General features: G+C 41.4%; 2 protein-coding genes across 11 annotated transcripts; both read right to left on the bottom strand.

Annotated features, from left to right (window-relative positions):
- Window positions 1–882: 882 nt before the first annotated feature.
- Window positions 883–188,115, bottom strand: BICD1 (BICD cargo adaptor 1). Of its 9 annotated transcripts, none has more exons than XM_009473644.2 (10): window positions 187,756–188,115; window positions 88,104–88,316; window positions 52,016–52,168; window positions 48,631–49,068; window positions 42,453–43,547; window positions 34,722–34,873; window positions 27,873–28,190; window positions 26,705–26,895; window positions 13,365–13,440; window positions 883–6,744 (listed from the first exon to the last, which is right to left on the bottom strand). In XM_009473644.2, exons 1-10 carry the CDS (start codon window positions 187,966–187,968, stop codon window positions 6,657–6,659), a joined length of 2,937 nt encoding a protein of 978 aa, XP_009471919.2. In that variant the 5' UTR covers window positions 187,969–188,115; the 3' UTR covers window positions 883–6,656. The 9 variants fall into 9 exon arrangements, 8 of the variants coding, with proteins under 8 accessions (XP_009471919.2, XP_087622335.1, XP_087622332.1 ...); XR_015706545.1 differs by lacking the exon at window positions 13,365–13,440 and adding an exon at window positions 20,251–20,423 and having other exon boundaries at window positions 6,621–6,744; XM_087766209.1 differs by lacking the exon at window positions 26,705–26,895 and having other exon boundaries at window positions 13,365–13,450; window positions 27,983–28,190.
- A 34,735-nt stretch (window positions 188,116–222,850) lies between these two features.
- RESF1 (retroelement silencing factor 1) lies at window positions 222,851–257,392 on the bottom strand. Of its 2 annotated transcripts, XM_087766971.1 has the most exons (6): window positions 257,260–257,392; window positions 254,096–254,178; window positions 237,097–237,179; window positions 226,091–231,527; window positions 225,231–225,305; window positions 222,851–224,061 (listed from the first exon to the last, which is right to left on the bottom strand). In XM_087766971.1, exons 4-6 carry the CDS (start codon window positions 231,486–231,488, stop codon window positions 223,919–223,921), a joined length of 5,616 nt encoding a protein of 1,871 aa, XP_087623097.1. In that variant the 5' UTR covers window positions 231,489–231,527; window positions 237,097–237,179; window positions 254,096–254,178; window positions 257,260–257,392; the 3' UTR covers window positions 222,851–223,918. The 2 variants fall into 2 exon arrangements, with proteins under 2 accessions (XP_087623097.1, XP_087623098.1); XM_087766972.1 differs by lacking the exon at window positions 225,231–225,305.
- Window positions 257,393–288,358: the final 30,966 nt, after the last annotated feature.

Below are 288,358 nucleotides of genomic sequence, written 5' to 3' on the forward strand. Positions count from 1 at the left end.
ACCGTTGCCAAAAGCACTTCTGCAATGAACATAGGAAAGGCGGGAGACCTCACCCTGCTAGATGAGAAAAAGGAAGAAAAGAGAGAAGTGGGAAGAACTTAAACAGCTAACAGCTCTTAAACTGCATTTCTGTCACCATGCACAAATCCTGTTAGTATCCAAAGCACCGTGCCAGCCAGCCAAAACCAGCCCTCCAATAAGTTCCTATTGGGTCAAACATCACAGCAGGCTTGGAGGTGCAATCCTTCCTCCAGGCTTTTCATTTTTCCTGGCCCATTTCTAAAAGCCAGACATTTGCTACCCCTCAGAGACCCTGCCAGCAGTGAGGTTCACCGGAGGAGCTGCCTGCCAGGGACATGTTCCTGGACCACTGAGGGATTGGCTGTTAAGGGAGGATTTTGACCCCCTTGCTGTCAGAGCAAGGCTCTTCCACAAGGATAAAAGATGTTTCTTACTTTTAAGAGCAGGTATGGTATGCTGTACTGTACAGAGCACTCCCAAGACAATTTTATGCCGACTTCAGCTCTTCCTTTGCTTCCACATCCCCTGAGGGTGGAGATTTGCATCTTACAAAGCATTCTTGTACTGAGACTTTATGCAGATGTTGCAGCATTTCAGAGATCACTCAAATCTGTTGGAAACAGTATATGGGGAATCAGTCTTTATTTTAGCATCTGCCTCAATCTCAGAAAACAGAGGAAGCATCTTTGCTTTAATTCTGATTCCCTTTTCCTTTAACGTTGGTTTCCCTTCTCAATTTCCTGACTGATACCTTTTAAACTTACAACTATGGATCTTTAAGAACTAAATAAATGCAAAAGTATAAGCCAAACCAATGCACTGCAAACTGACGTAAATAGAAGTAGACCAGACAGCATGGAATTAAATGAACAAAAATGGCCAGTTTATTCACTGGAACAGTTATGCATTACACTGTAATTTTAATTGCAACATAAAGATGTAAGAATCAGTATATTGGCTTCTTTTAATTATTTTCTTCAGCACTAGAGTGTTTTTCCCAACCATTTGACTGCATGATCATATTACACATGTACAAGCACAGACTTTATGAATCCCTCACAAGGCATTAATCTAGGATTGTCTACAAGGACAAGGAAAGTTAACATGGGAATTACTTCAATTTTAAAAACAAATGATGCATTTTTGGAAACAAGAGTTATTTAACTTTTTTGCTTTTAGCATAAAGTAGCAACAGGAAGAGTTTCCAATATTCAGTCTTTAGCAAATGAACATATATACTTTTATATTCTTCATCATCTAGAAACACTCCATCATTTAACCCCAAGAAGGCAGGACAACATAATGTCAATTCAACATAGAAGTAGCTGAGTTATTACAGCAGTAAACATACAGTATACAAATTTGTGTTTGTCACAAACTCCACCAATGTTAAAACTCTTTTGAAAGGAATACAGCAATCTGAATGGTTCGTTAGATACAGAACATCATGCAAATGGAAACATTCAATAGATTACAAAAATCACAAAACATCAGTTTTCTTTTTTTTTTTTTAATTGTTTACAAAGGATCAAGTTAATTAACCCTTTAACAGTCAAACCACAGGGCTGAAAATCAATAGGGCAATAACTAATGGAATGGACTTAATTTATCCACTGGCATACCAGACATAGCCATATCTGTGAACAGGAGGGAAAAAAATAAAGCTAGATTACTCTTATTTCTTCTTCATAGCTGATAAAATAACAACTCAGCTAGCAAGTCAGTCTGCTTGAAACTTTTATCAATCACTAGTGTTTACTGATTTCCAAAATATTCTTAAAATCCAATAACCATGTAATCAATAAAAACTTTTAAACCGTTTACTAATGCAAAGAAAAAAACATACACTCTTCTCCACCCTTTCTTTTACAGCAAATCATGATAATCAAAACAAATACAGAGCTTCATAGAAAGACATTTTTGAAACACAAGGCCCTATCACCCAGAGTCTGCCTGCACATTAACTCCAGTCATGGAATATAGGATTTTTCCTTTACCTTCTGTCAGTTTTTCACTTGGTTGCTATTAGATTTCACAAAGGGGATTTTCAAGAGCTCCACAGGAAACAGATTAAAAACCAATAAGGATTTAAGCCGTGCACCTCCAAATGAAAGATACAGACTCTCTGTGATAGTCATCTTGCCTTTCTAGCAAGAGGAATATGCAGATTGTACAAGAAATAAGAATTTTCTAGCTTAGTTATGGATATGGAAAAGCTACACGATGTTAAGAATCTCATGCACGCATTTTACATTGCATATTTAGATGCATTTGTGCCTGAAGGCAAAAGGCAATTACTTTTTTGTTTCTTTTCCACAGGATGCTTAATTATACTAAAAAAAAACCCCTTAATGGCTAAAAAAGTCTGAATATTGTATATCCCTTTCAGATTCACTGCACACACAGCAAAGGAAAACTGAAGAAAAGTGATGACTGGAATTTTTAAAGAGGTAACTGTAGCAATTCTCATACTTCAAAGGTAAAACTTCAGTGCCTGCCGTTCTCAAACGAAGATTTCCGAAGTACAAAAGAAAGAAATTTACTGTAACCTCAGTGGATATGCATCTTCCGCCAAAGACAGGAACAGACCTCAAAAGAGCTGATATAATCTATACTTTATGATGATGATCAATCCAGCTATAGTGGTATTGGTAGCACAACTACTGACTTTGACATTGCACGCTGAACGATAAGGTTGGTATCAAAATAAGGGCCCAGACTCATGGGTGTCGTTCCCAGTGTGATAAGGGCTGGGTCATATTTTACTAACAGCTTACTTAAGTATTTCCAACAGAACTATCGTGAGCAGCCTTCATAGATGAGGTCATATGTCATAGGTGAGGTTCTATTTCATAATGTCATCTCCTTTCTGTTCACACTTAAATATGGCAAATGGTTTAAACAAGTTCACAATTTTTTAAAATAAAAAAATAAACTGAAAGTTATCTTGGCATTAAAACTTGCAGCATTAATTACAGTTTCATTCTATGAACCCTACTGTATAGCTATGGTTACATTAATTTACTGGGAAAAATGTGGATGGAGAAAGCACAGAGATGCCAACCTGTCAATCAGATCAATCAGAAAGAATATCACTATTGCCTCCATCTAGAAGGCAGAAACTTCTATATGATTAGCATGAAAAATGGTAATATTTCCTCTTTCTGTAAAACCTCCATTTATCTTCTGACTGGTAGAAAATATATTTTCCATACTATTACATTTTACAATTTATTTATTCATCTTTTTCTCCCCTTATATTTGGGGTTTTTTTTTCTATTTTTTCCTTTTCTTTTTTTCCCCACACGTTTCCTGTAAACTGGATTTCCAGAAGTGGATCATTTCACTGAACAAGGAATATTTTTTTCACTACATCTGAAAATAAAACCCAAACCAAAATGCCCCAGAACTGAACAGTCTATTCCAAACACAAAGAAATTTCAAGGCCATCATAGAGAACAAAAGCTGCATTTCAGATGCAGAAGTCAGAACAGGATTTGAATTGCTTCCTTACCCTGTAGGACACATTTCAGCATTTCTGAGTATACTCAACAGTTACAAATATATGTATAATTTTTTTCTTAATCATTAAAAATCAGAATAGATATCAACACATCATAAATTAATTTTAAATGGGCAAAATATAATATTTTGCAACCCTTAAAAAAAACAGGCTTTTGTTTCTGGTTTTGTCTGCATGTAAATATTTCCTACAAAATCTCTCACAAAGTTGTATGTTATCAATCACTATATAATAAAGAAGAGCTTATCATCTCAAGTTCAAGATACGTATTTTATTTTGTACTGGTTAACTGACAAAAGTTGTCCCAGGGACCTACACAGTTTTATAACTTATAAATGCAATAAGTAAAGCCATTTATACATTTAAGCTGGTTTGTTTCTAGTTCTCTTACCTTTCCAACACTTCAGTTTTACTACATATAAAAAAATGTAAATTGAAAACTTAGAAATGAAGGATTTAAAGCTTAAGAGAATAAAAAATTTAATAAACCCACTTATTTCTATAAAACACGGCCACAATTTCTATACCATTGGATGCTGTTTCGTAACTCCTGATCCGCATGGACATACCAGTACAATGGTTCGATTTCCCAAAGCTGCTCTGCAAATCACAACTGGTTTCTAAACAACTGTTCCGATACAACATTTTTTCCAATAAATTTGTATCTATATAGAAAGGAAATGTATTTCACTGAGTTTATGTTTAATTTAACTTAAATTCAGGGAAAATGTGTTTGATTTGGATATGAAAATAGGAAAAACTATTCCAAGTGAAGCCTGCAGTAACTATAATTCAAAGTGCAATGCAAATTCTTTTTCTGTTTAACAATATACAGTAGCTGTCTTTGTTGGACGCAGACGTGGCCACCGTGTGATATTCATACATCAGTCTGACAAGGTCAGGAATTCTGAGCTGCTTTTTGAAGGCAGAATTTGCCTCAGAAAAAATGTTTTGTTTTGTTTTTTTTAAATAAAAATCAAAGTAGCAACTAATATCAGTATCAGACAGTATGATAGAGCTGAACAAGTTTTTACTTGACTTTTCTATGAGAAGACAACACATAGGTTAAGTATGATACTGAACAGTGATGTAAATGTACACGAGAAGAATCATGCGAACCGCATGGAAACCGAAGTCGAAACACTGCCGAGTGTTATCTGTTTGATCTGATCAGAATTGGATATCAGTTTGTTTCTGTTTTCTCCACCTCTGACTCTGAATGTTTTGTTACAATAGCTCAGCTGCTTTGCCAAGGTTACATGACATACACTGTTGATGACATAGAGTATTTCTATTTACAGCACCTTTGTTACTGGTACTATGGTAATAATGATTTGTTAGGCACACTGAGTGGTCACCGATTCTTTCCTCTGCTGATGTTTTGTGTATCGTAACATTTGGTAAGCACTGTTACTAACAGAAGACCGACTTCATTTTCTCAGATTCAGGCAGAATATGAAAGCATTATTCCAACCACACCTGCAGCAATTTTTTTTCCCCAGCTGCTCTGTACCGTAAGCTGTACTCTGTTTCTCGCTTCTAGGTCATATGTATGCTGCAGAGAAGGAATAAAGACATGTGGAAATATCTAAGCCTTTCTTCTGTAAATAAATTAAGGCCACCTGACAAAGCAAGGAGTCTGCTAGTTACCAGCAAGTAGGCAGGTAGGCAGTACTGCAGACTTTTTTTTCTAGCTGATGACCAGACGCGAAGCCCATAGAGGCTGAACCATGACCCCCTACTTAGCCACTTGCCTTGCTGTCAGGTACTGTGCAAAATAAATTCCTCTATCCTTGATTTTGTTCTGAAACTCACTACTTTTTAAGAAAAAACCCAGACTTACTCAGCTTTTACAGGAAAGAATCTTTAACTAGGAACACTGTGCACTGTTGCGATAGAGTCTGCGTAGTGTAGATCACCTGAGTATTTGTCATAAACTGACATGAGCTAAGGTTCTGTGTCTGTTGATTTTTGGCAAGGAAAAAATGCACTACAGTAAAGTCCTACTAACTTTGATCCACACCGTTAACCTTACCCGCATGTGTTCTTTCACCACAGAATACTTCACACGAAATGCATACGACTTTGCCATTCATCCTAGCCTTTCACGGTAAGGCCTCGAACTAGTATCCTGAATATGGGAGCGGGAGGAAAGAATGTTTATAATTAGCACGCAACATCTCTACTTGTTTTAGATTTTCTTTCTCAGATACCAAATAGAAAGTAACCCCAAAAAACAGCACCAATTCATCTACTTGTCTGAAATGCAAAAATATAATTACGATGCAAGCAAGCAACTGAAAACAAATCAATACATCATCCTTTCATCTCCTTCTTAGGCTTAATAATTATCTTTCAGTGAAGAGCTAGAACAAAATCAGAAGCTAGTGTAATAGGAATTAAAAAAACCCAAGTGCATAAACAATATAAGTGCAGCAGCAAAATATACAGTCATTGTTAACATTCCAATTCAACCCATTTCCAACATTTTTGTGCAATAAAAATTGGCCGTATGCTGGCCAATGCAACAAGCCTCTTTTTAATATTAACACAGTCGTTCTTCACTTAAGCTATTTCTGCTTGTTTTTAAAAAACAAAATCAATTAAACACAACTCTCACAAAGAAAAAAAAAGACTGTATTTTATAAACACAAAATTCTGGTGCAAATAAAGTAAGAAATAAATATCACACCCTTAATGACAAAAGGGAATTTGAACTGGTTCCTATGGCTGAACTTAGAGGATGCGAGGGTAGGATTTTTGTAACATACTTTTTTTAATATTGGCTTAAGTCTCTCATTATTTCAGAGGTAAAGCCAAGCAGCTGGGAGGAACATTTTTGTCGAGATGTTAAATTTCACTACACTTTAGTTGTGGCAGCAAAGTTTGAATACAATCAGAGGAACCATAAAAAGTCTTCTTGATAGGTTGGGCTCTGTGCTTTGTGTTCTTCTTCTCAACCTTCCCTCAGTCGCCAGAGCAGGGGATATGAATCCAGACTTGTCAATGCAGCAACAAGGCAGGATTGTCTACCCGCTTGCTGGGAACAACCCCAACCTTTGTTTCGTGAACTCCACTCTGTTTGCATTTTCTCTTACGTTGCATATGAAGATTAGGGGTAAGGAGGAGGCTTAGAGAGACAGTTGAGAGGGGCACACTGAGAGCTGGAATGTGGCTGCTCTTCTGGAAGAGCATTAGGACTGAAAATTAAAAAGAAAAGAGAAAAAGTGCTTAAAATCCACGGCAAACTTTTTACATGCATGTAAATAGCACAGGGCTGGAAACAAATTTTAAAAGGGAATGAAACCTCATCTATAAATCTGTAACCTCAGATACACAGTATACATAAAGAAAATCCTCAGTGCGCACACATCCAGTGACACCTTGCTGCATACGTGAAATGCCACAGATACCCTGCTTGCCAGTTCATGTATTGCTGTTTGGATGCTCTGGTGAAAAATGCTGCGTGGAGAAATGAATGCATGTGCGAAACGGGGGAGCAAATTTGAAGGACAAAATACAGGTGCCACCTTTATGTGAACATTAAAGATTTTCTATATGCAACTGATTAATTGTTTGAAATGAAGGACAGTGCCAGTCTGGAAATCGTGTTTCATCACTTTGCAAAAATGTGATCTCTTACTGAGTGTGACCTATTTACTATTACATTTGTACAAATACGGTGTAACCTTCCTTGTCAGGCAACATAAGCATTACATATTTTGTAATTAACACTTCCAAAGGGTGGAGTTTTTTGTGTTTTGTTTTCTTTTGGTTTTGTGCTGTTTGAATCCTCTTCAGTTCTGTCATATACTTTTGTCACTTGACTGTTTTTCATGTACAATTTGTCTGATAACAGCATTCACCCCTTAAACCTCTAAATGTGCATTTATAGTCTACACTGTCATATAGTTCAGAGAGGTCTGCACTAGCTTTCAGCAAACCAGGTAGGGCTGGAGTTGCAGCCTGGCAGCACAAAGGTAAGAGGCAGCTAACACAAACATATCCCACTTCTTGGTGCAGAGTTCCAGGGTGCTCCTGCTAGAAAAGCTTCAGATACTCAGGTTTGCTCATTTAAAGGCAGCTTAGCAGTCTACGCTACACTGCAGTAGGCAATGCAGGCACAGCTTAAGTGAGCTCTGTATGATTCCTCAGCCTCAGCCTGTCCTGCTTTAAAAGGGTGAACTTCAGCTCATCTAGCCAATGTCAAGCTAAGTGACAGCCATTAAACTTTCAAGGAAAGCATGTGCCAAAGCAAGATACAAAACAATGGAAGTAAATGCAATTTATAAAAAAAAAAAAATCCAAAACCCAGTTCTTTAATGTGTCTGGGAAGAGTTTTTTTCCTAATGCTTCAACTGTTCTACAGTCTTGAAGTTATCCCAAGCTCAGGAATGTGCTATATGATGAAGCACAATCATTTATGTCCCTGTCTTCAAGCAAATTTGCCTTTTCCATTTTCCTTCTTTATAAACCGTGCTGTTACATATTATCACTGCAGCACAGACTATCAGAGTGTTGGCTGACGGAATGCAATTAGACTGTCGCTGGAAATGAATAAATTTGAAATGCCAAAGGTATTTGAAAACCTGCCACTGGAAATGCAAGTGATACTGAAAATGTCTGTAGTTCCACATATAGCATTTACTTAGGGAAACAGAGAAATGACATTGCACTTGCTTGAAGGCAGAAACAAGTGTGCACCGTCACCATTAAGAAAGTAGACAGCAATATCCACATTTTTAAATCAGAGAAGCTTAGGAGACTATGACCACAAATCCACAGGTATTCCAGTTCAGGAGGAGCTACAGTCCTTGCACCTCTGGGCTTATTTGAAGATCATAGACTTGCATGTCTTAAGTTAGATTCTGTTTCACATTAATGCTCCTGAAGGTGAGTTTCCAGATTGCAAAATGGCTGGTGAAAATGGCTTATAGAAGCTCAGGACCTCACAAGCTTTGCTTTATGCTCATCTGTCTGAGGAGGCTACTCGCAAAGCATCTAGCGTTACGGACTGTGACTCCTCAGTTTACATACAGATTTAGTCTAACCCTAAGCACCTAGGCATAAATATTTAATCTAAAATATTTTCTTGAAGCTTAGTAGTTGAACTTGTGTAATCAAACACTCTGAGAAGATGCCAAACCTGTCTTCTCTAAGTAATTCTTTCCATGGCTGTAACTATCCTTTTCTTTTGCCATAGTCTGCCACATACAGATGCAGATACAGCATCTAAAGAGGGCTCTGAGTGAGAGCTTTGCCTACTCCACTCAAATGAGTCTGTCAGGAATGACTGCAGATCGACCCAAAAGGTCTGCATTTACTCTCAAACTTATCCACTCATCTAGAGCCAGCTCCTGGCTTCGGCACCTCCTAAGTTTTCAAGATAGGCTTAGGAGAAGCACTAGTCTTAAATCCTTCAGAGAAATAAAAGTGAATTAGAACTTTAGCATCCCATTTGGGGAAGACAAACAAGAAGGTGGTCATGTGGCAAAGACTACCTTACTCTCCTCCCTTGCTGCCCCATTTCTTTTTTCAAAGGACTTCTGTAATTGTCAGAAGGGAACAGAAACTCAACAGACATTGTCCTTGGTCATTAGCAGAGATGTGTTTGTCTTTTGGGGCTTCCTTCCCAACTTTAAAAATAAGCAACACAAGATGTTCATGCTCCGAGGGAGAGGACTGGTGAGGAAATGGCCATAGTTAAGACTACGTACAGCAATGGCCTAGAACAGGACCTCTTTGAGACACATGAGATTCTTCTCTACACAAATATGCACCACCATAATAATGTTTTGGCACGACCTTCAGTACAAAGTCAGCCCTGACTGCAAATACTGTAATACAAATTATCCCAGACTAAGCTCAGATTAGGAAGCACTATGCTTAGAATTACATTCGTTTTCTCTTCATGGTAATTCTGTGTTTCTTCTCACTTTGAAATACAAGCACGCTTCTATGCACAGAAAAAATATAAACCTTTGTTTCACCATTCCCCTTTCAACCAATAACAAATATTAGGGGCATTAGGAAGAGAAAAAATTATAAGGTTATCAAGCACCTTTGCAGCAACATATGTACACCTATCACTTGCAATCCCAGTAGATCTGAATCTTATCCTAACACTCTACTGTTATACCATCCTCTCTTCAGAAACACAATACATCCAGTTCATTAATGCAGATTACTGTAGCAGTATATAAACAAAAATTACATCAGAATTGCAAGTAACACATGGCATGCGGTGTGCTTTTTATGGCAGTATAGGTGACCATGGCAGCAGGTCCTGGAGCTGAGCTATCAGGCATATTGTCAGTCACAGGCAGTAGAGGATGGCAGGTGAGATTAATAACACGAAGCAACAGAGAGACATGGAAGAACCTGAAGCTGTCAACTATTAACTGAGAATAAGGAAGAACATTGTTACATTCCCGCTGTAGCATATGTGCAGCTTTTAAAACATTTGGGTTTAATAGACATTTTTGTAAACCTCCCTTTAAAGGCAGGTATGATTTGGGGATTTATTCATTCAGTTGATGAATGAGGTCTGTGTCATATTTTGTGTTAGTATTATTGTCTGGTTTTAAGCAGCTCGTTTTTCCCCGGCACTCAAAATGCTAATCATGTATTTCTAAAATCAATTGGAAAATAGCATGCAAAGCCCTTCAGTGTTAGTAAGTACTCTGTTCTCCATCTTAAAGATGCCATTCACATGCACTATTTTATGGCATTGATTGGAACTGTAACAAATCAGCAATGAAAAATATAAACAGACCAGTGATATTTTCAGAATGCAACCATTTTGCATGCAGTAATATTTCACCTTTTTAAGTTTATTTACTATTTTATATGAAATAAAAGCATTATTTCTTATTAAAAACTAATATTAATTCCATTTGCAGTATCAGGGGTTTGGTTTTTTTTGTTTTGTTTTGTTTTTTTATTAATAGGTGACTTGGGTCTAGAGTTTGGCCTCTGATAATGAATATGAGGTTTTCACTGCATTCAACAGAAACCTGAATACGATCCAAAGACAGACACACTCTTTTTAATGTGGGATGATGGCAATATTTTAGTCTTGTCCAATATAGTCCATCAGACAGGTAGCTACGGATGCTAGGAAGGTTGAACATCATCCAGCAATTTTCAGGGTAGGCCTAGATCTGGTTGCTTGCCCCGTACTCCTGGACATAGAAATTGAGGTGATGCACGGAAGGCAGAGCGAGACTTTCACGCATTGGTGCATCAGTTTACTTCGAAATTCTCTCACAAAAAGTTCTCACAGATTCTCCACATCAGGTTCCAGTTGAAATATGCAGACATAAGCAAAAAGGCAGACAGATCTATAGCTAAATAAATTGACTAGATGTGTCCTGGAGTTTCATTTGGCTTGAATCTGTTCATAGCTTATCCAGTGAGGTTCACCAAAACCTATGCACTGGAATCACAATTACTAGAAAATCCAGAGTTACACAAGCCCCACTTAAAAATCAGTATAGATAATGGATGAGGGAAAACTCTCTGTATTTGATGTTAAAGTTCAGAGTGAATCTACCTGTGTTATGGTCAGGCATATTAACTAGTTTGAACACGGTTAGACATATTGCAGGACACAAGAAACATCTGTGTGAATTACAAGTCCTAACAAGCTATTGTTTGATCCGGGGTGAAACACCACTGAGAGGTCACATTACTGCAAGAGTAATGTTAGAGACTTCAAAACCAAACATACCTCTCTCTCAAAATGGGTGACTGCAGGACTGGGCACAGATTTAACCTGCCTCATCAGAAGCAGATTTCAATCATCACATGATTAAAAGCATGTGTGCCATACCAGGAGGGACTATCAGAGGATGAGGAAGGGCAGCACAAGCTCCTGTCTTCCTCCTCTGCTGGATTTAGAAAATCTGAACCTTGGTAAATCTAACTGGTTCTTTAAATGCCTTCAAATTTTACTCCAGATTTGAATTACTTTATTTAAAGCACTCAACAACTTATGCCATCATGCTGATTTGCATTAAATCTGTTGTTATGCTTCACTGCTTTACAATACTGTGCAGCTACGTGGCCGAGACAAGCAAGGCAACAGTGTTAATGTATCAAAAATAGTGTGCTGTTTTCATTTCATCAGAAGAGTATCAATCTACTGGTAAAAAACAATAGTCATTTGAAAGTCAATTGTTCGGCTAAGTATACAGGTGTGTGTTGTTTGTGGGATGACTGATCTGAATTTTTAAAAATGTTAACCATATTTTTAGTTATCGTTATTGTTTCCCATACACCAGGGTTCTGATTTGGAAACACATCAAGAAAGTCCTCTTGAACAACATTTCTAGTTCTGGTTGTAGCTAATGAGGTCTTCCTCATGGAGGAAGAATTCAGGGACAAACCAGAAAAACCCTGAGAATTTCCTTTGGACCTTATCCCTTTCTGCAGTTTTGTTTCCAGAACAAGATAATGCTTGCAGGCAAATGTATAGCAGTAGTAGATCAGGTAGGTCTTCCATTCTGAGAAGGATTTTTAAAATTGCAGGAGCAATTGTTTGTTAGCATTTAGAGAGGATGGCATTAAACCATGTTCTCTACCGGGAGAGTAAGAAGGAACAGAATAGGCTTTGGTTTTGTGATAGTAAATTAAGTAGGATTTAAGTAAGACTTGTTGACATTAAAATTCTGTAAAACCAAAGCACCTAATGATGTTCTCAAATTGTTGTAACATCTAGAATATAGCAGAAACCACTTCACAGGGATTTTAAATGAACTCGTAACTTTTTTTTCCAGTGTGCTGTAAAACTCCAACTGCAAACCAGTAAACGGTACTTAACAGTTATAACGAACTTTCACCAACTTCTCAGTAAAATTTTCATAATTCCCTTATATAGTAAGGAAGTTAATAATACTTGCACTTTATAGGCAGTAATAGAGGCGCACAAATGAAGTGGTTGCTTCAAGGCCACCGAGAGACCCCCTGTGACTTGCAGAATTAGTGCTCAACAGTGCCAGGTGTGTGGTCTGAAAGCTGTACCACATCCATTCCCCACTGGGCATCACTGCAGACTTCCACGCACGTGAAGTTTAGAACTGGATGGCAAATAGCTTCGTTATACGTAGAGCTATAAATCAGCTTGGTCACTACAGATCAGGCTAAGGTCTAAAAATAACAACCTGTTTCAAATGAGGGAGTATAGTCATAAGTGAATAAATACACAGAATATACCGTGAACTGTTAAGAAAAGTATTGCATCCTCTTTTTGCTTAGGTTGGTTTTTGTGCCTTAACTCAACCATCTCAGAAGCATGATTTGACCTTTGCACCACCTACGAGCAAGGACACCAGGAGTTTACTTTTAACAACAAGATTAAGATCTGACTGCGGTTGGACTGAGTTTCCAGGTCAGGGAGAGCTTTCTCAGAAGTGTCTGCTAAAATCTCACAAGTGCCTTTAAAATACTAACTTTTAAAAAGAGAAGTCTACACCTACCCCTAAAATTAAAAGTCCCCCATTTATGTAAATTTATCTAGCAACAAAATAAAATCATTATTATTTTGGCATCACTGAGAAACTGTCTGCATAAAAAGACCAAATGAGGACTGCAAGATCCAACTTTGCATTCGTTTCCATATTTTTACACGGATATAAGTGTGTGAATGTTGTGGTTCATGTTTGTGCTGTCACTGCAGAAACTATCACTGTTCCGCAAGTTGTTAAAAGTTTGCTGTTAGTGAAGAAGTTCAGTGAAGAGCTTTCGTATAAGGAAGAGGAGGGGAGTTGCAGATGTGCATGCAGCTATGTGCAAAGAGAAAAGAGTTAGTTAAGTTTACCTGACAGTCTGGCAATCTGGCCCCCTGGCTAGTTGTGAGCCGTGTGGCGGTATGGAGGCAGCAGGCTGCTGACAATCTACAAGAAACTGATAAATTAGACATATATACAGAGAGATTACAGAGCAAGGGGTTAGTAACAGTAGTACACAGGCTTCGCATCTGATGGAGAGATTTAGTGAGGAATGTGTTCTTGGTTCCTTATCTGACAGAAACACCTTTTTTTCTGATAGTAATAGCATTAGTTGTTGCCTTTTTTCTTTTCACAAGAATCAGTGAAGACATTTTTGTTTGTCTTCCCTTAGCATTGGCGATTTTTGTTTAAACAGCAACAGTGGGCTGTATTGAGGGTCTGGGTTAAAACCTTGTACTCATCATTCTTTTGCTGGTGATGAAGTTGTTTTACTTACATCTAATGTAAAAAGCGTCAATAAAGCTACTTAAACTTTCTCCAGAGAACCTACATCCATATAACAACACTTACAGATGCCATCTCATTATTGTCTTCGAGAAAATGCTTGCAAGAAAGTCTTCGCAACTTCTAAATAGTGCTTGTGAGGTTATTTTTTGTAGAGAAAAATTGATACAGTTGGTTTTCACTGTTCTGTCTAGATTATGTTATGAATTCTCTGCCAAAGCAGTTTCCACATTAATCACTTGCAAAGCTGTATTCTAGTTCTTAATTTATTTAATAACTGTAAAGCCAAATAATCCTTTGTTGCTATGATTTTACATTTGGAATACGAAAACAGCTTTAAACTCAGTAATACCTGTGGGACTTAAGAAAAGTAGTTGAACAAGACAAGCCTGCTTTCTAGCTCACTAGTTTCTACGAAGATTTCCAGATCTCAAGATTTGCTAATTTTCCCTGCAGCGGTCTGGCCTTTCATTCCACAGCCTGTGTGATTCCGATTGTCAGACAAGAGAGTCATCAGGGTCCTTTCAAACATCAAAATCTATGGGTGAAATTCTGACCATCTGGAAAACTACTGGAGATTACTTTTTGTCTCCATCAGGGTTTGCAGACATATCATCCTCTCTGGTTCAACTTGATTCTCAACCTGACTCTTCTGTGGAAAGAAGTTACTTTTCCCTGAACCTTAAAAATGAGATGACTAGACTTCATATACTTAGAAAGAATTTGATTTTTTTTTTTCCAATTGGCTGCTACGTAAACCTCAACACCAGTAATCATTTCTCTTTACAATGTGGATGTTTTCCAAAACCCACTTCTATTCTTTGCCTCAATCAAGTGGAAGAGCATGTAAGTAATATGCTGTCAAGAGTCTTGAGGTGACATCAGGTACAATGCAGAGCAACACACCTTCCTAGCAACATTGAACATCATGTGCAGTATGCTAACATTGCCTTTTCGTATAAGCCCAGAGTGTTTCTCCCTACTTCCTATGAAGATCTGTGCTGACCTCCAGTGGGTGGAAGCAAGTGTACCCAAATCACTAGTTTCTTACTGCTTCAGCCAAGAGGAGAGGGTTTTGGACCTATTTTCAAGTGCACAGGTATCTATGTCGGAGAAACACATGCACAGATACTGCTGACACCATTGTGCCAGGAAGCAGAAATGGAATAAGAAAGGATACTGTGCCATTCTCTCATATGCCAGGATGGTCACTATAGTCCTCAGTACATCTTTTAGCAGAGGAGTGTGAGAGTTTGCAATGTATTTGAGCCATGAACAGAAGAGTCTGTCACTTCAGCACAAAGCTGAATTAAAAGAAAAGGTGCGTGGGGGGACAGACAGAGCAGGCTAACTGCAGACGGGAAATGACTGATAAAAAAAAAAAAAATGTCTTATTCTAAACAAACTAGTTTGCAGAAGTCCAAAGCAAAGTCAGCTTATAGAAGACAGTCAGTGAGAAACGGAATACAGAACAGAATGCTGTGTGATGAAAAGGTGCAGACAGGTTTCATAAATACAGAAGAAATCGTTCTGACAGCCTTTTCCAGAACAATGCAAATGCCTGATTTATGATCCTATTCCAACATCTCAAACATCCTCCAAATATTCTATGATGCCTCTTCATCTGCTAGTTTTGGCAGAACGCATGAATAGAGAGCCAGATCTGCAAGCATTATGCAACCTGGATAATAACTATTGAATGTGAGCAAACTCCCTCAACCTCACATGAAACAACAGTTCTACCTGGGGTCAGCAATGCTCGCACAGTCTGGCTCACAATCACTTACATAAGTATGATATCTGGTGATCCACATAACTTAAAATGGCTGAATCGTCCTCCTACATCCTCCAGGAGTGAAGTTTTTGAGGATTATGCTAGGAAAGAGCTAAGCAGAATGCACATGGCTTACATACAAGCATTTCATATTCAAAGGAGCTCTTATCCTTATCGTGGACTTATGTCCAAGTGGCTATGCCAGAGCTAACTTTATTCCTTACACATTTAATCCTTTTAAGTATTTTGGAGGGCTTATAACCCTGTTATCTAATGCCGTGACAGTCATAAACATAATGTAACAAGAAGTAATTTTAAAGGTGAAAATTAGAAGCCAGCATTCACTCCTTCCATTCTACTGAGGAGCTCCTGCCTGTATTAAGTAAATGTTTGTTTCTTTCTGAAATACTCTGTTGAAGGTTAAAAGTTTCAAAGATGCCTTTACTGATTCTGGGGTCAAGGTCACACGCTGTAAAGACAAGGAAAGACAGACATGCTCTCTTTTACTAAAAAATAAAAGCAAATAAAAAAAAAACCAATTACATTGGAAGAGGCCTGTTGCCAGTATTCTTCAAATCTCAGGGAGTGTCAGTTGAGCTACACAGTGAAAGTTTGCGATTTGTGTAAAAGACACTTGGGAAACGGACACAAATTCTATTTCCCGGTGTGTCTTCAGAGAACACCATCAACAAAATGATTAATAAAGCTATTAAATACAGACTATCTTATTTCTCCATCATCTCCAGTTTCTGTGAGGAAATAAACTACTGGGGGCAGGGGGTGGGCTGGCTGATCTCTTACGAGACCATTTACAATTCTATGAACCTATAACAAACAAACGAACTTCAGCGACCATTTCAACCACAAAAGGCAAAGAGGAGCTACTGTACACATCAGTTTTCACTGAATCCAGCAGGACTTCAGTCTGTACAGAGTCCTGTGGCAGTATCAGACAATGTACACCACTGCATCTGTTGGAGCTTTGAGGCTTGACTTGTGGCAGGCGTTAGGCCTGTTCCAATTTTCCAGTTCTTAACACTTTAGCCATTTGCTGGCAATGGTGGTATAAAAAGCTCAGAGATTTTCTCTCTCACAGATTAGCCAGTGACGATTTTCCTTTGGAATCTAATGCCCAGTCCTAATCGGGCTAATCAGCTCCTGATGCAAGAGCATTAAAAATACAAAGTTCAGAGAAGCTACATCTGCTCATTTGAGGACTGAATGTGCTGCTATAAATCATCTGCCAAGAGCAAATCTCATAAAAAAGTATTTTCCTGTACTTCCCTTCGACTTGGCCACAAAAACAACGCATTTCCCTCATGTCACAAGGTGTGCTCTGCCCTCCGGTCTGTGAACTGGGTGACTCCAATCAACACAGGCCCACTTAACTGGGTTATTAGTGTCCAAGAGGTGGGCATGCCTTCTGTTGACATCAGCAATGTCCTCAATGAAAATCCTACATGCAGGCATTTTCAGTCCCACCTGCTCAGGACCCAGCATAGTGCAATGGAACATTTCAGCACATTTTGACACTCAGTAAATTACTAATCTCTACACAGTACTGTCAAAGACCGAGACTAGTAAGAATCCCAAGATAAGCACTGGGGATGCTGTGAACCAGTAACTGACATATAACATTTTTAACTGTGTCTAGTTCAGTTAATCAATGGAGATCTTTTTTCCTCTTTTATCTAAAATGGTAAAATTGACAGTCAAACAACAAACCAATCAAACTTTTTTTTTACAGGTACTGTTACATATTTGGTATTTCTGATATGAAAAACACTGGGGGAAAAAAAAATCTGTTCTTGATAAAAGAAAAGCTCTCAAGAAATACTTATGACAAAAGGCAAGATTGAGACTTTTTCAGTCTTTTAAAACAAACTTTCCTTAGCATCCCATTGACCACTACATGCCAACAGAAAGTCCTTCTTTCCTAGCTAAAAGTTTTCAAGCGATCTCACTTTGTGTCATGCTACCCAATGTCAATTGAACTTTCTCCATGAAGTTTGAGGAATTTGGTAACATGTCTATGAAGATGTTATTGACAATTTACTTGAAAAGAGAAGCTCTCTCCATTTATGATGGTAATGAATTGTTTTCTTCCCTGAGATGTCAGTTTAACGGGAAAGAATGAATGGTTAATAGCATGAGTCAAAAGTATTGGGCAAAGAACAAATCAGTAGTCTTCTAGTTGTGCAGTGGCAGAAACACGTTGCATCACACAGCAAGTCCTACAAAGACAATAAATCAATCCTCTCTACTCAAAGGTGGGGAACAAGGCAAATTTCCAAATCCAAAAGACAAATGTGGGATGTCAAGAAGAACAGGGCAGAGGGTACTAAAACACTTGCCCACATGCTGAGTTGAGATCTGTAGAGATGCTTTCAAACTGTAATCTGACAGGATGAGAAAAGTCCCAGAACTGTTTATGTCCAGAGGTGATGGGGACATAAGTTTATACTATTATAAGTGAAATCAGCTAGTCAAATAATTCATCTCTGTTTTTCTAATGGATGCCAAGAAAACTTTGACCTTCCTCAAGGCCAAGAGGAACTTTAAGTGCTTTTGGTTATCACAAAGAACAGCTGGTGAGAGGACAGCTGTGGCTTACCTTAGGAAAAAAGCACGAACAATGGCGCAGGTCAAAGATTAGAAGAGTGTCTCCCTTCGGCTGCTTCCAGGGTCAGTTTGGGTCTGGAAATAACAAGAGTTACCTCTGCCCATGCACAGCCCCAGCTGGTCAGTCTGCCAGCTGCAAACTGGGTGCAGCTCTGCATGTCTGTGGGCTGTCCCTGGAAGGAGGGGACTATGGTAGAGCAGCCACATGGAGCCTGGCCAGCTTTATTAACCCCAGCTCTCTCAGAACAGGATTAACTTGGGTTGTCCTGGCTTGGGAGCAAACGGAGCAGTGGCAAGGGACTCAGCTATGGTACAGAGCCATTGTACAGCTCCATGAGAGCCAGCCCTGCAACTGGCACAGCTAGCACACAGTTAACTCCTGCACAGACATTTTCCAGTACACAGATTCTCTGGGTTTTCACTGTCTGAGTTTTACATCTGCTCATATTAAACTGAATAATGGTTGATTGGAGATAGACAAATTTATCAACCAAGTATCAGTTTTGGCTTAATTCATGGAAAAGCTGATCTACTATGAAATTTTTATGTGAAATCTTGCACATATGCAGGTAACATATCTTAAGCTTGCTGTTCAGAGAAACTTGGTGTCTTAGGTTATTGTTGGTTGGAGATGTTTCAACATCTTCCACTACTTATTTCTTAGTCTTCTCAAAAATTATTTGAAGAGTAAAGGTTAAGAGACTTGAGCATGCTGCTGAACTCCCATTCACACACAGAGCTGAAGGCATCAGTAATATCAACATATTGCACTAAGATGCAACAGGCCAGCAGCTGGATGCATCTAAAATCCTCTCATCTTCTGTCATCTCCACATGTCCACTCTTTTTTCTTGCAAAGGTGGCCTGGAAATGTCCCACTGTTTCTACACTCCCAAGCTTCTGATGCAGGCCGCCTCCTCCTCCTCTCAGATCTTTACCTTCAGGACAAGGTCAGACAGAGTAAACATAACAGAGAGACTTCTGCTAAATGCTTCTCAGGAGCAAGAGCAGGTGATTGAGCTTAATGGAACAGGTAGGGTATTTAATTGCTATTTTCTTAAAGCATTTAGAGAAATGCTATCTGTCTTGGCGGTTTCTACAAACCAACTCATGGACCATCACTAACAACTTCACGCACTACCTGACAGATATGGTTTAGTAGGTCACTGATTCAGTGGTTTTCCAGAACATGTCGGGTTTCTTGGCTGTGTTCTAGTGAGTTCTTTCATCTATACAACAGCTACACTATGTGGAGTGTTTTTTCCCCTTATTTCCTTATTTGCATGACTTGATCTCTACTTTCTTTTTAGACCTGAATTACCCCCAACCTAGAAAGCTGTTCCCCCAATCAGCCTATGTGCTTCAGTAGTACTATAAGTTCAAAGTATAGTAATATAGTGATATCCCAGCCTTGCCCTTTGCTGTAGCTCATGTTAAGAATAATTTTTAAAAAAGAAATAATACTTAGTCATTAATAAAATTAGTGAAATGCATTTCTCTCCAATTACAGACTAAGGACATTAAGAGGTTTCTTGGCGGCTCTGTAGGCTTTTTCACACTTTCTGTATCATGATGTATTTATGTTATTTCTCAAATGGTTTCTGTGAACGCTTTAAATAATTCCTCATTAAATCTACTGGGAAGCTAAATAATGGGTTAGTAAAATAGCAGAAATGGAAATGGTGGAAGCTGAAAATATATATTCAGTTCCTTTTATATACAGTTCATAAAAAGCACATTTAGAAAGGTCTGATGATTCATGAAATACTTACTAAAAGACACACACATTTTAAACACTTCAAAAGAGGAAAATAAAGGTTTTAAAAATACAGAAATCATCACGCTTCTGTCTTGTTGGTTACCCATCTTCCATGGAAACGTGTGTAGGATACATTTCAGATGGCCACAAATATGTCCAAACCAAAAATACTTGCACTATTTTACAGGTGAAGAAGGGCCTGATCTGAAACTTGAAGTCAGTGGGAATGGTAACTTTAGTAGGCTTTGGAAGAAACAACATAAGGTACAACTATAAGCTTTCATGGCCCTAAAAAGTGCAGACAGGGAGATACTTACAATTAGGGGTACTAGTCTTGATTAAAGAATTGTTGGTGAGCTTATTCCATACATCACAACATCCCAAGGAGCTGCTCTATTAGAGAGCTAAAATATCAGCATGTCTAATTTAAACAGAGACTCATTTCAGCTTTGCCTATTTTATGAGATGAGAAGCGCAATATTGAATATTCCTGTATATTTGATGGTAAAAAAAAAAAAATCAATAAGTCATGAAACCACATTAAACCTTGTCATAAAAGAAGATAAAGATGGATGGCTTTTGTTACCAACATTGTCAGGATATTTCAAAAGCTATTTTAGTTAATTGATAAGACTGGATTCCAAAGCCCAAAATTTTCATAGAAAGCAACAAATATCTGGTAACACGCCTTAAAGATACAATGTGTCACCTGTATACCTGTTTAGTTAAAAACAACCAGAAGTCTAGTAAGATTTTACTGGAGAACTTCAACAAATGATGCTAATATTAACCATGCCATCCAGCAATGATGTCACAACTTCGATACAGAGAGAAAAATGTCAATAACCTTTTAATGAAAATATACAACAGTAAGGCATAGATTTCACTGCAATCTTTCTTTTAATTTTTTTTTTTTTTAATATTTTAACAAACAGATTGGGTCTTCTATTAAAAATAGGTTTCAATTCAGAAATGCTTTCTTTATATAGTGAAAAATACAAATAGAAATTAAATGAAACTCGTAGAACTGCAGTGAATTCATGCCATAATAGCTAAATTATATTGAAGTAGCTAAATTATATTGATCAGCATGAAATGTATGGTTTTGGTCTCATCAGTGATAACTGGAAAGCTAAATGCAAGAGGGGAAAAGCATAGAGCAAAAAGGTCCTATTCACAGTGGCACCAAGAGGTAAAAGTACATTTAGCTAGTTGACTTCTTCATCAGTTACAGCCAACTAATGTCCTTGGCAAGGATACTGTTCTTCAAATTCAAAACGGCCTCCACAAGGACAATCTACCATGCTTGAAATGGCATAAATATGTAATGCTCATTAAGCTTAGTTAAATGAGCATATCAGATGCAGGACATGGCCCTGAGAGCAGGAAGATATATACACATATCTGTATATATGCACTAATACTGCTCATTAAACAATGAACACATATACACACAAATATGGAATGTTTACAAAACCCACAGAAAAATAGAACAATGCAGAACAAAAAGTGAACACAGATAATAAGTTAATAATGACTGAATTATCCTTTTTCTGAAGAGCATCATGTACAGGTAAAGAAGTACACTTGATTTTAAAAAACCCTGCTAAAGACACATAAAATCCATTTTTCACAGAGAGCAGAGACAGATTAGACCAATACCACACGAGTCTTGCAATAGCCAGTAGCCTGTCTGATTACACAAGCTCAGAGACTTCTTGCAGGTACAGGATCACCATCGCTACAAGTACCTTCTCGGTAGATAAAAATACAACACATTCATAGCTGAGGACTCAGAAGAATTATCCATGGATCTCTAGTTAGGCAAATGGCAATTTGCACTCGGGCTGTAAATTTGCGTTGTCAGAATAAAGTTGTGGGGTTTTTTAAAAATAATGGTTCTGAAGAACTTTCATGCTCCAGCTGCTTTGCATTGCTTGGATGAAGCAAATCAAACTTGCCTGATTGAACAATCAGAGCAGACTAGTCTGACTAGTTAAATATTATATGGCTGCATATCTTATTTAGTAGCAGTGACTCAGTTAACCACCCACCCTGCTTTTCAAGAATAAACTCTTTCAAGTAATATACAGGTAAATAGGTATTGGTCATGAACTAGAATTCAGAATAAAATTCTTTAACACAAATCAGCATAGAAAGAGGTATCTAGATCCTAGTCATGTTGATTTTCCTTTTCATTAATCTATAAAATCCCTTCAAAAAGGAGAAGTAAGAAATATTTAAACCTGTTCACTGGGTGACCTGGGCAGTCATAAAGATCTACAGGGTGCTAGGAGGGTGCTCCTCCTAGCAAAATTCAGGTCTGAGCTCATAGTGTTCTTCAAAGGACTTCTTCCACAATCATTTTTAAAAGAAGTTGTGCTTTCCTCCATGTTCAGATTTCTAACAGTCCTGCTGTTTCAAAATGGAGAAGTGCATAAAAAAAGCAAAGTTGAGGTACAGAAGTAATGTCTACAGTACCAAGGTTTAGAAACCCATGAGGAGCTTTCTGACAATGGTACTTAAGCTCCAAAGCAAAGCTGGGACTATTTTTGGCAAAATATTTCTAAACAAACAAAAAATGTGCACAGCTAAAGACCTTGAACTTAAACCCTTTTCACCATACAATGAAAGAAGACACAAACCCATTATCAAAAATTTATTCCCCCTACCTTTCCAATGCTGTAAGGTGCGCAGGCTCATCTCTGCAGAAAGCCTCCGCTGCGGACAGTAGTGTCAGCCTGAGCCTCCCTCGGTCATTTTCCCAACCCCTTCATCCAAAAGGGGAGAGTAAAGAGAGCTTCATTTCCTACCAAGGGCTTCTGCCCATAATATTCCTTTTGAAGATGCTTTCCCATATCTTCACACTGCCTAAACAACGTGAAGAAGCAAAAAGCAGGAGCCAAAGCCCAGAATCTTGCCCCACATGATAAATTCCACTTTAACATTATTTTAAGAAAAATATATAAGAAGGAACATGAGCTTCTGATTACACAGAGAAAAACCTTTTACTGAATATTTCTGAAAATCATATCCTAAGCAAGGCACTTTGAAAAAGCTCAAAATCCAGAAAGAAAAAAATAAAATAGCAGTAGGGCATATTCCTCATCCCTTGTGCTAGGAGGGGTTACTCGACACCTCACATGGCCTATCAAAAGCCTCTAACTCCCAGTAACACTAATGACAACCCTACTTAGCAGACCCTCTGCTCTTTGTTGTGTTAAATTGTGTTTGTGCTACATCAAACAGATCAATGTATTCCCAGGTTTCTAACCTATTCTTCACAGGTGAAACCACTTCCAGTGTAAAGAGCAATTAACAAAGACAACTCTTAAGCAATTCCCCTTGAGTCCCAGCTTAAAGACTTAATTGGAAGACTTCTTAGGACCTCCATATTTGGGTGATTTGAGTTTTTTCATTATCGTTTTCCTTGTTAGGTTTAAGAAATAATTTCTACCTACAGATACTGTAAGTTAGCTCTTGGAGACATTAGTGACTTTGTTTTTGGGCCCTGTGTATGAAAATTTGGAAGAAGTTTGAATGCAACTGCAAAGGAAAGGCCATTTTTAATACAGTGTTGCACACTGTCAAATCCAGCCTGAGGCTTTCTATATGCCCTGACTTCTTCATGTACTTATGAAAACAGCCACATGCACAAGCAGGCTGGAACTGTGTTGAGTACATACAGGCTGGTTCTGTCTATCAAAGAATAAAGACTTTAAAGTGTAAAAATAATAGAAAATAACAGAAGAAAAGAAGAAACACACAGCAAAGCTAAATGCATGCTGCTACCTAGGGGAGATGAAACATGATACTTTGGAAATGGACTGAGTGGTATTTTTAGCCAGAGCAGTTAGGAGCTCTTTCCTCAATTAGAAAGCCTAGATAAGTTTATACTGCCACACTCGATGTCAGTCAAATGGAAACCTAGTAGGAAATGACAATCTCTTTCATGAGAGGTGTTTAATTCACCTGGTCTTCACTAGTGAGCCTTCATGCCAGGGTCTGCCTCTGAAAAAGGCAGCCAAAAACAGTCCCAGCATTCTCTCTACCAGGTAGCCAGCAGCAGTCAAAGCTGAGGCCAGAGCATGGTGAAGGCAGTCTCTTCTGCCAAGCACCAAGTCCAGAAGAAGGTGCAAGGGAAAGATAGGCACAGCTTGCCTACAGCATGGGCAGGGGAGCCTGCCCAGTTTCTGCCTCTACCAACTTCAGTTATTTTGGCTCCTGGTCTCCATCAAATGCATTCCCTGCTACAGCCTCCCAGTCCCCACGACACTGGGAGCTAATGAAAGGATACGGAAGCCTGCACATCACATGGGTGAAATATTTATGTGAAGGAAATAGTTCACAAATTTAAAAGAAAACAAACTCAAAACCTGATTGCATTTACTTTAGGCTTCATTGCTCCTCCACTCCTGAGGACACAGCCTCAAGCCAAGCTATACCCTGCTCCACAGTGTTTGAGCTTGGGTGCTGCTCTTTTGCAACCTCTCTGATGAAGAAGCAGGTGTGGGTTGTGACATTTCTTGCTGGCTTGCTTGACTGCATAAATCATCTGAGAAAAGAAACTCTTTCTGATACAAGGCTTTTAAACATTCCCTATAAAAGCAGCAGAACAACATCCTTCACTGTTCCTTACTTTCAGGAAACCAATAATTAGACAGATGGCAAAAAAATCCTGCTTGGTGAATCATTCCTTTTAACAGTAAGAAATCTTCCAGAAACTGGCAAGAACAATGCTGAAAAATTCCCTACCTAATCCTCAACCTGATTCTAACATGGGCCTTGCTAATACTGGAGTCTGTGCTCAGAAAGATCTCTGGTTTGAAACTGTCTGTCTAGCAGGCTGAGACTAAGGCCACGTGATGGGATAAAATTCTGACAAATGCATTCAGAAAGCTGGGACTGTTGTAGATTCATAAGGACAATTGTAACATAAATCAGTAATACCATCTCAAGACCCTTATACTCTGAATACGTAGAGATGTACCTGAAGTACCAGGTAACACTCCAGACAAACATTATTTTCTGGACAATTCTACTTTTCAGGCTGCTTCGTCCTTTGGCCTCTGTTCCTAGAAAAAGTTAGAGACCTTGTCAGTGGTGCTCAATCTGTGGTTCGTGTATCTGTGATGCTGCATGAGATGCTGGTCCATGAAAACATGGAAAAAAAAAAAAATTCATGCACGAAGACAGTCAGGATCCAGAGTCCCAAATTCAAAGACCATGTATTATACCATTTTACTAACAATTTTGCAATACAGTAAATTGTGTTTACCTATCTGTGGAGCACAGGGTTTTTTTGAATCATTACTTCTTCCAACCACTAAACTGCATTTACAATATAGAGTCAGGGTTCTTCACACAAAGGTCATTCAGTCCCTTGGATTAAAACCTGGTTCTCCTTGGCCTGGCACTCTTGTAAATTGTACATGGGAAGTACAATTACAATTCCAAGAGTATTGTAAATTGTATGTTAGAAGATTGCCATTTTGGGGCTTAAATCCTCAAACTGGGGAGTTTGGCTATACAGAAAATGCAAAATCCAGTTCTTTAAAGAGATGTAAGTGTCCATCAGAAAGAAAATCATCCTTATTCTATTGCAGGATGAAGAGGAAAGAATACAAGAGACACTGCCAGTGTTTAGGATACAGATTCCTGTCTATGGGGTAGAAAACGAACATGTGGTCTTCCATTGCCAACAAAATACAACGGAATTGCTGAAAGATCAGTACTATTAATAAAGTCTTTGCTTCTTTCCCCCTCCCCGCCTTTTTCTCCCCAGGAGCCAGCTCTTTGATTTATTTACTGCAACACTCCTTAGGAAAATGTCTTGTTTAGACTCTCTGCAGTTTTACACTTGTCCTCTGAGTGGGTGTTACTTGCATGGCACTACTCAAAGGCAGCTGTGATATTGCTGGCACTGAGTGAGAGATATAATGTACTATAGGGTATTTGTCAGCTTTCCAGAATAAACATTTACTTGAGCAGAAACCACTTTATGGGTTTTAGCTTTTATATTTTCTACTTATGCTTTTCGTGTATAACAAATTTCAAAGCAAAGAATGAAAAAATTTACCACCAGACAAGAGTGTGCACATTTAAAGGCTAAAAGTTCTGCTCAGGCACAGAAGAAAAGTAATTATTAGCTTGTCTGTCCAGAGAAGAAAGATATGACAACCTTTGAAATGGCATTCCAGTTTGCATTTCCTTTCTACGCCTTGTTTGAAGCAGATACTAGATTTTGGCAGGAAATGAAGAGCAAAAGCTTCCTGCGAAGATAAACTTTATGACTCAATTTATATAAACTAAACCTTCTGTGAGTTTAACATTACCCTTTAGAAAAACCTGATTGAATGCTCCAGGGTGAGCAGAAGATGGATGCTGCGTAGGCTTGTGCACACTCCCAGTCACTCCCTCACTGGTCCTCACCCACCTGACTCCTCTGTCCCGTTGGGTTTGTGTCTTCCATGGGGACTACCAACACAACCACCAGACTAAGTACCAGCCAGGCACAGGGGTGCAGCCTCTGTGGATGCCAGCGGAACTGCACCCACCTATACCACAGCAGGACTTTCCCCACTGCATGTGCAACCAGTTTGGGCTGCTGCCGGCAGAACGTCATCTCCTGCCACAGGTGACACAGGAGAAGACATTTTGCTTTTCAGGTCTCAAGAAGGTGCCCAAATTAGATTGCATCTGCAGTCCTGGGAGAGTCCCCTGCTCTGCTAACCACTCAGCACCACATGCACCCAAGGAAAAAATGTTTACCTGGTGTGGCCACGGTTAACCTTTTTTCCTTGCTGAGACGGTGCCCATGGATGAATTCACTCATGGAAGGGGGGCCCCTCAGAAGATATGATTCTGTGGAGGCGGGATGAGGGGGGGCTCTTAATAATTTCTGGAGGTAGGTCCCTGAAGTCCTGGGATGGCTCTGATCACAAAGGGAAGGTGTGAATAGTCTTGCAGGAGATCCAAGAAAAATACATATGGAAACAAAAGAGTTTTACTTTAATTACCTTTCAAAGCCTCACGAATGACAACATCATGTTAATTTGCTTAACAGGTAAAAACCAACTAGTGTTGCCACCCCATGTCATTTCCACAGCAGGGCACCTTGCCTGCATTGGAAATCCTGGTTCATGTCAGGGGAGGAGGAGAGGAGGTTGAGTTATATCTCAGCATCCTAGAGTCGACATGTACAAGGCTCCCTAAATGTTCTCTTGGGTTTGCATTGTGACTAGAGCGTACAAGAAAAGGGAATGATTATCGAGGACTTCTCTAACAGAGAGTCCTTTTCATCTTCAGAACCATGGAGATCCCCACACCTACAGAGCTTTGGCAGGGCAGTCACAAGACAAGATGAGAACTCACTGTTTGAACAGTGAAATATTTGCATTAGGTTATGAATGGCAGCCATCCTTCTTCAAAAGGTTGCTTGCTCCCATGCAGAAAAATTGATCTGAGTGAACACATCCATATTCTTTTCGCACTGAACAAGAACAAGCGAGCACCAGAGCTTAACAAAGAGATGCAGTTTCTTTTGTGTTAAGCACTGAAATGCTCATAGAGCACACTCCTTTTTTTATTTCAGATGCTAGTTATGGAAAACCTTAAGGAAAACTTAAGGAAAACTTGTTAAAGAAAATACATTCACACTAATATTAAAGACATACAAGATGCACTGAGACACTGACAGAATATAGTTCAAAACACTGCATTAAGGAGGAGGAAATAACATAGTGAGTAGGTGGATCAGAACCACATGTTGCCAGGCTTTGAATTTCATATTCATATTCTCCCCAGCTCCTTCTCCCCAGTCAAAATACAAAAAAAAAAAAAAAAAAGAAAAAGATAATTATAATGTTTACAATTCAGTGAACGACTTTAATGAAAGTCTGGCCACTGCACTGTACTGTAAAGATCACTGCATGCATACCTTTTCCTCTGAGTGCCACTGCTGACCAGTAAGTTTGGTTGCTGTGGGCCCTGACTATGCAGGAGGAAAGTGTCTATGCTTGGCACGGTGGCTGATGCCTCCTCACTTACTTTAGGGCTGCCGATCTTGCTCTTTCCAAGCTTGCCTTTGCTGCGTCGGGACTGCTCATGGTCGAATTCTAAATCCTCCAGTCGCTGGGTAAGGGCAAGTTTTTGCTGGATAGCCATGCGCAATAGAGAGTTTAGGGTCTTCTTCTCATCCTCTGCAGCTGCTAGCTGCCTCTGCATCTCATCCAGCTGTGTGACGTACTCATCACACCTGGGAAAACAAACAAGGCAGAAATCTAGGGAACAAATCCAAGAACCAATCCAGCCGCAATTACAGGGACAGATTCACATCCAAGCTTTTGCCGAACCTAATCCTGGAAGCAGACAGCCTGAATTCTTCTGTTTCCACTTTCAACAAATTTGGACGTGGATCTGAATGCCAACACTTCTTGTTCAGCAGGAGAATATCTAGAATATCAGAGTAGTCTGTGACAATGTGATATGTTTCTAATGCAGATAATGAGCAATTGGAGGGAAGGTTTGGGATTATCTCCAGGTTAGACCACAAATAACAATTTGGGGGGCTGGTTCAGCTAGTAACTCACCAGGGATAAGAATATCTGCTAATTAGATAATACTATATTTCATAGACAGTAATATCTACTTAAGCAAAATATTGTAAAAAATGATGAAAAAAAGACTGTAAGTACTTTGAACACTTGACACATCAGATTTTGTGAAATGAGAAGCCCTCACGTGTTTGCCATTAACTGACTAAAGAGGTACTATTCAGGAAACCCCACACCTGGAAGTTATTTCACATTCACTGTTGAATCTCTTGGAGATGTGCTCAGGTATCCATTGCTGTCATCACCTACTCCTTTTTAACTCTTATCTGCATGAAAAACTGTATCTTTTTCATTTGCTTTAGATCTCTGAGACAGATTTTGAAATAAAACTACCTTTGTCATTATTTTGTTAGCATTTAAGACTGAATTCAACTTAGTTCTGCTTTAAACAATGATTCCTTAAGTTAACATGAAGAGCAAGGCATGTCAGGATGGTCTTAGTCACTTTTTGATGTGAAATAACTTCAGTTTCTTAACAACAGACTATCTAATCAGTAAGAACCAAGAGCAATAAACATACACCAGTAGTTAAATGATTCACAGATAGCAGTACTGTCTGACCATTTGACATTTGTGGCAACATCCAAGAATTTTTCATGTTCAGTGATGCAGCTTTCGTCAAATCTCCTCCCCACGTGATCTGTATAAATCTAAATAGCTTTGCTATGTAATTACAATAGTGTAATGGATGAGGATTTAACTTTATCAGTATCACTCACAGAAAACAATCATAGAAAATAATTTTATTTTTCCTTCTCAAAATACAATAAACTTTTGAGTTATTGCAAACTGAGGGATGAAACTAATTTCTCTGAAACTTTAGTCTTCTCCTTGGGAAGCAGAAATAAAGTATACTTGAAAATTCATAGTTTTTCTTCACACACAAACACTCACAGATATATATTGCACTCTCCTTTTGAATAATTCAGGCACTGGAAGCAAAATTACTAAGTCAGCCATAGTTTCATCTACAGTTTCAGTATTGTCTTTCTTCTACAGGACCTTAATAAGCATGACTGTCTCTATTCAAGCCTTGAGGAAGAGAGATATTTCTGAAATGTTGGTTGGCTTAAAGCCAACTTGCACACCTATTTCTACTCCAAGCCATAAGATTTATATTGATGCTTTAGCCAATTTCTTTGACAGAGACATTAGAATGAAATGAGTATTCTGGAGATCAAATTAAATTCATTTGAAACAGGAATTACTATAATGTCTGTGTTATCAGAGTTATAAAGTCTCATTCTTGTACCCAAATGGATCCTGTATCCATCTCTCTTGTTCTCTCCTTTTTTCCTCTTTGTCTAGGAGACATCTTTTTTTTTCCAAATATGTTTTCTGTTGAAGATTTTAAAAAGTAACACCTGCAGCAACACCTGTAGCACAGTGCCACTAGAGGAACAAACTGCCTCGCCTTAGTGTGCTTTAGCAGACTTAGACAAACCTGCTTTTCGTTACCTGCTATGAACTATAACAAGCTGGCCCTAGAAACCTGGATATACTAGATGCTGTTAGCTGGTCTCATACTCAGGACAAACCCAATCTCATTAATACAATATTTGCCAACTGTTCTGATTAATGATATGCCCTTCCTAGCAGTCTCCCCATAACAGCAACCCTGCATTTTTGGCAGTTCACTGCAGTGTTTGGGTGGTTCCAGTCATCTGACCTCCACCACGACTCTAAGTTTCCTATCATTTTTCACAAACACATGGTCCATTGTCTCTGAGTTTTGTTGCTCAAGCATGTTTGGGTTTTTTTTTTTTTTTTTTTGAGAAACAGTGTTCAGAAAGGTTAAACCTAAATCAGTCATGTAAAGGCCATAATTAACTTTAGAAACTGCTGAATTAACAGCCTCAGATCTCCTTGAAGTCTGCAGCAGTGAAGGTTATTCCATGTAGTGGGAGGTAGCTGCTGCCTGCAGCCATGGCATTTCCCTTCACTGAAATATTCCCTGCTACGCGCAAATGTGGGATAAAAAGAGAAGTGTTTCCAATTAAAAAAGAAAAAAACATTACACGCATCCATATTGCCTTTTGCCCACATGTTTTATAAACATTCATGAAGTCTCACAGGATACCGAGGAAGAAAAAGGTTAAGAGCTCCTAAGAGAGGTGACTTCTGGCATGGCACAGACCATTGCAGACTGAGCAGGGCTCCAGGATGCACCAGGGCTCCAAACAGGTCTTTCAGAAGTACTCAAATAGTAGTGAATAACAAAAGTTAGGTTATGTTCTCATGAGTCAGAGCTCTTTCACAATTTCTCCCTTGCCCCAGGATGGGTGTAAGCTGAAAGAGATTATTAAATAAACAGAACTGTTATCTTGCTGTCTGCTGGTATACTTATTGCCGGAGCAAAAGTCAAGATTTCACCTATTTCTCATTTGTCTTGTCTCAGAAAGGAAGCAGACAGACACATAAGCACACTTATTTTGTATGAACTGATCCAAGAAGCTTATATTGGGGTTTAAGGATTTCTAGTTCCATCTCTCTCTCTTGTTTAGGAATGCAAACCAAATACCAAGTCAGGCTTATGTGTAATTTAGGTAACATAAATCATAACAGAGCTTGAGCTAAAATCCAGCGACACTGACAGTGACAGATCCCTGCTCTAGCCGTATAAGCATAACTCTCTTCTGCTTATAAATGTTTTCTCATCTAGGATAGCTCCAGGACCTGTCCGATCTTCCTAGTCCATCTCTTCAGTCCACTTTTTTCTTTAAATATTAAGTATAAGAAAAAGCCTCGATGGATGGAGAATAAAATCAGTGTACGTGGTGTCAGGACTGTGGCAATATAATAAGTAATATTTCTTGCTCTCTCCTTTTGAGTATCTCTATTTAGGCTGGGAAAGCAAGCATGTGTAGGGACTCAGTAAAATTAGCTTTCTGAATCCCTTTAGGATCCTGCTTTAAAAGTAGTTCCTTCTCTCCTTCAGCACTAGACTTCTTTTCCCTTCCTCTCCCAGGGAAACCCTACTCTGGATGGGAAAACTAATGGTTCAAAGAATATATTTTTCATTTGCCCTCTGGATTAGCGCTGGCCACCAGCCTCACTGCTTCCTGCTCCACAGCTCCTGCCTGGGTCAACGACCTGGGGTTGGAGCAAGGAGAAACGACAGGAGGGGCAGGAGAGGCTCTCACCATTTTTTCTGGTCTGGGACTACCAGAAGAAGCCCAAGCCAAAATAAGCAGTCTAAAGGCAGGAGCTGCAAATCTGATGGGCAGCACATGGCCCTCACATCAAACAGGATCTTCAACTATGCCCTGCCAACCCCATGCATCCCACAGAAAAGAAGATTTTATACGCTGTTGCTTTCTTTTTCTTTTTTTTTAGGAGAAAAGGGAGTTTGAACTGTATTGAGGACATATTCTTGACAGGTCTGAAATAAATTCAGAAAGAGATCACAAGGCTAATGAAGAGGGAAGGAGGAAGCTGTAGAGATCAGAACTGCAGAGATTCTGGATTGGGAAAACAACAGTCCCAGAAGGAAAAAGAGCAAAAGTAGAGGTACAAACAGGACAGAAGGACTTTTTTCTTTTTTTTTTTTTTTTGGGGGGGGGGGGGGGGGAGAAGAACTGAAGAAAGAACTTAAGGAACAGAAGGATACACAAGTGTCAGGGGAAATCACAGAAAAAGGATGGCTCCTGCTTTCCGCATAGGGGAGCTTTGGAGAAAAGTGTCGTCTTTGCTCTTCAGACCAGAAACAGGTGTGCTGTGCTCTCCTCATAACATGGTATGACCTTTATCCCGTGCATTTGAGGAAGAAACCATACAGTTCAGCACCAGAATGAACATTTATTTGGGGACAAAATGAACAGAAAAAGATGGTTTATGAAAGAGAAAGGATATTGCTCTATCAAAGAGCATATGAAATCATTTTCAAATCTATAATATAACTCTACTATCAGAGGGATGTTCTCCCTATAGTACAAATTCAGGAGTAAGTACCATGTGATGCAGGATAACCGTGGAAACCACTGTTTTATTCAACAGAAGACAAAACAAGTGCTTTTTTATACTGAAGGTTGCTATTGCATCAATTGTTACTGCATGAAGAATCTTACAGTCTTGTATTTTCAAACAGATTTCTCTTCTTGAACAGACATCTATAGTATATCAGCTCTCTGTCATTTAAACAAATGCTATTCCAAATTGAGTATTCAGAATGAGTCAATGATTTGTACATTTAGGAAGATTGATTTAATTATAAAGGCCATTAGATTCCAGAGTAAGGAAGGAAAAGGAATGTTTTACAACGGAAAAATCTATAGGAGAACACTGATGTGCAAGACCTTGCAGTGAATGAGTTTTTATAACTGTGCTTAGAAAATACTGAGCAAGATTTACAACCTCAAGGGCATGGATACATTCCACAGGCCACACAGTGAGTGTTTAATCAGTACTGCATGGAGTTTATCAGCAGCAATAGATGCTTTGGGTGCAGTTTTCTCTACTAACATTAGGTATTTACAAAGTGAAAATCTGTAATTTGGCCAGTCACCCAGATTCCCTTTACAGTTCATAGAAGAGAAACAGAAGCTTCATTGCATCCTATACACAAGACATCCAGAAAAGGCATCTAGATGAATGGCACCCTTTAAGACTAATTGTCACACAAAAGATGCTGCTGTCTCCCATCAGCTTTAGATTGTGCCTTAAGCCCAACAGAAGTGTGCACTCTGGATGCCCAAATAGGGTAAAGAGCATTCAGTACACCAACACCTAACATTCCCTTTAAGTAACAACTTCTAAATCTTTGCAAACTTCTTTTGCCTCATACGTTGATGATTTATGCTCCATGCAAAATTCTTGTTTGCTTTATGCTCATGATGCCACTCCTCTCCTCTGGAGTTAGTGGCCTTCCAAGTAGTCTTATAGAATTAGTACATTCATGTGTCTCCTAGAGTAATAAGCTTGCAGATAAAGATCGACACATGCATTTCTAATACACACACACAACTTTGCTTTCTTGAAGAAAATCTTTAGATGCCAATGAAATCAATGAAGCTACCTTGGTTCACACCATCTGCTGAGTTGGTTCTTCATTTCCCTTATGGCACTACACGTACTCTTCTGACCATGAATCTATGATGAATTTGTACACAGCACCAATGTCACAGCATGTAAATGTCCCTTCTCCTTCCTTCCCACCTCTCCCAGCTGCTGCTGCCACTGTCACTAAGCACTAAAAAACCTTAGAAGGCTGGAAGAGGTGAGATGGCCCCTATATACCGCAGGGAGCACTGGAGAGATGTTGGCATGAGGCACGAAGTCGTCTTATCACTTACGGACTAAAGCACAAGCAAGAAATCTGCATTGTGTTTGACCATAAGGGGAAAAAACAGAATAATTTCTTGAGGATATTAATTTCCTTGTGTTTTGGGAATTAAGAATTTATTGATGAAAGTGTTGGATCTTTAAAAAAAACTAGGTAATTTTAGGTAACCTTTTAAAAAGCAGCTAAAACCAAAAGCTCTTCTAAGAAGATGTGGGAGGAGGAAAGATGAGAGATGATTAATTACTATCCTTCCAGGAGGAACTATATTACAGAAGATAAGTGAAACTTTTATCCTGTGAAGAAGATAATAAATTGAATATCACAGAGAGAGAAAATAAGAATTCATGCTGGAGTGGGAAATTGCCGTGGCCTTACAATTATTAGTGCTGGATTACAGCATAGGCTGGTTGATGAAACAGATTTTACTAGTGGTAAGTAATAAATCTCACAATAATGAAAACATGGGATTCTGAAGATCATCATTAACCATACGATAGCTTTACATGACAGAATTGCTGCATACTTCTGAATGTGAATATCAGCCACATAAATCTACTATTTGATTTCCACTTTAAAAAGCCCTATAAATGCAAATATACTGGAGGTTGATATTGGCACTTATAACACTTTACTCAAGGTTGTATTGACATTGCTATTCTCCAGCTTTATTTTCCAAGACACACATCTCAGTAGCACTTGAAAGCTTGCAGGTTTTGCACAGTGTGCACTATAAGACTCATTCACCTTCATCCAGCGAACCCCTGACCTTGCAGAAAATAATTTCTGTCTCTCCTCCTAAGCACCCAACATACACACCTAAGTCTGTTCTCACTTAGCACACATATATTTACTTTTACAGTGCTGAGCCAGACGGTGAAACCATTTCCCTTACCTGGTTGCAAACATCGCTCTCAAGGATGAGAAGGTTGCTGCATCTTCCTTCAAAGCCTTTAATTCATTCCGTAGTTTGGTCATGGTTTCAGTTACCATTGCTTTTTCATTTTCGTATTTATTCTTCAAATTGGCTAGTGCCACTTCAGCTGTCTGAAAACACAAAAAAAGGATATATGCTTATGAGATAGATATCTGATAAAAGCTAAGATGCCATGTTTGATTTTGCTTTAGATTTTCTTCTTCATTCATACGGTAAAAGAAAGTTAGACCTGAGCTTCATTGCACTGCACCCTTTAATCTCTTATTTTAAGTTGTACTCTATGAAACTAGGAAAAAGAGAAAGCAGTTGAAAGGACAAAGCCAATTTCAATGCACTGGCAACAACTTGATACCTTAAATGTCTCTGCAAAACTGTGCAGCTGTATAGGGAGGGCTCAGGCAAGTCAGTAAGTTACTACAGCTTAAGGAGTTGCTACCGTGTCATCTGAGCTGCAATAAACAACCAGGTGTGTCCCACAACCACGTTGCAAACAGGGCGCATGGCACATGAGACTTGGCCTCTGTAGCTGAGGTGGGAACTAACGCGTTTTGCCTCATGATTCCTGACAGCTGAGGCTTTCCTTGGGCAAGGTGACTGCTAGGACCTGACAGCTTGGTTTTATGTCTGAGCACTGGCAATGCCTATTGTTGTGCAAAACAGCATTATTTTGGCAGTTTTAACCACTACAAAAAAGAAAAAAAAAGTGTAAATTACAATTTTCATTTAAGAGGAAAGTAAGGGTTTGTAGTCATCCTATTCCTTCATTTTTTCTGCTTCCTCCTTTCTTTTTTCAATTTCATCCATTACATTAATTTATTGCCCTACTGCTTTTAATAGTTACACATGTCTTATTTCTGCAAGAGTTGAACCTTCTGTTTTACCTATGAAGTCTGGAATCATTTTGAAGTTACTCAAAATACATGGTTTTATAGAGGCTTTATACCTACTGATGCTATGAGACACTTACTTAAAATTATTGCCATTGAATGAGATGAAGGAAAAAAATATTTCCTTTTACATTTACTCGGGGGGGGGGGGGCGGTATGGTTGTTTTCTCACTTCATTTAGTGCGTAATAAGTTGCAGCGTTTCATACAGGCAATCAATTTCCCCTGTTGATCTTGCAGGTTCTTGAGCCATCACCAGGGGAGAGAAGTGTAGACGAACATTAGTTAAAGCAACCAGCAAGGAGACATGACAAAAGATGGTAATGGCCAAACAGTTGGAAACCTATTTTAAACTCAGTTTTCTGAAACTCGATACGCTTCCCACTAACAATGTCTCTTAACAAAAGGACATATTACCATCTCCTACTAAAATACAACTCTATTCATTTGTGTCCAGAGAAATAGCACAGTTAGAAATGGCAGCGTTACAATAATGCAATATTTTTCCAATTGTACACTCACCAATAATGTTTTCTCTACTTTCACACTAGTTTACATTGAGAGAAGAGAGTTTAAAAAATCACTAGTAACTACCTGTCATTTTAAATAAATGGATTTTTCCATGCCAAATTTGAAATCATCAGCAATACATGTTAAAAAAATCAACCACTTAGGGATATATTCAAATAAATGCAGCTTTACTCAACTTTGCTGACATATGCTTTGGTATAAGGTAGGATGGTAGACACCATCCTACACCTTGGCAGGATGAAGTGGAAACCAACAGCTTTCTATCTGTTTTCAGCCATGAGCAAAAATGCACACTTATAAATTAACATGGAAAAGAAGGATTAACTATGTTTAATAAAACTGCTTTTTTGAAGGGAAATCTAGGAAATAGTGCATCAGAGGACAAATTCCTATTTAACAGATATGATTAAATCAGATTTATTTAAGAATTTTCAGATCACTAATGAGGCAGAAGTGATTTATAGGTAGACTCTATAGCTCAAAATGACTTCTGCTTTGCGCCTAAGGCAGGAATTCACATGTCTTTGCTTTGTAAGAAAGAGAAATACAGCCCTATGTCCCTTAACCTGTCATAACTCATCTTTGAATACAGAATTCATGTAAAGATTTTCCTTTGTTTAGGAATGAAAATGAGTTAAAGATATGTGCCACCTAATGCTAGACTTTAAAAAAAAATTGTTTTATCAGCAGTGGGATTACATATTCCATGTAAACCCAATAATTTACACATCACTGAAACTGTGCACAATGATCAGACAGATCATTGTGATCCCTAGGTTTTAGTCTGGATGTCAAGGTAAGTTAAATAGACATGGATGAAAAATAACTTAGAAATATAATTTAGTTGGTGAATAAAGGTAACAGAGGAAGAACTGTGTCAAATCTTTAAACCTTTTTGTTCTTCCTATTAGAGTTTTCCATAAAACAACATATAGAAAATGAAGCATAAATTGTAAAACCTGTTGGAAGTGCCTGGTGGCTCTCCACACACCAGACAAGCTTTTGAACACACCCCTTTGCAGGCTGTCAAGGGTCTCCCTTCTGAAAGTCTCCTAAGTGAAGAACAAATGGGCACAAGTGCTCTACTAGAGAAGCAAATAAAACTAATAAAAATGTGGTTTTAATAGGCAAGAGAAAGAAGAGGGAAGCAAGCAGGGGTAGCTTCTGTTAGAAACCTGCAGACAGGCAGAAAGGGCCAGCAGAGCAGCGGTGCATCGCTTTAGCGTGAGGCTCAAGAGGTCCTTGTAAGAGCCGGTGGGCGCCCGACTGTGCAGATGCTCAGGTTACCTACAGCTCATCGGTTTGGCACCTGAATGCTGACTGAAGCCGACTGCTGTCAGACTCCTCGGCTCTAAGGATGACATTTTACAATGCAGCCAAGTCAATCTATATTGGCTAGCTGCCACCAAAATAAAAATTACCCAGCCTTTCCCCATCCCTACCCTTTGCACATCGGGTGGTTTTCTTCTGTGCTTACTGTGAGCCAGTTTGGGGAGCCTGAAGAGGCAGAAAACTTGCCTGAAGCATCCTGGAGCCAGAATGTGTGGTGGGGAGTGGGGCTGAGGGGAGAAGGGGAGCTTGGACTCTGTCTTTCAGAGGTATATATGTGTCTGGTCAGCTCAGCTGTACTGCTAGACTGTGCAAGAGTAACAGGGACAAAATGAACCAAAGCCATAGCTTCAAGTTACTCTTCCTCCAGCAGCGGCTCTAGTCTAAATTATTTCTCTTTAGTCCCCCTCTCAGTCAATCTCCAAAATTGCGCCCCTTCAACCACATACGTGTGGTTGTGCCTGAAACCAGTTCTGCGGGAGAATCTAGATTTTAAAAACCTGGGGCGAATGGTGCATTTGGGGCGATTGGTGCATTTGGAGAGTGCTCTGAAAACAAGGATGGGGCAAATAGAAGCCTGCATCCCCAAGTAGTGGGTGCCAGAAGGAAGCAGATGCCCAGGACCTGGCTTTGTTTTTAACAGCTCTTTCTGAAGCATTTGGTTTTAAGCTGTGTTTAACTACAAAACTGTGTTAGAGAAACTTCACTGCACCTAAAAATGCAACCTCTGAGCAACACGCATGGAAACGGAGAGAACAAGAAAAAGATGAAAACAGAGAAAAATGTGTGACTACTCTTCAGTGAAGTAAATAATGCAGAAAGATAGGAGAAGGGCTAATGACACTCCTGAGAGGGGACCAGTCATGCAGAGGAACCGGGTGAATACACTACCCAGCCACTCAGCAAGCCGCCTGGAGACACGGGATTAATGGTGCTCAGAGCACGTGGCATTTGCTGTGCAGAGGACATCACCTGGAGCTGACGGCAAGGCTGGGAGGGAGCAGAGAGCTCCAACACCTGGACTCCTGTGGGGTGTGAAACATTATCCAGGAAGAGAGAGCTGGGACATGCAGAGCTCAGCACCCCCATCCACAAAACCCAGCCACAGAGCCACACAGGCTGAGGGGGGCAAACACCCAAGCCCAGGACCCAAGGCACTGCCAGAACTGACGACGTCCTTATCCTTACAGAAGAGATGCACAAATCCAGCTGCCTAAAGGTTGCCACCTTAATCCTGAAATCTGTGAACAAACCTCATTTTCTCTATATATTCACATTCTAAGATGACTTCATATCCCATTTACTTTACATTAGCAGCGTGAGAAGCAAACCAAGTAAAAAAAATGTTGCTGAAAGAATATTAAGTCCTGCAGTGGTAAGTACTTTCTTTTTTCACACAAGAAAGCAGAACAGTAACCTGTTATTTTAGTGCAGAAATCATATGTGGTACTGGATCTTTCCATACAGCCTCACTTGTATGGAAACCCAATGCTAATGCTACTTGGGTTTGCTCCACAAAACTGGTGCTGACATAGTAATTATGGCTACAAATAAATGGATACATAAATGAAGACCAGGAAAGCAAGCAAGCTAGCAAGATGTACGTGCCTTGCTATCTTGAACAATTGATTTAATAATCCATTTTTCTGGGCTTAGGTTTGCAGCTTCTTAGAGCAAATCTTGTTCTCTTTTTTGCGTTATAGGGTTTTGTGTATTCTGTTTGCGGCCCAGCCTAATGCCTATTTGAAAATATTACTAAAGAAAATACAGCTAGATTAAAAAGAAATGTCACCAGATATTGCCAAATGCATTAAACTAGACAAAATCTTGTCAGGTTCAAACACAAATTTATTGTATGCTGTTAGAGATTTAAAAGGTGCAGCTGCACTGCTGGAGTGCCAGGCCCACTGCAGCAGGAGGAGACAGAAACTGAGACTCCCTCAGGGCTCTTCTGCAGTCGGGTAAGTTACTGTGAAGAGAAGTGAACACAAGTCAAGTCGGGAGGCAGAAACTCTCTACTTTTTTCTCCTCCGATGAACCATTTGCCACTGTGTACCTGGATAACAGCGGATGTCAGTGCACTGCAGCGAACCGTATCGCCAGGAAAACTGTACAATTCTCCTTTTGATCTGCTGTGGTAATACTTCTGGTGGTCACTAGATAGCACCCGTGCTTCCCTGGTTAGTGGTGTGACTTCACTTACTGAAACACAGCCCGAACCACCAGACCCAGGGGCCTGGCGGAATGGCGAGATTCTCAAAGAAGGCCAGGTCTTGCCGTTTTTACAGTGCATTTGATCGAGCTCATCTGGCTTTCCAATATTATTTCAACCAAAAAAGCTTCACCTAAAGCATCTCTGTTTGGCGTGCTAATCCAGGTGTTCTGTAATAGTGTTGCTGCAAAGCCCGATGAGCTGTGAGGTGGCCCCTCAGGAGGCTGAGGATGGCCAGGGCATCCAGCCCCCCACCGGCTGCAGGCCTCCCGCTGGCAGGGGCTGCCGCAGCTCTCCCCTGCTGCCGCGGGCACCGGCAGCGTCTTGCCGTACTACTACTTAAGGGATGAAAAGACATGGTTCCGTATTAATGTCAGCTTCATTAGGGCTCGAGGAAGGTTTTCAGTAAATAAAAATTCTAGCTCTTCTGGTCCCGGAGCAAATGTGAAAAACTGAACCAGATGTCCCCTGTAGGCTCACCTAAACTGAAACCCACAAAGGAGAAATATCCCCAGCCTACTGCAGCTTAAAAGCTTATTATTTTGGAGGGGAAGAACTCAACGGGATGAATCTTGACTCAAGATTTTTGAACATGAGATGTGCTTTGGATCCTGGGATACATCCATCACTCGAGGCTGGCAGTACTGCTAGTACATAATAAAACTCTGCCCTGCCCCCCCCCCCCCCCCCCGGTAACTTTAAATTTCTCCTATCCGTTTATATTATGTCTTTTAACTTGAAAGTTTGAGGATATTAATATTAGGTTTGCATGAACAGTATTGCAAGATTCTATACCCAGTTGTACAGTTACCTATATCTATGCTGCTATCCAATAAGTAAAAGTTTAATTAATAGCACCTCCTTACTCAGCAAATTTATCTTTCCCATTTCAGTGAGCACACTTTAGGATGATGCTTTATTTCTGACAGCAATAAAAGAGCGAGACTGAGCTAGATTCTCTGGTAGTATAAAAAAAAATGATAGCTCTGTGCTAATGGAAAAAATCTTTAATTTGGAATCTAAACCCATATACCTCAATTACATCTTAATTACATTTTAATTACATGGAAAATCCACATATAATTGCTCAGAGCTATTATTGCTTAGCTAGAGATGGTATTTAATTACTTGAATTAATATTTAACGTGTGTTGTATTGGAGGGGGGAACGGCTATAAAAGACTCAATGTATATTGAAATATTGCTGCAATTTAAAAAACCCCAGTACTCTAGAAATGCAGTTACAGAACCAACAATCAATTAAACTTCAAACTGTAACTTCAGACTACTTGACTATTGGGAATTCTAACACTGAAATCCCATCACTGTCATCCGCTAATAGTATCCCAAGCTGTTAACCAGGACTCATGCCCTCATGTGGTGATTGCTGTGCTGCTTTTAGATGAGAAAAGTCCCAGGCAATCTGAAACGATGACTCTGCCACTGCAGCCCCTTGCATTCAGACTTAATTCTGGACATAGGGAGATGCACCAAAGTAAATAACTACTTGCATGTTTAAATTTAACTTTTTTAAGTGTTTGTAGACCTGGACTCTAATGGATACAAAGGGCTTGGGAGGATATACTGTGCAAAAAAAATTGGCAGTACTCTTGAAAAACACACCATTACATGGTTCTCTTTTAGCATTTGATATAAAATGTGGTAATTCTCAGCTTGTTTTTGATGTTTCACCAATGCAAATAACATAGTTTGATGATTTTTTTTAAGGTGTGAAAATTTTCAAAATAATAATTTGAAATTTTTTATGCTTTTAACACATAACTTTATAACAAATCCTTCTCAAAATACAAAAATTGCAGTTACTCCTTCAGTCAGCTTTATCATGTAGTGATGTAGTCCGTTTTCTTAAAAAAAAAAAAAAGAAAAACCTGATTTTATTTCTTGAAGGATTAAAAATGGCAGGAGAAATTATTTCTGACTAAAAAGAAAAATAAAGTTAAAAAAATTCCAACCACATGTAACGAAAACTCAGCATTTCATAAGTCAGCATTTCACCTGCTGTCTTATCAAAGAAATGCCCAGCTTCTGTATAGTCCAGAGCCACTGGTCACACTCTTATGCCTGCCATTCCCTTCCTGAGGCAGGCTTTAGCTTTTGTGGCATTTAGTTTTAGTCCCCTTAAATTTGCTGGGGGGCATTCAAGTTTTTCAGCCTGTGGAGTATTACCAAGAGCCAAGAAGAATGCAATGGGTTGTTTGCACCATCTGCTCCACTACATCCCACCAGCAGGGCCACCTGCAGCTGCTGAGGTGCTGGCCCAGGTGGTCTCCCCTACGTTTGCCCTCCCCACTGCTCCAGCAGTACCTGCCCTGGCAAGAGGTCAGCACGCCCCTGAGAGCCTCTCCATGCACACTCCGTTTTGTTTTCCAATGTTGGCAATCTTCTCATTTTGCAACAATACTAGCAACACGCCCGTGCATCAGGCTGGGTGGCAGCTGACCCCTCCCTGCCCCTCTGCTTTTCTCTCGCTCCACAGGAAAGGCTCTTCTGCCTGTACCCTTGGTGAATGGTGGGTGCTGAGAAAAGCACAGCTAAAGAGCTTAAAGAGGAGGCAGGGAGGGAGGGAAGAAAGGTCTACCCTTGCTGCGATTGAGTGAGAGGCTGAATAACCTGTGAGTAAAATCTCTCCTCTGAAATACTCCTGGGAAAGCTTGTAAGTGACCTATATAAATAACAGATGTTCCCGGCTGACTGCTTTATTAGCATCTTACCTGCTTGTTGGCTTTCAGCACTGCTCTCAGGGTTGCGATCTGCTCCCGCTTTGTACTCAGGAGTGATTTCAGTTTCAGTATCTCTTCCATTAAGGCCTCCTTGTCTTTATCAATCATGGGCGCCAGCTCCCGAGCTGCAGCACGCTGGCGCGACAGCTGCAGCGACCGATCGACAGCCTTCTGCAAGTGCTTGATTTGGTCCCTTATTATGGCATTGAGGTTGTAGATATTCATTGGCTCTTTGCGGATGTCACTGGTATCAGAGACAGGGGAGGAAGGAGGGGCAGTGATGACAGGAGAAATGGTAGGCGTTTTCGTCGGGCTCTGTTCCTTGCCAGGCTCCGTGGCCTCTTTTGTCACCTGCTCAGTTGGGGTCCTGGCTTCTACAGGCGATGCCACCCCCCTTCTGGCAAGCCGCGGGGAAAGGAGACCTCGAGGGTCGTCCGGTCCTTTCAGGCTCCCGCTGCGGGTGACTCTGCTTTGCCTGTAATAGTCCAACATGACTCTGTTTGGTGTCTCGTTGTTGCACAGACAAACGTGATGGTAGAGCTGAGCCAGCTCCTCGCTAAACGTCACCAGCTCATCCTGGGCGGTGTTGAGGGTATTATGGTTTTCATTTGCTATGCTTGTCATCCTTTGCAATTCCTTTTCCATGTGGACCATTTTTTCCTGGCTTTCCTTGGTTGACTTCTCCAGGTTTGTCACCTGTTCATCGTACGTCTGGATTCTGCTCTCATACTTGGCCTTCTCTTCAGTGTAGTTTTCCACATATTTATTATATTTCTCCTTTAAGGCTTTGATTTCTGCTTTAAGGTCTATCACCTCAGTAACAGCTACTTTGTATTTACATTCTAGGATCTCCAAGCCATTGATGTCCACTTCATAGTCATGTGCTTCCTCGCTGGGGTCTCGGCCCTTCTCACAGTCAAGCTCAGCTTTCAGCTCCTTGTTGCTCTGCAGCCCCCTCATGGCATTGACGTGCTCCGTGAGCCTGTGGACTCGCTCATGTTGCTCAGTCAGGGCTCCCTTGGTGTGCTCCAGCTGTGTCTGAGATTCCTGCAGGTTGGCCAGGAGAATGGCCTTCTCTCTCTCCACCTGCAACAGAGTTAAAGTAAGAAACTTGGGATCTCATCCTACCCATGCTGAACACCAAACTCTACAATCACATTCGTCTCTTCCAATCCCCCACTCTGTGTACACAGCTTGAAGGCTTCAAAGAGATTTTAGCCATATACCCCTAAACCATAAAATTAAGTCAGAGAGAGGTACACATAACTTGTGCAGGATTATGAAGTCCCAGCCTCTGTTACAATTTGCAATATCATTTAGTCACAATTTTACACATTGCCCACTGAAGAATTACTTAGTGCCCAAACACTAAGTGCCCAGTCAGCTAGAGCGATGATAATGGTTTTATTACGACATATGTTCCCCAAATTTTAATAGGCATGAACTGCATCACTGCCAACTATCAGTCAACTATCAGCCTTTCCACTGGTACATTCACATTTCTCGATGGAGTTTGAATTTACATTTCTGATGAATAGCTCAGCCAATCCTTCACAATATTTATTTATATCTTTGGACTGTTGCAAACTTTCATTAACGCTTGATTATTGAATGCAAATACAGTAAACAAATGGCTGTGTACATTTCCACAGATTAGATTAAATAACCCATTGTGTGGGAATGTAACACATATCAGGAGACTGAGCACATGCAAATCCCAGGACTGCCCATCCCCAGCACTTAACTATAGGCAAAATCCATCCTTTTAAGGACAAGGCAGAAAAAGTAGGATTTGCGGTATAACTAACAAATCACTGGTTCTGACCCAATAAGTTCCTTCCTGAATATCCACAGAGAAATGTGGATGTTGAACAGCAGAAGAGGTCACGGAAGAGGACTCTAGAAGTTTTAATGCACAGCATCTTAAAGCAAGCGAACAAGAAAAACATAAAGTTTGATCTGCTCAGGTATTTGATATTCATGACAAACACCCCTGAAAGACTTCCATTTCAAGTTTTAAGTGTAATGATCCGACTTTTTTTCTATGCCTTTGTGCTGTTCTGAGTTGTGAATTGGGAAGCAGAGGAGAGCACAAGGAGATGGGATCCTTCTTGCTTTCACAGCTTTTCCAACAGGATCCTGAGCCTACCAGGTTTTCTTCTCTTTCTCTCCCACTGTTGCAGTATCTCAGCTCTGTGTTTACACATGCAGTGAAAATGGCACGCTCCACGTTCCCTTTATGAGTGGCTGAATTACTAATCCTGAGAATTCAAAGCTGTCAGTTCTGAAAAACTCTTTTAAAAGTATTTACTTCCCTATCAGCATCCCCCTCAGGCAGTATTTGGAAGAGAGTCAAATCAGGCACCGTGAATCTTGCTGAAGGAAAATAAAAGCCTTTTAGAGACTAAGAGGATATTAACGCCATCTCACGAAACATTCCAAGCAGTGCTGCGGACTCCTACTTTCTCATAACGAGACTTTTGAGCAGTGGCTGCTGCTCAGAAGTATTAAGGCACTAAAGCATATGATGATCCCCTGGTTTTACAGACAGATTTTCAAAACATGGCCTCTATTAGAACCTTCAATCGATTGCAGGCAGAAACTGTAAGAATAAAAATAGAAGCCATGTTAAAAACATCTAAAAAAGTCAGCCTAGTTTTCTTGTGTATAGGTGACTGATGGCTCAAGAATTAGAAAAACAGGGTGAAACCTCATCATTATTTTATGATCCAGGAAGAGTCTTGTCTCCTTAGAAATAGGGTGCTCTACTTTAGGCACTACATAGTCTGTGCTGTAATGCAGGAGAGGACAGCCGAGTATTACGAGTATATTGGTACCTTTCTCCATTTGACGCTGTTTCCTCGTTGCTGCCTCAGCCTGCTGCCACCCCCATTGCTGCTCACCCCCTCGCGTCCACCCACTCTTGTTGAGCAAATCCAAAATAGAGCAACCTTGCCTTTTGCCAAGAGCATCTTCTTAAAAGGTGACCGCTCTCCACAGATTTCTCAGTCAGACTTCTCCAGGGAAGCCTGAGAGCGCTGCCCAGCAAAAGCCTCCTCACTAGCTTTCCTCTGTTTTTTCCACCAAGCAGTCTGCCTCAGGTCTGCTCTCCCCAGAAACTTTCAGCTGAACTCTAGTTATCACCTGGTGTAGCAGGCTTACGTGTTAATAGCATTACCTTCATCAGATAATGAAGGTATTTATTCCTTCAGGCTGGTAAGGTGAGCTACACATGTGCATGAAAATCTCTCCCCTCTCCACCTTAGGAGGAGGAGTGATAGAGCAGCTTTAGTGGGCACCTGGCATCTAGCCAGGGTCAACCCACCACACCAATTTTACCATTGATATTTATCCCTTTTTTTTTTTTTTTTTTAAATAACATCAGAATAGCATTGAACAATTCCTGGTGGAGACTGGAACAAGTGAACAGGAAAACTCAATTCAAGAACCCTGAATCTCAGCTGTATCATGTCTTTGTCAGAGAGTACCAGAGAAGAGTGAAGAACGTCAGAATCTGTGCCAATCAATTTTTTTCTTTTTTTTTTTTTTAAGAGAACTTAATTTAATTTTTCCAAGTATGATATTAGCCTCAGGAATAGGGAAAGCATCACCATGGGAGGAAGCAAGAAGTCCTAGGCTTTAAAGATGAGATGGATAATTCTTCCCACTGGACAACAAACATGAAAGCAGAGCAGAAAGCCTTTGGCTTTTCCAAGAAAATCTTGGAATACGAGCATTTTCAGCAAGATATTTGTTACTTGGTGGGTTTAAAAGATGGAAAGGGAACACTTGCAATTAAATCTCTTCTAATGACCAGCACAAATCATGCAGCAGCATCTTAAAGACATAGAAAGAGTTATATCTATCCTACTAACTTTTTCAGTGAAGGCTTCTTCTTGAGATTGAGGAGTGAAAAAATTTGCCACATGTACAAAATGGCAAATCTGAAGTTTCCTTCTCTCAGAAAAGGAGCCTGTTGTCTTATAGACATAAAAATACTTCCCAAGAGAGGGTCAGTTCCTTCAGCAGTCTGTCACAGAACAGCCTCTTCAGAGAAAACAAGAGGAACACTTACCAAATATTGAGATATCACTGAATGAACATCACATGGCAAAGACACTGCTGAGGAGAAAAAAAATCCATTTTTGCTGAAGAGTTCCTTTTGTCAGCTTGAACCTGGTTAAATCTCCCATCTACTATGAGGAAAAGTTTTGAAGGCATTTTTCACGTTTAATTTGTGTCACACAAGGTGAGCTGATGCAACTCAACAGAGAAGATGATCGCTTAAAAAGAAGTACAAATCAGCATTTTGCAGTAAGCCTTTTCAGTATCTAAAGAAATCAGGTCTCCAGCTGGGTCTAGTCCTTCTTTCTAAGCCTTTTAACAAGATTAGAATGCTGAGCAATGGTGGCGGCTATTTACATGAGGGTGCTGGGGCCCATCAAATCTGTTGTGACCAAAAAATGGTTATATTTCTTTTCTAGGGTCCTTCGAGGGTCCTGTGATGGGCAGCTTGTGGCCAGTGACTGTCAGAAGGCTGACTCTTTAAGAAGCGTAAAATAAATAAGTTTTTAAGTCAGAGATGATCAAAACATTTGCAGTATCTTTCAAATAGAAGTTTTCTGATTCATCAAGCTCAATATTTAATTTAATAAAATCAAGACAAAACATACCCAAACAATCTTGTTTTTCATTTCCGAACAGCTTTTACTCCACATTTATATTGCATAAACTTCACTGTAAATTACGGTTGAAAATGCTTACATTGTATTTTAAAATGTGGACATTTCAAAGCATTTTTTCTGAAGCTGTAGTTTTTTTAAGTTTTAATATTGTATTTCTGAATGAAATAAAAAGCTGTATATAATATATTTGTGCATATATTATATACATAAATGTATATGTACATACACATGCATATTTTTATATATGCCTGTATACACAAACTACACACACTGTTTACATTTTAACACTGGAAAAGTTTCTGACAGAATTTTTCACAGAAACAAAATTCCAAATTTGAAGCTTTTTCCACATGAATTATGTATATCTTGCATCAAATTTATTTGTGCAAAGCACTAGATGTCATCAGTGTTCGCCATGTCATAGCTCAGATCAAAACTTCCCACAGTGCATTTGGCAATGAAATAAATAGAACAATTAACTCTTCAGCAAATATAGGACAGACCACGCAGGGATTTATTGTTCTCTAGCAAGCACTGAAAATTGGGTTTGCTCTACTTTACTTCCAAATCGCCTTTTACATTTTAAGCAGTAAAGAATCTACATTTACCCCCTTTAAAAGAGGAACTTTTAGGAAGCCCGCAGCTAGAAAATGCTGGGTATTTCCTTGATGGTGCCAAAACCCTTCAAGCTCTTGTGGCAGAGAAGATGCTCAACAGCTTGGGCAGTGGGACCCTTTCTCCGTGTGGCACTGTACCCCTTTCTAAGATGATGTCGACATCAGGGCTGTCAGCTTGAGTTTTTATCTGGCTTGCATCCCAGGCTCCTATTCTGGTTATGCCTGGGCTGGACTTGGATGAATAGAGAACAAACACTGGTTGTATGGTCCCCCAAGGCACCCCCTGCAGCCTGCACATCCGCTGGGACTGCCAGGGTGGACAAGGGCACTCTGTGACATCTCACACACCACATGCTCTCTGAGTGCCCAGTTATTAAGAGGAGCGCTCCTCTCCTTTTGTTCTCTCTTGTCAGTATGCCAAATCTTGTTCAAACTGAATTTAATGGCAAAAACTCCCTCTGACTTGCAAGGGAGCATAATCAAGTCTGTCCGTATTTTCGTGGGTTTGTTTCCAGATAGCTTTGGTCATACTGAAGAGTACTTTATTCCACTTGCAATTTCAGCAGCACTTCCCATTATCAAAGCAGGAGAAAAAGAATCTAACCATCTGCAACCACAGCAACTAGGTCCCTTTCTCCTCTTTGCACTAACCATGTGCTCAGATCAGACTGACTTTTTTCAGGCAGATACTCTGTTTACTAGGGATATTTCTAGCAAAACCTGGATAAGAAGAAACACCAAAGCACAAGTCTGAGAACAGGACATAGGTGGTCAAGAACATCACTGAAGGAAATCATTGGAAAAGCAGGCATTAGGGTCCATAGGATGTATGTCTAAACACTTCAGGACATTAAATTCAGCTCTTACCTGCATGAGTTGCTGCTTCAGTTTCTGTATTTCTGATATGTTGAGCTCACTGAAGAGGTCAGAGACAGGGTGCAGAGATTCTCCTTTCCTACCCGTGGGAGTTCGGTAGTCACCATTGAGTTTCACGAGAGGTCCGTGGATATGTCCGTTCATTTTGTCGTCATTGTTGGGCTCACCCCCATCCTCTGCAAACTTCAATCCATCTACTGATATATTAATATGGTTATTATACATACTATCATTGAGGTTGATGTACTGGGAGAGTTCCTTCCTCAGATTGTTCTTTTGCTCTCTTTCATTTTTTAAAGTTTCCAGAGCTTCCTCCAGCTGATGCTCTGCAATCTCCTTCAGCCGGATGGCATCTTCTAGCTGACTATTAAGCAACACTGTCTCCTCCTCAAATCGTTTAATCTCATGCTTTAAGCCTTCATATTCAACCTGAATTAGACAAGACAAAGAACATTCATAATACTAAAACTTGAGTCATGAAAACCTGCCATTTATCAGCCTTGTTGAAATAGGTGTTACAGAAAATACAGTTTGAAATACCAGACATTGCCTGCAGCTGTGAAGAACCGGCTGCACAGAAAATGCAAGTGGAGCTCACCCTGTTAAATACTCCACTGCTCACTTTTTTGGCATGTGAGAATCAAGAAATGTAACACCTTTTTCTGAGCAACTTATGACAATAAACAATATATTTCATGGAAAGAAGGCTCTTTAGTAGCAGATACCCTGGTAACCATAGATTTATTATGAATTGCCATAAGCAATGTTGGTATATCATGGTATGTATAGATCTCAGGTTAACACAATCTGATTTATTAATTGCAAGTATTCTGAAGATGAATTCTTATCTGAATTCTTACCAGATGTAAAGTTATTCAGGCACAGATACTCTAAAGTATGTGGTGTCTTAGTAGTGTTCAAATACAAAAACTGCAGAAGACCCTCAACTCTGTGTCATACAAGCCCCTCTATTAGTCAAGAAGCATTTCATTTTAAAAATTAAACAGCAAACTATTCCTAGAGTCAGTTTAAACTCTAAGATGCCCCAAACTGTTAGAGATTTTTAAACTACCAGGCAAATGTATTAAAAAGCTTATCCAGCCTGACAATCCTCGAACTGTGTGTTGGGGGTGCCATTTTGGAGCACTTGGCAGCCTGTTGCTCTGACAGCGCTGCCTGAAGCGCTTCCCCCAGTGACCTGGTGCAGCCTCCCCAGGCTTGGAGGGGCTCGCTGGTCTTTCTCCTTCCCAGAGGGCAGGCTCCCCGCCCCACACCTAGGTGCAGTATTTTATCAAGGTATTTACTGGCAGTGTGGGCTGAGGAAAAAAACAGCTGCTTCTCTCTTCTTTAAAAGGCAGCTCCCATGTTTATTCAGTTTATTCATGTTTATTCATGTTTATTCAGGCTTCCATTAAAAAGCTTTTTTCACTTAAGGCTTTTCTCATTCAAATGCATTAATATGCATTATTACCTCCAATTTTAAGGCATTGTCTAGAGTATTTTTTATTTGACATATATATATTTAAACAAACGCTAATAAGGTGCTGGTGAAAACAGAAACATCAACCATTCTGACTGGAGTAGAATATTTATCAATCTGTCAAAAGCCTTATACTCATAAGCCTTCGGAAAGGCAAACTTAAAAGCCGAAGCACTAATCTTCAAACCCAGAGAATGGGAACATTTCTAACAACAAAGAGAGTTCCAAAGTCATATTGGGAAATGTTAAATAGAAAAGGAAAATCCATGATATTTTGAGATCTACATTTAGGAACTTGTTATCTTTTCTGACTGAAGAGAGAGGTCTGTCTGAAAAATTATTAAATCCCATCAAGTAGCTATGTTTATAACTTAAGGACATGGAAGAAAAAACCTTTTAAAATTTTAAATCCATATGAAAACCAGAGGTCTGTATTATCTATATGGTTACCATCTCATGGATTCTTGCTTACAAAAGCTATAAAAAACTCCAACGCAGATAAAGACAGTTTAGCACTAAGACTTGTAACATATGGTTTTGTAAATTAAAGTATTAAAGTATAAAATGCTCTTAAGATTTTATCTTGTAGCTCAAAGCTATTTTAGGAATCACAAGTGCATGGATATGTGATGCAAAATGACTGATTTTTAAAGCCATTCAAAATGTGGCAATGCTTTTTCTCTCCATAGACTGATAGCATTTGGTTTCATTAAGAATGAAATATTATGACAAATATAAATTCTTGCAAACAGATTTTCTTCTGGGGGAAACCAGGACAGTCCATAAAGGGGTCTTTAATTTCCTGGTAGTGTGAAAATGCCTCCTATGAGATTGGTGAGGAAAAAATCTGTGCCTCAAAGGGGGAATTTGCTGGCTCAGTAAATAACTGTGACACAAAGATGATCTGCTATAAATTCAGTTTCAGGAGCATGAAAGTCTGGGTATCTTCATAAGTAAGGAAACATCGTACCCACTTCTATTACCTGAGGATTCCCTGCAGCACAGCTCCTTTGTTTTAAATGTTTCAATTGCATTTGTGCTAGAGTGGTAAAATAGCAGGAAAAGATAGCTGAAATAGTACTGCATATTCCTGCAGGAATAGGGCAGCTATGTTACCAGGCTGCCATTAGTGACTGTGACAGTCTTGGCTATTTGATAAATGCCCTAACTGAACCAGGCAGTAGGTTAGGACATAAACCAGGGGCTGCAACGCAGTGCTCTTACCATCTGCTAGCAGTTAAGGAAATCGTGTTATGTAGTGCCATGTTATGCTGGTCTGGACAGAGTCTAAAAGGCAGAAAGTGTTACATCGTCCAACTTGGATACTTAAATATTAATCACGGCAAGTTAACTCTTCTGACATGAGAACAAATCTCTTTTATTCAATTTAAATGTACTATTTTTGAAGCTTGTGGGTTAGCATGGCTGAGAAGAAAGCAACACCAGTGCAGGAAAATGCAAGGAGCAGGAAAAAAAAAAAAAAGGAGAACAGGGAGAACATTATCTCCTCTTTTCTCCACTTCGGAAGAGGGAAGGATGTGTAGGAAACCAACCGAGAAACTCTGCTGCTGGGCACCGAGTTCAGCGTGCAGGGAGGGAGGTGGGGAAAAGCAGGAAGCGAAAAGATGCAATTCTATCTGTTTTAATAATTCCTCTGCTATTACAAAGTTCTACAATGAAATATTGCACCAGGATTTTCCTAAAACTGAGGTAAGAGCCTCCCCATACGTCAAAAATGGCCAATAACACTCTTTCAGAATAAGTGTTTAGCAAAAACCCAACTGAAAAAAACATACAAAGAAACTTCTAGCAAAGTGCTCTGCAGGACCACATTATGGAAATTAGAGAAAATGGTGTCATTTTTCAGCATAGTGCCTTGGATCTTTCAATGCTTACTTGATTCTGTTTCAGTGTGGACACCAGTTTCTGTAAAGTGATGTTTTCTTCTTCAAGCTCAGTGTAGTCCTGTAAGAGTCTCGCCTCTCGAAACTTGTACTCTCGAATTTCATCTTTCATTCGTATCCTCTGTAGTTCCACCATTTCATTATTCTGAAGAGAGAAAATGCAAGTACGTTACCATTCACGTACAGCCGCTTTAATGATGAACACTGCCTTTAGAAAAGGCCAAGCAAAAACTTGATCCTCAAATAGAAATGATTTAAGAGTGCAAATCAAAACAGTATAACCTTTTAATATGAGACCAAGCAGTAATTTCAGGTGGTCGCTGGCAATGCAGAAATAAGAACATCTGATAAGGAAGCTCGATTAAAACAATTTCAAGCTTAGGTGCTTATTGAAATGGAAAACCTGGCAAGGCTTTATCATCTCATTATTTTTATTGCTCTACAATACGGTTGGATTTAAAGAAAATTACCACCTGTTTTCCACCAAAGGGTGCTTTCTACATTCATACAGAAAAGCAATGAGTAATGGCATCTGCTCTGTGAAGACATCTGTTGCTGAGCAAGGTGTACTCACATGTTAGTATCTGCAGGCATTGGAGAGGCACACAGTTAGGCAGGGGGACCTGCCCGGCAGGTAAAGCGCTCATCAAAAAACCTGACAAATGCATTGCTGTGCTGAGCAGGATTACACCCTGTGAGTCTGAGAACACACAAGGTCACCACTTTATTTTTTCCATTAGCATCTGCAGTTCCCAGACAGCCTTATGACAGAGGTCACAAGGGATCAGCTTCACCAAAATTTGTTTCCATTGGATTCCAGCTCTGACATCAAGGGACAGGTTATTCTGGAAAGACTCTGCTGACATAACCCTGATGTAAAATGCACTACAGGAAGACGGAATTAACACGTAGCTGGAAGAGAACAGTGACCGACACGGTTGGTAGGCGCAACCTTCCCCTCTACTTTGAAGAGAAGTCTGCATTTTCCTGATTAATAGGAATAGGCATAATCGGTCACATCCTCTCCCTGCCAGCAGGAGGAACCTGAGTATTGCGCAGCAGCTGGAAGCACTACTGCTACCTTAATGATGGGGCAGAGCCCCCTCACTGCTGGGGTGTCAGAAAGAGCACACCTGGGAAGCAGTCATGGGTTTCTGTAAAAGATTCCCGTGTAGAGGGAGGGCAACCACTGGCCTGATAGCTACTTGGAAAAGTCAAATGCTTAAAAAATCATTACAGCAGAAATTGTAGTCAGCAAGCTCTGAATAGATCAATCTGTACAACTCACCCTCTGGTATGTAAAGGATAAAACCCTATATTCTGAATCAAGGATAAACAGAACTTTTCTTAGCACTTAGATTAAATAAACAATTATAAACCCCTGGAAAATAACATTGCAAAGCATGAAAAAAAATATGTTGATGCAAGTGTTACAAAAGCACTTTTTAAAATGAGGCCTTTTTGTTAAAGAAAAATAAAAACCATCACCTTCCCCCTCCTGACAGCTAATTAAGAAGAATAAAGCTCCTACATGATTTCTTAACTGAAGGCACGCCTTTGGTTTAAAAGATTGCCAGTGGCAGAAGAGCCACAGAGCACCAGATAAAAGTAACTCCCTGGAAATATTCCTGCATCCATCACTGCCTAATAAACCTCTGAGTGAACTGTAAGAATGGCACTGCAGGTGATTTCATGAGGTGAAAGCATTTTATACCTCAGGGCTGCCTTTATACATTTTGTTTGTGTCAGCTCATTCTCAGCGGTGGCGGTTATTGATGCTTGCTAGGTGTGGGTATACGTGCGAGTCTGAGGCAGTATGTGGACAGCACCAAATGCACGATGCCACTGTGTCAAGTATAATCAAGCTACTCTGCAACTCTCCCAGGGTTTGGAGGATGATCAGCCCAGGGAATGAACAGCAACCGGCTGACATCCATCCAACGCACACAGTCACACTGCTGGTTGAAAGTAAGGCCTCTCCAAAAAGGGAGGAAGAAACAAGGTGACCAGAGATGGAGGACCTGAGCAAACAATTTTTACTGAATCCATATATATTATTTCTTAGACAGAGTACAAGGCACGCTACTTTGAAAAGGCCTCTGATGTTAACTCTGTAAGGTCAGAGTACTCCTCTGTCTTTCCTATTACTGCAAACAGCAAAAGAAAATGCGAGCTATCATCTTGTTGGAGTGCACCACCATTTCTTAAAGAAGACAGAAATCACATTCCTTCGCCACTTGTAACTGCTCCTTCTCCTACATAATCTTGGAGGTATAAACAGAAGGATTTATAGCACTTCTCCTTTTACACATGCAGAAACTATCTCTGCAGAGCAACCTCTACTCCTCATTACTCGTGGCACTTGGTCGAAGTCAGAGCATCCTGTGTGCCGTGCCTGCTGCAGCGCTGCCTGCCGTGCTTCCCGTGACCAGGGCCAAGGCCTCCGCTGGCAGCAATCCTGCTGCTCTGCCACAGGGGCAAAACAAACTCAGCACATTAGAGAACGTGGTATCACCTTTTCAAAGTAATATACAACACGTGTTTTGTCACTGCAAGTACCCTGGCATTATTCTCCATGCTCCCAGATCTCTCCTCCTATTTGCAAACATCTGCATTATGCTGGCAAACATCCAGCTGCAAAGTGCTCCAGTGCTTTCACTGCTTCCTATGAAAGGCAGTGCTGCCAGGTTACAGGGCAAAAGCCTGCCGTTATCAAGGTTTACAAGTGAGTAGCCACAGGACGTGCTGGAGGGTGATTCTGTTTTCCTTCATATGAGATCTCTATGCATTTTGTGGAAGAGAACTAGTCTTCAACCTATTAAAAAAATTCATGCTGAGTTTATTCTTTGTTACTGTCAGTAAGAAGGGTATATTTGTTTCCATCAAATGCTCTGATTAAATGCAGTATCTTTCTCACAACTCTCTATTATTATTTTGAACTATTTTAAATATGTATTTCTTAAGCAGACAATATGCAGTTATAGAGGACAGATCCTGCTGTGCTGATACAGCGGCAGTAAGATGTAAGCTTTTTATTTGGCCATTGCATCAGTCCTCTTCTGAGGTGACTTGCACTTGTATGAAAAGAGTATGAGAGGATTTAAAAATACAAGGCAAAAGGAGTCTGTCAACAGGGCAGTTATCTATATGAGCCACTAGAGGACAATGTAACCCAAATTATTAGTAAAATAATTCGTAATTAAACTTTACTAGTAATCAAGCATTGGACACTAAACTTGCAGACAGAGCAATTGAGCCAGATGCTTTTACTAGGGCACTGCCTCAGGACTTCTTACATTTCCAGAAAGGATTCCCCTATGGACTACTGTATCTGTAAAAACCAAATTAATCCAAGTGGTGGAGCTAATGACACAGGAGCAATGTTTTAATGGCTGTAAATTACTTTCAAACCCAGCCACTAGCTGAACATGGTGCGATGGTATTAATGGATCGGTGCCAAAAAAGAAGGAAAAGGCCTTTCTGTGAAACTATAGAAAACAACAGAGTCCTTGTCAGCATTGCATCTAATTATACGTGAGCACTAATTGTGGAAGATGTCAGTCACATAGCTCAATGCATGTCTAATGAACCTACACAAAACAGAACAGACCATGAGAAATGAAGAGCAGAAGGCTCAGTCGAGATAAAGTCTGATCAGGTCACCTATCCACTAGTATTTAGATGCATTTTCAGACTTTCCATATATGAAAAGTGAAAGACATCTCTAGGTTTTACAAGGGCAAGGACCATTTCTGTATCATACAACAATCACTTCAATCCTGATAGGTCTCTGAGCATCAGTGGAATATAAATATTAAATAATAGACTTTTATACTTCTTACCAAAATCAAATGCAATATATATGAATATATTATTCATTTTTGATTCAGCACAGACTTTTAAAATGGTGTATTCCCTACACTGCGTACAGAGCACATTGTATTAATTGTGTGTGTAGACACATTGTGGTACATAGTGCAATAACAAATAATTGCAAGAAAGAAGGTACTTTAAAATGTAAGAATGGAAATGTCAAATTTTGAAAACAATGAAAAAGGACTATGAAAAAATATATGATTCCCCCAACAGTCATGTTATTGTCAGAACACCTGCGATGTTGCCCAAGGAAGGTGCTGGTTACGGCCTTGTGTCCTATCAATATACCTAAGGAAAGCAAACTGGGCAAGGGGCAGCACCTGAAGCTGGGTATTCTCATCTCCAAGATGAGAAGTGAGCTCTGGTGTCTCTTGATTTCCTGAACTGTAGACCCATAAACTGCACTTCTTGGAAATCGGTGGTGTTTTGAAGCCTCCTTTTTAAAGTGAATGCAGTTCCATTAACTATTTTTGGTTCTTCCCTATCCTGGAATACATAAAGCACTTTTTTTATTTCTGTTTTTTTGTCCCAAACAAAATTGGGGAACTAGTGTTTGAGCTTTTTCCCTACATTTTTTTCATATGAATTTTCATGAAAAGATTTCAGGTCCTTACTGCAGTAAAATGTAATATTGTTCACACTGCAAAACAGCCTTGTAATCAGAAATTAATTATATGCCCCAAACTGCCCTGACTAAATCACTACTTATCTGTTCGAATATTCAAGCCATAGCATGATGCTGTGCGTAACTTTCTCATTTTCATAACCCATGAGTAAGAGAACAATGGAAAATTTATATACTTCCAATTTAACAGCATTGTATTATAGCTGATGCAGTATAAAATCCCATTCGATCTGATGACAGTTTTATTGCACTAGCAGTAAATTGAATGTAATAGAAAGTTTATGCTCAGACTAATATCCATGATCTCATGTGTTTGTTGACAAGTCTCACTGTAAATTTGTATGCCATGTTTACTTTACTCTGAAGAGGAAAATAAAAGGTGTATTTTCTATGAAGAACAATAATAAGCATATCATAGAAAACAGAATTTAACTGGGGTTCAAATTTAATTACAAACATGCTAACTCCACATGGGGAAGCACTACCAGCACAACTTTGGCCAAAACCAGGTTTGGGACTTCCTTTGGGATCATTCCATCATAAAATTACCTCCACTTATAAATGATTTTGGCTTCTTTTTAAATATATTGTTTTTATCTACTTGGTAACATGCAAATATAAATAAATTTATCAGAAATTAATGAGGAAAAAATAACCAAACCCTAAAGTATCTTTGATTCATCACTTTTAGAATATACAGATATACCCTTAGAAACTTCAAAGCCCAATTATATCTCCTCTTTAGAAGCCTCTAATGTGAAATATAGGTACATTATTTGTTTTCTGTAAACAATGGGAAATCTAATTCTGCATCAGAAAGAGAATTCTTCTCACCAGCACGATGTAGCAGGACACCAAGACACCACTGGAAAGCCATCCTTCTTCCTTTCTACTAATGGAAGAACCCAAAGAGGAAAATAATACAAGGAAAAGACCCAGAAAGAGACTTGCCAAGCCAGGGAGGAGACGGCCAGGGAGCACTGGCTGGTCTGCAGAGATACCCAGCTTGCCCCGGCAGGTCCTGTTTTTTCATTCTGAAGGCATAAGGGAAGTTAAGAGAAGAGAGGACAAAAGGGGTAATAGAAAAGCAAGGACCATTTTCTTTTACTTAACATCAACTGTTTTAAGTACCCAAAAAAGGTTCTCTGGACTAGCCTTAAAGTTTCCCTCTCTCATACACAGCAATACTCACCTTGAACTGAAAGAATGACGTTTTCCATGCTTTCAGATATATTTAAAACCATAATGGGGTTTTGTGGATGACCTAGTGTGACCTGGTCTGACCCTTTTGCAGAATTTGCAGCCCGATCCTCCTGATTCATAGATGTAGACGCCTAGCTACGCAGGGACAGAGCATCTCTTGCAGAACCATTTGTGCTTCCCTTTCAATATACAGGTACCTCTATATCCTAAAATAAATTATTTCAAAGATTCTTTTTCCTCATTGTTAAAAGTCTGCATCCTCCTTTTTAATCTGAATTATCTGATCTCATCCTTCAAAAAGTTTCATTCAGGTGGCATTATTAGAGTTCATGATAGTGTATCTGATCTAACCAGCTGTATTGGCATACTACTTTAAGAGCACAAACACGGCTCCTATTGTCCAAAACCAGAAACCACTAACTTTTGAAATTACATACGATTCTGACATTCCTTAGCTTTTGATGTATCATTCATTGTCTCAAAACCAGAAAAAAAGGAGACATGCTATTGTGCACAAGATATTTTTAAAAATACATCTGTAGAATAACATAAGTACCTATAATCTTTCCCTTCCATGGATTTACTTACAGAATGACACCACTGTCAAAGACAAGGATGAAAAAAGCCATATATTTGTTAGCTATAGCATACTGAATAGAAGCCAGATCAAGATAATGTATGTTTCAAGTTCCTTCACCAGCAATGGCTCTTAAATAAAGCATTTACAATACATCTAATAATTTCATCATCTAAAATGCTCAATGCATTTGATTGGAATTGCTAAATCTAATGAAATAAGTTGAATTTCTATCAAGGGCAATTAAATGGCCCATTTATGTAGTTATCACAGAGTTTGAAACCCATAATATTTAACATTGTAAATCCTGCTACGTATAAATCCCTATAAAATACCTATTTTATTGACTTTCATATATAAATATATCTATCAAAAGACAGAACTAAGGAATGTTCTGGTTGTTTAGGTTTTTAATTCTCCTGCTGTCATGGTCATATAATATTATAATGACTTCTTTATAAATTGATATAAACTACAAATCTCTAATCATACATATTTATCTGAAAAATAATGGTTTGATTTGACTGCATTTATATCAATTAATGCATTAGTGTTGATGCATTAATTATACATCAATTATATATTAATATATTATTTATAATTAATTTTAATTCATTTTAATTAATATTAGCACCCTGTAACAAACACTGCTGTAACATTCCTAAATAATTCCTTCAAAGGAAGAGAAACTTTACCTAACTAAACTGTACTAAAACAGCATAAGAGGAAATTCAGACTCCAAGATTATAGCACAGTTCATTTAATATGATCCTTCTGCATATCTGCAGAATGATGTCATACGTTAACATACAATCATTGCAAACAGCAAAATATCAATTGGCTGGAAAAAGTTTTGCCATGAGAAGGACATCGTGGAGGCCATTTTATTTAAACTTAAAACGGTGCTACTCATCTCTCTCGTGCAGCTCTAATGGTATTAAACATTTCTAAGAAGTGGGAGGATTTAGTTCTAAATACCACACTGACTGGCTAAAAGAAAGATGATGACACATCCATGCCTTAGAGCAGGCTGATAACATCTTGCAAATGCAGCACTCTCCACAAAGAGTCTTCCCACAGTCCATTCAGGCCTATACTGGCCTTCAAATTTCTCCAGGTATCAATGGACAAAACCAGGTCCACCCAGGGGCCAGCAACAGCCCAAAGGCCAGTCCCACTCCCACTTATAGGATCATAGAATAATTTAGATTGGAAAAGACCTTTAAGATCATCGAGTCCAACCGTTAACCTAGCACTGCCAAGTCCGCCACTAAACCACGTCCCTAAGCACCACATCTACCCGTCTTCTAAATACCTCCAGGGATGGGGACTCAACCACTTCCCTGGGCAGCCCGTGCCAGTGCTTGACAACCCTTTCAGTGAAGCAATTTTTCCTAACATCTAACCTGAACTTCCCCTGGCGTGACTTGAGGCCATTTCCTTTTGTCCAATCGCTTGTTACCTGGGAGAAGAGACTGACCCCCACCTTGCTACAACCTCCTTTCAGGTAGTTGTAGAGAGCGACAAGGTCTCCCCTGAGCGTCCTTTTCTCCAGGCTAAACAAACCAGTTTCCTCAGCCGCTCCTCGGAAGACTTGTGCTCTAGACCCTTCACCAGCTCCTGCCATGCCGTGTGCTGCCATCCGCCCAATCCCATTGCTGTGGGAGCAGGATGGGCTCCCCTGGGACCCCCACACTCTGGTTGGGGTGAAGAGTGCGGGGCGGAAGCATGCAGCCAGGGGTGGACAGGGCACTACCTCTTAACGTCACACTTCAGCTGAATTATTTTGCCGCATCCTCATTATTCCCACTACACTGAACAGTACCTGAGTAACAAACACTCAAGACTGCGCTCTCTGAAGTGGGGCTGTTGCCCACTCTACATCACCGATTATCCCATGGCTGACAGGGTACTATTATAAAGATACTAAACCCAAATTGCTCTTGCCAGACTAGCTCAGGAAAAAAAAAAGAGCGGGGGAAGAATACAGTCTGAGACATTTTGGACTGAATGGTAATTTTTTTTTTTTTTTCCCCAATTACAACCTTTCCTATGAAGGTTGCCCCTTTCTATCCACTATTTAAGAAGCCAACAGCAGTAATTCTACATGACAATGCCTAAAGGCAGGCTTTTTGATGGAGGATCCACAGAGGCCTTTTCAAGCTCATCAAGAAGAGCTGGTTTTAAAGCCTAACTGATCACTTGGGAGAGGCATCTGCCAGTTATACATATCTCTTTGAGAGGCCATCTGTCAGGTGCAAAGTGCCAAATTTCCTTCTAGAAGGGAGGAAAATGTTGACTAACCAACAAAAGAGAAGTTGTGCTAACAGGGTGTGGGTCTGTGATCAGTTTAAGCTCAGCAGTATCACAGCTGCTGCTCCCAGGTCCTGACCCTCCCTTGGGCCAGCGCTAGCTTTCACATCATCAGCCAGATCAGGGGCAGCAAGTCACCCCAGAAAACAAACAAACAAACAACAAGTTAGTTTTAATGGTATTTATACTCCCTGACACTGCTGACAGGGTGGACACACAGACACTGGTGCTAGCAGGAGGTAGGGAATAGGAAGACATGCCATTTCTATTTTGGTTATGCTTGCTGCTCAGCAACAACTGTATGATCTACTCGAAGTTCCAGAGGTGGAAACCCAGCCCCATCGATGTAAACTGTAAAATATATATAGCTTCCAGCAGGACTAGGATTTCACTGTGTGCACTGAAACGTTGAGGCACAGGGAGCAGTAAAGTGAATTCCTGAGGATGGAAAGGAGGAAAGAGAAAAGACACCAGAGAACCGAAATAAAAGGAGTGAGCTTGACTGTTTTAGCACCCATTAGGCTTGGCTGATATGGAAAAATATGTCCCTGTTTATTGACTACTTGCTTTTGCATTGCTTTCTGCTGTCTTACTTTAACTTTTCATGTCAGGATGGTTTCAGAGCTCCCTGCGGAAACCCGTCTCCAAGCATGCTGGGCAGTGACTCCATTCTCCCATATTCCAGGCACGGAGCTATGCTCCTTGTAAGCTTTCTATTCCCCATGGCAGCTGCCTCCCCTCCTTAGGACTCATGACTATTTTAATTACAGCTTGCTGCTAGCTCAACCCTACTTTCCTTATATTCCTTACACCCGTAATCAAGCTGCACTGTTGAGGGATGCACGTGCTGGGCCAGGGCTCTCAGCTTAGCCTCGCCATCCTGCACTGCATTACAATACTATCCAAGCTCTGCTTTTGTCTATTTGCATGCCGAGCCAATCCTTGGTCTTGTAAACACCAGCTAGACGTTGCAATATCGATGGCTGTGCGCAAGTGCTTCTGCCTTCTCCTGCTGTGGGAGGACCGTGCTGCAGCGCCGCGTCAGAGCTCAGGAAGCTGAGAGCATGTCGACACACAGACCCAGGGCTGGGCAGCAGTACTAATAAATCTGGTCCCTGGGACAGTGCAGCTAAATTAGTAGGGGGCTGAGTTCAAATTAATCAGACATGTAATTAATCCTGATCCTCAGCTCCCAAAAGATCATAAAAATCATAGAAAAATGGATCTCAAATGGGCCCCCAGGCAGCATCTAGTCCATTCATCTTTCCCAGGATAGGAGCAACTACATCTATGTCATTCCTGGTATGTGTCTTATCTCTTCTTAAACACTTCTAATACCAGATACCATCACCTTTCCCAGAAACTTGTTTCCTGCCTTCACTTTTGCCTTTGTCAGAAACCTCTTTTTGAATGTCTAAGCTGAACGTGGGGAGTCTTTCACGCTGCAAGAGGAAAACAGTATTTCTTCTCCTACCCACAAAAGGCAGGAAAACACATGCATCTCTTCCTCTCTGCAGGAGTCTTCCATTTACCCCCACACCTATTTTCAGCCATGTCTCTGCTTTACAAACAGAAGAGCACGTGAGAAGTGAGGATCCCCGATAGCTCCTGCCACAGAGCAAACTCCTTAGATGTCCTTGCATGAAAAACAGCAGAAATGCAAGGAGATGGGTGATGACAGCAAGAGTAACTAGATGTCAGGGGAAAAAGAATAGGACACCCCAATTAACACTCTATATTCCTTCTTGTACCCGCTTACTCACAGTGAATTGGGAAAGGAAAAATATATTGAAAGAAACAGAGAAGAAACCATTATACTTTTTACAAAGTGACGTGAATAAATAGCTAAAGGATACAAAGAAACTATTCACAGGTGAAAATCTATTTCAAGTAGTCATCTGCTGGGACATTCTCTATTCTGCTGCAGAGGAGCTGTGAGAGCTCAACATCAGAGCAGCTCTGTAAGCCCATGCTCACAGCAGAGCTTTCCTTGTCAAAATTATTGTTACAGATTGCCAGTTGCAGAGGTGTTTTAAAAGCCCACCCCTCCCTCCCAATGACAACAGACTATTTCAAGTTCCCCTTGAAAAATATCACTACGGTATATAGCAGGTTGCTAAGAAAGGAACAACAAGAAAGTTAAACTTCAGTAATTCTCCTTCTTCTTTAGAAGGACAGAGACATGACATCTTTAAATAAACACATCTGTGCCACAAAATTCAAATGTTATCATATGGCCAATTCTGTCATTATTAGGAGAGGGTATTTCCTCAAAGTCAGGAGTAATTTCAGTAATTAAAATCCATGTAACATTACCCATCTGCTGCAAAAAGAAGCACGGCAGCATTCTGCAGCTTATTTGACCTTGTGTGCAGAACACCCACCCACCCCCACTTATTCTTCTGTGGCGGGAGCAGAAACATCAATTCATAAACAGGAGTTGATTAATATTAAAAAGATGAAAATGGCTTGATGACTGTCTTTCTTTCTCAAAGACTTAGCATTTTTATTTTAGGTAATATATTTGAGTGACTTAGATGGCAAATATAGCCAACGATAAGTACCTCATCTGTCTGTAAACTACATCCTTTAGGACTGAATTTTACCCATAATTTTTATTCATTACAATACACATAGTGATTCATAAATACAAATGCCTATGTAGAAGGTCTGATAAAGTAAACTGCACTAAAGGTTACTTGAATTTATTGATACGGACAGTGAAAATACCTATACTCAGAAAGTGTCTCTGTAATACTGTTGTACTCTTGGCTGTTCAATATAAATTGTTTTTAAACATGATCTTGTCTTTTATAATCTGCCCTTTCCTTTGTTTATTTTAGTACAGACTGTGTATTTCACAGATTTACTTTACATATATATAACAGTCAACATTAGTAATTTTTACATTGACAGTTTTCTATCTTGTCCTTAAAAGGCTGAGCAAACAAGATTCTCTTTGATCAGCACGCAGGACAGAAATACAAATGTAATACATGCCATAAGAACACAGTGCGAGGGCTGACTATTAATGCCATAATCTCTGGGAGAGTTACTGAAGCATGTTGCTCATGGCAGCACAGCCTTAGAATTAAATTATTCTTTTGGAAATTGAATAAACACTGAATATTATTCACTGCCTGCAATGCATCAAAACAGGAAAAAAAAAAAGCCATAAAATGCCATATTTACTCAGGGAGTAAAATATCAGTCAAGTTATAGGATTGTTCGACTTTGGATATTAAAATGATGCTTAAATCTATTTTTTTTCTATTCTCTTGTATTCCCCTTTAAAACCACTGCTGTTTTCCTTTCACCATTTGTTTCCACTGGACTTCTACCTGGCTCATAATGGGTGTTGGCCTGATAACAGGAGCCTTCTGCTGAAACGGATTATTGAATTATTAAGAGATGGTTAAAAGAACTGAACTGGGAAAACCCACAAAAACTTAAAACAGCCCTTTATTTACCTAAGGATAATATTCACTAAAGCACTGATAATTTTCTATAAACACCTATGGCATGAGGAGGACAGTATCTTATGGCAAATACTGAGCGATCTTGGTGATTGTTGAAGCACACGTGAGCAAAGAGACTCGGCAGCTCTTGGAGCTGGGCTGCAAAGTCCCAAGTTCAGCAAGAGAGTGAGGCAGTTTCTTTGTCCTTGCTGAAGTTGTGCTCAAGGACCTTGACAAACGAAGAACTACTCTTTTCCCTGATTTACGGAAATCCGGAAAAACATGCCCACATGACAAGTAGAGGGGAAAACATTTTTTCCAAAGACATGTTCACCTAAGCCTTATCTATCTTAATATAAGTGTTTCCAAATTCTGAACTCAGCCTTCGCTCAAGCCTTCAAGCCTGCCAGTGACAGCTGGGCGAAATGGGGGTGCCAGACTGGCCACCCTGCCTGGCCCTGGCAGGCTCAGGCACCCAGGGCAGATGCTGGCACCATTACAGTCTCCCCATCCAAGTCCTCGACAGCGATCCTCCTGAGGTGCAAGGGCACCCATGTATCACGTTGGGGTGCTGGACGGTAAATCTCCAGATACTGATAAGAAACTTCTGCGGCAGTGAAGGATTACAGTCCAAAGCCTTAATTGCTCCCTCTGCTTTCTAACATTTCAGCAGGTCACTGCTGATTGATAGTTCATGCTCCCTTTGTTTTTTTCTGACTGATTTTTAATATAGAATATAATAAAACATTAGAGGATGGTTCCAAGCTCATTACAGTGTTCTTAAATTTCCTAAGTTTTTAAAGTACTCAACCAAGACCTTGGTGTAACATCATTACTAATGAAATCCAATAACAGTTTCAGCAAATAACTATTTAAATGCAAGTTTTTCAGTTCTTATTCTGTTGTATGCCCAATGGCTTGATACAGCACAAATGAATTCAGCTATACACTGCAAAAAAGTGCAGCAGAATAATCAATCTAGTACGACAACAGCCGTCCTCAGGGAGGAAAAACAACATCACACTTGAACTAAGTCAGAATTCAGACAAGCAACAGGAATTAGATGAGATTTATGAACGCCCCTTCATTAATTGATCAATATATTCCATGTCACATACCTACACACTTGTGGACCACTCGCAGGTTTTTCATCTTTGAAATACTGCTACCAGTGTCTATAGGGAAGATGACCCAGACTGCTAACAATTCCTTGGGCTCTTAATTATTATACTGAGGTTTCGTTCACCCGGCATCTCAACCAGAGAATCGACTTTGCATCTTCATGATCTCGTGTGTCTACATACAAATATATATATCTGGGACATGGGATATGCATTTCATCTACATACTTGCACCATGCTCTTTATGCAGTGTAATGTAGGACATTGCCAAATACAATGCCAGAATGGGAAAAATCCCCCAAACAAAACTTCTGGTGTAACCACAACTTTTGGCAATGCACACCCCGTCAGAGACTGCACGCTTGTTTAATAGCCTCTACTTTTCACCTTTGATTGCATGGAAGTTTCTGCGGCACAGGTAATTTTTTTTCAACTTGTACAGAGTGCAAGTACCTCTTGTGAAAGACTGCAACTGTGAGCAGGCAAAATCAACCCTGAAGCCGCATCTGTCTGTTCTTTGCCCTTATCTTGCCTCCACTGATGGAGGCTCCTTATGATTGAGTGGCCAAACTGCCCCAGTATGTGAGCCCAGTATATGAAACTAAAGTGCTACCCATTTTGGTGTCCCAGAGGATGGCAGGCATTACTTTGCAGTAGTTTGGTGTCTGCTGCAGGTGTGGTGTAGCTGCAGCAAGCACAGGGAAGAGAGAGAGCTCAGCTGCTTTAGGAAAAGAACATCGCCATTACGAATCAGAGACGTTAATTGTGTGGGAGGTACTAAGTCAAAATCCCTGGGTTTTCCCTAAAGTATGCATTCTTTTCTAGGTGTAATTCAAAGCCTCAAGTTAAAGTTAAAAATCCATTTCTGGCCTTGGTCCAGAGAAAGTAGGAACCATCGCTTTCCCTGTGGACCTTTCCAGCTATCACTAAATGGGAAGCTTTTGGAGACAGCTCTCGCATAGCTACAAAAGGATGAATAAGACATCAGCCTCTGAATCCTAAATGTTTTTCCCCCACACTCCTGAGCCCCTCAGAGATCATGTTAGTTGAGTTTCAGGAGCATCTAGCCAGAATTCAGATGTACTCTTTGTTTTTAGCCTGGCTCACTATGGTATCACAACTGTTTTTTCTAACAAGGTCTTTTTTTGCTTGCTCTTATAAATAAATGTAGTGTAAAGCCTAAAGATTTTCCTCAGTCAGTCTCATTAAGGGACTGGAGCTGCTTTAGCACTGTTCTTATGGACTGCTGTTTGACCCTGACCAAGTTGGTGTTTTATTTAGAAACTGCTTTACTCACTAAACTACACGCGTAAGAGTAGGCATGCCAGTTTCCTACCTGAGGAGACGGATTTCAAGCAAAAGTAAACACTCCTGTTCTAAACAGACTTTCATTTTCTTTCTTCTCATTCACTTGGAGAAGTGTTTGAGTGACTCAAAGAAAGCCCAGTGAATCTTTTCCAATCATTTTCCTCAAATGTAAACATTGTACTGAAAGCTTCTCCTGCCCTGGCTTGTTCTAAACTCAGCAATAAAAACACCCTGCCCTGCCGAATAACACCAGCAATTCAGACTTCCCAGAGATTTTTTTCTCTCCTCTACCATTTGTGGTCCTTTTTCTCCCCACTGAAGACTGCCAAGATGTTTTTTTTCTTCTGCCCCTCCAACCCTTACTTTCTATTCCCTTTTTCTCCAACAAGAGGCACGAATGTCCTGAACTTGCAACAAATACTAATTTCTCGCAAATATCTGCCATTTGAGTTAAACAGGGCTTAATGAAAGACACACAAATGTGATGTATAATAACTAAATTCAAAGTGGCAAAAAAAGACTAAAAGATTGCTAATCTTGCAGGTTGCTCATTTGCTAAACTTCATCAACAAAGTGCATTAGTACCCTGTGATAACAAATATTTCAAGTTGTTTGTTTGCTAAAAAGAATTAAGTATCATACCGCAATGAGAAAAAACAGAAACAGAAACCAACAACAGCAGTCTAAGCCACTGTGCTCTCTGTCTCATGGACAGAGGGGCAGGCTCGTCTCTTTTTTCCCCTGAAGCTTTATGAACCTGAGGCTACTTTCTGGCAAAGTCCTTTTTTTTTTTTAATCAAAATTTTCTCACAAGTTCCCCCTTCATTTTAAGACCATATTCTTATATTCATGGGAAAAAAACTAATTGAGAAAAACAAAACAAAGCCAACAAAACAAAACCAAATCATCATTTTGGAAAAAAAACCCCAACTGTCAGTAAAATAGTTGTGACATTCTTGGCTCTCAGTTTGCAAGGAGAGACTGGGGAACCACCGTGGACATGAATTTTTGTCTCCACAGTCCAGATCCCCCTAGATGAAAATGTATATTTTAACATATATTAGCTAGCGTGTGTTAATTAGCCCGTATTAAAAGCATAGAATGGAGAAAGTCAGTCACAATATCCTTGCATGTTACTTGGCTGAGTTCAGTCTCATCAGGTGTTACCAATGTAACATGTTAGCATGTCGATTTTAACACTTATCAACTAATACTTGGAAAAAAAAAATCTTTTCTTTCTTTTATGTTTGACAAGACTCTGAATGTTTGCCTGAAATTAAGGGTAGCAGTTAAGGTTAGTCAGAGCGTGACTAATCGCACCTGAATCTTAGGGTTTTTTCCTACTACAGAATTATCTTCACACATTTTACTTCAGTGTAACAGGCTGTGGTAAGACATACCCCATGCCACAAGCCTGAGCATCAGCACCTTTCTCTTCTACAGAAATCCTAAGTCTGAATCAAATCCAGGGTAATCATGGGGAGAATCTGGATAGGAAACTTTAAAACACTATCAGTTTGGTGAGCTTGGAATAGGATCCCATGTTTCTGGTAAGTGTGGGACTGGAAGGGATAGGTAAGACAGGAGCAGATCACAAAGCATACACCAGCCTGTAGGACAGCTATTTTCTTGCAGTGGCCTTGAGGTTGAGCACCATCTCTCTGCCAGGCTCTGAGCAAAGACCAAAGGCTCCCCATCTCCCAGCCCTCAGAAATGGCTTGGAAATGGAGCTCCTTCTGAGCGTACCATGTATTTCACCCCACGAAACCTGGTGCTGGTTGTGCATTGCACTGATAACGAGGACAGTCAAGGCTCTGGATAAAGCTCAGTACACCTCTTTGAAAACACTGAAATGCCGTAGTACTTGTTTCAGACAGGAACTCTTCTTTGTTTTCAAAGGTGAAAGGGGACTGCTTTATATAAGGCAGTCTCCATTAACATGGGTTTTCATGGGAGAACAAAAGCCAATGATGCAATTTTTCCTGCTTAGAATCTCAATTAGAAACTTGGATTTAGCACCAGTACACAGCTTTAGGAGTAACTAGGAAATGGGAGAGAAGAGTTGATGCAGAGGAAGGGATTTCTGAAAGTGAAAAACCTTTCTTTAAAGAGAAAGCCAGTCATAATACCCTATAATTTAATAGCAAACCAAAAAGGATGGTAGGTTCTTTAAATACTCCATCAGGAAAAATGCAGAATGTTGCTAGTATTTTCTGTGTTTAAGCACACAAAATAGATGTGAAAGACAGCTGCTACATGACAGAGTCTGGGTCTTCTTTTGCAGGATATAAAGAAGAACCCAATAGATTCATACTAGCACTGTTAAAAGCTCTTGAATATCAAGAGCACTGGAAAAAAAATTACAATATTTGAACCTTGGGTAGGGAAAATTTCAGTTAGTGTTGTGGATACGAGAATCCCAGGAATTTCTGAGCTTTAGCACACAACACAAACTTCCCCTGTCATCTCACATAGACCACAAAGTGTCAGAGGAACCAACAAATGCAAGAGGGCAACCAGTTATTAAAAACTGGGATCTCAGCCTCTGTGCCTCAACTTCCTCATTAGGGGAAAAAACTCATCTAATTATAGGAAATTTGTAGAAATTATACACCTTAAGAACCTAGAGCACAGTTAAAACACAGTGCAAAAATTTGATTACCAGGTAAAACGATACATGCGTTTATATAAAGAGGTAGAAAATTTGTAAAACATGTCTTGGTTTTAAAAAAAAAAAAAAAAAAAGTCTTATTGCAAACAGCATTTATTTCCAAAGTATTTTATCTCCCATATGAATAAGATTAATGTGTGCTATAAGAACAGACTGGTTAAATTATCTCACCAAGTAGGCAGGGAGCTGAACAGATGGCAGCACCACTGAGGAAGCAACAGGAATCACTAGTCCTCGCTTGTCCAGATGATCTTTATCATTTCCATAACATTAGAAAATGACTCACCTATGAAATACAATTTCTGAGGATGAGGGAGAAAATTTCCCTTTTTTTCCCCTGGAATGGAAGATTATGGACTGTCTAGACATCAGCATTATACTGTTAGTAGTTCTAAAAGGAAATCACATAGATACCCCATTTCTGCTAATTTGTGGGCTTTCTTTTTTAAAGACCACTTATTTGATAGAGAACGTTTATTCAGAATGTACATGAACTACGTGCAGTCTGCTGGTAGCTGCCTCGGGTTATTTTGTTTCTTTGTAGGCAGGGGTTTTTTTGAATAAGATTATCTTGAACTGCACATATAACTTTATCTTGCCCATAAAGGAGGCTGGTTTACAGCACAATTAGCGTGCCCAGCCAAAACATGCATGACAGCATTTATAGGGATTCAATCCCTTACACACAGAAGGCAAACTATGGTTGGGTTTGGGCACTTTTGAATTTATACAATTGTATGAGGCACACAGGGGAAAAAAATCCTTGGTCATAGCGAGAAACAAAGCTTCCTTCTTCCTGCTTATTAATCCCATCCTGCCATATAGTCCAAAGCAAAGGAGCAAGGTCTTAATTACAGGAGTTACTGGAGTACTTCCCTGCCTACAGAGCACAGCAGAGCCTTTTGAGAAAAAGAATTGTTTTTCTCACTATTTTCATTAACAGCTAGAGCTCACAAATGAGTTTTTAAGTACAGTGTTGCACACTGAGGCCAAGAAAACTAGCTCAGTTGCACTGAATGGAAGAGAGCAGCATGGAGCCTGTTTAGGGTTTGTCTAGGGTTATTTTTCTTTGACTTTGCATGCCAGTATGCAAATTCTTAAACAGCAATATTTAGCAATTTTTAGTAGCAATTTGCAGACAATGAGGCAAATATATATTTGACATAGTTCAGCTGAGGTCAATGGTGATGCATTAGCGATTAACTATGGCCAAGGTCTATAAACATACTATGCAGACAAACAGGTCTTTGATGCCTCTTGATATCTAGATGAGACCAGTTCCGGGGGGAGGGGGGGGGAGGGATGGGGACAGGAAAGAGCACAGCACTTAAGGTCTCAGAAACTTGTCCATCACACAAGCAATTGAAAAGAGCAAGTTAAATTAGGCCACAGACTGGAACAGAGCTTCTAAAGTCTGATCTGGCACCAAGTAAGATGCTTCTTGTAGCCAGCTGTCTGTACTTTACAGACAAAAAGCCTCCCAGGGTAACTCTTGCAGAATAAGAGAGGTGGAAATGTTCTCTGTGTTGCAGAATGTTATTCCAACACGAATCTTGCATATTTTTTTTTTCACAGTAACTCTGAGGTTTATAGAATCATAGAATCGGTTAGGTTGGAAAAGACCTTTAAGATCATCGAGTCCAACCGTTAACCTAGCACTGCCAAGTCCACCACTAAACCATGTCCCTAAGCACCACATCTACCCGTCTTCTAAATACCTCCAGGGATGGGGACTCAACCACTTCCCTGGGCAGCCTGTGCCAGTGCCTGACTACCCTTTCGGTGAAGAAGTTTTTCCTAATATCCAACCTAAACTTCCCCTGGTGCAGCTTGAGGCCGTTTTCTCTTTTCCTATCACCTGTTATTCAGGAGAACAGCCCGACCCCCACCTCGCTACAACCTCCTTTCAGGTAGTTGTAGAGAGCAACAAGGTCTCCCCTCAGCCTCCTCTTCTGCAGACTAAACAACCCCAGCTCCCTCAGCCGCTCCTCATAAGACTTATGCTCTAGACCCTTCACCAGCTTCGTTGCCCTTCTCTGGACACACTCCAGCATCTCAATGTCCTTCTTGTAGTGAGGGGCCCAAAACTGAAGACGGTATTCGAGATGTGGTCTCAGCAGTGCCAAGTGCAGTTTAATGTCCTTGAATCAGGGCAAGTGCACAAAGCTGAGGGATGATGACTTTTTTATGATGGGACAGTGCTGGAGGGTATAACCACTGTACTCCCTGAATCTTATAAGGGATTTCTTAACTTAGTTGATGATGCAATACATGCCTGAGTTTGCCTTCAGACTACTTTTACACTGCGGATAGTCAAAATGCATATGCCTGGCCTGAGTAAGGCACAAAATTATTAAATGTAAAAGGCTACAAAATATACTGAAAGTCAATAATGCACGGGTAAGAAAGGAATACAGTCCTCCTGGGAGGTGACATACAGAAACGATGTTTGCATACACAAGAGAAGACATATCTGCAGCTCTCCCTTTATTCAGAAATAACAGTGAGTAAGACCTGCAAGAGCCATTTCCTGGCTGAAAAAAACCCAAACTGGTGGTATCTACGCTGGATGTTTTTTTCCTTATTAGCTCTTCTTAAAACACAAACACCAATCCTACTTACCTTATACAGCAGTGACCTTGGCAAACAAGCAAAAGCCTACCAACCCATCAACCCAGAGACAAGTGCACTTGTGCAAGGCCCAGATACAACCCCTTAATGTTCATTATTGTAATCAGGGAAGATGCTCTATTAGTGCTTCGGTTGCTCTTTCATATCCATGACCCCTCATAACTCAACTGCTGTCCTGCTTGTCTGCTCCCAGAAAAGCCACGCTGGAGCCACAGGAAATCCATCCATCTCCTCTGGGAGAAAAATCCTCTTCAAATAAGCGCCGAGTGCTGTCGCTAGCTGCCAGCCAGCTCCCTGGCACCATGGGAAACATCCACTAGGACCACATTTATTGTAGTCGGTGCTCTCTGAAAGCCCAACCATGCACAAGGAAGCTCAGCACACACCCAGACACTTCTCCATCACCACTTTTAAATCTGCCAGTACAACTACATCTTAAATATGGCTGGATTCAAGAGAAGAGGTAGGATGTGGCTTGGCCTATGCAACAATAATATGGGATAAATAATTTGTTTTAAAGGAAGTCTGAGGCCTCTTTTGAAAACAATGAAGTACATAAATGCAGAAAAATGTTCACCTTGGGTAAACTATCTCTGTTATTAAAAGAATTTGTCTATTCTTTATCTTTTCTGCATAACATAACAGAATTTCTTTAAATAAATGACGTTTTTATTTTCCAGTGAAGCTTTTCACTCCGAGGTATGTGAAAATGCAAGGTACCAGTACTGCATGGACTTGCTTGTTCAGCTGGCCAACTGCAAGGACAGGGTACCACCACACACACCAGCAGAAGCTGCAGCATGGGGGGAAAAGGTGGGAGGGAGAGAGACTTCATATTACAGGTGCACTTTGTTGAAGGGCCAAATTAGTGCTTCAGTGCTTGCTGATATTTTCTAAAAGAAAAGTAGTGAAAACTCTAGGAAAATACTAAATAAATAATAATAAAAAAAGATCTATGTTCTGAAGAACATGAAAGTTCTTCCCAAAACAACTGAAAGCAAAATGTCTGCTTCATATACAACCTTTCTCAGACCAAAATAATTTTTCCCACCCTTGTTTGAACAGTAATAGGCTATCAAGTCTGTGCAATAAAACCCCACACCACAAAGTGAAAATTACAGCAACAACAAAAAAATCTGAACCTAACTGGAGAACAGCCTAGCTGAAAACACAGGTTCCATCTGTGTATTCGTGAGAGGTGGCAGCGATAAATCACATTTGGAAGTTAACCCCGATCATGCTGAAATAACGAAGGTTTCTAATGGATTACAGATGAGAGCTGGAAAGCAGAAAGCCAGACGAGGAGAAGGCACATGGCTGCACACCCCAAAAGCCCCTGAGTTATGTGCTTCAGTGGAGGAAGTGACATGTGTTTATTTTACTTTGCTGTTGTTTTCACAACCCGTTTTACCACACCATTGAATGACACCATTATAGGGCCTGAACTGTTTTTCAGCTGCAGCACTAGCTTTAAAAATAACTTGACCTTCCAGACCTGAGATGGGAATGATGCTTAGGGCTGTCTCCACTACTTCAAGGCACAACTAAGAGGGAAGATTTCTTATAAAGTCCAGCATACAAAACTATTAAACAAAAATGTTTAAATACATGTAACAAAAACTGTTTTTAAAGTTTCAGTAATAAGACAAGCTTTGATATTTTAAACATCGTAAGACGTATGATCCTTATACCAGAATTTTGCTGCCGTGGTGGGCAGGAAAGAAATAGTCAAGGCTAAATTTCCTTAAGTAGCGGCATGTAACAAAGAAGAAACCAGCCTATTTTGATTTTATTGTCCTGGGCTTGCTTACAGCCCCCCAGGGAAAAGGTCAGTGAAACATGATATGAAAAACACAATGCTAATCCATTCTGCATTTAGTTCTTGATGGAAAGAAAGATTGTCTCTCCAATCCACTCTAAGTCATTGCCATGATTTTTGATGAAGTGAGAACAGGGCTGAAAAAAACCTCCAATAATTTGCTATCTTTGGAAGCAAGGAGCTTTCCAGTTTTAGTCAAAGAACAAAATTTTTGCTAACTAACTATCCTGCCTTTAAATAGATGATCATGGCTCTTCCTGCCTCAAGGCACAAAGTTAGAGAGGCTGTAGCAGTGATTATTCTGACTATGCAAAGAATCAATATCTCTGATATTTCTGAGTTCAGCTAAGAACAAAAATGTAGACTGTGTTAGGGGAACTTCAGAGTTTCAGATCATAACATGCATTTATTGGGTCTGAAAAGGAAATATGGTTCCCCGAAGTAAATGGGTATAAAGGAATGATTAATCTACATAGATGCTGCTGAAGCTGAGCTGGTAGTTGATTCACCTTGCCTTTCTGATTGCTGCAGTGTGAAGCTAGGTAATAATATTCATTGAATTCCTGCAAACTAGTCCTCAGCTCACCCAGGCAATTCACAGCCTGAATTCAGCAAGAGGCAGGCAGTGTAGCTGCCCTGTGTTAGAGCTAACCATATAAGAAGAGTTTATTACTATTGATAACAGGCTAAAAGGAGGAGGATTTCCTAAACAGAAACACTAGCAGGGTTGTAAATTTCTTATTTTAGGTTTCCAGACCCACACAGGCTGTCTCTTTTCCTTCCCAATCCTCTAAAACTTTTTAAACTTCAGAACATGCACAGTCATTATTTCTTCCCCTTGAAGCTGCTAATACAATTTCAAGTGAACTAACAACATAATAGGGTTTTTTTTAAATCTATTAGCAATTTAAGGTTCAATTTCATTTATAGTCTATAGAGTGATTAATTTTAAAACAGAGTTATGGCTCTGGTATATAACTCCATCTCATAACAAATTCAGTAAAAAGAAATTATGTAGTCAGGTTAGGAGGAAGAGTCATTCATAACTTTTAGAGGGCAAGAAAAGTGGTAATGGAAAATTCATAACCTACCTTTTAAAAGTGTTTGTGAAGGATAAAAGCATAAAACAATGTAAAAATCTAATACATGAAAGCTGTCAAGGGACTGACTTCAAATCATCACTAACATTTATAGAGCATGGGCAAACAAAGCTGTGTAAAAAAACAACTGTACCTCCTAGCCTCCAAAACAAAAATATTCTGATGATGACTCAAAGATCGGCAATAAAATGAATGTCAGAAACATACTAATCACATAAATCTACTTCTACAGCTATTTCTTACCTGCGTAACAACTTACTGCACAGTAAAACGCTTATGAGAATTGCTGACAAAACAAGGTGAGCACCAGTTCTACAAAGTGCCTATGGACATGTCTGATAGTATCATGAATAAGCCTATCCATAGGCTTTCTTGGACACCTTTTATGCTTCTGCTTCAAAACATGCTTAGAGGCATTTGTGAATTGGAACTTCTTTTCTGACATCTTGCAAAGGTGTCTCCAGATTCAGTCCTCCTTCCTCGTTGTGTTTCAAGTCTTGGACTACAAATCAAGACCATCCTTTTTCTCTATATATTTCTATATTCCTAGTTACTTGACAACCAATACCTGTCTATACCTATTGGTTAGATTTTTTACTTCTTCTTTACTTTTTCTTCCCTGTTTTTTGTATCTGTCTCGAGCTCTCTGTGTTCCTCATTTGAGAGGGGCAGATAGTCGCTGCACATGAAACATCACTTGTGAGAAGCTCTTTGGGAAAAATTCCTTGGCCAGAATTTTGCCATTTCAATCAAGTACAGCTGCTAAGCACAGAACCAGAAACTGGTATCTTCTCACTGCTGTTGTGTTGCCACTTCCATTGGGAAAATGAGACAGGAGGGAATATGAGCAACAAACATAAACTACCCTGTATCATTATCCAAAACTTACAATATTGCATTTGCAAACAGTATTGCCTTTGCATCCCATTTTCGTGACTAGGTATGCAGGACTGATGGGAAATGACCCATTTTTGACCCATCTCACTCTGAAGCTGACACTGTAATGCCACAGCAATTCTTCACGTATAATTCACAGCCAGCGTCAGAAAAGACATCCTGACCATTTCACTGAAGTGAAAATCACATATCTATGATGATGCCTTTGAGGCACATTTGGCTGAAAAAGCCAATGTACTGCGCTTCAGAAGGAGAAGAAAGGCTACACCAGCAGAACGAATGAGCAATGAAGACGAAAATTGCATTAATATCTAGCCCTACCTATTTGTTGGGTTTTTTTGAACAATAACGTCACAGGAGCAGACAAGCTCTGATTATGTATGAGCATCTGCACGTACACATCTAAAACATTTGCCAGCAAAAGTGCATTTCGCTCAATCCTGAAGCTTAAAAGTGGATTTGACCATTACAATGAAAGGGTGATAACACTGTCTGACCTCTGCCTGACTCGCTGCCCTCCTCCTGGATGCTGACTGGCACTGACTGTTGAGAAAAACTAAAAATAATGAGTTTCTCTTGTATATTGTAATAAGGGCAAAGGGAGAAAAAGAGGTGACACATTTGAGTTTCTTGCTGTTCACCCTCCTGTCATCTTCCTCGTACATTTTTCCCCCTGAGAATAGCGTTTGTTGCAGAAAGCACAATTAGCACGGATGATGGGAGCCAAGAACTTATTAATGATTTCATACCAGTACCAAACTGGCAATGAGTTTGGGGTTTTGAGGCAGAAGAGGCAATTGAACAGGAGAGCCTACTCCACAGAGGACCATACTTAAGGATGGCATCACATTGCCACACAGAGCAGATTTCCGTTTTCTAATGTGTAGGCTGAATGCATTCAAATGAGAGGATGCCATCATATAGAGTACAAAAATATAAACCCCAAAGATGCTTTCTTTTCTCATATTTTTCAGGGTTTCATAGGTTTTGCTTCTATGTGATGTTTGTCTTTTTATTTGTGTCATAGAATTATAGAATCATAGTTTGGTGGGGTTTTTTTGCCAAGGAAATTTTTACTAGTTGATAACTATCCAAAGGCATGTATTAGAAGAGTCATGCTCAGTGTCACTCTGATTGCACCTAACAAATTATCCACTTCTGGGGTCAGGTCACCAGCAATGCTTTGTGCCCTGGTATCGAAGACGTTTCCCTAGGAAAAGGTAAATCCCATTTCCTAATATTACCTAGTAAATCCCAGGAGAAACCCTTACAAATAAATCAGTATTGATTAAAGGACAAGAAAAAACACACTGAAAATAAATCTGTTTTTTCAACAAATAAGAGCAGATGTGGAAGCTCAAGTTCCTTGGCTGGTAATTATTGTCCACATGTGATCAGCATGCATGAGTTTCTCTCAAGGTCCAAGAACTAATCACAGCACCAGAAGAGATCATTAGGTTTTTCAGTTTTGTTTGCTGGATCTCATCTCTGAATCAATGACTCTTCAGCGCCATCGGTTCTGCACTGCTTAATCATGAACAATGTCAAAAGTTCAGGAGGAAGCAAGTTAGGAAAACAGGCAGTGATGCATCCGTATGCAGAGAAAGGGAGAAAGTCAATAACAGAAGGTGAAGTTAGGCAGAGCTAAAATGCATGTGGGGACACCCAGGAGAAGAGAAATATGACGGCACTGCTTGTGTACTGATGACTGGGAATGCATCAAGATTACTGTTCTGTAACCCCAATGAGCCCTCAAGGCATAAAACGTACAACAATTACCAGGCACATTCTAACACTGAATGAATGGGAAGAACAGTGTCAGTTTCTCAGAGAAGCTGTAACTCTTTTTTTTTTCTTTTTTAAATTGAGAACTGCTCAGGATATTTAAAAAAAAAATATCAAAGGGAATTAACTGGAACAGGGACGACAAACTTACTTTCATTCTTTGTTTAATGTTCTTTACCAGTGGCACACGTCACTGAAACTTATGCTCTATTTGCTTATGTACTCAGGCCGTGAGGACTTTCAACAAAAATTTCTCCTTCTCTTTGTTATGTCTTTATTTTATCAGGAGTAGTGCTTAAGCTTTTGGACTCGAGCTTCAGAAAGTCTGGCACCCAGGGTATTCTTCCCTTCCTGCTTAATCCCAGGCAAATGAATGAAGTCACAAGGTACAAGCCAGCACAGCTCCTGGGCTCTTGCTCCTGAGAATCCAGATCACATTGCAAGGATTCGTTAAAAATTGGCAAACACAGCTAATCCCAGCACTGCCAAAGACCATCTTGCTCCACACCACTTGAATAGACAAAAGCCCAAGTTATTCTTAACCAGCAAATTAATACTGAAAAGAGTGAGTCAGCACAAGCAGTTCTGATGAAGGCTTCCTCATCCAGAAACAAAAACAAGTCAGGAAAGTTATCCATTTTTAAAAAAGTAGAGGCCACACAAAACTAACATTTTCTCAGTTCAGAGAGCTGCTAGTCCGATACCCTGCCTCTGGCAGCAGCCACTCACAAGTGGGTAACACCTAAGAAATGGGGACATTACATGATGATGCTTTCCCTGGTGTCCCCTCCCAGTCCCCTGTATGAGGGGGTTGAGGAACTTTCTAAGCTGGGTGCTGGGTCTGGATCTTCAGGTATAAGCAGCACTGATGGCACCATCCTCCATGAAATCTGTCTCACTGCTCTTTAAATCCAGGTACACCTCTGGCCTCCACAGCTGTCCTCTCAGCATGTTCTCGCAGAATACCTTGTACAGGGGGGTACATAAAGGGCTTTGAAATGCTACCTAGACACAAATAAGGGGTCATTATTTCGCAGATCTTATGTAAGGACGAGCACTGCCAGATCCCGATTTGATTAATTACTGCCTAGAGATTACGGAGCACAACGGAAAGTACACCCTCTTTCATTTTCTATTTGAGGCCCTGCAAAGGACCCTTTCTGAAAGAAGCAGCTGGGAATTTGAGTGTTTATAATAAGGCACACTGTATTTATGCAACAGTCCCTTGGTTATGCTCCATTATCCTGCCTGGCCTTTTTTTGACCTCCCTACTGTCCATTGTTTGACTCTGTTATTCACAGCAAGGCTAAATGCCAGAACCTTGCCAAAGAAAAGGGAGTCATGCATGTGTCGGATCACAAGTTTGCATCCTAAGTCATTGCTCCAGGGCCATTAACAGGAAACACAACCAACCAAAACTGCTTTTGGTAGCTTGCAGGTGTATTTGAGGGCGAGAACAGCAGAACAAGGAGCTGAAGATTACCCTGAGAAAACAGTGCCACAACAAAATATATTTATCCTGCACTGTTGACCTTCCTATTCTATTACAGTTGATGCTTATGAGGAGCATGAGCTTGGAAACACAATAATTTTATCAGCAATTATAGGGGTATAGCAATTTAGGATTATAAACCACATTTCAGGAAATAAAAAAGTGAATCTTGCCACGGCCACCTTTGGTTTCACCTGCAGGAGTGAGTGGTTTGTTGGCCAATGCATGAAACAAGAACCACAAGAAAGTGTCTGGTGGTAACTGAGTAGCAGATGAAGTTGAATGGCAGATTTATAATTAAACCTTTAACTGTTAATAAGGGCACTCAGAAGCAGTCGACACAGGACAGGTCTTGCTGCCTATACTCAAAGCTCTTCCTTGGATAGATACACAGTATCAGGCTACTAGTATATCTATCCCTTTCACAGCATAAGGAGAGATTTGGTAGGACTACAAGTCACAGCTCACTTTATTTTTCTGTCTCCAGCACATAAAGAAAGCCACTTTGTTTCTTTTCAGAAGTAAAGTTTGGTGAGCAGGGAAAGTAAACACACAGGGCAGAGAAAACCATTTAACAAACATCAGCATCTAACTCCACAAAATAATACCCTCACAAAACCACTGTAAAAACTACATGAAAATTAGTAAGAAAGTTTTGTCAGCAAACACCCATTGATGACAACCTCCACAGTTTTGTACCTTCCAGACTGCCTCATGCCGCAAAGCCAAGCTTTACACTTCAGTGTGGTCTGCTGCTATTTTTTCCCATTGCAGCTGGTGGCGACAACAGTCACCAAACCCATCTGCATGCTACCTTTATTGCCTGTTAAGAGAAACTCTGCGGTGGACCTCTTTTTTCAGAGGTTACACCTTGGTCCACATCAGCCTGAAGTGAGCAGACATAGGCACTTGTACACGGAATAGTGAGACTGATAGGAACACAGCATGAATGGAAGGTGTCAGAAAGACAAAACAGAACAGGGGTTGAAGGCATGGCCAGCAGTGATGGTGAAGAGCACCACTTGCAGTCAATCCAACGATAGCCGTCACTTACAAACATGCACTGCTGATTTTCCAGAGACCGTGTCAAGAGGACAGGAATTTGGAGCAAGGACAGGCTCACTCTCCACCCTGCTGTCCTGGTTTCAGCTGGGATAGAGTAAATTTTCTTCTTAGTAGCTGGTATAGTGCTGTGTTTTGGATTTAGGATGAGAATAATGTTGATAACACACTGATATTCTAGTTGTTGCTAAGTAGAATTTACACTAGTCAAGGACTTTCCAACTTCCCATGCTCTGCCTGGTGCACAAGAAGTTGGGAGGGGGCACAGCCAGGACAGCTGATCCAGACTGACCAAAGGGCTATTCCATACCATATGACATCATGCTCAGTATATAAGCTGGGGGAAGAAGAAGGAAGGGGGGTACGTTCAGAGTGATGGCATTTGTCTTCCCAAGTAACCATTAGGCGTGATGGAGCCCTGCTTTCCTGAAGATGGCTGAACACCTGCCTGCCAATGGGAAGCAGTGAATGAATTTCTTGCTTTGCTTGTGTGTGTGGCTTTTGCTTTACCTAGTAAACTGTCTTTATCTCAACCTACAAGTTTTCTGACTTTTACTCTTCCGATTCTCTCCCCCATCCCACCGGGGGGGAGTGAGTGAGCAGCTGGGTAGTGCTTAGCTGCTGGCTGGGGTTAAACCACGACACTGCTCAGCCTAAAGCCCCCAGAGATCCTGCAGATCTCTCTAGTCTAGATAGAGCACAGGCAAGTAAGTGCCTCCACAGGAAAAGCGTTAACACCTGACTGCTTACAGAAACTGTTAACATGTTTTTAAAGAGGTCCAGATAAGACACAAGTGTAAACTGGAATTTGATTTGAAGCAGGTCAGCAACATCTAATAAAATTTCCCATGTGTCAGAACATTATACTATTATACAATCATTAGGATTAAGGGCAATCTGAAAACTTTTCCTGAACACAGAAGGAAACAATGCATTTTAAAGCAAACTTTTCCACTTCTCAAGACAAAAACCCATTAGCACTGTCAGCAAAGGAGGGAGAAAAATTTATAAGGGTGGCTAGGCACCAGCAAGCTGGAAAATCTCCCTTCAGCAGGCTTTACTAAAAACAGGAGGGAGAAAAGAAAAACACCTCCCAGTGGGCAAAGTAACAAATTTATATTCTAAGCCTAATTTAGAGCTGGTTCTAGCCAGTTGAAGGAACTTTCAAAACAAAGGAATGTAAATATAGACATTTAGAGTGACTATGCTAATACTAACCTAAGTTGTGATGAGAGAGCTCTCCTGACAGGCGGAACAGTTCTGCCTTCTCTCTATCACTCCTCTGCTGAACTTTGTTTCTCAGACAGCTCTGACCTCCACAGTCATCTCTGTGGGCTTCTCTGGCATCACATTCCTACAGCTTCTTTTCAAAAAGCAGTGCTTGCATGAAGGTACATTAAGATGAAGACACCATTAGCAATGGCCACACTGAATACTTCACTGTATTTCCTTACTCATTCTCCTTCTAGAAATGAAGCCATTGCTGCAAGCACCAGCATAAAGTTAGCAAGAAAATAAATATATTTATAACACAGGCTTTATTTAATCAGTGCAAATACCAAAAGAAACTTCTATTCTTCAGTAGATTGAGTGGGGTAAGTCTGTCAATGCAGTGACTGGGAAGCATAGGACAACATCATGAGGGAGGAGCGAGATCATGGAAGGATGCTGCATGCATTGTCAGAGTCAACATTGCAGTCACTTAAACCACTTCACCATCTAGGATAATTGTCAAAGCACAACCACAGGTTCCCTATTCTATGCATGAAGAAAATTAGACACCTATGAAGGAAAGCAAGCTACTAACACTGAAGAGAGTTCACTACTCTCTAAGAGAGATTTGTCACTATGGCCAAGCTGCTAAAAGGTTCTTCCTGCAGTACATGGTTTGTAGCAGTAATTTCTCTCTTGGACTTATCTTTTCCATCTTTCTTCAACACAGAGTTGGATAAAGTTACCTCACTTGGTAACCTGAAGCTACCTCCCTCCAAGAGCTCAGTAGTCAAACCACTAGCCACAGACATGGGAGATCCAGGCTGAAGACCATGCTTTTTCTGAGGGATGGAGACAGCCTTTGCTGAGGACTGTCACCTCACAGAGGAGAGACTGGGGTTCTGGTCTCTGCCCCAATTAATATTTAAGTATTTCTTATTAAACATTAATTGAAATAGGGACTAGAACTAGTTCCCTATTCCCAGCTGAGTGGCTTAGCCTTTAGGCTACAGTCATTCTTATGAGCTTGCACACTCTCGCTCTCCCTGACCCACAAAATACTAACTATCCCCCAACAAAATGAAACAGCTTCATCTGAAGGAATGAAGAGCCTGCCAACTGACTGTTAGCACACTTTCTTCAGAGGGAGAAGTGGATTCATAATCCCTCAGGCAGAGAAGAAATTGGACCCCCAAACCCTGACACAATCACAGAATCAGAGAGTGGAAGGACATCACTAGGTGATGAGGTCAGCTGGAGAAACATCTGCTTGGAGGATGCTAGTAGCACCTACAGCAGTGCTCAATATCCAGCAACAATGTAGTAATAGCCCTCAGTCTAAGTCAGAGGTATTGTTGAACATGTCTGGAAACACACCATTAGATGGGCAGGAAATTTTACAGATAGAAATTTAGGCACCTAATGACTATGGGAGCCTCCAGGAACAGATGACAACTGGACGTGTTAAAGATCTCAGTTTTGAACCTTACTACATCCTACATTAAACAGGAAGTGCTGTGTACCTAAATCCTGTTATAGTCTAACCCTAGAGCAACAAGACATAAACCTGAAATTGGTGTGGGTATTAGCTAGATATGTGTTCATATTTAAAGTTTTTAGGTTTTTCTCTCATTTTTGACACTTCAGAATAAAGCCTAACTCTTCAGACTGAGAAAGTATGATTTCTAAATAGGAAATAGCCAATTAGAAAATTTTTTGAAGGTATATTTAGTATAAAAATACAATTCTTAATATTTTTTTTAGATAAAAGTCAACTTGAACACACCACCTGTAAATTTTTTCCATCTCTCATGTATTTTCAGAATGCAGATCTGGCCACTTAGCATGAGGTTACATTTCTGAAGTGGCCATAGGTAACAGTAAAAGTTATCATTATTGACCCAGCACAAGTGCTCATGCTTTGCATCATACGCACATTCCCCTCAAAAAGAATCCAAGCTATCGCATCCATATGTTTCCTCGTTAGCATGAAGTACAAGATCTTTCTACAGCTGAAGTGAATAGAAGCTTAGCTATTGATTTCAAGGGCAGCGGGGCTGCACAATTTCATCCTAGATTTTTTTTTCCACCTGGTTTCAGCACATAATGCCTTATATTTTTCTCCCCACCCAGTTTTCCAGTGCCTTCATCCCTGCTTTTGCCCTCCAGAAGCCCAGGTGTGTGCTGTTGCCATGGCCCATTAACATTGCCATCCCGTAAACCTCCCTGTTCATCTGTTATCTCCTGGACTGCAGGTACCCAGGTGCCGACTTCTTTCTGCAAGCCCAGCAGCTGCTGCAGTGACTTTAGTAGCACAGGCTATGAGTTTTAACCCTTTACTTCCCGGCTTTCTTATGTTATTCCTCCTTCTTTTCACTAGTCTTGCTGGGAAGAAAGAGCTGACCCATACTTGCCAGCCACTTCAGGCACAAAAGCATTCATTTACCCACCTCACACAACTCCTAATCCTAGTCAAAACTCAAACCATACCATCATCTTTCATCTCCATTTTCTACAGCTTCACCTGCTTCCCTTCTTTGCTTCATGTTTTTTCCCCTCAGTTGCCACCTCTTTTGAGGCAGATGCCCAGCTCCAAGGCATTCAGCCTCCTCATGAAGAAGGAGTATGATCTCATCACAAGAACTTTCTGCTCCAGCATCTGGGCTGGATCATTTCTGCTTGCATAACCATCTCTGTCAGTTATCAACTTCTCAGAGTAGTGACTTCATCTTCTTTATCCATCTCTAAAGTGCTCATGGTTACCATAAGGAAAGATTTTTCAATAGCACAAATGGAAGAACCAATCATTCATCTCCCGACTATAAGTAAATACTGTTTTTAAACAGGAAAAAACAAACACTCGAGAATTAGAAAATTACAAAAGATTGTATTTAAAAAAAATTTTTCTTTAATATTTATTATCAAGTCAGGTGGTTAGAAAAGGTTAAATGAGCTAATAACCATATTGATCTCTCCATAAAGAGACGCCACCTACCATAAACTGTGTGATTCATAACATACATGAAATCCGGTCTCTGCTAAAAAATTATATCTCTGGCCTCACTTCTAAAATCAGTGTATTTTCTGGTTCAGATTACAGCCATTTTAAGAATCTCCAAATAATGTTCTACGTCCCCTGTCTGAGGTCTTGGTGGAAGAAAAGAATGAAAAGGGCTACCTGCTTTGCAAAATGTGTATTTTAGTTAAATGATGACTAACAATATTCCTACCCAAAACTCTAGGGATTTTTATTACATCAAAAATAATGTTGCTGGTGTTTTACTCCTTTGATCATTTTAACATGAATCTAGAAAGCCATCTGTGTACAGAGATTTCTGGTTCATCCTTCACCATCAGGGTGAAACAAATGCTCAAGTTCTTCACAAATATGTCTTTTTCTGGTGATGAGCATTGAAATCAGTTTGTTTGCTTTCCCAGACTGAGATGCATAATCTCCAGAGACCTAAACCTGATACTTTCCCTTTTATAGCAAGAGGGATCCAGGTCAAGCTGCCCTGCAGACATCAGCTGTGACTACACGGCAGATACTTGCAAAAAGGCATGAATTTTTAAACTCTGGGGCTATGGAATTCCCAAGATTCCTAAAAGCCATCAGCATTCATGCGAGCTTATTCCGATGGTTCACAAAATGCTCATACACATTCATATGACTATGGATTTCTGTGCAAATTCAGAAAGCAGAACCTATTCACAAGGGAACTCCCACAACAGACTAGAGAATGGAGGAGCACTGACTGTGTTATTTAGGGGTGTGGTACCAATAACACGGGTCACTTTTTGAAAACCTAGTAGTCAGTCTTCAGTATCATAAGGGACTGAGTGCACAGAAAAAGTACCATAAATTTGTCATCTATGCAAAAACGCTATTTCCAGAACCACAAAGCAGTTTTTCAAACCTTTTATATTAAGTCTGAAGGTGAAAAGAGTGATTATTTTTTGGTTTATCTTATAAGATATCTTGGTAAGGTTTAAAAAACAACTATAAAGCATATTCTCTTGAGGGGGGTGAAACAAGGAGGGGAAGAGACAGAACGCAGCCAAGTAACTTACATCTAGACTATATCTTTACATCACTCAATACAGCTGCTCACATAAAGACCACCCTTTTTTCTTCCTTTTTTTTCTCTAACTAGATTTTCAAATATACTGGTTAAAGAGATGAATTACTTTCTTATTGTAGCAATCTACCTGTGCCAGCTTCTAAGGACTGTCTTTATCCCGAAATGTACCAGATATTTAATAAAAAAAAAAAAAAAAAAAAAGGGGGGGGGGTGTTTTCACCTTACTGGTTGTCAAGATTTGGCGTAAGCTAAGTCTGCCTTTTCCTATCAGCAGTACCCAGAACCAAGCAGACAAAGTTCATAAACACTTTCAGTAGAAGGGCATCTCATTTCTGCAGGCACTTGAACATCACAGCCTTAGGATTTATGTTTGGACCAAAGTATACTGAGCTGTGTACAAGGGTGAGACTCCTTTGCATGTGAAAGGAGTGAAATTGAGGTGAAATACCAGTGTAATTCAGCGTGACAAGATCTCCAAGAGACTGAGGTAGGTGTCAATCATCCTGTATCTCTTATTATATTCAAGTAATTAATCATAATAGTGTCTAGTGTAAGCTTGGTAATGAACTGACTGCACTAATCTCATTTATGTTTAAACACATTGATTGTAGTTCCACAAAAAAAAAGTTCAACATAGTCAAGGACTTTATACTCAGGGTCTAACATCATCTTAATAATAACAAACAGTTTATGAGCCTTATTTTTATTCAAGTAAATTATTTTCTTGCACTTTAACTACTAGGGCTTGTTTCTATTTAGCATTAGAACAGGAAATAATCGCAGCTGGTCTCACGCTAGGGGTTACTACTATCTCCAAAGAAACGGGGACAATCAATATTCTAGGGAGGACAGGTACTGAAACTGCCTCTTGAATAACTTACAGATCAATAATCATGATAGAAAATGGAAGGCAGATTTGCGTTTGAAGGAATCCCAAGGAGACCCCAGAGGAAGGAATCGAGTACAAAGACGAATGTGTATCCTCTAGCTTAGTTGCTCATCTGTGACTGAATTCCAGGTCATTAGGATTCTGCTCGCCGGAAATCTTTAACCAAATGGTTAGGTAGGTATGTCAGCAGCTGGTTGCCTACTACCAGAGAAGCTTTTAGGATATGATTTTAGGATGCGTACATATAAACTTGATTTTCTTTTTATTTTTTTTTTTATTAACAACCACAACAGCAATTACAAACACATATTCTATTTGGATCTTGTGAATAAACAGCATATATTTACTTCTTACTGAAACCTGACTTATATTATGGGTAAGTCCAGTGCAACCATTAAATAAGATTGTTTAGCGGGAGTAAAGAAACTTGTCCTGGGAACACCCTGTCCCAGGGGTTTCTGTAGGTTAAGAGGATGCCATTCCACTCAGCTACAGAAAACATGATAATCTTTGTTAATTTGTTAAATTCACAGGAAAGAAGCATTTTCCAGAATCACCTAGGAAAGACCTCTTCCAGCAGCTGGACAGTGGAGAGAGCCCCTAAGTCCAAGCATTCCTGGGGAGAGCACGAAAGATGTGGGGTTACTTCCAAGCGCTGCCTTCCCCTGCAAGTAGTTGCTCTGCTTAGAAAACTGAATCTGTAGAGGTTTTTAAGAGAAACAGTAAGACCACTATCAATGAGCTATGAATATGTGTGTGAAAGCACTAGAAGAAATGGCAGAAGGATAAAAGAAAAGCGTGCATTTTAGGCACCTCAATGAACAGGCCATCAAGATCATGGCAGACTCACATGCAACTTCTCAGACACCCAGACTGCAAAAACAGCCTGTACCCAAGGAAGGAGACTAGAGAGCAACGAATAGATCAGCAGCGCTGCACAGTGACTTACAGGAATAAGACAAACCAAAGAGGCAAAAGATTTCGATAAATGTCAACTTACAGGCACAAAAGGCACATCCAAAATGAGCACATAGGCCCGAATCTACAAGGAATCCAGGACAGGTGATGAGGCTTGATACTCAGTATCCCTTATCCTCCATTTCACCACAATTAGTGCTGGCCAGAGTGGTGAGGGACACACATCTTAGGGAGTGTATGAGAACGTCAGCAAGAGCCAGTTTGCTAGTAAAGCTGAAGGAAACAGTCACCTTCCTCTTGTGCATGGTCTTGTGTTGAGCTCTGCTACATGGATTGTGCAAACTAACCGTTGATACGGAAAGAATAAATTAGTAAAATTAGATCAGTTCTCCACTAACTGGGATATGGAAGCAATACTAAGTAAAAAAACTTCTATCTAAACTTCTAGATGTCAAGGAAAAAAGTTAAATTATTAAATATTACTAATTTTTCCATTTAAATTAATCATTAACCACTGTGTCCCATGTGGCTAATAACTACATTTGGCTTCCTTACTGTTGCCCATTTTCTAAACATGATCATGCATTTTAATTTTGCTCTAGAGGACAAGAAATCTGATGAAAGCTTTATCTAATCCTAGCCAATCCAGACTACCCGAGAAATTATGTGAATGTTGAGAAGGAGAGGAGTTGCACAAATATCAGAAGTGTGCAGAAAATATGTTTATGTAAAAGTTACTTATATGTAGGTGTTATAAAATACAATGCAAAATACTAAGAGTACTTAGGAAATTATAGCTTCCTGAATTGGGTTTTATTATACTTGTAGCATTTTTTGTTGTTGTTTAAAAGTGAAAAACAAAAAAGTTACATTTTTTTCCTTTCCAAATCATGGCCCTCTCAGGCCAGGTGGTATCTGGGATGATCACAGACTGGTAGGTGAGCATTTTTACTTCTTGTAGTATTTTCATGAGTCAGAGCCATGCCATCCATGATACTCCAAGAAAATTCAGCCCCTTGCTCCCTGCACACCCCCATTTACCTCTTTCAAGTCTTGGACAATAGCAGTGAGCCTCTCATTCTCTGCCTGAACGTTGGTGATCACTGCCCTGCTCTGTTTCAGCTCGTTCTGCATCTCCAAAATCTTCCCAAGGTAATAAGCTTCTTTTGATGCAGACTCCTGAAGGAGAGTCTCTTCACGTGTTTCACCATCTTCAGCCACTTTGCGGTGTATTGAGAAGGACTGTCCAAATGCCTGCAGGAGGAAAAGAGTGCACAATATAAAACTACTGAAACTCTAGAAAAATTATCAACAATAACGAGCTGCTGCATAGCCAGCGTGAATGAAATAGATCTGTGAGTCCCAAACTCTGACCTAATAAATACTGACTTAGCAGCTTCCTAACAGCTGAGGGCCACCATCTCATTTAGCTGAAATGAAGCATCTTGAAGCTGTTCTCATTTGCAGTATGGATTTATGGCCCCTATCCAGGCGACCTCCACTGAGATCAAGATGGTGCTCTGCTAACTAGCCATTAATTAGTGCCAGTGTTTAACTCCCTTGCATGAGGCCAGCTGATAATTTGTCAATTCCTTTCTTCTCTAGTTCTGCAAAATGAATGTGTGGTTTGTTTTGTTTTAAAGAGCATAAGTAGCTGACAATTCTTTCTAAATTGCTTTCCGTTTTCAACATTCTTTTATTATAGGAGTTAACTTCATGGTATGCAAAAAAGCTTCCCATAACCTGAAAGGAAGAAAAATGAGCTGAGTATCAAGCAGTGGCCGTCTACACTGCTGGTAAGCTAAACATGGAGTTTGACAGCCTCTTCATCTCATTTGTACTCAGTGTTTTCTGCTTCCGCTGAAAAGAAACAATATTTAAGTATTCAAGATGTTTCTAAATATATAGGTTATTTTCAGTGATTCTTTTCCTCTTCTTGTTACTGGCTCAGAGTGGTCAGTTTAACAAGGCAGTATTTCTCAGCGACAATTTCTGATGTTACTTTTGACAGCTCTGAAGCAATCTGGAAGAAAGCAAAGTACAAGCCACCATAGTAGAAGTGATGGAGATACTATTTATCTATGAAAGACAGAGGGGAAAAACCTACAATAATATAATAACATAAAAAATAACATAATAACACAAAATAATATATTAATAAAATAATAATAAAATAATATATAAAGTAAAATAAAAGAAAAACTTGTCTTGTTTGTATTACCTTTAAAAGCAGACATTTGGTTGAAAATGACATGGCCTAAATCAGGAAAAAGTCAAAAGAAGACCTCTAATGTTAAGAATATTTAGCCTACCATAGGCAAAAGCTCTCCCATATAACTTAATTCAAAGAAAGTATGTTTGAAAGACCATGATTTTTAATTTTTTTCTCCCAATATAGGAGAGAAAGGTATAAGTCATGATAATATATGTTCTTTCAGTGGGAAATTCTCCCCAAAAGCTTAATTTCTACCTAGGCCTATGAAACCACAAAGCAGAGTGTACATTTGTACCCACTGTAAGCAGTGGCCTCCTTTGCCTTCCCATCAATAAGAACTACTTGCCAAATGAAATCCATTGTTTTACTGCCCCTATTTATAGCCTTTCAGAACACATTCTAAGTTTTATTGGCACTAGAACTGAAACAGTCCCTTAGAAACTTCAAAGCAAAACCCCGTTCAAAAACTTTTTAGCTTTTAAGTCTACTTCACTTAGAGAATCCTGTGAACTCAGCATTAAAGGATTCTAAAAATATTCAATAATGTATTAACCCAGCTGTCTTCTCAAAAGACTGCAAGTTACTGAAATAGCAAGCATCAGCAACTTGCCGAATAGGATTTTCCAAATAACAAGAAATTCAATTTAATGAAACTGTTAAGCACTGATTCAGTCACTGTATCTGTGAATCTAAGACGACTGTTTCAGGAACACTGCTAATAAATTATATCTTAATCTACATACTTATATGCAATGGCTTACTGTTCCTAATTTGAGACGGAGAAAAAGCACCAGTCTAATAAAGACCCTACAAGACAAGTAAAGGCCACATATCTAGGGGAAAAATCAAAATACAGCAGAACAGCAGGTACGACTGACAGGGCTAGAGAAGCTTATGAAGAAATGGGAGCTGAAGCCCTCTCTACCAGAGAACTATAGTTAAAGCACCATGGGTAAATACCAGTACACAGTGATGATGGCCTTCCAGGTGCGTACTGTATTTTCCTCAAATGTACTTTGAAGGTGCATTTTAGCATGTGTGATATTTGAGAATGGCCATGAATAGAGAATTTGGGGAGGATGCATAGCATAACAGAAAATTACTGTGTACTTAACGTTTCCTTCCTACCTATGACTACAGAAAATGTCAGAGAAAATAATTTAAACGTTTTTTTTTTTCCTATGAAACCAAATTTGAACATTACTGTATATAATACTATTCAATTTCTTTCTTAAACTGCCATCAATATGTTAATAATCAGGGGAAGGAAAAAAAGGAAGCATAGTTCTTTTTCCATATTGATGGAAATTATGCAGATCCATACAACAAGGAGAGGAACAGGAGATGTCTTTAATTAAAAGGCAAGCAAAATGTTCTGCTTCTGTATTTCACGGTCTGCATAGAACACCAAAAAGTTTAAACTTTCCAGACATACCCACTTAAGGCTTTCCATCAGATTGATTGCTTTTAAATAAAGCCATACATCAATGTTTTTCAGCTGGTAGGAAGATATTTTGTCTACTTTGATTTTATATTTTAGTAATTTGCCTAATATGTTTACTTATTTATAAAACCTTATAACCTTGCTATGTTATAGATATTTCCATTAACTGTGCACACTTATTTCACTGAAACCATCCCTGTAGCAGGAAAAGTTAGCCACCTGGAAAACTTTTCAGGTCAACTAACTTTATAACAGGCACAACCATCTTCCAACAACCACTGTTTTCCAGGCCTGGATGTGTCAATATGCCCCACGCCACCACTTTGCATGAACACCCACGCTCAGCCAGCAGCACAAACAGGCTGGAGCCTGGGAGAGCTGGAACAGCTCACTTCAGCCTTCACAACTATCTCCTGAACATGTTGGACAGGAAAGAGTCAAAAGGTCCCCAGGAGCTGGGAAATCCACATTGGTAAGGGCCAGTAATGGATGAGATACAAACTGTAGGAGCATTTGGCACAAACATTTATACGCATGAGCTGGATACAGCTGGCGCTAGCATCAGGTATGAAAGGAAGAAACAGCAGATGAAGGTCAAAACATGAGAAGGTAGCAACCCGGACTGCAGGCTAAAGAAAGTTCATTTGTGTTTGAGTCAAGTGTCAGATACAAACTGGTTTGCTGAACATATCTTATGGTATTGTATGTGGGAAAATACCAGCCTGCTATGGAACCCTGACTGGGGAAACAGCTTTCCTTTCATAACCATGTGACATGGAGGGAGAGGAAGAAGTACCATGCAAACACAGAACAGGTGTTCCCTGTGCTCACCACTGAAGATGATATCAATATTTTGGTCAGGTATTTACAGTGAAGGTATACTTTGGCTCCTGGAGAGATGCTGTTCCTGCCTAAAAGTACTTTGTCACCTCTATTAGTACCAGCTTCTCCCTAAACCAAAATTTCAGGTGATGCCAGGATGGCAAAAGCCAGGACCAGGCTCTTCTATGCTTTTCCATCTTTTCAACTGGATTGGGACAAGTACATCAACATAGGCAACGGAGTTCTCTGAGCGAACCATGAAGAACTAACTACAGAAGCAAAGACCTGTGGTTGTAACTGTGGGAATGGTGCCCAGCTCACTTCCTTGCACTGTTTCTGTAGTAGTATTTTGGATTGGTGCTGTACTGTATCTTGCAGACGTATTAGTTAATTACCGCAGTTCTTTTCAGTATCGTGCTGCCTTGCTTGGTGTGACTACTCATTAAAACCACTTAGAAATCACTACTGGTCTCTTTGCAGCTCTTAGTTTCAGCAATCACATGGCAGAGGTTTTCTGACAAAGTATATCATCTTCCAAATTCAAATCAGGACTCAGAGGGGGCTGTATAGCCCTTTATGGCTTCTATTCCCTTGAGAAACCCCTTCCCAGCATAAGCACAATAGCTGAAGTCAGCTACAAAGACTGTCCTAAGAGAGACCAGTCTGAATTTCACCTTATACTAGTCCCATCACTTATCTCAAGACTTTGCTTGAAAGGATGCTGTTGACTGAGTTAGGAGATACTTTTCTGTAAGTTGGTCATAAAAGATGAGAAACAAGGTGCCATTAAACACTGTATATGTATTCTGAGACCTGAGAATTGTACAACAGTATCATGACTTTTTAGGGGTGTCTTAAAATTTGAACTTTGAGAACAGTAAAATAATGATCAATATTTGTTTGAGTGTGTGATAAAGGATGGCAACAGTGGGCACACACAGGTGAGAGGTCAGTCTGATCATGGAGAAAGGTGTAACTATTGAGGAAAAGGCCATTTGCCACTGAACTCTAACCTCAGATGGAAATTCCAGTGTCAGAAGCAAACTAGCCTGAAAGAAATAATGCAGTGAATAAAATGGGCACAGATTTGTAAAAGAGCAATAGAAAAATATGACTGTTCCAAACAACATATGTAAGAAAATTTATATGACAAATATAAACAGCAATAGAAAGCTAATGTGCAGTGAGCGACATGAAATGATGTCTGTAAAATGAAAACTATATTTAGCACTTGAAAAAAAAAAAGAAAAAAAGATAAGCTAGATGTCTTATTTAGGTGTAGAAAGCAGCACAAATGCAAAAGATCAGCTAAAAACATAAGTAATGAAGGATGTTATTTCTCAGTTTCAGTTTTATTTTTACGGGCCACCTCCTGGGGCAGGAACTCTGAATTATTTGCATAGAAACTCACTCTTCTAGACTGTGATGATTAATAAGCAATAAAACATGACCCGACTGCTATCAGGATGAGCAGGCAGCTCACCTTTATGGCTTTGACACTTAATGTGTTTTTTCTGATGCATAATGCAACAGCATTGAACTTGTTCAAATGATTACCTATTTCAGCTGCTGACTCGCTGCAAAGCAGAATGTATTACATATTAGTTACCTCCACATTCCTAACACAGAGGCAGGGCAAAAGCAGTTTGGGATTATCCAAGAGGGCAGCATATTTCCTAGGCACACGTCAGTATGGCACCACAGATGGAAACCTTTGCTAGAGATGCCTCACTGGGGTTAATGTCAGGGACAGGCCTTAATCTGTGACACAACTTGAACGCCCACTTATCACTTAATGTTCCCTTACTCATTGCAATTCTGTGTCTCTTTTTAAAATGTGCTATATATTTTTTTTTCCTTCACAATTCAGTAACCAAAGCTCAAGGTTCTCTGACATTTTTCTGCTAAGGAGAAGTGGCAGGCACAGGTCTGTGAGGAAATCCCCTCTAGGCAAGGCTGAGCAGGTGAGCGAGTGGCTGAGCAGGCTCTAGCCCTTCCCTCGAAACCAGCTGGTACCAAACTGCCGCCCTGTAAGATGTGATGTGGCTCCATTTAGACACATTATTTCCTTAACTTACCTCCAATATTTTACACCCTGTTCACCTGAACGCTGCTGAAATGAATCTGCCCGAGGCAGTTTCTTTGTTAGTAAACCCAAGCCAGTATTCAGCCTAACTGGGAATCTCTCTCTCTCTGGGCTTTCTTACAGGTATATGCTCAGTGCTTGGTTCTGATCACTTGGCTGTTTGTCATTCCCTGCTCCCTCACACTTTGGGTACACAGACTGTCCTGGGTCTTAGACAAGGACCCCGTTTTATTCTTGGAGAAGACAGTAGGTAGCACTGAATCTAAACCTGACTTGTGTTTCTTGGCAGCATTGCAGTGCAATAGCAAACAACAACGCCCTCGCAGAAGTGACGGATGGGTTCCCGTCATATTATATTTGTTTTCCTAAAAAGTGGGAAAGTTTTATGCTTCTAAAATTTATTCATAATTTAGATTAAATCTTTATGTAGTTGACATGACCTCCTGATGTTCATTTAAGATGGCTGAAAGAGGTCAATAGGTTTCTTTTTGGAATCCAATACTGAAGTGACGAAAGTCTTCAAACGCAAATAATAGGCATATTGCAATGAAAACACAGACAGATGCACGTTTAGTCAAAATAATGAGAAGGAATTTAATAGGTATTGTGTGCATGTGAGATGGACAGCCCATGCAGGGAAGCAGATTGAAAACTCAGAAACAGATTGAGAACGCAGCCTGAATCAGCATGGGCATATAGGCAAGAAAACTAGACCATGAACTTTTGGGTTGACAGCCTAGCTGAAAACAGCTTGTTGTTTTACAGCTACAGAAGTGTTCCATTTGTCTGATTCCTCCTGTGTTTGAGAAAGCAGGAGGCTGAACTCCCCTACAGAGAGGTAGGAGATAGAAAGATGCTCGATCCCATCACTAATTCCTCTTTCAACTCAGAACAGCAAATACGGTTCCCAGGCTTAACTAGTCTCCTGGTCAAAAAGAATGTGCACTAATTGATCAAAATTCAGTTGTACCCAAGCAACTCTCTAAGCATTGGTCATTTCATAATTTCCAGACTCAAGATGATCAGTTTTATGCTCTATGCCACACAACACAAACAGGAATTTTGTGTGTTTGTGTTTTATTTTTTTATTTCAATGTAACAACATACCATTTACTTCATATGCCCCATCTTAGAGAAAAAATGCTAAATGTTGTGTACTCAGTTTGAAGCAAGCTGACAAACAGGGGTTTCCTTATTTGTTCTCATGAGATCAGTCCACCTTCTGAAAAAGGTGAAAATTAAACTTTAAAGAACAGTTGGTTTCAATTAGTTCTTTGCTATAGACACTTGATATGACCTTAAGGAAATTGTTCCTCAACTTCCCATTTGAAAAGTGTAGAGGACAGTATCTGCTACACAGTGAAAAGGACTGTTATGATACACCCCTTCACGATCTGAGATACAATATACTATAGTTATGAGCACGGTATAGGTAACTATGATAAATCCATAAATGTTACCTGAAGAAGTTATTTTATTACCTCCTAAAGGCAAAAAGCATTTAACTTTATTTCCAAATACCAGCTTACTTAATCAACTCAACTCAATAATAATGCAAATGCTGGTGCAATGGTAAAGTCATGTATTTTAATATCTGCATGAGAGATTTAACTTGCAAAAAAGACTTGCAAACCAACATGCTAGAGGTTTTGTCTATGCCAGAAATACTGAGGAGATCAGATATATAGAAAACAGAAGTAATACTGAGACTGTTTACAGATGCAGAAGAGTAGGACAAATGTAAACAATTCATAGTCTTTTCCCCAATGAAGCTTTGGATAAAAGCACGCACAATGTGAACATCTTCTGTTTGTTCTCAATAGATCTCTACAGTGTCTACAGGCCTGTCGAAATTCATATATCAGATGCTAATCAACAAAGCCTTCAGAAAGTACTGGGGGAGATGAGCATTTACATTCAACTCAGCTACAGAGATGGCCATGCTTCTGCAGTCCCGGTACATATTGTGCTGATTTCAATCAATGTGCCATGGTGTGAGGCCTTAGGCAACCATCGTACTTTTTTATAAATAAGGAACAAAAATATTCCTAAATGTGATGGTTAGGAAATATTTATAAACATGAAGAAGAAAGCACTACCATGAAAATGAACATTCGATACTAACCTCCATTGTTCATCAGCAATCCAGTAAAAGGGGGAGTGAATAAGCATTTCCATTTAATTGCCTTTAACAGCACTCTAGATGAGGATTTAAATTCCCTGCCCTGAGCATTCCCTCCAGGCACAGAAAACACAAGAAAGGGGAAGCTTGTAACAAAAAGCACCACTTATCTACAACACAACTAATTGGATTCATGCTGGTAATTTTAAAGCAGCTCAGTTCAAAATGAATATGGTCAATAATTAAATTATTTCTATAAACAAAATAATTCACACATTATTAATGAACCATACGGTGGCTTAAAAAGTTGCACCAATGTCTATATTGGTGTTTACATGATTTCATACTATTATCAGACCAACCTCCAGCTATTACAAAACTCTAGCTAAAACCAACAGAAGCATTACCAGAGCAAACATGGAAGACTGTCAAGGATTTAAAAAAAAAAAAAAAAAAACAAGAAAAACAAAAAAACAAAACAAACAAAATGTGTCTGAAGCCTGAGATAGAATATGCCTTTCATGGAAGCTCTAGCTCTATTACCTTTGCAGTAAATGGCAAAATCCCATGTTTAACTAAAACTTAATGGGTTTTTTTGCTTTTCTGACTGCTTTTCTTTTTTCTGTTTTTCTAACTATGAAATGATAGAGATAATTGCAATTCTTTCTCCTGTACTTGCTTGAATAACGCTGCAAATAATGTGTGCCAAAATCCAATTCTTTAAGAGTTGTTGGCCCGCCAGAACATTGTAGTTATTTCACGTTAGCTCCCCATATGTAAACTCACATTCCATAGTGAGTATGGTGCGTTTTAGGAGTGGTCTAAGCAAAGTCACATTGCTAGTGAATAATAAAAACAACTCACAAAGAACACTAACTGCATTCTACATTACTGCTACTACTTTTGCCATAGTTTTCTGCTGGAGAGAAGTTTCAAGGGTAGTATTTTATAGGGAAAGATTATCTCCAGTTATAAAGATAGAACAGGGAGCAGGAAGGAAAGACTCTTTTGTGACATCAAATTTGGACTATCCTAGAACCACATGTAAGGAAGCAGAGGTTGCATGCCCAGAATGCCTTTTCTAGAAGAAAAGGGAAGAAATAAGGAGTAGGGATACAACTACGTCCTAGACACAGATGCATACCAACCAGTGAAGTTGGATGGAGCAAGGAAGGAGAAAGCTGCTTCTTCGAAGATAATGCTCTTTACACATTAAACTAAAAACAGCAATGGAGAAATCCTGCATCAGCATCTGCTGCAAATGTAAGGAGTATGCCTCAACACATAAAAAATGAGTAGAAAACCGTAATTTTACTGTCATAATACTAGGTTTGTGCTAACCTTCAGAACTACTTACGCACCTGTAGGTTACCTGCTTACTGAGTCACCTGGAAGCTTTAAACTAGCTGGGCCTCACTTTAGGAGAGATTCTGAGATGCGGTCGAAAGTTTAGAAGGAAATGGTGGTATTCTACTGCAAAACACTCAACTGTTTACATACATCCTGCAAGCAATAAAACATCAATTTTATTTAGATCCTCTTCTTTTAATATCTTGCACTATTTTCTTTCAATAAAAAAAGCAGATATCTGAAAGTATATATCCTGAGTATAGAGTAAGTGATAGTATTTTTGCCAAGCAGCAAAATGAAGGATTTTCTTCTCTAAGAACAGGAAACTCCTCTTCTTGAATAAGAAAACAAGTAATACAGGTACAACCTTGTCTTCAAAGCACTGTAAAATATCACCCTCAGGCAGAAGTCGTTATGCTCAGAATACTTCTCTTTGTCATACAAACAAAAGAAATTAGAAGCCAAAATGGGCATTTCTGCTCTCCACATTTTCACAGAGAAAGAAAAAAAACCTTATCTCCTTTAATGTATTTTTTGGACCCACAGCAAAGTCTCAGATAATTAAAGCAGCAGTATCTTAACCTTGAACTGATATTTAGAGACAAACATAAAGATTCGCTCTACCCTTCTTCATGCTTCTCAAACTTTTTCAAAATATGTCTTTGTGGCTTGTCTGTCTCAATGAGTCACCAGCTAAATGGGGTCCCCAAATGCAGGGGAAGAAGAGAACTGACTACAATGAGCACGTGCAGAGGTAAAAACTAACATTCCCATCCTCATAAATGCTATTTTTTCCAACAATTTGCAATCCTCTTTGAACCTTTTCATGAACCTCTCGAGAGATTTGTTTCTATAGTTTCTGTAAATAGAATGGGAGAAAAGAGGGGCGTTACCTGTCACTCAAGAAAAAGCATCTCTTTTGATGCCTTTCCCCTCTCCCCAACAGGCTGAGCATAATGGCTCCATCTCTGTCATAGAAAATACCAAACTGGCTGTGACTAGTTCTTCATTATCCTGCCTGGAATATGACCCAAGCACAGACCTGATGAGCTAACTGCATTCAGATGGGCTTCTCAGGAGATCCACTCCCAGCACAGGTAAATGGTATCCCCGTAGCATGCTATTTGGGGAAGTAGGAGCCAAAGCTGACTGTAAAGAGTTGCAGATATAGCTTTTGCAGTCCTGGGTGATCAAATAGTAAATTAAAAGCATTTTAGTAAATGCAAAGCAGCGCATGGGAGTAGAAGGAGCAGATTTAACTCTCTAGGCACAGCAAAGGGCCCTATTTAAAGCTCAGTGTCAATAGGTCTATGAAACCAGCAGCCCAGGACGAGTAGCAGTCAGGAAGGCAAAGTGAGTTTCATTGCTGGGAATGTTTCCGAGAGAGGAAACCCCTGTGTGTCTACAGCTGACTTCTACTTGAGAGAGAACTGACCTTTGGATTAGTCCCAGCGTTCACCGATGCTTAGAGTCTGAGACTTTTCATGCCGAAGTACATGCTTTGCTGTCTGGACTCAGGTAGGTCAAAGGTTAAGATGTTTGGGGATCTGGAGCACATGGAATACAAGAATACGCTAAGAGAACAGGGTTTGTTCAGCACAAGTAGAAAAGGTTAAGGAAAGGGAGACCTACTTGCATTCTTCTGTTGCCTGAAGGGGGATAGAGAAAGCAGAGCCAGACCCTTCTCAGAGGTGCACAGGGAAAGGACAGGAGGCAATGGCCACAACCCAAAACTGAAGAAATTCTCACAAGACAAGGGGGAATTCACCCTGAGAGTGACACAGCACTAAAATAAGTGCCCAGAGAAGGCAGGGTAATCTCTGTCCTTGGAGACTTTCAAAACTTGTTTGGGACAAGACCCTGAGCAACACCTAACTTTGAGCTTCAAGCAGGGGATAGACAAGAATCTTCAGAAACCCCTTCCAAACTAAATTATGTTATGATTATGGGAGCAATTCCATATGCTGGAAGGGCTGATATGCACTCCACTTCTCATGGACCATACAGTTGAATGAGCTATGACTCATGGTTGGCCATTTTCTTAGGCATCTTCAACACCAGTCTAGGAATGAAAATGACCAAAAGCAAGACCATTCTAATTTTACTGTAATAAACAAATCTGATTATTTAAATATAATGGCACATATAGAGACCAGAAATGTCAACAGTGGGAGAGTTGATTTCAAGCACAAACACACCTTGATTTTTGCTTATTTGCAACAGCAGCACTCTCAACCAGTTTTATTGCAGCAGTCATAGAAATTAGTCTCTGAGAGAGGGACTTAGTCTAAGCCAAAGTCCTAGTAACTAGGCAAGACTTAGCTCAGGTCTATAGCAGTCAAGGCAGTAAAAGATCTTCTAAACTGCTAAAATCTCATGAACAACTATACTTATAGAATGCATGTTTCTTGTATACCTCACTAAAGTACTTGTACTGATTAAATTTAAAGTCTTAATTTGTCTGCCATCACTTATATTCCTATTCTCTGCAGTTCTCTCTACGAATTGATGGCACAGCAGTTCCAACTACTCCATAGGTGATTAATAAGTATATGCTCTCTCCTTGTGACACACATGACATACTTAATATCAGCATGTGGCAACCAGAGTTGGGCTTAGCACAAGTAGCTTCGACAATGGAGTGCTCCATGTTCCAGTTCCTAGAGCTGGAGTATTTAAGTTCCTGGTGAGGGAATACATTAGCTTTTAGAAAAATAACTTTAAACCAAAAGTTTAAAAGGAGAAAGACGATTCAGACATTTCTGCTGCTTCAGGCATTTATAAAACGTCCCAAAAATTTAAGTTGGAAAGATCTCTAAATAAAAGCATGCCCTTCAGAACAAGAGGCCAAAATTACAGACCTCTCATTTATTTTCAAAGGAAGGTTTAATTAGAGTGCTGCCAGCCACAGATTTACCGTGGGGAACTTTATGCTTCCATTAGCATTGATCAATGCAGCGCACACACCTGTTTCACATAATGCTAGTGCAGCTGGGTGCTTACTGCAAGTGCTGAATAATCTCATGCCTCCAGAGCAAGTGAGATTTTAAGGCATATGGTGGTAGCGATAATCATGTTGCAGCAACAACAGCTTGCCTACTTTAAAGAGAGAGAGAGAGAGAGAGAATACCAAAGGATGCAATTGTCCCCACGGTAATCCATAGGGAGCTTCATTTTGTATAGGGGGGGAAAAAAACAAACAAAAAAAACCCCACCAAAAAAACAACAAAAAACATACACACAAAACCCCAACAAACCCAGCCCCCCCCAAAACACAACAACAAAAAAATCTGCTCCTTTATTCAACCACAGTAAAGATAGTGAGGAAAGGAGTTTGGTGTATGCTGCTGACCAGCAGATGTACTAATGAGGAGAGGGCCTTGTCTGACACATGAGGTTGTGTGAGAAGGTAACTGGCCTGGCACTCCTCCAAGTACTACTTGCATTCACACCAAATGTGCCTGTCTAAAGCCAACCTGACAATAAATTGAAGAAGGCAGACCATGCCTCATCCTCTGCATTTGTATACCTACTTGTCTTCAGAGCAGCGGAGCTCCAGACTGATCAGGCTCCCATGTGCCACCCCAACATAAGCAAAAGGCAATAGTCCAATCAAGATTTAGCTTTAATAAGCAAGAAACCTGCAATCTAAGCCATTTGTCCAGGCGTAGCTGCCCCAGTGCTTTTGCCTAAGGACCCAGCTGTCCCTAGCACTAGTTTCCTTCTACTGTATGAATACAGAGGGTGGTGGCTGCAGCAAGGATGGGATCTGAAAACCGCACGCAAACCAGCGAGGTCAGGAATCAGCAGGCAACTTGCAGGGTTGCAAGCACATTTATAGGATGTGCCCATCTTGCCTCAGCCAAAACTGGAATCTTAAGTAGTTCTCAGCCTTGTTCTCTGACACAGTGTTAAATTCATAATAATTCATAAGCCTGATGATGAACACTTCCATTTGTGAAATAAGTTGCCTCCCAGTAAGCAATTTACAAAGGATAACAAATTTAAGAGGATAATATGGTTTTGCTTTGTCTGCAGCTTTGTCTCAGGGTGACCTATCTTCCTGAATGTAAAATAATTGCATAAGAATATGCAAATCAAGCACCCATGACTTATCCAGTTCTGCTGAGAAAGTAACCAGAGCTTTCACTGGCTTCAGTAAAGCCCAGATTTCACCCCTGGGTATTTATTTCTGGCTCCTGATTCACTGTATTTGCTCATGGGAAAATTGCAAGCAAATTGCAAACAGTTTAAACAACTAAATTTGAAAATCAGCAAAATCTGTCAATCTCAGCTCTTTCAGAGGCAGTCCTGTCTTCATAGAGGCTTTCAAACTACTTCACCAGCACCATCAGAATTTTCTCTTTAGAGTCTTCCTTCTCACAACAGCAGTTTGCATGGAACGGAAAGTCTTCTTTCCTCCCTTGACACACGTCCGTGGGAGCGATGCCCGTGCTCCCACAGAGCAGAGGATCAGCAACACAGACGGGAGAACACACCAATCAGCAGCCAGCAAGGGAGTGCTCAGCTAGCAAGCTAAATCTGTTGCGGCACCAGATCCCAGAGCTTTCCTTTTCTTTTCCAGAAAGGAAACTTTCACACATCTCCGAACGTGATACTTAGCAAACTGTAAAGGAATGTATTCCAGTACAAGTCAGATGGCCATTTGCACAGCTGCAACATCAGAATGCAAATACCCATGCCTTCCACAAATGATTAAGGTGAATGATTTCCTACTCTTCTGAAGAAATTTAAAATGAAAGTACCAGGATCGGTACGAATGAAGTACAAAAGGAAATATTTGTGTATGTGTGCACATGTGCTCACATGTACACTATAAGAAAGAGCAGAACAGGGGTTAAAAGGAAAGTTAGCAGTTACTTGCTACAGAATGCCATATATGTGATTTCATGTCAAAGAAAAGGAAGAACAAACTGACCTAAAGATGTCAAGATAATGAACAACAGGACTGGATCCATAAAATATCCAGATAAAGAAAAAGAGAACTGTGAAATTCAGGATTTTTGTGGAGGAATGAAACAAAATATGAGGCATAATATCCAAACCACCATCCACTCCCAATGCATACAGTCAAAAACCAGTTTGTCATTACCAGTCAATAAGAGGTCAAGACACATGATGAGTACCCAGCGTCCTCTGTCCCATGTCACACAAATGATCCTGATGTGACTACTTGTGCACACATACTTGTCTTGGTTCTTGAAAGTATGTGCGTATAAGAGTGTGAGTGAATTAAATCTTTAACAGAATGGGTGCGGGTAGGTAGAAGTCAGGCATCTTAAAAATACTGTAAAATGAGTATCACCTATGCCCTCTATAAGGTCTCCAGAAGCACTAACAGTTTGCCTTACTTTGGAGATGGCCATTTTTCTTTTTTTTTTTTTTTAAAAAGTATACCTGTCCAACATTAATGACTGATTACAAGACCTCTTCATATTATTTGAACTACACTGGCTTCACTGGGCAAATGAGTGACACAGCTGGTATTTCACCAAAAGGCGTATATCACAATTCACATTCATCCTTCAACTTTCTAGTGGTACAGGCAGCAGACTGTGGTACGAGGAGTTAGTGACCCAGACCCTTGCTTCCTTCTCACATATGCAGGTGCGCTCTGGCTAGCCTGGGATACCAACCAGCCATAGCAAAGCAGGCACAACTCTTTCTCCAGTGTATGCCTCTCTATCACAGATACCATGTGACTGCTCTACGCAATAGTAAAATTAATCTGCGTATGCATAATCAATGCATAGATAATCATTATGTATATATACAATGTATACTGAGTTGTAAGCATATGTACAGAGCATTGTCTTGTCCTTGAAATATTACGTGCACCTGTGCAAGAACTATTATTTTATTGATATAAGGTAGTGGAGCATATTATCCAAGGGACTTTTCAAAGCTAAGTCCACCTTCCAAACTTGACTGCTATCAGTGATTGATGAACATGTATTATGACCAAGGCCTTATAAGAGTACCAGGTGAGCAGAAAGGCTGGTGACACTCACCATGGACGGAATGACACAGTGTGCCACGAGCCACCTGAGGCTTGTACAATGCCACAGCAGGCAGGGTCCCAGCATCAGGAGACACACAAGGTTGCTATCACTCTCTCTATAATTTCCATCCTTTATTGAATAATTTAGTTAACCAGCTTTAAGTGTTGGGTGCCTTTCTTACAGAGATCCCAAAAGAACCAGGACCTCCTCAGTGCAAAACACGTTATCATAAGCAGTTTCCATTTATTGTTAGCCTCTCATACTCTGTGTTATGAAACACTTCCATTACTTGAGGACCATTTCTAATCTATATTTGCAATTTACACTGAATCATATTTGATGATTCATTAGATGAAAATATACTATCACAACATGACATCTGACAGACATGATGAAGCTGCCTATAGGGATGCTCGTTTTCTATTCATTGCTTTACAAAGAATCTTTGGAGAGTGTCAGACAAATCCACATTGGGAAGATATGACAGTTAATTGAAGTATTTTAATATCAGAAGGGGGCAGAGAGCTCCCTATTGACTCCCACTTTGAGGCAACTCCTGAGAGGGTTGATGGTTTCTTTTTTCTTTTTTTTTTTTTTTTAAGCCTGCATATCCATGAAACATCTTGAACTTGAACCTCTGAACTACAGCACATCTACAAGTACATTTGTTGGAAGCACACACCAACAGAAAGAGATACACAAAGTGAAAAAGACATTGTGTCATTGAACAGCACATTTCTTTTGCAATGGATTCATAGATACTCCTTTGTGTCAAAATACAGTTATAACTACCTTTACTGTTAGGAATCTATAAGCCAGCCTTTTGAAGACAGTGTCAACTCCATATAAAATCTATGCAGAAGATGTTTAAGTCAAACTGCACCACTCAAGTTTCTGTGTACCCAAAGGGGGACATCACAGAACAAACAAAAGCCACGCCACAAAAACGGCCCTAGGAAACTGGAAGGATGTGCACTTCTCAACACACTTTTGAAAATCTTGTAAATACAGGTGTGTGCAAGTACAGTTGTGTGTATAGCAACACTGACACACTCTACATGGCTGCGCAGTGCCCCCTTAACCAGGATCCCTAGGAAGGCAGAGAAGAGACGCTCACAGGGCTTGGCATTGTCAGCCAGGATGGGATGCAGGCAGCAGTGAACCAGAACAAAGAAACCCTGCCAGACCCACCCTGACCACTGCAGCTCCAGCCAGCCTGTTCTGCACCACGGTTCTCAGCACTTCAGGTTTTCCATAGGCTTGCTAGTAAAACAAAAAGGCTGGACTTCAAAGGTCCATGAAGCATGATCTTGTGCTTGAGCTGACAAAAGCTCTCAGATGGCAGAGCACAGACAAAAGGCTCCACAAGAGCCAGCAGGATTTTCTTCACACCAATCCAACATCAGCGAAGCCAACCCAGGCTGCCTCTGTGGAGAGCTAATCAGCTATCTCTGTACCAAGTTGCCTCACAATACTGGTTTCTGAGCTGGCCCCACATGGCACGAGTTGCTCCTTGTGCACAAAATACTGAGTCAGTGAATCCAAGCCACCTCCAAGCATTTCTCAAGCGTTGGTTTCCCTTTACAGGATGAATTACAAACCTCCATAAACTGCTAATACATCAGTGGGAGCTGTGATGACATTTCATAAAGCATGGCTCAGAAGGAAAAAAAAAACCTCAAGGGAATGGAATGAAATATTTTCAGTAAATTTCTCTTATTATGCTACCATACATATCTGTCCCAATGCAAATGAGAAAAGGCTGGCAATATATAGAACCCAGACATTTATAATGCTATAGGTCTTAAAAGAAATTGATTAGGACAGAGTTAAAAGAGATCAACTTATCCTGAGTCTGCTCTTTATTACACAAATAGCACCAAGACACTGTGTTGTGTATTTACACACACATACACCTTATCACACACCAATCCTGATTATTTCAGAACACCCCAGGAAATGGAGATGGATTTTTGATTTAAAAGACTGTCCAAAACGCTTAGGCTGCTTTGAAAATAGCAACTCAGGTTTTTTTCCAGGGCTACTCAATCCACTTTTGCTAACATGCTCCAAGCAATTTTATGAAGGTCTGTTGAGCAGGAGCAGCATTGCAGCTCAGCTGGGCCAGCCATGTGTAGCACGCCATCTCACAGCTGAGAAACACAGGTACGTGCTGAAACTGTGCCCAGAGAGATCAGAGGAATGGTAAAAATGCAAGAAGAATCAAGTATAAGGAACCTTGCTATAGCCACGTCTAGGGTAAAGTCCACCACTTATGCTGTCCTGATTAAATACATGTGCCAATGACACAGAGATAAAGGTAAATATAAATGGAAAAAAAGGAATAATGATGTAGTATAACAGAAAATATTTGAATTATTGCCTTTAAAAGTTATTCCAGATATTACCTGGCATGCTGTAATTTATTACTATAAAATTCACATAGATATTATGCAAGACAAATTCAACACATAGTAGGTTTATTGAGCTGAGTTAAAAAAAAAAACACACACACACATCATGTGGAAGAAGTAAGAGAAGTGCAAAATGTTAAAATGTTTAAAATATTTGACTTGGAAATACAGCAAACAATTGAGACAGCTCTGCTGTCATAGCAGTATATTTATTAGGAGGCTAGTCCCAATGGGTCAAAAGGTTAAATGTCTGAGCCACTGTGAGAATTACAGGAGGCAGGAAACTATTTCATTAGATCCCAAGATAATCATGTTTCATTGCTGACCCTGGCAATACAGCACAGAATACAAATAATATTAGGATGACAGCACACAGCAAACCATGGTGACAAAGAATAGGTATACTTGGAAACAAAACCAGGGACTTTGGCTTTTAACTTCAGTGAAATATCAGAAGAAGATCTGGGGTTTTGGAAAGGTCGGAGTATGAAGACAACATTTTCTGTAGAAAAGAATAATGCCTTTTAAAGAATAATGCCTTTTGTTGAAAGCCCTGATGGGCCAGGCTTCTCAGGACAAAAACACTGAAAATAACCACAGGAAAAGTGGCCAGATTTCATCTTGAGATACCATCATAATATTTACTACCATTCAGACTGAGATTATGTGCTCATAAGTGCGGCTTATATGTCCTGTGTGCTCATAAGTGTGGCTTATATGGAGTGAGGCTTTGTATGTCCTGCACTATCCAGGAGATTAATCCAAATTGTTGTAACAATTACTAAAAACCAAATCATTCTTACTTGTAACTTGAGTTGCTGGAAACATTTCCTACATAAAAGATTTTAAATGGTGGCATAGAGAAGTGCATCTCTAATGAAAAACTTTTTTGTGAAAAGTCATTTACTAGCTACCTTGTACAGGGATCACCTATGACAGACATCCTGGTTTTAGGAACACTGATCTCTTGCTGTGAAAAATAGTAAGTTAAGTACCTAGAAACACGTTACTCACTTGATATCTCTTTCTAAGCAGAAGCTGCACTGCACATGAGCTGCCAGTCTGTTTCAGCAGGGACCTGGCCAAGCCTCCTCCAAGGGACTGAGGAGGTCACGCAGGTCCTGTGACTGGCCACCTTCTTTGTCCATCACACCTCTGGAAGAAACCCAGACTTTCATCCTGTGGCCTCTTTTCAACTGCACTGTGACTACCACTATGTTAAAGGGGGGAATGAAAGAAAAAAAACAAAGAACCAAAGGGGAACACATTTCTATTCTTTCATTTCTGCTTTGATAGAAGTGACTACTTATAAAACTACTCCCAATTAATTTAAATTTCAAGGGAACTAGTCTATCAAAAAGATGTCGTTTAGCTAAAGCAGCAAACCAATTTCAAGGGTAGAAAATACCATGAAACAAGAACTGTTTTATCAAAAGGGAAAGATATTAAGTTAAAGTTAGAAGTCCGAATGAGAAATAGCATGAATGCTTTAAAAAGGGACAGCAATGGAACAAACCACTAGCAAGAACAGAAGCTTCTTCAGTGTTAAAATCAGAGAGTCAATGTATTATAACCTGAAAAGGACAAAAAGCAGAATTTAGATAGAGATTAATAACAAGTTATTAGAAAGAATCTGTCTATATATACACATATTCTTTTAATATTGCTGTGTAGCATGCATTTCCAGGGAAACCTAAGAACCCCAAAGAATGAAGGAATAGCATGTCATGCAATACAGTTCACAGAAAAAAAGAAAAAAAAAAAGGAAAAAAAAAAAAAAAGAGGAACATGTCAAGCTCAGGAGGCCTGTGCTCTGATAAGACCACAGCAGAAAGGATTTGTTTGGGGAAGACCCTGCACTCTGACAACAGGAGGATGGCCACAAGGCTGCATCACATCACATGGGCCTTCGTCTTCTCTCTGTGTGATGCTAAGACAGACTATAGCTCAAAGGGAGGAAATGAACAAGAAACAGCAAACTTGCCTAAAATTTTTGGAAGCTCAAATAAGCAAAATTCTGTAGCAAAAGGATCATGCCACATTTGCAGGGCTCCAAAGGCTATAAACAACCTGACTGAAAACCCCATTTGCTGATACTAATCATAAAGAACCCAACAGACATGATGAGGACTCATTCAATAATTGGGGTCCCTTATCTTCTATGCTCCATGCAAGTGGTCCTGGACAGACCACTTGGCATACACATCAGGGTATACCCATCACATGAGTATGAAAGTATAAGTGAGTTATAATTATGAAAAAGTGAATGCAAGTCGGTTAATTATTTAAAAAATTAAGTTAATTATTCAACCAATTAAGTTAATTTTGTGAAATAAATATCACTTTCATCTTCCAATGAGACCTCTCATTAAGTTTTGCTACACTAAGTTCCTGCACTGTGACGTGTAGTCTACAGATAAAAAGCTGAGGAAAATAGGCACTTCTGTAAGGAGGGAAAAACACCAAAACAAAACCAAACCCCAAACCCACCAAACAAATCAAGCGGCCTGATGGCACATCTAGACTGCCCATAAGAGACTGCAAGAAACACCACTTCATTCCTCTTTTTCTTCAGAACTGGGTCCACAAAATTGTTCACTGATATCCTGGTCTGGATCAGTATACATGGAAGTATTGTCCTATTATCATTAAAAGGAAAACGTATTTCAAGTATTTGATCTCAAGTTTGCTGTTTCCACTTGGTTGGTCTGGTTACCTACTTCTGAAGACAAGTTGTCTTGACTTGGATGAAACAATTGATGGAGAATGTGGACAGCCTAAGCAATTAAGGACTGCTGAAAGCATGCGAGGAGGAGAAAAAACACTATCTCACTGTCAGTCTGCAGCAGTGTCAACAGCCTAAGCGATTAATGGAAAGGAAGTTGTTTTGCTTTCACTGCTTTGCTGTAAGGTAGTTTCAAATCTGCAAGTAATCTACATGATTGAGAACTATGGAATTACCCAAGGGGTGGTGACCTGACCAGTAATACCCAGGAAACATGGATTGAAAGGATTTCCATCCTTTGGCTCGCCATCTAAAAAACAGGGCAAAATAAATTCTTGGTTAGAAGCACAGGGCTCTCAGTGGGGTCCCAATCCATGGACAGAGGATATTTTTTAATGGCAGTTAGGAAGTGCAGAATGATTTTTGAGAGCATTAAAGTAAACATGAAGTGGGGAATTAAGAGCATCGGAACAGCATTAAAGTCTTTGGACACTGTGGTGTATAAGAAAAGGAGCCAAAAATAGGAGCTGAAAAATAAGATAAAAGGGCTGAAAACAGTATTAAAAACCAGAAAAATGAAGCCCTAGAGCAGGAGTTGTGGAAGTTGCAACAGCAGGTAGAGGAATACAAAGCCAAGGAATGTAATACTATAGCGGAAAGGTTGTGAAGAGCAGCTGTGCTAAGAGATGTCCAGGAAAAGAAGGCTTCAGCAGAAAAAGGGGTAGCTATCTTTTTTAAAGACAGGACACAAGAATGAAACAGAAAAAATTAAGTGAAGCACAGGCTGCCATTCAAGTCATGCTGGAGGTGAAGAGGAATCAGGAGCCTGCTGATCACACACTAGGTAATGAGCAAATACCAGCCTCAGAAGGTTAGCAGGGAAAACACGTACAGCAAATGCCACAGAAGTTGAGGAAAATTCAAAACAACTGGAACAGAAATATCTAGTGTGACTCACATTTTGCAGGCCTTTGTGAGTGTCCTAGAGAATATAGTACACGATCTCCCTGCACTCCATTAGAAAATAAACCAAACGCAAAAACTTTGTGACAGAGCACATTATTAAACACAGAGCCAGGGATCATGAGCAAAGCAGAAATGAGCAAATTATTACTGAAATGAAATTACATGCCAGTCAAGTTAGAACTGTACCAAATTATTTTAGGCATTTTAACAGGGAGACATGAGTGATTCGCAATGGAAGGGTAAAATATAGATCAAAATCAAATTGCTCAAGCAACGAGAATGGTAGATGACAGGGTTGTGCTCAATTCAGAAATGCAGGCTAATCCAATAACTAAAAATGAGCTAATAAGATAGACTTGATGAGTCTTGCAGTGCTTTAAAGGCTTTGCTATATTATCAAGATTGCCTTAATGTTATACATCCCTCAGATCTCTCATTTTCTTATTGCTCTTCACAAAGAAGCAACTACTGGGAGCTGCAGCTGCGTTTGTGCTCAAGAACAAGAGGGAACATAATGAAGATAGCTTCAAACTAACAGTATATGAAGAATGAAGTCACCTCTTAAAGGTGATTATTGCCCCACCAGATAGCAGCAGCTAGCTTGGGTAAGCTTATAGATAATTTCTGAAAGATTGAAACATTTTACAGGAAGACTGCAAGATGAACATTTGCATGGTTTTTTTAAATAAGGATGAAGAGCCTATTTAAGTAGTAATCTATTACAATGAAAACCTAGAGAGTTAAGCAAAATTCATAGATTAAGAGGAAACCAAAGTAAAAAGATGTACATATCTTGTAACCTGCATTAAAAGACTGACCATGTCCTTAAAGGATACCAGAAACAGAAACACTAGGTAACATCTGGGAGTAATTAGAGTGATGGGGAGAAGATACAGCTGAGAAGAAACCAGGGCTTTAGTGAAGAGGCTTAGTGAAAACTAGGAGAGACATGAAGTACCAAAGACCACAGTTACAGCAAAAAAACCCTTTACAATCAGATTAGGATAGCAGTAATTGTTATTTTGGGAGAGCAGGAAAGCTATAAATAAATCCTAACCAGAACCACCCCTTTATGTTAACTGATTCCAGGGCCAGAGTAAATAGTATTTAAGAGGCTTGAATACCAAAGGGAATCAGAGGGACTACATAGACAGGAGATGTAGTTCAGAAGCAGATCATGAGCACATGTGAAGGGCCTGGTGTTACAGCTGTTAAGAGCAAAAAAAATAGGTAATTAGCAAGGGAAAGGAACAATGTGTGTTCAAATTAAGACAGACCCAAAGGAGCACAACAAGCCATGCTAGGCAGCTTGTTTTTAAGGGGCAATAATTTGGTGCTGATTTAGCTAATGGATGTCTATGAATGAGGTTAGTGAGAACTGGATTTCTATGGTTTACCCATATTGGACAATAGCAGCACCCAGCCCAAAAGAAAAACAAATGTGGGAATGTCCAAGTGAAAGTACTTATTACTGGTCCAGCCCCAGTTCCACAGTGCCAGTACAGATATCTAACAGAAGGTGAAGAGGGATTACAGTTTATTAGTGATGGTTTACATCAGTAAGCAGCCCTGCGCTACACACAGCTCTCCAGTCTGGCCAGTGCTTCAGCAGGCAGAAGATAGAATCCTAAATACACAGAACAGTCCCAAACCCAACAGAATGAGCCCTAAACCTCTTAACTCCACAAACAGCTCCAGTTGCAGCTAAAGCACAGTGAATGTTGGAGGGGCAAAATGGTGTTCAGCAGTATATTTATCAAATCTACCAGAATAATGCCGCTTTAAATTTACTTTGATGTTCCAAGGGAAGAAGTACTGTCTTATTAATGTCCCACAGGCTTTCCTAAGTGCACCTGCTCTTTGTAGCATCTACTATGCTACAATTATACTCACACAGATAACTAAGTGATACCCACCCAGTTAATATTCAGAGATGGCTGAAAATCCAGAAAGAGAAAAGAAAACAAGACATTACATCTTGACAACTTTGACAGAAGCAGCAGAGCTGCCCCTAGACTGTCCATATGAGACTGCAAAACCACCATTTGGTCTCCACTTTTCATCAGAACTGGATATGTGGTCAGTACTCTGATATCCTGGTCTGCATTGCTCTGTATGTATGTATTGTTCTATTACCATTGAAAGGGATACATATTTCTAGTATTGGGGCTATTTGCCTGGTCAATCTGTTCACCCTGCCTTTGAAGACCAGTGGTAAAGTCTGGATGCAATAACTGCATTAGTCAAACATAAGCTCTTGGGCTCAACAGAAAAATTACTATGAAATTTTATAGCCTATATTTAATAGCAAATTAAGATAGTTAATACAACAGTCTCTTCTGGCTTTCAGATTTATTCTTCTCTTAATAGTCTTGGCCTTTTTAAAACATATCTGAAAGAAGCTCACTATATCCTTTCTCTTTTCATAAATTTAACACTGAAAACCCTACATTGGTAACTACTGAGTTGACTTCAGTTAACTGAAAGCAATGGTTTAACATAATAATTATACTGTCACTGTCCTCTAAGCTATCTTTTAGCTTAGATACTAACATAACTCATAAGCAAAGAATACCTCCTGAGTAGAAATCAGATATCATCAACAGGTTTCACAGAAAAAAGAGTTAAAAAAGTTAGACAGGAGTTACAAGTTAGGCAAAAAAGAAACCAAGAAACTATATAGTAAACTCAGGAAAACTTCCTATGGAACCACACTCATTTCACATTACCTCTCTGTGTGCATCAGTCCACCTCTCCACTACTTAAGTTAATTATTCATTAACTAATAAAGATTATTTTTCCTCCTAGATAGCTAGAACTTACAGATACCATTTCAATATGAATAAATAATAGCATACTGACAGGAATATGGTATTCATTTGGTCGGGAGGATAGTGGAGATAGATCAGTGTTCATTTTATACACTAAGTAGATACCACAATAATCATGGTTTTAAACATCACCACATCATTTTGATAATGTTTTTCAATACCGAAGTGAAGACACTAGCCAACATTCTTCAAAGAGTATCGAGTACCTATATTTGTACATCTCAAAGGCCTTTGAATCTTAAAAAGGCAGGAGGTCAGTGCTTTCTAAACATCAAGTCCCTTGTAAGTGAGTTTCAAACTGGGCATTCATAAGTAATTTATTACTGTTGTTATTTTGGAAGCTTCTTGGAAAGATTAATTCTAGTTAGTATTTCCCCTCAAAAATGGAGCAGAAGACCTTCTCTAGATCTAGGACATTTCATATTTTTAAATGTGAAAAACATACTAACCTTTCAGTTTGAAGACCAAGGACTCTGGCATCTGATAAAGGGAAAGAATCAAAATCCCTTCCCTATGCTCATCTCAACAATCCAGGGCTGTGTAAACATTTTCTTATTTCTCAAAATATGGGATACCATTTATCATACTTCAATTTTGTTGTTTAGATTATCAAAACAGACTTGACAGTGTTACTGTCTTCAACCCAGTTGCTTTAATTTTCTATGGAACTTTGTTAAGGACAGCCCCGAAACAAAAGTTTTTATTCTGTTTTTAGACAGACATATACTATAAGCATTATCAATGGCAATGGCTGGAAATTACAAATGCTTACACTTTGAAAGAACAGTTATATGCTCTTCATAAGTGAGATAACAGAAAACATTTAGCTTAAAAAAAAAGCCAGAAACTTTACATTCTTTCTCTTTGATTACAAAAAATTTTTATTTCATATGTAGTTTGTGTATGCACAAATCTGTTGATGCTGCAATTGTGTATTTTTACTGACTTGTCAGAATGCTTCAGAAAATCCACGTAAATATTTTAAGGTAAATCACATAGCAGGAAGGACAGAAATGCTACCACAAGTCTCTGTTGAAACAATTGCAGTCTAAGTAGGCAAAATCATAACAGCAAAATTACACAGCCAATATTAATGTTGCTGAAATAGCCTCCTGATTTGCAGAAAATATCTATTTTTTTCACCCAAAGTGCTGTGGATGTCAACTGTGACTATTACTCACACCATAAGGGTTAGTACATTTCTGTACACAGAATTTAAATTGGCAAATCCCTATTATAGAGAGGAGTTTTGAGATAAACTAATTGGATTTTCAGCTGTTAAAACACTGACAGTGAGTGATGGCCTGGCTGCTTGCCCTATTATTTCTGCTGAACCAGAAAGAAACCCTTATGTTAATAACAGTACATTACTAGAAGCATTTTAAGATAAGACACTACCTGTAATAAGAAGCACGCATTAGTGCAATCTGAAAGTACTTTACAGTGGCCACTGAAAGGATCAGCAGACGACGGTGTGCTAAAAGCCAGTGCTGGTGACATTCAAGCTGGGGTTTATTGTAAAGGACAGCGTTGAAGTTACAAAGCTTCCCAAGAACTCTTGCATAACTTGTATAAATGTAAGTTCAAGCACAACCAGTAAAAAAATAGAAATCCAAACCAAACATGAGCTTGGAATGGGCCAGGAAAAAAAAATGTTGCTGTTTCTGCTTTTTCAGGGTCGTCCCACCTGCTCTTACACAACTATTATTCACAGGTAGGTATTTCACACAGAAATCATATAAGGAAGACCCAGTCAGTTTCCCTAAAATATAGTTTAACACATGTACAAGGAGCTACATGCTCCATGTAGGTTTTTCTGCTGTTTATTTTTTTAGGGCAGTTCTTCACTTATCAGTTAGTGGAGCTTCCATCACTGATCTTTGGGCATGATTCTGTAAAGTAACATAGAGACTTTTTTCCATTAAGTTTCTCTAGGATTAGCTTGCTTTATTTTTTTCATTTCACGTGGTTCATTCGGAAGGAGATAGGGAGTAGCCATGAGGAAAGCAAAATGGGGAAAAAAAAAATTTTATATTTTAATATTGTATCACAGGCCTTTGCCATATTTTCAGTAGTCACAAGATTAAATCCTAAAAAAATCTCACTAGTTTAAGAACTAGATAAATCTACTGAGATATATATACACACACACACACACAAGTACATTTATAGAAGCAGAAACTAAAGGAAAAAGTTTAGTGCCAAAAGCCTGAACCCATTAACAGGACAGAGTTCCAGGAGTGCCAGCTATAGACTTTCCTCACTTTCTTCACTAGGACTGTAGATAAATGATTCTTTTTAAAAACGGGCTACTTGTCTAAGTATATACATTTTGACTGTTGGTCTTTATCTCTTCGTAGCCAAGGATAAATAACATTGGCCCAAATCTCTTCCCAGCTTGTATGTCCATGGCAAGAGAACCCAGATCTCCTGGTCCCATGGAAATGATCTAGCTGTATCAGTTGTAATATCAGGCAGCAGGAAGGACAGCACACAAACAAGCAGGAAATGCTATGGGATAGGAGAGAAGAAATTAAGAACTTCGGTATGGTAAGACAGAGATCCTTCCAGATCTTTAACCTTCCTTCCCACTGCTCTGAGCAAGACCAGTCTCAGTTTTGGACTACGCAAGATACACGGTGCTGTAAGAACCCCAAATAAGCTTTGACTTCAGAAGAAAGGGTTCACTGGATTTACAAAGGCCACATATTTGCATTCCCCATTTTCTTACCAATAGTACATTTAACATCCATTTTGTGAGAAGAGCAGATTGCTTACTGAGAATCCACAGACTGTTACACTGCAATAGCAATTCATCTATGACATGAGAGACAGCAGCATATTTGTGCATCTTAACACCTTGATCAATTTTATTGAACACTGCTGTCCATTCCAAAACTGTATCTGTAAGAAACATCCTGAACTGCTGCTTTTAAATAAGTTCAACCAATGCTGAGTATGCCAGAACCCTCTTTAGCATAGATTTCTCATCATTTTTTAAACTGAATAAGGAGTGAAGCTTAAACATTTAAAGTCATGTTTCTTCATCCACAAAAGCATCCTCAACTCTTCAGAAAGATGGGGAGCTAGGCAGCTTCTTATAAGCACCTGAGATACTGACACAGACACCTAAAAGGAAATTCAGTTTCAAGGCTGGTTACGTTTCAACTTCAGTTTTAGCCTATTGAAAGGAACTGATAAACCACATTTCTAAAAACATACAAAAGAAAAAAAACCCAAACAAAAAAAACCAGAAACACACTCAGTAATTCTAAATGCATTTTTAACAACTGCAGACTAATTTTCTGCTTTTGGTTATGAAATGCCACTAACTCCCTGCATGTCATGGATTTTATATGTAGCTGAAATACATGCCTGGAATCTCACAGCATACTATGTAAAATGAAGACTTCTTACAAAAGTGATCATTTCTTTACATTAAAACCTCATCTGATATCTGGGTCAGCTGAAAAATCATCACATAGAACATACGCCCACAGTGTCAGCATGGCAGCCAAGTGAGCCTGCAATCTGTCTTTTTCACACTAAATAAAAAAAAAAAAACCAACAAAAACACAAACAAAACAAAACCCCAACAAACTAATTGCCAAAAAAATCTTCCAGTAATTTTGCTTTCCATTTACTGTCCCTTCTTTTTTCCTTTCTAGGAGCCAATTAGAGGCCCATCAATTATATCTTCAGGCTGCTTTGTGATAAGTGTACTTTCACACCTAAATTACTCCACTTGCTCTATCAGCCAGAAAACATCTCATTTCCTTTTGCAAGTACCCTCTGGTTTTATTCACAATTTGTTCTATAAAGGTCCAGGACTGAATTAATCTTTCTGACTAAGCAAGCTGTTTAACATCACTTATCCTTTTCTGTATTACTTCAGAAGGTCTGACCTATTATTCCATGCAGGTTTTACACCTGCTCAGCCTGTATTTTCATAGCATCAAATTCTGTAGAGTTTGGGCGTTTTTTTTTTTTCCTTGTATACATCAGCATCATCCTAGGAAAACCAAGCTGTAACAGCATAAGTTGTTGCTTTACGACAATGGTAAGGAATACTTTTCACTATTTCTAAATACTAATATGTGTGGATGTATATGTAGTAATTATAAAGAACAGAAATATTTACTGCAATGAGCATGCAAATACATTTAGATGGTTAGATCTTGTACTCTACTGAGGTGGGAGAGAAGGACTGCTTCTAAGAACTCCCCTCCCCGCTTCGGATTCTGTCCAAGTTGACAGCCTGTGATACAAAGTAGCCTAACAAAATACTAAAGACTAATTTTCCATGCATATATTAAGGACAGATTGCTTTTAACTTCTTTTGAAAAAAATCATATACCTTATCTACAGAACAACCATACTCAGAAGTTATACCCTGCTCATTTCATACTGATTTTATAGTTGGTGCTGCTCACTTTTATAGTTGATTTGCTTCACTATTGCAGAGAATACATTTTTCAAAGGGAAAAAAAAAAAAGCCACCACAGAGAAGTGTTTCCCCTTCCACTCACTCCCCTACACAATTTATTCATTCAGCAGTCCTGGAAATTCAGCAGGGAATTATCAGCCTTCTGTTCAGTAACACAGACCAGCTCCAGGGAAACAAGCAAAAAGGAAAAAAAAAAAGGAAAATCTGACTGAATGACCTTCCTGCTACATTGCAGAAAAGAAGACAGAAAGAAAATTATTTTATTTACTGATGAATGCTACAGAGATAAGACCACAAAGACAACCTGACACTTCAGTGAATGAGGTAGTTCAATAAAAAGGAGCTCCGCATGGCTTAAGAAATCAAACAGGCTACAAGTAACTACTTTGTGTAGTTAGCCCTGCTGAAGGAAGATAGCGCACGGCCTTAGCTCCACCAGGGGAGAAAGGCCAGACTGTGCTATCTGTCAGCCCCCAGCTTACCAGCTGGTGACTTGACTGTGAATGAACTAAGGAGCACACAGATAGATGAGAGGGTACTAGCTCAGCTGTTCAGGTCTCAAGCAAGAAAAGAAGTGTTTATAGGAAGAACAAGTCACTGAACCAAAAGCAGCTTAGTAAGGTACCTACTCAGGTGGCTACAGGAGACCCATGGTCCAAGGAGCTGATTGACCTATTGCACTAGGAAAAGCTACAGCCACCAAGAACATCCTTCAGGCTCCAAAGAAAGAATGAGCATGAAGTGCCACTCAAATACAAATCTGGCACATGATATGAATATGCTCAAAGTATATTTCTCTGCTAATAAGTCTGGGCAAAAAAGGCTTGATTTTTCTGTTTTGATTTGGGTTTTTGTTTGGGGGTTGTGTGTTTTGGAGTTTTATTTTTTAGGTTATCCCAAAGATAAAGATCCAAAAGATCCTCAGAAGGTATGTCATAACTGGCACAAAAGACTTCCTTATAGCTCAGAGACAGGAACGTACTTTTATCAGCCTCCACCAGCAGGATGGGATCCATGGGAACCTCGTTCTGATAGCACACAGCAAAGTAAGAAATAAAACACCATCCAGTGCCATATAGATGCACCCGATCAACCGTGAATGAGCTCACTCAGGCACTAGAATGAGCGTGAGCGTGCTGGCATGGTGCACAGCTTAGGCCAGTCACAACTGAGAGCTCACTATGAATTAGCTGCCTAGTGGAGTGCCACATCAGTGTATTACGTTGCTTCCAGGATGCATGACGATCTTTCAGTCAACATGGATCTCTCTATGTGCCACTTTGTTGTGCAGATGTACCTACAGTTCCCCGTGGATGACCTCTTCCAGCTGGTGTGGGAAAGGAAGTCACCTCCAAGGATGTTCAAAAGCACGTCCATCATCCATGTACTTAAAAACTGAGGGCACATAACGCATGCCATAAAGAGAGACTGCTTATAAAGACAGTCATTTTCCCCATGCTGTCACAGTCGCTATCTTAAATCATTACATGAGCATGTATCACAGAAAAGGCTCCCAGAGAGCTAATGTGGATTTAGAAACGCTGATGTACAAGTGATTCTGTTTTTACCAGTGGACAACCTCAAAGAAAGCAATAAGAACAAAATTCAGATCTTTGTTCAGTCTCTGAGGATCTCAATAAAGCTTTTGCTCCAGTCATTTGGACCTTATTAAGCAAAACAGGTTGCCCTGAAAAAGTCATCTAATAAGTCAGTTCTGGCAGGGTACAACGATCGGTCACTGAAGATGGGTACACCTGAAACCTTCTTCATTTCTCCTGCTAAAGAAAATAGGGATAGAACCTACTTTCAGCTTTGCTTGGTATATCATTCCCCTTCATACTCACAGATGTTTCCAGGTTCTTGGGTAAAGTAGCTTTCAAGTGAATGATAAACTGTACAGTTTTTGCTACCTACAGCCCACATATCCCTTACCCTGAGGCCTGTAAGAATGTGGACTGTGAGATGCCTAACCTTAGAAAAGGAAATGCATCTGCCCATCTGAAATAATTGGTGCTACAGAGCATCTGAATGCAGCGGCAAGGAAAGAAAAGAGAACTTCTAATGGTGTTTCAAACAAGTCTTTTCCAACTAGTTGCAGAAAGGCAAGACAGAAGGTGAGAATTAAGCCAGGCAATTGTTGTTCCTATATGAGAAAATATCGCTGCCAAAAAAATGGATTTCATAGTCATATGAACTTATATAACACAAGAAAATAGAACATCTGCTCATGTTTTAAATATCTTCATTGTTTATTCAGAACTATTTTTACTATCCCCTATACATTGCTGTCTTGGAATAGATTTACCCATAGGGTTTGGAGATTTCTGAGAATCAATCTAGGTAGAGTGATTTCCTGCCTTTATCTTCTTCTAGATCCCTAGAAGAACTTTGCTGTAAAGTGAATTTAAGTCTACTGACATTAAATCTACATTTAGGTCTACTGCTTCTTTAGTTACTCATTCAACCCCTAAGAGAAGTCATTTCAGAGCTGCTAGGCATCACTAGACCATGCATTGAAAACCACTCATAAGCTCTTATTTAGGCAGCTAGATTACGTGAAAGATTATTACACAGATTTTTTTTAAAAGTTACTGGGCTCCACAGATTTTATCTTGCTATGTTTTCCTTTGGGTCATGAAATAAAGTTTGACTATGAATAACTGCTAAAATCAGGTGACAATTTACGGTATGATTAATTCTTTTTCAGAGGTACGGTCTACCACTGGGGGGGAACGCCACCACCCCACCCTCAAAAAAAACCAAACCAAAACAAAACCAAAAACCCCAACCACAAACAAAACACACCTCCCATCACTTTCCAAAGATGTTCCTTTTCTACTACAGAAACAGCTACTCCCCCCCACTGCATAGACATGATATTCAGATAAAATTTTTCATGGATACAGAGACCTCATTTCAAAAGCAAGTCAGATGTAGCAATTATTATACTCACTTAAACAAACACATTGAGCAAAGTCTTTAGGGGGAGCTGGATTCATCCCACCAGCTTAGGCCTATCATTAATCACAGGCGAGGTCATACACACTTCCAGAAATCTTTACTAGTAACTCTACTTATGGTTTGAATTTCCATAGTGAAACAGCTGTTCAAGTCCCTAGCAGCTCAAGATGTAAGAATAAGTATGTATACATTAATCTTGCTTCTTCAAGACACTGTTTTGCATGTTGGAAAACTTCATCATTCTTCCTTTTTATCTGAGTCCCCCCCCTTTTTTTTTTTTTCCTTTAAATATAGCTATATGTTTCTGTCACACATGATTTTTATCTTAATCTGGACCTAGAAAATGTCAACTATGCTGAAGCATCTCATATACAGGACTAAACTGGATTTTAGAAATTTCAGCCCTACCAAACACAAATGGAAGCTTGAGATATTTCAGCAGAGGTTTTAAGATGCAGATCTGCTCTCCTAACTTATAAAATATACAAACTTCATGGTCATATGATGTGCTGATGATTTACTCTTTATTCAGCATGCAAGATGAATGTAAACATCAAAAAAACCAGCTACCAAGCTCCCTGCACTGACGTCGTCATCAATATCATCATCCTTTAAATGTAAGAGAGGCATTTCACCCTAAAAGGGGTGAAAAAAGGCCGTGGATTCACTTCAAGTCATGAAGAAGAATAAAAGCAGTGCAAAAAGAGACTCAGCATTAGTACAGGAAAAACAACAGCACTGCAAACCCTGGTTTAGGAGTTAAAACGGCAACAAGATTGATCTAGATGTTATCTAATAAAGATGCAAAAGAGGTCTCAACCCAGGAAAGCACTTGAGCACGTGATAACCTTAGCATGTAAATAGGCCTCCAGGTTTCCATGGCACTAATAACAAAGAAGATGCTTCATTGGATTAGGACAGAACTCCTTATTTTCTCCTTGCAGCTACTCAGATAACTATTTCAGGCTGAATAAGATCTAGGATATTCAGAGATAACCTCAGCAGATTAACTGCAAAAATGGCCAGTCAGATATACCGACCAATATATTATCCTGGGTGTATTTCACAATCCTAAAACTGAAATTTTCTCAGTTATTCAATTTTCAGGGAAACTTTTATAAACACTAAATACACAATATAAGTAATACAGTATCATCTATAAATGACCTCTTTAAAAGTCATTAAGTAAAAGTTAATGCAACACAATTCTGGGTACTTTTATTATATTTAGCCTCCCCTCAATAGTATTTTGGAAGGAGCAGATAGTTATTTAACTTATTTCAAAACAAGCCCATCTTCCAGCTATCTTTTAGAGACAGTAATATACCATAATAAATATTTTACAGAAGAAATAGGTTCTTGGTCTGTTCCCCCCAGTGAGGCTTAGTGTTCAGTTTAATATAGAAAGATTAATGTACACCTGCTTTTTAACAAAACTCAATGCTATTAGTAAAGCAAGGAAAGTAAATACCCTTCAGAGTGGGCAGCCCCACCTGTTGAGATGGAAATCTGAATCATAAGTCTATTCCTGCTCCACAGATTTATTTCTCACACACACTGGAATCCATCCCAGCCAGCCACATATCCATTGCCAAGGCTGATTTACACACACACACGCACACACACCCTTTCCTACCAGTCATACACCCTCTAAAGATGGGCTGAACTGTTGGCATCACACGGCAACATATTCAGAAGTGTACACTTGCCAGGTAACCTCAGCTGGTTTTTGTGGTTCTGCTACTGCAGTGCTCATTAGAATCAAGTTCAATAACATCACTGAAATGCTAGATGATCTCATAAGATTACAGTATCTTTTTTGGCTAATTGAGTTTTATTTGCCATCTGCAGTAAAATCAAAAGCGTAACTTAGTCCAGCTCAATTGAAAGAAAAAGCTAAAGTCATGTAAACATAAAAATTCAAAACAAATCAACTTGTTTTGCTTCAGCAACTGCAACAAATTTAGGAAACATAATCCCGAGCAAAACATACATTCAAGTTTCTACTCAATCTACCTGACTGCGCCATCATAGCCAAAGCCAAGTACTATGTTGGGGTCCTCAGTCTTCTGAGCAGTCCTGAATAGCTGTCCTCTTCCACTAAGTACCAAAGAGTAGACAAGCAAGATAGAAATAAGAGTGAAACAGACTGACACCCACAGCAGAACGTCCCTCTTACCAGACATGTCAGGCCAGGCTGGTTACAGCCCTGCCAGCACAAACACCCTGAATCAGGAACTGGGGCTGGCAGAGCGTGGTGGGTCCCCACACCTTCTTCCACAGCATAACTCATAGCAAGGCACTGCCTGGGTCCAAGATGTGCGATTCCAGGCTGTCACCATCCTTCTATCTTTAACTGTTGATCCAGGGAAAGAAATTCATAGAGCATCTTTTTTCCCTGAAGACAGTTGTTTTTTAACCAAAGTCTCAAACAGCTTGCCTCTTCAAATGCACAAAAGGTTACTTTAACCTCTATACTTCGCTCTTAATAGTTGACAGAACAGCTTAAGAGTTCCTCTTTGGCTTCGTCCAGTGATAACAATAAACCAAATAAAAATATTTTCATAAGGTAGACTAGCAAAGCAAAAAAGTATTTTGAAGCATTGTATTTGGCAGAAACAATTCCAAACATGTTATCTTTAAAAAGAAAAGCACTTAATATGTGTATTAAGTCTTTACTGAGCAGGTCCAGAATAAATATCTAGAATAAAAGCCACATTAGTATGGCTGATGAATATTTTATATTTCTAATGTAATCCAAGCTTGTTTATCTCAGTGAACCTTCCTGTTGTTTTCTGTATATATCCTGAAATGGCAATTTCACTTCTCATGTAATAAAATACAAAATAGTATCAAACTCCTGGTTTTGATACAATCATCCATTTAGCTCTCATGCAGACCAAACTACAACAGCTTCAAAGGAAAATGTAATAGCTCTATGAATCAAGAAGGATATTAAAAGTGCAGAGAAGAGGATAAAGGACATCCACTGCCTGGAGAGCACAGTCCCAGGATTCTTTCTACTGCACCTTTCAGTTATCTAATACCTACCTGTGATGAGAGCTTTTTTCCAAGCTGATTTATTCCACTGCAGTTTCTCTGGTGTTAGAGTCAGCTAAATTACAGAACTTGAGGCTGAGAGATAGAATTGCATGAGAAATATTTGCATTGATTTTACTAATACACATTCAGCAAGATCTGAGAAAGCCTTTGGTCAGCTGGCAGGATATCTCACCCAACTTGCATACTTTTGGCACGTATTTACATTTCCCCTTCTCCCTCCTTTATTAAAAATGCAACAAAATATATAAGTGAAAGCAAATTCTTGCAAATTCTTTCAGGAGAGAATTAATGCATTTCACAGTGGCCTAATCTGAAAAGCTTTCTCTTCAGAAACCACTTAATGAATCATGGTCCCTTAATATTTCCAAGGAGGCATGTGCAGATTACTTTGCATCTTTAATTCAGGAGTCTACAGCAAGTAACAGGAGAGTTGCAGTTGCTGCCTATGCATGTATTCCACCCATTTAGAAGTTACATGCTCTCCAAGAGCATCCTATTATATTTAAAATATTCTTGTATGCTTCACCATTCCAATTCACAGAAAAGAGATTAATCTCTGTTTCAAATGTTTTATTCAGTTATTATTAACATAACTAATATTCACGTAGTATTGCTGCTATGGCTTGTGGAAGGGAATCAAAATCTATAGTAAGATTATTTTTAGCCCATTTTTTGAATTCTGACCTAACGTTACAGTCGGACAGCTCCTGCAAAGGCATTGGGTTGGCCCCCAAGACTGACCACAACTAAAAACTGTAGGATGACATTCTTGAGATAACATGTTAGCAACTGAGATCTTACCTTTTGCTAGTAAAGAGAACTGAAGGTGTTGAGTTTTGGTTTGGTTTGGGTTTTTTTTGGGGGGGGATTAACTTCGAAGTGAAGAAAGCTAATTTTTTTTATTAACTCAAATGTGTTATGCATTTTTATGGAACTAAAATCTTCTGTACTTGAAATGATCCACATCTGTATTAACAGTCAGTTTAAGAAGCAAAAAAGAAAAACCTATAGAAAGTTAATCTTTCAAGTAAGATGCTAGTAACATAAGATTATTAAAAAAAAACCCCAGTGACTACATTCTGTTTGTGGAAATACTGTGCATGAGATATACTCAGTATGGCCCCTGTTGATCACAAGGAACAGATTCCTTTCCATCAGTTACTTCATAATGACAGAATTCAATTACAGCCATAAACAGCAGCAGCAAACACTTTGGAAGAGAGAACTGGAATTTACGGGAATAGGAATAAGCAATATAAAAAACACTTATGAAAAATGTAGTAGCCATACATGAGCACAAACTTCTACTGCATTTCATCAGTTTCCCTAACTGAAAGCTTTCAGAACAACTTCTAACTTATTAGATCCTATAATTGCAAAAAGTGGAACAAACTACCAAGAACATTAAGCAAGCAACATTCACGCTCATACTTACACTGTCCTCAGCCAGAATTCTTTTTTCTATAGTTACAAAGCAATAAAATACCCCAGAAGGAGAAAAAAAAAAAAATTGAGAAGAAGTAATCTTCAGAGTCCTGCCTAGAACAAAACATCTATCCAGTTGAACTAAGGAGACTATGGAATTTCTGCATCTTCCAGCTGATCATGTAATCAGCCTGCTAACTTTAAAGCCTGAGAAGGTATTTCTAACATCACATAACATACTTAAGTGTCACTGTCTTCGGGTTGAGACACATGATGAAGTTAACACTGAGCCACTTGGAGACACAAATTCCTTACAGCACACATTCAACAGAACTGCTGTGTCTCTTGAACTATCAGGTATTTTGTGGCTGTCTGAAGCCACGAAGGCTTCTCACCTCACAAACAGAAACACTCTCAGGATACTCTGAGGTTGCTTTGGTCCCAACCCGCACACTAGCTGCACAAATACCAGACCTTCCACTTGTGCCATCATTCAGCTTGCCAAAATTGAAAAAAGTCAATCAGAAGTCCATTTTACTGACGTAATTCCAAGAACTGGCAAAGACTATTTAAATGCTGAGTGTAACTGCAAGTGGCTTCATAACCTGCATCTGGTTGGAGTCACACCCTACAAGGCTGTCCAGGTGCAGCACTGTACAGATGATGGTCCTTTCCACAAGGTGTTTCAGCTGACAAAGCCAAGAACAGCAGCTGCCATCACCTGAGAATTTCTTCAGGTATGGAAAGCCCCAGCTAACACACCTTGAAGACAACTTTGCCTAGCAATCATACTGGTTGCACCAGAGGAGGCTTAGATCAGATATTAGGAAAAATTTCTTCACTGAAAGGGTAGTCAGGCACTGGCACAGGTGGCACAGTTTGCCCAGGGAAGTGGTTGAGTCCCCATCCCTGGAGGTATTTAAGAGATATGTAGATGTGGTGCTCAGGTACCTTGTTTAGTGGTGGACTTGGCCATTCTAGGTTAATCGTTGGATGTGATTATGATCTTAAGGGTCTTCTCCAACTTAAATGATTCTATGATGATCCAGGACAACTAAAGAAACTCGAAATGAAATAAAATAAAGGGTTTTGAGCAGGCAGAAATACTGAGAGAAATCAGTGGCTAAAACAACTGCATCTCTGACATGGCCCACAGTACTAGCTTTATTACAGAACTCATGGGTGCACCTAACGGGAATAAACATCTCCACTACCTGACACTAATCAGAGACTTATTTACAGCTCTCAAGGGAGATTTCTTGCTGCTGACACAGTACTAATATCTAAACCGGTCCTTAAAGCTTGTTGGAATAAGCATGGCACGGAAACATGTTGTCAAATCCTACAAGCAACAAAACCCATGCTGGATGGTGCATATATAGAAGTTAGCAGCATCCTTTTGTATTCAACTTTACTGCTCCCCTAAAAAAAAAAAGAAAAAACCCCAAAAAACCACCAACAATCCCCCCAACCAACTCCCCCTGCTCTCCCCCCCAAACCAAACCAAAACCAAAGTGCCCTCTGCCTGTCAGCTTTTTTCTGTGACAGGTATGAGCACTAGGAGAAGAAAAAAAAAAAAAAAAAAAGGATGAAAACACAATTCATTCTCATGAAGAAAGAGGTTTTGATTACAGCATCCAACACCCTGTTACCAGATGTAAGCATAAACTTTGATTTAATTGGTGTCAGTAGAAGATTTAAGAAGCTATCAGGAACAGTACACAGACATGAAATGAGGAACTTGTAGGTAGTGCTTCTGTCTGGAAGAAGAGCAGATAAGACACTGAACAATAAGCTTTTCTGTTAGCTAGGTTTTGATGGTTAGATTGCTACTGTTATTGCTCAATCACATATTTAACAAACTTAAACATGTCCAACAAACGCACAGTTATTGAACAAGAAGGAAGCAGTGCAGTAAAGGTTATATAGCACAAGCGAAGGTCCTTGGGTTAGCCTTGAACTAGCACAAAACTGAGCAGGCAAGGAAGAAGCCTAGCAGTCTCCATCCAGGGGACTGATCTGCGGTGGCTGGTGGAACAACTGATCAATAGGGGGATTCAATTCTATAATTATAGCGCTGATGGACTAATCTCATACATATTGTCTTGAATAAACAACTGCCTTAAGTAGGTTGCAGCCCAATCTGTCTCGAAGTTGAAAGATAGTACTTGAATACTTAAATTTGGAGTAATGTAGATGACAAAGTAAAAGATAATGCTAGGACTTCCTTGCACAAAAATCCTTCCCAAGTTTCTCTTTTATTTCAGTTAGTTTAGGGATGAGGAGCTGGGTATTTAGTTCTCTCTCTTCTGCTACACACTTCAGGGGCTCATGGCAATGGAGTATACCTGAAGTTACTCCTAGCCTGTTCCTTTCTTAAAGTGATCCTTTCCACTGCACTATTACTGTGTGTCCAGTCTGTTTGTTGAAGATAGAGCCCTTTCTTTTACTGTTGCCCTCTCATATTTTATCCCTCTCAGCTAACTTATCTGACAGAAATGCATGAACTTGTATTAGCTGCAGCTCTGATGACTTGGTTTTCATCTCACTCAGAAGACAAAATTTAAATTTCCTTCTCATCCTTAAGATCTTTTCAGAATTGAGATTTCCAGCATATACCTTAACTGTATCACTCTAAGTAAATGCTTTAGCATAAGTTGCATGATTTTTCCATATTGTAAACAGAGCTGATAAAATCTGATTTGTTAGGAGAAATGGTCACAGCACATGCATCATATCGGATGGATAACTCCCAGCATGACTGGAGTTTTCAGTAAACACAGCAAATGACATACTAATAAAGCAGATGATAGACTTGGCACTTAGAGGGCTTTTTTTTTTTTTTAATGTCATTTCTTTCTTCTCCCAAATTCTTACTGTACTGGCAATCCTTCCCCCAGCAGCATATAAAAATCAGGCTAAAAGTCAAAATGCCTTGCCAAGAACTGTTCAATGACATGGGCAGACTTCCACCTGCCTCTTCATTGATCCCTCAGCTAACAAGGTTAATTAGTTACTAACACTATCATGGAAAACCATCTTGAAGTCCAGCCCAGAATTTAGCCATTTCATTATTTAGGGAGCGTTTAATTTTTATTTCTTGAGCAACAGTCCTCTGTACCATTCTCTATACCCAAAATACCAGGAGATCCTCACATTCATAACAAATGCAACCCTGCAATATCCCTAAAGACAAAATGCCAATCCAATTTTAGTTCCTGAGGCTCTGCAGTGATAGCTTCTGACAAGGTAATCCAGGCATGGTATGTTTTCAAGACGTTAGATCTGAGGTGGCAGCCCTGGGTAATGTTAGCTCTGCTGCTCCAAGCATCCCTGGATAGAAGGACACAAGCATCCCTTGGGTCCTTCTAGTCATACACTACTCGGGGCTTTTCTTGCCTTTCCAGAGCTGCCAATATTTCTTCTTTGCACTGTTTGCAAGTCTGCATTTAGCCTGTGCCTGGGTTTGAACCCTGCCCTGCAACTTACCAATCCTCAGGACTTCTGTCACAAGGACACCTCAAGTGCTTCTGCTGCTTTAGCTATTGCTCCCCACAGTAGTCTCAGCCTCTTTTCCTTCCCTTTGTAGGAGAGTCTGTGACAGAACTCAGGCAAAAATAATTTTGATTAAGAAAGGCAGGAGAGATGAAAATCAGCTCTTTGTACTCACTCAAGCCTACTTCAGCCCGATCCTGGGATTTTGATGAAAATGTGTTTGCTTCTCTTTAGATTGAGAGATTGACTTTATCCCTTCAAGGTCACAGTAATGAAAAGGTTTCCTCTTTCTTTTAGCCATCTGGACAACACTACTAAAGTTTGAAACAGAGGCTGAGCTATGGAACTTGCCTGTTCAACTTCAAAACATTTTTAACCAGTCACAGTTTGTTCAGTTTAGATAGTATTGAGTTGTGCGGCAACATCTGTGTACATGTAAACACACATACACAAAAAAACCCCACACTTCAGCCATATAGAATAAGGTATAGTTCAAACTGGCACTGAAGTCACCGAAAACACTGATTTCATCTAAATATGGAGTATATCATAGATCACCACCACTTGCATAAAACCCTGATCAAAAAATTGTGGATGCCAGCAGGAGCCCCTTCACTGACTTCAGAAGATCTTGATTCAGGCCTCAGTGCTGTCCTTGCTGCAAGTGAGGAGATTTGCAAGATGTCCTTGCTTGTTGGCCCCAGCCAGCAGGTGAGCATGAAATGGAGACTTCTGAATATCAGATGACAGATTTAAAACAAACAAACAAAACTACCAAAAAAACCCACACACCACACCCATCCTCTATTCAGAATACACCAAAAAATTGATCTCTAATGGAATTTATTATGTTTAAAGAACAACCACCGGCAAAATGTATATTAACCTACAGTTACGGTCTCCTGTAATTTCCAGCTTCCCCTGAAAGAATACTTTCCATCTGTTTTAACAACATCTGAGATCAAAGACGGGCTTGATTACATCTTTTCAGCATGAGAACATTGTCACATATGTAAGGAAAAAAAAAGTCAAAAGTCAAATTTGCATTTTAAGCCTAAAAATAAATGCCAAACAGCTATAGACAGAAAGGCAGGCTTTACCTCATTTGTGTCATCTGAAGCTGTCCTTGAAGGTACAGCCAAGAAGGGGGTGGGAGAGTGGTGGGTTACTCAAGTCCAGCCTAGTATTCCCACAGCTTTCAAGGAGAGAGAGGAATGCAGGCAGGATTTTTCTTTATGTTTCCTTATTTGACTATCTCAAACTTACTTGAAGGCATGGGATAGCATTGTTATCATCTGTCCTGAAAGACAGATCATTCCACACTTGATATAAATCCAAGCAAATCTACCATACATCTTCATTTAGAACAAATGACTTCCCATTGATTTTATTATTTACCATTGCAGCTTTAAATCAAGGACTGTTTCTGCTTAGAAGAAAATTAAGGGCATACATTGAGCTTGCCAACAAAACAGTTGCCGAGAATGATGGCAATGAACTCAACCACAGAAGAAAGAAGAGGAAAACATGAAATACTAGCATTTTAAAAGCTTGTAATTGCAGGAAGAACAGCTCCTTATAGATACTAGATTTGAAGCAGCAATGGAACCTCTCCATGAGATTGAAATAAAAACAGACCTCCTTCAACCACATGGTAAAGTGCAGTAATTATAACGTAGATGGCAGAGAAACAAGAAGTTACATCTCAGCAGTGAGACTTATACAGATACTTAAACAGGTTAAATTTCTCATTCTACCTCACCCATGAATTGGGTGACTACACCTTCCCATCTTTCCACAGGACTCAAATACTAGAGGTTAAGAAACCTGGATGTATCATAAACAGTTTCTGACAATATGTCAAAGCATTGATTTCATCATGACTTCCTTCTTGGGTACGCTTGTCAAAACCAATTATCAATAGAAGTCAAGAAGACAAAAAAGTCAAGAAGGTGCAAAAAAGTGAAGATTTTGATTATGAGATTCATTTTCCATTTGCTTTAGTAGTTGCAGGACCAGCCCCTATTTCAAGGGATCACTTGCATCATTATATTGAACCAGTTGCACATGTAGTAGTAAAAAAAAACCAGCTGACAACTTTTTCTTAAATGATTTGCAGTACCATCTAGAATAATGGTCAGTGATAGCCTTGGATGCAGTGATCACAATGTTGTGGAGTTTGGGACCCTGCTGAGCACACTGAAGGTTAGTTCTAAGACAAAGATTTTAGATTTTGGAAGAGCAAACTTCAGCTTGCTCGGAGCTCAACTGGGAGGGATTCTGTGTGAAGCTTCCCTAGAGGGTAAAGGAGCTAGCAAGTGCTGGGAGTTTTTCAGGAATGGTCTCCTGGAAACACAAAAACAATTCATCCCCTTTAAAGGTAAGGGAAGTAGGCAGAGCAAGAGACCCTCTTGGCTTAACTGAAAGCTTCCAAGTCTGCTCAAAACCAGAAGAGAAGCATACCAGAGATGGAAAAATCAGATGAATACCCATTGAGAACTACAAGGGCATTGCCAGGGTATGATTGTGCATTCCACCCACCCCCCTACCTTCCTTTACTGTTTTACAATCTCAGTAACTCCCATCAAGACTTGGCCTTTGTGTAACGAGTTTGGCAGTTAAGCATCCCTTGATCATATCAGAAACTCTTATATGGCTAAAGTGGGAGTAGCACTGACTGTACCAGGGAGCCAGCCGCCCCCTGACAACCCTGGAACATATTTTACTCCTGTACCAGGAATAATCAGTTGCACCTGACAGCCTTGGGGCATATCTTATCTGGGTTGTAACTCAGGAGGGTCTGTGCCAGTGTCACTGGAATTTGAGAACTTTAGTAATTTCCAACCTGGATTGTGACAATAGGACAGAAATTTACTGCTGCCTAAAGTCAATCATCTCACAACCCTATAAACAGCAGTGCCAAGTGAGACCCTTTGAGCTCTCCCAGACTGCAGCAGGCTGCGCCAGCACCTCAGAGACAGACATCTCTCAGAGCTGTGAACTTCTAAGTTTGCATACAGAAGCCTGATGACAGGACCTGGTCTGATCTCTGTCACAAGTGGGGTCCCCCCAGCAATCATATTGGGCCCAATGCTGTTTAATATCTTCAGAAGTGATCTGGATGATGAGATCAAGTGTACTCTGATGAAGTTTGCTGATGATACCAAACTGAGTGGGGAAGTAGACACTTCAGAAGGGAGACCCACTCTGAAGGAAGACCTTGATAGGCTGGAAGAGTAGGCTAACAAGAACCTTATGAAATTCAACAAGGACAAGTGTAAGGTCTTGCACCTGGGAAGACATAATCCAGGAGTGCAGCGCAGGCTGGGATCTACCTGGTTGGGGAGCAGCTCTGTGGAAAGAGACCTGGGGGTCCTGGTAGACCACAAGCTCTATATGGGTAACCAGTGTGCTGCTATGGCAAAGAAAGCTAACAGGATGCTGGGTTGCATCAACAAGGGCATCACCAGCAGAGATAAAGAAATTATCCCACTCTTCTCAGCGATTCTCAGGCCACTGTGTGCAGTTTTGGTCGCCACTATATGAAAAAAGATGTGGACAGGCTGGAGAGGATCCAGAGAAGGGCCACAAAGATGATCAAAGGACTGGGAAGCCTGTCACATGAGGATAGGCTGAGAGAACTGCGTTTGTTCAGCCTTGAGAAAAGAAGACTTAAGGGAGACCTTGTCACCATGTTCCAGTATTTAAAGGGTGGCTACAAGGAAGATGGAGACTCCCCCTTTTACAAGTGGTCACATGGAAAAGACGAGGGGTAATGGGTAAAAGTTACTCCTGGGGAGATTCCGATTGGACACAAGAGGAAAATTTTCCACAATGAGAACAATCAGCCATTGGAATAATCTTCCCAGGGAAGTAGTGGATTCCCTAACATTGGACACTTTTAAGATCGGGCTGGACAGTGTGCTGGGCCATCTTGTCTAGATTGTGCTTTTGCCAAGAAAGATTGGACCAGATGATTCTTGAGGTCCCTTCCAACCTGGTATTCTATGATTCTATAATATTAGAATGGTAAGCCCAGATCTCCAGCAGCCCTGCATTTGTTTCTCCTCAGCTTGCAACATGTTACTTTTTTGCTGATAAAAGAAAATCAGCAATGGAATTATTAGATCAATGTTATATTTCCTACATAATTTCTATTCTGTACTGTTTCAACAGAGGAAGCAACAGAAAATTTTTTAAGTGGTAAACTACTTGACTATAGATTCTCTGACTCAGTCAACCTGTAGGACCAGCCACTAAAGTACAGTTCTCCCCAAATTTATATCAAAGAACCCTCCACAGAACTGTGCTTGAGGACCCTGCAGTGCACATGACACACATTATATCCTCCCCTGGCCTTCCCAAGAAAAGATGGAGTCCCATGAAGCCCTCCCCAATGCCTGTATAGGAATCCATGTAAGGGGAATAACACAGGGAAGGGCAAGGCAGGAACAGATGTGGAAAAAGAGTTTCTCGCATCCACAGAGCATCAGCCTGCTCTGCACCCCTGATTAGACAAGGCAGGGAATCCCTAGGAGGGGGGTTAAATACACCTTCTCCTCCCTTTCAACTACCTCCTCTTGCTTCCTCAGGTAACAGCCTTCCCTTGAAGAGCTTAAATAAAATACAAACAATATTTTTTTCCCCTCAAATAAAGTTATCCATTCACCTTAGTGCAGCCTAAAAAGATGTGGCTAAACAGAGGCAAAAGAGTGCATAAATAACAGAAGGAACAGATAACATGGTATGTTTCCTTTGAGATGGCACTTGCTGCATTTAAAACCATCTATAGAAGGGCAGATAGAAAACAAGGTTAAATCTGCAAAAGCCAATAACGTTACCCTCTGCTCTCACCTTATGAATTCTGAACTAATGTTATATTTTCTTTAAACCTTATGCAAATTCCCTTTTCTATTGCAATAGAAGTCAGGACAACAAAAGGGAGAAATAGATATTGGCATCTTCCAGAAAACATCTTCAGTTCTCCAAATAGACGTTTATCCAGCTGCTGAACACAGCACTATATCCTCTGCATCAATAAACTCCAATTTAAACCTTATTCAATGTCTAACCAATGAAGCAGACCAAGACCACAGCAGCATAGCTTCTTGGTTAAAGCATGCAGAGAGCTGTCATACCTACAGTCATCAGAGAACTAAAGAGTGGAAAGAGTCACTCTAAAGCTGTCACTGAAACACAATCTGTTAGGTGGTACCATCATCGGAGTGTACCTCAATAAAGAGTTCAATTTTATATGTGCGTACACATGGCAAACACATCCTGGTCAATTAATACGATGTTAAAGAAGGTGTTACAGGGCTCCTTCATCTGAACCTCTCCACATAATGTTCATTTACAAAGCCATCTGAACCAAAATTTGTCTGTTAGATATGCTGCATATGGTCATTTCAGTTGTGGCAATGATCAGTTTGTCTGTACTTAAGATAGCACAAATGAAAAAATATTCCAACTATGAAAGTTGTATGCTTTGCAAAAGAAAAGTATGATGTTTGCCTTTACTAAAAGGAACCATTTCTTCTTTCTATTCCTTATATTTCATCTGCCCCAATTCTCTATTTCAGAGAGCAATAGAACAGAAACCAAGTATTTATTTTCTACCTACTACCCACAGTTACAATAAGTTAAACAAAAGTTGGATTATGTTAAAAATTGCCCTCAGTTAAATATTAGCTTACAGATGCTGATGCAAATCATATCATGGTGTAGTGGGTGCAGCTGGGATGAAGTTAACTTTCTTCACAGCAGCCCACTGGTTTAGCCACAGATCCAAAACCCAAGCACCAACATTGATAACTCACCGGCGTTTTAGCTGTTGCTGAGCTGTGCTTATACAATATCAAGGCCTCCTCTGTTTCCCACTCTGCCCCTCCAGCGAGTGGGGTGGGCAAGAGGCTGGGATGGGGCACAGCTAAGACAGCTGACCCCAACTGGCCAAACAGGTGGATACACCCCAGACCACATAACATCAGACTCCGCGATAAAACTGGAAGACAGTCTGCCCAAGGTAGCCACTGCTTGTCATCAGTCTACTGGTGGGAGGTGGTGAGTGATTGTCTTTGCATCACTTGTTGGTTTTCCTTTCTGGTTCAGTAAATAAGCATTTCTTTCTGATTTTTTTGTTTTTGTGGTGGGGTACAAAAGGCCATAGAAATGACTGTGTATATTGCAAACTGGGTTGTATTGTGCAAGAAACTCAAAGGGCAGTCAAACATGAGCGTCTCTCACCAACTCCTTCAAAAATAGAGTCATGCCCTAGGAAGGCAGGGAACATCCATTTTAGGAAACAAAATCTGTAATTTAAATTAGAGGAAGCAACAGCTCAGACAGACTGAGTAGAGCTGCTGCGGTTCAGCAGTCACAGCACAAGCTCTGCTAGACATACATCATACAAAATGCAATGAAAAATTGCCTTCAGACAAGTCTATCAAATAATTTTTCAAATCACAACACCTTGAGACAAACTAAGCTCCCAACTATTCCTAGGATGGATCAAGCTGAAGCTTACTAAGTGAACGAGACTGAAAATTCAGTTTCCTTTCCAGCTCTGCCACTGATCCGATCTAGACATAATTTGAAATGCATCAAGTTCAGTCAGACTATGACCAGTTATAGCAGAACAAGTGTGCACTGCCACAGCCACACTGCTGGGCTCCACCTCCAGCACTGCACCACCTCCTTACGCAGGTGTGCGACTGCTTGGGGAGGTTTCCATCTCTGCTTGGTTACCGCTAGCTGTAAGTTTCCCAGAGCACTGTATAATTCCCACTGATTTAATCTTGAAAACCAGAAATATCAATAAAGCAGCATACTGCTCTCCAAAACCACATTAGGTTTTTTCCAATTACTGACAAGCAATTTGAATTTTAAAAAAGAGAAAAATTGTTTTCACTACAACAGAAATTTTTTAGCAAACAATTTTAATGAACTTCAAAAAAATCTACTAGTGATCACCAAAAGTTCTCATAACATAATGTCTTAGCTCATAAAAACATACAATTATGTTATATCATTATTTTGGGAAGCTAATGCTTTTAACTATACATATGTGTAGGTAAAAGCAAAGGCCAGCAGAGTCCAGGTATCTTTTCTGTGCCTGCTCATCCTCTACCTTCATTTCACCTTGTTTATTCAGCTCCTGTCTTGAAGAGATTACTATGTGTTTTATAGAGTGCCATAATCTTGCATAGAGCCTCCAGGCTCCACCAAAAAATAAACACGTCAGTAGTAATAAAATGACAAGTTATATCAGATTCAGAACACATTTTCCTCCGAGCAGTTTTGAACCTCCTCTGTACAGGATTTAAACCTTTTATTTATATACATATATATATGGTGTGTGTATATATGTGTATGTATATACACACACACCATATGCATGTTTTACACATATGTAATTTTATAAATATTGTATATTATAACTTATAAAATTTACAGATATACATATACTTCATATATATTTTATACTGATGACTGGTCATCTGCTTCCTCCTGATTGTTAAACCCATTTCTCTGTAAAGCAGCAATCCTTTTCCAAAAGGAAAAACACTGGGAGTACCAGAAGCAGAAAGTGATGGAAAAGTCCAAACAAAGAGGAGAGAAACACCACCGCTGATAGCGCTTCCCAGCAGCACCAGCATCTCAGGACACGGGCAGCAGGAGCAGCGGCCTGAAGCACAGAGCGCTAGGAAGTCCACATGGGTACTGCCAGCAGACCCGGGAGCCTCGGCTCACGTGCTTCCTGATGGTGGAGGATGGGCATGGCTGGGAAGTCCATAGAGCATGTTCCAAACAGAACAGCAGGAAAGAGTCCAACACAGACTTCCAGAAGGGAAGTTTTGCCTTGTTAACTTTCCCGCCAGCCTTATTACCTCCCCTGCCAACTTGCTGCTTCACAAACAAGAGCTGAGGCACTAAAACAATGCATTTGTGGACTCTGTGGTGTTGCATAAGCTTATAACTCAGTAGACTTTGTGACTGCAAGTAATTTGTATTGATTTATTTACTACTTCATTAGTGAGGGGAAGATGAAATTCTGCATTGATGGAGAATTGAATTGAAGAAGGAATAGCTGATTAGACATTTTAAAATCACATTTTAAAGTGAAGTTTTCTAATCACATACCCAAAATTAAATACCAGGAGTATAGAGTTAGACAATCTAAACATATAGTTAGAAACTTAAATCACTGATCTTATTTGTAGATGAATAAGTTATGCAGCTGCTTTTTACAAACTGTCGCCTTACCTTCCCACTCGATAAAGCTTTACAAGATCTGTTAACATAATTACGAAGACTCTTTAATTGCATAAACGACTTTGCAAATTGTTACTCCTGGGCTTTGAAGGAATTGTGTTAATGGAGACCAACAGTCTCCTAGAAACACAGCTGAACACTATCAGGGAAGTCCCTTCCTACCAGCCATTGCACACAACGCGGTAAACATTGTGCCTTTGAAATTCAAATAATTTTGTCATTTTCCTTTGATGTATCCTCTCCAGCAGCACATTGGCATAACTGTCATTAACGCAATATAATTTGGCAAGCATGAAACATCTTCTTTAAGTGAGAAATTAATCTTCCCAGAGTAGGATATGTAAATATTTAATTTTAATGTACAAAAATTAATAAGAGAAATGGGAAAGAGAAGCAAGTCTATGAATAACACTACTTACCACCTTTCCGTTGGGCATCTCAAAGTACTATAAAAAGATAAATAAGCATTATTTTCCTGATTTACCTATGGGGAGAGGGGAAAGTTGAGAGCAAATTCCTCAAGGCCACAAAGTGAGCCAGAGACATAACTACAGAGCAAAGCTGAGTCTCGTTAGTCCCACTTCAGTACCCTGCTATTGCACCACACCTTATCAAGCAAGTCATTATAGAAACAATAAAGAAATCCTCTCTCCTGTGGACCTCCCCAACATCACCCTTCCTTTGGTGGCATTCTACAGACCACTTCCAACCTACCTTCCCCTTTTGGATAACTCTGCCTCCTGGCAAGGCCTGCAAGGACTGCCTCGAGCATCCCAGCCAGCACCAACCCCAGGACAGACAGCAGTGCTAGGACATCTGGATGGCTGCAGCCTCTGTGAAGATACCTGGGCGACCGCACCGGAAGGGACGGCACCGCAGGAGGAGGCACAAGGGAGGATCTCCTGAGAGACTGAAGTTCTCAGGAGGGCTGAGTCAGCTCTATGGCTACCTCAAAGATCCAGGAATGGATGTAACCAAGCATGATGTCAGCACTCAGAGAAAATAATCTGTCATATCAACCTAATGGAGCCTGAATCTTTAATGTGATATTGATTCTGCTAATGTTCCTCCATGCTGTCATCTGGAAGCAAAATACCTCTTTGTTATACAGTAAACTACACTCAGGGTCATGCAGTACAACAGCCAATATCATTATGAAGGGGTTTTTGGTTTGTTTTGTTTTTCCAAGCAACAAAACGTGTTTAAAATTCTGCGTTCCGTGACAGTCACTAACATCACTAACACTAAGGGGAAAACAGGTCATGCCTAATTCCAGTCATTGTTTATTACATCATCTAAGGAGAAAACATCTCAGTGCAGCAGGCATGTCCTAAGCAAGCAGGCAAGGCTGCCAGAGTTGCAAGAGTTACAGAACAAGGTGCTGCAGCACTAAATCAACATTTCAGTGCCCATTTCAAAGGTTTGTGTGGTCAGAGACCTTGTTCTTTTCTTCTCTCTCTTCTCATTATGAGAGTCAAATACAATTCCCCCCCCCCCCCCCAAATGGTTAAAAGTACGCCCACTGTATTTAAATGTCAAGGTTGCCCACTTTAAATCATATGCTGAAAATTCATCAGCTCCCACTGATTGCAGGAGAAGAGTAGTATTTCCTTTACCAAGCTGCAGACACTGGAAACTCAGAACTGATTGAAGTGACCAAGGAAATTCTGGTGGCAAAAGGTTTTGCTACTAGACTCCTTCACTGAACCCCAAACCTCTTCTTGCTTTTTTCTTCTCTCCCATGCCCTGCAGGACAGTGACAAACTCTAGTCCCCTTCCTTCCCTCCCTCAAATCACAGCCAGCTCTCATTTGCTATCTCACACCTTCTTACATCATCATGATTAATAGAATCATGTTTCCAATAAGGAAAAGAGAAGTAACAAGCATCTTTTTTTGGGGGGTGCAACCCTACCAAGTGTCTAAAAAAAACCTGTCTTTTAGTCCAGGTTTTGAAAATTGCAACATTTGTTGTTATTCATCATCTTTACCTTTTATACCATAACTGCAGGCAGATGAGCTCATGAAGTGGAAAACATGGTGAATAATCTCATACATCTCAGTATGATGTATTTGAGGCAATTCCCCTCTTCCTCCCCCCATGTTTGATACACGCTACCCTCTCATTGACTTCCTCTGCAAACGGCAGGGACCTCGGCAGATTTCGAAAGCTAAAACAATGAGAAAAGCTATAGCAATGCACCTTTGGTCCATGTAACCCTTTTCTCCAAATCCAGAGCTAGTCCCTGAGCAGGATCCCACTTAAAGAACTAGTTGCCCCACATTTGAAGTGCTGAGAAAATCTTCATCCTGCAGACAGCTGCGAAAACTCATATCAGTGAATAAGTTATGAGATACCTCTAAAAAAATATATGTTATAACTATAGTTAGAATATACGAGATGAGTCATAATCCTGAAAAATGACACCACCATCTGTCAGATTCGCAAAGCCCAGAACTTTATGTAGAAACCATACAACTTTCCTTCAGATAAAACCCTCCTGCCAAATCTGTATCTTTTCTAAAATAGTAACCTTCTTTGATCTCTGGCTCAGAACCCTCTATTTTTGGACAATGCCCCACTACAAATAAGGATTACTTAGTTCTGTTTGTGCTTTATCCAGCTGCAAACAGGTAAAAGCCTCGGGGAAAAAAAATAATCATTATTTGCCAGTAAAGGGACCGCTGCCAGATGGCCAAAATGAAGGATGCAGTGGGTAAATACATTTCACCTCTGAGGGAAGCTAACTGTGCAAATGTAGTTCTAGTAGAAGGTATACGTCCATAAAAAACTATGCCATTCATAAGCTGTCCTATTCTCTTCAGAAATATTCATACAGAAAAATATTTTTTTAAGATTAATAGTCAAGTGCAGTCAAGCTTTAATACATATTCATGTATAGGACATGGATTTTGTGTTATCACAGGGAAGTTTTTTGGGGGAGTTTTTTGTTGGATTTTTTTTTTTTTTTTTTTTAAAGATGGCAAATGCTTTCAACCAAAGAAAGGCTTGTGGACATCAGATCTTCATTGATCCCACAAATTTCCACTGTAAAAGTAATAAAATTGATAGTCTCCACTTTAGGAAACAGATTTAAAAAAAACCCATCCATTTTGCTGTTTAAACACTATCTGAATAACTACATTATCACTGAACTGAAGATGCTATAAAGATACATATAAAAAAAGTTTATGCTCCAAGCATAAGACCTGCAATCCTGTGTGTGACAATCACAGATTTTTTGTGGTGTTTAGGAAAAAAACCCTTATTTTATTGAACAATTTTACTCATTACTTTATGTGCAATTATTTTTCTCAGAAAAAAAACATCTAAAGCACACACTAGAATTTGCGAAGTACCATCTCTGCTTCCAAGTACTTCAAATCTGAGGTGATCTTAAAATGGTTTAGTGCTTTGGTTTGGTTGGGTTTTTTCATGCCTGCGTAGGAGATACCACCAGAGAATCCTCAGATGCACTCTACTTCTTCATTTTAGTTAGGTCAGTCAGATTTGTTCCTGTTTTGTATCACAACTCAAGTGTTTCAAAGAGTCCATCCCTTTTTCACTGAAGTGAGCATAAGAAAAGAAGAATAATTAAAATATTTTGTAAAAGAGTGTGTCTGGGTCATCAGAGCCAGAACACCTACAGGGAAATGAATTCACTCATCATAAAACAAGAACCCTTATTCAAGAAGATTCTCTAAAAACAGTTTCTATCCTCCATGATTTATGAAGCTGAGTCACAGTGCTTCTATGGTAAAGGAAGTTTAAATGTAATTGAAAAAAAAATCCATCTAGTGCAGTATCAGTCTTCACTCTTGCTCTTTAATTCCTCAGAGCTTTCATCATTTCCAACCTTCCTGGCACCTTTCAAGATTACATTACATAGAAAAATAAACAAGTCCCTCCCATCCTCTCCACAAACAGCAGTGATGCTACAGAAGCTAGGCAAGCAGGCAGGAAACTTATTCTCTAAAGCCCAGAGAATACAGTCCTGGGGGCAAGGATGTCAGTGGTAACACCCAGGCACTATGTGGACAGTTTCTCTAGCTGCTTTGGCTGCTAACAGGCATGCAGGGTCCTGGTGCTGGCAGCAGTATCCCCTCAAATTATTGCATCATGGCAATAGTTTAAGCTATGAGCTTGACCAAACTGTGGTCATGCACAGTACTGATGAAGATTTCCACCCAGCATGTGAAGGAGCTTAGCAGGAATTGGGTAGCTCCTGCCACACAGTCCTTAGATTCCCCCCCCCCCCCTTTTACATGCAGCCGCAAGACTAAAAACAAAAATTTAAAAAAAATCATGAATTGAACAGGAAACAGAAAAAGCAAAACCAGAAAACATTTTAGTATTTTTTCAGGACAGCTAAAAAGGAACAAAAGAGCTTGCACAGGCAGAAACATAAGTAGTGTAATTCAATCAAGAGGTACTTTGCAGCACAAGTAATGGATTTCAGGGCACCTTGCAGCATTAAAGGAACCGATCGGTTTATAGAGAGGGAAGGGTCATCCTCACATTCCAGCTCAACAATGGAAATAGCTTCACAAACCTTTGCCATGGGCAGACTTGATAAAGAAATTGAATTAGCCATGCTAGCTCAATTAAATATACACAAAATGACACTAGGAGAATTAGTGAAAAACCACTAAAAGCTGATTATATGTTAAGCACTAGCTACTAAGAATATTAATGTTATTAATTACTATAATGACTATTTTAAACCTGGACAACTAATATTTTGTTCTGTAGGTCTTCATTATTAGATATTACCTTTAAGTAAAAATTATCACCATTTTTTACAATTCTTTAAAATAAAAAGTTATCCTTTTTGAAGAAATGCATATTATTTTGAATTCTTTTCCTTTAAAAACAATATTATGGTGATTAAGTATGCTAAAAAAGTGATTTTAAAGTTATCCATTTTGCAAATACATACCCTGTACAGGCCAGTTTCCAGTACCCTAAATCATTAGGGACAGCAAACACCAACTCCCATGTGCTATAGAAAGAGAGCAGAAGAGTTTAAAGGCACTGATACAGGTCAGAAAAGAAAGAGAAAGATCCGCCAACAGGAACAGACTTTCACCACACGTTTGAGGGCAGACAACATGCTTTTCAAAGCCGTACTGGAAAACACTTTGCTATAAAAAACACAACTTCATAGATCACCAGTCCTAATTACCTGCTTTGCATTATTTAAAGCTGTTTCTCACACTTCTGTTTTAATTCAGCACAGACTTTCTTTAACCACTATAAGGTTCAGCAAATCACGCAACTTTTCTTTCAGCTAACCAGTGAACTTCCATCATCCACTACTTAGCCTCAGACAAGCCTCTCTTTCTCAGTCACTTCACTCCTTTGGCCAAGAGGGTGATGCACAGTTTCCACTCCCCATCCCATCTGCAGCTGATACGAATGCTGGGGAGCCAAGAGCTTACCCGGGGCGGTGGGGAACATTAACCTACTTTGTATGAAGTGAATGACCTGTCTCTTCCTATATTTCCTGGTGCCAGCCTTATTCTTCTGTTCTGCCCTGAAAACACCCAAAATAGAAATCATTTAAAGAGTCCAGCTCTTTAAATGGTTGCTGGGTCACATTGTCAATGGAAGAACATGAAAGATTTCCAGAGAAGCCTTCCTGAGGGTTCTGAGCCCTGTGGCAATGCAGATACAACAAAGTATCTGCAGCCTAACCTATGAGTTACTTTCTTTTAAATTCCTATTGTATAATTGCTGCAAAACCTCTTGTCATTAATTATAATTTGGTTATGGTTATCAACATTTTAACTTAAAGATATTATTTGCTAATGCAAGCTCATCTATTAACTAACAGGGTCACATAAGTTTATGAAACTCTACCCGCAATTTTATACCAGTTTCCAAAAAGCTAAGCAATTTTGATTGAATAAATGCAACTTTCGTGCAAAGATTAGGTAGGTGCACGTGCCTTCCATGAGCAGGCCAAGGTGCACACAGCTTGACAGTCTAAGCCAAGCACAGGCTGCTTCCATGAACAGCCTTCCCTGGTCCTCCTCCTGACCACCCATTCCCACTTTCGCACTCCCATCATCACTAGGATACATGCAACCGTGCTGACTGCCAGCTCAGGGATCTAAAAAAGCCAACCCATTACACAACCCTAAACAAAACAGCATTTAATTCACTTTTCATTCACCAATGATCCCGTCTACTCTTTGGTAAGCTTGCTTTTGGTGAACAGGCATGATCTAGAGTCCTAACTGCTTTACCTACAGCAAAGCAGAGCTCTCGCCTGCTTCTTTCAAGGCAGCAGCTCTAAAAGTAGCCCTAGAAATATAAGGGATGACGAGAGGATTTGTCTGTAAATGCTATTAAAAAAAACCAAAGTCTTCAGAATATTAGTGTAATTTACAGGTATTTGTCCATATATACACTTGTTTTCTATTTCCAGTGAGGTATGAAAGGCTGTACAAGCCAGGCAAAAGCCCACCTATGCTCTTCAACAGCCAGCAATAGTAGAGCCCTAGGGAAGCTGCTCATAAGGAGGCAAAGCATGCACCAAGACCTCCTCAGAATATGCACTAGCTTGCACATCTGGGACTTCCTGAGCCAGAAATGCCATCCTCCTATTTAACAGCCTTCAACAGATATTTCTGAAAACTGTTCCGTCATTTTGTGAAACAACGCAGCAAAGTGCCACGTGACAAGCTCCACAGCCTAACAACGTTGTGCAGAAAAGGATTTCTTTCATGTGCTTTGAACCTGTAGCCTACCAGTTATGCTTGAAGCTGCTAGCTCTTCTGCTGGAGGACTCAGTAAACAGTCATTGCGTAGGTACTCCCCTCTGACAGTCACAAACACATAGACCTCCATCATATCCCTGCCACTGTAGCTCTTTTCCAGCCTGAAGAATCGTTTTGTAGTTCATCTTTCTGGTTTCAGAAATCATTCTGTGCCTTTAATCACCCTTGTTGCTCTTGTCCATACCTCGTCCAGTTAGGCTGTATCATTTTAGAAATGGCAGACCATAGGAAACGGGGGTCAGAACTGCACACAGTATTCAAGACATGGGTGCACCACTGCCCTATATAGGACCACTGTGAAGTTTTTGGATGGTTCTCCATTCCTTCCCTAATAACTCTTACCATTGGCGGGGGGGGGGGGAAGGGGGGTGGTTTGACCACTACTGAGAGGCTGTTTTTGTAAGAATGTCTTTTATAACCTTACAACATCCCTTCTGAAGGGAAACTGGCAGCTCAAATCAATACATTGATTCTCATTTGCTCTTCTATTGCCCAGTTGCTCAAACTCATAAAGCCTGTCTGCAATTTTTCAGTTAAGTCTCTGTTTGACTACCCTGAATACTTAAGTATCATCAGCAACTTGATCACTTCACTGTTCACTGCCTTTTCCAGGTTATTCGTCAATATATCGAGCAGCACAGGCTCCAGCAGAAACCTAGAGACTGGTGCTTTATCTTCACCATGAGATTTGCCCATTTTACTGATACCTGCACTTTGTAATTTTTCATCCATTATTAATTCATATGAAGACTTACTAGTCCATTGCAGTGTTGGAATTTTTTTTTTTTAAATGAAGAGTGGTGGGGGATTTTTGTCAAATACCTATGGAAAATCCAAGTATATCGCATCACCTGGGAGTCATCTTTGTTCACATGTTCATCATGTGCTTCAAAGAATTCCAATAAATAAATGAGGCAAAAGTTGTTGTTGCAAAAGCCATACTGACTATTCTGCTATGCATCACGCTTATCCAAAGGTTAATTCTATTAATTGAGGTTACTTTCAAGAATCTCCCCAATACAGACAATGGGCTTTTTGGTCTTCCCTGGAAACTCTGCCTCCTCCCACCCGTTACCATCCTCTCAGTCTTCTGGTGCAGGATCATATTAAGGTGAGCAGTTACTTATCACAAGTAGCTTTTCCAGTCTTTGATGCATACCATATCACCGTGATGACTTGTTATTATCTCTTTTACTTATTTGTTCCTCCAGTCACTTCTTCTACAGACAGAGACAAATCCTTTGGAACCCCCCTCCCTCATAGAGGAGGATTGTGGCATTCTCCACTTGGACGGCAAAAGTAAAATAATTTGATTTTACTAATGTGACTATCTTCTCTGAGTGTTTTTTAAAAAAAGAACAAACCGCCATCCCCACTACAGCGGTCTATTGGCCTGGGGTGGGGGGGAGGGGGTAGGTGGAGGGGAGAGGCAGGGGAATCAGTGACAGTATTCCTACTTACAATCTATTTGCAAATAAAATACTGTGCATTTATGTAGACATACAAAAAGTATAAAATCTGACCTGCCAGGTTTCTGTTACTTCTTACATTCCCCATTTGGATCCAACTTCTACTTTTCAAAGGAGACTTTGGGGTTAGTTTTGTTAGGTTTTTTAGTTTTGTTTGGGGTCTTTTTGTTATAATACCCTCTTTTTTCTTTCTATATAACCACAGTTTTCACTTTTCCTTTATTTCATTTCCTAACAGAATATACTCTTTTTCTTGGAGTCACCAATACAATGTCTTTAAACCACCACAAAGGCTTGACCCTTAACTACACCTTTCAGTGTTTGTTTAAAAACAAACAAGCAAGCCAGGACAACACCACAAACCCAAGCAAACATCCTCCTTGTCTGCTTTCTCGATAGGGCTGTCATTAGCTTCTGGGAGGGAGTCTTCTGGCTTTTGCTGCCCCTGCAGAGATGCTGAATTTATGCACGCTGCCTTTGCTATCACAGGGCAGCTTTTCTACCGTGACATTTTGAAACCATATGTGCGCTCAGGAATCAGATGCTGTCTGTCCCCTTATGAATTCCCTCTACTAGTCAGTCCATGAAGCTGTTACCGACAGTGTCTAGAGCTTAGTCGCAGTATCTCAACCCAGTGTGACAGGCACCCAATCCAGACAGACATTAAAGGCACACGGGATAAGGTACAACACAGCTGTTGTACCTGATCTCTCTATAGTCTCTCCCATCTTCCTCTGTATCACTGTTGGTGTAACCAAACCGATAGCAATAATACAGTCCTACTTCCATATTTTTCTATGTCTAAACTCACTGGGATTTTATGTTACTTGTGGCAGGCTGCTGATCTGACTTGACTTTAAGCTTTAGCATGCAGCACAGTTTCTCTGTCAGCTCAGCCTACTCTGTCTTTCTCTATATTTTGATACTGTATTATCCCACCATTCATCATCTTCCTACCAAGTTTATGATGCATATTATGTCAATATCCACTTTTAAAGATGAGTGTTTAGTTCCCACATTTACTTCTTAGTTTTCTGGTATTAGCGCAGAAATACGTATACCATGTTTTGGCTTTCTTTCCCTTTGTGCATGTTTAAATAGCACTCCATTTGGTCCCACTCTTCCTTTCTATTTCCCACCTAATTACAGCTGAGACAAAAGAAGACTTACAGAAAGCACAGCAGAGGAGTTACTGCCTGAGTTTTTAGTTTCCAGAACCTCTGGATTCACTGTGCCAAGGATACAGGCAAGAGACCTTGACCACTCGGTCCTCTCCTTCCTTTCCTAGGAACCTATCCAAACACCTTGTGAAGCCCACCATCACCCCAACACCAAAAAGAACCAGGTTTTAATATATTCTTAGTAATTTAATATTTCCCCCTATTTCAAAGAGCACAGTCCTGGGAAGATATTTTCAGTGCAATGGGACATGTTACAAGAAGGACTCGTTATTACATTCAGTTTCCTCATCATCACATCATTGCTCTCCTGCAAGTAGACTGGGGCTCCTACTTTAGAGATGGGACTGCCCTCCTTAGTCCCTGACACACTCCTCAGTGAGCTCCTCTGCCTCATTTCCCCTTCCTCAGCAACATCAGCATTGCTCAGCTAGAAGCGAACCTGCCCTCTAACAGCTGTGTCAGTGAGCCCCTCTATTTCACCGCTTTCCTTCAGTTCAGCCACCCTCCACTCAGAAGAGCTTTGGCTCCGAGAGCCCTGCACCATTCTCGGAGGCAAAGATAAAAAACATTTTGGAAACTAAGAGCAGGAAACTGAGAACCTATTTCTCCCTTGCTGGCCTTCTGCCTGCATTTTATTCAGAGGGGATCATTGCTAGTTTAGTCTGCATCTACATGGTCCTTTTAACTACATTTTCCATGTTTCTTTGCCAATGCTGGGGAGTGAGAACTCACTGTCCTCTGACCATGCGACGTATTTGGATTGAGCTGGCTTTCTAGTTGGGTGATATCTACAAGATGCAGAATTACCTGAACCTCATACGCTGGGATGGAGAATACAGAAGACAGCTGAACTGACATCATCTCCACAGGTTACCTAAGCTCACTTGATAAAACAACCCTGCTAGAGGCAGGCATCGTGTTTCCTGCAGCTGGAAGACTCTACGTTGTAGATACATAGTTCTTCTGGCTCGGGACCATGGAAAGATTCATTGCCACCATGTTTGCTCCCCTGAGCAATATTCACTGACTTAGATTTGAACAAGATTCTCATTCCTTAATACCAAGCTCTTTTTTTTTCCTCCCCCTCCTCCTGTGCCTTTCCTGCACCAAGACATGGGACTTTAGTGACAGTGTTTTACCTGGATGAGTATACTCATAGAAGATTTCTCTGTTTCAGCAAAGCTGGAAAGCACAAACATGAAAGAGGTTAAATATCCCTACTTCTGCCTGGCAACTGATACTCTTAAATCCCTAATAGCCTACAGTGAATCTTTCACCAAAATTATAGTGGCAGTCCATCACTGTGAACAACATAAAGCCACCCTAAAAACATACAGCAACATATCATCCACAAGCAATTCAGAATAGCAATGTACAGAAAAAAACAGGCTGCTACAAGAAAAGCCACAGCCCCTCCACTAGCATCAGCACTTCAGGGAATAAGCATAGGAGCTGGACTTCACCACCACTGCACTGCTTTCTCTGCGACTCCTGCACTCCAATGGTGCAGTCATTAAGGAAGGATTTCAGCTCCACATATGCAATTTTGGGGTGCAGGAAGAAGCCCATATAGAAGGACTAGAAAGTTAATGTAAAGAAGCTTTGAAAACAGTTCTTACTGACATCACCAAAGAACTAAATTATTCATATTACTGAGTGCAGAAAAAGGTGCTGACACAGGTAATTGCTTGGACGAGAAGCTCCCCAGTCTCTGCTAGCTACACCAAACTTCTGCTTTTAGAAATATGCAAGAGGTCTTACTCTTCGGTAGATGTTACAGGAAGTGATTACTTTAAGTCTAAATTGCTTAGAATTAATTTTTTAATTCCTCCAAGTCTCTTGTCTGCCTATCTGATTAAAACAGCAATTTGCCAGTTATTAGAGAGTTCTTTACTTCATCTCTGATATTGAATAACATCCCTCCAGGTATCAGCAGATATAAGCATACTGAAGGAGAAGTTTCCTTATTGAGTTATCCCAGACCTCTGATCCAATAAGCTATTTATCACTGCCATACGGACAGTCACAAATACATTTAACATAATGTGTTAAACACAAAGGCTATAAAAGGATTGAACCACATTTTCCAAAGGGCTTCTACTCAATCTGCCAAAACACGAGAACACGGTCTGCACCTGTGAAACAACCATACTACAGTTGCACCTATGTTTTCCACACACAAAGAAATTGCAGGCACAGTACCAGACATACTTTTTTTTTTTTAATTAAATGGATCAAAGTGTCTTGGTAAGGTGCTTCCAATGTTGACCCAAACCCACTCTTTCTGAAGTCCATTTTTTTGCAGATTACTGTGTTACATCATGGAAAACCTAGGAATGGTCTTATGAAATTGAAACATTGCCAATAAGTTACATTTATTTGTGCCAGAGATGCAAGTCACTGGAATCTAAGATCTCTCTACAAAAAACAGAAGAGGGACTACAGCTTGTTCTCTGCCCATGATTTATCACATACTTGTAAGGAAGAATGTTTTCTGCTGGCTCTTAAAATTTCATTTTAAAAAGGTCTGTACTCAGACCAGTCCTGGGGTTCCCCACTTAACTACACATTTAAGCATTATGTAGATTATCCGCTTCATTGATGGACATCATAAGAAGTGTAACAGAAGTCAAAATAAGCTCTACTGAAAACTTCCTAGGTGTATTGCATTCATTTCATAAGAAAATCGTGACTTTTTTAAAGAATATGTAAATTTATTAGTTATGTGTGTGTTCAGCTAACATTGTCAACAAATTCAATGCCACATGAAGGCACTCTACAATACAGAGTACAGCACAGCTCCTTGTTTTGTCAGGCCAATAAGAACTATTACCAGATGCTACAGATCTCTCTTGTTTGCAGGCACCACATCCCCCAGTACTCCTACTGCAGCATGACTGGATGCCAAGAGATGATACTTAAATTTCACAAAAGAACTGTTCTCAGTCAATAGCTTGCTTGAAGTTAATGCTTTGGTTTCAGACTTGAGTAAAGCTGTGGGTCTTTGAAACCTTGTTTGCTTTTCACCACTTTTTCATTTGCTCCAATAAGAGTGATCACATTTCCTTCCTAGCCTCACTTATTATAGCCTTATTAATGTTACTGTAACTGTGATGGCTTTCTTTGAAACCCTACTGAATGTTATAAGCTCTTTTCTGCAGCTTCCCAATCCAATAGTACTGCTGTGGTTAGGATATAGAGAACGCATACGTAGCTAATCCCAGAAGCATAAGCATTACTTTCTGTGGGATTTTTTTTTTTAAAGACTGCTTATGAATTTTAGTCTCATAGTAGCAATTTCCTTGCAACATTTCCTGAAAATTAGAAGAATTTTGTAGAGCTTCATCCAGCTTATTACAATTTTTGAATAAATAACTGAATGCATGCATAAATGGACCACATCACCTGCGGCTGCAAATTAACACATGTCCACCAAACAAGCATTTATGTTTACCATACATAGTTGCATTGAATGAAAATCATCAGAACTTAAGTAGTTTGGAAAGCCTTTCATCATTGACACAGAATTACCTGATACTAGCCTAATTCAAAAAATGTCTGTAAGACAGAGAAGATGAAGTAGAGAAAATTTTACAATAGGAGGGTTTGTTTGGCTTATAACACAAAAAGGTAGCTCATTTGGAACAGTCAATGCATAACTAAAAGTATATTAGGTGTACCAAATTACAATGTAAAGCTTTATTTATTGTTTTCAAATATTCAATGCCCTTAGAATGCCCTGAAGATCATTCTGCAATAATCCAAACATGCACAGCTTGGATGGATTAGTCACACCAGTGTACTTCAGATGTGACATATAATTAAATTCTCCCTTTTTAGTTCCCTATAACATTTTCTGTCTTCTACTTTAAAATAGCAGTGTATATCAAACCTTAAAATCCAAATACTCCCAAATGTTGCAGATATTCAGATTTAGACAGCAAACTAAATCCCAATGTGCCAATGCCTAAAGCTTCTGCCTCTTTTTTTGATGGACAGTTATTACATGTTTCAGTTCAGCAAAGCCATCTCTTACCCAAGAAGAGCCAAGTGCAGGTCATACAGAACAGCCTATCCAAAAAATGTTTGAACAGTTTATTTTATAGCCCTAACAACAACAACAGAAATAAATCACTTAGTTGCAAAGGCATATCATATGAAAAAATAATGGAAGGAGGAGACATAAATGCTAGTTTTTAAAAGGCTCAGTATCTCAGGGCATTTGGAGGGGGGAAGCAGGGAGGAAAGCTCAGGAAGTTTTCTTAATTGCTGTTGGCTGGACCACTACAACAGAAAGAAGCTCTCACTATGTGCTAGATGCTATTTACAAAAACAAAACTACAGTGTCCTGTGTTTTATTATAAGTTATCACAAGATAGATATAGGCAGACAAGAAGAATAAAGCAACAACAAAATTATACTTCATCCAAGAAGCATCATCAAGACAGATTTTTAAGTCTTCATATTTAGACTGAAGATGTTGTTTTCTTACCACTTATGCCCATAATTCTCCTTACTGCATATATCAGCACCTGATTTCAAACAGGCTGATCTCTTCAAAGCAACCATGGAAGCACCTAAGAGCAAACTGCTGTCTTGCAGGACCTGATGTTTAGCTATGGATAGAACAAAATTGGAGTGGAAACCTTGGAAATACTTTGAAGCAGCAATTCAGGGAGATTGCCGAGAACTGTTTCCAAAAGGCAAAGGTTTCAGTGACAGCTAGCATTCTGAAAGATGTGTTTTCTAAAATTAATTCCCTGACTGAGCTATATTGTCTCTTCTCTCTGTCCTTTCAGTCAGGTTTGTGGGCTAAGAGCACAAAGGCACTAAAGCAGTAAGCAATCAAAGCCCCCCTCTACAGCTAGCAAGCAACACAAGAGACCTTTGGAGGCTTCAAAACTGCTGAGTTTGTCTGGAGGGTGGCTCGGCAGCGGCTGCAGAGCCTATTTCAGCACCTCAGAGCAATTGCTAAGGAGTAGATTGAACTGAAGAGGGCTGTAGGAGCAGCTGAGCAACTCAAACCACACTTCAGCATCTCAGTCAGCACTCCAGCACCTCCTCCCCAGCGCCAGGCTCATCTCATGCACTGCGCACACAAACAAACCCCAGGTCAGGATGAGATCATGCAACAGAAATATCTCGAAGTTTCCACACAATTCAGGATCCCTGCTGTCTGCAGGGTTTTGAGGGTTGGTGTTTTCTCTAACCATTCTCTTCATTTGCAGGTGTTTGCTATTATCAGTTGGCAGAGAGTTCACACTCAGAGCCCTAGTACAGGACTTGGAGGCAGAGGACCAAGCACTTAAAGGCCTTGCATATTCTTTTGCACCAGAGCTAGCAATTCTGGTAAACGAGTCTGAGAAGATTCAAAATTGCACTAGTAGATAGGACTGGGCTCAAATTTTCAGCTCAGCCTTCAGATATTAAGATTTGGTTTTCTTTTGCAAAATTCATTATCAAAGTTCCCATAGCAACCAGGTGTTATTTCCAGACAACTTTGATTCTCACCACCAGATCAAGCTGGGAGATACGCATGTAATAACTGTGGGCACAAATAATTTATCTTACCTCCAGATCAGATATGCAATAAAACATGTTAGAGGGTGACTAGAATTCAAAATATCTAGTATGAGGGGCTTTTGTAGAGAATATAAAATTAGCAATGATGATGAGCCATTGATATCTCCCATTAATTTCTGCTATTGTTTAAAAGTCTCCTAAAATACCACACAGTAAAGAATCTCTTATTATAAGGGATGGTCTTGGAAAATTATCCAGCACTGTGGAACAGCCAAACCTACTGAACAGAAAGCAACAGAAAACCCCAACTAATTCAGATGCTTCCTCTCTACCCTCCTTTTCCCATTCAATCCCCCCAAACCCACCAATCTCCAGAAATACTATTTCAAATCAGTTCAGGGTGCTCACAGACACATGAGGAGACAAAGGATCAGTCCAATAAAGACTTTGTGTATTTGCCTCTTGGCCTCTGTCATTTGGTAACGAGCAGCACTCAGTCCTCAAGAACCCACCCTGCACAAATACATCTTTACAGTCTTTTTTGCCAAGGCAAAAGCTGGAAAGCAAAAAACACCTCTGTATTTTCAGGTGAATTTCTTGCCAAACATTAGCACAGAGGCCCAGGCTATGAAGCAACACGCAGCCTTTGCTCACAGCCACCCTCCTCCGGCTCACGAGGCCTCTGTCCTGGCCTTCCTCTCTCCTGCTGGGACCTGGCAGTCAGCCGATCCAGAGAGCGACTCCATCCTGCCTTCCTCCTGCCTCCCCAAAGACAGACAGGTTTATCACAACTGCAGCGACTGCTTCGATGCATACTGGGATTTTACTGTCATCCTTTGTGGTGAAACATTCAACAGTTTAACCATTTCTGGCCAGAGTTTTAAAGTGCTGACAGGTCAAACAGGGGCTGACTGTTAAATAACTGAGCCCTTAAGATATGTACAAGTACCCACTCTGTTGCTGCAAACAAGTATTTGGGCAACTGGTTTCCTGACTGTATTTTCATGGCTTAGGCTTAAGAAGCAGAGCAGTATTTTGTCACTAAAACCAGGGTAAAGACTAAATTTGAAAATAATAAGTAAAAACCCACACACACTACTTTAGACTGTAAATACTATCCATAATTTTAAACAAACAGATTATTTTCCCACCTGGAGATCATGAATCACATCCTCGTATCTACTATATAAGAACTATTTTGAAGTTCCATAGCATTTTTTATTCCTGCTCATGTGGATAAAGACATTTGAAATGCCTGTACTTATATGCACCAAAACCTCACTTGTTATTTCCCAAAGTAACAGGGATGAAGTAAAGATTTACATAAGGAGTTGTTATGAGCTTCAAAAGTCCTCTGGCTCCTCACTGGATCTGCCTCATTGGTATTCTAGAAATGCTGCATTGTCTGAAGACAGAAATACTAACACTTCAAGATAACAGAGATAATAATATTGACATTTTAGTGCAGTAAACAAATTTCAGCTGGACAATGTGGTTTGCATACATTAATCATCCTCCTTTAAACAGTTCACTCACCAGATTGTTTCTAAATATCTTAAACTACTGCATACACAAATACTTTTTGTTAACGCTAGAAACAAGGAGGTTAACATTGAATTCTCCTCCTTTCCATAAAGCCAGCCTGTAAAAGAAACAGGAGGCACACGCTTCATGGAACAAGCTGTTGCTATGAAACAGAAGCTGCCTTATTTCTGCATGTAATCCTGTGACCACTCTCCACTGACATAACAGGATGACAGTAACTGCGCTATCCCACACTGAAGACTTGGATCTGGTTTGCACTGTTACGGCGCTGGCCCTTTGTCTGGCAGAAATAAGCAAAACCTTGCTGAAGATGTGGGAAGCCAGGAGTCACCGCTCAGGGCTCCAGCAACAGCAGGAAGCCACCACCACTTTGGTTAATGCTTAAGTGCTTGCTGAGGGTAGGGCTCCTCTCCAGAAACGTCCAAGCAAGAGAGCTAGAGGTGGCTGGAATCAAACAGGAACCATTTTCAGGAAATCAGCTGTTCAAATGGTGAGCAAAGAGATCCAGGCAGGGCTACGTAATGATCCAGGAAATACAGAAATAGAAAACCTACAGACAGGGTAGGCTGCCATGATTGCTTTACCTTCCTCCATTTCTGTAGCCCCAATCAGATACACAAAACCACTGTCTCAGGCATCAGCACAATCATCTGCAGCTTCATTAGGAGAGCTGTAAGCAGATTTGTTCCCATCTCTCATGAATTCAGGCTTCCCTTCTGATTTATCCCTCCAGTATCATTTGCACAGCCACAGATAGAAACAGGTACACTTCCACAGAGGAGATGGAGCAAGCGTACAGTTCACCCAAGCAGGCAGGGTTCCTCATGCTGAAGTGGGAGTGAGCAACAGTTTGAGGGAGCAAATGGAAAAGTGGAGAGGAGCCTGCAGCTGTGCCCCTCTGACCCATCTCTTTACCACTACCAGCATTGCTTGGCTGTTCAGCAAGCTGTGTCTTAACCCAGCTCAGAGAAAAATACCTTCCCGAGAAGCATCTGTGAAAACAGATCTTTGTGCAGACCCTCCCTGAAGGCACAGCCATGCAAACAGTGGAGCTGACCTGCTGGTAGAAGCACCAACCTTTTAGAGGAGCATGGGGGAAGTGGATCTCTGAACCAAGAGGTTTCACCAGCAGAAGAGCAACACAGAACCTCAGTCTGGCAAATACCACACTCATACCCAAGTGTGGATTTGGGGCATGCACCATTAGGTGTGCACCACCACTTCCAAGGAGAGGAACAACCTCCTCCCCAATGCACAAGCATAACCAGAAGTATTAGGGTCTCCCCAGGCAAACACAAAGCTGGGCAGAATCAGAGTTTATCCAGCTCCTGCGCTAGAAGCACAGCAAACCATTCATCTGAAAGGGAGATCAAATCCCTCTGCCCTCAGTCAGGACCAGGACCACTGAGGGTCTCATGTTCCACCCCTCAGGAGAGGGATTTCTGCAGGCAGAGCAATTATCACCTCACCAGTTAACTAAAACTGCAGAGCCTGATCAAAGAGAAATTGTCCTGATCTCCTTAGCTGGAAAAATAAAGCATCCACACTTGCAAAGGTGCTCAGTGAAAAATAAACTACAAGAAGAGATGGGCTTTAACTGGTAGGGGTTATAGTTCCATCTCTTCCATATCCTGGTGGAAGGAGATGCTATATTTCAAAGAACAGCTGTTACAGATTCTGGCTTTTTCACAACAAATCTGAAGCACTCAGACTCCCATTACATCCAATTAAGACAGTGCCTGACTGGAGATGTACACATTACAAGCTATTTCCTCTGCACAGATGCATGAGGACTTCCAGCATAGGAATGACACAATATCACCAAAAGAAGAAAATTAACATCTTCATGATCTGCCCTGATTAAGGAAAAAGCTATAAACTAGTTGAAGCATTCATCATTCAGTTCTATTATCTTCCACTTGACTTGATTCACACCACCATTCAAAAATGAAGTCACAGCTCAGCCTCACGGAGCAGTCTTTTCCAATACTGAAAAAGACTCCCACCTAAATGATGACGATAACAGCACACAGTCCTTGTGGGTTAAAAAGGTTGTTTTTGACCGAAGCCTGAAGAAGGTCTGCAGCTATGTACGAACCTGCTAATACAGATCCTACCACCATCATGCCTATGCTTGAGCCCTTTTGCAATTCATCATTGCACAGTAGGAAAGTCTCTATTTGCTCTGCAATCTCTTTTTAATAATTTATAGTATGCACTTTTGCATGCAGTTGCTCTAATACTTTATTTCCATAGCTGGTTATATTCTGCCTCAAGTATATTCATCACCGATTTAAATAAAAGCCAACCTCTAAGCAGATAAATAGTCCCAAAAGAACTTACCACAACAGCTTGCAGTTCTGTGTGGACATTTTGGCAATGCTACTGAATGCATTTTGTCACAGCAGGGTAGCAAGAATAAGTTCGTGGTAGTTTTGCTTAGCAAGTAGTAGTAACACCAGCCATGATGATGAAAACCTGGCAAATAATCAAGCTCTGCACTTAATATATTATTGGATTATTTAATAAGCAAAAATATGTTTCCATACAAGAAAAAATTAGACTTGCTTTATGAAGTAATAATAAAATATTTTTCATTGTCAACTGTCTATCCCTGACTTCAAACTGATAGGACAGTAAACGCAGAAAATCAATGACTGCGTATCGTATGGAATAAATAAATATGCAAGAATCACTGGAAAGGAATTAATTACTGCCTGTAGAAGCAGTATGCTTTAGATATCCTTTGTCTTGAGTTGCACTAATGATCTTGAAACTCAGGTGTAAAGATTCAGTCAATCACTCTTCCCAAATCATAAACAATCTATTATGATCCTGGCTGCAGGACTGACTTTGAGGTAATAACTAAAATATTAATGACATTAGTTACATGAACTTTGTCTGCAGGTGTAACTCCAGACGCCTACTTCCCTTCTCGTCTTGGTCAGCCAAACAGCCAAGCACAGCCTGGGCTGGTTGATTCGTGCTCCTCAAGCTATGCTGCGCCAACTGCTCTACCTACTAATTGTTATTGGGAACAGGACCTTAAAGAGAAGGCGCATTAAAGCCAACTTTTTTGGCTTCTTAATCCTCTGTTCAAGTCAGACCTTAACACAACTTAGTGCAGCCTAAGAGTAGTAACCCAGAGAGATGGCCATCAGAGCAAGGTAGAGGGGATGGACTGGGAGCCATGATACCCACCGAGCCTCCAGCCTGTTCAGATCGCAAGTTTTCTGACAGTTTTTGTTGTCTTGAGCAGGGAGCTTAAGCTGCACCAGAGAGGAGGCTACCAATACCACTGAAAATAAGAATGTGCCTATACAGGTAACATTTCCGAGAAGGAAATACATGGGACACACAATTGATAATGACACTTTACAGGAGCATCACAGGGATCATATGAGAGATGAGCTGTCACTGTAGGCAAACCAAGCCAAATTCAGAAGGGGCACTGCACCTTGCTCACCTGAGTCTTTCAGTAGCAGTTATAGCATTCAGCAGCATTATGTCTTTAAGGTACCAATCCGTGATTTGCTCCTGGTCATGGGAGAAACAGTTTGTGCCCAAGAGAAGAAAACCTTTACAAAAAGCTATAAAAGCTCCTTCCACCTCAGCATCTCTGAACAGGTCTTTGAGTTCATTTTTTTTTCTGTGTAGCCTTTGTTCCCAACTCTCTGCTGGTCTTCTGGACCATGGAAACTGGATGTCCTAAGTTTACTCAGCTATTAAGAACAGTTGTTTTGGGTTTGTGTTTTGGTTTGGGTTTTTTTGTTTTGTTTAAAAAAAAACACCACAGTTGTTCTGCAGGAGCCTGGAATGATGTGCCTCTTACCTGTGTAGTCAATCACTTCATGATAAAGGTGAAACACAGTGAGCATTTATGCAGATCAGATCCAGATTGCAACACTTGGTGATTTTTATGAAACATTTTTACAATAAAATAAAATCTATATTCAACAAAATTGAATTATTAGCAACAAAAGTATCAGTTCAGTAAGAAGGGAATTCCAAACAAACATTGAAACTGCAGGAAAGAAAATAACCATACTGTCCAGTGTTGTCACTCTAATATACTGTGCAGTACTGTTAATCATGGAAATAACCATATTACTTCAAGAGCACTATAGAAACCTTCTTGTTAGTATTGGGGAACTATAACACCTCCCAAAATCAAAACTGAAACAGAATATTCTGAAGAGACAACACAAAAACCACTTTTGCTGCAGCTGAACCAAACTAGAAGAGAAAATGTGCTACTTCCACTTGAGATAATCTCAATTTACAAAATTAATGCATCTGTCCTCTTTGTTGCAACAAGAGTTACACACATATCAATGTATCTCCTGTTTGTGTTGCCAACAAAACCCTTTGAAGCTTTGTTATACATCAAACCGCTTCCCAAAAATGCACACACAGGAAAAGAACATTTTTCCATTCAACATCAAAATCTAAAAAAAGTCAAAGAATCATAGAATCCTCAAGGTTGTAAAAGACCCTTAAGATCATCAAGTCCAACCATGAACCTAGCACTGCCAAGTCCACCACTAAACCATGTCCCTAAGCACCACATCTACCCATCTCTTAAATACCTCTAGGGAGGGAGACTCAACCACTTCCCTGGGCAGCCTGTGCCAGTGCCTGACTACCCTTTCGGTGAAGAAATTTTTCCTAATACCCAACCTAAACCTCCCCTGGCGCAGCTTGAGGCCTTTTCCTCTCATCCTATCACTTGTTACTAGGGAGAAGAGATTGACCCCCACCTCGCTACAACCTCCTTTCAGGTAGTTGTAGAGAGCAATAAGGTCTCCCCTCAGCCTCCTCTTCTCCAGGCTAAACAACCCCAGCTCCCTCAGCTGCTCCTCATAAGACTCATGCTCTAGACCCTTCACCAGCTTCGTTGCCCTTCTTTGGACATGCTCCAGCACCTCAATGTCCTTCTTGTAGCAAGGGGCCCAAAACTGAACACAGTACTCGAGGTGCGGCCTCACCAGTGCCGAGGACAGGGGCACTATCACCTCCCTGGTCCTGCTGGCCACGCTATTCCCAATACAAGCCAGGATGCCACTGGCCCTCTTGGCCACCTGAGCACACTGCTAGCTCATGTTCAGGCGGCTGTCAACCAACACCCCCAGGCCCTTTTCCACCAGACAGCTCTCCAGCCACTCCTCCCCAAGCCTGTAGCATTGCATGGGGTTGTTGTGACCCAAGCGCAGGACCTGGCACTGGGCCTTGTTGAATCTCATGCAGTTGGCCCTGGCCCAACGATCCAGCCTGTCCAGGTCCCTCTGTAGGGCCTTCCTACCCTCCAGCAGATCGACACTTCCACCCAGCTTGGTGTCATCTGCAAACTTACTGAGGGTGCACTCAATCCCCTCATCCAGATCATCAATGAAGATATTGAACAGGACCGGCCCCAGCAATGAGCCCTGGGGAACACCACTCATGACCGGCCGCCAACTGGATTTGACTCCATTCACCACCACTCTCTGGGCTCGGCCCTCCAGCCAGTTTTTGACCCAGCGCAGAGTGCACCCATCCAAGCCGTGTGTAGCCAGCTTCTCCAGGAGAATGCTGTGGGAGACAGTGTCAAAGGCCTTACTAAAGTCCAAGTAGACAACATCCACAGCCTTCCCCTCATCCACTAAGTGGGTCACCTTGTCATAGAAGGCGACCAGGTTAGTGAAGCAGGACGTCCCTTTCATAAACCCATGCTGGCTATATATATTTATTATGGCTATTATATTTAATGTAATTAAATACCTGTAGTGGTCATCTGTAAAAGATATTTTGAAAATGGTGGAGACACACAGAATTACTAGTGCAAAAAGGTGTACCCTGGGTCACCTACCCTTAACCTCCAGGACTTCAGTAAGGGACTGAAATGCAGAGGAAGAGCAGCGCTTAGATTTCTAACTGATCAACAGCTCATGACACCAGAAACTAATAACTAATTAGTATCCAATTAAACTGTTTACATCCTTTCTGAAGCAAAAAATCTGCAACATTTTATCTTGTTTTAGCAGAAATAACCATCAATAGGCTATAAGAGGCACTGTAGTTAACACTGCGTGTATAATTTAGTGACAGATTTGAATACCAGATTAAAAAGAAAAAAAAAACAAAAAAAAACCCCAAAAAACCAAACAAGCCACACACCACCACCACACAAATACCCACAAGGCATGGTATTTATGTGATTTAAACTGCTATGGTCTGATTGCAAAGCTCATTAGCTACAGAGGTCAAAACATACTAGGGTTTCCATGCTGTATATTAACAAATTAGGCAGTTATCTTTTTAGACTCCCAGGCTACATTGCGCCCACATATAAATCCAGTGGGTAACATCTACAACGAGTTTGAGTCAAAAAAACAAAAACACCAAAAAAGTTGATACTGGAATTCAATATGCTTTTTAACAGCAAGGTTAGCCACTCCAAAGCCTAGTCAGATGTGCTCAATAAAGGCAGGTTGAGCTTCAGGAAGAATGATTGCACATCTTACCATTCACTGAGGGGTGCACAGTGGTGGTGATACCCAGACACACCAACAGCACTTGCCTTTAGGGGATTATAGATCCCACTGGATTGGTAGGGCACCACAGATCATTACATTTAGCACATTCCCTTGCAATTAAAAGATTCAATGTGGCAACACTTAGCCAGCTGCCAGCCAGACTCCTACCCTGAGCTATCCCAGTATATAACTACTAGTATTCAAAGTGATAAATTAACAATCATAGATTCATAAACTATACAGATTTATTTCTGCTTCAACCCCGTTCTGCAACTCAGGCAGGGAAGCAATTGCTCCCATGCAAACAGTTACTTAGAAAAGATCTTCCCAAAGGACTCTTAGCACTTCCCAATTAATTGTTCCATCTCAAGCCCCTTACAGGCAAATTCCCCTTGAGCCAAACAGTGGACCTCAGCTGCACTATTATTTCTTTCCTCCTGTGCAGGCTCTTGACAGAAAGCGCAATGGAGCTGTTATACCTTCAGTATATCCAAATAGGAATTCCCTGAAGCCTGAGCAAGTTTGTTGTCCACTTTTCTAAGTACACTTATGCCTTGGCTAGTGATGGCCACAAGCCTTTTACCCTACAACAGCTGTCTTCTAAACTTATGGAGGATGTTCCTCATCTTTCTTCCTCCTGCATCAGATCGCACAGCACGTCTTATTTTAAGAAGTTTTCTCCTCTTCTCTCTATATATCAAAGTAGATACCACAAATCCACCACATCCCTCTCCATACAAACTTTCTTCACATAGAAAAGACACTTTGATGAAGTTCCTGTGAAAACAAGAAAACACTTCTTCCTGATGACTTGTAAGGAAATGTGATTCTTCTAGAGCCCTCTGTTCAACTTCTTGGTAGCAAATGGTATGACTAGAACTAAATAATGGTAGTGAGGGGTAAGTAGTAGCGTTTTAACTAAAATATTGGTTTGAATAAGTGAGAAAGCTTTTTCAACAAAATCCCAAACCTAATATCTGTGTGCTCGCCTGTACAAATATATTTATTCTGTTATAAAGTCAAATGCATATTTGAATGTTTTTCCAAATAAAAAGCATTTTTATCTTTTAAATGAGATTTTTCTCAGCTTGCAGTTTCTCCGATATTGCAAAAAGTATTTCAACAGAATTTAAATGTTTTCATACAAGAAACCCCACGTCCAGTTACATCAACAGTTTTCACCATCAGATCATACCCTAAAGAGCTGTAAGATTTCAGGGACAAAAGTCCTCTCCTGGTTCTGTGCCCGCACAATGTTTAGATCAGTGGGGTCCTACTCTATTGCCAAGACTCACATGGGCCATAGTAACACAGATAACAGACAGCAATGGTAACATATACCTTCCCAAGAAGAAAACAGTAGGTGTGAAATAAGGAGTGTGCTAACCTACGGTGGAGATGGGTGACCTCCCACTCACACGACCCATAACGCCATTAGAGTCACTACACAGGAACAGTGAAACAGCCCCAACATGGTGCTGACATCCTGCTCGGACATCTCAGGCAAAGTGCAGAACAGCAACAACATCTCCTTCAGGAGGTGACGAACCAAGATTAGAGCAGTAACATGTTCAGCCTCAGAAAGGCAGCATGATTGGCCATACTGAGCTCACAAGCACTCAGCTAGTCCAGTGGACTGAGTAGCTATACCACCCTCTCCACAGTGCTCTGTTAAACATGTTCAGCTGTGAGGAAGTAAGTGCTGATCACATCACTCAGCAGCCAACGTGTACCACTCAAATGGCATTACGCTGCTAGAAGCCAACACAATGTTGGACCACCATCAGCTGGCAAGAGGAACTTCAGGAGCATCCGCTGCCATGTGAGGTGCCACCGCCCAGGCCATCATCTTCACTAGCAGAAGGGTCTATTTCCACTACCTGTTAACTACCACATTTTTGGTTTCACCAAGTGATACCTAACGGTAGAAAAGGCCCTGAGGTTTTACTCCAAGGCAGACTCGATAAAGGTATAATGGTAGGTTATTACCTAGCAGTAACATTCACAAGTGCCCTCCACTCAGAATCTGGTAGCATCCTGCTGATCAGTTTAGTTACCCTAACTGTTCATTTTTATTTAAAGTACCCCAGGTTGGTCAGATTAAGGTCCTTATGGAAGAAGAAAGGTTGCACTGCACCTACCAAAGATACTAACAGCCAAATGCTCAGGCTTCGGACTGAAGAAGTTCAATGCAAATATAATGCAATTCTTGCTCCTAGTCATTTCTTCTCAGAACAACAGAAAATGACTGTTTAAGAAATTGCACATTCAAATACACTAGTTTTCAACTTTGGCAGACTATTTGAAACAGATATGGTTCCAATTCAAAACTATTTTGCATCTTATGGTCACTGATGGACTTATTTTGGGAACAAACTGGCTCATTAAAGAGTTATCAGAACAATTTGGAACCTTCACCCCATCTCCTCTCCTTCTCAGAAAACAATGATTCCCACCCAAGAAAAGAGGATAGCAGAGGGCCCACCCTGAAGTAGTTACCTGGTGAGGCCACTCACACAGCAGGTGGAAACCTTCATTCAGGCTGGCACTTTGTGAAGTACTTAAGTCCAGAACTTTCAGATCACCTGAGAGTGATGTAACCATTATGGTATTAGCTCCTTTGACACCCTTTTCTTTTTTAAACTAAATTGCTCAAAAAGCTCAGATTTGCCCTCATTTAAGCTACAATATTCACAAAGTGGATTTCCTTTTTCCAAACAGCCCTAGTTAACTCCTGCTCAATGTTTTGGATTGACATCCAAATGCATTACACAAGTGCACCAATCTTTACACACATACATACACCACCACCCCTCACCCACCCCCCCATCTTAACACAGATTTGGTTAAGAAGTACCTGACATTAGTACCCCAAAAGCTGTTTCTCCCTTAGCATAGTTAAGCAACTTAGAGTACAGTACTTGGAGTGACACAATTGTGAAAACAAACATGTTGTTGGGGTTTAAGGTTTTTTTTGGCTTTGTTTTTTTTTTTTTAAATTCACTGGGTACCTTTATAGAAAATTTCAAGGTTGCAGAGTTTTCTACAACATACAGCATTTTTGCAAAATTCTGAAAAAAAACCATCATTATCTGGAGCTATGCAATAAGGAAGAATGGAGATATGAACCAGTACTTTTCATGCTGCTGTTTGAAAGGTTTTACTACCAGACTTATCCCATTATATCTCAAAGATATGAAGCAGTTAATTTTTTCCTAATTTGTTCTTTTGAAGAGCAATTTAAAAGTCCTAGAAATTGGCTGTCAAAAGCTTTATATTTCCTTAATTTTACAGTATTATCCAGATAAAATTGCATAACTGCAGAAAGATAATATGATATACAAGAGATAAAACACAGGGTCAAATATGCTTTTTCATTAAACTTCTGCCACCATTTTCTATTGAAGACTAGAGACTGCAGAGACTGTTTCTAATTAACAAAGTCCAGGTCTAGCACTATTCAGTATTTTTATGAATAATATTGGCAGCTACAAAAGCTCTGAAGAGAAATGAGACATAGTAGAGGATGAGCGATTCAATGCAAATCTCAATATGATTTTGTGTCAGAAACGAGCAAACGCATTCCTCAGATGTATAGAGAGGAATTAGGAAGCAAGAATCAATTTTTCTCCCCAAATAAGGTATTAGCTACATGGATACAGGATTAACTGAGAGTTCCAATAACTCGTTTCTGTTAAAGGACACCAAAAATTTAAAGATGATGCCGAGAATTACAATACTGTCTCAAGGTTATATGAAAACTCAGCATTGAGAGTAAGGAGCTCACTCTGTTTAGCAGATGAAAGACGATGGCTGGGTGACTTGACTATGACATCTGAAAAAAAAAAAATCACCTCAGGCAGAAATTGCAATGTCCTTGGGGCTTTTTATTGAAGCAGAGAAAAGCATAAAAAGGAACTTCTAGCTGGAATTTAAAACCAAACACACTGAAATCTGGTATTAGGTACAGATTTTTTAATCAGAGGGAGTTAACTACTAAAATTAATTGCCAAGGAAATGGTAGAGTCTGCCTTTTAATGTCTTAACATCCAGACTGGATGCCTTTTCAGAAGATGCCCACAAGACAAATGCAAACTATAGGGTTCAGCACAGAGCCAATAGAAGAGTTATATTCCAGCTTTTATTCCCGAGGTCAGACTGTGCAAGCCATTAGCACTTTTTTACCCTTAAACTCCATGAATTCGTTCATCCAGCCAAGAGCAAATCTGAATGGTGTAGCTGTAAGCACTTTGCCTGGGATTTATCTTTCCCAACATCAAGTCATCTAAAAGTTTGTTGCCCACCCTAAACAAATCACTAGCTCCTCACAGCGGAGGTACTTCCAGAAGTGACCTCTTGCAGTCTGACTGCCTGTCTGTTCATCCCTCTCCCTCCATTAGGTAAAAAGGGAGCCTCAAAGGCTACGCACTTAGCACTTGGGTGGCAGAAGGTCAGCTAAATGAATCCAAGCTTTTCTGACAGTATGTAACACTATTAAAGACAAAAGCACAAATTGGTTACTCAGATGCTGGGAATGAAATCTCAGCCTGGCTTAAGTCAAGGGGAGCTTTGCCATTGACTTCAGTCACTCTAGGACTTTTGTCCCTATTATGAATTACTTGTATGGCCCTTGCATCTACTAGTCTTTTAGTCAATGCCTGGGATCCAACAGGGCTGCGTGTTTCTCTGAGTGGAAGGGCAGACAGACCCCTGCTCCAGGGGGTTCAGAGTTTAAAGCAAGAACTAGCAGAGAGATACGTGGGGGCATTGGGGAGCAAAGGGAAACGGCCAGACAGTATTTGTCAGAACTGACTGCTGATGTGTTAGACACAGTGTGCAAACAGCACCAGCGTTACTCCAAAGAAACACTCTATGAAAAGAGCCAAAGGGAAGATGATGAGATTCCTCATAGAGGTGTACAGAATGTCTCTCCCAAATGTGCATGGTGAATTCATCTTACAAGGCATGACCTGTTAAAGCAAAAGTAATATTTCACCATCATGCAATTTGAATTTCTTTTTCAATGACAAATTTAAATATTTAACATGTGTAGCAGAGCACAGTTGAACTGAAGTGCTTTCTTACTAAGAAAATTCACATCAGTAACCTATAGTAACGTCACAAGGTGACAGCTCATTTTCTGATGGGCTATCACTGCAGTACAGATTTCCAGCTTAACTGCTAGATAAGACTTTTTTTTTAACTACCCACCCCCCCCAAAAAAACCACCAAACCAACAAGAGAAGCCATGTGATTCCCACCCCCCTTGCTGTTTCTTGCCTTAAAGAACTCATTTCTATAACAACTCATGAAGCTAAATGCAAAATTTTAAATATGCATTTACATATGTAAAAATAGCTAGTGAATAAACGTTCTCTCTTCTAAAATAACCCCATAAATTTATTTGCCACTAGAGTAGTCTCTGAATACAAGCCAAAGAAATATTTTGGAAAGTCTAGACAGCTGTGCATGATGCAGTTTTCCAGAAGTTTACTCCAAACCCTTGAGAGAGAAAAGCCTATTAATTGGAAAAAGAGGACAGAGACACTAAAGAACAAGAAATTAAGAGACTAAAGTGGCACAACAGGAAAAATGGACAGATAACACACATGCATCAGCAATTATCTGTGACTTAAAACTAAATACGAAGCATGTCTTATGTGGTCATTAGAGATAATTTTAAAGGACAGATACAGGGCATTACAAGTTTGGAAAAGGACATGGTAGATGTCTCTGGTCCAAGGAAGTTAAGTGAAGTTCAGTCTAAAACCTGAAAAATTATTCTTTCCTCTTAAGCCTAGTTCTGTTAACAGTCACAGCATGTCTGATTTTGAGGGTACGTTTCTGCACCCATGCAGGGAGGGCTCCTTTAATTCTAGCCCCTGAGCTTTGGGATAAAGCTACAAAAGCTGGGGGGGGGGGGGGGGGGGGCGGCGGCACAAAAAACAAAGAAAAAGAAGGAAAAAAAAATACAATCATGAAAAAATAATAACCCATAGACTTTTTCTTTGAGTCCCTTCAAGCTACAAATGTATTTTGTATTTTCAAAGAATGACAAGTTGACATTGAGCAGGTGATCTCTCCTCTCACCTTTTGAGAGGCAGAGAAAAATTCAGACAATGCAGTAAACAATGTTAAAATACTAACAAGTCTGAGATTAGAAAAACTACCTTCTAACTGGTGCTTAGCAAAACCTGCTATAATAGAAGTGAAAACAGCATGAATTCACATTTAATTCATACCTCCAGTATTAGTGGTCTTCATAGTGCCCATTGACACTTTAATCTAAACAATAATTTGGAAGAACAATTGCATTTTAGGTTTCTATTAGCAGTTTAATGCATGCCAGCAAGTAGTAAGGACAAGACTAAAGTTCCAAGCCTCACTATAGACTAGTCTAAAACACAGGTTTAATTAATGGAAAATGAGACAAAGCCATAACCTGGTAGTATCATTTCTATGATGAATACCCTGTCTTATCAACAATTAATTTTTTAATAAAATAAGTGTTGATATGACTGCAGAAAACAGTTTTTTTCAGCATATTTTCCATTTAATCAGAGCCACTAGTACAGAGATTTGCAGCTGGGCAAAAACTCTAAACATTTTAAGCATTCACCCCTGTTTTCTTTCACAGAAACCATCAAGAACCTAACAGCCTGTGCTGTTCTTAAGGCAAGCCTTACATATTTAACACATACAGGTAGGCAGAAACAAATGTAATCATACTACACATCATAGAAAAAGTTGAAGCCTAGGAACAAGACTACTTTGTGGCTGTAACAGCTTTTCATCCTGAAGTATCAGTTGAAATCTCTTTGAAGGCCACCCATGATTAACTGAAAGCTGCATCCAGGTCCTCGTTCAGCCAAGGAGAGGTAGGAAACCCTAAACATAAAACTCAACTCCCTTTGACCAACTCATCCAGCACCTGACAGAATACAGAAGCCTCACCTGTCAGATTAAGGCAGGAAAATACAGAAGGAAAGTGAAAAGGGAACACCAATCCATCAAAATATTTAGTTTCATACATTCACTCTTGTGGAATGGGCTATGAATGTTGAAATTACTGCACTGTCTGACACAGAAATGTCACTAAATTAATCAGTTAACAAGCAGGGAAGTCAGTCTCTCTCTCAGCTCTAGCAAGTGTCTGACACTTGGTTAGCCCGTGGGATCTGCACCCAAAGGGTAGTCAGGCACTGGCACAGGCTGCCCAGGGAAGCGGTTGAGTCCCCATCCCTGGAGGTACTTAAGAGACGGGTAGATGTGGTGCTTGAGGACATGGTTTAGTGGACTTGGCAGTGCTAGGTTAACAGTTGGACTCGATGATCTTAAGGGTCTTTTCCAACCTTAATGATTCTATGATCAACCAAGACCACAGCCAAAATAAAGGCACAGTTGTGTGCTGAATTACCAGATCTTCTCTCCCACTGCCACCTCTCTTCCCCTCAGAAAAGAGGATAGAAAAAGCAACAGTTTAAGATTCTGAGCTTAGAATTTTATGGTAGAGCTACCAGTTTAAAAGGAAAAATAAGACTTTTCTGAATGTCACTTCCAGCTACTTGCCAATAGATACGAAAGTCATACTGAGTTCACCACTTCCACACACACCCTCAGAAAGAAGGATTCCAGAAGCTCAATTACCACCTCAGATACATTTCCACAGCTGAGCTACTAAAATTGTAGAACTGAAGAAAGAGCATTGTTTAAAACCTTATTTACCCAAACATGACTGAGAAGTTTCTGTCTGTCAGGACACATCAGCAGAAAAAGCACATTTTATACAGCCAAGACACGTAACAAAGAGAAGCGCTATTCATGGCTAGGCAGTTCCCGGAGTCCTGCATTTCTGACCACATGGGAAGTGATATGGAGCCAGACAAATACATAGCAAAAAAATTGCAAAATTTTCTCCCAAGGTAAGCATGAGCCACAGCCCTGAAAAGACTGCCCAGGCTGCTCCACGCAACCCCTACTGCTCAGGCACTTACCCAGCTGTGAACAAAATCCAGGCCCACCACTCTCCTTGGTGTACCCCCACTTTTCTTACAGGGAAATGGGTCTCTAGCGCTCCAATACTAATAAAGCAGCACAACCTTCTTAAAAGCCCCAGAAGCCCAACACTACAAAGCAGGCAGCCCCCATAACCTTCCCTACAAGGGACAGCAAAATTTACCACCCGCTGCGTTAGTGTAAACCCATTTTCACCTGCAGTAGGAGCCAATGCTCTAGAGTGCAACTCCCTGCCATTGCAGCAGCACTTCAGCATGGGGAGGTTGAAGTCCAGCAGAGGAGCAGACAGCTGGGAGTTAGTTTGCCTTATTTCTTTACTGCAAACATGGCAGAATTGTGTATTTATTTGTTTTAAAGTCCCTGGAGCATCAGAAACCTCCAGAATAAACATAACAGACCCTGAGTCAAGCACACCCTTAATTGCAGCTCCTGTGCTGTCAGCTGGCCTGTATTGAGCTGGCCCAGCCTTCAGGGACACACAGCTGAACCAGACAGACTGCCTAAAGCTTTCAAAAACAGCTGCCCTTTACTTTGCATAGGACTGGAAACATACAGATCAAAGTAGTAATTACCAACTCTGGCATGAAAACTAAGGCAGGGAAATAGCTCCTTGAATATTGCTTAGGATCGATCTACAGCTTTTAAATCAGGATTCACATGGCTTCTCTGTTGTAACCACAGGACACCTCTGCCTCTCAGAGACCTACCTCCTTTCCCTTCTCCTTTACAGCCTGTTCATTTCTCACCTGATCCTGTCGTTATGCCAAGCCCATAAAAAAGGAATCCTCTACATTTCTCTTTTCCATGCAATATTACTAAAACTCCTTGGCTGAGGACTATAGACTTCCCTTTTCACATGGTTTTTCCAGAACTGCATTAAGGAGCGATCAGACAATCAGTAGCTGGCAGTGAGGAATGGGGAAGGGAAGATCAATAGGTAAAGGCAGTAATCCCTTATTCTGGTAAAACAACAGCAGGAATAATGTATGTGACTGCAGGCTTAATTATCCCTGTGCTCTCATGGTGGGATTTCAGGGACAGTGAGAATACCTGGTCTCTTTGGACTGGCATAAATTCATTCCTGTAAACCCCAATTGTGCAGAGAAACTAGGTCAGCCTGGTTTTCTTCAAATCCATCAAACCAGCCTCTTATCCTGAGGTGCTCTCTCTAGAAAAAATGCCGTCAAAATTCAACAGCTCTTTAGATACTGCTTCATCCACAAGATGGGGGACCCAGCCTTAACAGCACGTGAATGACTTGACCTCCAGTAAGGCATCCAGCGATGCAGAGCAGCCACCACCGGATTTCATGTACACATATAGGCTTACTCCCCAGACTGTCTCATTGTATGTTTGGCACTAAAACCTGTCATTTTATGCAATACTGAATCCATATGAATTAAAAATGAGCGTCTTCATGACTGTCTGTGTATACCTATAATAAAAGACTTCAACATTCAGAACTTGTGGGAATGTCTGCATCATTCATAAATTATGAACAAGACTTCTTTAAGCCAGGGTAATTACTACAGGTATACAGCGCTATGCAGAAATGTAATATTTACATAGAAATGCCTTACTAAAATGTCAATATTATAAAGCCTACAATAACTTATTAGATTATTTTGGACAAAAACTTTAGCAGATCCGAAACAACACAGCTTTTTTTTAATGCTGACAAAGGCAATCCAATTTACCAACTATAAATTACAACTATTTTTCTGCTGCTTTCTAGTCCTCTGTTGCATACATTACAGAGCACGATTATCTGCACATCTTATGAAGACTATCATAAAAAATAAAATCTTGCAATGCAGTTCACTGTCATTCACAAGCCACTAAAATACCGACAGGCAGGAGAAATATTTTAGAAATATTTATGTGATTATGGCCAAAATCAGGAAACTATGGCCAAAACAAAAAAAAAAAAAGTTGCAGAAGATACAAATCACCTTTTAATTTGAAATGAACAATTACTGCAAACTTTTTCCCCCCATGCTTTCTCAAACTACTTTGTATCTCTGTTACAAGGAAGGTGAAACCCTGCCTACTCTGAATGATATAGAAATGTAGACAAAATTGAGACAGCCTGGGAAATAAAAAAGGCTTCCACTGGAATTGAAAGGAAATACTGCAATTTATTTTAAATTGTTTTAAGCTTAATTTAGAAACTGTTTAATTTCAGCCAGTTACAGATGCAAGTTTAACTTCTACATCACAGCCAAAATTATTGTGATCACAAATATAGCAGCGATTGCTGCAAACAGTAACATTTTTACATACATTTGAGATGCCATCTCATCCCAGTTCTTGCTGATGTTTATATACCTATATAAATCACTATACATAGAGACAGAGAGGACAGGGGAGTTGCTGTTTATTTGTTGTTGTTTGCTTTTGAAGGAAAGAGAACCAATATTCTTCATTTTCCCTCCCTTTGCTCCCAGCGGGTTGTGGTTCACAGACCACACAGAAGATCTCTGTTTACAGACATGGCACATGCAGCCCTGTGCAGCTCAGTGGAAAGGATGTACATTTTAGGTGTCCTGCTGTTCCATGAGTATCTATCTACCCTCTTAATGTTGTCTGTTGCTGCGGGATCAGAGGCTTGCATACGTAGAAGTTTCGTATTTAGATTATACTTATTACTGGATAAAGTTCAGAGGAAAAATAACAAGCCCAGCACACTTCATCGAAGATATGGTTAAACAAATGTTTAGCAATGAAATCATACAAACAAAACCAACTGAATGTACTGTGCTCATCTAACACCTGTATCCCAGTTCCAGTTAGTTCAGGAGGTCTTCCACAGGTCTTTAAAGCTAATTCTGCAGGGGACTATCCAGTGTGCAGCCTTCTTTGGTGAGATGCTCCTTCTGTAAAGCTGATCTCTTGCTTTGCTTTCCTTTATTTCACCTTTATGAAAGTGATGAGGGAATTCAAATGGAGAAGCAAAGATCCTCCATGGATTTCACACGTACACCTGGAGTTTAAAGCCAGTTTTAAGAACTCCTTTACTTAGACTCACAGACTCGCGGCATGGTTGAGGGGGAAGCGACCTCTGGAGGTCATCTGGTCCAACCCCCTGCTCAAGTAGGGCCACCTAGAGCCCTTTGTCCAAGACCATATACTTCTTTGCTAATTTAATGTTGCTTTAAAAGGCCTTGCCTCTATAAGACTCTTACAGGAACCTTATCTGTTTGAGACTTCTGGAGGTAAAGTGGGTCTCTGAAGTGCACATTTTTTTGCTCCTGTTTGCTTCTACAGTCAGCGGGTTTCAGACATCACCTGTAAAATAATCTTTCACAAACTATATAACATAGAAGTTCCTTAGCTCCCCTCCCCCAGCTTGCACAACTTAAAATTAGACTTTTTTAGTATTTTCATAATAATTCTCAATATAGGTATTAGAGAAAAAGACTAGCTATACAATGTTTCTGGTGGTCCCTTAGTTCAAGCTATGTTGAACAGATTCTGAAAGATGTACTGTGATACTGCGACATACTAAGAAGTGATTACCTTGGGGACTGATGCGCCCACGTTTCCTTCTTATGTCAGAGTTAGCAGTTTGGCTGGCAGACCATTTGTTCACTTGGAGGGAGTTTTAAAGTATATTAGCTAAATGTTTCAGCTAACATTTGCAAAAAGGCACAGCTTCTAGATTAGCCATCGGGACCAGATTCTGCTCCTATCTGTTCCAGTGTAAGAGGCTGCCTGGTTTGTAAAAGCTGACACTTGTACTGCTGCCCTTTTCATGCCACACTGCGCTGCGGCAAAAGCCTTCTCACAAGAAGAAGCCTTTCACATAGAAGAAAATCTCCTTTCTGCAAACAGATCCCAAACCTGAAAATGAGAAAGAAATTTAGGATGCATTTCAGCATGGAAGGTGACGAAAGTTCATTAACAGAAATTTAGACCTAACTATCCAGGGCAAACAACAAGCAGCAAGTCTTAGCCTGTTTCCTATGGGCTCTTGAGGTCTCACCTTTTCTAACAACTTGGAATCTGTTGGCTAATTATGACCAAATTTGACTGAAGGATAATGATTGCAAAGGTGATTAATCTCTTCTACCAGCTCTGTGAAAACAGCCAGCCAGGGGTAGCTATCTTGATATTAAATTTGCAAAAAAAGCAGCAAGAATACTAGTTTTCCTTTGGAAAAAGTAATATGCACAGGTGGGTTTACATCTCATAAGAACAATACAAAAAACAAACTACAAACTGCACTGCTGGTGCACCAGTTCATTCCTGACTCAGAAGGCAGAACACTGTCCACTGGGTCACCAGTGCTTCCAGTCTGCTGCCAAGTCCTCCCACCAAAACACCTTATAGTTCTGGGAACATCATCATCACAGTTGCTATTAGAGTTGTGTGACTTAACACTGTGAAGGACCAAATTATTTGCTAGCATAATTCTGTTGATTTCAGGAGAGGTGTGACAGCAGAGAATTCAGATCATAATTCACAGTGCCGTCATGGAGCCCAGTATTTTTATGAAAAAAAAAAACCTTTAAAAATACTTGCTGTACCTGGCTCTGCATACCTTATGAGAACAGATTAAAATCCCATTCTGTATTAGTACCAGTGCCTTTGGCTGCAGGCCACAACATGATCTTTATAATAACAAACTGGTCACTAGAAGAGGTTTTGGTCATGGACAGGCTAAAACCACAAAACTGTAGTGTAATTACTATGGTTACCAGAGTAGAAATAGAACAGGGATTGGAAAAAAAAAAATTCAGAAATTACTATCCTCCTCATCAGCAACAGTCTACCGAGGACAGCTGCATTCTTGCATTGCTTATTGGGAGCCCAGTACTCTAAAACCCTGAATTACGATGTGACATTCTCAGTCATACTCATCTTCATCATCTTGTCACCAGCTGTCAACTTCCTCAAAAAGTCAGGTTCGCATTCACTGAAGGAATAAGGTTTTTATTAGTAGTAAAACATTTGGAGGAATAAAATATCTTTTGGATACCTAACTTTAAATTTCAGAGTCATTAATACCTTTTTTGGCAGAGTTCTGACAAGGCTACAAGGAAGGCTGTGGAAGAGGTCTCTGAAGGCCTCTGCAGTTCAGCTTCCCTTACATATTGGAAAGAAGATGGACAGAAGGAGCCTTCAGACCTCGATAAACCGTGTGGACAGGAGGACCCATGTTACATCGTTCCTCACATTGTACTGCCACCACTCACTAGGCTCATCTAAATGGCAACCTGTGGGCCAGATGCCACCCCTCCTGCAAAGGGGATGAAGAATGGCTGTTGAAGAACCATGACGTGCCAAAGCAACCAAATGCTTTATCCTGCCTTTAGGCCCAAGCTGCCGTGTGGGTGAAGGCAGGATTCAGAGTCACCACCATTTCACAAACCACATCTGGAAACAAGAGCCTACCTCTTGCAGCTGCAGCAGCTGGATCACCCTGATGGCAGTGCATTGGCAGTGCACAGCACAGCTAATTCTCAGTGCTCCATAAGTGAATCAGGTGCAGAGTAACAGGGGATCAGTGGTTTGCTTTGCATGATTTTGCTTCTTTTCCCCTTATTAGAAACAGCGACAGTTGAAACCCACTCTTAGTGAGAAGGGTCTTTAATCAAGCAAGAGTCCATTGCATAAGAGCTCAATGCTTCAACAAAAGATGCACAAACAGAGAGCCATCTGATGATTTAGTTTTGGGAATTTCCACCACTGCCTACACAAACAAAGCTAAAGGTTTGTGACAGCTACTTGTGTTTTGATTATCTCTTTCAGGATCTCAAAGTTCAAAACCACATTCTAGAGAAGCAACTGGCAGAAGGAAATTATTTCTAACAGCCCATCCATAGAAAAGGCCCCATTATTATTATTAATTGCTCATATTGCCATAGAACCTAATTGTCCCAGCCAAGAATAGAGGCTCACTGTGTTACATTCAATACAAACAGGCAGGCAAGGGCAGGCCTTGCCCCACAGAGCTCGCTGTCTACAAACTCCCAGTCCAAGCTCCACATTAACCATTGCCAGCTCTGCAAGTCTGATGTAATGCTCAACACACCCTGTGAGATTTTAGCCGTCCCAAGCTCCCAAAGAACTGCAAAAGTCACGCCTCGCAGAAATAAATGAAGATTTCCCACGTCCTGTCATTATAAAGGGCATCCCACATGCCGGAGCTCAATACAGTAAAGTGTGTCATTTAACTTTTCCCCATGCAGCAACAGGAACAAGGGATACTTTGTGGGGTGAGGCTACCCAGAGATGGCGGGCGAGGAGAGACGAGACGCATTCTTTGCAGGGAGAGGCGGCTGGAATTTGGTCTGCCCCCACAATGAACAACTCGATGTGGGGAAAGAACAAAGGAAAATGAAGTGTTTCAAAGAGTTGTAGGGATTGGTAAATGCTGATGTGAAAATCTCAGTCACAGCAGAGAAGAGTCATGGTTCGGAAAGGGATAAGTGGGAAAGAGTAGGAAGACTGTTACAATACTGGGATGGCAGCCAGGAGCCGGTCAACTTCCAGAGGGGGAGAGAGCAGAGCAGAAAGGGCAGCTGGGGGTGAGAGACAGCAATGTACCCTGGGATCCCAGGTACTTCCCATGTGCTCTTGGACCAGCAGAGTACATGGGAGAGGGACCACAAAGGGACGGTAAGGCAAAGGGGGCAGTTCCACAGGAGGCAAAGATGCAGGTGAAGAGCTACTGATGGTCTCTAATGACAAGGGCTTCACCACTCAAACACTGCCAAAGAATGAATTAAGAAACCAAAGAGGTTTCCGTAAGTTTTTCATCCTCGATTTTCCTTAAATTTTGATTGTGTTACAGTAGCAAAACTACCAGCAACACCATTCCTAAATGGCCTTACTGGTCACACTGGCACCAGTGGAAGGTACCGCCAGTGCACACACTGGTCAGTGAGTACAGGGCAGCTGATTGCTTTGGCTTTCTGGTTGACCGGTTTTTTAAAATGGAAGGATCTTTGGAAGAGAAATGAATGGACTAGATCTGAGAAAAAATCCGTGTTTTCATTGTGATCTAGCCACAGATTTCCTATGAAATGATGGCTGAACAACATATCTCTCCACAGCTTCTGGGCCTCCATTACTCATCTGTAAAATCCCCTTATTATTCCTTAATAGCAAATTCCTGACACGGTTGTCTATTTCCACTGTAAAATCTCTAACCTTTTATTTTTATGCCTGAAACTCATTGTGCCAGGCATCGCAGAATCCCCAGGTACTACTGTCATGAAATAAATAACAACTTATCGCACCCTGCTGAGATCTAGTGGGCAAAACAGCAGCTCATGAAACAAGTGGCATTTTGATTTTTCAGAGTGTTTCCACTTTAACGGAGTGTGGTCTGTTCTTTCACAGGATAACAAAGAACTAGATCTGTTTACTAACGAAATTACTTTTTAATAACTACAAACTGTTTTATGCTGATGTTTTCATTACTACTATATAGATATGACACCTGGCAGACACGTACCAGCAGTGGTTACTCTAGTGAATTTTATTTCACTGTAGTCTCTTCCCACTAAAGACCCCAACCCATGTCAATGACCGTTGAGGCTGGATGCAGTAGCCATCCCTCTGGCAGCAGCCAAGGTCATGCTGACTCACTGCCTCTGGCTTTTCCCCGGCATCCATCCAGTGCCAGTGCTCCGGTAAGTGCTTGACTGTTCACAATGCTGTCACTTGCAAAGCTGTAATTCCTTTCTCCACAGACAGCACAAAGCATTGGACTGCAAGCTCCTGAAAATGTTGCTTATCAGATTTTGGACTCCTTTTCAAGCGGTAGATTACTTTCTGCTAAAAAAATATGTGATAAAAGACTTGAAATAGAGGCTTCTCACTCTTAACCAGAGAGCTTTCCTAAGGGAACAGCTGAGCTGAGAAACCTGGCAGAAGAAGAGTCTCTGCCACAGAGTTTTGGGGCAGAATTCAGGATCCCCTTTTCCAAACCCACTTCTTCATGATGGAATAATTAACAAGCAGACCCTTGGGTAACAGCAAGAAAGCAGCAACTGTCAGTACCTCGCCCAGCTTCAGCTGTGGGTGCCTAACTCAAGTTCTCACCAGTAAAGAAACCAGGGACCACATTTCAAGAAGAATCTTGCAAATAAGAGATCTTCATAGAATAAAAAGTGTACACAGCATGGTCTCTAAAGGGTTATTCATACCCAAACAAGGCTTATATGCTCATTTTAGATTTAAGTGTCTTCTCATTAGTCTAATCTGCTACAAAAGCAAATTCAACAGCTGTAAAACACAGGCATGACTCTGAATGTCTCTAACCTCACCTTTGTTTTGGGCCCCTCACTACAAGAAGGACATCGAGGTGCTGGAGCGCGTCCAAAGAAGGGCAACGAAGCTGGTGAAGGGTCTAGAGCACAAGTCTTATGAGGAGCGGCTGAGGGAACTGGGGTTGTTTAGCCTGGAGAAGAGGAGGCTGAGGGGAGAACTTCTTGCTCTCTACAACTACCTGAAAGGAGGTTGCAGCAAGGTGAGGGTCGGGCTCTTCTCCCAGGTAACAAGCAATTGGACAAGAGGAAATGGGCTCAAGTTGCACCAGGGGAGGTTTAGATTGGATATTAGGAAAAATTTCTTCACCGAAAGGGTAGTCAGGAACTGGCACGGGCTGCCCAGGGAAGTGGTTGAGTCCCCATCCCTGGAGGTATTTAATAGCCGTGTAGATGTGGTGCTTAGGGACATGGTTTAGTGGTGGACTTGGCAGTGCTACGTTCATGGTTGGACTTGATGGTCTTAAAGGTCTTTTCTAACCTAAACGATTCTGTGATTCAGCCCAAGGAACAGTGAGCAAAGTACTTTTCAAACACCAAGTGCTAAAGCTATACTCAAGCCGTCACTGCATTTTCTGTTCTTGAATAAATCTCTCTCCACAAGCAAGAAGACAGAAAATACTTGAAATCACAAATCATGAAGCAGATTAAATAAATTACAGCAAAAATGTTTAAAGCCAGGAGCCTAAATGTGTATCCCAAAATCTACATATAGTCACCCAGACAAGTGTGATCTGTAATTTCAAGGTATGTGGGCAAAAAGAAGTCATATAGGTTTCAATACAAGGTTGCTCAGCCTCTTTAATAAAGCAAACCCAATGTTTTCCATGATAACTAAAATACAGACTTTAGGGTCCAAATTTCCAGGTATCTAAAGCTGATAATTCAGTTCTATCACTTTAATATGGATTTTATTTTAGAATAGTAAGTGTCTAAGAATATATAGCATCATTATAACTTCAAATTCAGCACATTTGGAAAAAAAAGTTATCACTCAACTGTGTTGTTCCGGATTTGCTACTATTTTTACACAGCTGAGCTTCCAGCATCTTAAGTGAAAGTTTTGTTATTATCAGATGGCAACCATCAGCCCTTAACTGGCAAAAAAAATAAAGACTTACCTAATGCCTAAGAAATGCAATTACCTAATGCCCAAAGTAATGCACTCCTAAAAGACGTCACATGCCTCCATCTCCCATATTGGTATACATAGACAATTACATTCCATCTAATCACTGTTTCTCTTATATATAGTTATATATCATAGACTTTATTTCACAGAGGAGTCCTTGTTACCATGTCCTTACACTTTACTTAAAAATTTGTCACCAAGGACCCAGATTTATGACTGAGATTTTATGGATTAGTAATTGATCTAGTGCATATTTTTAGCTTACTGCAGATGGAAGATACATATCAGCTGAAAACTCTTTCCTTCAGGTTTCTGCTGGGTTTTGTGTTTGTTTTTTTTTTAACCTTGCCCTTACACATTTGGGGCTAGCCAAATGCATGCACATGATCAGTTACTGAAGCTCAGCAGAGTTATGACAATTCATTAAACTGCAAGAATAAGATCACGTTTGAGACCCAGTAATTATAGTTATGCCAGTTCTCCCATCTTTGGTGGGAAGAAATCTGAATTCTCAGTTTATAACACATTTTGTAACTTACATCTTGATTACAGTGCTGTTTGCCAGCAGGTGGTGGGCACAGACTCAACAATTAAATCATTGCCCCATTTTACCTTTGACTTACCTATGTAGCCAGGACTTCAACATTGGTCTTCAAGTCACACCTGCTCTAAACAACCCTGAGGCGCAATCCTGAATATAGGGTATATTGTTAGAGATGATAGCATTCTTCACATGAGGTGCTTGAATAAAACCTTTCCTAACTGCTTGTAGGTGGGAATCACATGCAGTTATCTAAGAAAGGATTGAATGCAAATGTTCCCCTCAACTAAACTCAGACGAGCTCTGCATGTTTGCCATTGCTGTGCAGACACCTAGAATTATCCAGAGGAGTACAACCTTTTAATGCTTTGTAAAATTTCTGTGAGGTATATAGGGTATGTGAAAAACTTTTCCCACCCACCTAAAAAAAACCAAACTTGTGTTTATTAATACTATGAACTATACAAACTACAAGCTATTGAGAGCACATTTTTAATAATCATAAAATCAATCATAGAATCATAGAATACCACGTTGGAAGGGACCTCAAGGATCATCTGGTCCAACCTTTCTAGGCAAGAGCACAGTCTAGACAAGATGGCCCAGCACCCTGTCCAGCCGAGTCTTAAACGCGTCCAGTGTAGCGGAGTCAACCACTTCCCTGGGGAGATTATTCCAATGACTGACTGTTGTCATTGTGAAAAATTTTCCTCTCGTGTCCAATCGGAATCTCCCTGGGAGTAACTTGTACCCATAAATAAGAGGAATCATAGATTCAGGTTGGACAATAGTTGTTAAGTACCCTGGGTTAGCCATCAAATTGAGAACCAGAGGCTATGCCTACACAGACAGTTTAACCCAGTTGTGAACTCTCCATGTACGCCCATACCAAATGCTCTAGCTCTCTTAAAACTCGAATACCAAGAATTTGAAAACTCTGTCTTGCTGGAAATACGGGGCCAGGATTCAGTGCAGTTTGGCATCCTGCATCTTGCCTTGTAGATGTGAGTAGATAAGACTCCAGTCCTGAGCAAGACTAAATCCAAACCATGCTGTGTTCATGTTTGGCCAACAGCCAAACTTTTATAAATTAATTATTTCACCAAGCCACCTGTTCCCTTTGCCTGACCCAAATTCCTATCTTTATACTTAGAGGCTTGCTGATCCTTTTCCGTCTTCCCATCTGAGCTTTACAACTACTAGGAGCTGGTTTTCCTCCCCTAAGTATCCGAAACAGAAATTAAAACAACTATTAACAACTTCCAGCTTCCCTCCATGGATGTAGCCGTGTGTCAGTGATGACAAACAGCACTTCACAGTTCATTCTCAGTACACCGACATTTAAATCCATCCAGAGTGATTAGGGGAACCAAGGAAAGGCTGTTCGGTGCAGATAAACTTCCCAGAGTGCATACTGAATGCGTGGCACTGCTTCTGCAAACTGTGTGGCATCTGGGAGCTCTGAGATATCACAATTAAAAATATACAAACACAGACAAAAAAGAACAGGAAGGAAAGTTGAAGTTTATATAACTTAGTTGAAATCTCCCCAGAACTGACTGACTGAAGTGAAAGGTGACTAACTCTAGTACCCGAGGACTCCTTTTACACTTCTTGGTTAAGCACAGTGTTGTATATATTACTGCTAGCACTGGGAAACCACTTGCTGCGTAGATGGGTTTAACACAGCTGTACAGCGCAAAGGCAGATGAGGTGTGATTCAGGGGAGAGAGGGCGACGGCGAGGGTATGGCAGGACTGTGTGGATAATGGGCCCCACTCCCAGCGCTGATCACAAGGACTGAGTGCATTATCCAGCCTCACTGGGCATCAGTTTTCCTGTCTGAGGTTAAATAAATAAACAACCCCAGAAACCAAACAATAATTAAAAAAAAAAGGTTTGCCTTTTGCAAAACCTTACGGAAAAGTATCTTCTTCCTGTGCACACAGGCAGCCAAACCAATTTTAAAGCTGCCTTAAAAGTCATCTTTCCAAGGATGATTTTAATGGTGAGGCTGCTACAAAGCAGAGCTGACAAGTCTTCTCCTGTTTCATTTTCAGCCCGTGCTAAAACAACATTTCTAAGTATTTCTAGGATTCCCTCATGCCATTACAGTATCTGAGCACAGTATGGCAAGTCCAGTCTGCCACAACTGGCCAGATTTCTTACATGCGCACAATGACAAAAAGGGTCTTCAATATAAAAAAATCAGCTCCATGTCTTATGGAGCCGCAAATCAGTACTAATTAAGATGTAGGGCAAAGACTGAAAAAAAGAAGATTAAAATGTACATAAACCATCACGGACAGGAGACGAACACTGTACAAGAATGAGAGGCAGAAAATGAAAGGCTGCAGACAGAGAGGGAGGAACCACAAGAGAGATGCAGAAAATGGGAGTGGACAAATTTCAGTCTTAGTGAAAGCCTTTTGGTGTTAATAGTTTTCATAGGTCTGTCCCAAAAGCTTATATTTAGGACAGTGGCCTGCTTTTCCATTTAACTATTAAGTTAATTAAACTTTGGTAGTGAAAGAAATTCAGAAACACAAATATTATGATCCTGAAATTATTTTTAATACTACCCTCCACAGAGAATTATAGTCCCCATTAAAACACTAATCTGCAGTCTAGCTTAATTTCTACCTGCTTACTTTAGCTTTAGGCACATGCCCTTGCTGAGATGCATTTTTCACCTTCTGAGTAGTCCTAACTACTTCCATCTGTAGCTGGCCTGTACTCATGGACTGCTTTCGCAGTACTATATGAAAAATGGCTGGTTTCTCCTCAGAATCATCTGCTGCTAGAGATGCAAGTGGGTAAAAGGACAAAGGGCACATTCATGTCTCTACATGCCATATCAATTCCTCTAAATTAGGAATATACCCTCTCTCCTCCCCCATGAAACAGTGTTGTTGAGTTCACAAGGAAATGAGGAAAGAAGAGGGCTATGAAAGCCATGCCACAAATGTGAGACAATTCAGCAGAAATGAATGCATGCTTTTCAGTCTCAGCCATTATAAATTAAAATCACCCCAAAGAAAAAATGTCCAGTACAGAACTGTATTGAATTAAACATTACCCCCTCAGGTATCAGACAAATATGGAAGGGAAATCCATAGCAAAGGCAACCGTGCAGCAAAGCGGAGCCATGAGGGATGCAGAAACAAGCCGTGAATCAGATTTTATTCCCATTGTCCATATGGTGAACAAAACACCAATGCAAAAGCAGGATAGAAAATGAGGTGCTGAAAATGAGGAGCACGTTTGAAAAACTGAAAAGTTGTTCAAGAAGAAAGCTCTTTTTCTGGAAGACCTCAATGCAGCCAGAAAAACATATGATCTTGCATGTATTTTCCTCCAACTGCCAACTGCATAAGGTACATAAAAGTTGCCCAGGTGCAAATTTATTCTGTATATCTGACTGAGAATGCTCCTCGTTTTACCATGATGAATGTTCACAAATTACTGGTTTATGCCAAATCTTATTTTCTCCACCATTGTTTTGCCCGTAGTTGCACTTTCACTAAAGCCAGGTGTTCGATCTGACTGCCGTTGTACAGACTGAAAGAAAATCTACAACGCAATACAGAAGGGAAGGAAAAATATTTCACCTAAAGAAAAGTGAAAAGATGGTAGCAAATTAGGTTTTTTAATCCATCACAAAGGGCCTAATTCCAAACAGATGCGGACCTTTAGATGAAAATCTCTTCAGTGAGCCCTAATTTTACATTCTTGAGCCTTAGATGGGAAGCACTTCACAATAATAATACCTGGCTCACCCATTAACACTTCAGTCATTTTGTATTTGGTACTAATCGAATATTTTCTAAAAAATCTACAGAAAATTAACTTGTCCATGACATGAAATCCAGTTGCAACTTCCAGTTATCTCAGAGGATTTCAACCCAGATGACTGATTCAATCAGAATCTCTCAGATTAGAGAGGGATTTCATAGATGAAAGAGTGAAAGTAAGAAAATAATTTAACTGTGGGGCGAAAACAAATTGAACTCTATTTAGATTTATTTCAGGAGTATGTGAGCCCCCAGTGTTTAAAGCTGACTATCATTGTTTAAGGGTTAGGTATTGTAGCAGATCACATGTTTATCTGTACTGGCTGATAAGGATACAATGCAATTACTGAGAGCAACCGGCGATACAGGTCCCTGGGAAAAAAAAAAAAAAAAAGGTTCATCTACATTTTTCTTTGCATGCTGCCAAAGCTCCAACAATAGCCCTAATTTCCCCTAATATGATTTCAGCTGCTTATGTTTTCTGTAGGCTAATGCACAGGATTCATTTCCTCTTAGAGGAAGCAATCCTGCCGTAATTTGATGAGCATCTCTTTTAACATCTGTACCTGTTTAAGCTGTTCATCCCGTCCCCCTCTTTCCTCAGCATTCACTTCTATCCTCGTGCTGACTTTTTGGCAATACAGGTAAAACGGTTTATGGGAACGTATTGTGAACCAGATCGTGTAACCAATCTGGGTTACAGACTGCATATACCCCCTCCCCGGTTATTTTTAACTGAGGTCGGTTTTCTACCCTGGTGTGACAGTATGAATAGCTGCACAACTGAGAGCCAGAACAGGGGCAGGAATGACAAAGGGAGATGCAGGGTTGTCTTGCTGAGAGAAAAGCGCATCAAGCTACACCCTTAGTAACCCCAGCTCAATGCGGCCTTAATGACAAGCAAAAGAAAATGAAATTCAAGCAAGAAATGAGGCTGTGCCTCTGCTAATGGTCACTGTTTCCAGGCAGCATGCTGTTATGTGTTGGGTAACTCACAGCAAGCTGCTACTGGAATTTAACTGGGCGCAGTGGGCATCCTCAGAGACCTTGCATTGTTCAAGGTCCCTTGCTGTCTACATCCTTTCTTCTCTAGTCCAACCTCCTGCTCGCAGCAGGGTCAGCTCTGAGCCCAGACCAGGTTCCTTAGGGCTGTATCCAGTCGGGGTTTGCAAACCCCCATGGAAGGACATGCACAACCTCTCTGGGCAACCTATGGTACTGCCTGTGCTCATGGGGAAACAATTCTTCCTTAAATCCAGTCTGAACCACTCTAGTTTCAATTTATGCCAGTTGCCTCATGTCCTCCTACCGTGCACCGCTGTGAAGAGCCTGGCTCTGTCTTCTCAATAACCTCCTTGTTGGTATGGGCAGGCTGCTGCTGAGTCCCCCACAGCCATCTCTTTTCCAGGCTGAATGAGCCCAGCTCCCTCAGCCTCTCCTCATAAGGCAAGTGCTTTAGCTCTTGACCATCTTGGTAGTCCTCTGCTGAACTCGGTCTGGTTTATCAATGTCTTTCTTGTATTAGGGGAGCCCAAAATTGGATGCTGTTTTCTAGATGGGGTCTAAAAAATGCCAATTTGAAAGTGATAATCACTTCTTTCAACCTACCAGCTATGTTTCTGCTAATAACAGTCCGGGATGCTGTTAACCTTTTTAATGTCAGGGCACACTGCTGGCCCACATTCAGCTCACTGTCCTCTAGGATCCCCAAATCCTTTTCCACAGACCTGCTTCCCAGCTAGGCAGTCCCCAGCCTGTAATAGCTGAATGAAAGCTTTGCAAGCTGCTGCTTGATTTTGTTAAGGCATACCTTGTAAGCATACCTCCCAAAATGAACTGCTCAGAGCATCTTCAGACTCTTTTTGTTGCAGACCTATGCTTATGAGGAAAGTGCAGAATGATGAATGCCACTTAGGGCCGTTCTGGATCCAGCTGCTGTGCAAGCCCCTACGTAACGGCTTGATCACTGAAGTTCTTCTGTTGCCTTCCACATGCTCCTTTCCGCATGTAACAGTTTTGTGTACCGCTCTGCTCTCTTCTCCTAACCAGGCCAGCTGTGAAAGGGAACTGGGTAAAAACTCTTCCATCAGCAGCATATGCCTTAGAGACAGAGGTAGTGTTGGCTGGGTTCTGGAGGAGACAGCACTGCAGCGAGTGTCTGAGTGCAGTCCATCCAGCTCACTCACCCTTGCTCTGTCCTCATCTTCAAGCTGGGTACTAGGCAGCACAGCCTTTCCGAGTAACACAACGTGAACAGACACCAACGACAAAGTGTTGAGATCAGGATGAGATGCTGAAAATGTTCAGCCTCATCACCCAGTGACAGATGCTGTCACTGGAAGGAGGTGTGAAGACATACTGAGATGGCATCAGTTCACAGCTTTCTAGTTATGTATTTGGGACACATTCATCTTTGGGGAGAATTCAGAACATTTCATTGGGATTTATGAGCTGCTTCACACTTTTCTAAGCATCCTGTGATGCAGATGGGTGTGTAAAGCAATCCCCATTTAACAGGGATGTATTTGGGATAGGGAGTCTCCCCCTCTTCTGCCTTCTTTGGATCCAGAGAAGTCCCAGAAACTGTGCACTTCAACGATGGAAGAGGCAGAGAGGTGACTCCAGCAGCAGGCGTGGGAAAGGCTCTGGAGAACAGTGGAGGGGTTGGAAGGGCAGCGCTGTGTCAGGGGAGAGGGGAGATGGAGCTTGAGTCACCTGCGTTAAAGTAGTGCAGGGAAGAGCAGAACAGAAAACAAGCTGCCGCAGAGAGCTTCAGCTCTATTCCTCAAAAACCCTTTTCCATCATTGACCAATAATTGTTTGTGGAAGCCCCATTACTAACTAACTAAGCACTTCATAATCATTGACACAACATCTCCGTGAAGTAAACAAAACAAGAATTTTTGACCTACAAAGGATAGGGCTGCTCACCCATAGCCTAGTTTCCAATAATTTAGCAAGTATAATAGGGTTTAAAGTAATGCAAACACCAAACTGCATCTTCAACCTGGAAATCAGATAGCCAGCTCTATGTGTAATCCAGGGGAAGAATTTGTCTCCATAGAATGAAATACATAAAAGCCAAGAAGCCAAGTGAGATATTGCCTAAATTGGTCAGTCAGAGAGGCAGTCAAGGAGAGGGACTTGAGGATCCACTCAGCCACTAGGTTCATGATTTGATTCCCAAAGAGAAATCTCTGCTTAGGATTTCCCAGGCCTAAATGTCTTGCAGAGAGGGACATCAAAGCTGCCTTCCATCCTTATTTTATGACTAGGGGTGACTGATATTTCACCCCTTTAAAAACATTACAGGCCACCAGTGCACAGTAGCTAATCACAGAAGGGTTGAGGTCGGAAGGGACCTCTTGGGATCACCTCGTCCAGCCCGCCTGCTGAAGCAGGGACAGCTACAGGAGGTAGCTCAAGTAAGATCAATATGAAGCCATTTTACACTTCATTAAAAGAATGAAAACTAACAACAAACATTATCCTTACAGCAAATGCAATGTGAACATGTAAGACCACAAATACTAAAACCACTGGAAAATGGCTTCCATTAAATATGCTGGTCATTAAACTCCCACCTCAGCAAGACAGTGAAAACAGGCTACCTTCAATCCTGTGACTAATAGCAATGAGTCTTATTCTCTGCATTCTTATGGACTGCAGGTTAAAAGGCATATCTGCTAAAGTAATTTTCTGAACAGGGGCCCTAAAACAATAGTGTTTTTACCACAGGGCCAAAATTCCACTAGTTTGAGATGTAATTGAGTGAGGCACAGAAACATCATTTACAGATTGAAAAAAACCCCACCCTATGAAAATTAATAAAGCTTTAAAAATAATAATGTTTTGCTTAACACTGCAGTCTTGTCTAGCATCAGGACCACAAGTACTCCATCTCATAACACTAAAAGCTGTTAAAGTCAACACAACGGAGTACACCTCTTCACATTCCTGCCATTCAGTTCATTTTTTAAAACATAAGGTCGGTAGCTGATAGACGTCTCGAGTATTTCCTGGACAGCTTACATGTGTAATAACTGCTCTAATATTGGAAGAAGAAGTCCTTATTAGGTCACTGATTAAAACGTCAAAGTTTTTGTAATGTAAATCAATCTCATGGCCCAAAACATCAAAGTCTTCGGCTAAAGCAGAGACCTCTGAATACAGCACAAGAAACATCAGAGGTTACTAAAACAATTCCTGTTGCATGGTGGGTAGCATATATCCTGTATACAAGTATTAATATTTAATGTAATGTATTGCTTTGCTTTTATTTCAACATCCTATAATGGCCTTACTTTCCCATCTCACTCTCCAACAATGGAAATTATCATATAGCTGAGGCTCTGTATCGCAATCTATATGGAAAAGGCCCCTCTGAAGTTTGCTGGAGTTTTGAATTGCCAAGGAGCATGGGAGAAGACTTCAGATCCTAGACTGCTAAGCCATGACTAAGTAGTTAAAGATGGGCAGCTCTGTTTGCTGAGCAGTAAATACAATGAGCTCCTAATAACAGAACACAAGAATTTAATAATGAAACAGTTAAAAAATGAAGACTTGCCTCAATAAAAGTCAGCCCCAGTAACTGAATCTGTTCAGAGGAGGTCTGCAGAAGGAGAGGTAATAGTCCTAAGCATAAGCCTGCCCACACTCTTGCACCTACTACTGCTCATGAATGGATAAGCTATTTGTTTCAGCGCAAACCTGAGGCCTTTTTTCTATACCCCAATATGACTTCACAGAGGCTGCAGATGTAGCAAGGTAAGAGCAGAAGCACAGATCCCCGCTGACATACTGAGTCTTCCTAGCTCCCGTCAGTCAGTCATGGCTTTTTGATGCCCCGCCGTGCCGACCACACCCAGGCTCTCGTCCAGGCCGTCCTCTGCAGGGCCTGCTGAAGATGACACAGAAAGACCCGCCTCCACGCATTTTGGAGGGAGCCTTAATAAAAAAAGCTGTCTTTGGACTTCTGCCACTTCGAGAGCTTTCATACAGAACCCTACAACCCCAAAATCTGTGCCCCCAAGTCTCCATAAGACAGTTTGCCTGAACCACCTGAATTCTGCCTTGCTAGTGTCATCAGAGGCGCCATTGGCTTATGTCTCCCAGTTATTAAGTCTGATCTGCGCTCAGGGAACAGTCATAATGGAGGTGGTAACAGAGAAGCTTAGAAAATGGATTATAGTGACAGGAAGGGATATGAGCAAATTCTCCTTTGCAGGGCTTCACGCGCAGTGAGAATCAGTGTGGTTTCTCCTACAAAGGTTAGAAGCAAGAAAAAAATCTCTTGCAGCCTAGGTGGGGGATGGAAATGCCCTACCTGCAACTATGGAGAGCTCCGGAATTGAGAGCCCCGGGCCTGAACTGGAAACTGAAGAGGCTCCACTCTTGCTTGGCATCAGGCAAGCTACAGGATCTATCCTCTTCGTGGCTATCCTCAGTGTCCATGCTGTGGTTGGCACAGCATGAAGGCACGGCCCCACGGGAGACATGCGGGGCTGCAGGGCGTGCAATCCCGTTGACTTCAAGGGCAGGTCGACAGGAAGAGAATTTGTGCCCATCTTTGATTCCAGTTAATCATGTTGACTAATCCCTCTAGTTTAATAATTTCAACTCAGTTCCTTGCACTGTCCCTTCTATCTGTGGCCATGTGCACCCATGTGTCATCCTGGTTTCTGATCGGTCTTCTTTTATAAGTTATTGGGATGGGATAACAGCTAGCTACAGCTCTGCTTATCTCTTTCTTCCCCCCCAGCCCCTAGAAATTGCGTTGCACTTTCCCCCCTTAATTCTCTTCCTCTGTTACTGCTGGGTCATTTCCAATAGCACTGCCTTCATGCCAGTGCAAGTTATAGATCTCTATCTCTGAACCTGTGATGACTGGTTTCAAAGTCCTGAGCCTACTGCATAGGCTGCATAGGGGGTGGGGAGGCAGAGATCAAGTTTAAGGAGATCAATAGGTTTTTCTGAAAAACAGCTTTATTCTTCTTATTGAAAATATAATTTTTTCAACTCTTCTGGACACAGAACCAAGTCTGTAGCATAACTCATTTACCTGCAAGTAAAATGAAACCTTTATTTTATTAAAAATACTTCTAAAAGTGCATCATTTAGTATTCTAAAGAATATATTTGTATATAATCTAAGGTTATTAAGTGGCTTCCCTCAATATGGAATATGTTCATGATTTCTAACCAAACAGAATTTCTGCACATTATATATAGCGATATATTTTTGTAGAACAAGAAGATACCTTTTAAATTTGGGAGAATATCTGTTTGACACTTTATCTTCTCTTTTCAAAATATGTAATTAGTTAGATTCTAAGACAGTGTAAAAATACCATAAAATGTAGAGATCGGAATGCTGCATACGTGTGTACACCCAGCCCTTCTGTAGCTCCCGTGTAGGTGCGCTGTATCAATCTCAAGTTACTTCCCTTAATGATGAAGATGGGAAGAGCGATGATATTTCGGAGTCATGTTTAGCAAAGCTGAAAGGCAAGGTGTAGCACTCCCCTACTTTATACTTTGGGTGTTACAAAAAGACATTTGAAAAATAAACCAAAACCACCTCCCCGATCAAGTATGTTATCCTTCCAGCATGACGCAGAAGTTTAATTTCCACTGATGGGGGGTGACCTCAAGACTATTGCACAGCTACTTCACCCCCCTTTAATGGCAGCGATTCCCCTGACTGGCGGAATAGAGCAGGTCTATAAATAACTTCCAAAGGAATCGTCTCTCTCCTCACGCACTGCAGACAGCTGTTTACACAGACCCCGAGCCCCTGCATACTCGGTTTGCCCAGCTCGCGTCCCGCGGGCTGCTCAGTTTCCTCTTCCCAAAAGCGCCGGGGACGCTGCAGGTATGGCCGGAGGCAGCCTCCAGTGCTGCAAATCCCCGGTACCCGAAGTTGTGGCTCCCGGCGGCAGGGGCTGGAGCGCGGCCCCGGCTCCAGGGAAATTTCCCAGGGCAGGGGGCTGCGATCTTGTGTAATCCGGACTTAAGCTCCGCGGTCCCGGCTGGTCCTCCGGCCCCGGGAAACCCCTCCTCCCCACCCCACGAATCCCCGCAGCCACTCCAGGGCCCGGACATCTTTGCTCGCCCACCTGCAGGGGGCTGGCCCGGGGCTCCGGGGAGGGACACGCGTGGGGCGCCCCCGCACCTCCCCGCACCCGGCGGGGCTGCGCGCCCCTGCGCGGCGCGGGGCGGCGGGGAGAGACAAAAGCCTGGGCGAGCTCACCTCCTTCAGCTGCTCCAGCTCCTGCTTGAGGCCGTCATACTCCGCCTCCAGCTCGTCGTACTGCTGCTTGAGGGTGAGCTTCTCCTCCAGCACCACCAGCCCATACTCCGCCGCCTGGATCTTCTCGTGGGTCGTCTCGGAGAGCTCCCGGGTCAGCCGCTCGATCTCGCTCTTGTAATGGTCCGCGCCCTGCAGCACCTCCTCCGCAGCCATAGCCCCGCCGGCACTACCGCGCCGCCGCGCCGCCGAGGCAGCCAGGGGGCGGGCGCGGCCGAGGGGCGGCACCGGCACCGTCCCCGTCCCCGCCGGCCCGGGGATGGGGATGGGGATGGGGACGGGGATGGGGGCCGGGGCCGCCTGCGGCAGCCGCCGCCGAGCGCGGGGGCGGGCCGCCCCGCCGCAGCCGCGCCCCCCCCCCCCCCCCCCGCCCCGGCCGCCCGGGAGGCGGCGAGGCCGCGCTCGCCTCCCCCGGCCCTGCGGCGGCCCCGGCTGCCCGGGGAGGCGGCGGCGCGCTGGAGGCCGGGGCGGCGAGCGGGGCGGCCGGGAGCGCGCCTTGGTGCGGCGGCTCCCGGGGAGATGCTGCTGCTGGCGCCCGCCTCTTCCCGGGGAGCCGGCACCTCCGCCTCCCCTCCGCACGGTCCCTCCCCCGCGCTCTTTAAGATGACAGCCTCCTCAGGTCTGGCGTTCCCCGCCGGGGAAGAGGGAAAGCAGCATTAAAGCGCGGGGGCAGGGGCAGGAGCACCCGGAGCGGCGGCTGCAGCCGCAGCCCGGCGCGCCTCAGGCCGGGGCGGCAGCCTCCGCTCGCTGCCGCGGCCCTGCCGGTGCCGGGCGGCTTCTGAGAGCGGCCGGGGCCCCGCCGCTGCGCCCCTGGCAGCGGAGCGGGGCTGGCCGCCGTCCTGCGGTTGCAGCGCCTCTTGGCTTTTCTCAGCGTGGTGCAGCGATGGCCACATTAGCGGCGGCGCTGGTAAAAATAGAAAGGGAGATGCAGCCCGGTAAACTGCGGGAGCGGGAGGACAGCCTCAAGCATTCCCCTGCCATTCCGGGAAACTGGGAAGGAAGAGCTGCCCGCTCCCTTCCCTGTCCCCGCTGAATGCACATGGGAATGGGCAAGGAAACCTGGACGTGAAACAGCGGCAGGATCGGGGCGTTGAGCTAAGGCCACGCTTCCATGACCGGTAGTGCAAGACCTCCGCGCTACCGATCAGACAGCAGGACAAAACAGATTCAGATCAGATGCGGTCACACCATTGTTTCTCTGTCAAATTAACCGGAGGACCTGATGCATAGATTATGTCAGTTTTATGCTGGCTTTATGCTGGCTGCAGAAAGACAGATGCTACTTGTCCAGCATAAAATTAGAGTGGTGCAGACAGACAGTAACTGATCTCGTACAAAGCCTGCCAGTAAAAAGTTAACGCACCGGATTAGGGGCATTTTACATATTTGAAATGGAAGAGTGAGTTCATCCTGGATCAATGTCATAATGTCCTGTGCCACAGCCTTTTTTGTTTGGTACTAGGAGTCTTAAACCCAAATTTACTGCTTCTTCAAACCATGGCCTGCAAACAGAGACCTGATCCTACTGATATCGACCAAGTTTTGCTCTAAGTACTAGCGGGATCGGGTTTTCATGCTTTACAAACATCTTTACTTTTTCTTTCTGCTAGCAACATTAGGTCTTTACAGTTGAACAATTGAGTTAGAATGTCCAGGAAAAGGAAGGTGTTTTTTTAAAAAAAAGAAGTTAACGTATAGAAGATGGATATCACTGCCCACCAGTGCAGCACTGTATTGGAAATCAAAGACATAGATTCCCTTTCTTGCTGACCTGTTAATGCGGTTTTAAACAAGCCACGTCCCCTTTCTAGCTCAGCTTCCCCACATCTAAGAAAGAGGTAAAAATGTTTGGACTCCTCAGCAAAGTGCTGTGAGACCTGTAAATGGAAGCACTAATACTAGTTATAACATATATGCATACAGTATGTAATATATATCTGTTTTATAAATATATGTGCATGCATACATAGCTAACACATTGTAATCTAGCCTGCATAAACACTTCTCCTCGTTGCCTGGAGAACATAAATGGAAGAAGCTAGCAAAGTAATAGATGTTCTGTCAATTTTGTATCTTGAAAGCAGCTTCCAAAAATGCACATTTTTAATCAATTTAGTGTAGAAGCAAGTGTGAATATTAATAGGAAAGAAACAAATGTGATTATTAGTAGGTAAGGAGAGTGAGTGGCTCTCATCGATGACTGAATGTCAAAACAGAGAGGAAAACACCAGTACTCCAACCGTAATTCCAACTGCACACCTATCCTCAGCATCCTTTTCTTAAAAGAGGATGAAAGATTCCACAAATCAGAAGAAAAAAAAAACCAAACACCCAAAACCCAAAGCGGGAGCAAAATGTTGTCTCAAGAGCTTTTACAAGCTCTAGTCTAAGCTGTCTTTCGACCTAGGCCACTGTGCAAGCAAGCTTTTCGTGAACACTCATTCAGGAATGGATCAGAAAACAAACAGCTTAAGACCAGTGCTGAAAATGAGCGACTGGATCAAGGACAGTGTGGAAACTGGCTGAAGCAACAGGGTACCTCTAGCTAATCTATCCTGGGTGCAACTCCACTTAACATCGTTTAGTTGACAACGCCACTCACAACCCAAGGGCAGCCTCACCACATGTCTGAACATCTGCACTCCAGAGGGGAAATCTGGCTTGTTAAAATGTGTCGATTTTTCTGCAATACCTCACGAGAAAGTTAGGGAGAATCTTTCCTTTTAAAATTGGAAGGAGGCATGAAGTCCAGGTATTGTGCACTGTGCAGAACTTCACAGTGGCTGTAGGAGAGCTTCCATAAACTGGAGGTCCTGTAGCTACTCTAAATTGAAAACACCCAGCATGCCTGTGATTTGCCATCATTAGTACCCATTTATTCTGTATTGTGCCTCCTAAACATATGCAATATCAAATCTGTCTCCTTTGGTGATATTTGTCTTTGTTTTAGAAGTCTACTGCTTTAGAAGTCTTTAGGACGAAATGAGTCTTCCCCAGCGTTGTCAGTTTCTCTCCACTGACTACAAAGGACCTGGCACAGATGTATACATTCAGACATATGTATAATTCAGACACATTTAATTAAATGAATCCCGCCTTTCACATCTGTATCTTTTCTTTGGACTTAAAACTGTCACCTACACTCTACCGTCCAGATTCGTCCATCTATATTTATAATGGACTACTAAGGTCACTGATGGATCTGAAAAATATTCAAGCTCCTTTCCCTGATACAAGTGCCTCCAGTTTGCCTCATTCCTGTCTCTGTGGAGATGAGAAAGGATGGATGATCCTATAAATAGCGTCTCAGTTACAGGGAAAGACATCATTAAAGAAGGAAGTGTTGCAGCATGACTTAAAGGTGGTCATTCCCTAGTGAGGATCTCGTAACTGAAACAACACAACCTCCTTTGATAGAGATTTCTTGCTTTCTGGAGTACCTATAATAACTTATGGATTCAAGTGTCTGTACAGTGGTGCCAGCAAAGTGCTGGTCTTGATCACAGGTCTGGTACCTTTAGGAGCATACTTATCAGCACAGATAGCCCTAAACAATCATACCGGTACTTTAAATAATTTCACTGCCCAGATACGCATCGCCTCACATATTGATTTAAGTCCTGCTACAATGCTCTTACATTTGCTACCTCCCCAGCTTAAAAAACATGCCCTGGTTTTATTAAAGGTTGGCATATCACCCTGTCTTGTTATTTCTCCTTCATTTTGCCCTGGTGCACCCCTTTCACATGAATATTTCAAAGCAGCCTTTAGTCATTTAGTGACATTCAACATATGCCGTCATAAAACAAGCCTCCTTATGATTGCATCCATTTCATGGACAGAAATTGCCCTTTGAATTCCTGGCATGTGACACTGGTAGACGCTTAAACTAAGGATAGTAGGTTCCAGTACCAAAAAATGCTGTTCTGATTACACATTTTTTGAGACAATTGGATATGCAAGGACAGAGCAAAATGATACAGTTCAAATCTTGCTCCAGAGCATATTATCCAAATTTCAAACCATTTAAGAAGCATTTAATGACCTGTATGAAATGAACTACTGGTTCTACATCTTAGTGGAAATGCAGCTATAAAAGCCACCCTGTACTATATATTGCAGATGGCTGAATCACTGCACCTACGGCATACGTAGAAATTGCTTTGAGTCCATTTGTATGGAGCATCTCAGAGGACCGGAGCCCAAATCTAACAACTGCTAATTAGTAGCATTTTGCAGGCTCACCAGAGTGGCTAAAGGAAAAAAAAAGTACAAAGACCAATCTGTTGTTGTTGGTAGGAATGGGATTGATTTTCTGAAAGTGAAAAGAGGGGACAAGCGCTAAGGGAAGGCAGTATGGTAACTGTGCTGGGTCTGGTTTGGAAATAAACAAGTGGCTGTTATACTGCCAAAGCTCTGTTGTTCTCGAGCGCTGAATATAAGCACCACGTTTGTAATGAATGACCAGCCTAGAGATAAAAAGGAGGCACTGAGAAGAAAATGAAATTTTAAAAGATATTTCAAGATCCTAGTGCAATAGAAATGGTAATAGGTTTTAAGAAAATTAGTTTATAGAGAATGTTAAGAGAAACTAAACACAGGAGATAATAAACAATAATGCATATAATGAAAAGTAATGATGTTATGCTGATTAACATGAGTGTCAGTATTCAGAAGAAAGGCTTTCAAACAGTAGTGTCCTTATGTGAGTCCTCTGTGAACTACCTTTAAGGGATCTGCAAAGACAAATAAATATTTTTTTTTTTTAAAAAGCCTATTGTTAGGTGGACTTATATTTGGTGTACAGGATCCTGTATCCCCACCAGAATAATTCTGGGCCCCAAAAACCTGGAAAGGTTGAAAACCACTCATGTAGAACATACAGAATCCTAAAGGAAGAACAGAATAACCAGAACACTTCAACAAGGAAATCACAAAGAAGGACTGTACATAAATGATTGGCAGGATGTTTTGTGTGCAATGAGCAGGGGTTAGAGAACCAAAAATGAGTTTTACAAGAAAACTACCAAAAAATAAAGCATAAGGACATTTAGAAAACACAGGCAGCAAGAACTAAGCAGCAAACTGATACCTGCAGTGCAGAAAAACTACAGACTATAGCAAAGAATGTGAATTATTATTCTGTTAAACTGAATAATATCACCTCAGCCTGCAAGGATATTGCTTTCAGCAAGTGTTGCACATGAGTCTTGATTCAGCTCCACAGACGTCAGCTGAGTCTTTTAATTGACAACATTTCCCCCAGGCTCAAGACCCAGGACACAGCTCTTCCACTCCATGCAGGGTCTTACAGTGCAAAAAAAAAAAAGGCTGAAAGGAGCACAGAAAGGATTATTATGCCTATTTAAACTACTAGGCACTTTCCTGTGACACAAGGAAGACCTGTCCACTTAGAATACTTTGTCCAAACAGTTTCTCAGCAATTTAGCCTAGATAAATCAGTGTCACAGTGCAAACTGTTCCTTACCAGACAGATTTAAAACCAGGAGTAGAAGGGAGAACACGGTTTCTCTCAGATGAACAGCAGAAGTATCCATTGCCCAGAGAACCACGACAATCAGGGCTCAGGCAAACTGCAAAGTAGCCGGCTGTCTAGGGCAGCAGATTGTAATGAGAGATGAGAGCAAAATAACTATATCCTGAAACACCTTTTTATTTTTGCCAGAACCTTGGAAAGCCAGGTACCCACTGCTGCACCCACTGAGAGGCAGGTGATGGGGAGAGTCAAGGCAGCTTGTATTTGGGAGACTGGATCCTTCCAGCAGTGACAAGTTCAGCTCCACTTCCCCCCTCTGAGCTTCAGCAGAGCAGTGGAACAGTGTCTCCATTGCTCGCTGGCTGCACTTTGCACCTTCCCCCTCCCTCGTATGGTCCCCCCCGCCATCCTCACCTGCCACTCACTCCTGAGAAGTCCCGAGCCTCTCTGTCTCTGCATTAGAGACGTGGATGGCTAGAAGGCATCTTAGAGGGTCGTCGAGTCCAATCCCACATGTAGGTGGGATCAAATGCACCTAGACCATTCCTGGTTAGGGTTATTTAATATGTTCTTAAAACCCTCAGTGACAGATAGACAACAAGATGCCTACAAAGCCTTTTCCAATATTTCACCACCATCACAAATGGAAACTTTTCTAATGTAGAGTTTAAACTTTTTTCACTACATATCAAGATGATCTATTCCTATCCTTTGGTAAACACCGTGCCCTTTTCATCAGTTTCTTCAATGTTTGAAGGCTGTTCAGTTTTCTTTTTTCTTCATTAAGCAAATTTCCAGCCTTTCCTCAGATCCCTTAGTCTGTCCTTGTAAATCATCCCTTCTAATCCCATCCACAGCTCTGGATGGCCTTTTCTGAACTGTCTTATTTCTTGCTCTTCTAGGCTGACCGTAGTCCCTCCCAGTGAAGGCTTCCCCCCTACTGAATAACATGGGTCAAATATCTCCCACATTGCCGGTGTACCACTCCTAGCACTCCATCCTATGTTTTAAGAAACCACAGCACATTGTTAATTAGTATGTACTTTGCGGTCTACCATAGCTTCAGGATCTTTTTTTGCCCTGCTGCTTTTCCAGCCACTTACGTCTTTTGCATTTATCTCTGCTGAGGTTCATCTTGTTGATTTTGGATCACTTATTCAGTATGTCAAGATCATTTTGAATATCTTCCTCCAAAAGGCCCGCAATTGTTTCTTGTACAGAGGCATCAACAAAGTCATACAAATGTGTGATCAACTCTTCTTTGTCTAAAAATTTTTCATTCCCAGAGAGCAGGATCAGATCAGGGAGTTTCTTCACTACACACAGTTGAGTTTTCCACATTTAACTCAAATCCGACATGATGACAGCATGTTAATTTTTTGCCATCATGACAGCTGAGGGGTTTTTTAAGCAGAAATACTCCAAAACTTGCATGTAATCCAAACTCCTCAGGGCCTGCCCGCTGGCCACAGCCCCTAGCTCTCTCTGCTACCGAGCAAAGGCCACCTCCCTCCCGCCACAGCTGCCTGTGTTCCCCACCAGCCCAGCACCAGGCTGGAGGCTCTGTCCCACTGGCACCTCCCAGACCAGTGTCCTGGGTGCATGGGGGTCCTCCCTATGGCTGCCAGAAAGCCACCCGCTGCTCCCAAGCACCCCGGGTAAAGCCATCACACTGCCATCAAGCCATCAGTAATGACCCTCTGAGATGGGTAAGTACCTGTGGAGATCAACGAGGGGCTTTGCTGTCCGGAGCACCTGGACCCTTCATACAACAGCCGCTTTTTGCTCCAGCAGTGGTGACCCAAGCCTCCTGCTGCCGCTTACCCACCCGGCCAGCCGCTCTCCTCAAAGCAGAAAGGGACAGGTCCGACGCCCTCTTTTCTTGGCAATTCTACCCTGGCACTTTTTAAACCTGACTTACTTTTTTCCAGACTCTCACAAATCAATTGCTCAGTCATCTTTAGTGTCTTTCTGGGAAGTGAAAGGAGGCTATACATTATTCCTCCGGTCTCCTTTTTCCTTTTATGACGTCAAGTCCCCGCCAACATCTTTGGAGCAAGTGGATGTGCAGAGCTGCCCAGCTCCCAGGCTTCCTCCTGCCACCGCAGCATGGGCAAAAGCAGCTGGCAAAATCAGAATAGGTAGATACCCTGTTTGAAATGGGAGCTGACTATGAAATAGGAACCAAACTGCAGCTTATGGTCCCATTTTAACTGTTTTTTCTCCTCGGAAGTGACTAGTGTGGGAGATGAATTAATTTGTATTTAACAATATGTGCTTTGTCTTGAAATTGAAAGCCTAGGATCTGCAGTGCACCTATTAAATATAGCTTCAAAAGCACTTATTTCTGCTAAAGTTAGCATTTGCCTTACATTCCTTATCATGCATCAATGACTAAAAACATTTATAGACAATGACGGCTGAGAGAGAAACAGAAATTTTTATGTGGAATCTAATTATAATGTTGTGTCGATAATATTAGGAAATTTTGATTCAGATACTAACAAAGGCATGAGATTTAGCTTCTTTTAAAAGAGCTATAAGCTAATATTTCAGCACTCAGGAATAGGTTGGTTGTGGCCTCCTCTCAAATGCAGCTGCTAAACACACATTACAACGAATGCAGAATACAGAACACAAAAAAAATTACATTACATTTCTATTCAGTGAGCGTGGCATTTGGGAAAGGTGCCAGATTTATGACACTATCCTATAAACTTAGGTTTTATTAGATTTTTGTCAAAATACCTAATACAGAACGGGTGGTGTGTATTCAAAACAGTAAACTAAAGGCTTACAAAGAAGGCATCTGGATCAAAGCTATGATTATTTTCCTCAGGTAAGAGAGGAGTCAAAGCACAATTAGGAGACTGAGATCCTGATCTGGAGATTGTCTTCAGTGTGAATTTTCCCACTTACGCTTTGTACATCTTGGATGAAATGACTGGTCTAACATAAAGCAGGGTATCATAAGCTTAACTACTTAAAAACCTCTCTAGAACTTTTTTCAACAATTGCATTTATACCATAAATGCTGCTTCTTATAATAATTACATTATGCAACACACAGGCAAGGATTGGAATAGCTGAAACAAGTACTGCATAAAATTCTTTCATGTGAATTCTGTCTTGTCAAATCTGACCCTTAAAAAAAATTGAAACTCATAAAAAAATCCTAAGGGTGTTTTCTTTGTGGTTTGTTTTGCCACAGTATCCTGGGCTATTTTCATTTGCCTTGTGCTTTCTGAGCCAGGTCAAAACTGGCTGGTATCTGGTTCCAGCTTTTCCTTACAACCAAGAGCTTTATTTAAAAAAAAAAAAAAAAAAAAAAAACAAACCAAAACAAACCTCCAACAGATTACAGAATGAACTTTTGAGGTCCAGGAGAGATGGACTGTAACTAAACCTGCAAATTAGCAAGACGTAATGAGAATGCAGCAGTTGCCAACCCTGACCTTACAGACCAGAAAACACAACTGAATTCCTAGGGCTCTCCTGGTGGGAAACCCGGTAAGGTTTTTGGATGAAGCACTTTTCTTTCAAAAGAAGGTCTTGTCAACGAGGATATGTAGAAAGGTATCATGTCATATTTTAACAATAGCTATCTGACTGTATCTAGCTGGGAAACAATAATACCATGTAAGAGTAGAGTAAACCAATCCCAGAGTGCCAGAGCCTTTCCTGATATGTACTACCATTTGGGAGGGGGATAAAGCTAATTGGGAGTTTCTGTGAGGTTGTTTCCCGAGGCTTTTTTCATTCCTGCTGGGGTGATTAGGAGTTAGGTTCAAGCAGATGGAGCTTGGCTTGGGGAGTCTGTGAAGTGGGGTATTCAACACCTTTGGGTGCTGAATATTACCATTGCTTACAGGAGTTCCTGGTATAACCAGGGAAAAAGGCAAGAGGGATGCTGCTATTTGCCTACCTTTGTTTGCCCAACTGGGCAGCAAAGGCTCAAGGGAGAACAGGAGAAATAATCAAATTCTTGCCAGCATTGCACAAAATTGGGAAGAGAAATAACAGATGGTAATTGCTTTGATGCAAGGAACCTATCTGCTGCTGCTTCCCCCATGAGCTCCTAGAGATACTACGTGGAAAAGCTTCACAGACAGCCTGTGAATGGCAAATGTGAATGTGGGTTGTATAGGAGAAGACGGAAGAGAAAGTAATTCTGCTCATGAAAGGGGACATGACAAGAAGGGGAGCTGTACTTCTGCTCAGCTCTTGGTAAGTCCCAAAATAGGCTTGTGAAAAGCCGAAACAACTCAGCTATATAGGACAACATGCAAAGTAACTGCTCCCTGATGTCCCACATTGAATATACCTGAGTGATATCTTCTGAAAACCTAGTTACAAGCAAAGTCCACACAAAGATCATACTATAGCTGTGGTACCAGGCTGTACTGCAGCACATCTCAGTTCTGCTATTGACATCGTCTCTGATCACACCTCTCGTTCTTGCCTGCTTTGATGAGCAAAGAGGTAATATATCTTGGTATTATTTAACATTGATGCCTGATGATTACCATTTATTATTCCTTTTAAGATTAATAAGTTCATGAATCTTTCTGGTTTTCAGGCTGTCTGAAAACTCAGGCAGCTATTATCGTCGCATTTATCTATATGGTATGAATGGAACGATCTCTGCAAAGACAGCTAGAGACATAAACTTATCTGAAAGAAAGATGGTACTTTGGAGCGTTCAGTACAACCATGGGAAAATAAATGTGGGCACCTGATCATTCTCCTGCTTCTGCCTGACTTCCAGCTGCTCTGATGTCTGCTGCCGATCACTCAAAGCTGTTGTTGACAGGCAACTGAATAAATAGGAAACATCCTTCAATAAGAAAATTCACGACCATGGAGAAGATAATACAAGTGCCCAGCTGAAAGGAGAAAACCAAATACTAACCCTCCTCTCCTCCCTACTTTTCTTTAAGAGCATTCCCTCTCCTTAATATTGTGAGAAAATGGCAGCTGCTACATTTTAAGAGATTTGGCAATTTACTGATGTTAGATGCAGAAAGGAAGGTTGATTTGCAAACTTGTCACAGATTCTCTCTGCAAGAGATCTGTCAGAGTAGAAATATGCTTTGAAAATGAATTAGCAGGATGAGGGACTTGTCTTGAACAAGGGAGTCCTCATAGGAACGGTCAGGGGAGACATGTCTCTTGGCTGACCTCTGTGGCCGTTAGCTGGCGTCCTTTGACTCCAATCCATGGAAAGCTGGAACAGACACACACTCACACATACGCTTCAAGGTTATACAAAGAAAAACGCTAGCAGAATATTTTTTTTCATTGTCTTTTACAACAAGCAGTTGAGATTTGGTGTTGAGTAAATACAAAACAAGACTTAAACACCCACAGGCACATATTTATTTATATACTTGTTTATAAATAATGTATTACAGGAGCATCGTGACTTTGCCTTGATCAAGGGTTGAGTTACTGAGCATGATGAGCTATGGTTGATAGGATAATGCAAATGACTGAATGTGATGAGCCTTGGGACAGGCCATGGATCAACAAGGGACTGGAGAAAAATATCTGAAACTGCTGGGAAAGTGGTATCATTGTAGACAGATTTGGCTGGTGGCATGTGTCGACATCTGGCTATAAGTCCCCCAGCACTAGAGAGTAACAGAGACGGGGGGGAGGCATTGCTCTGGAGATGTCCAATACTTCATTGAAGCAGATTGCTCAAGGTGGAACCATCACATGTTGCCACTGAGCTGCTGCCCGGAGCCCGACACAGAGGCAGGTTGGACAGAGCAAGTGTCACCTTCCCCTGGGCTGGACCGTGCCAACTCACTGTGCACGGTGAAAGTCTCCGTTAATTCTGTGTGTGTGCGCACCCGTGTGTGTAGCTTTTCCTGATACGGCCTGTCCCTCGCTTGGTCAACTAAGTTGAGCTTGGCAGTATCGCATTGTTTCTTTTCTGTGTTTCTTTTCTGCCTGTGACAGATGGGAACCAGAAAAATAGAGAAAAAGAGAAAGAGGGATGGAAGGATGAATTTGGCAATATGACAATAAGAAGAAAATAAAAAGAAAATCAGAAATGTATGGGAAATGTGTGAGACTTCAGTGACTGGCTGAGAAGGGAATTGTCAGCGGATCAGACACAGAACCGAGGGTGGCAGGGATTTGTCCACCCAGCACAACCTTCAGGGATGGCAACCTGCCATCTGATCCTTGTCAGCAGTGTCTGGGGATATGACCGGAGAGTGAAATGGGTCCTCCCTTCCTGGCCCTTCAGGAAACACAGCCAAAGGTGCATTGCTGCTCCCATGCTCATGGGAAATAGATGGCAGGAAAGGAGCTGCTTGAGATGACAAGCCAGCCGCCTGCCCCAGTGCACGGCTCTCTCTTCAGTCTGGGGCTTCATGTGCTCCAGATTCTGCTGTCTCAATAGAGAGGCTTGAATAAAAATATCAAGAGGAAACTTACTTAGGTGACTATGCACTAAATAAAATGAAGTGAGAGGCCTATTACAGCCAGCCTGGTAGACGAAACCTGCTGTTGAAAAATGAGATGATATACGGGAAAGCTGTTGGCAGCCTAAGGGGAAAAGAAACCTCACTATTAAGCAAAGTTTCTTTTAAACTATTGCTATTAATCAGCTGTGGTTACAATGACTGGATGCAATAAATGTAGGTAGAGGTTACATTAGCTGCTCTGAGACTCCTGATTTTCTTTTTAAGCAGTGATCTGCTTAAAGAGAAAAGAAAAAAATATTACAGGTGACCAAAATTTCCCGGTGGATCACTTCCCTGAGGCCGTTAAGTGCAAAGCCTCACAAGCTGCCAGGCCGGCTCAGGAAGCAGGGAGGGTCGGGATGCTGGGACTCTGGGAGCAGGCACTGCCTGAGGCACTGCTCCCCAAACACCCTCCCACCTAAACCTGACAGGCTGTCCTAATTCAGGGTTAGTTTAGCATGGCTAAACTGCTTCCTCTGACTGCAGTTAACCTCTACACAACTAAATATTCAAATCTTTGGAGCGTGAGGTACTGACTGGCAGTGTGAATTTTAAAAAAGCCTTTAAAGGTCTCTGCTGCCTTTTGTTTCATTTTCTCCACATCACACAGATCTGACGTTGTCACTGAATGGCTCTGTATTAATGGTGGCTGTTCCTTGAGTGAGGAATGATGTCTGAAATAAATCAGTACTTCTCTAAACAATACTTCATGCTGAATGTGGCAGACCTGCCGATGCACATGAAAGATCACCTTTACCTGTTCCACAGACCACAGGACATCTCATCATCTTAACCACTAAAGCAGCTCCATGCTGACACACAGGGACAGCAGAACTGTCCAATGCCCAGGGTAAGCGTTTGGTCTTTCAAATGACAAAGGTGGGGTCCTGTGGTAAATTCCAGACGTGTTTCTGCACTTCCCACTGCATCATTTGCAGACATTTCTGAACAACAGGCAGCAGCGGGCAGGGACAGCTCATGCCTACTGCAAGAATTATTTGCCATAGGCATCGATGCTTTACATTTCTGCTCTCTGTTCTTCCTTGTGGGTTTGTATGTCAATAGTTCCCAAGCGACTTCATTTGATTCCCTGGGAGACAAAAAATCTGCTTGTTTGGTCTTTGAGCAGCTTTGTTTTTCTTAAATCCCCCTTTGACACTACGTAGCACTCTGTTCTGCATATTCCTCTTCTTTTTGTCCTCTCTCCATTCCCCTTTATACTCCTTGCTTTCCTCAGGCTTCTCCTGCTGCCATACCATTGACAATATGAAGTTGTCCTACAAAAGCTACACTTCTTCAGATAATTTAGTTTCATATCTATACTGCATAAAAGAAAAGACAAGAAGCCTGTCTCCTGCAAAGCTGTTAATAAAGTGAAAATACACAGCATTTCTATATATAAACTCTGATCTAAATAATACTGTCATCCTTGCTGGGTTCAGCTGCTACATACTGACAGGTCACTGATAAAATATACATGTGATGTATCCCCATCCTTAAAAACACATATAAAAGAAGTATATACCAATGAGACCAATTATTTTTCACTCAGTATAATGAAATGTGCTAAAGACAGCAAGGACTCATTGTGAATGTATCGATCCCACGTCTAAGGCTATTCTAGTTGTAGCATCGGAGGAGACCTTGGACAGACCTCTCATACATCTCCTCCCCACCACAGCAGGTGTTCTGCCATTCCTTACAGCTGTCTGTCTAGCCTGTTCTTGAAAATTTTACTCATGGAGACTCCACAGTGGGGGAACCTATCTGTAGTCTCTGCCTTTGGTTTATAACTGAAGGAAATGGTTTGCCTGACAATTTGGGAGGCAAAGTAAGTTGAAAAAAAAGAATCCTTGTCTTTATTTTTGTTTTTTGTTTTTTACTCTAGGCTGCTTAACAACTGGAAGCAAACACAAGAAAAGATCTTTTTCTGTGAGATTTGGCATAAAAACCTCTATCGTTTTTGGGTTTGGTTGTTTTTTTTCCAGCAGGGTCAGTGCTTCAGAGTGGCAGGATTGAACTTGCCAGCCAGGAGTTACAGAAAAATCTCCCAGTACTGCGTGGCTAACAAAGTGGCAGAAGAAATGCAGCACTGACGAATGCAAAGCAGTGCACATGGTGAAGAGTGACCTTCAATTATATGTTCCCAATAGCGAGTTCTCATGTCAGCTTTTGTCACCAAGTATTCTCCTACATCATTACAGATAGTTCTTTGGAAGATGAAGCTTCCTATTCCCTGACCACCAAAAAGAATAGGAAGGGAATAGAAACTATCATTTGGTACTCCATAAAGCCATGGTGTACCCAATCTCGTGTGAAGCTCTGGTCACTTCAAAAATGAGATTTTACAACTAGAAAGTATACAGATAAGGAGGGTCAGACTGGTGAGAAATAAGAAACAATTTCCACTGTAGAAGAAAGTGAAGAGATTTGGTTTCCTCGGCCTGGAAAAGAGAATACTGAGGATATGATAGAGGTCTAGGAAAAGCATAAATCACGTGGAGCAGGTGGCGAGGGAATGATTAGTCATTATTTTTCATGAGACAAGAATTACGGGGCATTAAATGAAATCATCAGGCAGCAGGTCAAAGACAAATGAAAGAAAGCATTTTCACATGCAGTGCCTAATTGCATTGCAGGACATAACATCCCGTTTTGTTTGGATGCCCAAAGTGTAAATAAATTCCAAAAGCTAATAGCTGGGTTCATAGAAGAAAGGTCTGTCAAGGGCAGCTGGACAAGAGGATGTAGATTCAATCTGTAGATCAGAAAGTCTCTAAATCAGAAATTGCTGGAAACTGGAGCAGTAACTTGGAAAAAATATTAATCCAAGATTGCCCTGGTTTTATGGCTTTTTCTTTACTATCTGCCACAGGCTATAGTAGAGATATAATGTATCAGACAGGGTATATGGACCTTTGTTCTGACATACTACAGCTGTTCATCTGCTACTTGGTCAGAATGACTATTTACAAACACTATATAGTCAGAAATGGGAAATCACATTAGAATAATTTATGTTGATTGTTTCAATGAGACCATCAAACACGCAGAAGCAACACTACTTTTCCCTTAAAAAAAATCTACATATCTTGAATAATTAAAAAAGTTCAAAATCTTAAAGTTGGAGAGTGGAGACATGAGAACAATAGAAATCTGTACAAATGAGAAAAAAAAGAAAACACGAGGAATTAGATCTCCTCTGTGAGGCTGAAATCAGCACTCCAATGAAATCATACCTTTTACCATTGTTTGCAGCAAGACTAGGATTTCATGTGGAGGATTACATTTTGTGAGGAGTCAATATGGCAAAACGATGACAATACCAGATCTGTCATTTCTGTCCCTAACCAGGGGTAGGAGGAGAAATTAGAGGGGTTTTTTTTGCAAAACTGACTGAACTCAGAATTTGATAGAAAAATCATATGAACTGAAGAAATGCACAGAAATTATAAGGTGAATTAAAGACTGGAGCTCCCATGTACACCCAGTCATTTTCTTCACATTGTTTGTAAAGGTGGTGCCAAGGAATTTAAGACAGACTTAAACCAAAGTACAACCTTATGCATCAGTATGTAACTTATCTTCCAGCTCACATCCCAGCCAATGCCAAAGATGTATTAGGAAATTGATCAACGAGAGATCTGATTTCCATTATTATAAGGAATGATAATTACTAGGACCAACTTGACAGGTAGGTACTGTAAGAAATTAGTATTACTAGAAGAGAAATCTATTTCCTCAGCTAAAATAATGATCTGTTTTACCTCAGTGTCTCTATAACAGATTTAGAGAAAATATTCTTCAAATAATACATGCCTAGGAAAGATTTTAATATTCATCTCCATTCACAGGACACCTAGGATTAATTATTTCAATCTAAAAATTATTTCAGATTATTCAGGTACATACTAGAGATTCTTTATATCCCCACTGAGCCTTGCAACTTTAGAAAGTTGTTCTTTAAAGGGGGTGATTATTTGTCATTTTTTTAATTATGCATATTACTGAAACATAAATCTCAGTACCATGTATGAAGATCTAAGTAGTATCTTGATACAATGCAATATCCACTTAATTGGCCGAGATACAAAGGAAAGTTTTGCTTCCATTTGATGTCTCTATTTCTTCAGATCCTTTCAGAGTCTAAAATTTAAGAGTAGGTAGTAGATACTTTATTTGGGTTTCTTTCAGCATATTTCAACTGAAATGTTTCAGCATATTTCCTTGGCAGGGGGGTTATTTATACATTTTTAGAGGGAATCCTAATAGATTCCATTTGCCTCTTTTCATGGGATTCTTCCGCCCCCATAGACCTGTATGCCTGGTGTCAGTGTCCAGACAGAAGGGGTGTACGTATATTTGAAAGATATGTGGAAAAGGAAGAAGTTATCCTCAAATAGTTTTCTTCAGCTGCATTTTTCTTTGCTTCTGTGATTTGCATTGTTATCAAACCTCACTGGTGTCAGAAAAGCAGCAGGATTGGGTTTTATTTTCCAACAGAAATTTCCATATGGGTCAGCCTTTTTGATCTCATAATATTCTGCAGCACTGGAGAACAAACTCAGTCAAACGATCATCAAAACATGGAAGCTGGAGATAGATCACTGGAAGTTGTTGGCCCCATTTTTCCTCTTATTCAGCCCAAACTACTTTATTTTTAGATTATACCACTTTGTACCCCTTCAATAAATACTCCATGTTTTGACTTTGATTGCAAGTTCATAATTAATTTATATTAACGCATTTAAAGCTAGAACAGGCACCCGTATAATGATTTGCAGATTTTAATAGTTCTTTGCCATCTCCTGTCTCTTCTTCCATTTATCATCTACTCCCACAGTTTCTTACCAGAATGAATAAACTTTAGTCCAACTGGTAAAGCCCTGGATCATTCCAAAGTTCCATCTGCAGAAGCTGCAATGCTGACCCCAAACTTTGATTTTCCTGCATCATGTGAAAATAGGGCCAGCTGTTCCTCAGCACTGTCCCCTTCACATCCAGGGATCTTAGTTCCTATGCCCAAGAAATGCTTCTGTAGCCAGCAACTTGATATAGTTCAGCTACCTAACCTAGAAAACAAGTACTGGCTCGTTCATATCTTACCTGCAGCTTCTGCACAGCCTAAGAGTACCCCAGGCTGTGAACCAAGGCTGCGTCTGGTTTCCCTGTTCATGGATATGCTGGTTTTGGCTGGGGTAGAGTTGATTTTCTTCCTAGTAGCTGGTATAGTGCTATGTTTTGGATTTAATATGAGAATAATGTTGATAAGACACTGATGTTCTAGTTGTTGCTAAGTAGTGCTTACACAGTTCAAGGACTTTTCAGCTTCTCATGCTCTGCCTGGTGCACAAGAAGTTGGGAGGGGGCACAGCTGGGACAGCTGACCCACACTGGCCACAGGGCTATTCCATACCGTATGACATCATGTTCAGCATACAAAGCTGGGGGAAGAAGGAAGGAAAGGGGGGGACATTCAGAGTGATGGCATTTGTCTTCCCAAGTAACCATTAGGCGTGACTGAGCCTTGCTTTCCTGGAGATGGCTGAACACCTGCCTGCCAATGGGAAGTAGTCAATGAATTCCTTGCTTTGCTTTGCTTGTGTGCGTGGCTTTTGCTTTACCTAGTAAACTGTCTTTATCTCAACCTACAAGTTTTCTGACTTTTACTCTTCTGATTCTCTCCCCCATCCCACCAGGGGGGAGTGAGTGAGCGGCTGGGTGGTGCTTAGTTGCTGGCTGGGGTTAAACCACAACAATGGGTGATGTGATAGAGCAAGTTACTTACAGAGCCTTCAGAGGAATATCTAAACACAAGCTTTACTCTAAAGACTGATTAAGAAATTATACAAGGTAAGGAAAAACAGCAAGACTGGCAAGCAATTCCTTTCCTCAGCTTTTTTCAACATTCCACCCCTCCAGTCCTCACCCTTCTAGGCAGCCACCTTCTGCTTTGCTCCACCTGATTCCAGGCTAGATCTCTGCCTTCTTACTCTCTCCAGAAATGGATCATTAAAGAACTCCTTTTTAAAAATTCCCTGTCTTCTGCTACCAGATGACTTTCCTCAAGGACTTCCATGCCTTGCCAGGTAATGCAAGGCTTGTTACAAGCTTAAATAATTGGATAGGTTCCTCAGATAGGAATGAAAATTATTCAGATTACTTTAACTAGCTCTTTGTTTATTTACTCTTCAGAAAATATTAAAGCAACAGCCAAAGATCTACTGTTCTAGTTAAAAGTAATTCATTATGACTCTTTCTGGTTTTGCTAGTATACATTTTTCATCAAGCACCATGAAATTGGCAAGTAATATATTTCTGATTTTTTTTTTTGACCCATTAGAATAGGATAGTTACTACATGCTAGTTTCTGAACCCAGCTGCATCACTTGTGTGTTAGCAACCTTACTTTGATTTTTCCAGTTCACATGGGGAAGTAGCTTTTGATAACTGGGTCAACAGGAGGACAAAGTTTAATTCTAGTTCAGAGTAGTCTTGATCATGTGTTTCCTTCTTTCTGATGAAACCCAAATATGATCAAAGACAACAGGTCATATTTTCTGCAGTATGGGCCCTATACTGCTATCAGGAACAGTCAGTTGCAAAGTCTTTTGAGCACTGAACAGTTAGATCATTTCCTGATATAAAAGCAACTTTTGCAGAATTAAAATTTTCCACTATGAAAAAATTTCAGTTTACAATTGGAATAATTGAAATATTATCTTCGTTGAACGCAATGTGGAATATACTGAAGTTGAAGTAAAGTTCAATACTCTTCCAAGTGACCCAAAATGTTTCATTCTGAAACACTCCTACAATAAACTGCAACTGTTGATTGCAGTGTGTTTTATAATACAAATTAAAAGTGCCAATCTCCGTTCTTTCTTGCTGTCTTGGTTTCCTCAACATAATTCAGTGTGTTCTTTATTTAAACAACATGGATGGTGCATTGTGGGAGCCACAGAACTCTCACAGTGCTATGGAAAATGTGTCTGACCGGGAAATTCTGCATTATAGTGAGCATCAGGTTGCTCAAAAGCAACATCCAAGATGCAATGACAGTATTGGAAAAGCTGTATGTGACAAATTACTCTAAGCAAACACTTTTAAAAACAAGAACTATTTATCAGATAATATGACTTGGTCCTGAAGTTATTCACATGGTTATTATACAGTGTAGCAATGTTCATTTGTTGTAGAGCTAAGTTTTGTTATAAGTCACAACAAATTGACTTTAAGTGGGGTTGCACTAGCTTATCTAAATCCAGAATTTTGTCTGTGTTACTGTAGTTTTGTAAGAAGTTACAGCAAAATATGCTTCCCTTTCAGGAATGTCAGGCTGCTTTGTTTTGATGCAAATTTTTAGCATTTCTAGAACAAAATCTTGAGGGGAAAACATTTCATATTTGCATTCCAATTTAGGTCAAAAATAATGCTGCATTATCTGGTTTTCTTGATCTCTTTTTCACCCAGCTCTAGAAATGACCTCTTACAGTCTCGAAGCCTGCCATGTGAGTTGAACTAGGGGACTGCCAACATTTCTGCCTGCACATTTGCCTTGGAGCCTCCACTGATGAGTAAAATACTTTTCCTGAGATCCTAGGTAGCTATTGGTCTCCTCTTCACTAAAGCAACTTATTTTTATGGGATTCCTCCTCTGTGTTATAGTGCTGCTTTTATTATCGCAGTTTGCGTCATTATTCCTTCTACTGTGGCTTACAAATAAAGTTATTTTTATAAATAGAAATTCAGTGGTTTTTATTTCAGCACCAAGGGACTGACATTCACGCAGTTTTATTAAACAAACCTCAATATATTTCTAAAAGAACAAAAAGAAAATCAATAAAAGGTGACTAAAAATTGTATAAAGATCTGATGCATATTTAATATGAATAATTTTTCTCTGACAAGATGACGTAAAATGAGATATTTCTTCAAAGACCAGGATTTTCTGGATACTTATTTAACTCTCTGTTCTGCAGGCAAATTAAAAATTCTTTAGGCAGCATTGTGCGGTTAAGAAGTATTTGTAAGTTTATATTGCATCGCAGTACAATAAGGCTTTCCTTGCAATGTCCAAGTACCCAAAATTAAGGATGTGCACATTCAGGCAGTACTTACCATAGTAATTCTTAATCCAAAAGTACCAAGAGGTTTTACAATGTGGCATTTTCTTTTGTTAAAGGGTCAAATTCTGTTCCTGCCTACAAACCACTGAGGCATGCATGAAACCAGTGAAGATGCTGTGACTGATGCATTGAAAAAAAAACCAGGTAAACTTGATTATCCAGGTGATGAGACCCTAGATTGCCTAATCCAGACACAGATGAGCTTTTACCCTTGACTGCAGATATCCCATACACACAGCACCCCCAGCTCTGTGCCCAGGACAGTTTTAAATGTCCCCCTCCTAGTGTCCCTTGATGTCTGCTTCACCACGGGTAAGAGCAGGCTAGCTCAGGGAAGACAAACATTTTTCCTTAAGTGTCTATCATAACCTCATCCTCTCAGATGATGTCTCATCATCATTTCAACTGCAATATCATGTAAAATGTCTTTTACTGCTACTTAGTTTTGTAAGACAGGCATGGCAACTCACGACGCATTGTTCATAGCACAAACGATGGCTTTCCTGGGGCATATCACATTCCCTATACACTCCACTGACAAAATGAACTTACAGTGTAGGCGTCTGCAGACATCTCACCGGAAAAATAGGAAGAGGGAGCTGCCATGTGATGAATCTGTCAGGAAAACTGCTGCAGCCCCAGGCTGTTCATTGCCCCTTCCAGAGGGAAGCGGTGTCACTCCAGAGGATTGCTTGCTTTCAGCTTTGTTGGGCTGGCATCAGAAGTTCCCCTCCCTTCCACAGTTTAAGGGCTGCAGAAGCAGACCCCAAATATTGGACAATTTAAAAGAATAACAAGGTTGCTTTGTTTTCCATCCTAATTTTTCGTTGCCTAGACTGCTCTGCTGGCAGGCAATTTCATGACGATACGGTCTGATAAACTGACTTTGAACACTGAATCAATTGTGTGATTTAAAGTAAGAGCCCAAACTCAGCCAGCAAGTCATAAAGCAAAAAATTCATTAGAAAGAGAGCTGCAGTAAGCCACTCTAATAAAGGGCATCCTAATAGTTTTATGTTCAAAGCGCCCTTTAATGATAAATAATACTGTGTTTGAGAAGTAAAGAGACTGAAATAATTGTTTATGAAATTGCAATATACGGTTAATTTAGAAGAAAAAGAAGATTCACAGACATCCTGATTTTAAATCCTTCTCCATGCAGCTGCCTATCCAAAGGCCATGAAAGACTCATGGATCAGTGGTTATTAAGTGAGATCACTCACGGTATTTCTTTTCCTCTTTCTAGTTACAGAAGGGGTGGTAAGGAAAATTACACAGACAAATCTTCCCCTAAATGGAAAGAAAAAGCAGGGCAAAGGAAAATCCATCCATTCTCACTCATGGAATTTCATGTAATCCCATATAAGGACAAGTTTCTGCAGCACATGAATCAAAAATCCTAAAACCCTGGGTGTTATAAAATCACCAGGACAACGGCCAAATGCCAGTTTTGAGGCATCTGTATCAGGCTAAGGCAAAATTCACTTTGAGATTCCAGTGCATGGTAAGTTGTGCTACAATAAATGGCACAACAGATCAATATTTCATGTCTCTCGAACTATGGCATTTTTTAATAGGGGAGAGATGGAGCAGAAGGGAAGGGGGCAATCACCTTAGCCCCACAGCCAGCAATCGGATGGTTTGTGCCCTCTGACTGGACAGTTTGTACCCCTTGCAGCACTCCTGCCGCAGGGAGGCCACCACGAGAAGACACCGCGGTAACATGTCTGGCCTGGACCACAGGACCACGACTGAAAGCCATTAATGTTGCAAGGAAGGGACGGAGAGCAACCCACAGAACTGGTGTGAAACATAGACAATATTGGGGTGAAAATGTGGGGCGTCCTACAAAACAAAGGGTATTTGAGAGGACTAAGCAATAAAGATCACATCTATCAACTTAAAGCAAGGCTAATCACAGCAACCAAGGTTTGCAGACTCATTAACTTGTATCTTGCCTGTATACTGACAGCACATTTTCAAAACAGACAGTGTTGTCATAAAAGTTACATTACATATATGTATATAGCTTTATTTACGTTAACCTAGTTTGCACTGATTTTGATTCATATACAGTCTTTGCTTCAATTTTCTTTTTCTCGTAGTGTAAATCCCAGTTGAGTATTAAATATTCAGTCATAACTTTCAGTGGTCCTTCACACTGCAGCTACAGTGATAATATCTGTGCACTGGGTCACACCACATCCTAGCTGGAAAGAGGCTGTGTGGAGAAACTAGTGCTATGAAAGGAAACCTGCTGTATTCCCCAGGTCTTCTTACTTTGCTTTGCCCATTACCTCATACAAAACTGGAAAAGCCACAGAAGCCAAAACTGTACTGTGCATCTAGTCCTTGTCAACCGCTGTCTGCTAGTCTCTTCCTTCCAGCTTTTTCTTTGCTGCAGGCAGTCCCTGGGGGATGGCTGGACCAGGCACCACACGCTGTGGGAATGCACTGAGGCAGCGATGGGGAGAATGCATGGTGTGCAAACAGGAGCATAGAATCATAGAATAGTTTGGGTTGGAAGGGACCTTTAAAGGTCATCTGGTCCAACCCCCCCTGCAATGAGCAGGGACATCTTCAACTAGATCAGGTTGCTCAGAGCCCCGTCCCACCTGATCTTGAATGTTTCCAGGGATGGGGCATCTACCACCTCTCTGGGCAACCTGTGCCATTGTTTTACCACCCTCATCGTAAAAAATTTCTTCCTTATAGCTAGTCTGATCTACTCTCTTTTAGTTTAAAACCATTAGCCCTTGTCCTATCGCAACAGACCCTATGAAAAAGTCTGTCCCCCTGCGTGATTGTCTGCAAGACACAGCAGAGAAATGGTGGCTGTCCCTTCATCCTTTAGCTCACTTTCCATCACCACTCCCCAATTTAATCCAAGCCCCCAGACTTCTAGGCTTAGGAAAAACCAGCCAGTGCTGGAGAAGTGACAGTCGATTCTTTTATGCCAGCGTTACCTTTATTGTTAGTACCAAGCGAGACCACCTTCTCTCCATGGACACACGTGAAGCCCCTGGGTATGAGCAGGGGCACATTGCAAACTTTGATTTTCTAGCAGAGCAGTGAGACAATGCCAACAGGGCTGTAAAGACCAGACAGATGTTGCTGTCAGGCTGAATGCAGTCTCCACACTGTCATCTAGTGGATTTAGTAGTGATATCCAGAGCTCAGTTTAGTACTACACTGTAATAACACTGGACACACTGCAGCTAAAACACTTTTTACTTTTTTTTTTTTTTTTTTTTTTTTACTGTGCAATTTCTGCCTTTTCTCTCCCAGTTCTCTTGGGATTGCTCCTTTCTGAATCTCCTTTTTACAATAATTTTATTATCTCCATTTTAATCCTTTTGTACAACAATGCCTTTTTCTTTGGGTTACTGTAATTCCCAGGCAGGCTAGTTCCCCACTGCCAAATAGTGACTGCAGACCGTCTTCTTTCCTTTCTTTTAGGAAAGTATCTCTTTTCCTTACAGTAAGGTAGAAATAAATTTCTTGTCTTTGAAAGACAGAATAACTGCCCTTATGGATTTACTGTAAGTGGTGTAGGCACCTACACCATTTGACATCCCTCCAGTTTTCAAAGACAGCTCTACAGGCTGAACACCCTGGGTGTCTGTCTGTCTCTTCATATGGCTTCCCTGTCTCTCCAGGCTCCAGCTCACACTGTTTGCAGTCTCCTGCTCTATGAAATTGCCCAATAAACTCAAGTACTGCAGGGGTACAGAAATTATAACATAAAATTATGCCAGTTGTGTTTGCCTAACCTAACAAGTATGTAACTAAGATAAACTTAGCAGATATGATAAATATTAGCAAAGTGGTGTTATTAGCGTGACAAGCACTCCCAAAATCCTGAGTTCTTCAGTTCAAGAAGGTCTGCAAGATGCAGCTGTTGGCCTTTGGGTCCATGCTCATGACACAGTGCTCCAAAGGTGTCCCACCTCATGCATCAAGGTGGCCAGGAGAAGACATTTGCCTTTGTAGCTGTGGATTCCCAGACAGTGGGATCTTTGATGCTGATCCTATTCTGCTGAACCTATCTCTTGGTCTTTGATTTTCCTTTTTATCCTCGCAGTTTCAGTGACCTGTGACCTTCTGTACTTCCTCATTTATGCAGCCAGATTGCTCATCATCCCTGGGGAGTGAGCTCTGAATCCATCCCTGCCATACCCGTCACTCCATCCGCATCCCGCAGCTGCCTTCCTGAGGAGTCAGCTCCCCAGGCTGACCCAGAGACAACCAATCACTTCACCCTCGCTCTGCAGCTGTTTTAACCACAGTGATTTTACAACATCTACCCTATGGTCTACCAGATGTTAAATCAGCAATTAGCTAAATATATTAATGCCAGGTCAGCAATTCTGTTACTGCTTTACAGTTATACTAAGTCAGTGATTTGGCCAGTCTCTGTCCTATCAGAAGAAATGCTAAATATGTTTGTGCTGGTTGGGCAATTTTGTCACTGGCCCATCTCGGCTCAGTGATCCCTTTCCTGTACCAAGGGTCTGTGACCCCCTGCCACTGCCTCCAGCTTTTCTCTTACAAAAACTGAGAGAGGGAAAATGACTTGTCAGAAGTTACAGAGGAGGAATATGAGGCCATTGACATGCAACCGAAAGGGGAGTGAGACTTTAAACGTTGTTTAGTCTAACAGTGTACAAACCACAAGCTAATTGTCCAGACCAGCTTTTCTTCTCTAAAACTGTGCTTCTGCATTCACATCAGAGTGAACCTTTTGCATGAGTGCATTCTGAGGTTATTTTTAATAGAAATCTCCAGTTTAATAACCAGTTTAATGACCCTCTGCCAAAAACTCTGAGACAAAGTCTGTTCCACAGGCTATGGTATTGATCTAAGCTGGGAAAGAGGCCCATTGCCACATTCATGGCTGACTCAGACAAAAGCTGGGAGTGCAGAATTCAGACAACCTCCTCTAGAGAAACCTGGCTTCTTCAGCAATTAATTGTCAAGAATTTAGATTGACTTTAATGATAATAAGTAAATTAAGCAGGATATGATGCACATAGGACATAAGGAGTTCAGAAATTAGTGTATGTACTAGATACGACTTAAGCTGGAAATTAAGTCTGTGTTAGCCCTTGCTAGCAGGTGGCCGCTCTCCTGGACACGATGGCTAACCTGCCCCACCACCGAGCTCTTAATAGAAAGCTGTCCCTGTTGAAAGGACCACTGGAGTAACAGAATTCAGGCCAGGAGAAAAATTATTTCAGAGCAGAATTCTCCTTCTATAATCTTATCATGAATAATATATATAAGAAATAGAGAATAGTTTCCCTATTGCTACATGACAAAGAAACCCCCAAGGGTGTGAAAACACGAGCTCACAGTGTGGGAACTACAGTAGGCCTTACTGGGGACTTCCTGAGCTTGTAAAATAAGTTCAACAACCCTTGAACAGATACAGTGACATGATGATTTTTCATGCTGTGCTTCTGCTGTTCTTTCCTTTTTGGGGAATAAAGCAGCCCCTTTGCTATGGTTATAGGTAACGTTACACATTGAGCACTGGTGTCACAGCTTCTGGGTATCTTGAGAGCTCATGCATGCATAGGATTGCAGGACATGGGCTATATAGTAATGTAGCCCATCCTGGCCATGGGCAAGGAGTGGGTTTTATGTTCTTCACCTCCTTGTGCACTAATCTCACAGAAAAGTTTACTGGTCCCTCAAGGTGTAGTGATTTTCTCCTTAAAACTTGTGGTAGGCCACCACCTGCTCATTCATCCCTCATTCATCCCTCAGCGGGATGGGGGAGGAAACAGCAAAAAAGAAAGGGAAAACTTGGGTTGAGATAAAGACAGCAAGATCACTTACCAATTACTGTCACGGGCAAAACAGACTTGCCTCAGGGAATTTAACTTAATTAATTGATAATTGATATAAATATCTGAGTAGTGATTTGGATTTCCTTTCAAAAAAAGAAACAAACATTTATATACAGGGAGAACACTTTTCCTTCCCCATTCCCAGGCTCAGGCTCACTCTATCACTCCAGGCACCTCTCCTCCCACCTTGTTACCACTGCAGGGTACACTCAGTCCCTTCATAGAGGCAACAGGCAGTGCAGGGGGTTGGGGTCAGGACATAGCAGTTTCTCTCTGCTGCTCTTTCCTAAACTCCACCATGGGTCCTCCGTGGGCTGCAGTCTCTTTGGGGGAGTATCTGCTTCAGCATTGGCTCATCCATGGGCTGCAGTCCCTCTGAGGAAGTATCTGCTCCAGTGTGGGTCCTCCGTGGACAGCAGTTACTTCGGGAATATCTGCTCCACCATGGAGCAGCTCCTCCTCCACCTTTGATGTTCCTTCTGCTGTTTCTCACTCTTTTGTTTCCTCCTCCTCTCTCTCTTTGGTGTTTTCTGCCCTTTCTGAAATATGTTTTCCCAGAGGCACCACCAGTTTGGGTGGTGGGCTCAGCTCTGTCCTGCAATGGGTGCACTGTGGACCCAGCTGGAGCCAGGGCGTCCCCTGGCCTCCTCCCACAGAGGCCTCCCCTGCAGCCTCCCCTCTGCCAAAACCTTGCCACTGACACCCAATACAAAATTATATACCTATTATCAGAAAAAAAAAAATCACATGTGCATCTTATTAATGAAATAAGAAATTACTAGCATGCCATTACGATGTTTTACCTCCAGATTTTTTCCCAGACTCTCTCTCATTAAGACATTGCTTAGAGTCAGAACCAAAGGGAGATCTCAGCCTTACTAAACCAAGGAGCCCTCCAAAAACATACCTATTTGCTAATTTCAAGTTTATTCATCAAGAGTTGACCTCTCAGTCACTGCTGATCTTTCAGAAGAGAAGCTTCAAGAAGTAAAATGGCAGATTTTCAATCCACTTTATGCTTTCTGCAAATTGTATCCACATCAGAATTAATCATCAATGTGCATAATAACCAAGAAAGAGTTACAAAGCAGACAGGGCAACAGAAAGACAGCAGGGATTTCTTCTGCTGGAATCCCAGAAAGACTTCTGACCAGCAGCGTATAGGAAACAGCACATGCAGCTATAGCATCCATACATCTAGTCATCATTGACTATGCATTTGACCCTTCTCCTGTTCCCAGCACACAGACCAATGGAGAAAGCGAGGTTCTCGTCAAAGCATTGCAGAACAACTCTCTGCAGTTTCTTATCTCCCTTGCAACAAAACATCCCAGAAGCACAGAAAAGCTTCAAGCCACTTGCACTAACCCAGCACAGAGTGCATCCCCACCAGACAGCAGTGGGACTTCTCGTCTTACTCCATTATTTTCCCTGAGAGCCTTTCTTTCCGCTGTGTATGGAAACCTATCATCCCAGTACCAAATTAATAGAAGTCAAAAGCATTCTGGGACTAGTGTTCACAAATAAATCCAGTACAAGTATCCTCAGGATACAGTCATTACTAAACATCTCTTTCATCTTACTCATTATATCAGGGTGAACCTTTTTCAAAATATGTCTATGTGAGAGACAGCAGTGACTTACCCAGAATATATATTTTTATAGCAGAGTATAAAGATGTCTTTCAATATTAATACCACAAAATCAACAAAGCTTACAGAACCATTAAACCCTTAGAATTAATCTTATTTATATATATAGTCGCCTCCAAATATTAAAGCATGTCATAATTTTGTGCTTTATTCGTGCTTTGTTTCCCATACTCTTTCTATAAAGAGTATCTTTTTGTCATAACAACATTTTAAATTTAAGGTTTAGGGACTCATGCATGTTTAAGTCATGTCTGTAGCTGTTTAAGGTCTTATCAGAGAAGAAATTTGCTTTGGATGTACTTGTACATCAGAACAGGTTCAACCATAGTTAGCTGCATGAGATGCAGAGCAGAAATGCTGAGGAGCAACATCAGGTTTCCCTACGGAAAGCTCTTCTTGTTGGCTCTTCTGCCGAGCTGCCCATTTATATTGCAACTGGAGAGGCCCACAGGTGAAGCAGACAGTACCAAAGACAGTTGTGTTTGGTCCTCTGCTATGCAGGTCTGTGCCAAAACAGCACGACCACAATAAGAGGTTTGATGTTAAATGTGACACTTATGCACGTATCCAGACTGCTGCTTCTATGGAGCAGATGGTCTTCAGGCTTTTTATGCCGCTCCCTGTAGATACTCCTTGTAGCCATAATGCTGCTCCTTGCAGGTATTTTCCTCTGAGCAGCTGTCTGAATGGACAGTGGCCAATTTATCAGTCACGGCAATTTATCAAAGAGATTCCAATATTGGCAAAATCGCTATGAAGTTATTACACTGGAGATTGGAACTGCATAGAGTGGTTTAAAATAACAGCAACCTGCTGAATACGGCATCATTGCACCCAAACTGCAACTTACATTAGAGGACGTTTGCTTACGGAGCTTGACAAATTACAAATGGGTAACAACCCCTGACGTATCTCGAGGGCAACTGCCACTGAACTAATTATTCCATGTTGATAAGATCAGACAATTTTCCCTTTGTCAATATGCCTCAGCAAGCCAGTTGTGATAATGAACAGAAAAAAAAAAGCCTTTTTTTCTACCTATATAATTTTGTCTTGCTGTTGTCTTTTTCTTAGTGTGTTGATATTTGCTCATATTTGGAAATAGATTATCTTTGCTGTTTTACTGACACGGGGATTCTTAATATTGGTACGATGATTCCATTTGTCTTTTCCTCCTGCGCTAAGAATTGGGTTAAATCATTAAAGAACCAGACAGGCAGAGGAGTACTGTAAGCAGTGAGATTAACAAAGTGCATCCAGCATCTCCAAAGAGACGCTCCCCCAGCGCTGCAATCAGTATCCTTTCTACAGCATCCCCTGTTCGGACCCATATTTTCCCTGGCCCAAATACAGCACCCTAACTTCATCCCACATCGTTTCCTGGTAGACTACAAGTCAGCATCTCTTGTGGCTAGCTGGGAACCACACATATGCTAATTTGTGGGCTAACCTGAGGGCTGAGTTCTCCTTGCCTTTACCACAGTGTTGGGGGAAGGAAGGACTCGTCATTTTTCTCATCTCAAACCAGCCATCAGTGTTATCTTCTATGGTTTTTGCTTGATACTGGTCAACAGAGTCTAAAGTTACTGGTTGAGAGCACAGTGGCAGGCTAATTTCTTTCTGAAAAATATCTAATAGGGGTGTAAGGGAAAGGCACAATGAGCCAATTAGCATATAGAGGGTTTTTTTACTCTTTATTAGCTATAGCTCCACATTTTGGTCTGAAAACCCTCTTCTGTGGTGATTTACTGCAGGATTATTTTGTTGCAAAGATTATAGTTTCTGGCTTTCAGTTTGTAGTCTATTGAACATGTGTTGCTATGGCAGAGGGGCTTTATTTTTTAATTTTATTTTTAAGAAGAATGCTGTTTATCACTTTTTTAATAGCACTGATGATTGGAGGAAAGAGGATAGTCCCCCGGGGGACACGGGAGGGCTTGAGATGCACGATGGTGCAGGCTCAGTTTTCTAGTCCTAACACCCTTTCAGACATGGGTTTGTTTCCCATGTGCTTGAATTATTAGTGCCATGGCAACGTAAAACTGAAACAGAAGATGGAAAGCTCTGTCATTTTACACTGAGGTGTAAAATTTTACATTTTAAGACTGAAACAATTTTATGAATAATCTAAGCCAGCTTTATAAGATGAAACAAGCGATGCTCATCAGTTAGCACTGCATGGAGAATATGAACTAATCAGTACTGCAAAACGCTTATGCATGCAGCCGTAGAAAGCTACATTACAGAAAACAGATACCTTGGCAAAGTCCACCATTACGCTGTATGAATACCTTTCACTTTATGCCATGATATAACCATAAAGGTAGGAATCTTTCTCTTCCTACTGTTCATTAAATGAAAACACTGAGGTGAGTTTTACCTTTAATATTGAAGACTGCAAGGCCCGCATTCATTTGAACTTCAACAGACACCAGTTTCCACCATCACAGCCTTAGTGATAAGAAGGTGTCCTCCTCACAAAGTCTCAGCATTGGGACTGAGGTGCTTGCGGAGAGCCACACGGATCTTCATTTTCCCCTAACAAGTGTCATAGCTTTGGACTGAAAACTTCAACCCATCTTTGACTATGTACTGTACCTCGTTGGGATGGAGTTAATTTTCTTCATATGGTGCCAGGTTTCAGATTTGTGACTAAAACAGCGTTGCTAACACACCAGTGTTTTGGCAATTGCTGAGCAGTGCTTGCACAGCCTCAAAGCTTTCTCTGTTTCCCACTCTGCCCCCGCAGCATGTGGGTGGCAGTGGGCAAGAGCCTGGGAGGGGACACAGCCAGCACAGGTGACCCAAACTGGCCAAAGGGATATTCCATACCATATGATGCCATGCTCAGCAATAAAACCGGAGGATACTCTAGCACTAGAGCTAGAGCCCACAAAAAGTTTTGAGACTTTCCGATTTGCTGGGATAAAAACAGGCAGGGGACCTGCAAGCAGAGGAAGACAAGTTGGAGCCCAGGAAGATGAGAAGAGAAAAAGATTTTAAAAAACAAGGTTGCAGTGGCAACCTTGCAAATTCACCAAGAAGACCCAGGAGTGAAAAAAAGTGAGGATGAAGGCAAGGTTTCCAAAAGGAAGGACAAAATATTCAGGTCTAGGAAGGCAGAAAGACAAGGACTGAGACAGGGAGGTAGTAACTGTAGCCACTACAGACAAGTTTAAAGGAAGACTTAGCTTAAAGGACCAGGTTTCTAGAATAAAGGCTGTATTCTAGATTACAACCCACCTGTCTGCCACCAAGAAAATCACTCTTGATTGGAAAGCAAAGCACACACCTGTCTAGCACTCAGCTAATGAGGCATCAGCAGGGAAAAAGGTTACTTAAAACACCTGGGAAGGAAAGTACTGTCAACACCAAATACGGTGGTAACATTTTACCAAGTTCCGAAGCCCAGCACTTTTTAATGCATGTATTCCTGCATGTTTTTTTTTTCTCTTGATGACTGGCTCTACTCTTGGTTTACAAGGACCAGGTCACTGTATGACTGGACACATGTGTCCTGGTTTCAGCTGGGATAGAATAAATTTTCTTCTTAGTAGCTGGTATAGTGCTGTGTTTTGGATTTAGGATGAGAATAACGTTGATAACACACTGATGTTTTGGTTCTTGCTGAGTAGAGTTTACACTAGTCAAGGACTTTTCAGCTTCCCATGCTCTGCCAGGTGCAGAAGAAGCTGGGAGGGGGCACAGCTGGGACAGCTGACCCACACTGGCCACAGGGCTATTCCATACCATATGACGTCATGCTCAGTATATAAGCTGGGGGAAAAAGAAGTAAGGGGGGGACGTTTGGAGTGATGGCGTTTGTCTTCCCAAGTAACCGTTAGGTGTGATGGAGCCCTGCTTTCCTGAGGATGGCTGAACACCTGCCTGCCCATGGGAAGTAGTGAATGAATTCCTTGCTTTGCTTTGCTTGTGCGTGCGGCTTTTGCTTTACCCATTAAACTGTCTTTATCTCAACCTACAAGTTTTCTGACTTTTACTCTTCTGATTCTCTCCCCCATCCCACCAGGGGGGAGTGAGTGAGCGGCTGGGTGGTCCTTAGTTGCTGGCTGGGGTTAAACCACGACAACATGGCAAGACAGTGGGTGTGATTTACAACATGTCACGACAATTATGTGAAGTAAACAGCCACTGAATTTATGGTATCTGCATTCACATCTGGTCAAAGGAAATCAGTGTTGTGGTTAACCATGTCAGATTTGTTATCTTGCTGTTACACAGACAATGTGTAACATTACCCTATTGACCTTCTCGAACATCACTTCTCTAGATGGTTAGGGCAGGGGCTCCTTATCAGGTCCTGGAACAGATGTGAGCCCGGTTTCTACACAGGCATTGCTGCCTGAAGCCAAAGATAGGCATCTGCTGGACAGGCCATCCTTTGGGGCCACAGCCTCATCACACCATTAGAAAACAGCCCTTGCGAGTATCTCTAGTTTCACCTCTTGGAAGTGAGCAAGAGGAAGCAAGTGTTTTTGGGAGACACCCTGTGTGCCTTTCCTGAACTTCCACAGAAAGTTACTTTTGAGTTTCCTGGGGACCCCATTTCTCCATGCAAACCTACAAAGGTTACTACATCCCACTCTCCAGTTCATTAATGAAGACAGTGAACAACGACAGCCCCAGTATCAATTGCTGAAGAATGCAGTAGTAATCAGATGCCAGCTGGACTTTGTACCACTGATCAGACGGTATCCCTCCAAGCCCAGCTGGTCAGCTAATTTTCCACCCACTGTGTAGGTCACTTATCCAAACCATCTCTCTCCAATTTGGCTACAAGAATACTATGAGAAACCACGTCAAGAGCCTTGTTAAAGGTAAACAACATTTTCTACAGTCCTCTTGTCCACAGAATCTGTCATCTCATCATAAAAGGCCATCAGGTTGGTCAGGTGTGATCTACCCTTTGTAAAGCCACACTGACTGTTCCAAATCACCTTATCCTTACTGTACTTGGGTAGTCATGGCTTCAAGGAAGATTGTTCTATAATCTTCCGAAAGAAAGGGGTCAGGCTGGCTGACCAGTCTCCTTAGTTCCATGGGTCATATTCTTGTCTTTGAAAATGGGTGGCAAATGACATTTACCTTTTTACATTTATCAGGAACCTCATCCATGACTCTCTTGGGGCACGAAGGCAAGAATGAGAGAAGTGGTAGCTCTTCCTACCGACACAGAAAGTTTCCTAGAAGGGAATGAGAAGAAGGGAGAAGACTGACACCAGCAGGATAGGATATTGCGCACCTGCATCCTATAGTTCTGTATCTGTCAGGGCTCAGCAAGGACCAGAGGCTCCCTAAGGGCCAGGGGCCAGAAGCTGAGGGAGATACCACAAGTGGAAAGGCAGGGGCCTTACTAGCCAAGGCCTCATCCCCACAGCACCCAAGCAAGGCAAGCAGGACAGGGACAGTAACCAGAGTCAAGCCAGAGTCCAGATCACCAGGCAAGCTTGTAGTGATGAAGGAGGGCCAGTGTGAAGTCGGGAAGTCAATCCACAGGCCAGGATCAGATCCAGTGATAGGAACCAGGGTCAGACATAATCATCATTGACAGGCAGCTTCATGTAATAACATACATCTGAGTCCAGGCAGGAAGACTGTCCATGGGTCAGGGTCTGGATCAACGGGAAATTTCCATGCCCGCACACAGGCATGACTGTAACAGAGCTAGAGACAGGTAGACCTTGAACATTGCTCAGGCAGGGACTGAAGCCCTGGCTTGATCCTAAATATTGAGTTCCTGAGCCCATGAGCAGGGGGTGTGGGTGGAGGTCCCACATATGGATGATCAGGACCATTAAGACCTATTAGCACTCTCAGAGCCATGACAGGATCCATGGTTTGCACAAAGTAACGCCACTGGTGACATTTATTTTACAAGTCCTTTCACATCCAGGCAAACATGCAAGACAACAGGCACACATCACATTCATGATGGGTACCTTCAGCGCTAGCGAATGCCCTCATGCTCATATTTGTCAGTTCACTTCAAACAACATAGCACTAGTTCTTTCACAGTAACCACATCTAGGTGGATGTCAGCATCTTGCCTGTTCAAGGCCAAGGGCTTGCTGTAGTATCGTGGCTTCAATCAGCACCATAAAGAGCAGGAGAAATGGCAACTGAATAAGAGCAACTGGCACAGTCCTCTTAGTATGCAGGTGTCTGCAGCAATTATGCAGTAAGCATAGCACAGACTAGAGGCCAGCCATAAGTGCAAAGTACTTTAAGTGCAAAGGCTTACAGGATGGCTACTGAGCCAACATGTGAACCAAGCAGAAAGGATGTGGCCGGTCTATCCCGAAGATCCTAGCCCTACCAAAACAGTGTAGGCACAAATCACCATGTAAACGTGGTCACAAAGCCAAGATTCACTCCTTGGTATAAGAGAGGAAGAAGATGTAGCTGTATCCACTGGGACTCTCACTTACTGGGCACACAGGGTCAGTGAGCAAACTTGTATATAGCTGTATCCACTGGCATTCTCACTTACTGGGTGCACAGGGTCAGTGAGCAAACTTATCCAAATATTTAGAATATAATTGTCATGGGTCAATGGATTGAATAATTTCCTATTGAAAAGAATTCACTCAAGCATTTAAGTCAGCTTCATGTATCACTATGCAGAACAAAACCCAAAATACATTCTTGACAGGAACTATGTGTTGTTTGTACTGGGTACACTTAAGGTTACAATCAATCTTCCTTAAGGCAGGCAGTGTAATACAGGTGCTAAACTCGCAAGAAAATAGAAAATAAAACCTACTCAGAGTTGCAAACATTATTACAAAATTATCCAGTGGCAACATTCCCCACAGACTAATAGTTGGGCATCCAGCCAGAAAAAAAAATAGATAATCTAAGTTATTAGGACAGCTGTTAAAAACCTCCCAAATAGTTCCCTAGTTTGAGAGAAGAAATGTACACATGATGGAAGGGGAGGACTTCTGACTCTCAAAAAAAGCCAATTTTTAATTCAGCATACAGATAGAGCTAGGAAATTATAATGTTATGCTGCACTGGGTAATTATATCCAAGATGCCTACAAGCATACATCTTCAGGAATGGAGTAATACTGAAAGCTTTTTAAGTACTCATGCCAACAAATTCCCAACTCCAAGTCAGAGCAGGAGGAAAAAAAAAAAAAAAAAAAAAAAAGATGCTGAAGAGAAAAATATTCCCAGTGTGTTTTCTGAAGTGTAAGTACATGCTGTTAGGAGTTCACTAGAAAAAGCTTGGACTCAAGTCCAGTTCTCACTTGCAACTATGAAACCTTTTAAGAAGGAAGATCTGGCACTTATTTTAAAGCTCTTTTTCATTTACAGGAATATCTTCGATGCCTTTTAACTAACTGTAATAAACACAACTTTATACCTTTAAGTTAAAAAAAAAAAAAAAAGACAAGGCATAGCCTTCAAAAGTTTATTTCAAGTATAAAAGTTGTTCAATGAAATATCTACAGTTTTTACTTTCAGTATAAAGGTTTAAACAGATAGAAAGAATCAAGTACTAGATTTCTGAAAAAATATGATTCAATTCAAAATTCTGAACAATAATGAAAAGGCACTTAAACAAAAGATATCCAGCAACAAATATAACTCTTATGTCACAGTGAATGTGTAGTCAAACATTATCTAACACTTTATAAACAAAGAAATTGATTACAGTCTGGTTCAAGTGAGCAACATAGTCCAGACAAGAGTGAATTCAAACTCCCTGCACTTCAACAATCGCACTTTTCTTTCAAGTGTAAAGAAAGCAGAGAGAGAGAAAAACAAGAAAAGTCTTCAGTCAACTATCAGTTTACAGCATTGTGTTCAGATGAAGAACTCAGAGTTCAATTTGTACAAATTCCACAAAAAGAAATGTAAGAAAACTGGGTAGCAGCATAAATACTTCATCGTATCCCCTGATCTGTATGTTTGATTTGAGGGTTTTATATTTGTATTCCCAGTTTAAAAAAAAAAAAGTTTCTACAAAAATAGAAAGCCTTGTTAGAAGCACAAGAATCAGACTAGCATAAGTAGAAAATAAAGGTGTAATGCTTGGGAATCCACTGCAATCCCTTTCCAGTACGAATATTTTTCTACTGCCAGCAATGGAAAGTACCACAAGTAGAAGCCCTCCAGAATCAGAAAAGAAAACAGACGATGACAATTTAAATGAGTTTGAGTTTTTCTTGGTCAAGATTCAACTAACTCCTGTATCTTTAAAAAAAAAAAGAAAAAAGGATTCAAACATGCCGAAAAGAAACAACACATTTGACAATGGCATCTGCAGCACCAAAGCATATTTGTGCAATAAATACAGAATAAGATCTCAATCAAATGAGGCAAACGGGAAAAAATTGCCAACACGCAAAAATAATATTTTTTTTACAATTATTCAGAAATATGAAGTAAACAGGAAAAAGCATTTTAGTGTTGGCATTTTTTTCCCAGTGATACTGAATAAGACCTATGATACAGGAGTGCTATCAAGGCTTTTGCATCTTCTTTTCCAGATACAGTTTCCTGTAGGTCTGAAACATCTCTTTTGAGTCTTTGATTGGAATGTGAAGAGCCTCGCGATCTCCATCCAGGATCTGTATAGCGGTATCAAGTGGAATACTGTCCTCAGCTGAAAGACAGACAGACAAGCAAGTTAAAGCAAAAGCTTAAGAGTCTCAAATGACTCTACTCCTTATGCATGTGGTACTTAAGGCCACCCACTGTCAAAAAGGATGCCACAAACTTCCTTCCAAAAGCACCAGGCACCCCAGATTTAAATCAGTCTTCAATGCATGTTTAAGCAGGAAATGGTCATTTGGGTGTCTTCATAAGAGAGATTTCTAAAGAATATTAAGAAAGGTGTGAATGAAAATGTGCATTTGCAGAAGTAAGAGAAGAAACAAGAGGAAGGGCTAAAAGAATGGCAGACACCAATAGCCAAGGACACATTCAACAGCAGTAAAAGATGTAAACATTGCAAAATGTGTTGCTTGCATCAAAACCACAACACAGGTAACTTGTCAGCACAGGACTTGCACTCTGATAAGAAGAGGATGACAACAAGGTTACAGCACGCTGAATGCACCATTTTGCTTCCTGTTAGACCAGTAGGAAAACAAGACTATAGCTAGAAAGATACATAAAGCAAAGCAAGAAAGACAGCAGGGAGCAACCACACCCAAGATTTACAAAGGATGGAACAACCAAGATCCTGAGATGAAAGATGCCACTGTTGTAACTGCTGACTCCTAAAGGGTACAAAAGACCATCCAAAAAGTAATTTGCCAATCAAGAGAAACAGGGAAGATATAGTAGTGGCACCACTATGTGTGTCATACAATTAATCCTGTCCAGACTACTGGGACACACAGGTAATATGTACAGACAGCATCAATTTACTGTGAAAGCCAAATAAAATTAAAAAAAAAAATCACTTTCTGCTTTTATAGTCTCATGCTAGGTTTTGTTACGTCACTTCCTACATTTTAGAGTGGGAAAGAGCTCGCTTGGTCTTAAAACTGTACTTCAATCTTGTCACCAGCGCTACCTCCGATTCAACTGCACACACATATGCAGGAAAATTCCAATAATCTCCAACAACATATTCTTATGGCAATAAAAATCTCCACAAATCTTTGAAACTCGTATGTCTACTCTACAGTATCCATTTCAGCTGCAGAGCTGGTAAAGAATAAGTTACAATACTTCATTAAGATTTGCTACTCTAAAGAAACACTTAAAACCAAGCAAAGAGTATTTAACTTCTATTTCAAAACAGGTAATCAGAAGTCATTTCACCTGTAGAGATCTCTTCCAGCTTTTTTTGCTTCACTGGATCACATTTTAACCAATCTTCCTTTTTACTCTTGACACCTAAAGAGAAAATTTAAAAAAATGTTTTTGAGGTTCCTATATCACAAGTTTTGGTCTCTATTCAGCATCAAGTTTTAACACATATACTAGCGCATGCGAAAGGAAATTTCCTTTGGGTGTGAGAATGACTGCAAGGGCTGGTATGTACAACCTAAGATTTGGTTTTATTTAAAATCAAATATAGCATTGGACACAAATATGCCTCACAATGCACCACATAAAGTGTTGAAAGATTGGGGATAGGAAAGAAGAGGAGGAAAAAAGGCAGCTTAAAGCAAAGATGGCAAAGGTTACAGAGACCGCGTGCAGGATACGTCTGGCCCAAGCCCTCTCTCTTCCTCAGTGCCGCAAAAGATCTCTCCCTCTGCTGTCTACCCAGCCAGATTTATACGCAACCAGGTGAACACTGAATACAAATCAGATCACCTTTGGTAACAATGCCAAAGGAATCTGCTTCCTACAAACAATCCAAGCTATCTTCTACAAGTAAGTTAGAAAGTCTTCTCACGAAGTCACTTGAAACTGCCATGCTCTAAACTACTCTAACTGTATTCTGTAAAACTTAAGGAAAAAGAATAGAACATTAAATTGAAGGAAAAATCTCATGTTCTTTTTCAGCTTAACACACAGCTGCAGTCTGTCAGAAAGCTAGCTAAGCTATTTCAACCTTCACCTTCTAGAGTCCCACGTTTTGACTGTCTGTAGTTTGTGTAACATGAATGGAATACATACTTTCTACTTGCAATTAATTTACTTACAAATTAATAATGAAGATAGCATCATACCTGCCACAGTGCCTTTCTCTCTATCCCGGGAATTCTTTGCAGCTAAGCTTTCTTCGTCAGTGGTTGGATTTCTGAATAGTATCTCTGGACACAGCTTAAATTCAAGTACTTTGGGTTTGCATGATTTCTCAGCTTCTGAGACAGGAGCATCTCTTTTCGCATCTGGGGTGTTTTGTGTCACTTTGGGCTTTCTATGCCAGACGGGTCTGACAGGTGATGTCTCTAATTTTGTCAGATATATGCTTTCCTGTGCTGTACGTTTAAACGCAACTCTGTTCAGGTAGTGTTTCTTTGGTTCCTTTTGAAGATGCAATTTTAATCTGTTATTTCTTCTATTGAAGTATAGCAGACTTTTATCAGGAAATGTTTTCTCAGAGCACTTGTCTTTGTTTTGACCATCGAGACGTCTGTCTTTATTAGAAAAGTAGTTTTTAGAGATGGTAGAAGATCGAGCCCTTTTTCTCTGTAATTTAAGCACAGAGCGATCTGCTAATGAACTCTTCGGTTTCCAGCCATTTTCTCCATTCAATTTTTTAGCTTTGTCAGTATTTATCATGCAATTATGTGAAAGCTGCTTGGAATTCTTTGCTTCAGATTGTTTCAGTCTTTCCTCTTCCACCTTTGTTTTCTTAGGGTCTCTCTTCCCAATCATATTTTCCTTCCTCTTCCGCTTGTACAACTGCTCCTGTTGGATGAAGGATGAAGGATGAACTTTCATAGATTTATGCTGAGAATACTTGTGGCTTCTTGACTTTAACTCAACAGTGCCAAAATTTGGGAACTTTATAGCATCAGCACAATAACTATTCGGCTTTTTATGTTTTATTTCTGCCGATAATTTGGCTTTCTCTTTGATGTTAATTCCTACATCTTGCCTGAGTATCTCCTTTTGTTTCGTACAGTTCTGTTCTTCAGCTGAGTTCTCTTCACAGGTTTTAATTTTTTGTCCTTGTTTGACTTCAGCATGCTTAATTTCAACAGCTTCTGACTTTGTAAACTTGTGAACGTCTACTTTGGATTTCGTGGCTAAACCTGTTTTGGTTTTATCTTTTGAGAAGGACTCCATTTTGAAAACTCCCTCTTTCTTTTTGGATGACTTTGTCAGGTTCTCTGCATCTGTATGACCAGCTTTCTCTGACAACTCTTCTGAGACTGCGTGAGGCTCTTTTTTGTCAGAATGAAATTCTTTGTCTACCAATGGTGTTCCTCTGTTGATTTGCAGCTCTTCCTTCCAGCTGCTCCTTTTAGATTTATCAACATCCTGGTTTTCAGAGGAATTAAGTGGTCCAATTTTTTCCTGTTGTGTTGTAAGCGGCTTGTATTCGTTATCCACCTTTAGCCTAACTTTTTTGTTCATCGCAGAGGTGTATTTGCCAATGTCTTTTTTATTTTTGCTAACACTGTTTGGGATTTTTTCAGAAATTGGCAGGTTTCCCACTGCACAATTGCTCTTTGTTACGGCATCAGATTTACTGGTGGTTTCTTGTCTCTCTGCAGAGCTAGTATTTTCAGCTTTTGAAAGTTGATCATCATTTTTCTCTGAACCAGACGTTCCAACGTTACAGGTACACTGTGGCATTTTACATGCTGCAGAGAGCCAACCCGCTACAGAACAATCTTTTTTTTTTTTTTCCCTGGGGTTGGAGGTATTCTGTGGGTTTTCTTCCTTCTCGTACAGACTCTGACTAGGCTGAATGCTGCCGTCAAGGTTCTCCTCCTCAGCTGAAGCCTTTTCTGACTGTTGGCTCGCTACTCTCTTCCTGTCACTAGAGGAACACCGGTTGTGTTCAGGAAACAGTTCTTGCATCTGATCAGAGCTTAACACTGCAATTTTTATCTGATCTACTGCGTCCTTCGAACAAGAATTCTTGTCACAAATTTGAGTCTCTTTTTCAGGTTGATTCTCCATCTGCTCAGCCACAGAATCATTTTGTACTGGTTCTTTTGTTAGCATATCAGCACCCTCAATGCCATATGGAAACTCTCTCACTAGTTCAGACAGCTGATTGTTTAGATATTTAATAGGTTCTGCTCCAAAAAGGTTCACGTCTTTTTCTCTGCTATTTTTACTGGACATGTAATTTTGTTTACTGTTGTCGCTTGGAACAGTGAACGTATTTGTTTCAGCGGTTACACTGATCGAGAAATCTAGCGAATTTTGAGGTAACTCCTGGTTCATACTAGCAAGATTTTCCAAGTAATTTTCAGGATGCTTGAAAGATGCATTGAATGATATTTTTTGTTCTGAGGTGGAAATTGTTTTAAGAGGATTGCCACTGCTTTCTTTCTCCAAATGACTAGTTGCGATACCATCCAAAATCTTACCTGCTTCACTCATGCAGCTTGATGAGTCTTCCAACATCTTTTGCAGCAAGCTCTCTCTTTGGGGAGTGTTATTGCTCAGCTCATTTTTATACAAGTCCAGCTGTTGCTCCTTTTGCCTTGGGTCAGATGCATTTCCTTCTGATGAGGTACCATTTAATGCATGTGTCCCAGGGACTGACCTAAAGATACTTGCTATTTGTGGATTATAAAACGTATCACCTTCAACAAGAGAACATACACCAGAAATACAAAACATCTGTTCTTCCAACACAGCTGTGGGTGTATCTCCTGTCTCTAACACAGCTTGCTTGCCTTTATGGTCTCTTATACCTTCTTGAAAGATTTCACTAGAAAAATTTATGCCCAATTCAGGAAGAGAAGGTTTGTTTTGTAATCCAAGCAGCAGATTTTCTCTGGCATCTTGTGCAGACTGACTAACTTTCCTTTGGTTTTCATCATATGAATCATTTGCACTCACACTGTTTTTTACTACTCTGTTTCCATCAGCTAATTTTGTCTGCTGCAAATGTGAGTCCACTTTCTGTACCAGAACACAATCACTGGGTGATGACCGAACCGTTGCTCTTGTTCCTTTCTCTGTGTTTACCACATTTAATTCATTCTTCCCCTCTTCTTGCAAGCTACATGGGCTTCCTGAGTCAATCACTGGATAGGTTTTACCTGCAGATGTCGGACATTTGTCTGCCTGCTCACTCCGTGTTCTCTGTTCAGAAAGTACTAAAGGAGAGACAACTGCAACTTGGAGTTCAAAACTTTTTACCAAATTGCAACTCAGTGTATCAAGTTTTTGTCCTACAGGAGCAGTTGTTACAGGCAAAATTGCTTCGTCTGTACTAACCAGAGCATTATTTTGTTCTCCATTTTTCGTGTTTTGGCTGTAAGGTGAAATCTGATTTGCTGTGGGGCTTTCATTTGACTGGCTATTTTGCACGCTTACAGAGTTCGACGGATGTTTTCTCCACAAGCCCAGGCATGCAGTTAGCTCTTCCACAGAGTAACTACAATTGCTCTGTTTAAAAGATGTATTTTCAGCAAACGGCATTTTTTTCTGAGCTACATCACTCTGGAATTTAGCTTCACCAGATTTGGTCGTTTCTGATACAGGAGAGTTGGTGTGAATCATAAATGCCTGCTCACCTTCCAAATTTCCTACATTCTTCTCACTAGTGTCTTTTATTAAGCTTCCACCTGAGACAGATGTATCTACCAGCGGTTTTTCACTACACAGGAGATTAGTCAATATTTTATCAGCAGTAGCACCAGCTGTCTTCTCTTTCAATAGATTTGTGCTGCTCAATACAAACTGAAGAAATGATGAGTTCTCGGCGCTAGCTGGCACATTCTTTGATGCAATTTTGATAGAGCTATCCACTTGACTAAAACATGAAGCATTGTGCAAGGATGTCACAGGTTTTTGAGAAGAGGCCAAGGCATATGCATCCCTTTGTTCCAAGATGGGAGTGCTCTCAGGATTATTTAATTGAGCTGGAACTTTGCTCTGAGAGAGAACAGGAGCAGAGCTTGATGAAAGGCTTCCCTGCTCCACCTGAGGGTTACTGTGAGTCACCTCTAATCCTCTGTTATCAGCACTGGCTACATTTTTGTCATTTCTTTCTTCAGGTGAAGAGTTAAGTATTGGACTCTCTGTCCTTGCTGTTGCAGATGGGGAAGGTGGTACATTTTGGTTGGGCACCCATGGAACACAATTAGCAAGACTATCTTGATAACTTGGAGGAAGTGGGGGAGTACTTTTCCCATGTTCTGAAACTGCTAAGAGTTTTCTTCTATAGTGATGCATCTTTTCAAGCAGGAGACATTTTTTTTTAATACTGTACAGCCTTTCAGCTTCCCAAGCTAGTCTGTCCTTTGTAACTGTTCGTCTATCTGCTGCTGCTGAAGAAATTTGAGAATTAATAGGCCCATTCATTAAACTACTAGTCTGGCTTTCTTGAACTGAAGCAGGATCACTCAGTGGCTTTGAAGCAGTCACCGAAGAAAGAGTTTCCATGTCTTGCACATCATACAATTTTTTGGAAATGCCAGGGGATGGTACAGACATTTCATTAAAAGGCTGATTTGCTGTCACATTTCCACTTGAGTTACAGACATTCCTAACTGATTGACTGATCTCTCCAGATAGCTGTTTCTGACAGTGTTGCTGAACACTGTTAAAACCAGAAGCATTTTTTTGATCCAATGGGTGCCTCTGTTGGCTAAGGGTATATCCATCAGGCACATTTTGAACTGCCTGTGGTACACCTATTGAAGATTGTGCTGCAGCTCTCGAATCACAGTTGGCAGGCAAAAAAGATGGTGCAGAACATCTGCTAGGAGCTTCTGATCCCATCTGATTTGGTCGATATTGTAGCAGCTGTACATTTGCTGCAGAATTTTGATTCAGTGAGTGTAAAACTTTAAACTGAGTGTAGGGATGATATATTTGGTTTTGGACATGTTGCCCAGATGTACCAAGAGACATAGAATTATTCTGGCAATGAATGTTACTTTGATATAACATTGTAGTTCTCATAGAATTACGCTGCGGCATTTGTGGCCGCACAGTGTAACCGTTTGTGGTTACATACTGAGGTTCCTGAAGTACGTTCCTCAGGTTATTACCAGCGTTCATTTGAGAAGATGGGGGAGGTAACTTTCTAAAGGAATAAATATAGGCATTAGAGTTTGGCCAAGAAGTCTGAGTCATCTCTGCCTGCAAACGTGATGGCTGATTGGGAGCTATTAGTACACAGGATGGTGGATGTCGATCAACTGGATATTTTGAGATAAAGTCATTACCAGCTACAGATTCTCCTGGTAAGGCCTGATCTGAAGTTTTGAATCCTTCAGCATTTACAGGAGGGAAGGCAACATTGCTAGTTGGTAGATACACCATTTGGTTATTTCCAGCATTACTACATGCATTTTTAGAGGAATAGGCATTTGTCTGAGGAAAATCACGTGCATTAGAAAACAATGGAGTGTAACATGCTTCTTCACTTCGCAGGTTCTTCTTTGCATCAGTATTCTGGATTGGTCTTGCATTCCAGTCCATCTTCTGTTGATTTCTTTTTCTTCAGCCAAAACACAAATTCTAAAAAAAAAAAAAAAAAAAAAAAAAAAATCAGACCTTAATGTTGCAATCAAAACCTATTTCACTTACCAAGAAGTGATTTAAATGCACTATGAACAGAACCGTTGAACTTAACTTGCTAGGTAGAAGAGCAACTCCATTGGCACATCCCATGGACATTGATGTGTTAACATCAATGATGTGTTAACATTGATGTCAATGTCAAGTTGCATAAATTATTTCCCGGAACACAGTTAAGGTACAAAAAGACAGAGCAGCAACTAACAATTCTATTGACTGTCTAACAAATAACAAAATTCTCACATTATTCTGCTAATTCTACTGTCATTCAACTTTTTAATTGAACAATAGATTGTTATATTTACCTTCGTGTCCAAAAACAATGGAAAAAAACCAATGTATTTGTATAACATGATACAATGAGCAATGCTTAAGAGCTGAGCATAAGATGCACCTACAGAATATAATACATGTCAGAGTTTTCATACAAGACGACTGGACTTCAATTACACCTTCAAATACAACAAAAGGAAGGAGAAAAATCAATCTGGGTTCAGCAAAGATCTCTCATAATAACGTGGCCCACTTGTTTTTATTTTACACGTCATTTGCCCTTCCCTGACACTGTGGGCAGTTACTAATTTTTGAGAAACATGGGTCTGTGACTCTAGTTAACACATGTAGCTACAAGCAAACCACCCCTAATTCTGTTCGGTAGCATTAACTTACTCAGCATGGAGATGACATCATCACCGCTGCTATTGCAGTAAGTACACCTCCAGGAGGTGACAAAGTCACAAATCTCTAACTCTTCATGCATTATATTCCAGAATTTACATTGATTACCAACAAGCCCAACTGGGTGAGCATGTTACTTCTGACTAACCTCTGGAAAGTTGTTAGAGACAACGTCTTCAAAGCCAAGCACTATTTCAGTCTTCGAAAACGGAAAAGTGCAAAAAAATGACAACAACCTACAAGCATGAATGCTGTTTGCATCTCGGTAAGTTCCTCTCAGTATGGTCAAACCTGTTGTCCCAAAAGCAGGGTCGTTAGCCGGGTGTGCAGATCCCAATTAACACTCAGAGCAGGGGTATTTTATTTCCTTCATATTTGCGCAAAGATGGGTGCTAGGTGGCAGTTCTGTTGTCCCAAAAAGCAGGGTCCGATAGCCAGTGTGCAGTGACCAATTCACACACTGAGTCGAGATATTTGTTTGTTATCCGTTTTGCGCAAAAAGGGGTGCTGTGGGTAAGTCCACAAAGCTAGTACAACTCAGTGTACCAGTTGTCCATATTTATACACTTCCCATTTATGCAACAACCTAAGGCTTATCAGTTGCTTCTTCTTCTTTTCATCCCTTTTGCTGATTCTCCCACCAATTTTATCTTACTAGTTTTTATTTAGAATAACGACTCTCATCTGTCTGTAACAACCCTTGATTCTTAGCAGGCTATGACGACTCTTATCAGTTAGTAATCATTTTCAAGTATTCCTAAGACAAGCAATAGTTAGTCATCAGCAGTTCCACAAACCTAGCACACCGTGGTTAACATACAGTGACATTTTATACATTCTGAGTAGCTGCTATCGGTGCTTTTACAATTCCACTTATTCATCCTTGTGTCTATTGGTTCTCATAAACCTCGTCTCCACTTAAAGGTACAGCGTGTTTTAAATTTACAGCACATGCTCAGTGGGTAAGGGTCTTTGCTCGGGCCGGGGGCTTTACTGCTGGAAGTGTGGGGTTTACTATGTTAATTAGGACAGTTCACTCATGGTTCAAGTGATTCGAACTTGGGCTTTATCAGCGGCCTTGTTTTCTCATGCTTAGCTTGGTATTTCCTTGCTTGACTGTTTTATGCTGTCCTCCTGTCTCTTCTCTCAGGCCAGGTCTTGTTAACTGCTTACAGAGGTTGATTAACGTCCTCTGCCTTAACATCCTTTGCCTTATTTCTCGCATATCTCCAACAAATCCCCTCTTTGAGACTTAAAGTCTCACCTGAGATCCTTTAAGTCTCAATCACTTTTCGTAATATAGTAGTTCTTTTCTCAAATTCTGCGGGGTTTTCCCATGCTAATAAATCTAGTTCGACATCTTCTCTGTTTTTTCAGAGAGAGACTTTCAGGCTTAAGAAATTTATCTCCCTTTGTCATAAGCATGAACATTTTGGGTGATTTCATTAGGGTTACTTGCTTAATCAAGCACCAAACTTTAAAATACAATATAATTACAAGCAGCAAACAAACGTTAGTGACAATAAAACCACAACAGGATGTAGCATGTGATTAAAAGTGCCTGTTGCCACGGGTGACCATCCGAAGAGAACTTCCCACCATTAATGCTCTCCATCTTTCTTCACCCAATCTAACACATGATGGATTTCTTCTGTGTCAGGATGGACGGTGATTAAGGTTTCTTGTCCTTCGTCTCAGGCACGTTCTAGCAACTGGCGTAAAAGTTTCTTTACTAGCGTGGGATTCATCCCGATGGGAGTTGGTAATTGATTTTTGACCAAAGTATAATTGGACTGTAACAGCTGACAAGATGTGACAGGAGCTGAATAGTTAAAATCACATCCTATAGTGTTAGTAAAGTTACAAACACAAATATTTGAGCGGTTATTTATCTCAACAGTGCTATCCTCTGTGACTATAAAAACTGCATAAAGTCCTTATACATATACATCCTTTCCCAACATATACAAGTACAGTTTTAGGGTTCTCTGCTAGACATATTTCGAAGTGACAAACATTTTGCTTAGTGTACAAAATCTGCAAAAGAGACAGCAAATAATTTTTCAGTATTTCTTCTCCTTTAATTCACATTTGATCGCCTCATGTGCAAAAAAACGACAACAACCTACAAGCGTGAATGCTGTTTGCATCTCGGTAAGTTCCTCTAAGTACGGTCAAACCCACCTAGGACAGAACAAACACCTCGCTTTGTGCGGGGTGTTAGACAACTTCTCAACAAAACGTTGCAAGTCATTTCTCTCAGATCGCCCAAGGCTCCTGACTTTCTTTCATGGGCTCTTTTAGATTTTTAAGACTCTCCTGATTTCAAACTTAGGAATTAGAAGCATCATTCAGATCTAGTCTATAAGAGCCACAAAATTAAAATTTTCCAAGTTATTATTATCAAGATTCAAAGATAGCTCTATCTTCCTCCACATTCTCTTTTACTTTCTCTGCTTTCAAAGGGCACCAATAACAAAAGAAAACAGGAAAACAAAGCCACATATGAAATTTGTAAAACAGCATCAACAACAGTATTAAGGCACTACTAACAGCAATGCAGGAATCTTAGATGAGAAAACAGGCTTTTGCATCCAAGCTAAATATTTCAGACTGCTAATGTTACACCAGGTATTTCCTGAAAAATAATCAGGGGATATGTGCTGGTTTTTGCCAGGATAGAGTTAATTTTCTTCATAGCAGCTAGTACGAGGCTACGTTTCGGACTTGTGCTGAAAACAGTGTTGATAATAAAGGGATGTTTTCATTATTGCTGAGCAGTGCTTACACAGAGTCAAGGCTTTTTCTGGTCCTCACACCACCCCACCAGCCAGTAGGCTGGGGGTGCACGAGAAGCTGGGAGGGGACACAGCTGAGACAGGTGATCCCAACTGACCAAAGGGATATCCCACACCATACCATGTAATGTTCAGCATGTAAAGCTGGGGGAAGAAGGAAGGTGGGGATGTTTGGAGTGATGGCATTTGTCTTCCCAAGTAACCATTACGCATCATGGAGCCCTGCTTTCCTGGAGATGGCTGAACCCCTGCCTGCCGATAGGAAGCAGTGAATGAATTCCTTGCTTTGCTTTGCTTGTGTGCGTGGCTTTTGCTTTCCCTATTAAACTGTCTTTATCTCAACCCACAAGTTTTCTCACTGTTACCCTTCCAATTCTCTCCCCCATCCCACCAGGGGGGAGTGAGTGAGCAAGCAGCTGTGTGGTGCTTAGTTGCCAGCTGGGGTTAAACCATGACAGGATAAAACCATCATGTCCTTGAATTAGATAATGGCTGAAGAAATTTAAGACATCTATACGTTCCAGAAACATGACTGAGATATGTAAACAAGACTAAGATGCCAACCAGTACTAATTGTAAAATCCTTGCTAAACAGAGGAGAACCTTTGACTACATGCAACACACAGTCAAGAGTAAAAATCAATTCCTGTCACTGTCAAGACCATAAAAATGAGGAGCACAACCTCAGCTCACCATCATTATTAGCTGGATTAAGAAAACTAAGTTTGCAGCTGTGATCACAACCTTAGAATTTTTTGTAACTTTAATACTACAAAATCTGCTACTTTAAGAAGTGATATTTGGCAGAAAGAGCTTGTCTTAGGAAGAACATTTGAGAAGATCAGTATCGGTACAAGACTCCGAAAGACAGGCTATTCCTCATACATGCCTGCTTCACTCCTTCACCTGCTACTTTCTCACCTTGACCACAAGCCTCAGAAATCATCAGCAACTACTACACAGGCAACTGCCAATTCTTCTTTGATGACGCACAGAAAAGGAATGGAGAGACACCCCCATTGAAGGCAGGAGTAACAGCACAGCTCTTCAACAAATCTATAATGGAACTAAAATGCCTACACCTAGACTTCTCTATCAGATAGTTTTAGGCATGTCTCTGGCCTCTGTCTTATGTAATGTCCCTGAATCACTCTGTGGAGACACCTCATATTCACCTCAGAGAGATTTGAGGGGAATTTGGGCCATCTATATAAAGACCAGTAAGTTCAACTGTTACGGGTTTCTATTCTAGAGGAAAAGGAACGATACATCCAAACAGTGGAAGGCTACACTTCCTTCAGTTTTCTGAAGCCTTACTCTACACAAAACTTCTAAATTCATTTCTGATAGGAAAGACCTCAGTTTTTATTGGCAATGTTTGTTATTGATTACTTCTTCTTAGAGACCCTCCTCTAGGAAATACATAGAGAGGAAAATAAATGAAGCCTAAAACACAGAATAAATTGTAACAGGCTTTTGATCTATTGGATTAGGTAAAACATTCCAGCAAAGATTTAATACTTCATTCACTGAACACTGTAACTTAACATTAAAGTCTGTACACCTGCACACTGAAGCCAGAAAACACCTGAACAGGGAAAACATAGGCAGAGCATGAGACTCAGCAATGTGCTGGACTCATGAGAGGCAAACCAAGATCACAGTAGCAGTTGACTCCTAGAGGGTATAGAAAGCACACCCAAAACCAGCTCACTGTCACCAGGCAAGAGGATAGCAGGACATGCAGTAAAGACTCATGAGGTTACATCCCTTGTCCTACACATTGCTGGAAGAGAAAGTTAAGACAAATGCAGCAAGAGGCCGCAGAACCATGGTGTGGGAGCTACTGTGCTGAGACTGGACAGTAACTGAATGGCCAACCCCAAGCAAACATTTACCATTTCTGCAGAGAGCAGGTTGGCAGTAACCAAACTGCTAATTTAGCATTCCTTTATTTAGCATTTTGGTTAAATGGTAAATGCAACAATAGAGCAGGTAAGACCTGCATGATCATCATCAGGTAAACTACTCACCTGTCAATCAGTTTCTGTGATTCACCAGGGAACACGGACAGCCAGTTCAAAAGGAGTGAGCAACTGCAGAAGGCAACAGGTTGCTGAAATGAGAGGGTATAAAAAGATAGTTCACCTACTGTTGGCTAAGACCAGCAGCAGAGGATTACAACACTGAAGATCCCCACCACCTGAAAAATCAACAGTTATGGAGGTAAACATCCTTCTCCAGGCTATGTGACCACACAAGGATAGGTGTTCCTGGAGCCCCCATGCCATGAGCATGGTCTCTTAAGAGACCAATACAAGGATCTTGTGGACCATAAGACTGGAAGAACTTATTCTGGGGTTGCTCCTATAGTCAACCCCTGACAAATGGGCTGAATAATAATACCTGGTAAGGTCAGAATGCAAGCATGCATTCTGTGTGTGTGCACATGCCAAAGACCAGTTTATCTGGAGGGCATCTGCCCAAAATTGATCAAGTAAAAAGGGAAGATGGTTATCAACCACCAACTGATGGGGTTGAAGAGGAATACAATCATCACCTGGATTAAGCAGTAACTGGGGAAGTTCAGACCCTTTTGAAACAAAGAAGGATTCAATAGAAGTATAAAAGAAGCTTGAAATTTTCAACAAGAGGAAACCACCTTGGAGTCGAAACAGCAGTAGTCAAGACCTGTGTGACACTGCCCAAAGTCACCCTGCCAACATCACCACCTCTACCTGTGCCAGACAGAGCATCCTCTCCATCAGATGCTGCAAGGAGCCCAGCCTGTATCCAGCTAGAGGACTGACAGTGCAGGGTGCAACAACCAGGGACCCACACCTCAGCTGTGTGCATGCGAACTCATGGGATGCCTTCTCACCAGCATGGGGATCAGTGGGTTATAGGGAACAGCAAATGCTCACATAAAGCCGGAGCAACCCCATCTCCCACAGAAAGTGTGTGTAAAAGAGGGCTTGTGCTTCTAACCCATACATCAGGGGAAGGTGGAGATAGAGGGATGCATGTCACAAATAGAGAGATTAGCACTTTCTGGGATAAAAGAAAGGTATTTAGAAACAGCACATGCTCCCAGAAACTGTAGATGCTTGACATTTTTAAAGTGTCACATTTTGTGGTTTATTTGTTATATTACCAATTTTCGTTCTGAAGATATAGTTGAGTGATTGCCAGTTAATTACATGTTCTTAATAAACTCCTTCAATCTTGAATAAACTACATTAACAGAATAGTTCTCTACTACAGTTTACCATAACCATACATTACTGTATTTGTGCATTTTTTTTAATTGCAATTGCACACTGTAGTGCCTGGGCTATAAAAAAAAACCAAAAACACTGTAATGTTTGCATAGTCATGGTCTCTGTCCTCCACTAGGTAACACTGCTACACATTTGCTCCTGCTAACAGACTGACCTTAAGGAGGATTACTGGAAGGAAGTAAACAATGTTCACCTGGAGATTAGTGACATCAGTAACCCAAAAGTACCATGAGGAAGTAACCAGCAACAGCAGATGAAAGGAACGATGACAAATATAAAGAGTATTTGATCGGGTGACCCATTTAACACTGAGACCAGGAGACTAGTAACATAAATTCAACACAAAGCCAACTCTGTGAAAGATCCTTTGATCACTCTGGAGAAACAGCCACCAGTAGACCTCACTGCTTTTCAAAACCATTGAAGTTTACTTCATCCAAGTCCACTGATAAGGAGGAAGTTAGCGTTGTGTTCTGATTTGTACTGTGGTTAGCAAAACTGTATTTACCAGTGTGACAGCCAACACAGTAGCCCTATATCAGGATAGGTCCACAGGAGCTTGACTCCTCTGGTGTAACTATAGTAGGGCTTGTGGTGGGTTGACCTCAGCCAGCAGCCAAGCACTCATGCAGCCACTGACTCACCCTCAAGCAGGACAAGGGAGAAAATTGGAAGAACAAAAAGTGAGAAAACTGAAGGCTGAGATAAAGAGAGTTTAACAGGTAAAGGAAAGGGGAGGCAGGTGTGGAAACAAGCAACACAAAGGAAATCACTCCCCGCCTCCCACGATCAGACAGATGCCCAGCTGGTCTCTGAGCAACAGCAACCTTGGAAGCCAAACCCCCCTTCTTCCTCCACCTGTTTTTTTTTTTGCTGAGCATGACGTTATACTGTATGGAATATCTCCTTTCACCAACGTGGGTCACCTGTCCTGGCTGCATCCCCTCCCAGCCTCCTGCCCACTCTCACCTCACTCGGTGTGGGGACAGAGTGGGAAAGAGGAGGCCTTGATGCTGTGCAAGCACTGCTCAGCCATCACCAAAACACTGGTGAGTTACCAACACTGTTTTAGGCACAGACCCAAACCCCAGCACCATACAGCTGCTGCAAAGAAAATTAACTCCATCCCAGCCACACCCAGTACAGGGCTGCAAACAGCCCTGAACTGTAAAGCTCATGGCTGATATGCTTTATTTAGAACTACTGTTTTATTAGTTTTAGATAACAGATACTTGAATTAAGGGCTCATCTTTTTCCCTGCCATAACCACTTCCACACTAATCAATCGACTCTCCCAGCACACAGTGATGAAATTCAGCGTGCTGAAGGCATTAAAGGTATTGACTGCTACAAACTGATCCTTGTGCTCCAGCACCACAGCTGCCCTGGGACAAGCTGGTGGAGAACACAGCACTGAGGCCGTCCTACAACAATCTCCACACACCACACAAGTATAAATAAATTAATCAGGGACACAAATAGTCAGGAAGTAGTACATGGCGTAGAAAGCAATGAGAATAAAAGTAGTTCATCTGCCTCAAGTTTGCAAGATGATGATTTAAATGTAAGGGTTAACTAATAAACATACTACTTATTTCCATTTAAGTATTGAGCCTTGTCTGTTTGGCTATGTACAGACTGACCTAAACTTGCTCTGTGTTTATAGCTGGCCAAAGAAGATCTGGCTTGAGCCTGGAGGTAACTGCAGCTGGCATCACATTCAAGCCAATATGCTTTGCTGATAATGGTGCTATGCATTTCACTTACATGTGGGAATTTAAGTTAAAACCATGTTTTGAGCTCCCACTTTTTTTCTTAAATCAAACTGGACATAAAAGTTTATTTATATATACATATGAAAAACTAGGAATATAAACTAAGAATAAGCATCTTCAACTTAACCGAGAGTATCTTCGGCTTAACTTTTCTTAGTTTACTCATGTAAACTGTTAACCTGAACAGCCAGCACAATGACATTAAAAAGCAGTCTCTCGCTACACACTAATCCTACAGGCAGGGCTTGTGCATGCAACTAAGAGCCACAAGTGCACTCAGAGAGTGCAAAAACGAAACCGGTGTGAGGAAATCAGTTCAAATGGTGCTGTCATGGTCAGACCTTCTGCCACTATCTACCCGCTGAAGGAATAAGGTTTCAAGGCACAAAAAGTGAGGTTTATTGGGATAAGGCACTCATTAAGTAGGCAACAATTACACCACACAGCAAGTGAGGACTATCCTGCTTCTATTCCAAATTCCTTATTATCTACCTAATAGGTATCACTCAATTCCCAGGAAAGTATCCTCACCCGGCATCCCAAGTAAGGGGAGATCACCAAGGCGCAGGCCAGCCGTTCCTCAGGAGCGCTCCAATTGGGCTCTCGGGGAGCGGTTTACACACCCCTCTCCTGGGTGCTTTCTGTGGTCACTGCCTGGCAGCGTCATTTCGCTGTTGCCAGACTGGCCCAGGGCCCTACTCAGTCTGGATCGTCTCCTCACAGGTGCCTACACATTTGGGATCTCCAAGGTCCTGTATAGCAAGCATGCAGGCTTAAGGTCCAAAGTGAGCGAGAGCGAGCCGGCTTCACTTTCTCATATGAATAAAGCGAGGAGAATTCATAGCTGTCCTTAAGTTTGTGGTGAGTGGAGTCAGGGTCCCTGGTGTGGGATTCAGACCTGCCTACTCTCCTTCCGTCCTTCTGCTGTTTACATTGATTCTTATGGAGTCTTTTCAGATTTACATCTGTTAACAGACGAGGCTCTTCACTTGGAACCGGTGTTGGGGGCAGCACTGGCAGGGAATCAGGGCTGCTGTGAGTCCTGGGCTGAGTTCGGGTGGCAAATCGCATAAAATTGTAGGTGGCAGCTTCTGCTGGGAACAGAAGGGAGACACCAGAGAGCCGTTACCTTGGAAAGGCCACCCAGGGCAGGGGCATCAGCAGCTAGCAGCTCTTTCAGCAGCTAACAGCTCTTCCTAGCTCGCTCCAGGCACTTGTCCCCGAAGGAGACTGTGGTACCGTGCCTGGAAGGGGAACTGCACCATGATGCATCCCCAGCCCATGCCCATCACAGGTGCTGGGATCCCTGAGCTGCCGCAGCAGAGGGTTCAACTGATTCAGAAGCACTTGAGCCTGACTGCCCATCCAGCCCATTTACTTTTCTTTATTGCCAAAGACTCCTGCCTGCTCACCCTCAGGTATGGCTGGGCAACCCTTCCTGCTCAACCCTTGCTGCTTTGGATCTGACCTTCTGTACATCAGTAGATTGCCTGGGAGCAAGCTGGAGCTCTGCACAAAACCCCACAAAATATACAAGACTAACAACATCAACAATGCACTTAGTTGCATCACTTTCCTATCTTCCCACCAGAACTCTGTAGCACAACCATGTGAGAGATCAATTCTCTGGGGCAACATCCAGTTTTAGCCCTACAAACTCTCCTTCCACATCCCTGCTTTTTCAGTTTCAGTCATTTGAGATTTCACGACTTCTGAAAAGAACACAGTATTTCCATTTCAAAGAGAAACTAGACAAAGAGACTCCATGACCAAACTCTTCTCTCATCTGACACCCTTGGGGGGGTGCAGCACAGACATCAGTCCTGGTATTGCACAGCCAGGACACAATCACCACACTTTCCCCCACCAATTCACAAAAGGAAGGGGTGGAAATGTGGCATTAGTATTGTATTATTTGGTATTTCCAAAAAGAAATGGCACAGAAGGGGGAAGATGTGGGATGCAATGCCTGGCTAGCAAGTCCAGATAGTGCTTCCACAAGTCAACCATAAAAGCAGGACAGTCCAACCAGAAAAATTTGTATTTCCCAGACACGTTGGCTGGTCAAGTCACTCATCTGAAGAAGCCCTACCCTGCTTTCTGCTGGCCCACCTGATAGCCATATAAATATAGCAAATCTTTGGTCCAACTTGACTTCAGACAATTATGTCAAATTCCTCCCTTCCTGAAGCTTGACCAGCCTTATGAATCAGACCAACTATTAAAATTGAGTATGATGCTAATGGAGGCATCCCAACTGTGTCTCTACGTGCTCCTTCAAAGGCATAGACCTAGCCAAATTAAGCGAGCACTATCACGAATCTGTTACTGTGGGTTATTTAATCTGTCTTGCAAATATGTCACGTGACAGGGGATACCATCTGAATCTCAGAAACAGAAGCCTGCACCCTCATTTAGGGTCTGGAATCCAACTACAAACTCCAGTGGGAAATATAGACTCTATCAGGCACCACTGACATATGCTCAAAGATAAATGCCTTGAGATGACCGAGGCCCCCCACTCTTCTCTGGGCCAGTCCCACAGACTTGGGATTAAGCACAGGTAGGCTGGTTATCAGTCACACTTTAGATGTAGCCCCTGTGGCAGATGAAGCCCTATTGGGTTGTCACCCCTCTGAGGCCCAGCAGCACCCACGAGTCAAGAAGGGCCCTGGTCCACTCAGAGCCCATTAATGTCAACAGGCACTAGCCTTACAGGCACAGTGCCCAGCACCACATGGTCCCAGCTATTAGTAAAAGAGTAAAGAACCCTTAACACTCTCTACAACTACCTGAAAGGAGGTTGTAGCGAGGTGGGGGTCGGGCTCTTCTCCCGAATAACAAGCAATAGGACAAGAAAATGGCCTCAAGTTGCACCAGGGGAGGTTTAGGTTGGATATTAGGAAAAATTTCTTCACTGAAAGGGTAGTCAGGAGCTAGCACAGGCTGCCCAGGGAGGTGGTTGAGTCCCCATGCCTGGAGGTATTTAAGAGACATGTAGATGTGGTGCTAGGGATATGGTTTAGTGGTGGACTTGGCAGTGCTAGGTTAATGGTTGGACTTGATGATCTTGAAGGTCTTTTCCAAGCTAAATAATTCTATGATTCTAAAGTTAGTTTCTGCTATGCTCAGTCATCCTCCCTCCTCTGTGAAGATACAGCTACAGTTACCACCAAACACCCTCGTGTTCACTTAGTTAAAAATATCCCTAAGCCTGTGCAAAACGACCCTGATCCAAAGCGTCTTGCAGCATGGAAAGCCTCTTTGGCCCTGGGCGTTCCCAAACAGGCAGCCCACAGAGTCCCAACATCTGTTTTACTGGCTTTTGCCAACAACCCCCTCCCCATGCCACATCTTTTCCCACCAGAGCCTTAGCAAGGGCCCCAGTGCCCCTCCCACCACTTCATCACCTGGAAGCTGGAAAACCCCAGCCCCTGGTTACCAGACAGACTTATATCAGACATACAATTAGCACCCCAGGGGAGCCAGTCAAAACCTGCTGATCCCTCTCAGGTGGCATGGAAGGTGCAGCTTACAGGGACTTCCCATCCAGAGCTAGATGCCACCATCAACAATACCATTATTTGTGTCCCCTCACGGGCACTCAAAATTCTGCCTTCCGTTGATCACACTGGAGGGGACCACTTCCCTCACCCTCTGCAGTAGCGCATGGGTTCACAGGAGCCCCTTCAGCCCTTCCCATAGTCAAGTGCGGCATCCCTAACAGACAGACAAGCCTGAGGATCTGCGGTTTTTGGGAGGTTCTAACATCCATTGTGGAGCAACCCAAATGCAGTTCTGGTCAGGTCAGAACAGCAGCAGTTTATTACTGTAGCGACAGGGTACAACACAGAGCAACGGCATGACAGCCTCTGCTGATACACACTCTGCCCAGTTGGGGCAGTGACAGAGTTTATATACCTCTGGGTTACAAGACTTGTTTTTCACAGAACTGCAGCTACATGCCAGATAAGCACGATGTAGTAAGTTACCACAAAGAACGGTAACATAGGGATTACTTCAGATAAGCTCCAGACAGTACATCCTTTTACAAGTATTTCACTCCAATAATTGAGTCACACTTACTCAGTGAGGCCATTAGGTAACATTGCAGATATTTCATAACTAACTAGAGAGGCTTGCAAAGGCCTACGAGGCATTAGCTCATTTTACTTCCACATATGGAACTACTCAGAGACCAGACCTTCCATGATGCTCAAGGGAAGGTAGAGTTGTCTGGTACTTCTGAACCAAAACTCCCCCTAGTTTGGGTACTTTGAGAAGCACCTCCCCTACCTGCAATGACCCATGCTGTTAACACCTTGTGAACTTGCAAGCGCCAAAACTCATTACAAAACTTCTCACAGAACTGGAAAATAAGGAGTATTCACTGGCACCCACTCCTCTTAACAGCCCCATTTGACCAATGCACAAACCCAATGGGTCTTGGCATCTGACCAATGACTACCAAGGCATAAATTCTGCCTCCTCTCTGCCTCATACTGCAGTCCCAATAGCTGCCGAAGTAATCAATGCCATTTACCTTTCTTCTTACCTATGCATAGCGGGTTTGGACATTAAAGACATGTTCTTCCAGTGTGCCACTCACCTGGATGACCAAGCTCACTTCGCTTGTACTCGGTATGGCATTCATTATACCTTTACTCATTTATCTCAAGACTATTGCTATAGTCCTACCATTGCTCATGGTATCTTAGCATCAACATTAGCTGAAATTTCTCCCACTCCTGATGTCTCTCCAGTATATTGATGACATTTTCCTAGGCAGACAGACAGGAATCTGTTGCACAAGATATGATCCCCAATTTCAGCCCTCAAAGAACACTGGGAACTTTATATTCCTCCTGGTAAATGCCAGGGTCCTTCCCAGAATGTAAGGTGTTTGGGTTTTTTTTAAAGGAGTCTTCTTGTATGCCATTACCAAGGGTATTCCTAAAAGTGTCTTGCAATCTGTTTTTTTTACCTAACCTACTCCCTCCTCCAAATGCAAACATCAGAGTCTCCTAGGCTCTTTAAACTTTTGTCATGACAAGGCATGGGTTTTAGTCAGCTAGGCCATCCCCTCTATTCCTTGCTGTGCACACATTCCACCTGGGACTGGAACGAACAGGCCCCAACCTTTCTCCTACAAGTATTCAACAGTACTGGTATTTGGGACCCCTCACTCCTTCTGGTGGACTAGAACTCAGGGTCCAGCACAGTGCAAACTGCTCGGTGATGACTGTTCCAGGAAATAGGTCCCAAGGACCCTAGCCCTAAACCAATCCCTTTTGGCAGCAAGGGGTGGCAAGACGTGCAAGCCTCACACAGGGAATGGGAGCATGCTTTACACAACACCTTCCTTGTCCTTTCTGATAATGACAAACTCCTTGTGGATCACCCCCTTACACTGAACAGTTCTATTCTTCGCAATGTCCTTCACATGTTCCTTTCCCTGAAGGACATGCAGAATCCATTACCATTCAGCGTTGGGTTCTCTGCCATCAGAATCCAACCTTTAGGCCCCAACCATATGATTCTCACCTCCCCCTCCTCCAATTTCAGGTGATCCCTCACACTTGCCTATTACAGAAGCCTATCCTTTCAACATCCCACAGAAGGATGTCTGGTTTACAGAAGCCTCCACAATCCTTCACCATAATTCCTGGCTTAGGCATGCCACTGCTTTTGATACTGCAGATGACCAAGCTGTTACACCTGATCACCACGACAGTGCCCAGATGGCTGAACTCTTGGCCCTTTGCTTAGTCATTCACTCCTCTGACAACCAGGTCTACATTGACTCCTGGGCTGGTTTTGCTGGGTGCACCCACTGGCTTCCCTCTTGGAAAGCACACTCCTTCCACACCCATACTGGGGAAATTTAGGGCTGACTTCTTTGTGAATAAATACAGGATTATGTGCACTCATGTGCTTTGGCTGTCAGCCATGTTGATTCCCATTCTGCTTGCCCCATGGCCAAGGCTGCATGGAATGCCAAGCAGATGTCACTGCTGTGATCAGAGGGGTGGCAGTGGTGGCAAACACTGACACCTATGATAAAGCCAACCGCAGCCCAATAGTAGCAGATGAAACTGAGACAACTTCAGCCAAAACCTCCAACCTGGACCACAGAACCACTGTGGCAGCTCTCTGGTTGCACAAGTGTTGGGGTCATCCTGCTGCTAAAGCTTTAGTCAGAGTTGCAGCACGCTATGAAATAGGTTTTCCCTCAGACATGGCACAAAGTGTTACGCAGGCCCAAGTGGGGAAGAACTGGTCTCTTTCAGCAATTAGCTACCCACAGCCAGCACTATGGAAATACTAGCAGACATTATACTGGTCCAATAATCAGTGTGCCTGTACCAACCGTTTTGTGGCACGTCCCTTACACCTTCTCACTCTGTTGACATTGTGTGCCTTTAGGTTAAAGCTTTAATCACTGAATTTAATACTATTCTCTTGTCTGAGTCCCACTGATACTTCCCTTCCTCAGCTCACCACAACCAACCCTCCAACTATTCTCCCTAACTCACCCTCAACTCCATCCCCCATCGTTACTGAAGTCCCAGCCAATAAGCTACACCCAAAGACTACCTCACTGCAAAATCTTCACTTTCCCTTACAGTTATCGTTACTTAAATTGGGGTTAGGGCAGTGGTTGACCGCAAACACTTTGCCTTTATGGGAATGTCCAAAACACAGTGATTGCATGTTATTACTAAACCTTTAGGGGTAACCCAAGCGAACATTTCCTCAGCTCTGAGCTGCCTTCAAGCCCAACCAAGGGCCCAAGCTGCAGCAGCTGTAATCTTAAGAGAAGGTGATAGCAGATTCCCACCTGCTGAAACTCACAAAAGTTGTCCAGAATAAGACCACTGAAACCAAATGACACCTGCAAGCCTGGCAGCTCTTGGTAAACTTTACATATAATGCAAATGCAGACTTAACTATTGCCTATGTATTGACCATAGGAGACACTACTACTGAACAAATCTACCCTATCATATCTCTGGCTTTACACCAAGATAGATCTGTGATCCATCCCATGTATAATCGACAACAGGCCTGGCAGAGAAATAAAGGATGACAATACGTAGACATTGAAGCTTGCATCCCTGATCTAGGATGGGGCTCATGTGTGAAAGGAATTCCTCTGGAACCTCCAATATGTGCCTTAATTCCCTGAGAGGAGTCTGACATTTCTCAGTACACCCCAACGAACACGCTGAGACAGCACTCGTCTATGTCAGCAATGGCTGTGTATATTTATGATCATGAATGTTCACTAACAGCAACTGGAGCTTTGAATTTGAGGTTACATCCAGCTGCAGTTTTGTTAGTTTTGACTTTATTGTGTTTATTGCTTATAATCATTCTGTAAATCAAAGCTGGGCAAATAATGAAACAAATTATGTTAATCCAACATGTAAAACATATGCAATTAACTGATTCTGTATGTGCAATGCTATATAATTAGCATTAATTGTAACGCTTAAGCTAAGCAACTCATCAAATAATTGTACCCTTACCACTGATCTGCAATACACAACATATTTATGACAGAGACAAGAGGTAACCGAACTACTACTCTATGAGTCAATAAAGTGTATTGACTATAGTCATGGGGCGGAGTGCGACAGATACACTCAACTCCTTGACCAAACCAGCGATAGTTTGGTTCAGGCTCCCAAGGAAATAAAGGCCTAGGCCATGACCGGGTCAAGAACTTCTCTAGTTCCAACCTGTTCTTTGAAAATCCACACAGGAACAAGGTGACATGGTGAGCTTTGATGCATGTGAGCTGGGAAACCAGAACACTGATCATGTGATTAACTCATGAATAGCAGGTGGTTCTTCCAAGACTAATTTGTCAAGAAACAAAGAAAGTTGTGGGTACAGGGAGTTTCATGCTTACCTTCTCCATCACATGTAATTTGACTACAAGCCAACCACTTTATTCCATAAATATGGCAGCCTGAGTGAGCCTTTTTGAGCTCTCCCTGATAAGCAGCTGGCTGCACGGCAGTGATCTCCCCTTGAGTTGGGACGCCTCTCAAGGTTACTCCTTGAGGCTGAGAGACCCCTTACCAACTGCAGATCTTTGGTAAGTGACTGATACCATGCATAACCTTGTATCACAGGGCACTGAGATCTTATATTGGTATTTTTGAATTATTATATCTTCTGTACAGTAAATAATAGATTGAACCTTGCCATCAGACTTTCTTTAGTCTCACTGTTGCAACATCTTACTTCAAGAAAACCACTTTTGCTGCTACCTCTGGTGGTGGTTCTTTACGCAGTCTAAATCTCTCCTGTGACAAGTGTAACTTAGGCACCCGTGATAGTTACAAAATATTCATTATTAAAAGCTTCCTTTAATTGGACCAAAACTCAAAACACCAAACATATGTATTTCAACACCAGTCACTCTGACCTTGGTTGTTTCCCACCTCTCCAGGACATGGAGTTCAGCAAACACAACCTTTCAAGAACTGAAAGGACAAAAGTTCAGCTGCAGGCCAGCACAACTTTGCTCCCCTGTTTCTGCTTCTGGACTTCTAATAGCCAGTGTCAGTTAACTGAAAGCATTAAAATTAATTTAGTATTTTTGACATACAGTATCAGAGAAAGACTAGAGCAGCTTGGCAGACCTGCACCTGTGGCACAAGATGGCCTGACTCAACCAAACATGCCCAAAGGAAAGAGTACATACACACCAAGAATTCTCATTTTCCTCAGTTTATAACTGTATTTTAGATGTCACAGTAGCACCAGCACACAGGGATTTTCTTGCCACAAGGATTCTTAGCAGTTATGTAGAAGATAATTTGTTAGAAATTATCTATATCTCAGATTGACAGTCAGTCACAGGGTAGTTACAGTAACTTTAAGCATATGAAGACTAGTTAGTCACTTCTCTTTGCAGATTGCCATCCCACGATTTCCAGCTGTGTATTTCTCACTTTCACCTATTGGCTTTGCTGTCCTAATGCCATCTGCTGCTAAAGATGAGCATTACAAAAATGGTTATTGGATGAGCCTGTTTTAGTTTTACGCCCATGAATTTCATGTGGAATCCGGCTCTTCCTCCCAGTCTTCCTTTGTGTTCCTAGCATTGTTTCCTCCAACCACCAGGTCTTTTAATGTGACTTTATTCAGTATTATCCAACAGTATTTCTGAGTTAGTTTATTAGCAGGTTTTTTTGCTTGTTTTGGGGTGGTTTGTTTTCTGTTTGTTTGTTTAAGTGAACACACTTCATTCTCAAAGTCCTCAGGGCCCAAATCTAGCACAGTGGGGAAAGCACTCAGAACAAACAGGACCTTTTCAGAACAGATGAAGAAACAAGGCAGAGATTTTTCCATTCAAGTAACAGCCATTAAAACAAAACCCATCAAAATTATGCTCTTCAAATTATCTCATTAGCATAGCCCTGGTGCTTGTTAAGGGATGTAAGTGACCACCTCTAGCAGCTCTGTGGCCTGGTGGTTCCTCCTGCCCTGAGGCTGGAGCCCAGCCTGGAGACCCAGGTGTCTCCATTGCAGGCCCACGGACAGAGCTGCTGCTGCTGCTTTCCTGTTTGCAGGTTCAACCAGTAGCAAGGCTGAGCATGCACCCCAGAGACACACGCAGGACATTGACACAGACAGCCACAGACAAGGTGCTGCCTTTGACAGCACCCACACATATGACTCACAAAATAGAAGTATAGACAGAGAAGTCCCTTTCCTCCTCTTTAACTGGTCAGGATTGAACGTCTCTCTAAAACCCACACCCCCCCACGCTTTACAGTGACAAGCACACACACATTCACGGATCCCTCAAGTACCAGTATGGCCCCTCTGCCCATCCAATACCCCTGCATGGATCCCAGGCCCTCTTACCCACTTCGAAGGATCTCCTACTTGCTGGGTGGTCCAGCTTGGTGCTCACTAACAGAGGCACATACTTGTTTCATAAGCATTCCACACTCACAGATCCCCCCAAATACCAGCATGGACCCTCTGCCTACCCAACACCCCTGCCTGGACCCAGGGCCTCCTACCCACCAGCCAGTCCACCTTGAAGTCTGCTAGCAAATTATACAGGCAAACCCCACACACCCCATTTGCAGAAGATACGCCCCACACACCCTCACCAGCAGCCAGCATCAGGCACATGGGCTGTGACCCACAGTCCCACTCCAGCCACCAGCGCTGAGCCCCTCACTCACTCCAATTGCTGGCACCACAGGCCAGGGGTTCCTGCACCCCCAGTCTGACCCCAGCTGCTGGCACTGAATCCACTCACATCTGTCCCCCTCATAGCTGACAATCCAGACAGAAAGTCTGTGGGACCTGTGGAGCACTCCCAAGAGCTACAGTCCTTCCAATTACTGATGCTAAGATACCCTCTCGCTCCAGTTGCTGGCACCACGGCTCAGAAGTGCCTACACCTCCAGTCTGACTCCACTTGCTGGCCCAGTTATCCACTCACACTGGTCTCCTCAGTAGCTGGCACCTAGTCCTTGCAGCGCTCGCACACAGAGGATAAAGAGTGAGACTATGCAGAGAGAGAGTTACGAAAGGACTTAAGAAGACAGGACTGGCTGCAGGGATCAGGCACAGGGCTCGGTCAGACAGACCATCTAACCAGCCACGGTTTACGCACGACTGACTCCTTTTATACCCTCTTCTGTCTGTTCCCCTTCTGCATAGTTCCACTATCCTCTTCCTCCCACCCACACCTGGGACTCCTAGGTTTGCACTCTAATCCGTTTAAAAGCCCAGGTTTGCCTACAGTTTCTCAATGGCCCATCAATTAGCGAGACTGACTAGGCTTGTTTCTTCTGTCTCCTTCACATTTGCCTGTCAGGTTTATCTCTCCAAGTTTTCTTTATCGCTTCCCTCTTTTCCCTATAATCCCATTTGACAAGGTCCTTGATCAGATAATCTTGCCAAAATAAAACACTCGCATCCCACACACTTATGAATTAGCATAGCTAAAGAGGTTTGCTTCTTGTTATTATCCCCAGTATTGTTTGTCCATCAGGTTTGCGTCTCCGAACATTGGGTTTATTCCTTCCCCCTTATTGTCTCCTTTTGCACTGAAAAGGTCCTTGAGCAGGTAACCTTAACGAAGCAGATGCTCTCACCACCTTTCACATTCCCTTACACTCAACACACTCCCCAATTTTATTGCTGGAAACAGTGCTCCTTCACTGCCAACACAAGCCATTCTTAACTCTTGGTCTGCTATTTCTTCTGTTGCTTTCTCATACATTTCCACTGATATATTATTATTTTAATATTATGTTACAGATCTGAAATTATGTTTCAATAGGGGTATTTGAGGCAGGGCTGCAGGACTATTAAAAACTTAAGGAATGCTTAGGAAAAGGATCAAATGTCGGGGAAAGGGGAATGTGTAAGAACAATGAGAGGAGGAAATAGAGCGGGAGAATAAAAGGGGCTGGTCACATGTCAGCAAGGTCCAGTCGGGACCAGGGGCTCATGGCTCGTAGGTTTAAGGTCAGCAACTGAGAAGACCAGGGTGCCAACACCTGCAGAAGAGACCACAGGGCTGGGAGGTCACAGTGACAGCAACTGGAGAGACCAGCGTGCAGGGAAAGTCTGGGTGCCAGCAACTGGAAAAGGAGCTGCAGGTCACAGGGCTACATATGTAGTCAGCAACTGGAGCGACCAGGGGGTGTGCAAGGGGTCCAAGGGCCAGTAATTAAAGGGACCTCAGTGTGTTTATATTTTCCCATAGTGGGTTTATGCCAATGGGTGCGGGTGCGTAAGTGTAATTTCAAGCTGAACTAGCCTGAGCAAGAAGAAAACCCAAGACACTTAACCAACAACAGACCAGTAGCAAAGTATATGACCCAATATTCCCGAACTCATGTGTCACTTGTGTACACAACATTAGTGAATAAAATGATTAACTGTTGAAAATCTTGGTCAATTTTCTCCAGTTTATGCTAAATGTAAGATTTATAAGACAACTGTCGATAAATTTCATGGGTGCTTTATGCTACACAGACCTCTGCACACTACGCTACCCATAATTGTTTAATACCCTTCGGATTGTACTAAAATTGTGTTTCTTGTAGCAGGCAGTTAATAACAACTTGAGAAATTACAATCATTAATTCAATTTTAAAACTTATTCAGAGATAGTACAAAAGTCAAAAAAACAAGGAAAGAGCACTCTGTGGCACTTGGCAATGGACTTGATCCACAGCCCTACAGCTATAGAATCGCACCCAGCAACTCTGCCGCAAGAGTCACAGGAATTGCAGTCACAGCCAGAAGGGCAGCAGGGAAGAGGCCATTCTTCTCACCAGGAATGAGATAACACAGATAAACACCATGCCACATGTCAATAATCAGAAGTGCTAGATAAGAGAAAAATCTGAATTTGACACAAGCAGCATCTAAACCAAGCTCAAAGAGATTATTCTGAAAGATAAAAAGTTAATTTTCTGCAAAGCACCATGGACTTCAGGCATTTGGAAGAGCCATGCTTCACAAGGAGTTTTAAAATTCTAGTTTTCCATGATATCACACAACATACCAACATCAACAAAAGAGATGTCACTGTTCAGAACAAAACAAAATCTTCAAGATTGTATCTGATTGATATCAACCAAGCATTTACTGCTTACACTCCTCAGGTGAAAAATTATGTTCACTTCTGACTAATAACTGTAAGCGTGAGAAAGCAATTTATAACACAAAATCAGAAGATTTGCAGGGAAAAAGGCATTAGTAACAGGGATCAGATTCATCACACAAATTAACGTCTCCTAATATTCTATTCAGAAACCTACAGATGAAAGCTTTTCTAATACTAGCATCAGACTCCTTTATATGTGAATATCCTTGCCTCGGTAGTATAGTTCACGTTTATAATTGAAATATCTGTAGCTCATGCTTTTTAGTTGTATTACTATGATGGAAGAGGTCAGCTAATGATAAAGCAGATTCCAGATACTTTTTCTTGGATGGAATGACGTTTTTTAGAAGATACCTACAGCCCTACGCTACAGCTGCAAATTTCTACTTATCATACTTTATGGAAACTACTGTGAAATGCAGAGCAACCATGAAATGCACTTCAATCTCTGAAGACTTTCTAAGTTCCCTCCAAGTTTTAAGGCACATTCAAAGAACTGTCTTACATCTTCAGTAGTTGTACATCCTTTTAAAAGCATTGCTCTCAAATCATTCAATGCCTAATGACTACTAATTGGAGAAAAGTTTGCAATCTATGTAGGGAATACTGGCTGAAGTGCAAATTAAGAAGTTAACCGAATTTCGGTCACAGAGAATAACAGTAATCTTCCACCAGCACGTACTAGAAGAGCTCTTTTGCATTTTATGGAGACCATTTATACCAGCAATAAAGCATATTACTAGCTTCAAGATCACGGGAGTCTTTTTTTAAAAAAAAAGTATAGCTGTGATAATGCCTTTCTTCTCTGCTGATTTGTGAAGTTTCCTGTACACTGTAAGTTACATTACCAATGATTCCACTCATTTAATTATCTTCCTTGCAATTCCTCCAAGTATAAAATCCTACAGCTCTTTTGGTTTACATTTTCACTGCCCTTTGCAGTTTTGAAACTGCTGAGAACTTACAACTCTCATGTTTATCAGAAACACAAATAACAGTCACAAAGATCCTAGGAGCATCTAGCAATCAAATGTGTGAAAAAGCAAAAATACCCTCCCTGTCAGCAACGGGAAAGTTCTAGAATCCCTCAAAAAACTGTGGCTGTAACAGTATTAAGCATAGCCTAGAAATACTTTGAGTGGCAATGACAGGTTGAGAAGTTTACATTTTCCCCAACCCCATTTTCTTCCCCATTTCTACATCTTCGGTTGTACTGATGCTGCTATTTGCAGTGCTTCAGGATGAACCAGACTACAGATAATAAAATAGCTTCCATGCTTCCAATTTTTTAAAAAAGAGTAAGATCACTTACTTCAGCAATCTTGTTAGAGTGTTCCTTCAGACAGATGCATAGCACCCTCTGGAAGAACAGGCACTCCTTACTGGTCTTTGCTCCTAGAAGGGAAAATAGTTATTAACCTTCAAGTGCTACTTTTACCAAAGTAGGAATGACCCGTACCAACAACATCACTGCACAGGCTCCTATGTCTCTGATTACTAATAATACATCAGAAGATCTCCTGGCAAGTTTTGAAGTCCAATTTGCTGTGAAGCAACAGCTTACTTTTATTAGTGCCCAGTATCAGTTCATGAAAGCAAAGAATAGCCATCACCTAACGCTAACAACCATAATTTGTGTTTTCACCATCTTTTCTTGTCTTTTTTTTTTTCCTCTTTCCTCCTCTTCAGAGTCACCAGCAGGCCCTACAGTTTCTAACAAGCCTTCGTAGTCAGGCTTAGCAAAGCATGAGCTGCTCTAGGAATTAAGATAGCTGAATGGCACCTTCTTGGCCTACTGCTCCCTTTAGTCTTTCTCTGCTGTCTTCAGTCTTCCCTCCTGATCCCTTTTAAATCAGGGCATGGGGAGTATTGGTCTCCCTCCTGTGCCTACTTGTTGATGATTAGTCATCAACAAAGAGAAGAAAGGCTCAACATCAAACTGCTAGGTTAATTATTGCATTGGTTAGGACCAGGAGAGACCACAAACACTGTGACAAAGTCACACATCTCCAACTCACTGATACGTCGCTCATTGTTGCGGCAAATGAAACTGAGCAAGCTCAGCACACACAGGATTTAAGAAACCACTTCCCTTGTTTGCAACCCACAGCCAAAAGTCAATAGACCCAGGTGGTGGCTCATAAGGTCGCAGTAAGCAGCTCAGCTGGTCCATTATGGGCGAAAGGCCTGGCAAGAAGGACTGCCTGAGGAGCACACACCCCCACTCACCTGGCCAGGTGCACCATCACACCTCTATTCCACCAGAGGTGACTAAGCGAACACAACAGGCCCCCCCTTTCGATCAGTTTTCCTCACAAAAAAAGGCAAACAAAAGAGCTGGGAAACATTGTTTTATGTAATTTTTAGGAGATATAAAAATATTCTACTACCAAAACACATTTGCCTGCAGAAAACACTTAAGTCAGTAACTTGCTGGCTTTTAAAAAGCTAGTTTGAAGGACAGCCTCCTGCAGATCAAAGTATTTTACTGATCTACAATTGTTTTTGTTGAAGAGTGGTAGGAAGGGGGAGGAGCAAAAAAGCATCTGTGCTTTAAGTAGAAAACAGAACCAAAATGGCAAAATAAAAGTTCTTCTAAAAACCTGGCAGACCAATGGAGAACTGGAGAAACAGTTTTAGCTACTATTAAGCAAGAAACCAAAGCACCCCATAACAGACTTGATACGAAGCGTCCTGTAATGTTTTTTTTCTGCCAAAACATCAGACAACATAGTACGTCCTGAAACAAAAATACTGTTTAAGCTTGAACTACAAAGAGGGGTTCATCCTTTAACTTTGAAGTGCCACCTGACTCAGTGCAGTGAGCCACACGAAGACAGTCCGCTAACGGCTCCTGGGGAACACCTTCAGAACCACCCCAGCACGCTGGCTAAGGCTTTGCTTTGAGACTCAGGGGAACTTTTATACTGGCACAGCTATCGAGCGTAAAGGATTTAATTTTGTGGACAGTAATATAAAAGTGATCATTAACACAAGTCTGCTTTCTCTGCCAGGAACGTCTATCTAAATGTTCTGGGACACTGGCTGGTTAATTCAAGGAAATCGGGCGATAAGAGACCAGTGAAGGAGCTTTTGATGTTAGTGACAAGTTTTACTCCCATCATTCTCAGACGCAAGAGCTAGAAAATATTTACCAGGAGTCACGATGAGCTGGGTTTGTTTTGTTCTATTTTTAAGTCATCCCAGGAGGCTAGTTAAGAGCAGGGAAAGGCCCGACATTACCACAGAGCTCCTAGAAAGAGTTGAGTCAACCTCATAACAACTTCCAGGAAAACAACCTCCAGCATTCCTATGGGCTTCTGAACCACATTCAGTGCTGGGAAAAACCTACTCAAGTTCTAGCCAACGCCTCTAGCTTTCACTGATACCAAACCCATATGCAGCATATTTCCCAGAGCACATGAAGGAAGTTGATAAAGAAGTGTTGATGGGGTACTTGGCCTTTTTTCTCACATTTCCATCTGCCTTTGCAGATGGAATAAGCTAGGCAATTCTTTCAACTACACTACTCAGACAACCCAAAGCAGAATAGCATCCTACACCTCTTTAAAACCAATTTTTTTCTTTAGTTATATATACGGGTCTGTTAGTTCATCCACAATACTCGACTGCAGGTGTCCCTCTTACACAAGGTCGAGCATTGGCTCCCTACCGCATACCTCCTGATGCCTGCCTGAAAGGCTGAAGCAAAAAATCACGGGCAAACACTAGACTGCCCTTGCAGAGCTTAAACACGGGGGGCTCCAAACACCTGGTCTTCCCCACACTGCGAGCCCACAACCCTGAAATCTGTGACTTCTTTTTTTATTATTATTATTTTAATACTATCTTCCAATCCTATCTCCCTGGATTGCTCTGCCCTACGCAGAGGCCGTACATAAACTTCTGCTGAAGGTGACGGGGGGGGATGTTTCTGGAGGCAAAAGTCCGGCCGAAAAGCGCGCCTGCGGACCTCACGGTGCTTGCGGAGCCGCTCGCAGGACGCTCTACCGATGTGAACCGGTTCCGCCAGACGAGCAGCTCACCCCCTACCTGCGGCCGCCGCGCCTCACGGCGCCGGACCGCTCGGCAGCGGGCACCCCGGCCCAGCGCCGCCCGCGCCCGCCAGGACGGGCCCGCAACCGCCCCAGCGGAGCGCCGCGGCCCTGCACGGCCCTCGCCTGCCGGTGGCCCCGCACGGCTCCGGCCGCGGCCTCTCCCGTTACCCCGGGGAGGAGCCTGGCACGGCCTCACCGGCCCAGCCCGAGGAGACGGCTCCGCCGCTCGCCCCAAGCGGCGCGGCCCCTACCGGCGGGCCGGCAGCTCCCTCCCCGCCCGCCCGCCGGCCCGGGGAGCGGCTCTCCGCGGCCGCCGCGTCCCCGGCCTCGCGGGCGGAGGAAGGCTCGGCCCCCGCCGCCGGTCTCCCACTGCCGCCCGCCCCGCTCCCTTCCCCTGCCCGCCGCCGCCCGTCCTCACCGAGCCCGGCGCGGCCGGCCGGCGAGTCGCTCCGCAGGCAGAGGCGGAGCCAGCCGCAGCTGGCTCCGGTGAGAGGCGGAAGGAGGCGGCGACCGGCGGCCCTGCCGTTACCGCCGGCGGCCAGGGGCAGCGGAGCAGGCGCCAAGGCCCGCCCCGAGGCGGGGCCCTCCGCGGGTGGGGCCGCCACCGGTGCCCGCCGCTCTGCCCAGCCCCGGCCGCGCCTTGCGGGGCTGGGGGCTGAGGGCCCGGGGTGGCCAGGCCGCGCCAGCCCGGCCGGCAGGCGGTACGGAGGCCGCGGTGTGCAGTTCAGCCGCTGCGGTCGGCCTGTGCCGCCTAGGGGGACGAGTTCGGCGGGCGGGAGCAGAAGTTTGCCTCAGGTTTCACCGGGCCACTGACAGGGAGCTGTGCAGCACGGTCAGATTCGCCTTTCGGCTTCTCCGATCCCTCCAGACTGAGCCCTGCCTGCCCGCCTGCCGCAGGTCCCCAGAGAACTCCCACCGCTCCAGGCGCATCACAATTTATGTGAAAAATACAGTGGTTCTTTCCCCCCTGTCGCAAATGGGTGATTTATAACGCTTAAGGAATGACCAACAAAAGTATTAGCAAAAGTGGGTTTAATATGATGTTGTAAAAGTGCGACTTTAACGAAGTTCAGTGGCAAGGTTCGCTCTATAAATTACTGCATGGAAGAATCGTACAAAGGAAAACTGAGTTACACTCGAGTTAGAATGATTCACAAAGAGTAAGGAAGACCCTCCCGTTGAGTCACGAGGCTCACAGCAGACCTCCTTGCTTTCTAAACTCCTGACGGAGCTTAGGTGCGGCTAGGTCCAGTCTTACCCTCGGACTTGGACAACGGTGTATGTCTAAGGGACTGTACGTGCGAAGTTTATATAATGTTTCATTAGCATCAATTCAGCATGCAATCAAAGTTGCCAAGACAAAATAAAGTTACGATACTACAAGGTTATGCGCAATATTGGTCACTTACCAAAGATCTGTCATTGGTAAAAGGTCTCCCTGCCTCGACGAGCAACCTTGCGAGGTGTCCCAGCTCACGGGGAGATCACCGCCACGCAGCCACGCTGCCTGGCAGGGAGAGCTCTGAGAAGGCTCACTCAGGCTGTCATATTTATAGGATAAAGTGGTTGGCTTGTGGTCAAATTACATGCGATAGAAAAGGTATGCAGGAGACTCCTTGTACCCACAATTTTCTTTGTTCCTCGATAAATGAGTTGCTCTGCTCCTTTGTGGGTTTTCAGAGAACAGATTGAAACTAGAGGCGTTCACAGCCTGGCCACGGCTCAGGCCTTTCTCTCTTCCGGAGCCTGCACCAAGCCACTGCCAGTCTGGCCACGCGGTCCCGCGCATCCGCCACAGCCCCCCACTGTGAGCTGAGGACCAGCTGGGACTTCAAGGGGAGCCTGCAATTAGAGGAACTGGGGACTGATAAATATAAAGGCTCCGTAGTAAAAACTAGGTAGATGGGGAAAAAAAAGTTAGATATTTAACGTGTGAAGAAAATACATGTAAGCAGTACAGTACTTACAGATAAATTTCGTATCACAAAATTACCAGAAGGCTATGATCTGTTTAAAAGGTCTAAGTTTAAGTTTTAAACAGGTGAGGGGCCTATATTGAATAGATCTTAAGTTATGTATCCTGAGTAGCACTTAGGGGAAGAAAGCTCATCATAACTGTATAGTCAGGGAAAGTCATTTTTATTAAGCATTACAAATGAGCCGACTCTGCTCACTCACACAAGTGGTGTTGCGTGTCTCCAAGCAGGCTGGTGTGACATGCAGGGTAAGGGACTGGCATGTGACAGAAGACATGGCAGCTACCAAATCCTCTCTGTCCCAAGTTCCTCTTCATTGCTGAGAGCAAACTGCTTTTGGATAGGCCTTATACATACATAACCTTTTAGAGTCAACAGTTACTGTGATCTTTTGCCTCCACGTGAGTCTTCGGAAATGTTGCTGAGTCAATGCTTGCTTTTGTTTTCCCTTTCTAGTTACCTTCTGGCTCCAGGCCAGTTGCCACCTGACCCTACAGTGACGGGCAGGTTCTTTTAAGGATCCTTGATAGAATGAGAACTGGCCGCATGGTTGTAGTTATAATTAGAGCTTTATTGTTATATAAAGATTTTAGCAATCAGTGTAGCTTATTGTTACACAGAATTTCTAGCAATTAGCATAGCTTTCCTATTACCTAAAATTTCAGTTAACTAGACTTTTTGTCACCTAGACCCTCTGCAGATCGGGTCAAATTCTTAATAATCAGTGCATGATACAATAATCATAATCTATACTCTGACTTTTAAAAATACATGACTCACCCCCTCAACCATCAGAGGAAGAAGAACGATGGAGGCTGGTACTCCAGTCAACGATGAGGGTGCTGGCATTCCCTGTCCCTGTATCACATTGGGACACACGAAGGCCTTAGGAGTCCAGCTGCTGTTTAATCCACTTCAAAAACCTTTTGGATAAGCTGATGTATTTATACCTCTCAGTTCGGGAGTTTGGTCTTTACCACTTTCATAAAGTTCTGGATTCTGAAGAGGCTGCCAGAAAATCAATATGCAAGAATTTCAGCTGCAGGAGACAGCAAGCTGTGGGTGGTAATGGCTGCATAATGATCTTCATCTCTTCTTGTCCAGTGCATCCTGCCTACCTGCTGTTGCTCTGGCTTTGACCTGATGGTGCTGCTCCCAAGCATACATCAGGCCTTAGCGTGAGCCGTCTGTTAGACAAAATCTGAGCAAGAGTTGAGTGAGCAGTCACAGGAGGCATCCCTGACCACCAGAGGATCACGGGTTTTGCCATCCAGAATATCTCACATACTGTTACGCTTTGCTGTTCCGTGACGGGTGTCACCGTGTCCTGGCATGATCCTGTACCAGCTGTCAGGAGTGGGGGATACCAGTCACATGGCTTCATTTTCTTGCTATCATCTGGTTATTGCATGAAACCATGTGTAGCTTGTGCTGTGATCCAGGTGAACCACTGACCTTAGGTAACAATGCGTTATCCCCATTTTATTCAAAACAGCCTCAAAATTTCTCTTACAAATTTCTGTGGTCCTACATGTAAGAGGAAATCTAAGAATAGCCAGAGGCAACAGGCCCACAGTAGGGGAAATGATACCATGTGCCACAGCAGGGCAGTAACCAAATCCCCAGCACAACACAAACACATTTAGCATTTCTTGTGGTGAGACAAAGACCAACTTGCTGGTTTAGCACATTTAGAAGATTGCTGATTTAACGTCTGCAAGGCAACAGGGTAAGCAATGTAATAATGCTGCACTTAAGAAAGCTGCAGGATAAGGGCACAGTGACCAATTAGCTCTGATTATCTCTGGGCTGGTTATACAAATTGTGATTTGCCAGGGACGATTGGCAGTTAATCGCAAGGATATAAAGAAGTACAAGGGGCCACAGATCACAGAAACTAAAAAAAAAAAGCGTTACAAGGCTACTCAGAGACTGAGGTGACACCAGCAAGAGAGAATCAGCGCTGAAGGCCCCACCATCTCACAGTATCCTTTTGGACAAAACGTCCAGCATGCAGCAGACAAGTCCATAATATGTTGGATGAGCAATTGGCTGACGGGTCGGGCTCAAAGAGTTATAGTAAATGGGGTTACATCAGGCTGGCGGCCAGTCACCAGTGGGGTTCCCCAGGGCTCAGTTTTAGGGCCAGTGCTCTTCAATGTTTTCATAAATGATCTGGACACAGGAGTCAAATGTACATGAAGTAAGTTTTCTGCTGATACTAAATTAGGAGGAGCTGTGGACTCCCTCGAGGGTAGTGAGGCCTCACAGAGAGATCTGGATAGACTGGAGAGCTTGGGCAATCACCAACCGTAGGAAATTTAACAAGAGCCAGTGCTGAATTCTCCACCTGGGATGTAGTAATCCTGGTTATATGTACAAATTGGGGGATGAGAGGCTGGGGAGCAGCCCCGTGGAAAGAGATCTGGGGGTTTGGGTTGATGGCAAGTTGAATATGAGTCAACAGTGTGCCCTGGCAGCCAAAAGGGCCAACTGTGTCCTGGGGTGCATCCAGCCCAGCATAGCTAGCCGGTCGAGGGAGGTGATTGTCCCACTCTACACTGCACTGGTGCAGCCCCACCTTGAGTACTGTGCGCAGCTTTGGGCGCCTCAATAAAAGAAGCACGTCAGACTATTAGTGTGCCCAGAGGAGGGTGACCAAGATGGTAGAAGGCTTTGAGGGCAAGACTTCTGAGGAGCGGCTGAGGTCACTTGGTTTGTTCAGCTTGGAGAAGAGAAGGCTGAGGGGTGACCTCATCGCAGTCTACAAATTCCTCAAGGGGGGCAGCAGAGGGGGAGGTGCTGACCTCCTCTCTCTGGTGACCAGCGATAGGACACGAGGAAATGGAATGAAGCTGCAACAGGGGAAGTTCAGGTTAGACATTAGTTCTTCACTGAGAAGGTGGTCAGTCACTGGAACAGGCTCCCCAGGGAAGTGGTCACAGCATGAAGCATGTCAGAGTTCAAGTAGCATCGTAGTCATATGATTTAGTTTTAGATAGTCCTGTGAGGAGCAGGGAGTTGGACACGATGATCCTTATGGGTACCTTCCGACTTGAGATATTCTACGATTATATGATTCTGTGATCTGAAAATCAGTTGCTACAGAGGTGAATATCCTTCTCCAGGCCACCTCAACATGCCAAGCAGGTTTCATGAGCCCAACAGATGTAATGCAAATGAGGAATTCAAATTTGGTTCTTTATTAAGACAAGCTCAATATCATGCTGTCTTTCTAATTACCCTTGCACACATACACACACACTCACACGCACTTCACAACTTCCCGTTACAGCAGAGAGATCAGGAGTCTGTTGCAGCAGATGGGCTTGGGGTGCTTATCATGTATTAGTTTTCTTGTTGTCCAAGGCTTTATGGTTTCTTTGCCACTCAATGCTTAACCTTTTGGGGATCCTTGACCTTTGCCTTCTCCAGATTCCAAGCTACCAGAGCATGCCTCCCAACCTAGTGCTGTTTGTGTGGCATCCCTGCCCCCTTCCTCCACTCTTAGGCATGGCCTCTCCTTGGTCAAGAGCTGAGCATACTATGCAAACAGGAGCTGCGTATAATGAGGTGTGACCAGCAGGATGATGCAAACAGGAACTGGGTGTAACGAGCCTTGGTGTGTGCCATGGCTGAACTACGGACAGGAGAGCACTCTGAAAAAGTAAGGGAGTCAAGGATAAAGTGAAATCATTCTGTTTAGAAAGCATATAACATAAACGAAACGTAGTAACTACCATGAAATAAGTGTTGGAAGGTAGTGTCAGGATACAAGCCTACTCTGCTTGAAGGCTGATACAATCCAGCAATTATATCCGTTACACTGCATTGGCCCAAAATTGTCTAGGTAACAGCGTTGGAAACACCAGGTCAAGAAGCAGGAGCGGCAGAATTAAGGCCAATGAAGAAGAAGTAATACGGGGAATGTTGGTTTTTTTGGGGAGGCATCTGGGCAGAGACAAGCAGGTATGTGTAGGAACAGTGAAAAGGTGAGCTCAGGGAAGGAGAAAATGGGTTGGCACTAGGACTGCGAGTGCTTATCAATGGCAGTGTTAAAAAATGGAGGTACCATGGACTAAACACATCCTGGTTTCAATTTCCACTCTGTCCTGGGGTCTCGCACTCATTTTAATCTCAGTCCAGTCCATGGCATGTTTTGTTCATGTGTTTCAGCTCATCTAGATGTCCAGATTCCATTATAATTGCTCTATGTTATATTGATTTTTAACAAGATTGAGTCTGAATAAACTCTCCAGGTCAGGTTACTATCATTTTTAGTCCACACAGAGTTCATTTTCCTCCAATCAAAAATGTCCATCAGTAACAGTGTTGTTCCCAGCATCTTGAAACACAAACAATGTTATTGAACCATTGCACCGACTTTCCATAATTCTCAGAGTAGTGAAGAAGGCAGACGCACTCGTTATTTCCATGATCATCACCAATAATAGGTGGAAAATCTCTTTTCACCAAAAGAAATAAGGTTTCTCTTGTGATGCAGATGCTTTCAAACTAGATCCATTTTCTATTGTTACCTAGATGCATGTCATGGACCTGAGGGCACCAGCAGCCCTGAGAGTCCCTGCCCAGCTCCTCCAAGGGCTCCCCCTACCCTGCCCATGGCCTAGGACCCCATTTCAGTGCCCTCCCAGGGCTGTCAGTCCCTGCCCCAGTGACACAACGGCAGTGCTGGTCTCCAGCTCCCCACAGCCCTGCTCTGCCCGGCCATGTGCCCCACTGAGCTGTGCCAACCCACAGGTCAATGTCCTGGCCCAGCCTTGGCCCTGCCCGGCCATCCTGGGGCTGTGTCTGACCCTGGTTCCCCTCACTGGGCCTGACCCTGACCCCCATCCATGGGCTGATGTCCCAGTGGTGCCCGATGCTGGGGGCTGGAGCTGCCCCCGGCTGCCCTGCTCCCCAGCTGGGGCAGTGGGATGGCCCTGGCTGCCAACCCTGCCCTGCTGCCTGTGGGAAAAGCAGACAAGTCGGGGCAGGCGTCCAGTTGAGGCTCAGCTCAGGGATGTCCCTGCCTCCACTTATATACTCTTTTCTTTTTGACAGCAGATTATGTATTATCATGCTCGCATGGTTGCACATCAAACAATTCAATGTTGCAGTAATTAGAAGCTGGGGTCACTGTGAATTGATGATTATCAGCCAGGGCAGGATGTTCGCTTTGCGAACTGGGACTAGATCATGCACACCAAGCCGTGTCCTTGACTCCTTGCCAGTCTTCCAAGTCCTCGCCTTGCAATGAATAATACTGCTATCTAAGGGATATAAAACAACAGAATATTTTTAGTAGTCCATACGTTTGAACTGTGATGCACATACTCATTTTTCATTATGGCATTTCATTGATTTGATATGACAGAGGACCCATCCTATTTATAGTCACAGATGGACCTTCACCTTTATCCTGCAAATTGTGTTCTGTCAACAACTTCAAACAAAAAACTGTCCCCCCAGCCTCTGCATATATACATATTCAAAGGAGCACCTTCACTTCTATGAATCATTCCTACTCTTTCAATCTTCTCTTGTATCTCTGACCATTCCTGATGCATCTCGGTTATCCAGGTTAAAATATCTCCCCCTGAAGGAGTTTCTAGTGAAGTTAAGGGCATAATGAACAGCATCTTCATTCCAAAAAAGGGTTTGGAAGAACTAAATCCCAGATGGCAATCAACTGGATCTTCTTAAAACTGTCAGAACCAGGGATAACTGGTAATCTCAGTCCTTCCCGCTCTTATTCACTGTCTTCCATAATGCCTCTGTAACAGTTTGGTTTTCATGCACTTGCAACCTGTGCTTCATCCTCAGACCTTGGAGGCTAGTCGTGGTCACTAAACCCTTGAAGCAAAGACCTCCAGCTGAGTCAGTGACTTGTGGAGTTGCACATGTGGGGTGTATTTCCAGTTATCGTGTAATATATTATAGGTTTATTTATTCCTCTGACTTCCTTTCCCTTTCCTGTTTTCTTGATCTTCATGTTTCTGTTGGGCACTGATATTTGCTGTTACTGATTGTATCACATGCCTGAGGCTGGCAATTTCTCTGACAAACAGGCATATCTACCATTCTTTCATTCAGTTTCCTAATCCTGTTCCTCTAATTAGCTTTCACATGTCTGATCCACAAATGGTTCCCAGACTGACTCATCCATTTATCAGTCTCTTTACATGGATCCTTATTTGAAATAATCTTCCCATTTCCTGACTTCCACCACCTTTTGGCTCAAGCAAATATCCAGAATCGTACTCCCTGCAGACAACAATCTGAATCTCAAACCCCCCATCCTTTTATCACCTCATGATCTCTAGAATCACTTGCAGGCCTGCATGCTGGGATTACCTGCCCAGAAGTTTGTCCCCATGGATGTTCAGGGCTGCATATCCAATATACCATCTTCCACTTAACACAGAACTTCCAACAGTGAACCAAATTTTGCTTTTGCTGAAATTATGCATTCATGCTTCAAAGCCTTCTACCCATAGGGTATTCCTTTGCAGTGATTGGGCATTCATGTTTTGGCCCTTCATTACTAAGGGCATGGTATCATAACCTGAAGAGAATCAGATTTAAACTCATACCAGTAATATGCCATAATTAGATAGATATTAAGGGCAAGAAGTTGACAAAAGTGTTGTATGCATGCATTATTTTACTACTAATGTATAAAGTGAATTTTGGAGGTTGCTAGAACAGGAAAGTATCTAGTCATTAACCCTAGAAGAGGACCATATTGGAATGTGCTGAGACTATTAGGGCTCTTCGCCCAGATAACACTGTCAAGATACTATATGTTAAAGTATGTTAAGCTACATCAGAGAAAACATGAGCGATGCTACCAAGGAATTATATCTTGATAGACGTAAAACTCATGGAGTCACAAATGGAAATGCTGTCAGCAAACTATATCTTGTGTATCGTGTAGCCTTGTAGGCCAGGTAAAGGGGTGTTGCCATTGCTGGTACAGAGGCCAGAGGCTGTGATTGAGTTTTGTGCTGCTTCAAGGCTGGGATTTGTCAACAGTTGCTTTGTCTGGGCTTGTCTTGGCCTGCCTGGGGCTTTGCCTTAGCTTGTTTAGCTGTAATAGCAGTCGCCTAACAATCAGATTATCTATAATATTACCTACCTAACTTGTTTTAACTTTAGTTAGCTTTGTGCAATTGTGTGCTATAATGTTATAGTAGTTTTGATGTATTTCTGTAACTATAGTTAGTGAAAATAGGTTATTATTCTGTCTGGAGGGAACTGTCTGTGACCTAGAAGTGTAGAGGAGTACAAGTGCAGGATGATAGCAGATGCCTTGAAGGTACAGGCACCAGATGATACCAGAGGCCCCAGGGTTATAAACAAATCACCGGTGGTCAATTACTGGTCACTAAAGGAATGCAGCCTTGGGAGCTGGATAAAACCGGTTTTAAGGATAACAAAGAGAACAAAGAGCAAGTATCCAACATAATATAAACTAAACCACAAATAGTGGATTTTTTTATAATGAGGAATTGTGAAGCAATAAAAAAAGAGGAAGCTGTGGTGCATGTTACAAAATATATAAAAGTCAATCCAAGCACAGAGCCTAGAGTGAGGAGGAAGTCCCCACCATCACCATCACCATCACCATCACCATCACCATCACCATCACCATCACCATCACCATCACCATCACGTTCTTCCCAGTGAGGAACAAGGGACACCAACGAATCACCATAACTCTCCTTTTCAAGTAAGAGTTGTCACTGTCACCCTTCGGGGCCAGAGGGGCAGTGGAAGGGCAAGACTAACACCAGAGAACAGGGGCAGATACTAGGAAGGTTCTGTACAACTGTTTTAACTGCTAATTAATATGGTTTTTTTCTGTAATAATTGTATGAAATGGACTACCAGTGTTGGTACCATTGTCACCAGATGGATAAGAATGCTCTGCTGTTAAGATTTTAGTTACGCAAACAATAAATTGTTTGTGCTAGTAAAGTGTATTTCTTCAGTCCACACAAATGGTACATGTTGCAGCCCAATATTGAAGAAAACCAAAAACCTGTGATTCAAACATTGCATAAGGGACATGTAACTTGGCCATGTGTAGAATCTGTTGAGGATGCATGTAACATATCAGAACTGGAAGCATCTTTAGAACTGGAAGCATCTTTAGATGTGCACCTATGACTGCAACGACAACAACAAAAACCACACACCACTAGCTGGCTAATGGTTATAACTCCAATATAATAATAACTACAAGTGGTGCAGGCACCATTGCCTCAGAATCAGGTGTGCAGAATCAATCCCTGCCATTCTGCAGTGCTACGTATTTCAGTTTTATCTTATTAAGGGCAAATATACCTCTGATGTTTGTGTTGCCTCTGATTACTTCCACTTGAAGCCTGTTGTAACACGGATGCAACAATGGGCCGAGAGTTGAGATTTCAGGAGTACTTGCTGGTTCAGGCAATACAAGTCTAAAAAATTCTATTGCCTGCCAATGATCCCGATAAGCTGTGCCTTAAAGGGGATTTTAGGATCTCTGCCCATATATACCTGGAGTATTTGTTTTGTCCAAACATTTCCAAACATGGACTGTATCATCTGATTCAATGCTGATTATTCTTTTGGATTTGTAGCTGGGACCAGCTTGCCTTTCTGATGTTTCTCGTGGCAAGAATAGTGCTGTTGGCATGGTAGCTAAGAACGATGTGTTGAATCTGGCATTTTTAGCCTTGCAGCTTGAAAAGTTGCCAATTTTAATTGTCTTACAGCCTCTTCCTGCCTTGGGCTCCATTTCCACTCTGTTTCCTTCTTTAGCAACTGTGTTAGCAGATGTGCTATTTCTGTATATTTAAAAGTCTGCAGGTGCAAACTGGTGGTGCAGTTCTCCCAGTACCATTCCTAGCAATCCCCTACAGGGGCTAGCATTTCAAGCAAAGTGTTTAGTTTTGGTTTTGGTTTGGTTTGTTTTTCCTGTTTGACATTCCTAATGTAACAATTGTATTTCCAATCATCTGACGTCCCTCTGCACTAACTGGGCTTTACTTCAATTGGTTTTGAATTTGCTCTGTTTGATGAGTTCTAACACCCTGCTAGTTCTTGTTGACATTTCTTGCTTTGTATCTCCTGTAGCTCTAACTCTGCTAAAGCCTTGCCTTTGCCTGCACAGGCCTGTGCCTTAGCATAGGCTTGTGACAGATGCCCTTTTCAGTCTCCCATGTGCCCCATTAACTTTTTAAGCTTACAGTTAAGGTTGTAGAGAATCTTTTGCTGATGTATAGGATTTCTATGTATGTCATTTGCAGTGGGCAGCCTGTAAGACTGTTGTGAGAGGAGTTAGTGATCCACATAATATCTAATCCCCTGTTTGCCCCTGTGTCATGAATACCATGTGACTGTTGCTCAACCCTAACAGATGTGTATTTAATCATTGTGTAATTAATCAATGTGTTTAATCATAAGCACATGGGTAGTATATTGTTCTGTCCACTTGAAATACTGTGTGCCTTTGATCACCAACTGCATATATTGATCCTAGGAACTGTAAGTTTATTAATGTGATAAGGATATTAGGGTGTATTGCCAAGGGACTTTTCAAAGCTAAGTCCGCATCCCAAACCTGATCGCTATCGGGGCTGATGAATCTGTATTGTGAGCAAAGCTCTGTAAGAGTGCAGGTGAGCACAGAGCTGGCCAACCTCACCATGGATGGAATCTGCACAGCGTGCCGTGCCATCACCAGAGGTCCATCCGATGCCGTGCCATCCCCAGAGGTCCATCTGATGCTGCGCCATCTCAGGGTTCCCAGCAGCAGAAGGGATGTAAGATTTTATAACTTGCTATCAGCTTTTCTGGGACATTAATAAATTAACTATTTTTTTGAGCATGTTTGTGCCTTTCTTTTTGGGAACCAAAAAGAACCGATGCCTCCTCATACAAAATAGTCATTAGCTTTTTAGAAGAAACTGCTATCGATGTGAAAACTTACATATGAAACTAGCATGAAAGTAGGATGGCACTGTCTTGACAGAGAAGAATATTCATGCAGTGAGATACCAAAAGGAGTTAATGCATGTGGTGTGGTAACACACTAACATAAAAGAAGGTAATCCCTGAAGAGGGAAAAGAAAGAGAAGAAGCATTTATTGTGAAACTGCCCTTCCCTACAGAAAGTCCAGCACCTGACTAATGACTCATTTGGTCTGGGTGAAACTGGCGTAAGGTATCAGCTTCCTTATAACTTATGTTTTGCTTTACTCAGACACAAGAATATAATTCATTTAGCAAAAATTCATTGTGCTTTATCTATTGTAGTACTATCATCTCAGGTTTCTGTGGTCAACTTTTAAATCAAAACTTGCAGACTTGCCACCTGCTTCTGATACTCTTGCAACTCAGTTATACTCTGCACAATACCAGTTAAATGTACCTGCACGTCTATAACTTCATCTTGTATTCCCTGTTTTGGTACCTGCAGAGTGTAATTATTATGTTGTTGTATTTGCTATTTGACTATTCCATCTCTGAGAGTAAGTACATGTTCTCTTCCTCTGAGAGGGGATACCCTTTTGGATGGCATAAAGCACATGCTATTTGCTTCTTTTCACTTATTTTGTATAAAGTATGATATCTATCAAAACTTTTCTCAGTGTCAGGTAGGGCTGCACTGTCTGGTCTCATTTTATCAGTCCAATGACTAGGCCCCTGCTCTTGAACTATCTTCAGGAGAATGGATGGGTACTCCACCACGTAGCTTCTATTTTCTTTATTTCTAAACCTGTTTATTATCAGCCAGCACATACAGCTGGTCTGCCCAGAGCTCTCATTTTCCTTATCCAATAAGCCACCCTTCAGTCTATGTTGCTGCTCATGTAGCAAAATGAGAAAGAGAAGGTGCTTTTTGTTTTAAACAATACTGATTTCACTCACACTCATGCTTTTACACAATCAAACTCACAAACACCAAGAGTACCTGTCATATTCAAGTCATCTTGGCCAGACCACTAAGAGAGCCTGTGGTCTGGCCAAGATTACTTGCGTATGACAAGGAGGGCGAGGGATACCAGCTGGAGAGTGGTCATCATATCTCTCTTGACGAAGGGAAAATGAAATGGTTTTTGAATGTGCCTTTCACTCTTCAAGGCATTTCTGGAGTTGACAGTGATTGTAATCTTTTGTCTTTTCAGCCTGTCCAACCTTCCTGAACTAACTGTGCTGATTTACTCCTCTTTGTGTCTCCCTCTCCAGATATTTTATGGATCAAATACTGTTCTTTATCTTCCTGCCATTCTCTCTTCAAATCGTCAGTTCTGTCCTTCATTTTCCCAGTATGCTCACTGGTGTTCTGGGATCTTGGTAACAATCTGGTCTCTATGCCACCAACACTCATCTTTCTTTTAACCCTTCTGTTACTGTTTCTGCTGGTGCTTTCAGACACATATGTGTGTTTACCAACCTTAATGCTTCTATTACAAATCTCTGCATCAACAGACACAACCACTATATAGAAATTGGCTCTTTTTTCTCTATCTAAACTATCAGTCACTGTGTGTCATTCCTACCTTTTTTCTTTTCCAATGAATGAATCCAACCACTTCCTTTTACAATGAAGAGGCAATCATGGAAAGATTTTCTCTTGCTTTCCCACCTTGGATTCTCTGCCAACCAATGCAGCAGTTAATGAAACAAAACTCACTACAAGACCATACAGATAGGGAAAGCAATTTTTATTAAACTCTGTAAATCGGCTGACTCTGTTTACTCATATTGTCACGAACAGAAGTATCAGTATGTGTGTGTTCAAGTAATCTCACCAGGACAACTTGTACATGACATGTAGGACAAGACATGCCAGTACTGAATCCTCTCTACATGTCCTAAGATCCTCTTCATTGCTGAGAACAAACTGCTTTTGGATAGCCCTTATATAGCCTTTAAGAGTCAACAGTTACTGTGATCTTTTGCCTCCCTACCTAGTTTCACACCAGGTGAGTCTTAGGCAACACTGCTGAGTCAATGCTCTGCTTTTGTTTTTCCCGTATCTAGTTATCTTCTGGCTCCAGGCCGGTTCCTTTATCTTCAGTCATCTTATCTTATGGTTTCATTTTCTTGCTATCTGGTCATTGAATGAAACCATGTGTAGGTCGTGCTGTGATCCAGGTGAACTGCCGACCTTAGTTAACAGTATATGCCATTATTTTAGTCCTTGTTCTTCTGTTTCTTCTCAGGTTTCTACTTCCCCAAGCACATTTCCACTCTCCATTCAGAACAACCTCAGTATTTATGACACAAAGTCTGCATAAGTTCCAAACGAAAGTTTGGAATTCATTTGCAGATTAGGATTTCCAGTTGCATTCTTTTTGTATGTTATCAATCACTAACATAACATATATAAGTTAAATTGCTAGTTTTATTTGTCTGTTCTGTTGTTAAACAAGTTCTAGCTGTACTCACTGTAGGAAAGCTCTTTGCTTCTGATGTGTTTTGTCTGTTATGCTTTCCAGTTCTTCTGTATCTTTTTAGTAAGTATGCTTTCAGTATAGGTTAATATACTGACATAAAGCTTGCTAAAGCAAATTCAGTATCTGTGGAGCTATCAACCTAGGATCATGTAGCGTCTTAAGAGTTAGAATCATAGACTTATTAAGGTTGGAAAAGACCCTTAAGATCATCGAGTCCAACCGTTAACCTAGCACTGCCAAGTCTACCACTAAACCATGTCCTCAAGCACCACGTCTACCTGTCTTTTAAATACCTCCAGGGATGGAGACTCAACCACTGCCCTGGGCAGCCTGTGCCAGTGCCTGACTACCCTTTCAGTGAAGAAGTTTTTTCCTAATATCCAACCTAAACTTCCCCTGGCACAGCTTGAAGCCATTTCAAATCATCCTATCGCTTGTTACTTGGCAGAAGAGCCTGACCCCTCCCTCACTACCTCCTTTCAGGTAGTTGTAGACAGCGATAAGGTCTCCCCTCAGCCTCCTCTTCTCCAGACTAAACAACCCCAGCTCCCACATTGGAGGACCAAGGGGATGCCGCTGGATCCATGGTGGTGACTATCCTTTGCTTATCTCTCTGAATGCTTGCTTAATTTCCTCCTAATATTTCCTGCCTTTCCTACCACTTTACTCTTTTATATTTACCCAATAAAACATCTGATTGGCAGCATATGGCCTCATTTGTGTATTAATTTCGCCCTTGGGATCATTACAAACCTTCCCTGAGCCTGACAATCAGACCGGGACTTAACATCATCCTTCGCGGCAATGTTTCCCTCCGCATCCAACAAAGGAGGGAGATTCTCCCTGGCCCTCCTTTTGTCCCTGATATATTTGTAAAAACATTTTTTGTTATCTTTAACGGCGGTGGCCAGTTTAAGTTCTAGCTGGGCCTTCGCCTTTCTAATCTTCTCCCTGCATAACCTCACAACATCCTTGTAGTCCTCCCGAGTCACCCACCCCTTATTCCGAAGGCGGCAAGCTCTCCTTTTTTCCTGAGTTCCAGCCAAAGCTCTCTGTTCAGCCAGGCCGGTCTTCTCCCCCGCCTGCTCGATTTACAGCACATGGGGATGGCCTGCTCCTGCGCCTTTGAGATTTCCTCCTTGAATAACATCCAGCCCTCCTGGACTCCTTTGCCCTTCAGGACTGCCTCCCGAGGGACTCTGTCCACCAGACTCCTCAACAATCCAGTTTGCCCTTCTAAAGTTCAGGGTAGCGGTTTTGCTGACTCCCTTCCTTACTTCTCCAAGAACTGAAAACTCTATCATTTCATGGTCGCTGAGCCCAAGACAGCCTCCAACCACCACATCGCCCACCAGGCCCTCTCTGTTCATAAACAGCAGGTCCAGCAGGGCACCTCCCCTGGCTGGCTCGCTTGCCAGCTCTCTCAGGAAGTTATCATCTCCCACACACTCCAGGAACCTCCGAGTCTGTTTCCTCTCTGCTGTGTTGTATTTCCAGCAGATATCTGGTAAGTTGAAGTCTCCCACGAGAACAAGGGCTAGGGATTGTGAGACTTCAGCCAACCGCTTGTAGAATACTTCATCTGTTTCCTCATCCTGGGTGGGTGGTCTATAACAGACTCCCACCAGGATATCTGCCTCATTAGCCTTCCCTCTGATCTTTACCCCATAAGCACTCAACCTTATCATTACCTTCATTGAGCTCTAGACGATCAAAACACTCTCTGACGTACAAGGCTACCCCACCACCTCTCCTTCCTTGCCTGTCCCTTCTAAAGAGCTTGTAGCCATCCATTGCAGCACTCCAGTTGTGTCAGTCATCCCACCATGTTTCCATGATGGCAACCACATCCTGGTTTTCCTGCCACGCACTGGCTTCCAGCTCCTCCTGTTTAATGCCCATGCTGCATGCATTGGTGTAAATGCACTTCAGCTGGGCTACTCATCTCTTCCCCAACACAGGCATGCCACCTCTAGACTTATCCCTAGCAAGCCTGGTTTTATCCCCTTCCCCCTTTGCATCTCATTTAAAGCTGTCTCAATGAGGCCTGCTAGCTCCTGAGCCAGAGTCCTTTTCCCCCTTTGCGACAGGTGAAGCCCATCTGTCTCCAGCAGGCCTGGTGCCATGTAAACTGCCCCATGATTAGAAGAACCCAGAATTACCAGCCTCTGAGCCATGTGTTAATGAGATGGGTCTTCCTGTTCCTTTTGAAGCTTATGAAATGCTCTAAAAGTAGGCCTACAATTTTCTTGGCTTACTGCTGTGAAGAACATGTGTGTCGTTCACAACATTGCAGGAAACTTAAAAGCTTACAGAATGTTTTGTGACAAAACAAGAGCAAAACCAAGCCAGTGACTATCAGCTACAACAGTTCCAGTCACCACTTGTTCAGCTCCTCTCTTGTGTTTCCCTAATTTTCATATGGAAATATCCCAGTCACAATATAGTCTGATGGAAATACTTCATCCCAAAGCTAGGCTGGTGATGCCTTGCCTGTGCAGGGCTAGGTTCAGAGGTAACATATAGATCTGCTCCTTTGCTGCGTACAAACCCTCTTTAACATACTTGATTTTTACCTAAATGCTAAACAGCATGCTGTCTTACATCGGTCAGCTTGTAGCCTAGTTTACTTGCAAATTGGTCTCTCTCGAGGAGAGTCTGAGGTTGTCTGGAGTACCCCAGCTCTGAAGGGTACCTTTGCCACTTAGTCATTGATTCAAATAGGCTAAGCTTTCTGAAGCATTTGTAGAGACTTGGCCTTTGGGATCTGTGGTAATTTAAATGTTGCAGTTACCATTTTCCTTCAGGGTTTTGTAATGATTTGATTTGATTTCTCTGCATTTCCATCAACTTGGGGATAAAAGTGTGTTTTATAACCTGTTATTTACAAATCAGTTGAACTAATTCTTCTGTGAAGTATGATTAGGTTTTACAACACTGAAAGTGCCTTCTCTGGAAGTCATGTATTCTGTCAGGTACAGAAGTGCATAAACCTCTATGCTATCCTTTTCTAGAAGAGAGTTTCTATCAGGTTGGTTAATGATATCAACAAAGACAATTAAATAATTATCTCCCCTTGCTGTAGTTTGCAGGAACCCTGCATAAGTGAAGCAAATGTCATGGTGATGACCATGGTTCTTGTGGTACTGAAGATGAATCTTTATTCTCTTTTGAGTCATTAAGGCTGTGGCTTATCTGATTAATCAAGCCTTGGGGCATTGAAGTATCTTCATTTTTTTCTGAGCATAGGTATTCAGTGCTTGCTTGGAGGATTTTCAGGATTATTGGATTAAAGCCGGCCTGCAATAAAGAATGCTGTATCACCAGTACAACTGGCTTCCTGCTTTTTTATAGGGAGTACTGTTGCTTCTGCAAATTGGGGTTTTAAAATGATAGCTTATGTGCACATACATTACGTCATATAGCACATTTATGATGAGTTCTTTTATATCATTTGACTAATCTTATGGTGATTGTGACAGGCAAACGTAACCACAAAGCACCTACTTTAACCACAGAGCTTGAACAAATTACAGCAGTTATAAATGATCTAGGCACAAAGTTCTGAGTAGATGAGCAAGCGGAGGTGTGTGGGGAGGATATGGCAAGGTGTTTTATGTCTCTTGCCACACAAGAAGTTTGCATGAGAGATGCCTTGCTCTGGAGTCACATCAACATATGTTAATGATGGTCCGAAAGGGACCTCCTGGAATCCATAGTGACTCCTCTCTTCTCTAAACATGAGGTTAGATAAAGTTATACAACTTTTGCCCCAGGCACTAGGCAATACAGGAGTTTCATGTTAAATTAATGACTGTTTAGAGCCATTGTAAACACTCGTATATAATATCAACTAAACCATACAGTTCACACGACCCTTTATCATTGGTTACTCAATCAATAAATAGCTCTATAGCTATACTGGATTTATACTATAAAATTTCCAGTATAGACCAGCTTTTGCATGTAACCTTCTTCCTGGCCACAGCTGAAGCAGTAGAAAGTGTTTTTTACCATCTGTGGCCCACTGGAATACAGCCTCATGAGTACAAACCTAACTGATGTGGTCTACATCTAAAGCATGGTGGACCTTGGATGTCCAAGCTAAAAAGCTTCCTCTCACAGCTGTTTGTCAACAGCTGGAAACAACTGCTTCTGCAGACCTGCTGGCTCAGCAGCCCAGTTGAATCTAAACCTGACTCCTGTTGAATCAAAAACAAATCCAAAGAGTCTCACTTCCACAATATTTTTATCAGGAAAGTATCGTCGTTCTCACAAATCTATTAATTTCTAAGCAGCAGCATAAATTCTGAGCTCACTCTCCCTTGAACATCATCGTTACTCTAATTTTCTAGACACTGTAGGAAAATGTCTTTCTTGTGGGGCACATTTCTTTTGTAGTTAGTCCTGTCCCCTTGATGTGCATTTCAGCTGTGTCTCAGCTCCATACCATCAGGAGCCCTGTATATTGATTGTCCCCGTGCACATTGCAGTTTCCGCTTTAAAATCCACTGTAGGAAATCGGTTTAATACAGAAGGGAATATTTACACCAACAAAAATAACATGCCAAACATGAGTTAGCAAGCTATTTTCATCAGCTCCCACTGAAACTAGAAGCAGCAGTGCAAGGGTGAGGTTGGTACCACATAGACAGGAGGCACGGTGAGGTCTGGAGGAGTGAGACCTAATCCTATCCCGTCAGCTCATTTCCTTGTGAAACCACAGCCAGAAAGTAAAGTCGCATGATAGGTCTGAGCCAATCTAACGACTCATCATCACCTTTTATTTTAGGTTTATTTTGCTGTAAGAATATATAGTGTATCTTTGGGTTAGGTTCTTCATTTGGTCGTGTAGGGAACATGACTTCACAACTGCCAGCAGTTTTGCTTATTAGTTACATGAGTGAAAAACTGTGAGAATATTTTTCAGAAGTATATGTTTCTGTAGATCTCACTGGCTGTGTGCATCTTTCTGCCCCTTGACAGTAGTACAGACATCTCAGTAGGACCAAGCCAGGTAATTCAAAATAAAAAGTAAGTGAATTTATCACCTGCATGTCAGGTGATAAATGTTTATTGATAAATAAAGAACTGAGAAATTATGAAAATCCTGACAACACTATTCTGGAGAGGCACCTTAGTGGAGGGGAAATGAACTCTCCTACAAAACCCCTGGATGAAAGCAATTGCTGTGTGATGCAGAGCTCCAGCTTGCTCCTGGGCAATCCACTGACTCACACCATGAAGTCAGATCCAAAGCAGCAAGGGTTGAGCAGGAAGGGTTGCCCAGCCATACCTGAGGGTGAGCAGGCAGGAGTCTTTGGCAATAAAGAAAAGTAAATGGCTGGATGGGCAGTCAGGCTCAAGTGCTTCTGAATCAGTTGAACCCTCTGCTGCGGCAGCTCAGGGATCCCAGCACCTGTGATGGGCATGGGCTGGGGATGCATCATGGTGCAGTTCCCCTTCCAGGCACGGTACCACAGTCTCCTTCGGGGACAAGTGCCTGGAGCGAGCTAGGAAGAGCTGTTAGCTGCTGAAAGAGCTGCTAGCTGCTGATGCCCCTGCCCTGGGTGGCCTTTCCAAGGTAACGGCTCTCTGGTGTCTCCCTTCTGTTCCCAGCAGAAGCTGCCACCTACAATTTTATGCGATTTGCCACCCGAACTCAGCCCAGGACTCACAGCAGCCCTGATTCCCTGCCAGTGCTGCCCCCAACACCGGTTCCAAGTGAAGAGCCTCGTCTGTTAACAGATGTAAATCTGAAAAGACTCCATAAGAATCAATGTAAACAGCAGAAGGACGGAAGGAGAGTAGGCAGGTCTGAATCCCACACCAGGGACCCTGACTCCACTCACCACAAACTTAAGGACAGCTATGAATTCTCCTCGCTTTATTCATATGAGAAAGTGAAGCTGGCTCGCTCTCGCTCTCTCTCACTTTCTTTCTCTCTTCCTAACACTCAGAGACTTCTGTCTTTAGTCACTTGTCCTTTGCTGTAAGTTTCTTTAGATTGAAACTGAGTAACCTCCCAGGTTCTGGGGGACCCCTTTGTCAGAGGAATTCCTGAGGATGTAGCCCCTATTTGATGGAATTGCAAGTTGCTAAATTGACAAAGAACTGACTAAAGGTATGCTGCTTTGTTTCTAGTAGAAATCCTGTTTTACCAGCAACAATTTTTAAGGAGCCCTGTAGCAAACTGTACATTCATGTTCCTGTATTTTATTTTCTGTCAAATAAGATTCTGAATTTGACTGTCGTGATTTGTGTGTCTCACTGGGAATTTGTACCTTAAGCCTGTGCGCTTGCTACCCAGGACCTTGGAGATCCCAAATGTGTAGGCACCATTTGAACTAATTTCCCCAAACCAGTTTCATTTTTGCACTCTCTTCAGTGTACTTGTGGCTCTTAGTCACATGCAAAAGCCCTACACATAAGATTTGATGATCTGCTGGGGAAAGACAGGGCTCCAAGGGTTCAGTGGGACTGCTCTGTGTCAGAGGTGGCCTGTTTTTCTGAGCTCATGTCTCCTGTAGTGCTAGAGATAGCCATGGTCTTGGCTGTGATTTCTAATGAGTGAATAGCTCTTCTTTTGCTAGAATATAAGCCATTCATCAAAAGCCAACTAACACAATTCATCCTTAACTGAGTTCTCTCAAAGCACAGTGTAAACCATCCTGCCTTGATAAAAGAAAAACAAGGTGGGAGGCAAGGTCACATAGCAAAGCTATGATTTACTTGTATCTCATGGGAACAAACTAATAAAATTCCAGTGCTTTCCTGGACACATATTATCACTGAAGATAATTAGGGAGGCACTGGCATCAAAATAGTACAAATCAGTAGCAGGACATTTTTCTCATGCAAAGAGCATTTAGTCAGATCAGGTGTAAAGGAGAAGCAGCCCAACAATTTAAACATAGATTAACTAGCCAATTATTCCGTGCTGAACTGTGTTTACCCATCTATCTGTTTTGCATCCTGTTAACCAAATGTCATACATTGCCAGAATGCTTGGCACATATGCTAAAATGTATATATAGAGACAGTATTCTCACAGTCCTTTACTATCTCAACTAATAAGCAAAATTACTGGCAGGTGTACAGTCATATTCTCTACACCAAATGAAGAATCTATCCTAAAGATGCATTACATGTTCTTATAGCAAGATAAGCACTGAATAAAAGACAGATGAATAGAAATTCCTTTCTCAAGGCTGAACTTTCAAAACATAGTGTTGGGAATATGATTTTTTACACGGCTTTAGTTAAGCAGCAATTTAGGATTTATTAATATTTTTGAGATAAATCACAAAATTAGGTTGTATAATTCTTAACAGCACTTAAGCATCAGCCAATTTAACAGAGCGATTCAATGGAATTTGTTACAATCAAAACAGCGACTTAGTTAAAGATTCAAGAATGGCAAGGGTCACCCGAAACTTACAGCAGGGTTGCACACACAGATGGGGTTTAAATCAAATCAAATCAAATCAAATCAAATCACACACAGAGAGACAGAACAACAAACAGGTCTAAATCAAATTGCACACACACACACAGAGGTTAACCTGTGATTAAAATTTCCCTTTTCATGAGTTTCATTAATTACTCACTTTTATGTGCCAGCCTGCATCAATGGATGGTCGGTGAACCTCACAAAAATCGGACCTTTGAGTCCTGATCCTTGAGATCTTTCAATCCTCATGAAATTTACCCTGAGAGGTGTCCCAGCTCAGGGGGAGATACTGAGTCACACAGCCTGCTGTGGTCCCGGAGAGCTCGAAAGGTTGCTATTTATAGGATCTCAAGATCATAGAATCATAGAATCGTTAAGGTTGGAAAGGACCTCTGAGAGCATCGAGTCCAACCTGTTAACCCAACTGATTGATTGATTGATCATGGAGATGATTGGCTTTGGTCAGTATTTTCCATTTTGGCCACAATTCGTGCTGAGTCATTCTGGTGTACAGTTCAGGCAGCAGACGGCCCAGGTGTGGCCAGGGGGTGCCTGATGCCCAAGTCACCACACGCGGAAAAGCTGTGATATGTTTCAAGAGTAAAATCAATGGATTTATACAGGTTCATGCCTTTAGGTAAGTAGTAACAGCAAGTTCAGGAATTTGTATCTAATTTTGATAAAAAGGCAGCACCATCAATTTCTGTCAGATGTTTGACCATCTGCCTTTTCAACTCTGCTGTGTTGCCAGGTTGGTCCTCCAGAGTTACACTGGCCTACGTTACCTGTTTCAGGTAGATCATGCCTTTTCCTTGTCTTGAACACTCTGGAGTGAATATATACCGATGTCTCCTCTCCTGTAGAGAAACATGTTCAGGCCCTGCTTGCTGTTCTCCATGGGAAATCCAAGGAAGTCTTCACTGGAAGCCAGTAAAACAGTTTCTGTCTCTAAAGAAAGGAGGTAGTAGTAGTGTGTTTTCCTGCTGCCACCATAAACAGCTGTGGATATCAGTCCTCAACAGCTTTTAGATCATTCCCAAAATCTTCCCTTCTATTTGGATTACCCAAATGACAGGCTCCAGTACCTCCATCCCCCATACACTTTAAGCACTTTCTGAAAGAGGTGATAATCCCCAGGAAGGCGCATGCCGGGCTCCTCCAGCCTTTTATCCACTGGGACCAGGTGGTTCCAAGAGGAGATACTGGTTTTCTCTCCTCTCTGGTAAGAAAACTCAGTTCAGAAAGGGGTCACTGGAAGTTCCCTAAAAGTGCAGCTTCTTATTGCATCTTACAGTGGGAATATGTAATATATAAATATACTCAGTCAGCTGAACATGAGCCAGCAGTGTGCCCAGGTGGTCAAGAGGGCTAATGGCATCCTGGCCTGTATCAAGAACAGTGTGGCCAGCAGGACCAGGGAGGTGATTGTGCCCCTGTACTCGGCACTGGTGAGGCCGCACCTCGAGTACTGTGTTCAGTTTTGGGCCCCTCACTACAAGGAGGACATCGAGGTGCTGGAGCATGTCCAGAGAAGGGCAACGAAGCTGGTGAAGGGTCTAGAGCACAAGTCTTAGGAGGAGCGGCTGAGGGAGCTGGGGTTGTTTAGCCTGGAGAAAAGGAGGCTGAGGGGAGACCTTATTGCTCTCTACAACTACCTGAAAGGAGGTTGTAGCAAGGTGGGGGTCAGTCCCTTCTGCCAAGTAACAAGGGATAGGACAAGAAGAAAAGGCCTCAAGCTGCAGCAGGGGATGTTTAGATTGGATATGAGGAAAAATTTCTTGACTGAAAGTGTTGTCGGCATTGGAACAGGCTGCCCAGGGAAGTGGTTGAGTCCTCATCCCTGGAGGTATTTAGAAGACAGGTAGACGTGGTGCTTGAGGACATGGTTTAGTGGTGGACTTGGCAGCACTAGGTTAACGGTTGGACTTGATGATCTTAAAGGTCTTTTCCAACCTAAGCGATTCTATAAAAGATTATATTGAGAGCTGCATTAGCACAGTCTACTGCAAATGCTTCAACCTATGTGCACAAGAAGGCAGAAGACATTGGCAGCTGTTTTGAGGCCAAGTGGGAGACATGCTCCTACTCTGAGAAGTGAGGCTGCCCCAGATACAGCTGTAGCATGAGAGCCTTGCAGACAAGCAGCATACTTGAGAAGCATTTCAAGGTACCTCTCCTCCAAGGACAGATGCATTCACCATAGAGGAGTGGGACAGATGGACATAGCACCAGCATGTTTTTGTTCTTTAGACCCCTACAGAGGTCAAGGGACTGTCATATAAAAGGACTGAGTCTCTTTTTGCTGCTGTCCTGGTTTCAGCTGGGATAGAGTTAATTTTCTTCTTAGTAGCTGGTATAGTGCTGTGGTTTGGGTTTAGGATGAGAATAATGTTGATACACTGATGTTTTGTTTTCTGGGAAGTAGTGCTAAGCTGTTGCTAAATAGTTGCTAAGTAGTGCTTACACTGGTCAAGGACTTTTCAGCTTCCCATGCTCTGCCGGGTGCCCGGGGCGGGGTGGGGGGGTGGGGAGGTGGGGGGTGGGAGAGCACAGCCAGGGGGGCTGACCCAGACTGGCCGAAGGGTTATTCCATACCATATGACGTCATGCTCAGTATATAAGCTGGGGGAAGAAGAAGGAAGGGGGGGACGTTCAGTGTGATGGCGTTTGTCTTCCCAAGTAACTGTTAGGCGTGATGGAGCCCTGCTTTCCTGGAGATGGCTGAACACCTGCCTGCCGATGGGAAGCAGTCAGTGAATTCCTTGCTTTGCTTTGCTTGCGTGCGCAGCTTTTGCTTTACCTATTTAACTGTTTTATTTTATTTTACTTCAATTATTAAATTATTCTTATCTCAAACCACGAGTTCTCCCTTTTACCCTTCCGATTCTCTCCCCCATCCCACCAGGGGGGAGTGAGCGAGCGGCTGGGTGGTGCTTAGTTGCCAGCTGGGGTTAAACCACAACAGCTGCCTAATGTCTGAGGGGCCTTCCCATGTAGAAGACAGGTAAGCAAGCACATCTCTGGAAAGCTGTGATTACCTACCCAAATACCACTTCATAAACTTCGGTAACTGTCTCTGCCTGGGCTTGTGCCTGGGCTTTCCCATGACATGTGGTTATCTTTTTTCTTTAGGATGATATGAGCCTACATCGTATCATGAGTTGATCCCGTTCAATTATTGTCAAGTTTTGGATTGAAAAAAATTGCGTGGGCTCACCCACTGCTGGAGCTCTCATTGATCAGTCTTCCCCTTGAACTTCCTTCCACTCCCCGGCTACCCATCTCTTTTCCCCAGCTTTAAAGACAAACAATCTATATTGCTTCAGTGCACCACAGAAATGCAGCAGCAGGCAACAATGCACAAATTTCTTGTTAGGAAAAAAACAAACAAACAAACTTTTTTAACACAAGTTTGTTGAATTTTCATCAGCGAAGCTCATTCTTGTTTATTATTTCTGAAAGAAAAGGCTGGATGACCAGGCTGGAGGATGGCTGGAAGAAAGTGACTATAAAGGCCAGGCAAACAGGTTTTTGGAGGATTTAGTTTTGCTTGGCCTTAACAGTTCTGTTTGATGGACTTAAATAAAGATCAGATAAGTATGTTCAGAGGGCAGGGAAGGAAAAGGAGTATTTGGATTTGCAGCCATTTGCAGCTCACTTTGTAAGCTAGGTAATAAATGTCTGGCAATCAGGTTGCCAGAAGCTGAGAGGAGGGTGTTATTCAGGAAAAAAAACAAATCACTCTGGCCAGGTGTCCCAACCAGGACATTGGAGAGTCCTGGTTGCTCATAGCCCTCTGACACTAGGTGAGATTGCTGTGGTATTGGAGGAGAGCTGCAAGGAGCTTGTCAGGATGAGACACAGCAGAGAATGAAGCCCACACACCTACAGGAAAGGGGCATTTTCTTCCTTGAGGATAGGGAGGTCCGACCCTGCCAATTTTTAGAAATCTCATTAACATTTTTTTCTGTAGTTCTGCCCCAATACATTGGAAAACAGGAAAAAAAGCTATTGCCATACTGAGGACCTTGTAACTTCTGCTAGGCATTCGTTTAGGTGCTGAGCCTGCCTTCGCACTCCGTAACAGCATTCATGAAAACTATCATCTATGGAAACATGTTACAGTGTTTAACCAGTGACAGCATGGACTGAGTGTGAAAAGTGGTTCATGGGAGAAAGTTGCAAGGTCATGTGATGCATAATGGCCATTTTTTTCTATTCTCCAATGTAATGGAAATATAATCTCATTAGTATTAGCTTGGTAGTGAATAAGCTACACTGTCCTTCCTTTGTTAAATATTGCTCCCTTAAAACTCCTTTGCATTATGCATGTGCACACATAAGTCTACTACAACATTTCCTGCTGAGATCCCCCCAGTTAAACAGCACTGGAGACAGCACTGCAGCGAACAACGTGTCCGCCCACACAGATATGCCTGAAACCCTTTCAACTGGGCAGAAACTGAGAAAACAACCAGTCTCTTGGGTAGAAACAGTGTATGGAGAGACTAATAGCTTCTCCCTTTTCCTGAGCTGGTGGTGTAAGCTTGGGAAATATGGCCTTAGACTCTTCCAGATTAAGGAAAAAAGGAATATGGAAACTTCATTCTGTTCCAGTAGATGGGTAATAATATTTCCTTTACTATTCTGATTTACAAAGTGATTGTAAAACAACAAGATTATCCTAGAATGTGAGGCTTAACAAAAAGGAATAGAATGGTAAACACTTTTGAATAGGAACAAAAATATTTAGTTTCTCTGTGGTAGCATGCTGAATAAAGTGCTTAGATGTGGCTATTTGAGAAAAATAACTGCATATTCTGTGCTAACTTTGTTATGGAAAGATGCTTACAAGGCGTGCCCCTGAAAGAATAGAAACACCCTCACAAAATAGGTCAGACTGAAAGCAATCAGCCCCAGGTCTTTTTTGTTTGAATGATAAATTGCTTTTCAAAGTGAACCATTATTAGAAAATCCACCATTATTCAGAAATTTCTCAGGTGCCTAACAGTCATAGCAAAGTCAAACTCTCCATCTTCCTCCCATTTTATCTCAATCAGATGTTTAGTTCTTCTGACTAGAGCCATTGCAGGTCAGATAAGCTAGAATGCACAAGAGAAAATGTATCTTGTATGCAGACTAAGTAATTTATTGTTAGTATGATTAAGCCTTAATCTAATCAAAATACAGCAAATGGTTATTATTAGTGTAGCCAAATTAGAATGATATTCATATGCATAGTCCAAATTTTCTATGTAGTATGGAAGAAGGCTCACTAAGGATGTCATTAAATTGTCACTAAAATAAAATAGTTACACAAAAGCTTCCTTGCATTTAGCCCTTCCCTTTGGTGTTATGCTCTCCCTTTCACCGCCCATCTGACTGCTAAGGTTGCTGGCTTCAGCCTGCAAAGGGGTTATGGCAAATTGTCAGCCTTCCAGGCCCTTCTTTCATTGGAAGGATATGATGTTAATGGTGGACAAGAGGTCTGATGGTGAATATATTGACGGTTCCTTCCTTGTCATCCTGCAATCTTGTGGTGGGTTGACCCTGGCAGGATGCCAGGTGCCCACCAGAGCCACTCTATCATTCTCCCTCTCAAGCTGGATAGGGGAGAGAAAATATAACAAAAGGCTCATGGGTCGAGATAAGGATAGGGAGATCACTCAGCAATTACCATCATGGGCAAAACAGATTCAACTTGGGGAAAATTAATATGATTTATTACCAACCAAATCAGAGTAGGGTAATGAGAAAAACTAAATCTTAAAACACCTTCCCCCCACCCCTCCCTTCTTCCCAGGCTCAACTTCACTTCCAATTTCTCTACCTCCTCCCCTCCAGCAGTGCAGGGGGACAGGGAATGGGGGTTGCGGTCAGTTCATCACACCTTGTCTCTGCCGCTCCTTCCTCCTCAGGGGGAGGACTCCTCACACTCTTCCCCTGCTCCAGCGTGGGGTCCCTCCCACGGGAGACAGTCCTCCATGAACTACTCCAATGTGAGTCCTTCTCACAGGCTACAGTTCTTCACGAACTGCTCCAGTGTGGGCCCCTTCCACAGGGTGCGTCCTTCAGGAACAGACTGCTCCAGCATGGGTCCCCCATGGGGTCACAAGTCCTGCCAGCAAACCTGCTCCAGTGTGGGCTCCTCTGTCTCCACGGGCCCACAGGTCTTGCCAGGAGCCTGCTCCAGTGCAGGCTTCCCATGGGGTCACAGCCTCCTTTGGGCATCCACCTGCTCTGGTGTGGGGTCTTCCGTGGGCTGCAGGTGGATATCTGCCCCACCGTGGACCTCCATGGGCTGCAGCGGGACAGCCTGCCTCACCATGGTCTTCACCACGGGCTGCAGGGGAATCTCTGCTCCAGCGCCTGGAGCACCCTCTCTCCCTCCTTCTTCACTGACCTTGGTGTCTGTATAATTGTTCCTCTCACATATTCTCACTCCTCTCTCCGGCTGCTGTTCCGCAGCAGATTTTTTCCCCCCCTTCTTAACTATGTTATCACAGAGGTGCTACCACCGTCGCTGATGGACTCAGCCTTGGCCAGCAGCAGGTTGTCTTGGAGCTGCCTAGCATTGGCTCTGTCGGACATGGGGGAAGCTTCTGGCATCTTCTCACAGAAGCCACCCCTGTAGCTCCTCCGCTACCAAAACCTTGCCACACAAACCCAATACAAGTCTGCTTGGCACTATTTTATACCTTTTCTAACATGCAACTTGCCCTTCTTTCCTGGGCATGTATCTCTATGTTACTGTCCTGGTTTCAGCTGGGATAGAGTTACTTTTCTTCCTAGTAGCTGGTATAGTGCTGTGTTTTGGATTTAGGATGAGAATAATGTTGATAACACACTGATATTTTAGTTGTTGCTAAGTAGTGCTTACACTAGTCAAGGACTTTTCAGCTTCCCATGCTCTGCCAGGTGCACAAGAAGCTGGGAGGGGGCACAGCCAGGACAGCTGACCCAGACTGGCCAAGGGGCTATTCCATACCATATGATGTCATGCTCAGTATATAAGCTGGGGGGAGTTGGCCGGGGGGGCAGTGGTTGCTGCTCGGGGACGTGCTGGGCATTAGTCGGCGGGTGGTGAGCAATTGCACAGTGTATCACTTGCTTTGTATATTATTATTGTATTTTTTAATTATTATTATTACTACTATTACTACTGTTCTATTTTATTTTACTTCAGTTATTAAACTGTTCTTATCTCAACCCACGAGTTTTCTCCCTTTTACCCTTCCGATTCTCTCCCCCATCCCACCAGTCGGGGGGAGTGAGCGAGCGGCTGGGTGGTGCTTAGTTGCTGGCTGGGGTTAAACCACGACAGTTACAACTGCATTTCCCATTTTACACTTGATGGATATTCTTTCCTTTTCCTCCGTCATGACTAACACCAGTTTTGCCCAGCTCCCAAGTTTTCATTCCTTTAACTGGCCACTGATGAGTAGTTTTAGCACCATCCTATGCACACATTCAAGGCTTCTGTTATTCCATCCACATACCCCCCTACACACTATATCTTTGAGCTAGAATCATAAATAGTTCATTCCACTCAGAATAAACACTTGTTACTACCATCTGTTTAAAAACTATGGTTATACTGCGCAATTATACAAAGCTAAGCAAAACTAAAACAAACTGGGCAACAGCCCACTGGTCATTAGAAAAATGCTGTTACAGATTAGAAAAAAGTAATAGAAAGCTCTGAGCAAGCCACAACCAGTCCAGGCAAAGCATGACAATTCCTGATGTTGAGGGTTAACTGGAAATTAATTATTAGGAAACAGGACATACTTAATAGATAGACAGTTAGATTGTAGGACTGTAGTCTGATGGATGGTGTTCCTATATTAAAAGTTTAAATATAACCAGGATGTCCTTTGAAATGTCAGTAATAATTGATTTTGGATTCTTTGATGTAAACCAACCAAAGACACTATGGAAACAGTGGACAACATACTTGTCCTTTCTATGAACTATTCTCATAACTATTCTTCATCTCACTAAAAATCACACCCCGACAGTGGGACCCTCCCCAGATTAAGGAGACCCCTACTCTCTGAGCATGCTCTGTAAAGATGTACTCATCTTGTCACCAAATTAGGAATGTATATTAACATGTCCCAATCAGGTAACAAAAAGATTATGTAATAGATTATGTGTGCTACATTTGTACTGTATGACAAAGGCTGTTGACAGAGATCTCACATCCTTCAATTTGTGGGAAACCACCAAACGCCCAGGCTTGTGCAAACCTGAAATAAATAATCAATGTCTCTCCTGCGTGTGTAATTATTGGCCTATTGCACACCGGGCAAAGAATCCATTTTTCGGACAACACTGAGACCTGCAATGTTATTTTAATACAAAGCCTGTCACCTGTCACTTGTGAAAGAATCACCATATTTATTGGGCTACAAGGATACGGTTTTATGACTCAAAAAATCTACAACAGCTTCCACTGATACAGAATCAGAATTACAGCAACAGAAACTGGTCAAGTTAACTTTATGAAGGTATATTTAATTAAAAGCTACACCAAGCGCCACTTCCATCTGGCACCTAGTCATCATCCTATTCCAGTAGCCAGCATTGCCAGCTCTAGAGGCTCTTTTTAATCTCTGCATCCTGAAAAATCTGGAGCATTAAAAGTACTGTAGCTAAAGAAAGCCACTTTAGTTCCAAAAATTATTTCACCACACACACTTCTGAGAAATCCCTACAGAAACAAAGGGAGAAACTGGAAGCTTATAACAGCATCTGCATTGAATGAATTGAATCTGTCTCTGCTGGAGACAGATGGGCTTCACCTGTCGCAAAGCGGGAAAAGGACTCTGGCTCAGGAGCTAGCAGGCCTCATTGAGACAGCTTTAAATGAGATGCAAAGGGGGAAGGGGATAAAACCAGGCTTGCTAGGGATAAGTCTAGAGGTGGCATGCCTGTGTTGGGGAAGAGATGAGTAGCCCAGCTGAAGTGCATTTACACCAATGCATGCAGCATGGGCATTAAACAGGAGGAGCTGGAAGCCAGTGCGTGGCAGGAAAACCAGGATGTGGTTGCCATCATGGAAACATGGTGGGATGACTGACACAACTGGAGTGCTGCAATGGATGGCTACAAGCTCTTTAGAAGGGACAGGCAAGGAAGGAGAGGTGGTGGGGTAGCCTTGTACGTCAGAGAGTGTTTTGATCGTCTAGAGCTCAATGAAGGTAATGATAAGGTTGAGTGCTTATGGGGTAAAGATCAGAGGGAAGGCTAATGAGGCAGATATCCTGGTGGGAGTCTGTTATAGACCACCCACCCAGGATGAGGAAACAGATGAAGTATTCTACAAGCGGTTGGCTGAAGTCTCACAATCCCTAGCCCTTGTTCTCGTGGGAGACTTCAACTTACCAGATATCTGCTGGAAATACAACACAGCAGAGAGGAAACAGACTCGGAGGTTCCTGGAGTGTGTGGGAGATGATAACTTCCTGAGAGAGCTGGCAAGCGAGCCAGCCAGGGGAGGTGCCCTGCTGGACCTGCTGTTTATGAACAGAGAGGGCCTGGTGGGCGATGTGGTGGTTGGAGGCTGTCTTGGGCTCAGCGACCATGAAATGATAGAGTTTTCAGTTCTTGGAGAAGTAAGGAAGGGAG

This window comes from Nipponia nippon, unplaced genomic scaffold (assembly GCF_047370975.1).
Source record: "Nipponia nippon isolate SJK-2023a ecotype South Korea unplaced genomic scaffold, ASM4737097v1 scaffold_3, whole genome shotgun sequence".
NCBI lineage: Eukaryota > Metazoa > Chordata > Aves > Pelecaniformes > Threskiornithidae > Nipponia > Nipponia nippon.

Excerpts from the sequence above, each read along its gene's own strand:
- BICD1 (XM_087766206.1), bottom strand. The coding sequence starts at position 187,968 with ATGGCTGCGGAGGAGGTGCTGCAGGGCGCGGACCATTACAAGAGCGAG. Across the intron at positions 52,169-88,103 it reads TTGTCCAAGACTTGAAAGAG|AATAATGAAATGGTGGAACT; the intron begins GTAAATGGGGGT and ends TTCTCTCTTCAG. Across the intron at positions 6,745-26,704 it reads GTTAACCGTGGCCACACCAG|TCCTAATGCTCTTCCAGAAG; the intron begins GTAAACATTTTT and ends TTTAATTTTCAG.
- RESF1 (XM_087766971.1), bottom strand. The coding sequence starts at position 231,488 with ATGGACTGGAATGCAAGACCAATCCAGAATACTGATGCAAAGAAGAAC. Across the intron at positions 225,306-226,090 it reads AGAGAAAGGCACTGTGGCAG|GTGTCAAGAGTAAAAAGGAA; the intron begins GTATGATGCTAT and ends TTTTCTCTTTAG. Across the intron at positions 224,062-225,230 it reads GCTGGAAGAGATCTCTACAG|CTGAGGACAGTATTCCACTT; the intron begins GTGAAATGACTT and ends TCTGTCTTTCAG.